The 282,623-nt window shown below is 43.9% G+C and overlaps 8 protein-coding genes and 3 long non-coding RNA genes across 34 annotated transcripts; 4 read left to right on the forward strand and 7 right to left on the reverse strand.

The window, feature by feature from the left end:
- Window positions 1-1,069: 1,069 nt before the first annotated feature.
- Window positions 1,070-12,487, reverse strand: MRPL23 (mitochondrial ribosomal protein L23). The gene is made up of 5 exons (XM_081842448.1): window positions 12,382-12,487; window positions 11,635-11,757; window positions 10,027-10,109; window positions 8,417-8,490; window positions 1,070-2,463 (listed from the first exon to the last, which is right to left on the reverse strand). The coding sequence occupies exons 1-5, from the start codon at window positions 12,396-12,398 to the stop codon at window positions 2,299-2,301; spliced, it is 462 nt and encodes a 153-aa protein (XP_081698574.1). The 5' UTR covers window positions 12,399-12,487; the 3' UTR covers window positions 1,070-2,298.
- Window positions 12,488-17,055: 4,568 nt separating this feature from the next.
- TNNT3 (troponin T3, fast skeletal type) lies at window positions 17,056-61,675 on the reverse strand. 18 transcript variants are annotated; one of them, XM_081842006.1, is made up of 18 exons: window positions 61,531-61,675; window positions 49,751-49,782; window positions 47,718-47,731; window positions 45,002-45,019; window positions 42,899-42,916; window positions 42,131-42,148; window positions 35,901-35,912; window positions 35,506-35,517; window positions 29,437-29,461; window positions 27,775-27,820; window positions 27,400-27,516; window positions 26,596-26,673; window positions 26,127-26,240; window positions 25,498-25,607; window positions 24,147-24,237; window positions 22,981-23,021; window positions 20,101-20,141; window positions 17,056-17,446 (listed from the first exon to the last, which is right to left on the reverse strand). In XM_081842006.1, the coding sequence occupies exons 2-18, from the start codon at window positions 49,768-49,770 to the stop codon at window positions 17,349-17,351; spliced, it is 873 nt and encodes a 290-aa protein (XP_081698132.1). In that variant the 5' UTR covers window positions 49,771-49,782; window positions 61,531-61,675; the 3' UTR covers window positions 17,056-17,348. The 18 variants fall into 18 exon arrangements, with proteins under 18 accessions (XP_081698132.1, XP_081698144.1, XP_081698145.1 ...); XM_081842018.1 differs by lacking the exon at window positions 45,002-45,019; XM_081842019.1 differs by lacking the exon at window positions 42,899-42,916.
- Window positions 17,453-19,067, forward strand: LOC309330879. The gene is made up of 2 exons (XR_014151630.1): window positions 17,453-17,612; window positions 17,647-19,067. It is a non-coding gene; the product is annotated as an uncharacterized lncRNA (long non-coding RNA).
- Window positions 61,676-63,790: 2,115 nt separating the features above from the next.
- PRR33 (proline rich 33) lies at window positions 63,791-87,627 on the forward strand. Its single transcript, XM_081841263.1, has 2 exons — window positions 63,791-64,169; window positions 81,520-87,627. Exon 2 carries the CDS (start codon window positions 81,529-81,531, stop codon window positions 83,113-83,115), a length of 1,587 nt encoding a protein of 528 aa, XP_081697389.1. The 5' UTR covers window positions 63,791-64,169; window positions 81,520-81,528; the 3' UTR covers window positions 83,116-87,627.
- Window positions 75,689-150,644, reverse strand: LSP1 (lymphocyte specific protein 1). 3 transcript variants are annotated; one of them, XM_081841537.1, is made up of 11 exons: window positions 150,386-150,644; window positions 103,042-103,194; window positions 96,902-97,084; window positions 93,310-93,631; window positions 92,519-92,632; window positions 91,977-92,020; window positions 90,392-90,467; window positions 89,158-89,295; window positions 88,347-88,427; window positions 87,642-87,765; window positions 75,689-76,726 (listed from the first exon to the last, which is right to left on the reverse strand). In XM_081841537.1, the coding sequence occupies exons 1-10, from the start codon at window positions 150,460-150,462 to the stop codon at window positions 87,667-87,669; spliced, it is 1,287 nt and encodes a 428-aa protein (XP_081697663.1). In that variant the 5' UTR covers window positions 150,463-150,644; the 3' UTR covers window positions 75,689-76,726; window positions 87,642-87,666. The 3 variants fall into 3 exon arrangements, with proteins under 3 accessions (XP_081697663.1, XP_081697662.1, XP_081697664.1); XM_081841536.1 differs by having other exon boundaries at window positions 90,392-90,473; XM_081841538.1 differs by lacking the exon at window positions 150,386-150,644 and adding an exon at window positions 124,998-125,649 and having other exon boundaries at window positions 90,392-90,473.
- LOC309331012 lies at window positions 128,613-132,287 on the forward strand. Its single transcript, XR_014151684.1, has 3 exons — window positions 128,613-128,721; window positions 129,642-129,815; window positions 131,856-132,287. It is a non-coding gene; the product is annotated as an uncharacterized lncRNA (long non-coding RNA).
- A 7,120-nt stretch (window positions 150,645-157,764) lies between the features above and the next one.
- TNNI2 (troponin I2, fast skeletal type) lies at window positions 157,765-165,525 on the reverse strand. Its single transcript, XM_081842366.1, has 5 exons — window positions 165,367-165,525; window positions 163,733-163,861; window positions 161,444-161,533; window positions 159,710-159,886; window positions 157,765-158,214 (listed from the first exon to the last, which is right to left on the reverse strand). The coding sequence occupies exons 2-5, from the start codon at window positions 163,853-163,855 to the stop codon at window positions 158,119-158,121; spliced, it is 486 nt and encodes a 161-aa protein (XP_081698492.1). The 5' UTR covers window positions 163,856-163,861; window positions 165,367-165,525; the 3' UTR covers window positions 157,765-158,118.
- Window positions 165,526-168,560: 3,035 nt separating this feature from the next.
- On the reverse strand, window positions 168,561-185,698 carry LOC309330304 (uncharacterized protein). Its single transcript, XM_081841730.1, has 8 exons — window positions 185,615-185,698; window positions 181,644-181,807; window positions 179,943-180,014; window positions 177,837-178,018; window positions 175,768-177,698; window positions 175,108-175,192; window positions 170,412-172,192; window positions 168,561-168,594 (listed from the first exon to the last, which is right to left on the reverse strand). Exons 2-5 carry the CDS (start codon window positions 181,705-181,707, stop codon window positions 176,859-176,861), a joined length of 1,158 nt encoding a protein of 385 aa, XP_081697856.1. The 5' UTR covers window positions 181,708-181,807; window positions 185,615-185,698; the 3' UTR covers window positions 168,561-168,594; window positions 170,412-172,192; window positions 175,108-175,192; window positions 175,768-176,858.
- A 200-nt stretch (window positions 185,699-185,898) lies between these two features.
- LOC309331043 lies at window positions 185,899-215,713 on the reverse strand. The gene is made up of 2 exons (XR_014151700.1): window positions 215,536-215,713; window positions 185,899-186,980 (listed from the first exon to the last, which is right to left on the reverse strand). It is a non-coding gene; the product is annotated as an uncharacterized lncRNA (long non-coding RNA).
- On the reverse strand, window positions 187,225-206,550 carry SYT8 (synaptotagmin 8). The gene is made up of 9 exons (XM_081877047.1): window positions 206,315-206,550; window positions 201,097-201,227; window positions 198,716-198,876; window positions 198,231-198,326; window positions 196,942-197,109; window positions 195,993-196,160; window positions 190,675-190,792; window positions 189,604-189,737; window positions 187,225-187,928 (listed from the first exon to the last, which is right to left on the reverse strand). The coding sequence occupies exons 2-9, from the start codon at window positions 201,203-201,205 to the stop codon at window positions 187,695-187,697; spliced, it is 1,188 nt and encodes a 395-aa protein (XP_081733173.1). The 5' UTR covers window positions 201,206-201,227; window positions 206,315-206,550; the 3' UTR covers window positions 187,225-187,694.
- On the forward strand, window positions 212,553-225,950 carry LOC309330368 (cytosolic 5'-nucleotidase 1A-like). 5 transcript variants are annotated; one of them, XM_081841929.1, is made up of 7 exons: window positions 212,553-212,700; window positions 215,052-215,105; window positions 217,569-217,736; window positions 218,469-218,598; window positions 221,723-221,845; window positions 222,605-222,783; window positions 224,606-225,950. In XM_081841929.1, exons 2-7 carry the CDS (start codon window positions 215,061-215,063, stop codon window positions 224,906-224,908), a joined length of 948 nt encoding a protein of 315 aa, XP_081698055.1. In that variant the 5' UTR covers window positions 212,553-212,700; window positions 215,052-215,060; the 3' UTR covers window positions 224,909-225,950. The 5 variants fall into 5 exon arrangements, with proteins under 5 accessions (XP_081698055.1, XP_081698058.1, XP_081698054.1 ...); XM_081841932.1 differs by having other exon boundaries at window positions 212,565-212,700; window positions 215,047-215,105; XM_081841928.1 differs by having other exon boundaries at window positions 212,566-212,700; window positions 215,028-215,105.
- The last annotated feature ends 56,673 nt before the right edge of the window (window positions 225,951-282,623 follow it).

A 282,623-nucleotide genomic window follows, 5' to 3' on the forward strand; every position in this document is an offset into this window, starting at 1 on the left:
AGCTTAGCACAATTGAATCCCCAGGCAATCACTTTCTCCTTGCCTAAGGTCTTGATGTGGAAAAGGGAGTCAGGAAGAAATGCCCTACTAGGAGCTGTGTGAACCAGGTTAAGTATCATAGGATGAACAGAGCATCCTTATATCTAAGCTGAAAACTTGCTCGTCAGCTTAAAGAAAAGAATGTATTAATTGCTTCTGCATGCATGCACACACACAGACACACACATATATATATACAGCCGTACCTTAGTTTTTGAACAGCTTACTTATAGTTTAGGCTCCCAAACACGGCAAACCTGGAAGTGAACCAGTTTGCGAATGATTTTTGGAAGCCAAACGTCCAACGGGGCAATCTGAAGCCACGCTTTGGTTTTTGAACGTTTTGGAAGCCAAACAGACTTCCGGAACAGATTCCGTTCCACTTCCAAGGTACGACTGCATATATATATATATATATATGTGTGTGTGTGTGTGTGTGTGTAGGCAACATTTTGGTGGGGGAAATTTTATGAATTAAGCTTATAATTAAAAAGCAGGTGATATGAGTAAGAATGACCCCAACACTTTGGTAGATGTAGGAAACTGTCCCCCTCACAGTTCTATACATCTATTATGTTGCACTGAATGTGCTTTGCCTTGGGATTCAAATATTATTCCCTCTTGGGAGACAATGGTCTATCAACTTGGCTTCCTGCTTTTGATTGAGTAACAGTGGAAAAATTGCATAGCTGGCTAGCAAAAAGGGAAAGGAAGATCCCAAGGGAAAGTGGGTCATCCACAGGCTTAAGCAACCTGACCCACTGATCACTCAGGATTCTAAAGGAGTCTGGATATAAAGAAAGGTACGCAAGCTAAGCCAACCTCTATAAGCCAGGTTAGGCTATGTGCACCAGTCACAAGGGCTTAGGTCTATTGCAGCGAGTAAGTCAACAAAGCCCCAGCCTTTGGCTGGGCACAGTGCAGCTCTGGAGCTCAACAACAGAAAAATGCTCATAGTCTGCCACATCCAGCATGTTTTCCCCTCCTACTAAACAGTGGCGGAGGCTTTGCTGAATTAAAGAGAACCGGGGAGGGGAAAGGGTCATGTTTATTGAAGCACACACTGGTGGTTTAGGTAGCAGCACAGGCCTCTGGGATATCCAGCCACAGACCACGACATCTGAATTAGTATTTCCCTAAAAAGGAACAGAGCTCAGCTTCCACAGAGCAGGCTGCCTAATGTTGTGCCATCTTCACTGAAAACTGAAAAACAAACTTGAAAAATAAGAGATAAGAAAATGGAAAGCAGGACTAAGCATACACAAAAGCGCAAAGAATTCTTTAAACAAGAATCGAGGCAAATGGCAACCTTTTCCCAAGTCACTGTAACTGATTCAAGTCGGGGAGAGAAGTGCAGCCTTATGCAATGACTTGAGAATCCTGATAGACAAAGCCAACACACTGACAACACACACAATAACTAAGTGGGCAAGGCAGTCCTTTTGACTGGGTCAGGAGCTCAGTTTGTGTATACATGTTTTGAAAATTCAGAACGATCTTTCAGGCTGCAGGAAGACATTGCGCGATACCTCCGCTCCCAAATACGCCATCGTGCCAGTGTCTCATTAATGGTGCCCACAGCAATCCCACACACCCAACAGGGTCATCCCTGAGACAGTGTGAGGCGCCCAAAGTATGAGGCTGTCTGCCAATTCAGATTCAGGTAGGTAGCCGTGTTGGTCTGACGCAGTCATAATAAATTAAAAAATTGTCCGGTAGCACCTTAGTTGGTCTCTAAGGTACTACTGGACAATTTTTTTATTTATTTTGACTGCATCAGATCAACACGGCTACCTACCTGAATCTAGAATCATGGAAGGCACCACATTGAGTCGCATGAAATGGAACTTAGTGCTAAGTTGCTCCTGGACAATTTTTTTATTTATGCAAATTTAGAGATAGCAAAGGTCACCCCAAATCTTGCATATGGCCCTCATGGTTACAGTATTGGCTGTCCCAGCCTTTCTATACGCCAGTAAACAGTGTTGAAATAAACTATTCAGACCAGGAAAAGGGGAGAGCAACAGCCTAAATGGAAAAGGCCTTTGGGATGGATAGAGCAGTTAGTATTTCCATCCACAAAAAGAAACATCATGAGCTGAAATGGAAAGAGCTGAAGTGATCCTGCTGCACAAAAGGAGTATGAGCAGTGTATTTTCAAAAGGATTTATAGAAGTGGGGATGACGTCCACATAATGACAGTACAAGATGAGAACCCAGCCTGGGTGCACTGGTCGGAGTCCCTCCGAGCTGCTTCCATCAAAGTCCAAACCAGGTGGGAACGTCTGCTTGCCTGGGGTCGCCTTTCTGCCTCTGCCTCTCATCTTCCATAAATTTCTTCTGGGTATCTTCAAAAGAGCCGGGCTCAATGACTTCTTCTTTTTCTGGAAACAAGTCTGGAAACTGAAAAGTTTGTCCTGCAGCCTAAAGATAGAAAACAAATGATTAATCTCATGTTCCAGTAGCAGCTACAACTCTTTCAACAGCTGTGGGAAGTTTCAGCTGGTCCAGAACGTTACTACAAACCCCCAAAAGACTCAGCAGAGCTTGTAGGAAGTTAGATGCAGAATATGCTTTATCTTACCTTTCCTCCAAAGAGCACAGGGTGGCATAAATCCCTCCCCCTTTTTAATTCTCACAGCAACCCTGCAAGACAGGCTGGTCACTCTGTTGGCCTAAGATCACCCAGTGTGCTTCACTGTTAAGTGAGGTTTGAGCCTGTGACACCTCAGCCTTAGTCTGACACCCAAACGACCGCACCACACTGGCTCTCTCAGTGCCACTTACTACATAAATAACAGGCAGGCAAATATCCAGCACCGGTTCAATAATGACCCAGATGTCCATGCAGAAAACAGTGACTTAGGAAATATGGTGCAAGGGTTTGTGGTACCATTCAGGAAGCAGGTGGTCAGATCAAAAGATGCTCCTGCCTAGCCAAAAGATCAATTGCTGGAGAGAACATATTGAAAGACTGTAAATTTACAAAATTACATTTCTCGATTGCAGCAGGTGTGAGTGACAACACTAATCCAGCAGATGGTCTTGGGTTGCCTCAGAACATTCTTCCACTCATTCTTTTCTCCCAGACTAATGTATCAAGAGAAGACAAATGCACCTCCATGTGGTTAAAATTGCTGGGGGGCAAACAGCAGTTTTATGGGTACTTTCCCCCTTTAAGATATAAAAGTGGTGGGGACAGAATCACCACTGAAGTGGATCAATTAGGGAAGATTTTCAGTGATCTTCTCAACCCTGGGTCTGGTAGCATTTGGTCCAGAAGTGTGTGTGTGTGTGTGTGTGTGTGTGTGTGTCTGAGAGAGGGTGTGCATTAAAGCACAGACCATGGCTATTGAGTGCCTCCATGTCTGCTGCACAACAGACCGTGGAAAATGATATGCTAGACAAAACTGTGTAACGATAGGAAATAAAAAGTGATTCTTGAAATACATGTAATTCCTGAAATGTAGGATTACATTTACAGCAATCACTCCCCATAATGAAGAGAGTCCATGCCAGCACAGAGAGCGCTGCCACAGACTCAACGTCTCCCATTTGGAAAACAATCATCAGCTGACCTTTTCGCTTTTATTTAACAGCAGGAACCTATTATTCGAGGACAGCATTCTATTCCGTTGACATTATCTCTTTATTTTTCCATAGTGTATGCAGTGTTGACAACCTCATTAAAATCAACCCTGTCAGCTTTCCATTCAATTCAAGTAGAGGACTTGGTATAATAAAACTATCAGACAATAACGTCGCATAGAAAGAGGTGTTATAAAAATATTTTCTGGGGCTATTTTGAAACTACTTTCCAAAATACCTTCACAGCTTTAGCCCACCCCTAAAGAACTTGGAAATCAACAGCATATAAAACTCAGAAGACATAGCATTTTTGCTACATTTCTACAAATCAAATTTTGCTTTGCAAGTTAACTGAGCTTTTGCCAATGATAGCGGTCTCATGCAATGATTTTGGATGTGTGCACAAGGGAACTAGGCCCACAAGAAGGTGCAATTTTAGCTTTCTACATCTATGGCTTCTCACCCTACAGCACAGGTGACAGATCTTGGTCCCAATTTACAGAGATCCAGGCCTCAAAGCAGAAGCACTACTATGTGATTCCAAGTTCTAACGTAGGAAGTCAGACCCCTACATACATAAGAGACCATTTCCACCCCTGCATGCCGTTGCCAAATGCAATTCCTCTATCCTGCACCTCTAATTCTGCCCTTTAGGAAAGATCCCAGAAACATTTTTGATAACTGTTCCGGAGGTCTACTGAAATCCAAGCGTGAACATTTTCCAGAAACAACACAAGAAAGAGAGAGAAAGGGCTTTTAACACCTGGGAGCATTTTGGTTGTGTGCTGTTGCTGTCCACTTTAGTTCTAAAGAAACTAGAAAAAAAAATAAAGCAACAAAAATAACTCCCATATAGACACCATGGGCAGCATTGGAAAGTCACCAAGCGACATTAGCATGGTTGCCACCTGTCCCTTCTCCTTGCCTGCACAATGTCGTCATTGAGTGATATTTCTACATATACCAGGGTTGGAGTTACTGCCAAGCTGAAAACTGAGAGGTCTTGTCTTATGGTAGACATGGGACCTTCTGTTCTCAAAGGGCAAGGATATGGTCTGTGGGATGAGCCAAGGTGCTAGCCCTTGAACTTTTCTTCTGCATGCTCAACCCTAGTCACAGAGTTGGGAGGCTGAAAGTATACTGCTCAGGGCAGATGTTTCCACAAAATGCTACATCTCTTTCCTGTCCCCTTCATTTGTTTCAAGTAAGAAGGCATAGAGCAATGCTCAGATGTGATAGCAGAACTAGACAATACCCTAGGGAAAGTGCTCCCAGTTCCCAGTTCCAAGGCTGGTCAAAATCAAATATTGAGCAGAAGTCAATCTGTTTCTGGAACCTTTTAATAAATAGAAGTCAGTGCAGACAAGTTGGCTCTTTCCACCTCTTGTTTTGCCGAGAAATGCTGATCTTGGCCAGCGGCCAGATAGGATTTGAAACAGCCAAGACATTACATTGAACTCTCAGAACTGAAAGCCTTATAAATCCTCACAATACCATGCAGTAATTTTGCACTGGTCAGATTCCGGAGTGCTGAAAGCTTTATGAAAAATAGTTACTGTGCATGTTCAGTAGCTAGTTTAACTTGACCATTTTGTAACTTCAACTATATCCAGAGGAATAACTACACACAGAGGGCTAAATATCCATACAGAAACCCTGTATCTTTTGTCATAGCAAAGGCCGCAAGTGTAAAGGATGGTGGTTTATTACTCACTGAAAGTCAAATCTGAACTTCTGCCATATTTACAACCATTTGTTTAGGACCCATGGACAAAATCTCTCAGCAGGGTCAATGGACATTTGCTGTGGGTCTTGTTTAGGATAGGATTACAGCTATGGGAGCAATGAACCTTATGAACAAACCACTTTGCTCCAACCAGGGAAGGTCTACTATGATCTCAAAGACCCACAACCGTCAGACGGACCGCTGTGTTCTGCAGCAGCTGAAGCTTCCACAGAGCCATCCAAGGGCAGCTCCATGAATGGTCCTTTACGCAAATCTCGCCTTGAAGTTCTGAAGGCATACATGACTGTAACGGGATCCAAACCGGGGACAGGGGAAAAGTGCCTTACTCCTTCTACCAGGTGAAGTTGTTGACTGCACTGTAATTTGATGAACAGTGACTCTCTGCAACAGAACCAGCAGGCTGCAAAAAAACAACAACCAAGAACACAGCTGGCATAGTTTGCACGGCATCCAAACCACATCACACGTGCCAGCCGTGAACTATTCGAAGCAACAAGCTTCTGAGTTTTTAGAAGGTTCCAAGACGATTCTGCTAGCCACTAGGTCACACACCCTTCTCAAGCGATTTGGCATCAGCTAACCTGGTAAATGCACCCGCAGATCTTCCATGCCTGAACCTCACTAACAGCAGGAGGCGAGGGAAGAAGGGCAGAGAGCAGCTGAGGTTCTCCAGGCACAGAAGCAGTTTCCATTTTGATATATAACCTGGTTCTAGTTTTTGAAGCATAAAAGGCAATCATTAGTTCTGCATCATAATGAAGGCTACAAAACGTTTTCTCCTCGGGAAGAAGGGAGAGAGCACACCAAGAACAGCCTGAAACTCCTGAAGGTGATATTGACCACAAGCACTAATTTGAGGTCATTTGCAGTGGGAGACAAATACCACCTGTGCTGAACTATTCACTTGCCAAGTTTGGTGTGGGGGGGGGGGAAGAGTCCTCAATCTTCCAGACAACCTGGTCCTTGTGCATGCGAGTCAATTCTCTACTCTCGCCCGTACGGCTATGTGTTATATGATGTCTAACACATCAGGGTTTTCATCTTCCAACACTTGAAATGCAATGATTAATGTGTGCATATTATATTGCATAAGTTGCCCTGGAAACTAGAAGCTGATGACTTCCAGAGTAGGGAAACGTAACTGCTGCCTCCAAGACAAAACAATATTTCTCAGATGCGTAAGAATGCCAGCAACCAAAGACAAAGAATACAGGGAAGAATAATGCTGCCACCTACTGACTCTTTCAGGAGGCAAACATGAAAACCTTCCAAAACAGATGGCTTTCTTAAAGGATTACCCGGAACGTCTAAGAAACATGAACTTGTTTGAGCCTTGGACTTGTTTACACCAATCAAGGGGTGAAGAAGGGTTTGAAGCAAAGGAAGGAGGACGGAAAAGAACCTTGGAATGACCAAGGACTCCCTTCTTGTCTGTTTCATCCAGGACTAGCTCTTTGTGAAAATGATACCACATCACGAACCAAGGCAGGAAGCTAGAACATCCTAGCTCACCTTTGCAAACAGAGCCTAGAGGAGGTAGCTGATTTATGATGGCCACCACCTCAAATGCATCCATTTGAAAAGCCATATGCTATCCTCAAGTCATATAAATCAGGCCTTAGCAATGTTTTTCCTCCTACGTCGTTCATGAGTAATATTATTTCTAATGTAATACTGAGTTACGCACAACTAAGCAAGAAAAACATAACAGGAGCCCTACAGGATTAGCCACTAATTAAAAACTAATGAGAAGTGGGTTTTAAAAAAATATGACTATTGGTTCAAAGACTTCCCAGTCATGAGGAACTGAAGGTGAGTCATTGCTGAGAGCAAGATTAAGGTCAACCTAGAAATTCTGCACAGATAAGGACAAACCCGTTAAGGCTGAAGAAGAGCTTCTCCATTTGTCTCTGAAAATGTTAACTAAAGGTGGCTTAAAAGAGAAAGAATGAAGAGTCATCTCACAGATCAGCAACTCATTAAGATGCAATAGTTAATTATCAAGGAAGCCGAAAGATACAAAGAATGTGCAGGGCACAGAAGGAATGAAGATACACACACACCTATAGGTCTGTCTGTCTGTATCAAAAGAGCACCTGTGAAGTTCAGCAAGACTCCCTGACCTTCTCTCAAGCCTGAAAGGGGCAGATGGAGCTGATCTCCACAGCCTCCCTGAGCTGCACAGGTCCAAAACAGCAAGACTTTGATCCATGAAGCCCAATGCAGCATGGCATATGAAACCCCTCCAGTTCCTGAGCTGGGAGAGGAGCAAACACAATTTTTGGCTACACGCTGAGGATACCAAAATTTAAAAGAGAATGGCTACTAATATTGCCAGTAAGATTAAACGATTTCACTCTACAGCTGTCCTGTTCAAATGTATGTTCTTCAGCTGCTGCAAAAAAAGTGAGAATCCAGTTGTGAGACTAGCAGAATGGACATGCCATTAGCATCACAGAGTCAACATTCTGAGTCGAGTCCATGAACTGCTGCATTAAGAAAACAGTGAACATTGGGGATAAAAGCACTTTAAACAATTTCTCAGTCACCTTCTTGTAGCCCTCAGAACTGTAACATCCTGGCCCAGCCTCTCCCCTCAAGAATGTGAGATAAATATGTCAATAAATAAAAATTAATGAGAACCTACCCAAGTGACACTGATGCAAAACCCCCACATTATACACTAAGTAAAAGAATGTAAGTCTACCCCTCTCCCCCCAAACCTTATACCATGTACAACATTAATGTCTCAAATCGAATGTAACTGATTTGTAGAAAAGACTATGCGATCTGAAAATAGAGACAGTGCACATATTTTCCTAACCCAATAAAATCTTTAATAAAAATAATAATACTACTATTAGTTCTTAAAAGGGAAATAAATCAAATCAAAACAGGCAACTGAAAAAAAGAGAATCTACCAAAAACTACACTGTGTAAATGAAGGAACATTATGCAGATCTGCCTAAATTGCATTAACTTTAACATTTTTTTAGATTTAGAATGTTTGGGCCCAGCCACTTGAGAAATGCATTTACTCACCAGCTGTACATAAGCAACTTTGTAATCAGGCTTCTTGATTCGTCGGTTTCTGTGATCCCTCTGCTTCATTGAACCTGTTAAGCATATGAAGGCTTCACTTCACTTTCCACAAACTAGCAATTCCTCCCTTCCCTAATAAATGTTTTTTTCAATTAGAGTCGGTTCTGATCTTTGGGGGAAATGAGTTTTGTAGTCTCACCAGCTGCACTTCCTGAGTGCCAAGGATGTAGTTTTACTGCCCATGATGCTGTTTTACACTGTAATCAACTTTCTATTTAACTGCATGAACTGTAGGTCATAGCAACACACAAAGATAATTAATGTAAAGCATCAGTACATATTTTTTAAAAATCCACATATTATGTCATGGTACAAGAGAGAAACTTTTTACTAAACTAAGAGAAGCATCCACATTGGCACAGTTCAAGTTCCTCAGCCTGACCTGCCATCCTTAGCATTATCTATACACAGCAGAAAGTGTCATTTCTGTTTCTAAAATGATATAAGTACTTACAATTAATACAGAACCCAGAAAATATACACATTTGGAACAGTCTGAGCTAAATCTCCACACATTCATTATATTTCCTCAACCCTCACCCTTCTCTCTCCTCATGCACACGTACTAGTTTCCAGTGGTTTAGGATTCTATCAGGAGGATGGAAAGTTCATAGAAATCAAACTCCCAGTGGACTGTGCTCACAGACAATAAAGCACTCAGCATGGTTAGAAAGTTCAGCGCAGTTTGTCTCATTTATTTGGCTAAGGGTGCTTTAGTGAACCTCACATTTTTGCCCTTTACTTATCCATCTCCTTTATATGTTCATTTTCTCTCTCTTATAAATTTGAAGCTTATTATCTAAAAAGATTCACTTTCCTAACCAATCTTGCAATCCTGAGTCTCTACTGCTCTCTACTATACCAACGATAGTCTTGAAGGAAAACCATACTCCAGACTTACTTACAAAGGGGCTGGATTGAATTTGAGGACTGCATTTTCTTCCGTTTACATTTTCTGCCTTTCTTCTGCCACGGAGCTCACTGCAGCAGTTGTGTGGTTCTGAAGGAGTCTCCCACCCACGTACTGGTCAGATGCAAACCTGCTCAGCTTCAGCAAGATGGTGGGCCTTCAGACCATAACATTCCTAAGTCCTGGGATAGGTGGCAAAAATCAATTTTGGACAAATGCAAACACATTTTCCATGGTGTTTCCTTGTCCAAAATTGAGTTTGGTTTATGCCTTTGAACTTTATGATGAGGGGCCTGAACACTCATTTGTTTCAGGGCCACCTTTCTCAAATTTTTAGCTTTGACCACAATCCCGCTCCCCCCAGGATGGCTGGATAATTAGTAAATTCTAAGGATTATATATGAATCATTAAGGATAGAGTGTAATCCACATGTGATCCTCCCAGGAATAAGAAGACAGAGATGATAACAACATCAGTGCAGGAACTGTTTGAATTAGAATGAAATATAATCTTTTTGTATTGGGCATCAATAATCAATAGCGAACAACTGCCTCTCCAAATAAGAGAGAATTAATTAGGGGAGGGAGGGAGGAACAAACAGAGCTCCAAATGCCCTCCAAACGTATGCAGAAGACTCACCGTGCTGTATCCTGGTTCTTATAGCAGCCACAGGCACTTTATATATACTTTCAAGGTAATCCTTCAATTCCACTCTTGTCATTCTGCACCAAATGCAAACAATTACAACACAGAAAGAAACACTTCTAGCATATATATATTTAAATGGTAAGATAGCTACATAACAATCCATATCTTTGGGAGAAATATATTTGGCAGGGGGGTGCAGGAGATGACTTTTATTAACACAAATCAAGAGTAAAAAAACCCCAAAACCTGGAGCTTAACCCAGACACAACAGAACTACTGTTGGCTGTGGGTTCTAGTCACCCAGGAGTTCAGCCTATTATGGATGGAGCTGCGTTCTTCCTGAAGCAACAGGTCTGCATTTTGGATCCAACCCTGCTCATGAATGCTCAGGTGGCAGGGGTGGGCAAGAGTGCCTTTGTCTGATATGCCAACTGGGTCTTTTCCTGGAGAAACCAACCTATGCACTTGTCACCTCTAGGCTAGATGACTGAAATGCATTATTTGGTTTGGTTCGTACATCAACTAAGCCTAACCATGGCTTGACATGAACACACAAATGTACAGGCTCTGTGTGAGATCATGGCTGAATTGCTCTTCCACAGTTATTCTGTTGCTGCGCTGAGATAAACCATGGCTTGGCTTAGCATGCTCTCCAAAGCCAGGCTCATAATTTAGCATTCACCAGACTAATAAAGAGCTGTAATCAAGGTATGTCCATGGTTTATGGCTCATGGCTTGTCCTGGAGAGCTAAGCTGGGTTCATACAGCCAAGGCTTAGCTCAACTCAGCCAAGCCCAGAGGGGGAACTAGGGAGGAACAAAGCAGCCCCCAGGATCCCGCAAATTCACATTATGTCATAGTTTGGATTAATGTGACATACAAACCAGATCTATGTGAGGCTGTGCTTGAAGACAGCCCAGACATTTCAACCTGTTTGGAAGGCCACCACTGGATAGTGTCCAGATCAAGGGAAGTTACAGTACCACTCTATTCTGCCTTGGTCAGTCCACACCTGGAATACTGTGTCCAATTCTGGGCACAATTTAAGAAGGATGTTGACAAGTTGGAACATGTGCAGAGGAGGGCAACCAAGATGATCAAGGGTCTGGAAACTAAGCACTTGAAGGAGTTAGCTACGCTTAGCCTGGAAAAAAGGAGACTGAGAGGAGATATGATATCTAAATATCTAAAGGGCTGTCACATGGAAGAGGGAGCATGCTTGTTTTCTCCTGCTCTGGAGGGTAGGACTCAAGGCAATGGATTCAAGTTACAAGAAAGGAAATTCCGACTAAACACTCAGAAAAACTTTCTGGCACTAAGAGCTGTTCAGCAGTGGAACAGACTCCCACAAGAGGTGGTAGACTCTCCTTCCTTGGAAGTTTTTAAGCAGAAGTTGGGTGGCCATCTGCCATGGACACTTCAACTGAGTATCCTGCATTGCAGGGGTTGGACTAGATGACCCTTGGATCCCTTCTATGATTCTAAGCCTTGTCTTTGTCCTTTGGGCCCAGAATACTTGCAACATTCTGGGGAGATGCCTTCTTGAAGTGTTTCATTTTAACCCGATAAGCAGACACTCCTTTCCTTGTATGTACTTACTCCATAGGGATGCGGAACTGCACAGTATCTTCTGGCTGTGGAACACCAGGCCTCACCATTGTCAAGAAGTAATCTGTCCGGAAAACCCTTGTTTGAGGATTTCCATACTGGTACAGGGGATATCTATAGATGGAAGTAATAAATATTTCCATGGAGGGACTGGAATTCTCATACAAATTATTTCAAGTACAAATTATTTCAAGAATAAATCTGCTATGAAACCTTAGTTTTAAAGAAGGTGATGTAAATGAATTTATTCTATTCCAAGTAACTCCAACTAAACAAAGACGATACACAACAAAAAGCCCGCATTTGCTTAATTTTAATCATATAACTGGATTTTCTATTTGATGACCTGCAAACAGTAGAGCACAGTGACAGAAATAGGGATATATTCCTTGAGCAACTCCCATCAGCGTGGCCAGGTGTGGCAGGAGTTCCTAGAACTGTAGAGTTGGAAGGGACCAAGGGTCATCTAGTCCAACCCCCTGCAATGCAGGATTTATTGCTGGCCAATGGCCGCCTCCCTCTGCCTGCCCCGCTTCGCCCTCCGTGGCGTTTATGAAGGAGCCGCGCTTGGGACTCGAACCGGGGATCCTCCCGCCCGCCGGAGCTCAGCGGGGGCAGAGCCTTCCGGGCTGCGCCACCACGGCCGCGAGGTCCTCGCTAAGCCCGGCAGCCCTTTCAAAAGAAGCGGGAGCCGCCGCCAGAGTCGCACCCGGCTCCCTCGCGCTACCGGCCACTTACAGAATTCGCCTGGCCATGATTCCCGATCTCCTCCTCCGACGCTCTCGTCACCCCCGGAAGGGGCGGACACATCCTGCTGCGAGAGGGAGAGCGCATAGACGTAGGAACCTGCAGAGCGGCGATGGTGGCTGTTGTCTGGGGTGAATGTTGGCTCCTTTAGCCCCCTTTGTTCCCCTCCCCCCGCTGCAGGCGCGAGGGTTTCCAGGGTCAGTTCCTTCGTGCTCAGACATCCCTCCGGCTGCAGCAAAAGCCAGCCTGGTTCAGATCCCTTTTCGGCCTTGGACTCTGTTCCTATGGGGTTACCCCGGAGCAGGCACGTACCCCAAACCAATGCTCAACTGCATGCAGCTGCATTGCGTTTGGGATATCTAAAAACTATTGGGAGAGACGCGCTGCCTCATTTCAGTCACGTTAAAATACTGGGGGGGGGGAGGGGGGTTCCTGTCATTTTCTGCAAGCAGAGCCCACTTCTCAGAAGGGACCCGGAAGTTTGATTGCTTATGGGCGTCGAAATTCCAATCTGCGGATACGAGCAGCTCATCTTTGCTCTCGTTCCCTGATAGTCTCAGTGTAACGACAGGAACGCTCCTCATTCAAAGAAACCGCACACGGGACCATAGAGATTTGGAAGTGGAGGGGGTCCTACATATTGTATTGCGCGTACGGCTGCATTCAACTGGAATGCGAAAATGAACGTTGCGTGTCACGTAGATCATTTTCTATCTCTATGGGCTCCCTCCGATTAAGCCTCTTTTTCTATGCGCGGAGGATTTACGTAAATTAGAAAGTCACTCTATCGCCCCCTGCAAGGGCACATAGGGTCGCTGCACCCATTTGACGCGGCGACCCTTGCTTGTTCCACAAAGCTACGGAAAGGAAGGAGGTGAAGGGTGACCTTTTGTGCGTCCGTCTGCAGCTGGAATTGGTCCGCTTTGGGGTTCATTTGAGAGAAGTGATGCTGACCTACTTCGCAGGTTCCTTATTAGCCCTCTTGAGATACTGCATGATAAGTGGATCCAAGATGGTGACAGGTGGGAGAGGCTTGTAAATATGTCAGAGTAAGTGGGACCCCCCTGTTCCTTATAGGCACATGAGACAGGCAGAGCATCTCCATCATGGTTCATAGCCATTGTCCTCTGTGAGTTTGAGAAGTCCTCTTTTAAAGCCACCCAAGTTGGTGGCGGTCCCTGCCTCCTGTGGCAATGAGTTCCATATTTTATTTATGTGCTCTGTGAAGAGGAACTTTGCCTTAGGTGTCCTGAACCTTCCAACATTCAGCACATTCTGCAGCTAAAGCAATCAACTGAGTGTATTCCTATTCACAAGCTCAGTTTATGGACACGGCAGGCAGTGAAGCTTGCAGACAATTTAGTCGGAACTCCCCTATCTCAACCTGTTCTTGTGGCTATTTGGAAAATCTGTGGATTCAGCAAATAGTGATGTCTCCAAGCTATTTAGAAAGGGGAAAAAGCTCTCTTGATGCCTCGCTATGATCAAGCAGAATGGCCAGCCTTTATTTGTTTATTTAGCAGAGCCAAACCTGAATTGTGTTTTCATTGCCATTCCCAAAGATCCTTGACAATATGCTTTGCATGTTGAACTTTATTTATTTTATTTTTTTTATAATATTTTTATTAAGTTTATGAAATACAGAAAAAAGAAATAAAGACATAGATAGAAAAATACAGTAGAGAAATTACAAATTTCCATAATCCTTTTTTCCAACACATCTATTGGACTTCCCCACATCCTCCAAACCCTGCATTCTCTGTAATACAAAATATCAGCAATTTGTTAACTTATTTCCAAGCTTATTGTATCTTTCATTTTATCATGTTGCCTAATTTCAAAACTATTGTAACCCAAATCTTATATGTTTTAACTTAAACATAATAAAGTTATTTCATTATTCCACCTTTAACTTATTGTACCTTAATTTCCATTTCATTAATTTACCAATGCTGAAGCAAGAATTTCTAAAAAGAGCATTTTTTAACATTCATACAACTTGTAATGTTTTTTCAAATAGTCTTTAAATTTTTCCCAATCCTCCTCGATTGTTTCTTCTCCCAAGTCTCGGATTCTGCCAGTCATTTCAGCCAGTTCCATATAGTCCATCAACTGCGTCTGCCATTCCTCCAGCGTGGGTAAATCTTGTGTCTTCCAATGCTTAGCAATCAGGATCCTTGCTGCTGTGGTAGCATACATAAAAAAAGTTCTATCTTTCTTAAGTACTCTCTGGTCCACAATGCCCAGAAGAAAGGCCTCCGGTTTCTTAGGTAAGGTATATCTAAGTACCTTTTTTAGTTCATTATGAATCATCTCCCAAAAGGCCTTCACTTTCGGGCAAGTCCACCAGAGGTGAAAGAATGTCCCTTCCGCCTCTTTACATTTCCAACATTTGTTATCAGACAGGTGATATATCTTAGCAAGTTTGACTGGGGTCATGTACCACCGGTATATCATTTTCATAATATTTTCCTTCAAGGCACTACATGCCGTAAATTTCATTCCGGTGTTCCATAACCTTTCCCAGTCTTCAAACATAATGTTGTGCCCCAAGTCCTGTGCCCATTTTATCATGGCGGATTTGACTGTCTCGTCCTGTGTATTCCATTTAAGCAGCAAATTATACATTCTCGAAAGTAATTTATTTTTTGGCTCTAACAGTTCTGTCTCTAGTTTCGATTTTTCCACCTGGAATCCAACCTTTTTATCCACTTTAAAAACCTCCTGGATTTGAGCATAATGCAACCAATCTCGCACCTTGTTTTTCAATTTTTCCAAGCTCAGCAGCCTCCAATTGTCTCCAATTTTTTCAATTATTTCCCAATATTTAGGCCAGTAGGCTTCCATGTTAAGTCTCTTACGTGCCTTGGCCTCCACCGGTGAGAGCCACCTCGGAGTCTTACTCTCCAATAAGTCCTTATATTTTGTCCAGACCATCAAAATTGCTCTTCTGACAATATGGTTTTTAAACAATTTGTGAACTTTAACCTTGTCATACCACAAATATGCATGCCACCCAAAAGCATTATCAAACCCTTCCAGATCTAGGACATCAGTGTTTTCCAATAAGATCCAATCTTTCAACCAGCAGAAGGCTGCAGATTCATAATATAACCTCAAGTCTGGCAGGGCAAATCCCCCTCTTTCTTTCGCATCAGTTAGTATTAACTGATGCATGTTGAACTTTAAAGGCCAGAGCTCCCTCACCCTATGGCCACATTCTGGAAAAGGACTTGTCCATATGGTTTTCATTCAAATCTTGCAGGTCAGGAGAGTGCAGAGCCCAACTTGTCTCGGGTGGTCGTCTTACTGTACAGCATTTGTGTGGTGCTGCAGCCTGGAGGAAATTCCTATTTTCCAGGTGTGCAAAACAGCTAGTTAAGGCACACCAATGGGGTCCTGCTGGCTGAATCCAATGCTTTGTAGTTCTTGTCTGTGAATGTGACTGAGGGTGTTGAAAAAGGAATGAGATTTTTTGTGGTTCCATCTTTCCAGCCAGCCACCTCTGCTTTATATTTTGGAACATTGTTTGTTTGTAATACCTTTGGACACCTCTTACGATATTCTAAATTTTTGCCTGATGGTTTGAGATTTCAAGGACCAGTTTTCGTCTATGTTTGGATACAACTGGGCACTACTTTGAGTCAAAATGGCAGACTGAACTTTTCAAAATTGCACTGAATTGAATCACAGATTTCAAAATTCACTGGTTCCCCTCCACCCTTGTCTCTTAGAATTCCTGAGCCTCACTAGATATGAGGCTGCTAGTAAACAAATAATAATCTTTCCTTTATTGGCAAGTAGTTCTGCGGGGGTAAAGTGAAAGAAGCAGTGTACGGGATAGCAAATCATGTTAAGAGGAGCTGCAACCCTCAGCATACCTCTCTCCATTTCTTCTACAGCAAGGGTGGAAGATCCTATGGCCCTTCAGATTTTATTGGTCATGAGCTCCCATGAGACATGGGGATCATTCACACATCTGCTGGTCACATGATTTCTAGGCAGGTCCATCTTTTGGCCCACCGAAACCCCCTGCTTACGGCTGAATCGAGGGGTGGAGGTGGATATCAGTCAGGTTTTCTGCAGAGTGACGTTTGTTCCAATTCAGCTGTAAATGTGCAGTTTCCTGGACAAAAGAAAAACATTTTGGATCCTTGCCTATAAATCACAGGAAAAATGGAAATATGGGTGAGCCCTCAAGCCAGCATGTCCGGTAACCAGAAATGGTGGGAGTTGGAGTCCAGCAACATCTGAAAGGCCACAGGCTCCTAGAGGCTCAGTGAAACAAAGTTAACAGATTTAAGAAGAGTAGTCATAGTGGAAAGCTAAGAAAACTCAGTGGAGTTACCTCTAAGTAAATATGCATAGGATTCAAGTATGACTTATACTGTGATACCTCCAGATGTTCGACTACAACTTCCGTCATCCCTATCCTCACTTGTTGAGCCTGGCAGTGTTGTGAAGTCCAGAAACATCTGGAAGGCCTCAGGTTCCCCACTGCTGTGGTAGCCTTTGCTGGGTGTAAACTGGCACACATTTCATGGCCTGTGGCTAAATTCTACCAACCGTCTGGGCCAATAAACATTCTGGTCTCAGGAGCGGGGGGAAGGATGCATTCTAAGACAATCACAGAATAGAAGTAAATGAAGACGCTAGTCAGGAGTGTATGGCTGAAGTACATTATCGGTCACACTTTATTTACAAAACCAAGTGATTCATACACTGCAATCTACTGGGCAGTCAGTGTAGGGCTGGGATTGGGAAAATAAAAGGACACACACAGCAGGTCGTAGGAGGTGTCAGCAGGGAGTCATCTCCGTTCCAGGGCGCTGGCTCTGGAAGATGTGGGAGCCCTTGAAATAAGCAGTAGGCAATCCAGGCTGATGTTGCAACTATGGTTTTGCTCAGGCGAGGGAACGGAATTTGTGTTTAAAGAGGAAAGGGGAGGCCAGCGATCTTTAGCCATGCCACCGCTGAAGATTCTGCCTGCAGGCACCTTCCGGAACTTTACTTCCAGCGCCCTCCAACTTTGCCCTTGGCTCCGGCCTTCTTGCTGCTGTAATACAGATACGAGAAAAACACGTCAGCGCGCCAGTCCCAGACACATCCTTTACCAACCCTTCGGTGGGTGGGTGAGTCACTCAACATTTCTCGTCACCAGAACAGGCCAGATCCGATGTCACTTTAACTGGGTGCATCAGCATTAAAGTGCATGAAACACAGTTCCAGGTTGTTACGTTTTATCATTGAAACAAGGAGTGGCCAGCTGACCATCTATGGGTATGAGCTGGCCTCAGAAGCAAATTTACCTCACCCCATATGGTAAAAAAAAGTGACAACAGGCCCCCAGTTTCAGATTTTCCAGAAATGAAAATTGCATTACACCTCTCTGGATTTCATACATTGCTAAGCACATGTAGCCCACAGCTGTAAAGCCCTTTTAGCTAGGTAGTGCCAGTTTTATTATGTAGCCAGGGGATTTATGAAAGGGCAATGCTGACAGTAAAATACACTTCCAGCTCCTGGACCACTGTGTCGCAAAAAAGTGGTCCCCGGGAATGCAGAAGTTACCCATTCTTGACTTAAACCATTAATGATAACAATGTGCAGAAATGGATTGAAACGGTGCATCATGCTTACTACTTATTTGATGAACCATGGCTGTTCACAAAAATACTTTTTCTTCAGAATTGCATAAATGCCTTTAATCTTTACTGGAACTATTCACCTATTCTCTCTCCATGCGCCCCCCCCCCCCCCAGGATCCAGGAAACAAGGAGATAGTCCCGGAGTTCTCCTGTGGTGGTTCAAATGATTTCCAAATTCCTTTATTCTGCAAGCAGATAAAACAGCACCCAAAACATGCGCAGCACTTACCTTTCTGCCATGAGCTAGGTCTAGTTCCAGGTGAGTGAGTTAGTCTAGTGTTAGAGTCTCCGCACTGTGGCAACAGCAGATCCCTCTTGCAATGCTTGTCCATTGCTTACTCCTGACCTCCCCATGCACATCCTGATAAGGCTCCTTCCTGAAATTACTGGACAGTTTGCACAGTATGTATAGCTGGATGGTACTGCAAGTTGCCCAGCAAACTATCCTGGATTAGCAGCCTGGGACTGCCTGGAATAAAGGTTCCTTAGCAAAACTCCAGTACTGACTCATCCATGGAAGGTATTCAGATGCAACAGCAACAAGGAGTATCTTTTGAATGCTTACATGGCTGCTACCAAGACCAGTGGATTTGCTCAGCAGTAGGTTCACCTATGGGAGGATCTGCCACAGTGACATACATGCATATACACACAGAGAAGACAGAGTGCATACTTTACCTGTCAGTTAATGCAGGTGGACACTCTATTCTGAAATTAAACCTTATACATGAGAGACAAGGGGCTGCCAAGTGCTTTCTCAGACAATAGAGACTGGCATCCTATCGCTGACATCTCCACCTGCACTGCCCATATAGCAAACATGGATTATGAGGATGATGGCACTGCATTGTTGCAGCAGGTCTTGTTAGGAGTGCTGCTTTGCAAAAGCTTCAGACCAGCTCAAGAACTTCTGGATCCATCTCAATGCCTGTTCTGTTGCCATTGTTATCACTGGGTCCCAATTTATACTGAAATACAGCATGAAGCCCTGAGCACTTTGCTTCAGAGTTTTCAAATATTCCTTTTATTTTTTTTAAAAAGTGTTCTGATTTAACAATAAAGAGCCACTTCTTACTTTAGAATGCCACACCTTCCAAAGCAAATTATTTTAAAGTTCAATTCATCTTTGAAATCTGGACCACAAGTCCGCTCAAATGGAATATGCTGCTGATACTTTTATTACCTTGTCTGAAATTGACATTGTTTATTCATTAATATGAGATGCTTCAGCATGAGGCATGTGGCACCAGCACTTAATACTTGTTTTTTTTTTTTATCATTTGGAATGACACAGATTGACTTCAGACAAACAAAAATCTGTACTTAATTCCATTCTGCATAAGGAGACATGCCGTTTTGGCTATTTTCCTTTCCTCAGTGTATACTGAGCTTAATGGACCAATGGCCTGAATCTATGTAAGGCCGCTTCCTATCTTCATCCTGTGTTCCAGTATAGACTTGTGTACTAAGAACAAGCAAGCACAGAGTTGCTCCTTTCTTCCTCTCTTCCCCCGACTACCCATTCCCAATCTTTGACAACTTCCCCTCCCAGTGGCCTTCATCTCTGATGCATTCGGTTTCTTAGTGGACACATGCAACAAAGAAGACACGGAACAAAACAAGCAGGAAGGGATTTGAATTAGGTAGGAGGAAGGGGAATTTTTAAAGGGTCAGGTGACCAGTTCAAAAGAACCCGTTGGTGGCCCATGGTGTCCATGTGGTACCGGCAAACGTGGATGAGATTAGTGTTATTACAGTACATCCTGTTTCTTGCAGTATCAGAAAGCACAAAGGAACTGCAGCACAGCCCCAGGTGAGTTTCGCTGAGATTGCGGGGAAAGGGGTGGGTTCTTTCGCATGGTAAGATTCACTTCAGTTTCGCCAATCTTTACTATGGGGAAGGGAGAGGGGTTGAATTTTGTCATTACTGCTTCTCCCCCTCTCCCCAATCCCCCTCGCAGCAGAAAAGAAGGGCAGCAAGACTGAAGTGACCGCTGACAAGCGTTGAGAGCGGATTTTTCTGTACTTTGGGCTGGGAGAGGGAGACAAGGAGGTTACTCACTGCTTCTGGGCCTGATCAATCCGGTTCCTGAGGGTGGTGATCTGCAAACAACATACGTGACGAGGTTTTTAAAAGTGATCTCGCTTCCCATAGTGGAGGGAAGGTGGGTGGTTGTTACCTGGCAGCAGGGCTGCTGCATGTAGATAGGGTGGGATCCTAAAGTCTTCCCTTTGGGATGAAAAGCTGAGAGACAAAGACATTGCTAACCGGCAGTAAACTTACCAGAAAAGTTGTTAAATGTTTATAACAGCCCCCCAGTGAGCGAGAAATGCTGTTAAAGTGTTTATCCAGGTTTATTTCAAGGAACCTGATTACATTATGGCTAGTCAAATCGTGGCAAGAAAACAGGAACAGGAAAATCAAAAATGACCTTTCTTGGGAACTCTGGAGAGTTTGAAAGCTTTTATTTTAATACAGGCATTATGATGCTGTTCCTGAAGTGAGCTGTCTATGTATGCGTTATGTCATCCCCTTTTCCCCTGCCCATCTTCACAGCTCAGTTGCAGCCTCCTCCCCAGCCCATAAACGTTGCTGGAGATTTACCAGCCAGTTAGCAAACATTGATTTGGAACACAGAGAATGACCTGTGTTGAAGAGGAGCTGGAAATGGACAGACTCCAAAGCTGGAAGTTTAACCGGTTCAGTTTGCTCAGCTTAACTCTGACGCTTCTCCTGGGAGCTGCCACATTGGAAGCACAAAGCCAACATCAGCCTCCACCCTACAGGACTCAAAAGAACCTTTAAAAGGAGGAAGGAGAAACTATGGTGTTCCCATAAGCTTATGGCAATGGAAGTTTTCCTATGCATAAATGAAATGATAAAAACTGCCAATGTCACTTGTAGGGAGCCACCTGCTACATAACCAAGACTGTGACATCCCCTTCATGTTACCACAGCAGCAGCACCACTGCTTCCACATGGTAAGAAAGGCAATGGCTGGGACATATCATGGAACATATGATTGGCTCCAAACATTACTGTGCTACAACATGGAAAGAAGCCAGTGCACAGAAAAAGGCTATTATGCTCCTCTGCCACATGTGAGGGTGTCCCACAGAAATGTACACACACAAATCTGAGTCCTGTGCATCCAAACCAGATGCACCACTTGTCGTCAAGTAATCCACTTGATGCTATGCTCCACATTGTTAGCCAAAGTAAGAGCTCCCAAAGGGTAAAGGAAGGAAATATCAGAAGTAGGCATAAACCACAGACATTTGAAATCAGTTCCCAGGCTCTGATAATTTCTGTGGTTGTCTCATTTTTTATTGGAGGGGTGTTGTGTTTTGAGTTGTGACAGAAGTCGGGGGGGGGGAATCTTTATAATTAATTGTGTGCTTGGTTAATGAGCCTTTCCTATAATTCCAGTTACTCTGGTTGCCATGTGGCATAGGTTCCTCAGCCCCTAAGAAATAAGGTGAGAAAACAAGACAATTGTCCTATTAGACCCTGGCAAATTCAGCATAGTTAAAATTCTTCATTAGCCATATTTATATTATTCTCAGGAGTCCTTGAATAGGTCACCCAGCAATATTATTTCTTGTCCTTTGAAACACACTTTAAACCAATGCAAGAGTTCACGTTTCATCCTTGTCCACCATTTTGGATTTTGTTGTCCACCATCTTGGATTTCCATGGCAAGCAGAAGCAAAGAGACTCTAACACCAGAAGCAACGGAACGACATGAAAAGGAAAAACTTGGCCACCGGATATACTTACTTTGCAGGCAAAATCTGCCTTGTGGAACTCCCTAATGGCTCTTGGATTGCCCTCTTAAACCAGGTATTTGTTAAGGAACCAACTTTGCTTTGCTCATCGTCCTAGCCTCAGGGTTTAGGACTTACCTTCATTGCTAAACCTGCAGTAAGCTGAAGACAGCAGGCATGGCACTCAATCTCCTGGGAAGAACAGAATCGGCAAGCTATAGGCAAGCACTGAACAGCAACTTGGCCTGCTGTTGCTCTAACAAGAATGCTTTCTTTCCATTCTTCCTTACTTTCGTGCTAATTTTGTCTTTTCTTTTTTATGAATTTGGTTCTGCTGCCTTGCTTATTTCCCTTCTATTATAGACTCGCCTACCTGCCCCTGCCCCCTACCTAGTTCCTGTGTTAAAAACAATTGTCCCTTTTCTATTTCTAATTCAAGCATTAAAATGTCACAAGAACTAGCTTGCTGAATCAAGATCAAGCTCCACCCTATCCAACATGCTATTCCCATCATGGAGCCAGAGAGATGCCACTGGGAAGCTCCCAAGCAGAGCAAGGAGAGGATGGCCACCCCGCATTAAACTTGTCTCTCTGGCTCTGCACACAGTCACAGTTCTGGATTCTCTGTAGGACATGGGCAAACTTATAAGAATCTCCCTAACCAGCCACTGCTTCTCACCGGTCTCCCCATGAAATACATCCCATGGATTAATCTGAGGACTGCAGCTCAGATCCTATAGAAATAATTCTATTGAAAGAGGCTGACGTCGTATTTCTGTGGTTGCATTCTATGAAGCCTGAGATAACCACCGGATTCAAGAATTCCTTGCCGATCCTGCCCTTCATTCCCAATCCCCCTGTTTTGCTGCCATCATCCAGTTAACCTGCAAGATGCCTGAATCCAGAGATCCAGAGGCACAACCACTATATTCTGCAATGTGTGACCCTGCACCCCTATTCATCCGCTTAACCTGCTCTGAGAGCGAATGGAAGGAAAGAACAGTGCCATGTCCAATGCTCAGCTTCTTGCTATCTGTGCCAGGAACTGAGCGCCAGCCTCCTGTCCTGCGTGAACCTGGAGCACCCGGACTCTGGGCATGCAGGAGGCTCATGCACATAAAACAGCCTTTTTTTTTTGCTGCTTTTGTCATGTGGGCAAATTCTTTGTACTTACAACTTGGACAGTGCCTCCACCCTGCAACGTAGTGATAAAATCTAAGAGAGATCGAGATAATTATATTGGCTTTGGGGTACTTCTCAAATCCAGATGTTTGCAGTATGTACTCAGAAAGAGGTAAATAGTCCCAAGCAACACATTAAAAATCTCTGCTTTATATCGTATCTGGTAAGCAAAATGCAAAGGATTGCATTAACATTCTAGCACAAGGGAAATGCTTAAACAGGGAGTTCATCAACAGATACCCTATTCTAATATACTGTCAAAGAACAGAGTCCAAGCACGATGGGGCAGATTTGCACATCGGTCAAGTTCTGTCCTCCCCCAGCACAACTAGTTGTCCTCTCTAGGCTTCAGCTCACGTACATGTATAAGGAGGGTACCACCTGTACAGCGTGCATAGGCCTGGCAACGTGTGAATGGACTGCAGGTTCTTTAGCTTTTTGCACACTAAATTTTGCACAAATACAGAGTGGTTTCTCTTTTATCACATGGCAGGAGAGCAGGGGCTATGCTTACAGTTCGTAGAGAAATTTGGAATATTTCCATGTTCCCATCCAGTGTGATCATTCACACACACACACGGGTTTGTTTTTCAAAATAAAAAATATGGCAGGTGTCATGTAAGGTTAGGAAGACAAAAGAAGACATGTTGCTGATTTCTCTGTCTACATGAGTACAAGTGAGGGGGGGTGACATGATCCATGGGTGAAAGAAGCAGGTGACATCAGAACAGAGTTCAGCATTAGAATACCCCTCGATATTTCAATCCAGTGCTGAAAAGTGCTGACAGACCTATAGAGATAATAGGGTACCTCTCTTGGTTTCTGTGATGGAAAACAAAACCATGAAATTAGTCATTCTACTCTTCAAGGCACTTTATGATGGAGACAGGTAAATTCATGGATCAGGCTAAAAATGCTTTTCATGCTCTCCTTCCAGGCAAATCATGAAGGCATAAGTTCTCTTCTCCTGCTAGAAAACCAAAACCCACTCTGGGCAAATATTTTCAGAGTCAAATGAAATGTAAATCCCATTGATAAGCCTTCAGAGTGGTATTTTAAGGTCCACACACTACACTTCTCCCAGGAGAATTGCAACCCTTTTCCACTTAGGTGTTGGACGTAAGCAGAATAATAACCAAGATCTCATTTTCTACTCACATCATATTTCTGTCTCTTGATCTTCTCTAAATACTCATACTTCTCCGTTTCCAGCTGATATAACCAGTCCCACATCTCCTTGGCTTTTTCCCTGTGAATTGAGGAGGAGGAGGAGGAGGAGGAGGAGGAGGAGGAGGAGAAGAAGAAGAAGAAGAAGAAAGGGGATAACAGTTGAAGTTCCCATAGCACATCTTCTGTAGATATGAAATATGAAATACTTTATTGTCACTTGTACAACTTGTATACAGTGAGATTACACAGATCCCAAAGAACTAGTAGCCATAAGGCAAAGTTTTATGCACCACGCTAGCTGGTGCTGTTGGGAGTTGTAATCCAAAACATCTAGAGGGCACCAGGTTGGCAAAGGTAAAGGGCCATCTTGTTTATACGAATATGACACTTTTGAGATTTTATTAACCTGTAGTAGTTCACATAAACTAAAAGAACAAAACTAGGACAACAATGATATGCTTGAGCAATACTACAAGCATGGGTTATTAAAGGGTGCTTATATCAATAGGAATATAATAGGGCGTGGGTGGCGCTGTGGTCTAAACTACTGAGCCTCTTCGGCTTGCCGATCAGAAGGTCGTGGTTTGAATCCGTGTGACAGGGTGAGCTCCTGTTGCTCTGTCCCAGCTCCTGCCAACCTAGCAGTTCGAAGCACACCAGTACAAGTAGATAAATATGTACCACTGTGGTGGGAAGGTAAATGGCATTTCCATGTGCTCTGGCTTCCGTCACAGTGTTCTGTTGTGCCAAAAGTGGTTTAGTCATGCTGGCCACATGACCCAGAAAGCTGTCTGTGGATAAACGCCAGCTCCCTTGGCCTGAAGTGAGATGAGCGCCACACCCCATAGTTGCCTTTGACTGGACTTAACTGTCTGGGGTCCTTTACCTGCCTTTACCTTCAATAGGAGTGTACAATCGAGGTGGCCAGTCCCATTTTGAAACCCATGGCCAAAGGGTAAGGTGCCACCAAACCTGGTTGCCCCCTTGCTTTTCTGGGTTCTGATGGCAGGGCTGCCCCCACCATGGGAGATCTCGCCATAATCCGGAAGCTTAAAATGCCCTCCCTGGTAGGTGATGAACATTATTAGCATTCAGGAGGAATTTAAAAGCGTTCCTTTTCCTTTTGACAACCTTGCATTTATGGACTGTGCAGGCATGTGACTGTTTCTAGATGTTCATAATGTATTTCAATATTTATTTTATATTAACTGAATTTAATTGAATTGTTTTAGTCCTTGGTTGTTTGCTGAGCTCCTTTGCAAGGAAGGACAAGATCAAAACTGAATGAATGAATGATAAATACACTTGACTCCTTCCATTCCGTACAACTCCATTTTACCTCAGCTTGTCCTCACTAAGATGGTCAATGTTTAGAGGTTTGCGCCTCTCTGCCAGGACCTTCTTCTTCAACTCCCTTGCAGTTTGTTTCTTTCCTCTCTTTTGATCAGCCTGTGGGAAATAAAAACCCCAAACACTTTCAGTATATCACAGGATGCATGTAGGTAGGAATTCCTGTGTCCTTATTGCCCAGTTCTGCCTCCAGCTCTGTCCTTTGCTCATGACTAACTCCTGAATTGCTTCTTGATCCCGCCTCCTGGTTTGACCACCAGTTCTGGTTTGCTCTTTGGTCTTGACTATTGGCTGCAGGCCCAGTCTCAGCCCCTGGCACTGTGGGGCAAGTGCTGGGGCTGATTTCAAGCAAAACTAAGTTGTTGGCATTTGTACAGGAGAAAACCAAAGCCCAAGTGTCTCTGCGCGGATCCTGAAGCTCCCTTGGCTTCCCTTGAAAGCGGAAGAGCTTTTCAGAGCTCTTGCCAATGTGTGGTTAGAGAATTCCTAGCAACTGATGAGACCCCCCCCCCATGAGATACAAGGAACACTTAACCAGAGGGTTTTTCAGATCAGCATTGTTACGCTTGTGTGCCATTTGCCACATTTTCATTCCCTCAAGTCAAGCAGTGGATGTACCTTAGCCAAATAGCTGCTGTATGTGGCACCCATGGAGGACAGAGCCTTCTTCTTCTTCATGTCATCCTCAGCCCTTCTCTTGGCATCTTCCTCCTCTCTTCTTGCCTTCTCCTCCTACGAAGGGACAAGAGGAAAATAGCCAGCATCAGACTTGGGGATCATAAGTGCAGAACAAGGAGTTTTGGGAATGGCCATGGTAGATTGTGGGATGGAGCCAAAAGGAGACCAGGAGCAGTAGACTGCAGAATGGAGCAAAAAGTATTAGACTAATTCTGCCAGAAGAAGTTTCTTGATTGCTCTGTCTCTCTATGCCCTTTTAAAATGTGGGGTTTTGGGGGGGAGGGGGTTATTGGGTTGTTATTTTGATTATGTGTTTTGTGGTTTTATATATTGATTTTATTCTGTCAGCCACATTGAGACCTCCGGGTATAGGATTCAATAAGCAACAACAACAACAACAACAACTCACAGCAAGCCTGGCCTGACGCTCCTTTTCCTTTTCAGCCCGGATTCTTTGCTGTTCAGCCCTTTCTGCTCTACGTTTCTCCTGTTCATTTCATGCAAAAGAAGAGGAAGAAAATAGATGTTTCATTGTGACTCTTTATGTACTGTTGGCTGGAACAACATTTGACAGAAGAAACTTCCCTCAGAGTGAAGCAGTCCAAATTGGTTCAACAGTGATCCCATACAGATAGCCAAAATATCCCTAGAGGAGGTCCCTCCACCTAGGGTCTGCATTAGCCACAGGGGTGTGGTAAAATTGTTGTATGTCTTCTAAAACACTTGTATTTATGCCGATCAAAGGATAAAGCAGTACCTCTGCTGCAGACGACAGTAGAGACTACAATGCCCATTTGGATTGTGGATTTTATGTCATGTGGTGTTTTTTTTCAGATGAGAAAATAGCATAAGGATCAAATTCCCCCTCACTCAAAATAACAATAATGTTATTAGAAGCTCATTTGGATGGTATCTCTTCCACCTAAACAAAAAGGTGCAATTATACTTAGATAAAAAAGTGTTAGCTCTTAAAAATTCACTCCTTTGTGTTACAGAGTAGGGATGGTTCATTGGGTTGTACTCAAGGCTAGCCTCACTGAAATCAATAGACTTAAATAAATAATGTGAATTGATTTCAATGGTTCTACTCTCAGTTGGATGTAACCATTAAGTATTGTGTCTCTATTAAAACTAAATTGTGGGACTCTTGAGCAGCAGCACACTGTCCTCCTGGAGAAGAAATTATTGTGGTGACCGCACCAGTGAGACTTACAATTCTTTCTTTAAGGGCTAGGATTTCCTCTTCTTCCTTCTTCCGAGCTTCAAAGTGGCTATCAATCAAGGCTTGAAGCTCAATCAAGTCTTTGTTCTGCCTCTTCTTTTGGATGTCCTGGAGTAAGAAAAAGAAGATGGAATGATGGCTATGATGCAAACAGTGACAATGGAACGATTTGGATTATTTGGGTTTTCCCACTCAAAGAATCCTTCCACATCCTCATTAATTAAAACCCCAAACACTCAATTTCCTCTCAGGATTAGGAATATGTTTTTAGGATTGAGGTGAAGGTCCTGTTTTTAACCCTCTTGTCTAAAATATAATGGAAATTTACAGGAGTCAATAGTGTTGAAAGGAGCCAACAATACTTACATCAAAGTCTACTTTCTCCCCCTCTGGGATTTTAGGAGCAGTCAGCCTTTGGAGAAAGAGAAAGTAAGGCATATAAACATCAAAGGTAAACATTCCAAGGAGAGGTATGCTATTCGAAAGAACTATTCAGAAGAAAATGTAACTGAAATTAAGGTTGTATGAACACTAATTGGGAAAGCTTAAGTACAATGACAACTTAGAGCTGAGGTGTCCAACTAAAAAATGTTGACGGACCAATTTCACCTCCTAACAGATGTCCAACGGCAGCACTCCCAAATATTTCTGGGCTACAAAATGTCACTTCCACCTGATTTCAACACCAAATGATCTACTGCATTTCAATTATAAGTTACCGGTAAATTGAAAATATTGTTCCTTCAGATCTGATAAAATATCTATCCTTTAAAGATTGCAGCATAAAGACAATAATGACATATTTGGACTTTTTGGGTCTACTAAGAGTGCTGGCACCATAGAGATGTGCATGGATCAGTTTGGATGAAGTATGACAGAGATGCTGCAGGCTGGATTAGAGATCCCCAAAAAGCTAGATTAAGCCCTTAATCATTGTGTTGGACACTCCTGCTTTCCAGAATAGTTGATTTGCTGTGTCAATCTTTGTATGCAACAGAGAAATACTAGTTTTTCCATATGTAAACACATGCTATTATAAACCAGCTAGTATCTAAACCGAGGTGGGGAACCTGTGGCCCTCCTGATGCTGCTGAACCACAACTCCCATCTTCCCTGGGTGGCGATTATGGAAGTTCAACAACATCTGAAGGGCTACTGGTCCACAGCCACCACTCCTAAGAAATCACCGACTTCCTCTCAGTCAAAGGTCATCTGCTTTAATGCATGTCATTCATTCCCTAGCCCCAATACTCACATCCTTAATATGCATTGATGGCATTGCCACTATGTACATAACACCACAATCCCTTTCTAACTCCCACTGCTCCATGCCCCCTTTTTATCCCTTGCCCTGCATTGCTCTCCTTACCTTCTTCCAGGCTTCAATACACCTGGAATATCCTTCCTTCTCTGTCCTTCCACCCTTCTCCCTCTCCTTCATTCAATCCCTTCTCAAAGTCTGTCTTTACCATAAATGTTTTCCTGGACCAGTGCACTCTACTTTGCACTGTACATGACTAGTTAATCCCCAAGTACCCCATCAGCACCACCATCACAGTTTCTTTATCTAACTCTGGCTTTGTTCCTCTTCTTTCTTCATTCCATGCCACTCCAGACATGAACTGTGGCACTATAACCTGTTGAGGGCATAGCACACAGTTGGTACCAGAAGAGTGGCTTTGGACATTCTAAATTAGGGTAGAGAACCTATGGTCCTCCAGATGTTGCTGACTTCTGTCCGTGCCGTGCCAGCTGGAGCTGATGAGAGCTGAGTCCAACAACAGCTGATGGACTACAGGGTCCCCATGTTCTAAATAAGTGCAACCAGTTGGATGCACATTTCTGCATTCAGTTGGCAGAACTTCCCTGCCATATTCCAAGGAGATCTTCACATTTCATCGCAAGGGTAAGAGAAGTTCAGCCAGCTAAATACGAAAGTCACTGCACATCTGGTTGAAGCCACCTTCAAGTTATAACATGATTATTTAGAACAAGCGGTATTTTCAATATCTGGAAGTGCACACTTACGGTGGTACAACTCTGGGCTTCTTCTCTAAATAGAGCAATCCAGGAAGAAAAGAGAAAGCAAGGAAAGGAAAGATGGAGAAAGACAATATTAGAACAACAATATATCCTAGTCTGGTCTGCTAAAGCAAAAGAATCAAAAGGGATGTCCATTCTCATGGAATCATCCCAAGGGCACTTGAATCATATCTTTGACACTTCATAGAGACACACTCCTTGGCAGACCAGTTTTACTTGGAAGTAAAACAGTATAGAAAAACGAAACAAGAGCCTGCATGAAAGCTCCAACATAGCATCAGGAAGTCAGCAACTTCCTTCTCCGTATTGAGTGCTGATTCTCGAAACTTGAATGTCTTTTATGACCACATGCTATGTATGAATTCAAAGAATTCTGTCATACAATGCTCTTTCTGTGCCACCTTTGTCACTTTTGCAGTGAGATTTCAGCAATAAAAAGCTCAGAGCCTATTTGGTCAGTGTATCGTGAACGCAGACTTATTTGAGGAACTCCAAACATTCAGATTCTGAATTTACAAGGCAAATAATATGAAGAATCAAGTTTAAAATGTCACCCCCTCAGCTGAAGCAGGGCTATTTGTTTTTACAGCAATAATGTTTAGGCAAAATAAACTGTGAAGCAAGACTCTTCTTTTCCCCACCCTCCAACTCACAGCAAGGTTTTAAAGTATCAGCCTTAAATGGAGATATTGTAAATTTCTGCTTTGGAAAGTGATAAGGCTGGAAAAGAATTGCCTGGGATTTTTCTAAGCCAGTAAAGGTAAAAACATTGGGAATTGCTGATTATTTCAGCACTGGAACTATCCAAATCTTATTCTTCTTAACCCATCCTTTAGCTCCTGCCAACCTAGCAGTTCGAAAGCATGACAAAGTGCAAGTAGATAAATAGGTACTGCCATGGCGGGAAGGCAAATAGCATTTCTGTGTGCTGCTCTGGTTTGCCAGAAGTGGCTTCGTCATGCTGGCCACATGACCCGGAAGCTGTAAAGCAGTAAAGCAAGATGAGTGCCGCAACCCCAGAGTCGTCCATGACTGGACCTAACGGTCAGGAGTCCCTTTACCTTTACCTTTACTGTTACATAAAATGTAAATAGGAGGATGTTCTCAGTGAAGTTGATATATGAGAAGAAGTGTAATTTTTTTTGGAGACCTTTATATTTCTGATGTGGTAAGCAGTGAGCTTTTTGAACTGAAATAGCTTTTTTTAAAACCTAGGGAACAGAATACAAATCACACCAAACAATATTTCATGGATGTTATTCAGAGACCCACTAAGTTCTGTTTGCCTCAACTCCCTTACATCAGGAGTGGGGAACTTGTGACCTTCCAGATCTTGCTAGACTATTACTTCCATCATTCCTGACCACTACCCAGGCTGACTGCAGCTAATAGGAACTGGGATCCAAAAACATCTGGAAGGCCAATGGTTCCTCATTCTTTCCTTGTGCAAAAGGATAATTACCATATATATTCCTATTTCACCATATCAGAACAGATTACAAGAATGTCACCATATATATATATATATATATATATATGCAGGTTTTGGTGTCCTCGGGTGTCTTCCCGTGTAAAAGTTGGGGTGTCTAGGCGACGTTTCGACGAGGTCTCACTCGTCATCTTCAGGCTGGTGCTTTCGGCTTCTTGTTACTGGAACAGAGCAGAACATTGGAGGCTATACACCACACCCCCTCTACAGTATTTATAGGAACTCAAACACTGAGACCCTGCTCTGTTCCAGTAACAAGAAGCCGAAAGCACCAGCCTGAAGATGACGAGTGAGACCTCGTCGAAACGTCGCCTAGACACCCCAACTTTTACACGGGAAGACACCCGAGGACACCAAAACCTGCATTCCTGTACCCGTGAAAATCTACGAAAGCAAATATATATATATATATATATATATATATATATATATATATACATATATATATATATTACCCCCCCCCCTTTCATATCATTTTTATTGTTCATCTGTTCCCCACAACTGGCTTTGAAATACATGTGCCATTGGCCAATATAACCATCCCATATGATATCCAACTAAGCCAAACTCAGAGAAGATCTACTGAAATCAATGGACTTTAGTTTCTTATGTCCATTCTTCCCTGAGTATGGCTAAAGTGGAATATCACCCCATAGGTCTGAGCATCTGTTGATTATACAGGAATAATTCCATGAACATGTAGTTTTAAAAAGGTTAGTTTTCTGATCCTGGAATAAAAAGTAACATTTCTGTACTTTCAGGATAAGTGTAAAACAAAAAACAAAAAGTCTATTCTACTTTCTTTCTTTTTAATTAACAGAAAACACGTGACAAAACAAGATGTAGTGTGTGCACAGAGACTAGTCTCAAGGTTACTGTTGTATCTTCAAGATAGCATTTCTTCTTCTTCTTTAAGGAACTGGATAAAACAAACAAACCCAATCATCATGGCAAAACCCTTTCTTCAATTGCCCCTTACTTTATCTGAGGTTCTGATTGTTCTGGTTCTTACAAACAAGAGATACAAGGCATAAATCCCTAAAATGATCCTGCCAAAAGAAAGAGTCCTTCAGTGCTTGCTTTAAAATAAAGAGAAAGAAAGCTGGAAAGTAAGCATGAGATTTTAAAAGGGGAGAGGGAATTGAAGTAATCTCATGTAAAAAACAGTTTACACTCTCCCTTCAGAGTCTGAAATCTAGAAAGGATCAAAACACATCAGTAAGGAATGTTGTTGTTCTGTCCCAAGGTCCTTTTTGGTCTCTACTCTAAAACCTCAAATCACTATGAGAAGACCCCATTAATGGCCTGAATGGGGGCCAAACTGTGGGGGATTTAATCCCAAAGTAAATCCCTTCAGAAGAGGATTTTTTTCTAAGGACCACAGCAGGAGAGTAAAGGATTAAATTCCCTTCCTCATCTACTGCAATCCTGATAACTGTCTGTCTGCCACCAGATGCTATTGATTTTACTATATATATATATATATATATATATATATATATATATATATATATATAAACCCCTCTAAAGGGGACCCCTCTAAAGGGACCCCTCTAAAGACATGTTTTACAGTTGTTTGGACTTAAATCAATGCTATTTTACTTCTGTTGGGAATGACAACAGATTGGGGGAAGAGGAGGGGTTGCTGACGGCTTAAGACTTTTATCTCTTAACAGTACGGAGGCATGAAAGGTTGTACATTTGCAACTGTGATGATTTGGCCCAGTTCCTGGTTTTACAGTGGGTGAGGATTAGAAGCAGAAAGGCAGGGGAAAGGTGTTAGAAAAGACAGTGTGCGATCTCCAAATGTCACCAAAATACCATCACAATATTCTCCTTCAGCTCCAGCTGCAGATGAAAGGCAAAGGAAAGAAAGGAACTGGGTCAACATGCTCCAATTTTCCTCCTCCTATTTTTCACAACACCCTTATTTGTCTCTCCCCTCTCTACTTTCCAGTTTCTAAAAACCATTTGTTCTTCCTGTGCAGTTGAAAGAAAGAAGAGCAATACATTGTGTCCTATGACTGAAATAGGTGATGGGACTGTCAAAAAATGTCAATTTCTGAGGGCCAGGTCATACATACAAGACATATTTTTCTCCACCCAAGCAGTCCTGTTGGCTTCATGGGTGGACAAATGCCATGTTTACTGTGTAGACTGTAAGGTCCTTGTAGCGGGGAACGGCTTGTTTTTATAATGATGATGATGATGATGATGATGATGATGATGATGATGACATCTCCATTGTACAGCAAAAACGAGATAATGAAGGTGTCAGACACACCTCTGTGGGAAGAGAGTTCCACAGCTTAGGGACCACCACAGAGAATGTCTTCTCCCAGGCCGCTGCAACCTCCCAAAATCTGGAGGGTTGTGGAATGACCAAGAAAGCCCTTCCTTCCAATCTTAATGTCCAAGAGGGTCTGTAGGGCAGGAGACAGTCTTTCAGATATGCAACCCAGTTAGATGGGTGGCATATAAATTATTATTATTATTATTATTATTATTATTATTATTATTATCAACATCATCATCCTTAGATTTTGTTGAGTACCGTATTTTTCGCCCTATAGGATGCACTTTTTCCCCTCCAAAAATGAAGGGGAAATGTGTGTGCATCCTATGGGGCGAATGCAGGCTTTCGCTGAAGCCTGGAGAGCGAGGGGGGTTGGTGCGCACCGACCCCTCTCGCTCTCCAGGCTTCAGGAAGCTATCCGCTAGCCGTGGGAGACGCAGCTCAGCACGCCCCAAGCTTCGGGTTTCGCGCAGTCCTCCGCTAGCCGTGGGAGAGCTGCGCGACTTCGCACAGCTCTCCCACGGCTTGCGGATAGCAGCCTGTTCTGGGGGCTGGGGTCGGGGGAAGCTCGGGCTTCCCCCGCCCCAGCCTCGCACCTGGGGGGGAAATAATTTTTTTTCTTTATTCCCCCCCCCAAAAAACCTAGGTGCGTCCTATGGGCCGGTGCGTCCTATGGGGCGAAAAATGCGGTATATAACTTCCAGAAATGGATGTGAGTGGCAATCATACAAAGTAACAAGAGGTCTGTGGCTGGCTAATTTGCTGTTTGGGAATTTTTTTTTAACTTTCACTGATTTTTGAAAATGTATTTCATAGTATTATTGTGGTTTTGGTGTTTTATGCGCTTCAGTGTTTTCCTGCAAGGGTACTGCAGCCTGTAAGATGGGGTAGAAATGCATTAAATAAACAAACCATGTGCTCAGTAGCTGAAAGAAAATATATATACAGTTCATATTTACAGATCCTAATGTTTGAATTTGTCAACTTATATGCCAAAGATAGAGATCCTATATGCAAACTGTGCATTAAAGCTATGAAATAGGCTGCAAATCAGTGCTCCTTTTTCTTAAAAAAAATGTTTATGGGTACTCTCATTTCCTACTCATATTGAAATACTGCCCCTCAGTGAGGGCAAACTTAGATTCACAAAATGTTTAGCGGTATGTGTACCCCTGCGTACCCCCATAAAAAAAGCACAGCTGCAAATGATATCTTAAGTAAGGTGATCAAAAGCTGAACAAACAGAAGGGGGAGGCCAAGGCCACCCTTTGGCTGGGGCAGCATTCAGTCTATGACCAGCCCTGATGACTAATGTCATCCAACAAATGAATGAGTTAGTGTAAACTTCAACAGCCACTAGTAAACCCTCTTGCCTTTCTTCATGATCCTTCTGGCCTTCTAAAACTTCACCATCCCATAATGCATTAATATTAACCCTCTGAAAGTAAGGATGCTTTTCAGAAGCATAATATCCTCTAGTATTAAGGTACAGCAGGTGAAAATCTCTTTCAAAAAATTAGGGTGGCACTCTTCAGTTTGAACATCTAAGGCCCCTTTCATATTGTAAAGATTTACTAATGAAAACTTTCCATTTTGTATTCAATTCCATGTACATCCCCCCTTTCTTCAAAGGCTGTTCAAGGCAATCTAGGTTTTATATTCACAACAAACCTGTGAGGTAGATTGAATTGAAAGTGCATGTGCATATCTGGAACCTTCTGTGAAAATCTGCAAAGAAAACTTCTATGCAAGGAGTTTGCCCATCCTTCCTCACTACATGAAACCTAAGGTTGCAATCCTATGCACACTTTCCCTAGGAGTAAGGGCCACTGAAAACAGTATGATGAAGTAGACTTCCAGGCAATTCTGTATGTTTATTGAACATTCACCCTGATCTGTTTGCAGGGAGATTAGACAATGCTGGCTATTTAACCATCATTCCCGTAGAATTTGTTGCCAGGCAGATGAGATGATCTTACGTCAAAGCAAGTGTCATCCCACACTTCTCAGTGCATTGTCCCGTCCCTTTGCTTATAACCATAAATCTGATCTTTTGGAGAAGTGTGTTCATTGCGCAAGACCTTCCAATCAGCTACAGTTTTGCAGCCTGAATTTGATTGAATCCCACCGAAAAATAGCAACCGTCTGACAGCGCCCTTACTTCCAAGTAAACATGCATCAGATTGCGCTGCAAAGCTTCAAACGCTATTTTGCACCGCCCTGGAGGAGAAAAGGAAGACAAACAGTTCCTTAAGTGGAAAGCACATACCTTCTTGGACTTCTGCCGGAGGTGTCAAGGTGGAAGCAAGCAGTGATGGGAAGGAGAGAATAAAGGAAGAAAGAATACGCATGTAAGCACTCTTGAGCTTCATCAGGTGATCAAGGAATGGGTAAAAGGGAATAGAAGAATACTGGTTAAATATAAACATCTAGTGCAGAAGAGGCACTGAGGGAAGCTGTAGGAATGTGGGGAGGGAGGGAAAAACTAGGTTATTGCTGGTATAAGTGTGGAGCATTCAAAAAACAACCCACTAGTCTGTAAGTGACAGTTTGTTAATCTTTTTTATCTTGTTTCTTCTCTTCCAACATCCCATTCAAAGACATTATGTACATTCTGTGAACATATCAGAATCAACATACGAATGTGGAAGTCGTGTCGCATACCTGGCTCATGAACTTCATCAGGGGAGAAGTGTCATGGAACAAGATGTAACGGACAGCGAGAGAACGGAAACAAGAGGAACATGTTATTACAAGGTCTTTGGGCGCTTCTATGAGCTTCAAGAGGGGTGGGGGAGGGGGAGGGCAGTAGAGGGAAAGAAAATTAACAACATTGAAAAAATCACATGAAAGCAGCCCAGTGGGGAATCAATGAAGGTGAATGGCAAATACCAGATAAAAAGGCACATAGAAAAATGCCACATGTTTTGTCATTCACTTGTCAGCATAGCCCGGCCTAAGAGGAGATCACCATTATGCTTTACAAAAATGTTTTCTTGGCTGATCCAGAAGAAATGCAAGTATCATCCCATTCATCTGGAGTGCAGCAGTTCTAAAGAGCTTGCATGGGATCATCTCCACAAAACCAGAAATGAGCACACTTATTTCTGTTTCTGGGTAGATAGTCTCATCAGCCCATTTTAGAACCACATGTATGGTCCAAAATTTGCACCTGCATGCTTTGTTCATGGCAATTTGCACCATGGTAAGCTTTCATATTTTGAATAGTAAGAAAAAGCTCCAGTCAATTTCAGGGTAGCTATGATCTTCATTGTAACATTTTAGTACCTAGGCGTGCAAGAAAGCAAGGAAGTTCCATGGGTATCTAGCAAAGGTTCGATTTAAATCTATTCTTGTTACAAGAATAAATTTGATCTGTCATGTGGTTAGGTTCTTTGCACATCAGTGGCTTCCATTCCACTCCCAAAGATGGAAACCAACTCTTATTCCATCTGCCTCTCTGGGGAGAACGAAGCTATACATGCAGAATTCCAAAACCAAAAAATGGATCTTTGAGACCATGCCCTTTTACAAAGAATATTCACTCATGAATACAGCAGCTTATCCATAGTAGCTTTTGTCTACACAAAGCCATTACTGTTTAATAAACTGAAGCCATTTAAAAGGAACCCTAGTCTCTAGCTCTCTTCACACATTACAATGAAAACGTGTTGAGGGAGGAGCACTTTCAGCATGACTTGTGAAATGGCCAATAGGTTGGATCCAGACTTAGATTAAATCAGTGGGAATTAAGTTAGCTGTGTGTGTCGTATTGAAGGAAAGACAGTGGGTGGGATCCTGCTCCCCCCTCTACCTGTGCTCATCATAATGCGTGAAGAGGACTCAGATCTTTCCTGATTCTGCCTAGTTCCCCCACTAGCTGCCCATTTAAGAAAACCCTATCTTTTCTACCTTTTCTATTTCAAGCGCCTGCAAATGTTTTCTTTCTCTCAGATACTTACACGTGAAGGATGGGAAAATGCATTATTTTCAAATCAAGAAGGTTGCAGGAAAAGAAATTAAAATCAAGCAAGTGTTAAGAGTTATTGAAACTGTTATCTCCTGTTTCCTTGCTCCACCTTTGAATTCCTGTACACATCACCCTTTCAGATAATCAGTGGAATTCAGAAGTCATGTCACATACCTGGTTCATGGACTTCGTGAGGTGGGGCGTGCCATTAGAGAAAAAGGAAGACAAGACAAGTAATAAATACAGGGTGACTGCAACCTTTGACTCTTGCAAGTCAAGGTTGAAATAAGTAATTGATTAAAGGGGATTAAAGGGGAACACAAATTAATGACCTGTTTAAAATAAAAAAGGAGACAAACATGAATGGGAAAAGAAGGAAAAGAGGTGGAGAGACAGGCAAATTAACATGGGGTCTCTTGTATAATATTAAACAGTGCAGTCCTATACATGCTTACTCAGAAGTCAGTCCCATTGAGTTCAATTGAGCTTACTCCCAGGTAGGTAGGTAGGTAGGTAGGTATAGGATTGCAGCCTATGTTGATTTACAAATGTGAATAGAAACCCTTGGAATCTATTTGTACTTTTCTTAAATATATAAGGATGATAGCCAGCTAGTCATACTCAGAACAGACCGAATGAAATCAATGCACTTAAGCCATTGTTTTTAATGGGTCTGCTCTGAACATGGCTTAGTTGGATATCATCCTATGGTGATTTGCATATGTGGAATATGAAATATGCACATATTGTCTGCATACATGGAATTCAGGATCACTTCACATGTTGCTTTTCTGAGCATGGATCGTATTTCTCCATTTCAGAAAAGTAGCATAGGAAGCAGCACTTCCTAAAAGCTATATATCCTTCCAATATGGACCATGGCTGTTGTGTCTGTGTGCATGTGTGAATCTAACCATAGTACACCTGCTATTGTTAGGTGTAAAAACAACATAACTATTCAATATTTATAAAAATGCCTATACTATACTAGCCTGCAGGCTCACAATTTAATAAGCATGACATGGTATTCCAATTATTAAAAAAACCACAAATGCACTGTCAGGGGCTCAGGAGCAGAGGCACAGGGAAGATGGGAAATGGAGAGCGAGGGCGAGGAATCAGAGGGCAGTGTAGGAGGAGACAGTGGTCCGAGGGATTCCATAAGCCTCTCCAGCGAATCGGAAGATTCACAGAAGGGAGCGCCAGTGGCCAGGGGTAGGGGGGTCCCAAGGGGAACGCCCCAGGAGCAAGGGGGGAGCAGGGACTCCCAGAGTAGTAGTTGGAGATCAGGACCAGCTTCCCCACCAGAGCAGAGTGGGGGGAAGGGTCCCAGGCATCGGGACCAGTACTTCCCCCACCAGGGAGAGAAGACGAGGCAGAGCTGACCACGCCTTCCTCGGAGAGTCGTACAACGGAGGGGAGGTCAGATCCGGCCAGTGTCACGGAAGAGGGAAGCAGTGATAGAAGCAGTGTAACGGTTAGGAGAAAGGTCACTGGGTTGGCGCGAGAAGCAAGTTCAAATGTACAGGAGCGCGGGACAGCAGAGAGTGAGGATTGGGAACCGGGTCCTAAAGCACGCCGGAGGCAAGGGGAGGAGCTAAGCGACTCAGCGTCGGAAGAGTCCAGGAAGGGCAATGCCCCAGAGGGCAGGAGGACCCAGAGGAGGAGAGAGCAGCGCAGAAGGTGGAGCAGGGCTAGGATCTTAAACTGGTGCGGAAGGGGAAGTGATTCAGACAGGACTTCGCCGATCTAGAGTCTAGACGTAGGGTTGCACGCTCTGGCTTTAAAATGGAAACTATACTTCAATAAAGCTCCTGTGATGATTCTCTCAGTTTCCCCCACCCCAAATGACCTCAGACCTGCTTTTAGTTGTCTATGAAGGGTTCCACCAAAGTCCATCAGCTACTGGTAGAGAGTGTGAGCAAACTTGTATCCTACAGATTATCCAGGGAATGAAAAGAAAGTAGACTAAAGAGGGCATTTTAATTTTCCCAGTCTTTTGGAACATGTGTAGGGAAAGGCAAAAGGCAGTCCTATAAAAATATGAAGGAAGGGTAGCAATTAGGGAAATGCTTGGATCATAGAGATGGGTACACTAACCAAATACTATATAAAGGTATTTCCCTGGGAATGTCTAAAGTGTTGTGCAGCTAGTGATCCTGTGCTTCACCGTGTTCTTAACAGAGTCTCAGTTGGCTTATATCCATAAGAGCACTGCAGATCAGCATTTCTCAACCTGTGGGTCCCCAGATGTTGTTGAACTACAACTCCCATCACCTTTAAGTAGCAAGGCCAGAGGTCAGGGATGATGGGAGTTGTAGTCCAACAATATCTGGGGACCCACAGGTTGAGAACCACTGCCCTTGATCATGGGTAGGCAAACTAAGGCCTGGGGCCGGATCCGGCCCAATCGCCTTCTAAATCCGGCCCGCGGACAGTCCAGGAATCAGCATGTTTTTACATGAGTAGAATGTGTCCTTTTATTTAAAATGCATCTCTGGGTTATTTGCGGAGTGTAGGAATTTGTTCATTCCCCCCACCCCAAAAATATAGTCCAGCCCCTCACAATGTCTGAGGGACAGTGGACCAGCCCCCTGCTGAAAAAGTTTGCTGACCCCTGCTCTAGATCATATATGCTGAGTGTCTGTCCTATATGACAACGTTTCACTGTTCTAATGCACAATAAAAATCACCATTTGTTAATGAAAATGAGATATAGGGAAAGAGAGATTGTCTCCAGGGAAACCAACATAGACATTAAGGTAATGTGTTGCTCTCCTGTTCTCTTCCATCACTTTCAAATTCTTGCACACACTGATATGAGATGGAAAGAGGAGAATTCAGAAGTCAAGTCACATACCTGGTTCATGAACTTCACCAGGTGGGAAGTATCATGGAACAAGATTAAGACAATAGAAAACAAGAATATTAGAAAAAGGACAACACGATTACAAGAGGCTTAAAGTAATTCAAGACAGTGTTGATAAGTAAGTCAGCTCATTATAGGAAAGCAAATTAATGCAGTTAAGACAGGGATGGTGAAATGCACATAGAGAAATGCAGCTCATGCAAATGCGGAATAGGAAATGTAAAGAGTTCAGACTGCAAATGAATTGTAAGCCAAGAATCGCCGATGGCTTTGTTTATAAAGCTGTTCCTTTCCTTCTGGGGCACATTTACATACTTCAGGAACAAACTCACAGAGACCATCCAGCCCCACAATCAAAGTGTGTCTCAGCCTGTGCCATTCTCTTTCACTACACACTTTGTCCTTGCAGATGGCATGGAGGACTGTAGTGGCATCAATATGGCAAGCAAAATAGGCACAACTGGATTTCCAGACGGCTCCTTTGTATCCCCAACAAGGAAAGCTACCTGCCTATTCTAGAATCACTACCTATGGTTTGGCTTGCATGCTGCAGCTCCCAGCCAGAAACAGAGCAGATGTCATGTGCATATTTCTCCCTTGAGCCTCGCCAGCAGATAGTAGACGCACTGGTTTCATTCACTAATAGCAAGGACCAGGAGGCAATACGGTTTCTCCATTTTATTCCTAATCACATTGTTAGCACCACATGTGGTTAAGCCCTGAATATGCTTACAGGGCCAAAACAGCACAAAGTTTAGGTTGCTTCTGACCCTTTCAGCCATTTAAACAGGGCAGGAAGAAGAAGACCATGAAGAACCAGTGCTGAAAAACCTGTTGTGGAACTATGTGAGGCAAGCTAGTGCCAGTGCTGCTGCTGTCAACAGGCAGGCACATGTTGGGAATATGCATTCACATCTTGCCATGCTTGTCTATTGTATGAATTCTTCAGCATGGGACTGCAGCACAGACTTCTGGGTAATGGGTGGATCAGCCTGAGGCCAATGCAATGCATTGTCAATTCAGGAAGAAGCAGGAGCGCGGAAACAAATTTACTCTCTATTCCACTAAATCCTGAATTGAATCATGGCTGCAGACATCAAGTCTCAAGAGGGCATTAAAAGCAGATAACCGTTCCTTACTTTTCTTTAAAGAGCCAAACTAAAGCTTTGGAGCTGAATTAAAGGCGTGTATATACTCAAGCAGACAGAAAGTATCTTACACAAGTATAGGATGATATTAAGCAACACAGCAGGGCAAATTCAACAGCGAGTTCTGTAGAACATTTGTCAATTTCACCACATTTCCCCCCTCATATCTGCACAGAAGTGTGGTAAAGTCTTCCTTCATTGAAGGAAGGAAGCTACGCCAGGCAAGTAATCTCATGCCAGGGTAATTTGGTCATCTGTATGAGTTCATATTTATGAGTTCAATGTTTGGGCTGCATTTTGCTGAAGGCTCATGTGGGCTTTCATCAAGCAGCTAATCCTAAATCTTGCCTTATTAATACTAATAAATAAAACCAACTTTCAAGAGTTGATTTTGGCTACATATTTTCACCCCGTGAGCACATATGGAAGCTGTTGTGCCAGAAAGAAAAGCGGATGTGGATTTTGAATTCCAATGCAATGTTTTCCCAGTTGTATTCTTCTGCCTTAATTTCTCTGTGAGGGTAGGAGAGAAGCCATTATATTGTAATTAGCAGCAACACACACCAAAGGATATAGTTGCTTGCTCCAAGGCAGGGCTGTGGAATGGAAGTCTGAGCCACCTACATAATATCCCATTCATTCCAACTATCCAGTCTCTTATGCCATAGGTAATTCAGCTGAAGTCAATAGAAAATCAAGCACCATGCGCAGATGGCTTATGGCATGTCGGTGGCTGTACATTTTTCGAAGGGTCTATTTAGATATAGTCAGTGCCTATAGTCAGTGCCCTTTTGCATCCAATTAGCATGGACAGTACTATAATCACACCTTCCCTTCCACAGCCTTAAGAAATGCAGTGCTCCAACTTCCATTTAAATGGTCAGAACCGAGATGCCTCAACACATACCTTCTTCCTGAGCTTCTTCTGGAGGAAGAATAGAAAAAAGAGAAGGAAACAGCAAAAGAAAGAAAAAAGAGTTAAACAATAAAAATGAAATGAGCCCGCCCAAACTGTATGAAGAACATGAGGTTGTAGGGGTAAAGTTAGAAATAACAATATTGCAAGTCAAGCGGGGGGGGGGGATGAATCACATACACATTGAATGGACACAACACATTGAGCAGTGATTTGAAATGTTACTTGGATAGTAAGAATATGGGCCGTTTTTGGCTTTCTTTGTTTATAAAGCATGCATATAGATCAGAGTTAGGTTGAATCCTAAAATCCCATATTTTGTTAGACAGAGGTTATTTATATAATATGTCACATTTCAAATCCTGCAATTTGTGGAGAAAATGAACCAAAAATGACTATATTTCTCCAAAGAGGGATGCTATGGCAGAGTCTTATTCTGAAGAAAAAAAATAGAAGTTTGAAAAAAATGCAACCAATTCTGTTATTTACCATGAACAACAAACAAATAACACTTCTTTTAGTGTATAGGGGATTCAAAACTGAGTTGTCATGAAGACTGCAACATCAACTCAGTTTCATTGACTCCCCCACCCACCCACATTGATGCCATGGAATCAAGCCTTTGGAGTTAATATTCTCTTTTATCTCGTTCTTTTTCTTCTGCCACCCTAGGATTCCTTTGTGCAGACAAACCACTCTTCTGAAAAGGAAGAGAGAGAAATCCAGAGGGCAACACCACACACATACACACACACATACCTTCTTCTTGTGCTTCCTCTGATAGCAGACATCATGGGAACAAGAGGCAAAGACAAACAAGATAATAACATTAAGATAGCAGCCCAAACCCTTTAAAAACTCTTTTTGTGAACTACTGCTGGAGAAATAAGTGGTTAGAAAAAAAAGAGAATGTACAAAACAGGAAGCAAACAGAAGAAGACAGTTACAGATCAAACAAAGATGGTCAATTCAGAAACCAGAAAAACATAATTCAAGAGAGAGGGGAGCATGCAGTTTAAAGAGAAGAGAAACGCCAAGCGTAGCAATCACACACTGAAATCAATGTGGGGTTTCCCCCTGTCCAACAGAAAGGAAGGAACATAGGGAAAGAAGAAGGAGGAAGGAAGGAAGAAAAGGGAAAGGAAATTCATTTTTCCCAGAAGAAGCTGACTGTATTAGGTTAGCACCCTTGACTATTTCTTTGTTAGGTTTGACAAGTGGCTGAAGATGGAGTTTGAAAAGGACCTTCATTCACAATAATCCTAAGCAAAGCACTGTTTTTTTTCTTTGCTTTTCAATTAGGGTACTGGCTTAAAAGCTGTTGTTTCAATAAGGAAATGAACTTCTCCTCAACAGCATCGTACTCAGGAGCTAAGAATAATACATTTAGCCTTAAGCCTCCAATTGTGATTTTATGGAGTTTCTGTGTTGGAGTCGGTTGCTCATAGTCTTCCAGTCTTCCATAGTCTTCCCCCCCCCCAACACTAGACATGTTGGGCATCAAGGGCTACACTGCCCTGCATTTTAACACCATGGCATTCCTGCTCCAATCCCAGCATTCTCTTCTGGTACAACTAAAAGTGTTAACAACTGAACCAGGCTATCCACAGTACAGTATCACATGCATATAGGAAGGAAATGACTGCGGTACATGGGAGAGCAGGCTAGCCCAGAAGGTCTAACACACACAACCCAACCCAATGGGGCAGGCCTCTGTTTCCTGGTGGGAGAAGAAATCCATATTGTAAAGGCATCTCTGCTTGCCCATGGTTTCCCTGATTTATACAACTGGTCCTTGGTATTACTAGATTCCTGCTTTATTCAATCACTCTACTCTTTTTATGTTTAAATATTAAGCAGTTTAGAAATGCTTTAAAATAAAACAAATCCTTTATATATCACTGAACAACAATCACAAAATCAATATTCTTCCAAGCTGGTTTCTCTCTCTCCCTTTATAACCCGAGAGCAAAGTTTTATCATCAAATGCCAAGGGATTGTAAGGCTGGATCTAAACACATCAAAGAAGCATTTCAGTTAAATGCATTGTAAACTTTGTGAGAAATCAGGTTGGCAAAAATGGAACAGCACCATCTGGTGTCACAGTGTTAAAAGGCATATACAACGCATATAAAACACTTTTTCTTTGCCAATGTAGCTGAGTCCTAAGTAGCCTGTTTCAAAATATTTAAGGGGTATCCTGGTATGGAGTACAGCAAAACAAAGAAGACTCTTGCACTAGAAAAACGTATTAGCACTTCCACATCCAAGTACCTAATAGGCTATCTAATGTGTGGTCTCACTCAACATTTTGATCCTGTAAGCTTTTCTGAACACCCCGTCACTGCCAAGAGTCTACAGTACAAACAATAAGTTCAGCACTGATAGAACTGTGTGAAAGGGAATCTTCTTCACTCCATCTTCAAAACGTGCCTGTATCAATATACACCATTGTAACTTGTCAAACCTGTAGTCAGCTAAAGATGATGTACATTTCCCAATTTTATATTATCAACTTGCACATTTAACTTATTGTGCTGATGACAGTTTGTTTGGGGACTTAAATATTATAATGGGAGTTTCTGCCACCACAAATTCAAATCTAATTATGAGGGCCAGAAAGGGAATTCAGCAAGATGCACAACTGATGCATTTAATCTGGTGGCTGTCAAGATCTCCCCTTTGGCCTTGTGAAATGGCCTCCGGTTTTAATTCTAAGGTCACTGGGCTGGTTATTCACCTAGCATTTCAGATCATCTTTAGCAGACAATAACAAAGAGATGGGTGAATGACAGGCAGCTAAAGAGCTGAAGATCAAGGGATCATCCAGGAGAGAGAAGGCACATTCCAGGTTTTGGTTACCTTCTTCTTCGTATTCCTCTGCATTGAGATAAAAGAAAGAAAGAAAACGAGAAAAGCAACAGAATCAACAAAAAAGCATAGCAATTGCAATACATGGACCACAAGGACCGACACAAAAGATAAAAACTCACTGAAAATAAAAACACCCTTTATTTATAAAAAGCCAAAACAAAACAAAACACCCAAATCTATTTCCATGGTTCTTCTCGGTCTAAAGTCTGGAGCTAATCAAGTACAAAAAAAATAATGAACTGGCCATTGTTTCCTTTCAAGAATAAGAGATTTCAACTGAGTTGGCATGAGTGAATTATATTGTTCTAATAGACGTAGCATGTCCCAATGTAAAAATTTGATTGAGATTCCATTGCACTTCTGCAAAGGAAGGCCCTATTGCATAACTGAACTTTCAGCAGGAGTAATTCTTCCCTCCAAATGATTTCTATAGGATACTGTTGTGTAGTTCGCACAAGCGGTCAAAGGTAGCTCACTGCCTGCTCTGATTCACTCTGGTGATCTCTCGTAGGTGGAATGGTAGCTTCAGAATCCGCTAATTTAATACCAACAAGTAAACGCTGGAGAGGATTGTATTTCAATCTTAGAGTGAATTACAGCTGTAATTTTTTTTTTTTCTGATTCTGTTTATATTGGATAGCTATGGTATTGGTCAATAAGCCTCAATAGATAGTAAAACGACAATGCAATTTCCTCCATTAAATGTTCCTGTTTCATTAATGTATAACTAGAGGTTGCTAAAATCAGTGAAAGGTTTTGAATCAAGATATTTAGTGTTACTGCTGCAAAAATCTGGATTTATTTTACTGAACATATTTCATATCCAATGCACATTTCCAATATGGAATATACTATTCAGCAGCCCTGCTCACATTTGGTAGTGGAATGAGTAAGCAATGCACAAAATTCTGCCTTTTGCTTTTGGAGCAATTCCACATGACACAGCCACAATGTGGAGGCTGCTCGCAAAATTACCTCCGCCTTGGAAGTGCTCCATGCAGTGGCCAGTATTTCTTGCACTGGCTCACCTTGTAGATCAGCCCCTACGAAATATTCACAGTGGCATCTTTCAGCAGTCTCGGGCACTAGAAACCTCATGGTGGGAGCCAGGCGATCTTGTACAGCAAGCTGGCACCATCCTGCTAAGTGGCTGCTGTGTCACTTTAAAGAGGTCTCCACCGGTGGTCATATGACATGCTGCTGCTGTGACAGTCATCCTCGGGGAAGATCAAACCAGCTTCTCAGTGCAATTTAGGGAAGAACTAGACATAATGGCAGCCCAGCCCATGTATGATAATACAGATCATGCCAAGATCCTACGAAGTGGGGAGTGGGATAATTTAAAGTGCCACATGTATGGGAGGAAAAAATGATGACTCCTCTTCTCACTCCATGCCCCCAACAACTGCTTCTACTCAGCTAATTTTTCTCCTGGCACGGTTGTTTCTGATCTTGGAGCGTCACCAGGAGAGGTTGGGGAGATTGGAGAAGCCATTTTTCAGACAAAAACAAGGACAGGTCAAACACTCTCCTCTTGTCCACAGATGCTGTGCTTAAATTGTTCCCAGAAGATGCTGCCTCAAAAGGCTGAACTATTTCTCTGCAGCTATGTGATCTTCAGTTTCATTCCAGCTTTACAGTTTTGTGAGACAGCTTCCTCTTAAATGGTATCAGCTTGAGGAAAGACTGTTAAAAAAGAGAGTCGTCTGTCTTCAGTCCAAAAAGAAGATATGCTTCATAGACATGACCAAGCACCATGCGCAGAAAATTTGCTTCCACATGTGACTGCAAGACAACAAAAGTCTGCACTGATAGTACGATGCTTTCTGACAGGGAACATATGCTGAGAGCGTGAACAAATACAGAGGACAGCAATGAACTACAATGCACAAATTCATATATTTTGAAACAGCTAATATGTTTGGATATGTAATCTTGCACAATGGAAACAGACACAGGATAGAAAGTTACATAGTACTTATTCCCCAGCCTACAATGGTGTTATCTTAAAAAGGCAAAACTTTTCAAAATGCATAGGTTGGAGACAGTCTGCAAATACGGTTTTTTGTTTAATAAAAATAAAAAATTCATTCATTTTTAGGCCATCCTTGCTAATGACTTTCAAAATTCCACAGGGTAACAAGCAGCAATAAGATAATCTTGAAATGAATAAGCTACAAAAAGAGACATATTTATGGGATCCGTGATTGTCAAATCCGTCACCAACAGATGGCAGCAGCTGCATGACAAGAAAGCAAAAATAGGAGGTGGAGGAGAGAGGATAGATATGATTTGAGTGAACAGGAAATCCAACCGTGTGAAACAGGCATTGACCATGTAAGCAAGGTCAACACTGGTCAGAATTCTATAAAATGAGATACCATGATCCTATGCTCATGGTCAGCCAGGACTCAGAATGCTTGTGTATGATGGATTACAGATGGGAAAGGGGAGGAATTTGGTACAAAGAAATGAATGACTTAAGTTATGAGACCTTCACAGTATGAAACCATGACAAGAATAATGGAAACAGATACCCTCTTAGGATTCTGTCTTCTGAATATTTATATATATGCTGAGTACATTTTTAAAAAACTAAGATGCTTTAAAAAACAACACCTAATATGCATTGGAAAGGTATATAAAAAAAATTAGACGCTTTACAACGCTGATATACAATTAAGAAAAGCTTATAAATACTCACCCTCTACTTGCTCCCTGTTACAAAAAAAGACAGACAGAAAAGGAAACAGAAGATAAGACCATATTCAAATTAATGAACAGAGCAATCCTATGTGTGTTTACACTGAAGGGAGTCTGGTGAATGTGCACAGTGTTGCAGACTAAATTGTAGCTATCATGTGATGTACTTGCTGCTTGTAAGTATAATTCATAGATCCTGCCTTATTTGTGCTATCATCTTTCAGCTCCAAGTCATTGTCAGAATAAAAAAATGGTAGAGCATCACTAGTCTGGCTGGAGGCTGGAGGTTTTATGCATGTGAGCACTGCATCCCTCTCTCTGTTTGTCAAGACACTCCATCATGACTTCAAGACTCCCTTGAAAACTAAATTTAGTAGTAAGCTTTCTCTATGAAGCATTCTAGCTTCAGCTCCACTAAACCATCACCTTATCAGTTTTCTGTGTTTTTACCAATGACAAATCTAAGTCTCCTGGGGATGTACTACAGAACCTTTTTTATTTCATCCTGCATGTTTGGAAGAAGAAGAAGACAATTTTGGATTTGATATCCCGCTTTATCACTCCCCGAAGGAGTCTCAAAGCGGCTAACATTCTCCTTTCCCTTCCTCCCCCACAACAAACACTCTGTGAGGTGAGTGGGGCTAAGAGACTTCAGAGAAGTGTGACTGGCCCAAGGTCACCCAGCAGCTGCATGTGGAGGAGCGGAGACACGAACCCGGTTCCCCAGATTATGAGTCCACTGCTCTTAACCACTACACCACACTGGATTAAATTAGTTAACGTTGTCTGAGGCTGCACTGCTTTGTTTTATCAGTGACTGGTTTTTATTAAAACAAAACAAATTCCTTCCAGTAGCACCTTAAAGACCAACTAAGTCAGTTCTTGGTATGAGCTTTCGTGTGCATGCACACTTCTTCAGATACACTGAAACAGAAGTTTCCAGACCCTTCTATATAGTGAGAAGGTGGGTCTCACTATATAGAAGGGTCTGGAAACTTCTGTTTCAGTGTATCTGAAGAAGTGTGCATGCACACGAAAGCTCATACCAAGAACTGACTTAGTTGGTCTTTAAGGTGCTACTGGAAGGAATTTGTTTTGTTTTGACTATGGCAGACCAACACGGCTACCTATCTGTAACTGGTTTTTATTAATTAATGCATACTAATGTCATTTAATGCTGCATGTTGCTATATTATATCACGTTGGAAACTGTGCTGCGATCATGGTATGGCTTCACTTGCACATGACACAAACCAAACTATGGCTCAGCATGAATGGGGAAGCATGCTGGCACACAAGGAAAACATTGTGGCTACTTTGCTCCTTCCCTGCTTGTACTGCTGCCGCAAAGCCACAAAAGCAACAAAGTCAAGATTTGGCTTAGTGTTATGTCCGAACCAAGGTTTGTGGTTTGCTCTCCACAAACAAACATTGGTTGTTAATAAGAACAAACCTCAGTTACAAATCACAACCCCAGGCTTGGACATAATGCTAAACTAAACCATGGTTTCGCTCCTGATAGCATGGTGGCAGCAGGTGAGCAAAGCAGCAACAATTTGCTCCCTCTGCACCAGGCATACTCCCTCATTCAAGCTAAACCATAGTTTGAATTAGTGTTGAGTGCAAACCAGGCTTGTGTGGTGCAGAACAACCTGGGTTTCTAAAATACATAATAAATACATAATATGTGCTCTGTTTCCTCAGTATTTCACCACTAACCTCCTCTTTTTCTTCACCTTAATTCCAAACTATACAGTTAAGAAGTTACATTCTGCCCATGATCTCTGCAAGCAGCAAATAGCACTGGCTATTTAGGGTTGTGGATTTGGCCCTGGGTCATATGACTTCATAAATAAATAAATAAATAAATAAATAAATGGAGTAAAATTAGGTGTTGCTTCTCATTGATTTCAGAATAGGTCATGACTTTGTACCTGTGAGGGCCAGTTGTTTCATACTACCAGAAAACCTCCCCCCACCCCCCCAAAAAATGCCCTTTAAAACCAATGGTAATATTGATATGCTTCTACTTACACTTCTTCGTTGTCAGACATGTTGGCAGGTTTCTAGATGAAAGAACAAGTGAAGAGCAGAATAAGTATGTGACATATCACCCATGCACACCTGATCTATCTATAGATGTAAAAAAAAATCCCATGATATGATGTGGAGCAATGGCAATTAAATGAGTTGAAGAAGGGATTATTGTAGCAATACAATAAACCCTACAGTAAAATTAATCATCAAATGGGAGGCTAGCCTGTCACTTGTCTGAGCCGAACCTTATAAACTACAGTAATTCATACACTTAACTCCAAGTTGAAATAAGATGTCAAACACTGTGGTATTCAAGCCCTCCAAATTGAACTCACGTTATTATGAGCACTAGATGGAACACAATCAGGCCCTCACTGTGTGATGTATATGTGAATGGGCAACTTTAGGCATGTCAACCTGATATCTGGTAGTGAGAAACATTCCCCTAGATCAGAGATGGAAAGTCACTGGCCCATGGGCTGGATCTAGTCTGCAGTCTAGTGTGTCACACCCACCCCACCCACTGCCACCACAGCTAATAGGCATAGAAAAAAAGCTCCCACTGGGTCCATATCTCTTTCTCAGCAACCAGCACGGAAATACCACTGGGAGAGGAATGCTGCAATCCTGTCTGGACTACTGTAATGCACTGTTTGGGGGGCTGCTCCCGAAGATGGTGTGGAGACTTCAGCTAGTGCAGAATGCAACTGCTAGGCTAGTTAAGTGGGGCAGCCCAATGAGGCCATGTGTCACTATTCCTGCAAGAACTGCACTGGTTGTTAGTGAGGTACCAGGCCAAATTCAGAGACTTGGTACTGGCATAAGTCTTAAATACCCCAAAGAGCACCTTCTTGGACTCTACAGTTGGCAAGTAAGGCCTTGCTGTGGTACTACCACAGGGGTTGCCCAGTTGGCAGTGGCTGGTAATAGGGCTTTTTCAGTGGCAGTTTCCCGTTTGTGGAATGCCTTCCCTAGTGAGCTATATCCGTCTTCCACTTTGCTGATTTTCAGGGTAAATTTAAAAGCATTCCTGTTTACCCAGGCATGGTGGCTGAAAGACAATATTCCTGGCAGCCCGGCAATAACATCTTGAGAAAACGTTTTCGCTGGGGGTTTTTATTCTAGAATGTTTTTAAACAGTTTTTAGATATATTTATCATTTGCTCTGCTATGTTTGCCACCGTGATCTCCTCTGGGAGGAAGGGTGGGATATAAATTGAATGAATAAAATAAAACACAGGCTCTGTGTGTGAGTGCATGCGCGCACACAAACACACACACCATTTGCTGTGGTTACAGGGCTTCTATTCATTCCAAAGACAACTACGACGAGATCAGCTGCAGGCTCATTTGTTAAAGGGTGGATGGAAAAGTGCCAGAATTAACAAGGTTATTTGGGTAACGTTATCTGGCTAGCTCTTGTATTTACTACAGCCAGCTTTAATACCACTGGGTAAGCTCCGGAAAAACCTGGGATCATGAGGGATTTGGGTTCCCACTTTCCCAGCATAGCAAATGGTGCTCAAGGCAGCAGAGATGCTACCACTATTTCGCCCAAGCAGCTAAGTGCCCGGTCAACCTGGCCTTGCGTTTGCTGCTTACGCTGCATAATGTGGCAGGAGAAGCCTCAGAGGCAGTGGCGTAGCGTGGGGGGTGCAAGGGGTGCCAGCCGCACCGGGCGCAACATTTTTGGGGGCGCACTCGGAGCTCTCTGCCCCTACCTGGTCCTGGCTCACTCTCTCTCTCACAGTGCTGGCTGTGCGAATCTGATCCGAGCTGCCGGGTCGCCGCCCACTGTGGAGGGGGAGGGTGCCAGGCGTGCATTGCGGAGCGGAGAGAGAGCGAGGGAGGGACTATCTGGGGGAGGGAAAATGCAGCGGCCGCCCAGCGCAGAGCTGAGCGCAGGAGAGAACTACATCCGACCAGCCCAGTTTTGGAGGGAAGGTGTTAGTTGCGGCGGAGCCCTGGCGCCCCGGGAGGCTGGCCGGGCCGGTAATGGGGCTGGCCGGTGGCGCCGCTGCCATCCTGCGGACAAAAGGGCTGCCGCCCCCGGCCGAGCCCCCCCCCCCCGAAACCAGGAGCAGCTCTCTGGTGCTCGAGGGCTTCGCAGGCCCTTCATCTCCCCTCCATTGGCGCCTCAGCCCCCAGCCCTGCCTGCGCGGCTCCTGCGTCTGGGGGCGCGCTCGCGCGGATGGGGTGCCGCTCCCCGCTTGCAAATGGTGCCCGTAAAGTCACATCAGAGACGCCCCCGGGACCCAGTTGCTGCCTTCTTCCCCGCCATGTGATTAAGCCTCGCACTACTTTGTGGCAGTGGTGTAGCGTGGGGGGTGCAGGGGGGGCCGGCCGCACCGGCCGCAACATCTGGGGGTTAGGGTTAGGGGGCGCAAATCCACGGGTTAGGGGGCGCAAATTACTTGCCTTGCCCCGGGTGCTGACAACCCACGCTACGCCACTGCTCAGAGGAGGACTGAAAGCACAGCAACAACTTTTTTGGTGACGGTTAGCAACACCTTCGCAGAACTATTTTTAAAGGGTTAGAAAACCTCGGAGAGGTCAGGGACGATGAGCTCTGCAAGAGGGATTTCGTCCAACATCCAGCAAAATTCATGATGGACGGAGCTTTAATTAGAAAAGAGAGGCTCCTCCCCAGGAAACCCAAGCCCCGACTTGAGTTCATTACTCAGCTGATATATGAGAGGAGTCTTGAAGGAGCAGGCAGATGGATGTGCGTCCTAAAGGAACATCTGCGGCTCACAAGGTTTCTATTTCAGAAGGGTCTAATAATCCTGGAGGCAAGAGTCCTGCCATATAAGGGGTCCTGCCCAGCTCCCAGTGACAACACTTAATGATACAACGTAAACACTCCGAAGGGTGTGCACTTAACACTGCCCCGAACCCCACCCGTTCCGCTGCGTCGTGAGGTTTTGAGCGTTCCAGTGATAAACCCCTAACAACAGGCAGAAAATATTTTGGTTTTGAGGATGGTGTGGTACAGGCTCTCCATAGCAAAGAGGAAAACACAGAAGAGTCACCAAAGTCCCCTTCCAATCTAACTGTTCCCAAAATAGTTTTGGTCAGTGCTATTTTTCTAGAAAAAGAGGTGCTGGAACTCACCATGAACACCTCCTTCATTCTCTTAGGATGGCAATGGCGCCCACCTGAGAGGTGTTGGAACGGCTTTTGTCCAACACATCTATTTTAACTTTTCTTCTGAGCTTAGAAATAAAGATGCACAAGCACAGACAATTTTTTAAAAAACGATTTATTTGCTAATGCAATTCCAAGGAAGCGGGGCCCATTTTAGGTGCATCATGAATCTGTAGGGTGGTTGCTGCTAATGGTAGAAATTGGCCAAGAACCCCCCCCCCCCGCCCTGCCAATGGGACCTCAACTGACAAGTCATCCATTGGACCAACAACTGCAAAAACGTCTGTGAGCATTTTCACACATCTTTTAAAGACGTGTAAGCTTTTAAGTGAAAAAAGTAAGATTCCAAAAATGGGTTCATTCTGTTGCCCTTTCATATATATATTCTTCTGCTGCTGACAGATTGAGAAAAGGTCCCCACTGACTAGGGATTCCATAATGGTCATGAGAGTCTTGTGGGTAGACTACCAGTAAGTACTAGGTCCTGGGAATGTGGCAAAAGAAGATACAGTGGTATCTCGGGTTACATATACTTCAGGTTACATACGCTTCAGGTTACAGACTCCTCTAATCCAGAAATAGTACCTCAGGTTAAGAAATTTGCTTCAGGATGAGAACAGAAATCATGCTCCGGCGGCGCGGCAGCAGCAGGAGGCCCCATTAGCTAAAGTGGTGCTTCAGGTTAAGAACAGTTTCAGGTTAAGAACAGACCTCTGGAATGAATTAAGTACTTAACCCGAGGTACCACTGTATTTCATTGCCAGGATAGGGGTTGAAAATAACAGGAGCTTCTAGGCAGTGACAGAATGGGTCCTTATGACTCATCGAGTCAAAGTTTGCGTACCGGACTTGATAAGTGATTTGCTCCCTGGACAGATTTTTAGCCAGATAGGGATGCAACTTTCAGAAAATCTCAATGATTGCATACATTATTATGTTTGTAATATAGGCATATTCCTATAATAACCAGCACTGAAACAGATACATGCAGCAATGCCTATAACTGATCATTATGTATTAATAAACTATGCTGAAGAACTAGGGTACTACATGGAGCATGACTCCTTTATACATATGCTATAGGTATTTGGGGGCATAGAATTTTGCATAGAATTAGTCAGGCTTTAAAACAAAACCTGACGATACATGAGTGACTCGGACAAAAGTAGGCACTTGATACAAGAGATGGCAAAGCTTGACTAGGTCAGAACCACCAAATTCTGTGTATAAATTCATTCAGATATAGGGTTGAGCCAAAGGAAAGTAGTACACAGTCCATGAGACATCTACTCCCCCTACAAGACATCCCCTCCCCACAGTAATGTGGGGTGCTGCTCACCTGACCTCCCTCCAGCTGTGTTGCTGCTGCCTATTGAGATAGAGGGGCAAGGTGGTGGCGAGGTCAGATTCCCCGTTGGTGCATCTGCATCACACTGACCTCCCCATCGCCTCACCTCATCATTGCCTCCCTGACTAGGTATGCAGCATCTGTGCAACTGGAAGAAGGTCAGGTGAGCATTGCAGGCCCCCCATGACATCCACCACTGCCCTCCCCAAGTGTCCATGGAGTGTGCCCTCTAACAATCATTCAGAGCACCGTCTGAGGAAGCAGCACAGCATAGAATGTTCTTTGCAGTCCTGATCAACTACAACTTTGGAACATTTTTTGTTTTTTAAAAAAATCACCCTTCTTCCTTTTCAGCAGTGACAATGGACAAAAGATAAAGATATCAGTGGCTGCTACTCACAGTAGCTGTATATCAGGCATCTCCAACCAGAAGATCATGATCTACCAGTAGATCCCTGGCTGATCCTGGTAGATCGTGGGACCCTTATCGATTGCGGGATTAAATAAAGTTTACAGAAAGTTAACAAATTTAAGCTGAAGAACTCTGGGCAATCCTACCCCCCAAAAAACTCAACAACTCTGGGCTCAACAATTCTGGGCAATCCACACACACCCCCCCACACACTCACTCCTCCTCCCTCCAATGACAATGGGTAGATCACTGTCAGGTTTTTATACTGGGAGTAGATCACAGTCTCTTGGGAGTTGGACGTGCCTGTGTGTATATCACTGCCAGTATCAGAGGCAGCATACCTCCGAATGCCAGTTGCTCGCCTCCTCCCTGTGGGCTTCCCAGAGGCATCTGGGCTGACCCCTGTAGGAACAGGGTGCTGGACTAGACCAGCCTTTGGTCTGATCCATTGGGGCTCTTTTTATGTTCTTATGAGCAAATCTGGCAACGTGTGGATGGAACTCCAGGCAAATAAAGCTAATGGAGAGCAAGGGCAAACAGCTGTGAACTACTATGAAAAAAGGTAAAGGGCTGTAGGCCGGGAAGGGGGTGTCTTTCAAGAACATCTCATTCCCCCAAAAGCTCCTTTTTGTGTCACAAACATTCCAGAAAATCTGGTTCAGTCCTATTCTGGCATGGTTTCCAGATGGTCTTGTTTTCTTTTCATTTATCAAATGAACCTGCAAGAGGAGGAAACGAAGTGAGGATTAGGCCGAGGGGTCGGCCTCTTTTCCTTTGGCCCTAGCCCCACCCCCACCCCAGCCGGCTGACCATTGTCCTAGCTGGGAGGGGGTGGGACGATAGCAGGAAAACCCACTGGGTGTCACAAACCCGCCCACCTGCTGGGAAGGGAGGGCGGAAATTCTGCAGAAAATCCAATAAATAAAACAGCAAACAACCCAGAAATGGTAAATATGTATCAAATGGGTGGGGAAAATCTGAGATGGCATTCTGATAATGACAATGTTATGTGGACTCTGCACACAAAAAATGCACACTAAACCATGATGTGGAAGGGCCATATCATCCAAACTCTACTTTTTTAAAATGGTGTACAGATTTTGAATATGTGCTTCTTGGTATATGAACATACACACGTTTGGTGAATTGTTTGTAAAAAAAGGGGGGGCTAAATTGTAATGAGGGCTTGCATCTGATAAAAAATAAGCAACAATATCATGACACAACTCAAATACTTGAACAAAATAATCCAAATGACCTGGAAATATTCAGGTGATATGGATCATCACCATTTATGATAACTAGGCTACGCCCTGCACTGACATGAAAAAACATGGAAAACAAGGAAAAACTGACATGGAATATTCATAATGTTAGAGGAAATACATAGGCGGAGATTGGCTGCTCATTCAACTGGTTCTTAAATCTGAGTGTCAAAGTATTTTCACTTTGTCAAGAAGAAAACCATATATTCTAAAGTTGTCTCAAAGCTGGACTCTTTAACACTTTCAAACTGTTTCTCCTAGGCTTTATGCACTCTGGGACATGGCAGTCTGGGAGATCACCTTGTAAACAACATCATGGGAATTAAGGACCACCTTCCCTTCCTCTGATATCCTGTGGCTGATAGCTAAAAAGGAGAAGAGCCAGGGTTCAGTTTTCTCCTTTACCCAAAATGTTCAGTGGTGCTAGAAAGTTAGCAAGTAAATGTACTCCACATGCACCTTCAGAGGCACTCGCTTCTTGATGGTCCCAATGGCATATCAACACTGTACATTTAAATAAGACTCAAACCTGTTCAGCTATAACAATTACTGACCCAGGAAACAGGGGAAGTGCTGTGAAAGGGCTAGAAATACCCCTCAAAAGAATCCTCACATCAAAACTGAGGCTGACCCAAATGCACAAGCAACCTAATCATTTCCCTGTGGCAGCACTATTTTAGTGCTTCAGTATATTGCGCCATTGAAGCAGTATACAATCCCAGAGATGCCACTCAAGTATTCCTTTCCATTGCTGCCTGGATATAGTTTTCGGATCATGCATGTCCATGCAGAATCTGAGAATTGCATTCTGGTACCTCCCACCCTATGAGATAAGTGCTGCCCACCCTCAAAGCTCCTGAGGGGGACCAGTTTCAACATCTAAGGTAGATGTGCCTTCTTTCAAAGTCCTAAGGAGCCTGGTTCAAAATAAACTCTGTTTTTAATCTTCTCCCAACATTTCGTCTTATAGACAACTTGTGGTAGGACAGTCTTTGGAATGTATTCCATATCCTGATCTATCAGACATCCCAATTTGCTGGTCTTCAGGAGACAGTAGAAGACTTGGAGCCCAAACTAGATGAGATATGGAAGTTTCATGAATGGATCTTCGTTTTTTTTTTCCAAAGAACAGTAATAGTTACAAAAGAATTCCCACTTTGATTGAAGAGGATATTTAAACCACCACCTAAACTAAACTGCTTTCTCAAGCTACTATTCTTGCCACACCAGAAAGAGGGAGGGGGAACAGAGAGAAAGAGAGAGGCATTTATATTATACCTGCTCCCCCCCCTCCAAGCTCTCATCAGTATCAGAGCCCACAAAAGCTGCTTTGAATTATTTCAAAAAAAGAAAAACAAAAAGCTGGGTCAAAAATGCCAAATCACAGATTTCTCATCCCATGCCCTTTATCCTTTTAGGACAGTTTGCTGTAGTAGTATTATTAGCAGTAGTACATGCCAGTTTTGCATGACTTTAAAACATTCAATGATTCTGTCAGTGGCAAAAGAGCCAATACTACAATAGTTACCAGGCAGGTGCACCTTATTTGCAGTTCAAAGAAACTCCCCCCCCCCAAAAAAAAACCCTCTGTAAGGCCCTCCCTCCCCGGTGCAGAACTGCAGAAGTTATAAATAAATGCTCGAAATGGAGCCAAATCAAATGAGACAAAGTGGATCATGATTCTGTCACATAAATCCCCAGGCCCATCTCTGCTTCCTGCTCTGAACTATATGTTCCTTTCGGCCTAAATCTATTCCAACTCTTGGCTTTAAAAGCACAGTCCCCATCTCCTCCAGAGCTTCTTAACAGCTGAGAATGTACCCATCTTCCCCTTGATAGATTGAATTCACTCCCTCACACCTCAGAAGCCATTTATGAAAATAGCCTTCCTCCTATCAATCATTCCCTCTCCTTGGCCATACAAGGGAGGTGAGGCGGCAAGATGATGAGAGGAAGATAGAGAAAGAAAATGGGCATGCACTGGAGAGCAGACCTGGCAGGTAAAGCTAGAAGTTTGAGGCGGGGGTGGGAGTGGGGGTTGCTGGCACGAGAAAATCATGAAGCAACTGTCCGGGCCACCATCTATCATTTGGCAGATAGATCCACTCCCCTGGCAGAATATCTAGTCAATCTGACTTATCCGATAACCATCTAGGACATATTTCTTTACACTCCCTGCATTTTCTTCCTTGCCCTGTCTCAGTAGAAATTCTTTGTAGCCATTTAGATGGTGGCAATGCAATTCTATATTTGGGACCAAGACTCCAACAGCCGGAGTTTTTAAAAAAACCAAGCCCTGAGAGTAAGAAGCAGCAGCCCAAGTTGCTCGTTCCTAATCCCATCCATCTGTGCTGCTGGTCTCTCATGCCTCTGCTCATTTCCAAAGCAAGCAAAGTCATCTAAGAATAAGAAAGACTCGGAAACCTGGCCTATCGATCCCCTTTCACACAGCTGCACCCTCTGCTGGACTGCTTTGTGACATTTCTGTTAAGGATCTGACAGCAGAAGGCGTCACAGATGTTGTTCAAACTTTCCGCGCAAATAAATGCAACAGGAAAACACATTATGGATGGCTATATGCTAAGGTGTTACATAAACCAAACGGCAGCCAAACTCTATCTCAATGTGATCGTTTCATAGTTAAACATCCACAAGCCACAGAATTTTCCCTTTAAAACATGACGCTTTGAATAAAAACAACTGCAGGTTTGCAGCATTATCCTCTGTGTATCTGCTCAGAAGTAAGTCCCATTAAAATCAATGAGGCTTAGTCTCAAATGTGCAAAGATTTCAACCCAAAGATAGATAGGAATATCTGGTCAGGAAAGCAGAATCTTCCACATGGGGGGGGGGGAATAGTCCAATGACAAGTTAGCTCATGATAATGCAAGAAAAGAGCAGATTGGTTGGTCTATGCAGAACGGGGCAAAGGGTAGATCTAGATCTCCTGGAAGGTCACAATCAGTCAGCAAGGATTTCTGACTCCCAATTATTTCACAATCACAGAAACATGAATACTCCCCCGTACCACCACTCCATCCAAAATTATACTGGAAGTTTGAGTGGATTTTGTGTGGAATTTTTGTGTTCCGTTCTGGTACTCAAAACAAATTCTCCAATTCTAAATATACATATTTTGCACCAGGCTCCAATTGGTAGATTTGAGATTCTAGTGAGGGGTGGAAAAAAGTAGATCTCGTAGGCCTTCCCTGGTCTAAGGTGAAAAAAGATACTGGTGTCTGTCAGACAAATAACATGTTCAGACACGCACACAAGATTGCTGCACCCTAGCCCATAGAAAAAGTTGCTGCTTATATTCAAGAGTAGCCAGTCAATGTGGCCCAAACCTAAATTATGGTGAACACACACACAGTTTGATCGCTAATGCTTCAGAAGGTGAGAGTGGCAGGGGAGACCAGGGGTGGTGCACTGGACCTTGTACTTCTGGAAAAACAAGGGAGAAATTCTAGTTCACTTGTTGTGGGCTGATTCCCAGATTATGGCTGCCACACGTGGCAGTCCTCGTGTGGCAATGTTCTCCATCACAGCTCGAACAGCCAAAAATGGCCTGCAGTGGCATGGAGAAAGTTATCCAATCCACCTTGTGAGCTGCTGTGGACAAAATGACTTGCCATCTGGGGGCAGAGGCTGCCATGCAGAGTGGTTCAAAGCAGCCTCTAGAAGGAAGCACTGATTCTTCGTCCTGTGTCGTCACATAGCCCGGCTATTTTCAGGCAACATCCTCACTGACCAAAATCACATTTCAGTGTAGGAAAGCAGATTCATTCTCCCCACCCGTTCCTTTTTGGGAGCAGCATGTGTCTCTTTCTCCGTATATGGTGAAGGAAAAAAACAATACACCAATTAACTGTTGGTATGCTCTTAATCAAAATGACCCCAACATTTGTGAAGATTGAGAAACAACCTAATTCTATGCACCTGCTCACAGGTAAGTCCCAGAGATTTCAATGAGGTTTACTCCCAGGTAAGCTTGCAGCCTCAGCCACAACAACAAACATGCTACTGATACACTTCTACTCAAAAGAGGCCATTCATTGATTCCTCAGTCATTTTATGCTTAGGCCTGTTTCCTGCCAAAGAATTTTTATGCCACTGTTTCCCAATATGGCAACTATCTATTTAATTTAGTGCCTTGCAATCCCCATCAGGTTTGATCTGCTTGTAGAAACTTGGCAGGCATATGCAAACTGAAGAATCCTAACAAATCCTAGTCAGCCCCAAACTATTCAGATTCACACTTTTTCATCCAGTTTATGGGAACTGCATAATACGTGCAACATGTTTCCTTATAAACCATATACTTTGCATTCCTGGAGTCCAGCATTACTTTTCAAGGAAGTGAATTACATTTATTACATTTTCACCAGTAGACTTGGGAATAACCAATGCATGCAATGTGTGAACAGCTGCCAGGCCGTGAGACTCAATATCACTTCATCTCTTAACTGAACTCCCATCACGTTTGACACACTGAGTCCACAACTAAAACAATCCCAAACCATGCCACTATAACTCTTTGAAGCCAATGGGATTTTGCCAAAAAGCTGTACTAATTAGTATTCACTTTTATTTCCACAGCCTTCTGAGACTGCCCTCCTTTTCAATGGCTACCTCATTTGACATAAAAGGCTTACTTTTATCTATCTCTACCCTAACTTCTATCTCCCCTTTGTAGTTAAATTCAAGCTGTGAGGGAAAACTCCACCTGGAGCAGCATTTTCAGCAGAGATTATTACAACCACTGGAAGATTTTGAGAGCTTTGTGTACAGCAACCTAGTGGTACTCGCCTGATGTTTTGAACTACAACAGCCATCACGCTGCAGCCACCATGGCCATACAAACTGGAGCTGACAGGCATTGTGGTCCAAAACATCAGGAGGGCGACAGGTTGGGAAAGCCTGGTCAATATGAGATATACTTTTCTTGACAACTTCCAAGGCCACATAGTGCTCACTTTTAGGCTCCACTTTTGAAATGCTCTCCCTCCCTCATCTGTCTATCATCTATCTATCATCTATCTATCTATCTCTCATGGACTGCCGCTGCTTATTAGTACAACCTTGAAGCAAGCCCCCCTCAAAAGAGGTAAGAAAAATGGTAGGCCCAACAGGGAAATGACAGCGAGACATGGACTTAGGATGTGTACATACTATAACTTTTAAAGCACTTTCCAAGCCCTCACAGAATTCTGAGCACTGCAGTTCACCCCTCACAAAGCTACAATTCCCAGCTGGCCTTAACTAGGGTCAAAACTAGGCTTTACTTCACCCAGGTGAAAGACCCAGTTGGGCACACACAACCCATGCACATTTGTGTACACACACACACAGGTGGGGAGCCTCAGTGGCGCCCCTATGGAGGCTTCACAAGGGGCAAAAAACCTGGCTTGCCCCACCCTGTAGCTACAACCTCTGCCTTAAACTACAGGACCCAGAATGTTTTGCAGAAAAGAACGCAAGTGCACACGCAGCCTTATGCTAGGCCCACGACTCCCTGAACTCCTTTCTCAGAGGTTTGCACCTGCTCTTCCTTTTGGGTCCCCTTCACACAGAGCTACGCCCTTTGCCTGAATCTCCTCCTTACCTGAGAGGGGGGAGCTGCTGTGAGAAGCAAGGAGCTTTCTGCCGAATGGGAGAAAGGCTGCGGGGTCTGCAAACTCCACCAGGCGATTAAGTCCTCCTGTTATAGGGACATTTGATCTTCTGGAGAAGCTCATTGGCCACCAGGCTCACAACACTGGGGAGGAAAAGAGCAAGGAAAGGGAGAGGGCTGGGAAGGGGGTGGGGAAGAGATGGGAAAAGGTCATACCAAGTATAGGAGCAGCTGAAGGAACTGCACCAGGCTGAGATGGGAGGGACAAGTTTGGAGGGGGGGCATCGTATAGCTTAGGTTTCTATATTTATAAACCCAAGCAAGCAAGCACAATTTAAAGAAGGAGGTCCAGCGCCAAGGAGCTGGTGGCTGGTGTGGTGAAGAGTGGAGCCTGGTGCTCTTCAGTTGTCTATGCTATTTTAAAGCCCATTAATTGTTCGCGTCTTGACCACGCTACAGGCTGCGCACATAAGAAGCCACACAGATGCATTCTTCGAAAAGGTCCGAGGCAAAAGACCGTGTGCCTTTCAAGCACATTCTTATCCCTCAAAGAATTCTGGGGACTGTAGTTTGTTAAGGGTTGCTGGGAATTGTACCTTTGTGAGGGGTAAACTGCAATGCCCAGAATTCTTTGAGGGAAAGAATGGGTGTTAAAGGTGTAGTGTGCACACTCAGGAAGGGATGTTGCTGGGATACATAGTTTCCGTGACAAATTAGAGGAGTCCCAGTGCTTGAATTCCGTCAGAAACAACACTGGTCTAGCAAGCTAGGGCAAACCAGCTTTGCAAACCATATCACAAGCTCGGTGGAACCAGGGGTGGGGTAGCAGCAGAGCCAGCCCAAGATAATTTAGCTGCCTGACTGAGGCAAAGGATACGCTGGCACCTACCCTGCCCCATTGCCTCTACTGTTCCACTTACAGAAGCTGATTAGACTGGCAATTGATTGTACACACCGTACATTTAAAAGTTATTCCCACCCAAAGAAACCTGGGAACTCTAATTTGCTAAGGGTGCTGGGAATTGCAGCTCTCTCAGGGGGTAAACTACAGTTCCCATGATTTTTGGGGGCACTTTACATGTATGTACTGTATAGCACTGACAAGAGGACAGTATCCTAAACTGCACCGGAAGGCAGCCAATAAGCTTGGGGAGTGCAGGGCGGACCCCTAGCTCTGTTCTTCAGCACCACAGTTTGCCCCCACTGTCCCCAAAATATGCTGCCCATGATGACTATTTCACTTTGCCTCATAGTAGTAGCGCCAGCCCTGCCAGAGAGACACAGTTCAGCTTTCCAGATCAAAATATCAACAACAGAGACATTCTGAAGCTTGACTTCTGACCTAAAATGGTCACTACTACATCTAACTGACGCTCTGGACGTACTGTCAAATGATCACATTTCATGTTTGAGATGTTTTATTGATTTTATAGCCACAAAGTCCTGTTAGTGGCCAGTGGCAGTTGGTCACTTCACTGTTTTACTCGCCAGCTTTCTTTCAAAATATTATATAAAATAAAATCCTAAAAAAATAAATTACATCTGTATCCCATATTCCATCAAGGAACACAAGGGGTAGCATACATGCTGCTTCTCCCCCCCCCCTCCTCATTTTACTCACACAACAACCCTGTGGGGTAGGTTAGGCTGAGAGACAGTGACTAGTTCATGTTCACCCAGGGAGCTTCAAGACTGGGAACATAAGAAGAGCATGCTGAATCAGGCCCAGCATCCTGATCTCACAAAATGGAGATTTGAACCCTGGTTTCCCATATGCTAGTCCCATCGCACTGGAATCACAGTGGAAAGCATGAATATCCTCGTGTTGCCCTTGGATTGCTTGGAAGAAGGGACACTTCTTTAAAATATGCAAACCCTCTGAGGTGTGCAGTAACCGTGGTTAGCACAAAGTGCTGTAAATGCAGGATGGGAAATGACTTCTTGACAAGCATTTCACGCTTCCTTGGTTGCAAGAAGTAGAATTTTAAAGGACAGGCCTGGGAGGGTCTCAAACAAATAATGCATTTATTTCTCTAAATATGAGAATCTGGGTTCTGCCTGGAGCACGAATTCGAGACTCAGGGAAGAGGGGCGGGGAGGCGAGGGAAGAAGCCCCTTGATTTAGATCAGCAAGAGAAGTACATACCAAATATTTTGCAGGCGCACTTGGACGTTTTTTGGACGGGAACGCAGCGCTCCGTTCTGCCAGTAGGGGGCAGAGCGCAACCATTCAGTTGCAAACCCTGCTTCCACCGCGCAAAGGTATATAACGCCTTTTCCGTTGCCTTGTCTGTTCCATCACCAGCACCACCCCCGCCTCTTCTCTAAGATAGACCACTTTGGCACGGCTCCTTTGCTGTGTAACCCTATGCCATCCAGAGGGGTCGACACACACACAAACACAGAGACCCCTCAGCAGAGCTCCTGTGCTTTAGCAGCCTCTGAGACACAGACGAGACCTTTAGGTCTGGAGCTGTAGCGGGGCATGTTTTATTTTGGGCAGGGAGCATCAGTCTCTCCCCCTCCCTTGGAAGGGAAGAGTCCAGGCAAGGATGCAGAGACCGGTTTTTAAACACGCGGAGCTGAGAGCAACAAGCTGCAGCCTTTAATCATTCAGCAACATTCAACAGGTAAAAGCCATCCGCCACCCCGGTCCCTCCCCCGATTTGCTCGTCTTTATTGCAGAATCCCTCCCCTTTGGAATGAATGAACGCCCAAGGGAGCGAATTCTGCTCACTTATACTAGAGATTTCATCTTTCTTCACATTCTGGGTTTGAAAGGAGGTGGGAGGCGCATGCATTGAAGAACCGATTTAGTGCTTCGATTTGGGTTGAAACACGGCTCTGTCGAGTGCAGATACGCACCTTACTATTATGTCTATTTCTCTGCATGCAGGAACGCATTTGCCACGCTTTCCCCCAACCCCCTTGTTTGAGAAACTGCTTTGTTTACCACGGTCACTTTCCAAAGCAATGGAAAGTCAGGCAGGAATCAGGACGTGAATAAGGCTGTTGTTGTTGTTGACTGCTTTTAAAAACACAAGCTGCACAAGGCGCCGTGCAGCGTTTGAAAGGAAAAGAGATGGCATCCCCAACAACGCCGAACTCGCTGCCTACTCTAGGCAGCCTTTGGAGCTGATATAACACCGTACAGTACAAGGGATTTGCTGGAGAGATGAGGTCTGTGCATTGGCAGTTATGCGTACAGGAGAAACTTACACCCAGCTAGCTGGCTGTGAGAGGCCCCTTTCCAGATAGATCAGCTGGTTTCTTATTTGGACAGTAGTCTGGAATAAAAGAAAAAGAAAAGTAAAGAAGCATATGGAGAAAGGACAAAATATTTAAACTTAGGTTGCAAGTATCATGTCACCTCCTTCCCAAGCGCACGTGAATTAGCGTCTTGAGAAATTTGATGAATTTGTTAGTTTGGCTTCAGATGCAACCTTTCTCGTTTTTCTTGTCATTCCCCCCCCCCACACACACACCCCAGCAAGCTCACTCCAGAAAGATCTGCATCACGAGCAGTACTACTGCTGCAGTAGCGTTTATTTTTGCTGCTGAAGGTTACGACTGAAACCGTTCATTGGGGTATTCAGGATCTTTTGATGATTACCAGAGGGATTGCGGTGTTGCTGGACATGTTGATTTGCAGCCCCATACCCACTTACCTGGGAGGGAGCCCCAATGGACTCAGTGGGGCTCAAAAGTTGGCATGTAAAGGATTGCACAGTGAGTCTTTTGTAGCATTAACACCTAAGGCTGTGTACACACTCTCTTTTGCTCTGTATCCATTGCTGGTGGTGGTGGTTTGGGAAGCAATGTACAAATAACAGAGTATCTACCCATAAGCTATCCTGTATCTATTCTGTAATTTCTTTTGATTTTGATACTTTTCCCCCAAACCAGCTTAGGTCCAAATGGAGGGGGGGACCCAACCTAGCTGTCTTTTAAACTAGTAATAGACACACAGCCTGAGAGTCCTATGGCACCATGCAGACTGTCACATTTATTGTCTGCCATAACTTGTTTGATGCCTAGTTTCTTAGTACAAATTCTGCTTCTCACACCATGTGTGGGCATTGTGCTCCTTCATTGCATTCCATTCTTCTCTTGTCTTGTGCCATCCATTCCCATGTGTTCATCTTGATTCGGCTCAGATTTTCTGTTTATGGCAAAACAACCACAGGCAGCACTGAGGTCTCTATAACCAATCTTTACAAAGAGTTGGCTTGATGTTTTGTATTCTTGTCTTCCAACCTCTGCCTAATTCCAAATCATTTATTTTAAATTGGGGTCTCTAGACCCCAAGCACTGCTTAAGCCTGCCCTGTGAACATTTGTGGCAAGAAAAGGGGTGACTCTGTACAAAAAGACTCATATAAAATGTTTTGTATAAAATGCTGCACCTCCATTTAGCTCCAAGATGGGGAACCTGTGACCTTCCAGATTTTATTGGATTCCTGTTCTCATCAGCCCCAGTCAGCAAGTCCAGTGGTTGGGAGTGATGTGAGAAGTTGTCCCACAACATCTGGAAGCCACCTGGTTCCCCATCTCTAGTTTATGTGGACCCCTCTGGAGCAATCCTAGGCAAGTCTACTTGGAAGTAAGCTCTGTTGAGTGCAATGGGACTTACTCCCAGGTGAATAAAACCAAAAGTAAAACAATACAAAGCAGCAGTTTGGAAAAATGTTTGCCACAATGGAATTGTCTTCCCTGCTCCCTGGAAGGTGAACAGGGACAGGCAAGCCCTTCTAGGCAAGATGTTCCACAATCTGGGAAGCACAACTGTGCAGCTCTCCTGCCAACCTGCTTGACCTCTAAGCAGTTTGCATAAACATATGAAAGCCTTCATCATCCTGACACCTTCCAGATGTTTGTACCACAATTCTCATCCCATTGTAGTCTAAAACATCTGGAGGGCACCGGACTGGCGAAGGCTGAACAGAACCTGAGACTGCACAGCAGATTTGAATTCCCAAGCAGGTTCATTCGGGAGGAGGATCGCCTACATAGCAAAGAGCCAGTAGCTACCAGCACAGCACATGCTTGCATGGAGAGGGGTCCTGTTTCAGTCCCTACCATCTCTTCCAGGTAACTGACCTCAGGCAGCAGAGCTAGGAAAGACCTCTGCCTAAAAAGCTGCTGTCACTTGGAGAAGGCAGCTCTGGGCTAGAAAGACCAACAGTGCAAGCCAGATTCCTATCATGTTTCATGGTGTGCACATTTCAGATCCCTCATAAAACCAGCTGTAGTACCTGGCTCACCTGCTGGATGCCTGATCCATGACCCGTGTGAATTGTATGCATGCATCACTGTCCTAATTCATAAATATCACTGGGTCAGGTACACCTTCTGGGTTTGTTTTAGCAGCCTGCATAACAGCTACTACAGTCCTTCTCCTTGATCTTAATAGCTGTTCACTCTCGAGGAGCAGATGTAGATATTCTCTCTGCTTCAGCATCACTTTGCTTTGTCTAGCTCATCTCTCTGCTTTTACCTTTTACCTTGAACGAGTTCTTTTCCCTTTATACTCATGACCTAATCACCATCTCTTTACCTTGGACTTTGACACCTGAAATTAGTGCTGTCAGGGCCTACCCTATTCTTGTGTCTGTAAACTGAATTAACTGTTTTTCATGCTGAATTTTAAATTGTTGTAACCCACCCTGGGATTTGCTGGTGAAGGGCAGGGAATAATTTCATCCACAGCAATAATAATAATTAATAATAATAATGTTCTGTGTGCACAAATTATGTTTTCCGTGAGCTGTGCATATGTCCGACCCCTGATGACAAAACATAGCTATAGTTCTTCTTGCATGTTACGAAGTAGCAACATAATATTTGCGGTTTTGTTGTTGTTGTCTTTTTGCAATTTAATTTTCAGTTAAGATCAACAACTGACCTACAAACCTTGCTATGACTCGAAACTCCCACCTAGAGATGGGGAAGAAATTTGCTTAGTTTGCATTTGAATGCAATCCTACCTAATTTGCACTTCTTCAAAATATACACAGCCCAAAGCAGCTATCCTTGAAAATTCACACTTCCTCGAATTTTGCATGCAATTCGCCAACCAAAAATGTGTACTTAGGACCATATTTTGGGGCACGTGTGGATTAAAATGCTATTTTTGTGACTAGTGCTTGCAAAAATGCATATAAAAGGGGAAATGCGAGTTCTACACACTAAACCCTTTTAGTATGAAACTTTGCCTCAGTGCAGCTGTAACGATGGGGCACTTTGAAGTATAGCTGAGGGATGAGGAATGGCCTTGTGTGATCAAGTGCTTCTTTCCCCACTTACTCCCTTATCCAGAGCAATTCCTATTTCCCCCTGCTGGCCTCAACAAGGGCCAGCCATTGTTTTGGCAGCAACATCAAGCGGTTACCACCAAGGTCACCTGAAAGTGAGCACACCAGTCATCCTTGATAAGCTAAGGTTGTGTCATGAACATAATGGGAGAAAAAAAGGCCTTTTTGTCTCTAGGTGCCAATGCACTGCGAAACTTTCAAGGACACAGCATTTACCTCACAGTGATGTAATGATGGCCCAACTAAAGGAAAGCTATTTCAGTGCTTCCCCACAATGCAACAGGTAGAAGGATGCTACTTTTCTTGTTTTGGTTTTTTAATAAGCACATCTAAACTCTTATACTATTTTAATCAAATGTATGTCCACATGAATTGTTTTCACTTGTCTTACCAAAATGTGCTGTTGAAAAGGGGTCCATGCTGGATCATGTGATTTGTGGTTGCATATTGTTTCCAAGTTTTCTGTTGAGAATTGGTACATGCTTTTTCTGCATGCTGCCAGTTGTACTGTCTCTTGTTTTCTGACTCAACTAGGGGCTCCTCCAGGCTTCTTTTTGTGCTGTGTTTCTATGCACAGGTCTGTGCTTTAAAGCAGCACTTTCACCCTGTGAAAACCTGTTCTTTACCGCTGAATTGGAGCAAACAGCAATCCCTGGAAAGCATGGGTTGATTCAGTGTTAAAGAGTGGGTCTCCACAGAGAAAGCACCAGGGCAAAAAGAAGAAGAAAAGTGTTTGTACGTGTGGTTTTAAAAGCCAGACCTGTGCCTAGAAAGCTGGGGCAGAATATAAGTGTGGATGAGCCCTTTATGTGATATGAACTATCCATGATTAGGCTCTTGATAGGCTGAGCTATGCTAGTCCTCTCTCACTCACACACATTAGCAGCCTCACAAGATCAGGGAAAGAGTGCTCTGAGAGTGGCCTTTTAACCCTTATCTTCCTTGCAATCTAAATTGCCATCTCCTGAAAGCAACTAGGAAAGAATTAGGTCAGGGGAAAGGGAAGAGGGAAAAAAGGTTAAACACCATCTCCCAGAGCAGCCCTTCTCTAACTCTAGCAAAATAACAGCCCCAGAATATTCTCCTTACGTATCTCCCATGTCACATCTAGTTTGACCCTTCAGAACCTCCAATGTTATTTCACTGAATGCACCTCTGTCTTCGTCAATGCACCTTGGTGATTTCAAATGCTAGAAGAATCTGAATATCTGGCGTTTTCACAAAGCCATCTTTAAATTCCCTGCTTTTTTGGTACACACTGCATCAGATGTTTAAGCATCAACATGCAGTTGTGCAAATCCATAATCTAATAGTCTAATAGGTATGTGTGTATGTATGTGTGTGTGTGTGTATCTGAGACCTGCAATGCGAGTGGGAGGAAGCACATAAGCACAAGAATCGTGTGAGGATTTATTCCAAGGCAGCAAGGAAATAAGGAAGTGAGAAGAAACATGAGTGTAGGTTCAGACATACCCCAAAGTAGAACCTGCTAGAAATATAACTTTCACCAGTTAGGACTGTAATTTGGGGAAACAGAAGAGCAACTCTGTCTGAGTTCACTGTGATGCAAGATTGCAATAGGTGTAATTAACAGGCTTCCATTTGCGTGGAAGTCCTACACAGTTATATGGGAGTAAACCCCCTTGAACTTCTGCGTAGATATGGCTAGGATAGCATTGTTACTTAATGACATTTCTTTTACTGATGCAAAATCATTCAAGGTGTGTTCTGATGATTCTACCCAAACCCTCAGCCCAATTATTCAGAGCCTTAATAGAGATGCTGGTGAATTCTAGAACTAACTATAACCTTCAGGTTTGAAGGGCTACCCATAACAAATGTGCTTTTTTTTGCTGGGGTTTGCTGGAACACGGCTGGGTTCTGTCAACGGCAGCGAAGCTTTGCTGATATGTAAAAATCTTAGATTGTACTGTCATAGAGGGGATGCAATTTCAGCATCTGGATCCATCTTCTGGACCTTACTGAATTCTGATAAGTTCATCATTAGAAGTGGACAACTGGAATCCCAAACTCATTTTGGAATTTCAGCAGAACCTGTTCTACTAAATTAAATTTTGTGGGAAAGAACTCAATGATTTCTTCCATCTTTTGAGCCTTATCTTCACCAGTTACTAAGCCCTGTATTGTCATTAACTCTATGTTTGTTGTCACTTCCTATCACTGAGACTGGGAACCATCCTCCCTTACCACTGGCCATCATATTCCTCAACTGTAGCTTATTTTTAGATCCATATTTCACATGCCCTAGAATAACAAGATAGACAGGAGAGCTAAGGGACTAGTAATAAGATACGGAGGTTGATGGCACTCAGACTAGGTCAGAAGAGGCCAAAACTTCTTGCCATGTGAATCTTCAAGCATCCTTTTTGGAACACATTGGAAATTTATCTGCACTGGCAAGCGTCAATGCAGCTCTCCAAACTGCTGCCCTCTCTCTCTCTTTTTTTTTGTTTTGTTCTCATAATGCTCAATAGGAGATGCAAAGGATGCAGTCTTGTGGGAAATGAAATCCCCCCTTTCACCATAGGTGATAGGATCTGGACCACAGGTGCCACCTACTCATAAACTGGGTCAGTGTGTGCATACACCCATTTCAGCAGCTTCCTGTTTTTCCTATCTCATTCATTGTATGGTAGACGTTGCCACCATAAGAACTTAGAACAAGAATGCAACTTTATAAGTCTTGCAGAAACATGACTGAACTTCCTTTTCTGCCTGAAAACTGGAAGGGACCAGCCAGGCTCATCCCTATCAGCAGACCTTGGTGACAAGGAACTAGCAATACAGTAGGGATACAAGCCTCCCTCCCATTTCCTTCCTTTCCCTGTTACCAACCAAGCAAGGCTGAAATTAGTAAGGTGAAACTTTGAGCAACTGGAGGGGGCACACTCAGGGCTTCCTCTCGTCTGAGGTGCAATTAAGAGGCTATCCCTCAGTAGAGCTGCTGAACCCTCAACAGGCAGCAAAAAGGGATAGAAGCTGCAAGGAGGAAGCTGCTAATTAACATTGCAGGGGATTTTCGCTGCCTGGGACTTACAGCTGCATAAGCATTATGGAAATATCTTGGCCATGAGGGTGGTGTTGCTGAATACCATTAATGGTACGAAAACACCATTTTAATTCCACTTCTAGCTCATTTTCGAAAAACACTACTTCAGCAGCACTAAAGAGGTGTACTGTCAAAGCAACCTGAATTCCCAAATAGTATCTCCATGCTATAATTAGGTCATGGAACTTTCCATGTGTTAATGGAGATGGGTTTTTATAGAAGTGCCAGTCACCTGGATCTTTTTCCCTCCTAGAAATAGCAAGTAATCTCCTCAATATCAGAATTCAGTGTTGCAAACAGTTACTCAGTAAATACCGAAAAACAAAGCATATTAGCTTGCACTATTCCATAGTTTTCATGAAAATGTACTTCAAATATTGGTCCTATAGAGAAACTGAATGTGCCCCTTTTGGCCAACAGGATTATGGCATTCAGTTTCCCCAGCTACCACTAAGGAAATTTGCAGCTGTTCTGTTCCTTTGTTTTCCACTGTCACCTGCCTGGCCTTTAAAGCGTAAGGAAGATGGGGGCTCTGTTTCACACCTAATGTTACTGGGCTGAACTTCAGTGTGACTTATTTTTATCAATCTGCTGTCACTTTCTGTAGGCCACAAAAGTCTTGCCATTGACACAGCCTTTTGAGGTTAAGAAGCTTAACTAAGGAAGTCTTTATTTCCCTACTCCGAATCTCTGAAGACCTTGGAAGGAGAGGGGAGGGATGGAGAAGCAGAAGCAGGGAAACAGCATCCACACACACACACACACACACAGAGAGAGAGAGAGAGAGAGAGAGAGAGAGAGAAATTGCCTGCATGTTCCTATCAGTGTACCTAAGAGCAATTCATAGGCAGTTAAAAATGTATTGCAGCTGCTTTATTGTATTATTCTTGCATGTTAATTGATGTGTATTCCTGGGCTCAGCCTAATGGGACACACATGAATCTCTCTCTCTCTCTCTCTCTCTCTCTCTCTCTCTCTCTCTCTCTCTCTCCCTTTGTGTGTGTGTGTCCCTTTAGTTGATAAATTTCTAGGAAAACATAATAGACTACACAAGCACCATATTGTGAAAATCATGAGCCCTAGACCTGATCTGTTGGCCTGTTTTTATAAATCCAGCCCTGGGAAAGGCAATCCTTTTTGCAGGGAGAAGGGGTGGGGTCTGGAAGAGAGAAATGAAGCACTGAGCCAGTATAGATATTGTCTCCTGTTCTACCAGCTTTCTGAAAACCAGCGTTTGAGAACCTCTGGCATGGAGGGCAGCTGCCAGTTTTCTTCCTAGCATGGGAGAAAGCAAATGCCATATCAGTAATGGAACCCACTGTTAAGCAGCCATGTGAATAGAAGTGAAGTATTAAAAAGGTAAAGGGACCCCTGACCATTAGGTCCAGTTGTGGCCAACTCTGGCGAGGGAGCTGGCATTTTCCACAGACAGCTTCCAGGTCATGTGGCCAGCATGACTAAGCTGCTTCTGGCGAACCAGAGCAGCACACAGAAACGCCATTTACCTTCCTGCCAGAGAAGGCACTTTGATGTGCTTTCGAACTGCTAGGTTGGCAGGAGCAGGGACTGAGCAATGGGAGCTCACCCCGTTGCAGGGATTCGAACCGCCGACCTTCTGATCAGCAAGTCCTAGGCTCTGTGGTTTAACCCACAGCACCACCCATGTCACCCATGACGTATTAGTGAGTTTTAAACTGTTGTTGTAGCCTGGGCCAGTGTTCCACCCAGTAAGGACTCTTACCTTTCCTTCACGCTTTTCAGGCATAGTCTGAGCTTTAAACCTCTGTGTCGAAGCATTCTCTTTTTTGCTCCATGGCTTTCCCCATGAAAGCCCATTCTTTACCACTGAACCAGAGCTAACGGCAATGCATGAAAACCCCAAATTGCCATTTGTTGCCAAGGTTTAGTTTAGCACATTTTCTGAACTCATAGACTCATGATTAAACACTCTTTCTCACGGCCCATGAGCTATAGCCAAGAACAGACCTTGGTTACAATTCACAGGTAGGAAGAAGTGTGTTCAACTATGAGCCAAGGTTCAGACAACACCTTGACTTTGCTCTGTGTGGAATTTTAAAAGACCAGAGAAGAGCAAAGCATCCAGGAGCCCACACATTCACACAGTCCCAAGTCAGCCATAAGGCAGCTTGCCAGGATATGCAAATCAGGCTATTTTGTCCAGATGCATTAGAAAACCACTCAGGATATCCAAATGTGAAACAGATTTAATGACTTATCTCATTCAGTTTCTTAAAATTTGGAGTCTTGCTAAACTTTGATCATCTGGAGCTCCCAACTGAGGCACTTACAGAGGGACAGATCATCAGTGGGATAACAGAGATATTGCTGTCCTGTTAACTGGCCAGTTTTTCTCCTGGGATCATCACTGATATGTTTGAATATTTTCTAGGATTGGAGAAACCCACAAAGCGTTTATTGCCTATGAATTATGGAGGGAGAGAGGAAAATCTCATCCGTTTACTTCAGCAGGCAGAATTTTAATGAGGGGAATAGTTTTACAGTTAGACACTGTTTGTTGCATAGCTGAGAAATTAAGTCAGTAAAATTCTGGAATTGGAAGAGAGGTTTCAGGTTTAAGACACTGATGTTAATGGAGTGCTGAAAATCCACACCAAGGAAGGAATTTAACGTAGCGCTATAGCGATCATTCCCTCAGCGCAAGCATTTCTGCTTGCCAGACAGAACAATCCACCCTCTCCTCCCCCTGCAAGCTGGTCTGGGGGCTCTCCCAGTCCTGCCAGAGCCCAGAGGGAGGTGAGGTGGAAGCCCCATTGTGCTAGTGGAAGTCCTCACACAAGCTTCCACCAGCAGGACTCATTAGCTGAATCCATCCCTAAGCAATATATCACATACATTGGTCAGCAGTCAACTAAGTTTCATTCAGAGCAGGCCCACTGAAATTAATAACTCTAACTTTATTAATTTCAAGGTGCCTACTCTAAGTAGAAGTCAGTTGAATAAAGGTAAAGGTAAAGGGACCCCTGACCATTACGTCCAGTCGTGACCGACTCTGGGGTTGCGGTGCTCATCTCGCTTTATTGGCCAAGGGAGCCAGCGTACAGCTTCCGGGTCATGTGGCCAGCATGACTAAGCCACTACTGGCAAATCAGAGCAGCGCATGGAAATGCCGTTTACCTTCCCGCCGGAGTGGTACCTATTTATCTACTTGCACTTGGACATGCTTTTGAACTGCTAGGTGGGCAGGAGCTGGGACCAAGCAACGGGAGCTCACCCCGTCACAGGGATTCGAACTGCCGACCTCCTGATCGGCAAGCCCTAGGCTCTGTGGTTTAGACCACAGCGCCACCCGCATCCCAGTTGAATACTGCCCATGAAATAATCACCTAAAATATACTGTGGGTGGTAGCCAATGTTATTCATATACAAAGTAGACCCACTGAAACCTGTTAAACCTCTGGCATGTCACATTGATTTCAGCAGGTCTATTCCAAGCATGACTAGCATTGTACATCATTACAGGCCCTAAAGAATACAAGCCCTAAATCAAGTCTTCCTGTTGCCATTTTATATATTCTTTTGGCCTTCAGTTCTACAAGTCACTTTCTCCAGTAATCTAAATATTTAGGACTGTTGCAGTCCTAGAAATACCAAACAATTTCTTCACACATTCCATTTTTTAGTTGTATGCTTAAGCTTGCATTCGCCTAAAATATGAAATGGAACAGAGTACAGGTGGGAGATTTTTACACAGATACACTCAGTGCTAGGGTTGGCTGCAGCCTCTAGTTATGTGCGCAATCCACACCCATGGCAAGCTTGGGTTTGTTGCTGTGTAATGTGTAAGACATCCTTTATTTATAAAACAATGGGATTTATATTCAAATAAACGTGTTAAGGTTTAATGTGGCAACATTAATGAAGCTATATTGATTTAAAACTAGCTCCGAGTCATGCACAGCAGCAAGAAATGTAGAGAAGGTGCCAGCCTGGTGCCAACAACCAGCTGTGAAATACAGGAATCCAGAACTCAAAGGGGTCTGGCGGTCAAGCTGCCCTCCTCCATTTCACTAATGGGTTAACCTGACCATCTGCACATTGGTGGACATCAGAAGGGCTCCATGCACATAGAGTTGTTCCATGCAGCACAAGGAGCTCCACACAACATGATGGCGCACAAAGATATAGTGGAGATTGGCACATTAGAGCAAATGGGCCACTGTCCCACCAAGCTCGGGCTGTCTTCATTGCCTGCCTCCTTACTTACTTACACCAGTCCAGTTGGTGACACTGGCTATCAGCCTCCTCCACCTTAATCTCAGTGTTGCCTTTGTAGAATTCAGCAGGGAGGGGAATGAGACCAAAGCATAATCAGTTAGCTATGCCAATCCATCTGGGTTCACCTACTGTTGTTCTTCACCATTGGGTCCACCACAGGGTCCATCATTGGTTCTAGTTCTATCTACTGTTGACCTCCCCATATTTTAACCTTCTGGCCCCAATGGGCACCAGCCTTCACTGCAAGTCAAGCCCTTCTCATGCATGCCACGCACATAGATGGGGGCACACCTGCTAGACATGAGGCTGCATCACCTCATGAACCCTTCGATAGTTGAAAGGGCTGCAAAAAATCATTATCCTCATAGTGCACCGTCTTTTCTTGCTCCCACTCTGCTCTCTAGCAATTTGGAGAATACTGTTGTTAAATGTTCTTGCTTAGTGTCACTTCCAGTTTAGGCAAACAGAGCCAAGGCTTTGTGGCTAAGTGACACTACAAGAGCCAAACCTTTGTTTCTCAGAATTTTTATTAAAGGCTTACAAAAACAAGTCCAGGTCACACAGAATGGTACCAAGTAGAAGCAACAGAGGAGGTGGGGTGGGGATATGTATAACATTGTCTAAGCCCTTGAGTTGCTAGTCTTGGGAGGCTAGAAGCAGGATATTGTGCCCTCTCCCTTTTTTGTATAATGAGGGAGAGGCAAAAAGTGTTTGAAGTTGGCAAGCTAAGAGATGCATTTATACTGCAAGGTGTGGCACTCTTTGCACCAAGTCAGGCACTCCTTGCAAAGTATTAGCAGCCATGGGTCCTCTGAGAACCCATTTGGCTGTCTTCTGGGAGCTGGCCTTCATCCCAACCGATACACCAATCTGGTAACTTTGCCAGAACCACCACCATGCTCCCTTCAAGGCAGGAATGGTTGAGGTGTGAGGGGGAAGAGGCCTCCTAGATGCACTGGGCACCAATTCATGCTAAGATTGCATCCTGTATCATCGAAAGCATCCATGTTAGTCAAGAGGTGAGACACTGGTATGCCTTGTCATTTTGAAGGCTTAGATGGTAGAAAGATCCTTAGAGTCAGCCATAAACTCCTAAGTTTTCCTACTGCTTTCACTTTCTTGCTCACAACTCAAAAGTAGTTAAGGAAAATTAAACGTTCCTCCTTGGTTATTAAGATAGGCCCTAGGCTTGGCCAGGAGAAGTAGGCAAACCTCTCTTTTTACTAAATTAAGAAATTAGGGTACAGAACAGCACACAAGCTAATTTTTCAAAAAAAAGAATGAAAAGCCGATCTAGAGATAGCTTTTAAAAAACAACTAGATTATTGCCACTTGAGTTGATGCTGTGTCCAAGTCTAAATGAAGTCAAACTTGGAGAGATGCTCCCATTTGTGAAGAAAATCAGTAGCTGGGTTTTGAAGCAGGCTGCTGGATTTGAGCTGGGAAGTGAAGTCATCCTTTGAACACAGTTCCTTTTTAGCAGGGGGAACATCAGCACTGCATAGAAGTATTGCCTCAGGTGTCCATCAATCACGGAGCAAGCCAACCTGTAAAAAAGAAATAAAGAAAAACCACAAAATGGCATCATGCAGCCATAGGTAGAAAAATGTCCCCAGAACCGCCGTCCGGTGACTCTGTTGGATTCCCAAGTACCATCTTCCCCAGCTAGGCTTGCAGGTGTCAGGAATTTTTCTCTCTGAAATATGGCAACCCTAGCCCCAGCCATCATGGTCAGTGGTCAAGGATGATGGGAGTTGTAGTCGGACAGCATCTAGAGGGCCACAGTTCCCTGCCCTCACTCCTGTAGTAAAGGAAGTTTATGCCGCAGGTAAGCACTTGTTGCAGCAACACACATGTGCACCCTCCTGACCCCAGAGGGCAGTGCCCCTGCAGCCCTCGCTCCAAGAATGTGGCCACAGCAGACAATGAGCATCAGGTGTTTGCGTCCAAGAAACCTTCACGATAGGAAAGAGCCATCACATTGCCTATAGATGGTTGGGGAATGCATTGTCAAGGGAGGGGGAGCAAAGAGGCAAAGGTGTGGTGCCAACACAGCTATTTTTACCTTCCGTAGTTAAGCCTGAAGCAAGAAGCATTGAAAGCAAACCAGCTTTTACAGCATAAAGCAAATTCACTGTCACTTTGTTGGCCTGGGGGACTGGAAGCGGCTTGTGGATAGGATATGGTGTGCAGCCAAGTCATTCCTTGCACGGCTGAGAATCCATGCTGGGTGCTCCCTGCTCTTTACGACCAATGTCTATTCTTGCCTCTTACCACCCACAAGCAACACACAGGTGGAGCCTCGCAACAGCTATTTTCTGCCCACACAGATGCCAGCAGTGTCTGGTCCTTGCCTGAAGCAAGGTCTCCCTGCTGGAGAGTCCCAAAGTCATGGCTGGAGTCCAGTCTCACAGCCAGTTTAGGCAATTTTACAGTCTCCCATTTTAACTTCTTTTCCATTGCCCAAAACAGTATTGGTGAGATTGGTTTTCTGTAATCAAGTAGGCATGGAGCCTTCGTGTGTGTTGAGACATCCGTCAGTGACCAGGTGGGACTGGTTCATCTAAGAAAGGAAGCGCACATCTTCTGGCACAAAACAAAAAAATAAAAAGGAACTACGGCACTGAGGTTACTTCCAGAATACCTGTTTACTTGAGCATTCATTACAGTTTGTTTGCAGAGACGTTAGCTATGTTGTGTCAAGCAAATGTTATTCCAGACTTTCGAGTGCATTTTCCCAACTCTTTCCTGATTGCAGGAAGTCCAGTTTTAGGGGGAAATGGCTTTGCTGTGCAAAAAGTCCCAGCAAAATTTTAACTGCACAACCTGAATTTGCCAGTGTGTGACTGAATGCCACCCCAAAACAGCATCCATCTGGAAGCTCACTATTACAAGTTCTCTACTCTACTAGACTATAGGATGATTAACACCAGCACACTCCCCTCCTTCTTTTGTAGCTATAATAGCGATGCAAAATGAAGCACTTTGAACCGAGGTCTAAAACCTAGTGTGCCTGGGAGAGAGATCATGTGCATTTTTCAGCAAGCCATACTGGTACCAGTGCATGCTGGTCAGTCAGGCTCTGCCATTCTTCTTTGAGCCAAGAGAAAATGTAGAAGACTTGGTCAAGCATAATAATAGCCCTTGCAAAAGTAGAGGGACTACAGTTTTACCTTAGCAGTTCAGCAACTGTGGCACAAGTATCAAGTTTCCTCACATCTCAGTCATCTCTCCAAGCTGAACAGCTGGTTCTATATTCGACTCAGGGATTGCAAATTACTTTTCCATCTTGGAAGCTATTCTGTTCTGCTGAAGCTAGAGGTATACAGTTGATTGAAGGCTTAAATATAAAGTGACACACCAGAGAACAGTAGAGGTCTCGCAAGAAGCAAAGTGATTTGGCACCATCTTAAAGGAAATGCTTGTTAATCCCTGGCCTTTTCACGCTTCTCTTGCTTTAGTTAAGTTTCGACTTGCAAGTGTCCCAAACTATCAGAGGTCCTTGAAAAGTTACTCAGCTGCACAGTCACAATCAGTTATAAAAATGACTGTTCAGTAAGACCACACAAAATGCCACTGGGTCCCTGCACTTATTGTTCAGCCATGTGTGAAGAATTCAAAGCAGGAACTGAGGTGGAGGCAGGGGAGGAGAGAGTGGTGGGCCACACCAGATTTCTAAGTACGTCACATGATCCCAAAGAAAGGTTAACGAGAGCTTCTACCATCCCTGGCTCCAAACATGAAAAATGATATTAAGCAAAAATTCGGAGCTGGAAAAGGTTTTGGCATGGTTAGAAGTGGAAAATGTAAACACATTCTCAGAGCAATCACAATAAGGATTTTATAGATTGGAAGATATCAGGATACAAATAAAACCACCATGCTTGGGGAGTGGGGAAGAACAGCCAAGGTTTTAAATACTGGTGCCCTTGAAAAACTCTCCTGCAGATACATTCCACCAGTTTTTGCTTCTTGTTGGCAAGTGTAAGGATCAGTGATTTTTTCTGGGGGGTACGCAGGGGGTACGCATACCCCTAAACATATGAGTAGGAAAATGAGAATACCCATAAACATTTTTCTAGGAAAAAAAGCACTGGTAAGGATTATTATTTGGAATAAAGGTGAAGAGGAGCCAACTTCCTATGTTATTACTGACTTGTAAGAAGCAAGAAAAGCATTTAAAGGTGACCTCACATCCTTTCAAATTATTTTTGGAGATAGCATTTGGTGTATATGCAGCTACCTATTAATATACCAAAATGGGCCTACAGTCCAACGTTTGTCCCTTCTCCATCTTTAAAAATCCAGGTAGGTGCGTGACAAACAAGTTATCCAGGACTTGATCCTGGATGAGGATGCTGACCTGATTTGTGTTACAGAGACCTAGTTGGATGAATCTGAGAGGCTTAGTGTCTCTCTCTGCTTTGCCCACTGAGAGTCTCTGTATAGCAGCAGGCAATATCTGAGTGGTGAAAAGGCAGAGTTGGAGAGGTCTATCATGATTGCGCCATTCTGACCATATGCCCTCTCTGGCAGTCTCCTTGGTTCCAGAGTGTGTATTTGAATTGCAGAAGGCAATTGTCATTGCTCCCAAACTACAATTTTCCGGGGGGGGGGCCCACTGGGGAAGAGGGGAGGTCCTAGGGGAAAAACAACCCACAAGCAGATCCCACAGGCCTGAAGTCTGCCCATGTCTGCTCTAGCATAATACGCTATGCTTCCTCCTGTACCATATCATGGTCAGAAGAGGTTAACATTTTATTGCTTCTTGTGGATTTGGATTAAGATTTTAAGCATCCTGAGAAAGAGGAAGCACAAATCAACCATGGTTTCTGTTTTCACCAGGGAGTATTTGAAAAAGGGAGCTCATGCCTCTTTGAGTGTTACAGGGTGATTGCTGCAGGCACGTACCTCTTTGAGTGTTACAGAAGCAGCAATTCACACTCCTCAAACATGCAAGAAGTACTTTTTAAAAAGAAAAAACTATGGGTAGACATGTTAACCCACGAGAAAACCCAAAATCCGCATTTGGGAGTTTCAGACCTATGCACGTATGTGGCAATTTGTGCAATATAAATATATTGTGCTGCCATTTGGGTTAAAGGTGAGCTCCACCAACTGGTAGTTTGCTGTACAAGTATTCAACAGAGCTATGTTTTCAGTCAGCTCCCAGTCCCTAGATTCCAAGTGCAAATCACCCTTAAAATGACACTTGGAGACACGGTTCTGCAGACAGCGTTTTCTAGGCCCCTTTGGTAAGAGAGAAAAAAGTCAGCCTTCCAGAGGAGAAATTAGCTTGTGCTGAAAGACAAACTGCAACCTAGGCAAAATGCTGCTTGAGCCACTTGTGTACCCTGAAGTGGAAACATCTGTTCTCCATATCAAAGGCTCAGGATGAGCAAAGAGGGCTTTTCCATCTCGGTAGATGCTTTCCAGCTCCCGGAGGACCTGCTATCAGCTGAGCAATGTGTTTTGGCTAGCACACCACAGCAGCTGAAATAAGCACACGAATCACCAAGGAGAAGCACGGAGGACCCGATAGCCCCAGTGAACTTTTACGAGTGATACTCAACACCATCTATTGCTGGAACCTGCAGCTTGTACATCAGCTTTCTTAAGCTCTCATGTTGCACAGCTCACCTTTAGCTGACTCTCTGTTCATAGCATAGCAAAATTGGGGGAGCCAGCATGCAAAGGATCACGTCAGGAATCAATGTTGTTATCATAGATCGAATAAAGGCTATATAAGACAGTAGCAAGCCAGCATCTTATGACCCAAATCTGCCCCATTCAAATATAAAAAGAATTAAAAAGATCAGGGCAAGGAAGGTGCAGGACCTCAGGAATGGGGTCAGCAGCATGACCCCTTTCTGCATGCAGACCTCCTTCACACAAGCTAACGAGTAAAAGGGATCAAGGAGATTGTTGAAATCCATACAGATACTTAATGGACGAGATCTTAAGACCTGCCTTGTACATGCATCACCTCAGTTGACGGGTGGTGTGAACCAAGTTCTCTCAGGTGCCATGAACCAGTTTGGAAGTTCTAGCCGGGGTGTTTGATCTCAGATGGCTCACTGGTGTGATAAAACATGACCCAGTCTCCAGATTGTTCCAGTGTAATTATCCAAAGCAGGAATAGGTGGAGCAGAATTGTTTTCACCCAGTTTCTTCAGGATTTTTAAACTGTTGGTAGTCTTAAGTACTTGGCTAATGAATATGTTTTGGTCTTCCCTACATACATTAGTAAAGACTCATTTGCACATTTATGGGGTAAAATCATAACGAACAGTCAGGAAGTTTATATCATCAACTGAAAAATACCCACTTTTTGTTTCAGGGGGTCAAGATGCTGATAACTGTGACACCACCCCACGAGCCGGCCTCCCTACACTCACAGGCTCCACCCCCTCCTATTCTACCAAAGCCTGGAATGGACAATCTTAAATTACAGAGACTCTTGAAAAAAGCAGCCAAGAAGAAAGCAACGTTATCAGCACAGCAAGCCGCATCATTCCGGACCAGCCTCTCCCCTGTGAGTGAAGCCAGCCCAGACTTGGAGCACAATGACCGCTCTTCCCCGCGGAAGCCTACAGAAACCACAGCGCACATCACCATCAACCTCCCTCCCCGCTTTTCCATCAAGCCTGTCACCCACCACGTCTCGTCTCCCTTCCCTAAAGGAAAACCTTTCACGTTCACCGCTGCAGAGCAGAGGAGCATTTCGGAGCATCTCAAACTCGCCATCTCGCCCTCCCCGTCGCCATTTCACAGACAGAGCACCCCTGAGCCTTTGTGGCAACCCAGAGGAGACATGCACATACACTTGCCCTCTTCAAGTGCCACACATTCTGTGTTCATTTTCCCCGAGCACCCCGTTTCCCCCACACCTGTGGTGGTGGAGACCCCAGCGGCAGTCACCCATGTTACCGAAACACACGCCTACATTCACAGCATGCAGGCACCAAAGGCGAAGACCCCCGTGTTGGAACAGTCAGCAGGGTCTCTCAAGAGGCCCACCACACCTACCCATTTGCAGACAAATCACTCGCACCCGCCACCAAGCCAGGCACCAGCCATGCCCTTTGCAAGCCAAACCAGGCCAATTAGTCCTAGACTAGAGATGACTCCAGTCCCTGAGCCTCCCATCAGGACAGTGAAAACTGCAATACTGCATGTCCCCAGACAGCACATAGTGGTCACATCTCCAACTCCTCAGTTCACAAGGCCTGTGACTCCAGGAAGCAACAGAGGCCTTGAACCACAAGGCGAGGCCCAGAGGCAGCCAAGTCCCAGCGCCCCTCAGAAGCCCACCATGCCAGAGGTAGTTACATCTGCTCCACCAGCTGTTGGCACCCCTGCTCTCTCACCAGAAAACAGGGCTGACAAGCAGACTGTATTGCCACAGGCACCTGCGGTTTCTCCAAGCACTACAGGCCCCCTACCAAAGCCTAAGCCACCAGTCCCTCCCAGAAGCAAACTTAGTGGCTGGTCTCGCCTCAAAAAGCACCTGGTCGTGGAGTCGGAAGAGCCCCAGTTTCCGGTCTCAGAGGCCGAGCCAGCCGAGCCTGAGCAGGTGGGAGAAAAGAAGGCAACAGAAACCTCTCAAGAGGGCCCTGGTCAGAGAGCAACCAAGTCCAGAGCTGTCAAGATGTGGGATGCCATCTTGTATCAGATGACCGTCAGCAAAGAGAAAAAGCAGGCAGCAGAGGAAAAGGAAGTCAGGAGAGAAGGAACGTTCTCGTTCCGGCGACGTCTGCCCCTTCTCCTCCACAGGCCGCGCTTTGATGCCCGGAAGCTGAAAGAGCTGGCTTCCAAACCCATGACAAAGATAACTACCCTGTTTGAGGTGCGCCGAATCCAAGGCCAGCCACCCGAAGCACTGATGAGTTTCAACAGGGCTGCATCGGGGTGGCAACTTGAAGGGAAGCAATGAATGAATCTGCATTCCCCTTAAAGGCTTCTTTTGGAGGATGCATCCTGAGCTGAGAGGAGCTGAAATAAATACACGAGTTTGCCAAAGGAGGAATCACGCAAAAGGAAAATTAATAAAATCCGTCACAGGGTTGCTGTTTGTGTACCTGCATGTAGTGACCCTAAGTAAGTGAGAAAGGAACATGAGGTGAACACCTCTTTCCCCTCAAGTCTTATTTTCATAAGGCATTCAGTTTCAAGTTGAACAGCAAATTAAAAGCAAAGACCAATAGTTTTAAAGGCTCTCAAAGGCAGTTTTATACAGTTGAATCAACTGTATAACATTTCTTAGTAACAAGGCAGCACTCAGCAATGTGCGCTTAAGGCTGCCATATAGTCTTTAGGCAAAATACACTCAAACCACAACTTCAAACCATCACAAGGAGTTCAAACTAGATTCAGAGCCCAAAGTCCTGGAGATTACAAAGGACTGATACACAGAATGATGTTGCCTGGCAGCCCTCCTCAGAGACTGCATTTCATAATTCCATCACCTGCTCTGCTTTGCTCTGCCCATTCATAGATTCAGCCTCTCAAACACTGATCTCAACAGCCTCCTAATGGCACTGGCAAGTTCCTATAAACAGGGTCTCCTTAAGGCACCCAAGGATCCAAGATATTCAGAGGTTCCCAGGTCAGAACCAGCACAATGAATTGCATTCACACAGGCAGGCGGTGTAGATCCCACCAGAACTGGTCTGTAATATCTTCCCTGAGCCCCAGAAGTGGGCAGAGGCATTCCACAGCAGCTGCAGGTTCTACACACTCTTCAAGGGTGAGGCCATGCAAAATACATTGCAATAGATCCATTTGTGGTGTTAGCTGAGACATAAGATGACCATGTCAAGATCCTTGTCCACTAGGAAGTGGCACAGTATGAGACAAAATATGTTATATACTACAGGAATAAATAATAAAAAATACTCTGCCATCATTTGTCATACTGAGCCTAGCTTGCAAAAGGTCACTCACAGTTTTCTCATTGCCTTGAGATAACCAGGTTAGGGAGATTTGTGACAAAAGGTATTGTTTTTATACCTGGGCAGCCAGGCAAGTAAAAGTGCATTGGCTGTCAACTTCCATGATTTATTTCCAGGACAGCACTACTAAGCTAGCAGTAAGCCCACTGTGCAAGGGCACAGAAGGACTTTAGCTTTGTACATCTTCCTCCAATAGATCTTAACCAGCTCACTCTAGGGCTGCTTTCACTTTTGCATTTACTTATTTACCAAGAGAATATGGCTATAGATGCAGCACAAAAATCAGCCAGGGAGTCATGCAACTCATACATGACTACAACCAAGCATGCCCACCCTGGCATTAAAGGCACTTCTGGTCACTTTTGCTACAGATACAGTATTTGCAGGATGCAAGTACTGAGAGCAACCTTGAGAAGGTGGTGGGCTGAAGTCCTCCCACAATCCAAGTGTACTGCTGCTGATTCGCACTTAAGGCCAATTTGCAGCCATGTTCCTCTACCCCAAAGTACAGCCAAACTGTCATTTGCCACATGTCTACACACGTGGAAAAGGTATACAGCAATTCTACCACTGGGGTGCATGACACTTTGTTCCAACTACTTTAGGATCCATGTAGCACCCAATTCACACTCTGATTTCCTCACATGAGCACACAATCATGGATTGGGAGTGGATTGTTTGCACTGAGAATCAAGTGAGTTGCTTAATGCAGTATCTGCTCAAAAGAGTATACATAGGTATTGGTTTGGAGTTTTGTTTGCTTAACCCCAGCATTTTAGCAGGGAATGATCCAGAGTCAGTTCTGGACACTAGGATGCTAATGTGGCCCTTTTGACTGGGAGCATCATCAGGAGCAGAGATTGCTGTTCCTTGCCCTCACTCATGCTTCTTTTTTGTAGTTCCTATTCTAGCTTTAGAGCTTTTGTCCGCAATTTTAAAGCAGTTCTAGCAGAATACTTGGGGCAATCTGTTTTGGGATGACCTTGTGCTGCAGCCTCAGAGCTTTTTGGGGGAGGGGTCATATTCTACCCACCCCACACCCCACTTGTACCATGCAAAACAAATTCCCCATAGTTTCCACAAGGACCCATCACACTGCTTAATACTGCCATTCAGTTGAGGCATTGCTGCCACAGAAAATCACAAACTTACCACAGCAGCATCACCAGTGCAGACACTATGGCTTTAAGTAGAGTGTTCTTCCCAGTGCAAGTGTAACCATTTAAGCATTTTAGATGGAATTTGCAAGAGAGCTCAAAGGAGTCAGCTGCCTGAATTCTCCTAAGTGTAAAGGGAACTATAAGGCCCAGCTCCTTCCAGGGGTGCTCCAAGCTCAGGTTTGCTAGGATGGTTGCCTAAAAGATGAGGTGTTGAGTTTTATTGCCATTTTATAGCCACACAGTTGCACCCTTAAGCTTTTATTTTTGCACCAATGGTTCTGAAAAGTGTGAAGTGAATAGTGATTTCTAATATTCTGCAGCTCCTCTACAGTTTCTTGTGCTTTATCATAGAGTGCAGTCATCTAATGTTCTGCTTTTCAGTGGCAGCAAACAAAAGCCAAAACATTTAAGTCCAGTCATGTGTAACTTGTCCCCAACAAGTTTTTAATGCCACCACAGAAGCTGCAATCTAAAGCCAGAAGACGAGGAGGAGGAAGGAGGCGACTTCTTAATTATTTCCGCTTATACCACCTTTGCCCCACAATAGATATAGGCACCCATATCTTTTCCCCTGTAAATCAAAAAGTAGATTAGGAGACAGGAGAATTTTCAACCCCAAAATAGCACGGGCCCCTCCACGACTGCATTTTGAAAAATAAAGTGTTGGATACAGTTTATATATTGCTGAGCACCATATGCAGTTAAGGCTTTGAAAGATAGCTCTGGTGACAAGCAAAAGTTCTGGAATCTCTTCTTAGGGAAGATTCAATAGGTCTTTCTTAGTAGGATTGAAATGCACTTCTACTTTGCCTGCCCAAGAGTTGCCAATAGGGAATGTTGCCAAGAGGAAAAAGGATGGTGAATAAGATATGGCACTAGTGATGGAACAAGGGCACTTGCCTTTTTCTTCTTTTAAAGAACAAAGGGTTAGCTAGCTTAATTCTCCCCTGCCATATGCAAAAACAGCTGTAAAGTTCAATGCTTTGCACAGGGAGAATGATCCTTGGAAGAGCCTCAGTTGCCAAAAGTTGGCTATTCCGGCTACGTTCTGGTCACCTCCCTCCTATTTTCAGCAACCTTTAAGAGTAAGGATTCTGCAACAAGCATGAATCCTCACCCGGCTGCAGAGCCAACATCTGGCTGAGAGGTATGTTTTCCTTCCCAGTTAGTGTGCTCCACTAACACGAGCAGTGTTCATATTGAGTCATCCTGCTCTTAAAACACAATATGGCTCATAGGTGGAAACTTCCTGCATTTTAATTTTGAGCTGTGGGACCCAAAATCCCTGCAGCCACCTTTAAGGAAAGGAGCTTTAATGCATGAGTAAAGAGAAGGATCAGAAGGCATTGTGTGCTTCATTAAAGAACCAGGAAATAAGCCAAGCTTTGGAGAATTATGAGGTCTTTCAGACGTAAAGGGTAATGCACGCGAAGACAAAGGGTAATGCACAAACCAATAAATAGGTTGTGAGCTGTCTTGGGTATCAGCTGCCCTTCAAAAGTGGATGTGAAAGTCAAAGTTCAGTTTGAGTCAGTCTTCATAAATGCTCTTTCTCCAATGATAGTTTAGATGCAAGGGGATTTTGAACCAAGAAAGTACGTAGGCATATCAGGAACACAGAAAAGTAAAGTGTTAATATGGAACACAGAAAAGTGTTAAGTAAAAAGGAAGCAGGCATATTTGGAAACAGAAGTGTCAGGTAGGATGTAGTAAGAAGGGGGAAAGTAATTTGGTAAGATGGTGCCTCTGTGGGGCTTTTTCTGAGCCTATAGTTCACACTGCAATCCTTCAATAAGACTCCGATGGAAACCTTTTTAAGCTTTCCTTCCACAGCTTTGCATTATCTGTACCTTCTCGATGCAGTTCCTGCAAAACCCAGCTACCTGAATCAAGGCTTTATTTTTTAATTACCTTTGTATATATAGATTGAATAAAGTGTTTCTATGGAGAAAAAAGTAAGTGCTGTCTTTCCTGACGAAATAAATGCCATGGCATTGCTGCCAGAGAGACATAAGGCTTTCCACGGCTACCAGAGAAACCCTTCTCCCTACATGCAGAAGAGATAATGTCACTGTGGCTCAAGACAGAGTCACTTAGGAATGGTACACAAGCAGCTGTGTGTACACAAGTCAGTTTCAGATTGGATGAGAATTTGACGAGAGTGAGTTTGAAGTACAAAGGGGTCACTTACATCACCCCCCCCATATTGCTCTGCTTCACTTGCCACCTGTAATATGGCAACAGTAATTTATGTGAAGATTACTAAAGTATTGCATGCAACGTGGTCTTTCGAGCACTGAGGAAAAAATCACTAGTAGTTAATCTGTTGCGTGGCCCATTGTACCTACCTGTGTGTTTTGGTGCCAAAGCAGGCTATTTTTCGGTTGCCCCATCTTCTATCAAGACCTTTTTGTATTGGCCGTGCCCTGTTGCCACATACTTGTACTTCTTGCCAGGAAGCTTCTGAGGAAGCTAAACGTGAGGGGAGGAAATGGAAGAAGCTTCAGAGGCTAAAGTACTTACTCCTCTTCCCACACCACCTGCTTTCCTGCTTTCCAAGTGTTTTGCGTGATTATCCAACTCTCAGTATTTTCAAAGTGGTCTGACTTTGATCCAGTTATTGCACTTCTCCTTTTACACCCGAGGAGGGAGTATGGGGATTTTTGTTGTAACAAAGCAAGGTATACTGTCCACAGATGGTCATCCTGCCACAGATGAGCTCATGTCAAAAAGGAGTGTTAAGTAAGAGCCCTGAAAGAGCACTTGAACTGTTAGCAACCCAAAGGCGTTAAAGACGCCATACACGTTTCCATTTATAGGTGATTATTCCAGAATGCTTCCCCACTAGAGCCCTTTCATGCTGCTGAGGCACTGCTTTCCCACAATTTGCAAGAAGCAATGTTAAAAGCAAATTCCACACAACAGTTAGTATAGCACCATATGAATAAGCAATGCCTTTCCAAAGGAGCAGCCACACAGGCTCCAGGTTGCCCCCAAGAGTCTCTTCACCCGTTTAAACCCTGAGTAACTCCAAAAACAAGTGGATCTCTCACCTTGACATTTTCATCTGTCCTTGGGCTCTCTTTCTGCTCCCACAGGCTTCTCTTATTCACAATGTCTCCAGCCACAATGTCCTAGAAAAAGCATGGACACAGGGTAGGATTTTGAGCTGCTTTTCTTCCAGCTCATTTGATGACGATGATGGTGCTTTTATTTATACCCCCCCATCTGACTGGGTTGCCCCAGACATTCTGGGCAGCTTCCAGCATAATAAAAACACAGCAAATGTCAAACATTAAACATTTCCTGATACAGGGATGCCTTCAGATGTCTTCTTAAAGTTGTGTAGTTGCTTACTGGTTTCACATCTGATAGGAGGGCATTCCACAGGGCGGGCACCACTACCGAGAAGGACCTCTGCCTGGTTCCCCATAAATTCACTTCTTGCAGTGAGGGAACTGCTAGAAGGCCCTCAGAGCTGGACTTCTGTCCATGCTGAACAATGGGGGTGGAGACGCTTCTTCAGGTACACTGTGCCAAAGCCATTTAGGGCTTTGAAGGTCAGCACCAACACTTTGAATTGTGCTCAGAAGCATACTGGGAGCCTGTATAACAACCTAGGTGTCAACATTTACCACAGGCACCTCCATGCAAGAGGCTTTACTAGAACGACAGAACTTTTATGCAATGTATCAGTATGGGAGCCCTGTATTCTGACCCCATTTGATTGAGTGCATTTTTGCACATTAAATCATGTCCATGTAAATGCTTCCTGCAGTAAGGTGCATTTTCATTTTTTCTATAACAGCATCAACCTTTTCCAACAGTAGGCTCTTTAAACACAAAGCACAATGGAAGCCCTACCTTACAGGGGATTGTCTTCACAGAGGTTTGAGCCACTTCCCCTGTCTCCCAGAGGCTTTTCGTGCTGGCCACTGCAGCACTAGTGGAAGGCAGGTCAATGGAAAGCTGACGCACTGGCTTCGGAGACTTGATGGACGTCTGGAAGGGACATACGTAAATTTGAAAGAGCTTCTTACTCTGAACCAATTCACCTCTTTTACAATCGTGTATCAGGCTCTTTCTAAACACATCCAATTGACTCTCATCTCCAGGTACCTACATGAGGCAGAATCTACATCACAGTGATGCTCCTGCTTAAGTAAGCTCTAATGGAAGGTGGATGTGTTCCTCTCAAAGACAGGAATTGCAATGCACAACTACTTTGTGCCAACAGTGCTCCTGCTGATGGTAGGACAGGCAGGCAGGGTGCAGGGCAGCTCCTAAACACCTCTAGTGCAGACACTGCCTTCATTTCAGAGACTCCCATAATGAAAACACACACCCAAACCAGCCAGCCAAACTATGCCATAGCTGGTAAGACAAGGGTGGAAAATCTGTAGCCAGCAGGACAGGAATAGGCAGACTCACTCTCCACGGCCAATGCTTAGGGGTTGATGATGTCTGTCTCAAAGGACATTGGAGTGCACCACCAGGGGTGAAGTCAAACTGCTACATTAGTAGCACCAAATTAACCTCCCCAGGGTGCAAGGCTGAGCAGTATGTATGGAGGTCCTGGGCTGCTCAGACTTTGGGGTCCAATGGAAAGCAGAGCAATACATCTGGCACCAGCTTGGCTGCAGGAGGGTTGATGTAATTCTACATCATTTCATGCACTACAGGTTTCCCATCCTACAGTAGAGGTGCAACAGAACATTGTAACAAGAAAGCATCTCATTAGGCCCAACAGAAGTCAGCCGCAACCCACACATGTGATAACTGGATAGGAGGTCAGAGGAGGCACCTTCACATGCTGATTCCTAACCTACACCAAGCTGGTAGCACATGCACAGCATCACACATAGGACTTTGCTTGCCACAGAAAACATGACATCTGCAGAGACATGCCAGAATCTGAATCCTATTATGTGCAACAGCAGAAGTACCTTACCAGCTTGCCATCCATTTAGAGCCAATCAAGGCAGGTTCTTCAAAGCAATTAACACATTCCCTAAATCAGGAGTGGAAGGAAACCAGCCTGCACCCTCAGCAAAGTTTTGGACAACTTCATTCACAGAGTCAAGGAGTTTCACCTTACCTCAATGGCATGAGTGTACTGCTCAAGTTTGTCATCAATCTTTGAAACTGGAAGAGGTGGCTGTGTCTTCTTCACACTGTTACTGGAAGGAGAACAAAAAAGACCAATGGAAAGAGGATTTCTCACAAACCTGGGCATTTCAAAGCTAATCCAGCCCAACATGTTCATAGCGCCATCTTCCTACTTGCCAGTGATTTTTGGAATACAATAAGAACTAATTGAAGAAAATACTTAACCATGATTTGTTGCAGTAACCCTGGGTTAAGATCCTGAGAATTCAAGGAAACCATGGTTTAGCTTGCTTAATAAGTTCTGCCCCTGCAGAGGACTTGTATAAAGGAGACACCAGCAATACCTGCTTGTCATTGTGCAAGCAGAAAGACTGGGGAGATTGCCTGAACCAAAGTTTAACCATGGTTTGTTCATGATAAATAGTGGCCTGGCTCACACGTCATACCAAGCCAAACTCTGCTTTAGTAAGAATGTGTGGGTTCCTAGAGAGGAGATCAAGGCTGTTCTGCTCCTCCTGAATGGTTTTGATTCTCCTTGTAGTATAGATCTCACAGACAAGCCATAAGCGATAGGACAAATCTTGGTTACAGCCTGTGGTTATTCTGGGTCAGAATGACCCAGACTAACCTGCTCAGTACAGGAGCAGAACTACCAAGCAAGAGCAAAGTGGCCACAATCTCTGCCCTAGGAACCTGCACATGATTTAGCTTAATGTGATATGTGAACTATCCCAGTATTTAACCTTGTCTAGCACAAACTTTAGTTGCACATCCTGGTTTGTGGCCAGTGTTTTTGGCTAAATATCTAACCAAGTTTCACTTCTTTGTCTGAATAAAGAAGCACAAGTCTGAGCAAGTTTTAAGTGTTATGCCCAAGAAAGAGATACACAGCCCAATTCTTTGCCCTCAGTTTCAAGAAGAATAGATGGTTTGGGGCCAGGTGTTGTGAAGGACCCCACAGCACCCACTTGAACCTGCCTAGGCCTTAAGATCACCCTAAGAGATCCTGCATGCAGGCCAAGATTAATTAGATTAATTAGATTTGTGGGCACTTCTGATGAGGCTTTTTCAGTGGTGGCCCAATATGCCTGGGAAGTTTGATCTACAGATATTAATAATATAGACTATTGCCCCACCACCCCCATATTTATTAGCTTTTAAAGGGACCTCAATTTGTTGTACTTATTTCAATCTACTTTTAATGGCTTGGGTTTTATATCATTTTAAACTGCTGTTTAATTTTGCAAATATAATTAGGCTGTTTTCATATTTTTATTTTACTATTTATAGAAGCTACGTGGGGATGACTTGGCTCTTAAAGGCAGCATGTAACATGGGAAGTAAGTAAAACAGGCAACCCTGTTTGGGGAAGTCTTTAATGTTTGATGTTTTATTGTGTTTTTAATATTCTGTTGGGAGCCGCCCAGAGTGGCTGGGAAAACCCAGCCAGATGGGCGGGGTATAAATAATAAATTACTATTATTATTACTTTCAGCATAGTTGCCTTTAACCCAGTGAAGTGCAGCATCAACATTGCATAACTTAAGAATATTCAGTCCTCAGATGGAAGTTACCTTTTCTGTATGGAGCGGTTCAGGGATTCAGTTCTTTCAACGATCTAAATAAAAAACGACAACACATCAGCTTAGTCAGTGGTCTAGAAGATAGATACAACCTTCCTGCTTCCACCCCAAAATGCCAAGCTAAGGCTGGGAAAAGAGAAGAAAAAGGTGTAACGACTGCCTTTCTCCCACCTGATTTGCACAGTTCTGTACCCTTCTGCTCTTCTAGGTGATACCTCTGGTTATGTACTTAATTCGTTCCGGAGGTCCGTTCTTAACCTCAAACTGTTCTTAACCTGAAGCACCACTTTAGCTAATGGGACCTCCCGCTGCCACTGCGCCACCGGAGCATGATTTCTGTTCTCATCCTGAAGCAAAGTTCTTAACCCGAGGTACTATTTCTGGGTTAGCAGAGTCTGTAACCTGAAGCGTATGTAACCCGAGGTACCACTGTATAGTCCTCCAAATGGGGGGGGGAGCTGCGGGGGGAAGAGACCCAACCTTTGTTTACTGGGATTTCCAGTGTCCTCCTACCTAAGGATTATGATGCATACCTTTACCGTAGGGCTTGAAGGAGGCTGAGACTCTTCCTCTTGGCTGGAAGTGCTTGGAGTTCTTTGCCGTTTTTCTGGTGCCTCTTCCTCCTCATTCCTTCTCCTTTTCTTCTCCTGAAGAGAAAGAATTGGTGGCAATTCAGCAAAGAGAGCTTGTGCAACATTTCCTCTAGGAGTTGTTTTCCACACCTCTGACTACCTTCTCTGCTCTTCCAGTTGCCCTACTCCCTTCTCCAAGTGCAGAACTGGACACAGTGGTCCAGACAGATGACCTCTGACTAGTGAAGAATTTCCCAGGATATCAATATTACAGTTCTATTATTGCAGCCTAAAATTACATTAGCCCCCCACTTTTTTTGCAGGCACATCGTGCTGCTGATTCAACAACAGTTGTAGTCAACTGCGTTACTCAGACCCTTTTCATATGGCCTGCTACCTAACCAGATATTCCCCCATCCTATATCTGTGAATTTCATTTTTATTTTATTGTTTGCCTCACTGCGTAACTTTGCATTTGTGTCTGTTGAAATTATTTTTGCCAGATTCAGATGAGTTTCCCATTCTCTCAAGGTAATTTTGAACTTCATATTTGACGTCATCCCATCCCCATGGCTTGCAGTGACAACAGTAGTGTGTACAGCTACAAGACACTGAGGGCCAACAAAAGTTTCCAAGCAGATTTTTGTCTTTCTTTATGTCCTCATTTTGCCCATTTCCCTTGTGGTCCTGTTGCCTCCATTTTGGTTTTAGCCTACTAATTTGTAGGCATATGATGACAGAACACATCTGACCTCTTGCATTTCTCTCTCTTCTTCATGCCGATTCTCTTCTGCAACATGCTGTGGTTCCTCTTTGACATCCTCTCTGACATCCTGATTCTCTTCTCTTATACCCACATCTTCGGTAAGCTTTTGCTGCTGTTCCAGCTCTGCTTCTTCTTCAAGCTGATCTTGTGAGATGGAACCAGAGGAAAACTTGAGGAAGTTTGAAGGCCCAGGTGCAAACCGGATGAAGATGGGAGACTCCTGATCCAGGTGAATCTGCCCTAGCTTGGCTTCTGCTTCCATCAGATTGCCTTCTTCTTCCTCATAGGAATGCCTTGGTGACCTAGGACTGAAAATTGGCAATGGGAGGAAAGGATAAGAGAAAAGGACAAAGGTATCAGTTAACTTCCTTTTCTTTTAAAAGCAAAGCACCAGCTTTTAATATCTTTAAGATGAGAAGAGCTACAATATGCACAGGAAAGGATGTTACTAGTTCAAATGATGCCACAATTTGACTTCTATGTGAAAAACAAAATACGACATTGTGCCAATGAACTGCCACATAACCATTAATATGGTGAGACACTTGTTTGCATTTCCTTAGTACTCCCCAGAAGCAGGGGCCAGAATGGGAGAGGATATATAGGGGAAAGGCTTTGTGAAGCATCCAGCACAACACATATATGGGAGCCTTGTATTCTGTTAACGAAGTCTACATTCCAGATTTAGCCAAGCCACCTTGACACCCAAATGCAAGTGAAACACAATGTCACTGAGAGTCTCCAAAAATTGCTGCCTGGTGCAATTGTCTCCCTCTGCCTAATGGTTAGACTGAGTAGGCTAACTCTACCAGGTTCTAAACTGCCCTGTATCAAAAGTAAAGATAGCGAGTCCAGTGGTGCTCCTTGTTCAAAACAAGGAACTACTATATCTGAAAAACCCTGGGCAAAATAGATGAGGGCATTCAGAATAACCAGAATCTGGTGAAGCAGAAGTTATTCAGTTACTGGTAGGATACTTGTGCAATACATCTCAGAGCAAAGATACCCCCTGCTTTGTGGTCCTTCAATGAAAAACAAGGGGGAAATGACATGTGACGCTTTGCTATCCATATCCTGCCTTTTGTGGTGGTGGCAGGGGAGAAATGTCAGGCTGCAAGTTTGATGGCAGCAGCAGTACTGGGAGAGAGGATGCTTGACCTCTGGGTCACAGTTGCACTCAAAATCCCTCAAGGAAAAACCCCACAGAACCTCAGCATCATGTATCTTTTCCCTTCAATCCTCTTTCCTCTTCATCTCCTAAACCGAAGCACTATTGCATGGCGGCGCTTGTCTATATTATGACTCTCCTGGATGTAAATGCCAAGCTGAAGTTGATTTAACCTTCCACTGACCCACAATGTCCATACCAAAAACATATGGGAATGTGTGTAGGCACTACGAGAAGTTGTGTTTACACAGTTCCATTGCTGGGCTCTGAGGCAGAGCAGATGTTCCTACTAAAGCAGTGCAAAACATGAGCATGGAAGGTGGACAGGCATTCCAAATTAACCCAATAAATGCTGGTTGTAGCTCTGGCAACCCCTCCCTGCATTTCACATGGAACACAAGGTAAATCCATATCTTCATTTATGTGAATTTGGACCAGGTATTAACCACAAACCAAATGCTAGAAATGTAAACCATTAAAACATCGTTTCTTCCTTAGGCAAAGAGTCCTGTTGGCAGTAAAAAGTACCCAAGGCTTACCTATAGGCCCTATGCTTATGAATAATCAATTATAAAGCGTTGCTCACCCCAGGTGCCTCTCAGCATACTACTCATTGCTTTTCTGCTATGCAAAATTGCTAAGCAAAATTGCAACTGAATTTCCACACTTTTCTTGGCATGCACCTCTCACTATGTTTCTTATACACAACAGTCGTATAGGCAGCATCCATTCTGCTCCATGCTTTTCCTCACCAATCATGATAACTTTAATTCCAAAGTCACTACTTTAATTAACTGAGGGGTGGGGAGACCATAGCTCTGTGGCAGAGCACCTGCTTTGCATTCAGAAGGCCACAGGTGCATCTGTGATGTACCGGGAATCTCCACGCAGGGTGGGGGACGACGACGAATGCTGTATAAAGATGAGCATTGCATTCATTACTTATAAGGTACCCCCATAGTAGTGAAAATAAAAATGTGCACACTGGTTTATAATTCAGTTAAAATGTGGGGCCATGTTTCTAAACACCACCCCAAACCAACGAAGAACCAACAACATTGTGTTTGTATAGGGTTGCCAACAAAGTAAGATGAGAGCTGGCAGCAGCTTCACAGATAAGGATCAGGTGAAGCTTTGGAAAGGACAGAAAAAGCCTCATCATAAGAACATAATAGCAGGCTGCTGGATCAGGCCAATGACCCATCTAGTCCAGCATCCTATTCTCACAGAAGGCATCCAGATGCCTATGAGATCCTGCAACCAGGATCTGAGCAAAACAGCACTCACCCCTCCTTTTGTTTTCAGCAGCTGGCATTCAGAAGTATTACTGCCTCTGCGTGTGGAGGCAAAACAGTCACTGTGGCTGGTAGCCATTGATGGACTTTTCGAGCTCCACAATATCCTTTTTGAGTTGAGGCGACCAGCTTAAGGTCAGCACATTAAGCTGGTGTTAAGAGGCACATGCCAAAAGTCAGTTACAGAGTTAGCAACCTCATATTTGTGACCAAATAGCACCCAAGTCCATTAGACATTCTCCTCTTGGGAAGCTCCCTGTGATATGAAGCCTACTCTCAACTCACAAGTAGGAGATCTCTATGTATATCCTTCTGTGGACTCCCCCAAAGCCCAATAATCTTAACAATCCTAAAATCCACTGGGGAAAGCTAACCAACAGTTGGAAAGAAGAAATTCCCAGGAAATTTATAAAGAATTTATAGTCTTCCCATGTTAAGGCAGTAATAGCTTCTCAGAGTACATATAGCCTACAACAGATATAATGAAACCTCACAATGCACTTCAGAGTCTGGAGCAACTCTTTTAAAGGACACAAGAGAAAGATTTCACTCTAAATTCACCTGGTAAAAGGCCCCCTATCAAGAGTCTACTTACACTGGAGCTGCGGCTCTCCCTCAACCTCCAGGAAAACAGGAAGCAAAGCAGAGTCATCTCACCTAAATGTGTTTTCCTAATTAAGGTTTTCAGGACACACCCTCCCTTTCCTTTCCTTTGCACTGTCCTGCTGCAGGTGTTCCATATTTTCTCTCTTCCAGCTGAAACAGCCTACAAACCCCCAGTCATATATATTTTTTAAAGCAAACAATAAACCCACCATACATGTGTTTACTCAGTGGAACTAATGCAGGAATGTCAAATAAAAATCTGCCTGGGCTGGAAAATTTCTTGATAACGGAAATGGCTTGCAGTAAATCAGATTGTTTTGTCCTGAGAGTGGCCAGGCTACATCCCCTTACCTAGAAGTAAGCCCCATTCAATTGGTGGGCCTTACTTCTTAAGTTCACCTGCACAGAATTGTTACAATTCTTCTGGTGTCTCTGGTTTGACACCAGTTCTTCTGGTTTGTGCGTAAGAGTTTGCCACTTCTTTTGGAGCAACTAAAAAGCATCTCTACCTTTCTTCACAGCATACAGGTGCCACCGGCTGGGCTTCTCTCCAGTCACCCTGGCATGTCTGCTCTGCTTCCGGCACTCCTTCCCCTGCCCATCTCTGCTTGCGCTGCTCAAGTTTCTGGGACCAATCGCTAAAGCCTTCATCCTCTTCCAATTCTGTAGTCCCAGAAGGCTTACCATCAATCCTGAAACACGGGAGAAAGAAAGAAAGATGTTTAACACAAGGCAAGTTCAGAATAACACACACATTGTTCTGGTCCCTGACCTTGTTGACTGTTCTCATTTTAGCTACTGTACCTGTGGGGCCTTCAGATGTTGCAAACTCCCCTTTGTCCCAGCCCCTGTGGCCAATGGTCAGGCTGATGGGAGCTGGAGTGAAACCAGAAGCGGCTGGTGAGTTAGGGCAACTCCACCCTCCTGACTCTGGAATCACTGCCGCTTACCTGGACAGAGCTGTGGGGACACTGTGATTGGGTGGACGCACTGGCAAGAGAGCTGGATTGGCTCGGCTGGTACACCCGCTCAGCCCCAACTGCAGTGCCACTGAGCCTTCATACCATCATTCCCCTCACAGAGGTACAATTTCCAGAGGGATTGTTTAAACTGCAGTGTTTCCCAACCTTGTGCCTCCAGCTGTTTTTGAACTACAACTCCCATCATCCCTGACTAGCAAGACCAGTGGCAAGGGATGATGGGAATTGTAGTCCAAAAACAGCTGGAGGCACAAGGTTGGGAAACACTGGTTTAAAGGGTATATAAATTCAATAAATATTTTTTTTTCTGCAAGGGGAGTAGGAGTCTCTTTTCTCAGCACCCTTTACAAATTACAGTTCCCCTGATAAGCTACGACTGCTTAAAGTGGTATGAGACTGCTTTAAATCTATAGTGCAGATGGAGTCCTGATTAGTGACAAGAAACACAACCATTCCACTCTCAAGCTAATGCCATTTAGTGAAATTTTGGGTTTTAGCTCTTTGAAGACTATGCAGTCTCCTTTTCAAGATGTCAACACACACACACACAAACAAGAGGGGGAGAGAGAGGGGGTTAACCATCTATACAAAAGCATCTGTAGCAATGCTGCACTATTTCTGAATATTGCAGTACAGATTTAGTCAGTGGGTTTTGTTCAAGTCATGAAATAGTGGTCTAGTATCTGCTGCAGCCAAGCTACTGTCCTTTCTCCCCATGAATTATGTTGGGACTCACACACCTGCCATTGACAACAAATTTGGGGTTTGTCTAAGATGCACAATCTTCTGGGTTTTCCTTTGAAAAAAAAGCTCAACAATTTTGGGGTCCTCCTAAAAAAAGCTTAATCCCTAGTTTAAAGGTAATTGGGGGATGTTTTCACTGATTGTTTACAAAAGCCCTTATAAAGCATCAATGTGATTTGGTATAGAAACTCACAATGGAGATTAATTTATAGGACTCTGCCTATGCTTGGTGCTTTGTAATTTGCTGCTGGCTATAAGGTTTGTGTGCAGTCAAAACTAGGCTCTGATCAATCCTGTTGGTTTCAGTGGGAGGGATAAGCAGCACAATTCTAGGCATGTTTACTCAGATGCATGCCCTACTGTCTTCACTGGGGTTTATTCTCAGGAAACTGCAGAGAGAATTGCAGCTTAAGTCTCCAATTGATACCAGTAGGAGTTTGAAATATATAACTTGGGCTGTTGCTGTGTGTTTATTGGTCACAACAGTTATTTGCTGGTGCAGGAGAAAATTGATCTTGCTCTGTTCTTTCATGTGATGGCAGAAGTTCCACAAATACAATATAGTTTATCAGCAAACTGAGTCTAGATCATCTGACTCAAGGATTATTTTAAAAAATCAGTGAGAGTTTCCTGTTGGCTTCAAGTGCAGAAAGTTGTCCTTAAAATATATTCCAACATTTTATCCAAGTGATTCCTAATTAGCTGGCAGACAAATGTCCTACTGCACCACCAGCAATAAGTATTGAGGTAATTCACACTAAGAATACAGTCTGAAACAATATAAAGCATCCTACATTCTTTTTTGGGGGGGGGAGAGACTTGAGGGTGGGGAACTGAACTTTAGATGTCTCTTATGCTTTTAATGTTAAGGATTGTGCATGTGTTAACACAGAGAAAATAATCTCTTCCATCCATTAATAAAGGAAGAGAGGGAAAGGAGCACTTATACCCAACTGGCAAGAGTCCGTCATTTGGCCTTCGGAGTATACAGACTGCATTCCAAAGCTATGATCGAACACAGCGGCTGCAATTTAATACAAAGATGCACAAACTCCTAGGCCAGAGTTAGCCAAAAGGAAAATAAGTAAACGGGGATGTGAGAGAGTTGCTTAGTACCTCTTACACTGTTTTTGTTTTTCACAGGCTTCCTTCACTGCCTGAGCCTGACTGCTTTTAGAATGAAAGATCTACCAACAGCAGACAGGCGCAATTTAAAGCACTCACAGTGCCTGTTTGATTCGAAACAGTTATGGAAATGCAAAATGATTCCGTAGTTGAGATGCTGCTCTTCCTGTCCCACAATGCCAAGTCCTCCTGAGGTTTCCAAACTGGATATCGTAGAATGTTTAAGCAGCACACACTCGCAAGTTGCAACATTGATCACGAAATATATATCGTATATTGTACATTTGACATGACAGAGAAAAGGGAAAGGAGAATCAGCAGAGAATCAGTAAATGTTTCTGGAGATCAGTTAGCCCTACCTGATAACCATTTCAGACATGCTATTTTTCTATGTACCGTGGTACCTCAGTTTAAGAACAGCCCTGTTTACGAACTATTCGGTATAAGAGCTCCGCAAAACTGGAAGTAGTGTTCCGGTTAGCGAACTTTACCTCGGTCTACAAATGGAAGCCGAACGGTGGAAGGGCACCGCCGTGGGAGGCCTCATTAGGGAATAAAAAAAAAATAAATTAAAAAATAATTAATATAAAAAAATTTAAAATATAAATAAGAATGGCTTTGGTTTAAGAACAGACTTCCAGAACAGATTAAGTTCATAAACCGAGGTACCACTGTACATTTCCTTCTACGTACATTTTCACGTATGCAAATGGTACAAATGTTCCTTTTTCATGACTCTGGATAAAGCAATCTTTACTTTTATTTATGAAGACTATTTATATACCGCTTGACATATAAAAGTGACCCTGCTGTTATGTGGACCTGCCGAAACAAGGCATTGTAGATGTGGCAATTGCTCTGCTATATCATGAAGCCGATAGAAAGACAGTTGTGTTGTTTTTTTAGAGCTTCATTCACAAAGTACTGAAGTATAACATCTGAAATTTTGTCCACATTAGCTGGCTTACAGTCAGATTTTGACAAACTAATTACTCAGTCGCATGACGAAGCATCTGTCTCGAAATGCACATCTGGTGGTGTTCAAGCTTTGATCTCAAAAGAACTTGACTGAAACATTTTGTTTCTTCATTGCTTTAAATCACCAACTCCATTTGGCAATAGTGCACGTAACTGAGGTTCTACCTTAGATAAAGGAATATTTTGACTTATGTAAACAGTTGTATGTATTTTTCTTAAGAATGGGTGTGTTGCTCAGATTTGTAAAGGTAGCTTTTTAAAATGCCTGTTGGTTCAACAATGGACTGGACATTCGGATTCATTTATGATTATACATTCAGATAAATAATTATTTTTTTCCACACACAAATGCATCAGTGCACCTTTCCCTTGTGAAAAAATTGGTCATCTAAAAACTGGAGCTATTGAATTGCTCAATTAGATTAGTCGTCTATCTGCCCTCCCTTCTTACTGAAATTATGCTAAAATTACTGGGATATCTTAAACTTATAACATCACTGTTATAGCAGAAGACTCTAGATATTGAGGCAACATTGAAACTTATTGTGCTACAAAGCAGTTGCAAGAAATGCAAAAGGATATTGTTTTCAGTAACACTATGGAAGCAGCCGAGGAAAGCATGGAAACTGCTGACCACGAAGCATCATCAAAACCTCTTTGTAAGCTCACATAAAAGTTTTCTGACAGTTTCATTGACAGTGAGGGTGTCAGTTTTGAAGGAAGGAATGAAAGAGAACTAGAGCTCAGAAGGCTTGATGACATTGTTCTTGACCATTGCACTCAATGAATTGGAAAACAGATTCGAGGAAAGAGACAATACTGTTATAGTAGCAAGTCTGCAAGCGTTACAGGAATGATGACAACTTGAATCCACTGTGTGAAATATTGCACAACTCAGATCACTGTAAAAAGCTAGGAAAAGTAAAATGGGAGCTTGAGTTGGTAAAATACTGTGTTGAAGAGAGACTATCATTGGTCCAATTTGCAAATGAGCTCACAAAATACTGTATTTCCTGGACTTGGTCTTTTGGTTGAGGCTGCATGGATAATTCTAGTGTACTGAAGTAAGAATCTAAGATTCCACCCTAGTCTGTTTCTCCTTACAGTCACCAGCTGGATGCCTCTGGAAGCCAAGCATGGCATGGTGTTGATGGCATTGGCCATTGCCATTCCCCCACCCTCAGTCCTGTATACTCATCATACTAAACTGAAGGTGGAGAGGTGCCCAATACATTCTGTGAGGTTCTGATGCACTGGAGTAAGGGACACAATAAAGGATGTCCAACAAGCATAATCTGGACCTACAGGGAAGTTATCACAGCTGTTTGTTGAAAGTGGCTGCAAGAAGCCCCCTTCCTTCCTGGAAATGAGGGATTGGTGCAACAAGGTACAAGAAGAGGATGAGTCACCATAAGTGTGAGCTGAGTTTACTTAAGAGAAAGACAGTATTCATATGTTGACCTTTGCAGCCAGATCAACAGCTGCAGAAAAGGCTGAGAAATGGGTGGGGAGCGGCATGAAGCCATCAAGTCAACTATTTTTTTAAGTGAAAATGAAAACCTTTCTTTTATAGAAAAATAACTAGAAGCATAGTTTCTCTCTCTTTGTATTAACTTCTCCAATATCCAGTCTTCAGATGCAACACTACAAAGGGGTCACTTTCTAATGGGGCATTTCCCTAGCAAACACATGGTCCCAACCCTGCATCTGCTGAGAGAACAGTGTGTGCGTGTGTGTGAGAGAGAGAGAGAGAGAGAGAGAGAGAGAGGGGGGGAGGGAGGTTGCAGGGATAGATGCTTAGCCATTACTGAGCCACCCCATTTTCTCCAGCAATTGCTCCCACTCCCCCACAAAAAAAATCCCATTTTCATCCCATTTACACTTTCAGTTTTGGAGCCTGACTGGAAGAGAGAGAAAATATTATAGATGGCTTGGGAAAACATTTGCAGGGGGAAACTGGCAAGCAAGAGAATGATTCACCTTCCCTCTCCTACCAGCTGAATTCCCCCTGCCTTTGACTTACAAGGGAGGAAAACATGGGGCTTCTTCTCATAATCCTCACTGGGTGACCTCAGGCCAGTCGCCACCTCTCAACCTAACCTACCTACCTCGCAGGGTTCTTGTGGGGATTAAAGGAGGAGAGCCCAATTACTGCCACCTCAAACACTAGAGGAAATTATTGTTCTCCCTGAAATAATGAGATTGCAGCCAACCACATGGGAGCTGATTCATTTGGCTTGCACACAGTGCTGGCGTACCAAGCCGGATAATAATCATGTTTTCCTCAGTATTATTGTAACCATATTGGTTGGTTGGTTGGTTGGTTGAAAAATGTTATACAGTGGTACTTCGGGTTAAGTACTTAATTCATTCCAGAGGTCTGTTCTTAACCTGAAACTGTTCTTAATCTGAGGTACCACTTTAGCTAATGGGGCCTCCCGCTGCTGCCGCGCCGCCACTACACAATTTCTGTTCTCGTCCTGAAGCAAAGTTCTTAATCTGAGGTACTATTTCTGAGGTACTATTTATTGCACAAAATAATACAACTGTAAATAATATTTCCTTAAAATGAAATAAAAACAAACAAAACTATATATACATATATAAATGCATCACAAATAAAGCAATTCCTTGTCACTTTTATTGAATTAACTTCTATTTGAGGACATACTGTTGAGTTCTGGAGAATTCTTCATCAAGCAGCTGACAACTGTGAGATTTTATTTTGTGTTTTAACAGTGGACTGGAATAAGGTGTGTGTGTGTGTGTGTGTGTGTGTGTGTGTGTGTGTATGTGTGATTTTATGCTCAGTCGCTTCTCACCGGCTTTCTTGCGCTGCCACCCCACTCTCGGAAGAAGTGCTGGTGGTGGTCAGGCCTTCTTCTGCCTGGGACCTCAGCTGTCTCTCACGCTCCCTTCGGCGCCGCTCTCTGGCTGCTTCCTCCTCGTCCTCCACACTCCACTGCGCCGTCAGCCTATTGATCACAGAGAAAGTGAAGTCAGGTGAAGCAGAGGTATGTTGCTATGTGGCATGGAGAAAATACAAAGCCCGAACCACCATGAGCGGCACAGATCCTCAACTGTCATAGCTCAGTGGAAGAGCATCTGCTCTGCTGGCCAAAGCTTCAGTCCCCAGCATCTCCAGGAAAGAGAAAGAGACCCCACCTGAAGCCCTGGAGAGCCTCCAGTGCCAATCAGGGCAGACAATACTGAGCTAGGTAGTCCAAGGCAGTATAAAGAAGCTTTCTAGAAAATGCAAATGGATGGGATGGGGAGGGGTAAGGAGTTTGGTATTTGTTTATTCATTCATTCATTCATTCATTCATTCATTCATTCATTCATACCTACCCTGCCCATCTGGTTGGGTTTCCCCAGCCACTCTGGGTGGCTCCCAACAGAATATTAAAAACACAATAAAACATCAAACATTAAAAACTTCCCTAAACAGGGCTGCCTTCAGATGTCTTCTAAAAGTCAGATAGTTGTTTATTTCCTTGACATCTGATGGGAGGGTGTTCCACAGGGCAGGCACCACCACCGAGAAGGCCCTCTGCCTGGTTCCCTGTAACCTCACTTTTTGCAATGAGGGAACCGCCAGAAGGCCCTTGGAGCTGGACCTCAGTGTCCAGGCTGAACAATGGGGGTGGAGACGCTCCTTCAGGTATACTGGGCTGAGGCCGTTTAGGCTTTACTGTTCAGCACCAACACTTTGAATTGTGCTCAGAAACGTACCGGGAGCCAATGTAGGTCTTTCAGGACCAGTGTTATATGGTCTCAGCTGCGAGGTAAGGTGCAAATGCACCAGCAGAGCCAATCCAGCCCTGCTGGTGGAGCATCTGCCCAGCATAAACTTTCCCTTCCCTTCTTGGTAAATAACAGCAGATACCTGACAGGAACCTAGCACAGTAGCCCCACTCCCACCCCTCTACAAGCCACTTTGCTTGCTTCTGAGGCGCTGTGCTACACAGAAATTGTGTTGATCATAAAATTACCTGTAGTGGAAGCCCACCACTAACGTAGCTTCTACTCTAGCAACTCTATGCACAGCTAGCTGAAGTATTCCTACCTCTAGCGTAGTGGAGGTCAACCTTGTTACCTTTCCAATAATATTTTCAATGGAACTCTTGCACCAACACTCCCTTTACCTGGGACACAAGCCAAGTTTCTGGGCCTCACCACCATCCCTTTGAAATATAAGGAATGCCCAAACCAAGAGCGTGCTCGGCTAAAGTATGCTTCGTGTAGTTCGGCTTGACGAATTACTTGGTTTGTTCTAAGTGATATGTTTGTGCCCCTTTTCAAGAGCATAGATCCTCCCAAAGCAGCTTGCATAAAAGAGAATCACAGCAAAACCATAAAACTTTATCAACTACACAATTAAAGTAAATGCATGATTCATTTAATTAAATATAAAGGAAGCAGCCTATGATAGGAGTACACGTCATGGAACTCACTGCAGCTTACTTGTGACTGCATACATTCAACATGTAAAACATATTTAGCCAAATGAACTGCAGCCTTTGGCATTTCATTAGAAATGCAAACCATCTCACAAAGCACTGTTACCATTTAAAGTGCTAGTGTGGAAGCAGGAACCCTATCGAATAAAAGGAAAGAAGTATCCAGTCTCTGCTTGATACTCTTCCTCATTCTCCAATTTATTCTAGCATATGGTCTGGTTCACACATCACACTAAGCCAAACATGGCACAGAGCACATGCATGAGTGCGCAGGCTACTGGGGAAGAGACTGTAGCCATGTTGCTTCTGCCTGGTCATTTTGCTGCTGTGTCTCATTGAGATAAGCCACGTTTTGGCTTAGTGTGTTGCACAAACCTGGGCTGATATTTTAGCTCTACTGGGCAAACCAAGAACGGTAAACCAAGAACAAACATTGGTTACAGTTTATAGTTAGAGAAAGCTAAATCACAAGCCTGTGGGCTCCATGATCACTGCAGATGGTAACAGCAGTCACGAAATTAAAAGACGCCTGCTTCTTAGAAGAAAAGCACTGACAAACCTAGGCAGCATCATAAAAAGCAGAGACATCACCTTGCCAACAAAGGTCTATCTAGTTAAAGCTATGGTTTTCCCAGTAGTGATGTATGGAAGTGAGAGCTGGACCATAAAGAAGGCTGGTCGCCAAAGAATTGATGCTTTTGAATTATGGCGCTGGAGGAGACTCCTGAGAGTTCCATGGACTGCAAGAAGATCAAACCTATCAATTCTGAAGGAAATCAGCCCTGAGTTCTCACTGGAAGGACAGATCATGAAGCTGAGGCTCCAATACTTTGGCCACCTCATGAGAAGAGAAGACTCCCTGGAAAAGACCCTGATGTTGGGAAAGATGGAGGGCACAAGAAGAAGGGGACGACAGAGGGCGAGATGGTTGGACAGTGTTCTTGAAGCTAGCAGCATGAGTTTGACCAAACTGCGGGAGGCAGTGGAAGACAGGAGTGCCTGGCGTGCTCTGGTCCAGGGGGTCACGAAGAGTCGGACACGACTAAACGACTAAACAACAACAAATCACAAGCCTGGGTTCAGACAACAATCTAAGTCAAAACATGGCTTAGCTCAGTGTTGCACAGCAGCAAAATGAGTGGTAAAGCACAACGCAACCACAATCTCCTCCCTAGGAGCCTGGGCATTCGTGTGCAGCCATGGCGCATCTGTCACAAATAAACTTGAAAGCCTCCTCATCACCTCATTCACTTGCCAGAGCAAGGAAATTCCATCAGTTATCCTTTTGCTCTGGCAGATGATGTCATCTAGATTTCACAGAAGGGGCGGGTGAGACTGGGTTCACATCCCTGTTGCATCACTGCACAAGTGAATTCAGCCACTTGGGCTATTAGAGGCAGACTTAAACTGAGATTTAAACGAGAACAAAGTAAATTGAAACTAAGTGAAATAAACGACACTCAGAAAATGCTGATTCTGACAGGGAGAGAGGCCAAGAAAAGAGTTGAAAAGCCTGGGCCGCCATTCAGTCTCCACAAGGGGGGGAAAATTGTGAATGGTGAGGGACTTTGACATGTCTTCTTAGAAACATAGTAATTTAGTCAGAATTCCTGAGCCAAGCTGTACCATTGCTACAAATGGAGTGGGGAGGTGTGTGTGTGAGAAAGTTGGAGGAGGACACGCAGTGCTATCGTCCCACAGGCCTCCCGAACCAACTCTGCTACATGCTGTTTTTCCTTCCTCCCCAACAGAAGATTAAAATTTTGACATAAAACTCCTCTCAGAACGTCCCAGCCACCAGATAATAAAATTCTCTGTCAGCAGAACTACCCCTCAGATCCCAGCGGAAACGATAAGGTTTCCGTAACATTCCAACATGGGTGATAACATGGGTTCTGGTGCCAGCCCGTTCTTCCCTTCTTTTAGCAGCAGACCACGCTGGTTTCTGCAAAACATACCAGCAGGATGAATGCCTGCATGCAAAACCCACGAACCAACCAGCATTTCTCAGCCCAAAAAAGCAATAAAAGTGCAGGTTCACATATTTTAATTTTTAAGATGAGGGCCAGCAGAGAAGGGTCTTGCAGTGGTCTGCTTACCAGGAGATAGAGGCGCAAGGCAGTGGCGAGGTCGGTGCAGCACAAATTTAGTTCATTTCATTTATTTAACAAAGTTTATACACGGCTTGATTGTAGCAAAGCCTCTAAGAGATACTAAAACTACCAGTGTTTTTTCCCCTATTAAAACAATTTAAAAACATTTAAAGAGAATTAAAATGAACAATAAAAGAAGTTATAACACATGTCTGGATAGGCCTGCCTAAACAAAAATGTTTTAAGCAGGTGCCGAAAAGAATACAGTGGTACCTCGGTTTAAGAACTTAATTCGTTCTGGGGGTCTGTTCTTAACCTGAAACTGTTCTTAACCTGAAGCACCACTTTAGCTAATGGGGCCTCCTGCTGCCACTGCACCACCGCTGAACGATTTCTGTTCTCATCCTGAAGCAAAGTTCTTAACCCGAGGTACTAATTCTGGGTTAGCGGAGTCTATAACCTGAAGCGTATGTAACCTGAACCTAACCCGAGGTACCACTGTACAGCGAAGGCATCTCCTCAGAAGGAACGTGTGAAACGGACATGCTGACATTTTGAAATCTGGATTTCGGCATCAACATCAGTGGGCCAAATGCCAATGTCATTTTCAAAACTGAAATTTGAAATCCAAATGTAAATGTAAATGCAAAGCAAAGTTAATTTATTAAATCCTATTGCAAACCATCTATCCAATATTGTCAGATAACGTGTGCTACTACATGTCAGCTCAAAATTAAAAAAATCCTTCCAGTAGCACCTTAAAGACCAACTAAGTTAGTTCTAGGTATGAGCTTTCGTGTGCATGCACACTTCTTCAGATACACGTCAGCTGTCAGCTGTGGCCAAATGATGGCTGCTACTGTAAGTCCGCTGCTAGAGACCATCAAATGTTGATTGATGCATGCCGCATCATGGCATATGCTCTGTTGACATCATGACAGCTGTCAAATACCAGCTTCTACAGGTCAAATGCTGTTAAATGTATGTGTTTGTTATTTAATTATCACTACCATTTATAGGGGACGCAGGTGGAGCTGTGGTCTAAACCACAAAGCCTAGGACTTGCCGATCAGAAGGTCGGCGGTTCAAATCCACGACGGGATGAGCTTCCGTTGCTCGGTCCCTGCTCCTGCCCACCTAGCAGTTCGAAAGCACGTCAAAGTGCAAGCAGATAAATAGGTACCACTCTGGCAGGAAGGTAAACAGCGTTTCCATGCGCTGCTCTGGTTCACCAGAAGCGGCTTAGTCATGCTGGCCCCATTACCCGGAAGCTGTATGTGGACAAATGCCAGCTCCTTCAGCCTATAGAGCGAGATGAGCACGTAACCCCATAGTCGTTCGCAACTGGACTTAACTGTTAGGGGTACCTTTACCTTTTTACCATTTATAAACTACTGTACTGTCTACAAGATCTCAAAGCAGTTTGCATACACGACAAGCACAAAAAAAACACATCAAGTCATTCATATAACAAAACAGGGGTGCCAAGTATGGGGGGCAGTGGGGGAACTCCCTTCTCCTAGTAACATGGCCAACTACATCCTTGAGCTTCTGTCACCACCTAAGCACATTTTTGTTCATGGAAGTACTGGTATATTCTAGGATATGTTTTTGTTTCTATTTCAATTTTTCACATTTTATCATTTATATTGTGTTGCTTAATTTTGTTATTGGGTTTTTGGAAACCACATTGTGATCTTTTTCTGAATGAAAATATTTAAATAAATGAATGCTATCAGAGAAGTGACACAATTAGATGCAACTCTACATAGAGAGTGCTCTACACAAACACACACACAAGTATTTCAGCGTAAACAGACACTTTCTTTTCTCCTTTCTGCTTTCAAGCTTCACCCCATAACTTTGAGCTTGGGCGTACAGACCCAAGAACAAAGACAGCAAAACTGTCATATGTAAAGACCTGAGAAACCTCTATCTTAATTCATTCTGCGCTCATATTTACTGTTTTCTCCACAGTTTCCATGGAAATAGTTGTCTAGGCCCTGGCAGAAAGCCAAAGTGGTGTGCTTTTTTTTCTCTAATACAGTAATCTAAATGAAGTCATTCATGGACTTTCCATCATGACCTCTGTCCCATATGTATGTGACAATACTTGACAAAAGGCCTGATTCAGAAACACTCTTAATCCAAAATTTTCCAGCTTGCCCCGTTCCAGTAGGAAGAGAAAGTCACAATTTTGGTAGATGTATTTGGGATCCTCGTTTTGTTTAAACTGCGCTTTTTCCAGAATGTCAAACCAAGGGTTTAAAATGGGAATTACAGCACCCCTCCCAGATCTAGCATGCATCCTTGCCCTGGATTAGACCACTGGGAGTCCATTAGGAACGTTGTAACAGGCATTTATATTGCCATTGTAGCCTCCTTTCGCCGCTCCCTTTGTTTCTCAGTTGGATGTGACTAATTTTCCCTCCATGACCTCAGAAGCTCATGATCTGTTGCTCTTTCTTTTGCTCTGGCTGCACGGAATTTAATTGAAGGACAATTACTTCCAGAACAACAGTAGCCCAGTGACATCGCATACAAAAAGGCAAAAAAAAAAAAGATACAGCTACATGCTTGAAAGATAGGCTGCACCAGCACTCTGCCAAATGGCATCCTCCTGGCAACAAGCTCACTCCTACGGATTCCACCTGTCTCTCCATTATCAAGTTCTTCCTTTTAGTTCAACTTCAGTAGCAGAAAGTAGATGTATTCATGTTTGCATTATTTATATGAACGAACCACCAATTGTTGCCAGTTTAGAGAAGTTGCAACCTTGTCCACATCAGCTGACTCAACTCACTACATCAGTTCAAGACGGCAGCAGTACCTTCTCAAAAACCACAATTTTTGTGGAGATCATTTTATGTGGAGATGTATGGGTTTTAAAACTTGCTCAAGATCCTTAAAGTGGCATAGTTATCTTGATAGAAATGGTCCTCTGTTTCCATCATGAGTGAGATGAGTCAGAGAGAAGCATTGCAGCTACAGCTGGACAGGAAATTGTGCTTCCTCTGCGATGAAGCCATTTTAAGCCCACTTCAGGTGTTCCTACTCCATGTGATTAACACCCCACGGAAAAGGAAGTGGGGACAAGCTCTCTCACCCCCATCCCCCTCCACAAGCTGGAAGGTGACTGCTTGCAACAGGGATAAAACAGGTCTGATATTGTTATGTTGTGGGGGAACATATCAGACGACACAGCGATTCTTCAAACAGCTCTTGTTTATTCACAGGCCATAACAAAACTGAACTGAAGGGTTCAGCCAGCCTGCTTATATAGAGCTCCACTACAATGCAACAGTAACAACTTTCTGTAGCTATCCAATCACTGAACGTCACTTTCAATTCTTTATTTGCATATGTGGACCTGAGTGAAAACTATCTACAGTATCCCCCTGCTGGCCCAGGGTGAGAACTTCAGTACATAACAGATATATTCCTTCCAGTAGCACCTTAAAGACCAACTAAGTTAGTTCTTGGTATGAGCTTTCGTGTGCATGCACACTTCTTCAGATTCAGATAGGTATCTGAAGAAGTGTGCACGCACACGAAAGCTCATACCAAGAACTAACTTAGTTGGTCTTTAAGGTGCTACTGGAAGGAATTTTTTTATTTTGTTTTGACTATGGCAGACCAACACGGCTACCTATCTGTAACTAGATATATTCCTGCATGCAATGCTCTTCCTTCCTCTTTTGGAGGTGTTCTGGCTGCAACAAGGAGCCTGTTCTCCTCTTACAGGCTCCCTGTGATTTTAGAACCCTTGAAAATCAGGGTTCGATGATGAGTGGGGAGTCTACAACATGAGCAGAGCTGGCTCACACTGCAGTCACCATCCAACTTGTGGAGGGCAACAAAGATGGCAGAGAGTGCAGGGCGAGGGCACTCGTCCCTACTACCTGCACCACGCTGATATAGGAACACCTCACTAGGACTTTATTCAAAGGAAATTTGTTTTTCTCCACAGCTGTGCACCTCCTGGAATATATATTTTTGCATAGGATTTGTCGATTGGCTTGCGGGTGCAATTGTCTGTAGTTCTGAAAATCATGTGGCATTGGCTGGGCACATAAACACATCTGACTGCTGTTATCAGGCACACACTACACATTATGGAAAGACCTCTCCTCTAAGTTACCCCAGTATTAAGCAGTTGTGGCATGATCTCACCACATTAGTGTTTCCCCAGCACCCACAGAAGAGGCCAAGTGGGAAAATGCTAACACAATGACATCACGCCATAGCTTTCTTCTTCATTTCCAGGAATCTAAACATATTTTTCCCATAATGCACAGTTTCAGCCAGAGATATTCTGGGTGTGGGCCCTAAACTTTCCAATGTTCTGTGCAGAAGGGATGTGGGGGTGTCACGGCTGCTGGAGAGGGAAGAAATATGTGCTGCAGACCCAGTAACAATCCCCCAAGCCTGTAATCATATAAACAAAAGCATACTACTCATTAAGCATAATATATAGTTTGGCATTCTGTAGGCAAAAATAAAAAAATCACCTGTGGACTATGCCATATATGTATTATGTCTGCATTGTAAGGGGTGATAAAGTGAAAAGCCAAGAAAAAGAATTACATCGAAAACATGTTTTCTTTTTATTTGGCCCCCTTTGCACAATTACCGTATTTCTCTCAATAAGACGCACCAGACCATAAGACGCACCTAGTTTTTGGAGGAGGAAAACAAGAAAAAAAATATTCTGAATCTCAGAAGCCAGAACAACAAGAAGGATCGCTGCGCAGCGAAAGCAGCAATCCCTCTTGCTGTTCTGACTTCTGGGATAGCTGCGCAGCCTGCATTCGCTCCATAAGACGCACACACATTTCCCCTTACTTTTTAGGAGGGAAAAAGTGAGTCTTATAGAGCAAAAAATACGGTAGTTATCCTTCTTGATCCACTTGAGTTTCTCAGTTGTTTGCACTTTCTGGTGAATCAGACAGGAGAAAGAGCTAAAAGAAAGCAATCAATGTCTCAGCCCACATGCACACACAAAGAAACAGCTTCTTGAGTCTTGATTCACTTCTCTTCTCAGTGATAAGTGATGGTAGAAACATTAGCAGGATTGCAATCTCTGATGTGCAAATGGGCATGGAATACAGAGTAATCTAGAGACCTGGGGCTTACCTAGCCATAACAGGGCAGCCTCCTCTGTTTATTCTGATAAAGAGGTAGGAGCAAATAGGGGTCTAATTCTCTCTCTCTCCTTCTCACACTCACACTCACACTCACACACACACACACACACACACTGCACCCATGGATGCGGGGAATCGAACCCTGCTCCCTTCTTCATTTCACTTTGCCTGTCTGCACTCTTATCAGTTAATGCCTGCTCTTCTCCAGCTCAGCACACTTTTGGCATCCAATCTGGGAGCAAAAGTGTCCATGGAGGTAAGATGGGAGAGGCTAGGTTCAGCTCCCCTCACCCTGACCCATCTTTTTGTTGTAAAATGTAGAACTCCAGGATGCAATGTGCCTCCCCATCGTGTGTCATGTAACATGGCCTGTATTTTGGTTGGTTGGTTGGTTGATTTGTGGCAGAAGACAAATATGCTACCAAACACAATACACATTCACTGTGTGTCATATCTGAACTGTGGGCATGGGCCTTTCATTCACGTCTCTCTTCAAAACACTCTAGAGAGATGATTACGGAAAGATATTTTATTCAGTTTAAAGAGACGAAGTGTTTACGAATACACACATACAAAGCTCAAATGCAATCCATGTGGTGTACGCATTTTGTATGGAACTGTCAAACCAGAATATCAGCCTAGCCCTGCCATTGGACAAAGTGTGGATGTCACAAAAAGAGAGCAAATCGCTGCTCATTTACTTTATTATCAATGCATTTTTACTGCAAGGGTTACTATGCTTGGTTACTATGCACCTTGATGCAGGAGTGGGGATGCAGGAGTGCTCAATAATAAGGCAGCAAAATTTATTTATTCCTTTATTGTATTTATATTACACCTTTTTCTCCAAGGAGCTCAAGATGGTTCACCCCTTCTCATTTAATCCCCTCAACAGCTCTGTGAGGTAGCTTAGGCTGAGAGGGAGAGTGACTGGCCCAAGTGGGGATTTGAACCTGGTCTCCCAGGTCCTAGTCTGACACTCTAACCCAGATATAGGCAAACTCTGGCCCTCCAGATATTTGGGACTACAATTCCCATCACCCCTGACCACTGGTCCTGTTAGCGAGGGATGATGGGAATTGTAGTCCCAAACATCTGGAGGGCCGGAGTTTGCCTATGCCTGCTCTAACCACTGTATCAACTGTATCAACCATTGTATCTAACCACTGGATCAACTCTAAATTTACATATAGTCAGCAAGGGTTCCTGCTTGAAACACCCTGGAATTCCTTGTTTATGTAGACAGAGGTTGGTGCAGGATCAAATAATCCTGAGATAATTATGTTTGAAGCCTTCTAGATTCTTTGTGTAAACATGTTTCAGAATTCATCAGGCACTTGCTTTCCTTGCATGTGTATTTTCACTGTATTTTAATACATTTTTTTTTAATTTTAGTGTCTATGTAAATGAGAAAAATGCAATTATATGCAGGTTTCACACAAGCAAGCACTTCAATAGCTCCTTACAGACAATTCCACTAGTTTACCTTTAGGGTGTTCTGTAATCTCCACACTCATTGCTATTGCAATGCTATAAATGATTTCCTCAAGTAAATGCTTTGTAGAGTGGCTTCCTTGGTGAGGAAACAGAATGAATAGATTACAACAGTTACTGGGGCATTTTACACTCATTAGCTAACCAGCATAGTAGAATTAGTTCCATAGATTAAATTCCTGAAATAAATAACCCCCTCTGGTATATCATTTCCTTTTTAAATGAATGGCTAAATGTATTTTCTACACCAAATGTTTCCCAGCAAATGCGCAACAATCCAATGGTGCTGTGCAGACACTGGGAATAATTTAACCTTGATGTCCTCTGGCTCATCTTCCACCTGAAGCTCTTTCACCACAATTTGTGTCCACCTTTCATAGTCTGACTCCAGCCCCTGCCTCTGCCAACTTTCCCCAATGTCCTAATGTCAAATTAAAATGTCACACTGTTCATGCGCTGCAAGCTCCTGGCAGTGATTTCCTGTATGGAAAAGGGAAACAACGATAGGTTATGTTTTTAGGGACTCAGACCAAACATTGGGTCTCCGAAGGCATGAATTTATTACAAAGCATCATTAACTGTGTCGGAATGTGCTCAGATATTTATGGTACCCTTTTGCATTTCTAGTTCTGTAGTACACAAGATGACAGTCACATTGTTATGTGGAACAAAACAGAGCATTCCCCCGCACCCCACCCCCCACCCCCAAAAACCTCCACAGGGAGCATCTTCCTCTAGCCGAGCTCTGTCTGTCCTGCTAAAAATAGAGCCAGCCCCCATTTCCTCTGACCCCATTCCACGCCCACCCACTTTTACTGGCTTGTCTGCCCACACCTTTCACACAAAAGGACGAGAGACAAATGTGAGCCTTCTTTCAGACCTTGGGGATGAGCTGAAAATAGGGGTCTGTCCTTGCCCGCTTCTCTTACATAGCATATCTTGCTGGGTGACTCAAGAATGAATTGGAGGATGTCTTCTGTGAACCTGAGTTCAAGAACTGCAGGATTAAGAGTGACTGGAGGGAAGATGGAAAGGAGACCCCCCCAATGGAATTGCCTGAAAACATTCTAAATCATACTGTTTCTAACTAACATATTGTCAACACGAGGATAGAGCCAGGAAAGGGAAGCTCACCACATAAGTGTTAGCCTACCTAGCTGAAACTGACCAATTGTAAGTGAAATGTGATACATCGTGGCCAGAGCCTCACCTCAGAGGCGGATTTGGGGGAGTGTGACTGGTTCAGTGGCACTGGTCACAGAGCCTTGGGAGAACCACAGATATGTCGTAGAATGGAAGGTGAGGGGCAGGGGGAATTTCAGCATCACACAGGGTGCTGCTGAAATTTGAGATCCCAAGGTCCACCACTGAGTGTCTGATTGGTTCAGAGGTAGGGAGACCAGCTTTTCAGATACACTGGTACCTCGGGTTAAGTACTTAATTCGTTCCGGAGGTCCGTACTTAACCTGAAACTGTTCTTAACCTGAAGCACCACTTTATCTAATGGGGCCTCCTGCTGCCACCGCGCCGCCGGAGCACAATTTCTGTTCTTATCCTGAAGCAAAGTTCTTAACCTGAAGCAATATTTCTGGGTTAGCAGAGTCTGTAACCTGAAGCGTATGTAACCTGAAGCATATGTAACCCGAGGTACCACTATAATTGCTACTTCCCAGAGTAGCCAGAGCCCTACAAGAGTTTTGAAACTGAGGGCACAAGGGACAGCCCTGGCCTCTCCAGCTTGGCCCCTGAAACTCTTCTGAGGACAAAGATTGGTTACCTCTTTTGCTACCTACTTTTGCCCAGCCCTGAACTGGCATGTGGCCCTCAGAAGGGAAAGTAGCTCTTAGAATGGAAAAGCCCCACCCCAGCCCTGCTTCATAGTGTAAAAGGCAACAAAGTGTTGGCATCCCTATGTGGGTTGCAGCACTAGCTCAATTTCCAAATGGAATACAATATCTGGGATGGCTTCTTTGATATCAAGGGCACAAAGAAAAAGGCGGCCGTTTTTTGCCCGATGACTCCCTTAATGGGACAGTTAACATATTTGTCAGGTAGAAGGTGGTTGACGGCCATTTTAACAAGCCAGTTGTGAATACAGTATTTTTTACTCCATTTTTTTCCAGTGTTTATCTCCATTCTCTCCTTAGCCGCTATAATGGTCTCTCATCAATCATTCGCCTGTCCCGCAGTTGCGTTTGCCAAACAGTGTTTGTTCTCCACAGATATCAGAATCCTTCTCATACATGATTCAGCTCATGCCTGCATACATTGTAGGCTCCCAACTTGGGAATTGTGGCATCCAGATTTATTCATTTTCCCCACTGGCTAGTGAGTGGAAGATAACTGAGCATAAGTCTCGCGCAAGGAATGCAGGGTCTGCGTAAGAGGAGCAATGTGAAATTGCAGTACAAGCTAGCTAGAAAATTGAAATGCAATAACATATGCCATGCTAAATATTTGATTTGTTTTTTTAAAAAAGAAAGAACAAAACCCTCAACAATTAAAGACATCCTGCCAGCCACAACATTAGATTCTTCTAACAAGAGAAGCTGTCAATTGGCAAAGTGATGGGCAGTGACAGCCTGAAACAGTTGATTTACACGTTCCACAAGCCTGCAAGGCAAGATGAGACATATTTCAGAATGCAAAATATGAATGATGAAAGGAGGCTCAGAGGAAAGACCCCTGGAGAGCCTTCCCAGACTAGCAGGCTTCCTGATATAATAGGGCACAAGCTGCTTAGTGGGACACTGAGGATTAAAGCTAAGTCCCTGGTTAGCGTACGTACTACAGGGAAACCAAGAGCCAGTTCAAAGGATGTTTAAAATGAAGTTGTGCTTCATTTGGTACTTGCACTCTGAAGCTGTCTAGCATCGGATGCATTTCTAAAGATATTGGTAGCCCTCATGTAAAGACCACTAGGGTGGAAAAATCCCTATCACTTGGGGATCAGATGTTAAACTTGTCCAGCTGGCAGCATGCCCAGATTCCATAGTTCTTCGGTGAGCAAGGGGGCTGCAGACACTGAACAACTTAGTAGGTCACTGATTATAGCCACTGTGGCACCATGCAGTTCAGAGTGGATTGCAGTGAATCAACTTCTTCTGCCACACAAAGAGTCTAGAATGGCTGAAGGCAACGCTTAAGAATGTGTGCATTAATGCCTCGGGCACAGCTTTACAAGTCTAGATTTGTATGCTGACTCAGAGATTGAAAATTTATAAGGGTTTTCAGAGGGGTAGTGTTGCCAGCCTGGATAATCTACCCACATCCCCTCAATCATACAGATGCAATGAAGGGAGATGCCCCCATTGCATCTCTTGCCACACTTTTTCTTTTTTATTGCATTTATATCCTGCCTTTCCTTCAAGGAGTTCAAAGTTATCCCCCACCAAGCAGGATAAACCCTTTCCCCTTGATGTGCTGGATTCCTCACCCCCACCCCATGAGATCCTTTGAAAGTGAAACATTCAAAAATTGGCACACACCCCCCCACCTGCAATATGAAATGGTACAGTCCATTCTGCCCACTCTCTGAACTGCATGTGTAGACCAGCCTCACTCTTCCAGAGCCATCACTCAAGCATCTTTCCAGTACCCAGGCTGGATTTCATTGAGTTCTCTGTCAAGAAGTCCCACTTGAGTCCAAGATAGCTTGTGTCCGTTGGAGATCCCTCTGATTCAGGAGGTTACTGACATAGTGATACTGCAGTCCATTGACACCAGACATGCCATGAGGAGTCCTTGCACATAGTTAGAGGTGTGACACACAGCTAAGGGCTGGGTAGAAGGCAGCTGCAGCACTAGGGATACAGCAACCCACAGTGTTTGGAAATTCTGGGAATGAACGCATACAGTATTCAGAGAGGGGGACAGCTCATATTCTTACACTGACAAGAGGGGACTTAGCTATCAGGCTTCCAAGGGACAGGTGGGCATCAGGAGTGGAATGGGGGTATCTCATGAATGCCCAGCTGAAGAGGAAGCCAGCCATTTAAATAGCAGCTTGAGCTAAGCTTGGCTCAGGGTACTTTCCATCTTGCAACCCCAGAGGCAGGCAGCACACCAGCCTTAGATGTGTCCAGCACTGCGTACTCACCAGTCAATTTTTGTATCAGCACCAAACTGTTTTTCCCCCCTGTCATTTGCTAACTTGTTCAGTTGTAAAAGAGTGCTTTGTGCATGAGTGTCAGGGCTCCTTGTTCTGTTCCTGGCTTTGCTCATGATTTGGTGCACGGTATTGGAAGTTACAGGTCAAAGATTTTAACTGGTTGAAATGGCTATTCCCTCTCCCCAGGAAAAGCTGGGAACTGCAGTTCTGGGAGAGGGTCAGGGTTCTCAAGCAGAGAATGTTCAGCATCTTCCCCAAACTACAAAGCGTCCACTGTGCCTCAGTATTGCCCTCTATAAATGGAAGAAGGTGAAAGCCACTGAGCTTGCTATGATCACTAATACACAGTGCAGTCTAGTGCATATCTACATTCCAGAAGTACCAGAAGTCTCATTAATCCCAGGTAAGTGTGAAGAGGATTGTAGCCAAAAGGATGCTACTGTATGGATAACGATTAGGATTCCCCACCGCCTCATTTCAACATCTTAGTTGATAAATCATATTATTCTTTCACTAGGTAATGGATTGCATCTGCATAACTTTGCACATGAACAAAGCAATAGTTATGCTTTAAGTGCAAAAGCACAAGTTCTTTGCTTTTTGATGATACTAGTCTGTGTCACAGCAGGCATGATCACCAAGCAGCCTTCAATTTGAGACAGAACCGGAAATACAATGGGCCCCTGTCCTTGTCAATGTTATTATAGTAAAAATAATACCATATTGGCCTGAATATAAGGCTCACTTGTGCCCCAAATTCTGACCGTGAAAAGTTAACATGCGGCTTAAATTCACAACCTTACAAAAATGGGCTTTTACGATATCGCTGCTGGAACAGACATACAGTAAAACAGAGCAGGTGTGAGTGCCTGCAGAATTTTAAGGGAGCGGCTTATATTCGGGTGCGGCTTATATTCAAGGCAATATAGTAATCTCCGCCCCCCTGCCAAAAAATGTGTTGTCCAATTAACTGGGGCACAAATATTTTTAATCAAAATGTTTTAATTTATAAATCTAACCCATTACTTGACCAAATGTTGCTAATTGATAACTATCTGTGATTACTGTCATTCATATATTTAACAAACACCCTTTTATGCAGGAGGCTAGAGACCATTTTCCCATCTGCGGTCTGAAAGGATGTTCACAACTAACAAAAGAATTGGACCAGATGAATTCTGCGTGCAGAAGGTCCCTAGCATCTCTTGGTAGGGCTGAGAAAGACCCTCCTTAAAACCCTGGAGAGCTGCTGCCAGTCAGTGTAGACAATACTGAGCTGGAGGTACAATTGGTCAAGCTCAGTCAAGCAGCTTCCTATTTTCACGTATTCATATTCCCTGGAACAACTCAGATACTCCACCAATGGTGGCTGGTGCTCATTGGGACAGAAAGGAGGGAGGTCAAAAGTAGCTGGGAGTCAGAACCAATGACTGGTGGTGCCAAGTAGTTCTAGTTTCACTGCCACGCTCTTCCCTGTCGAGTTCTACAAAGTCAACTCTGGGACGAAGGAGGAGGAGGAAACTGACTGCCAGTTCCACCCCATACATGGTTGTCAGTAAGAAGAAAGATTGGTGGGGACGGGCTGAGGTTGGTGGGCAGTTCCCCATTTACCCTAATGAACTGGCCTCCACCCGTGCTATTCCCGCACTGGCTATGACTTAACTTTTGCCTATACCTGTTTTGCCTAGCCTCCTCCCACAACTTGACAGGAGCTAGTTCTTACAGTATAATGCACTCCTGCCCCATGCTTCTAGAACTGAGGCTGCAGTTCTGACCCTACATAACTGAATGCCTGCCCCATTGAATTCAATAGGTGATCCTTCTGAGTAGTCATGGTTAGGAGTGAACTTTTAGCTGCATTCTGTTTAGCATCAAGAATGACAGCCAGCAGTTTTGTTCACTGTGGTCGGTTTGATGTTTTCTGCAGGAAACATATGAGGTGTGGAAGAGAGGCACTCGCTTCCAAGCCCATGGTGGAGATGCCTGACGGAGTCATCATTGCCCACTGTTGCTTGGTGCACACTAGCAGGTGTTTGGAGACGTGTCTCCCCGACACATTTTACTGTGGCTCAGTGGTGGGGAACCTCAGGCCTGGGGGGCAAAAGCGGCCCTCTGCTCATCTCTATTTAGCCTCAGAATTCTTGCCAGGCCACACTATTCCGAGTCTTTCTAGAAACTAGCTTATAGTACAAATGTAAAAAAAATGACACTCATTGCTCCACCTACTGTTGCCTCCTGCCCCACCCACCACAGGTATTTAGCCCCAGGAGAATATTTCAGATGGGAACAGGGCCCCTGGCCTGGAAAAGTTCCCTCCCCCCTCGTAACAAAATCCTGTGTAGCTGTGGAGAACCCATAAATGTGTCCCAAACATAGCCTTAAAAAGGTGAGCTTTGTCTCCTTTGCCTCTTCCCTGACCTATGAAAAGAGATAACAAGCAGAGCTTTGCATGAAAACACTTGCCAGGAGTACCCCATTTGCATCTGAAAAGCCTGGCATTTGGGAAGTGCCCATCAAGCTGAGGGAGCCCAGGGTGATTGCTGGGAGACCTTATTGCCAGGGACTGTGTAATTAACTAGGAATGACATTGGGAAAGAATGGACAATTACCATCTTATCTAACTCTCGCCTTCCCTTCCAGTGCCTGCCAGGGTTGTTAAACAGAGCCTTTGTTAGATGCAGCATTGCTTGAAGTTGCTTTATCCCAGATTATAATAAGTAAACAATGACAACAATGCCTCGCACTTCTGAGAGGATGTCTGCCACTACAGTACCGTCCAAGCCTGCCTTTACATTTACTCAGATCTCAGGCTTGTACACTGACATTAGCTCACTCAAGTTTTATGCACGTAAGGTTTCACAAAACAAAATTATTCTGTTTATCCTTTTCTCCCCATCCCATCACTTTGTCCCCAACATTATCCCCCCCCCACCCTTTCTTTCAGTTTTGTTTACCAGACTTGCCATAGATATGGCTTCCCCTGACTTCGGAGACACATTCATTGGCTTCCTAACCTTCATTGACATGTAAGGACTCTTGAGTTGGCCTCATTGACTTCACAGGCAAGGAGAGCCTAGTAGTTGAAATATGCCACTTTTGAAGGCTCACACTAACGTGGGATCAAAATGGAAAGGGGGCAGTTTTAAAAACCAAATGTAAATTCTGACCAATGTAAACTATACAAGAAACAATTTAGATGTCGGAAGAGTCAAAAGAAGATTTTAGTATTAGTTGTAAAACGAACACCTCAAGATAAACTGTATGTTATTCAGTCCCTCTATCTGTTTTACTGGAAGCTGGGTAGGTGAAACTTTGATATGTAGTCAGAACTCTATTGGGGGAAATAATGGTTTTGATCCCATTAACTTTAGCTGCTCAGTTAACTACTGAACCTTTTAAGTCTTCTTTGTCTATGGTAGCTTTATGACTCTGGGACAGGCAGGTTTCATTTTTGTTGTCCTCACAGATCCTAGTCCAACACTCTAACCTCCAGATCACACTGGCTCTGGAATGTGTATGAACTGGTAATGAGGAACATTCAAGAAGAATTTTTACCCAGGCGAAACCTGAGAAGCATGGCTACTGCTTAAACTAAAAAAATACTGAACTGGTGGGTTCTGAATGTTTCACCATGTGGAATCCTAGCTCTGGTGTGATGCCTGCTCCACCATCTCAGGTATTCAGAAGATCCAGAGGAAGGGATAAAGGAAGCACCACAGGTGCAAGCAAGGGCACTCTTGTTTGGGGAAGGATTTATTATTATTATTATTATTCTGGTGGTTCTGCTTTCCCAACAGTTAATAAAACCCAGATGTGATGTTTCTGAAGGTGTTGCCTGAGCTATCAGGGTTTGCCACATCTGACAATGAATGACCATCAAATATGCTACAACTTTATTTCTCCTACTATGAACTAGGTGGTATTTGCAAACCTGTTATGGGGTGCTTGGAGGATTCAATGTTTGTAGCTGGTTTACCCTCTCCACCCCCACAATTCATCATTTATTTTGGAAGACTTTGCTGCTCTCCCCACCTAGCAAGACATTTATCTTCAGCTTTGTATTATTGTAAAAATGGGACAGTGTGTCATTATCTTCACTGGTCTTATATTGCCACCACCCAATCTTGTTTAGTTTCCCAAGTGTGGAACCCCAGATTTTTAAGATTGTTGGAATTGTATTTGACAGCTCCATTACACGTGAAATTATTTACATATCCCAAGCCAACTGCAAGTGGAATTATTCCAAAATGAGATTCCATGCAATATAACAACTTATTGTGCCTCTTTCTCAGTTTAGATTCTTTTAACCCCATAAGGCAGATTAAAAGAAAAGCTCTTTAAAAAACATAACATTTGGGAGCAATCCAAAGAAAAGGGAGTGTGCCAATATTCCAGTGAAATCACTGAAATGTAGTCTGCAATCCAATACACATGTCTATCAGAATAAACACAGTGGAAAATGCTTTTATTGTGCTGTTAACATATAGGTAGGTGCTTAAACAATACAATTCTGTGCATGTCTTTTCAGCAGTAAGCCCCACTGAGTTCAATGGACTTACTCCTAGGTGAGAATAGGATTGCAAATTTGGGCTTTATGTGAGTTAAGTCTCATTGAACTCGCTGGGGTTTACTTCTGAGTAAGAAGTGCTGTCAGGCTCATTGTTCTGTGGGATTCTCAACTTTTTTTTTACATACCCACTCTACTTTGTTAAAACTCATTAACTCAAACAAGATTAAGAATCCATCTTAGCGGGGTGGAGGTGGGGACAAGTCACCAAGCCAAGTATCCATTGAATATATGGCTGAAGTCAGCTTGAGAATTACCACTGCAATTGGTCCCTCCCTGATCTTCAAGTCAAGAGTTGTACAAGGCAGACCCTGCATAGACTGGACAAGGGAGACAACCTTTATTTGCACTTAAGAGAGAAGTTATCTATAGAAGGGAGGCACCCCTTAAGGTAGGAAGGGAAATCTAAACTGAACATAGTGAATGAACGTATCAACATCCTAGAAATCTATAGCCCAAAGGGCTGAAAGCCTCCAGTCCTATTCTCTGAAAGTGGCTCCATTGATTTCATTGTGACTCCATAGAGTAAGGGTTTCAAGAGACTGTATATTTGAAAGTACAAGAACCACAAGGGCTACTTACTTCCAGGAACCACAATACCAGGAATAACATTTCTCCTGTAGTAACTTTTGTGGGGGTTACCACATAATTTCAGAGCTATTTCTTCTGATTTGCATAGAAGTGATGCTACTTGCTCAGTAACCTTTGCAATGCAATGTTATCTCTCTAACCTTCACAATGGTAACTAATAAAAATCAATATTCTGCGGCGTTTTATTAACAGTATAGGCTCACGTGTGTGAGGGTCTATATGTTAAAGCATATAGCCATTTACTTTATGGTCACTACATTTTTGGGGGGTGGGGGGGAGAATCCAACTTGAGGGTGATGATTTATTATTTATTAAATTTCTGAACCACCCTTCATCCGAGGAACACGGGACATTTTACAATATAAAAGCGCAAAAATACATAATGTAGTAACAAAGCAGGCAATTGCGCACGCGCGCAGACACACATCACACAGTTTCAAAGGCCGTAGATTAACCAAAAGCCTGGGAGAGGAGCAATGTTTTTGCCTGGCACCTAACAGTTCTAATGCAAAGAGGAACTGATCACCTGTCAGAGTTAGGAGTTATACCACACCCCTAGAAACATGTGGAATTGGGGCATGTAACAAGTTTTACTACAGTATATGGCCAAAGTTTGCAGACAATGGGCTCTGTCCCACCTGGGATTACAGCTGCCACATGGAACATTTTTAAGCAGTGACGACATAATATATGATCATCTGTTTTCCCCATATTTGACTTACATCCTCCCTAACCATGTTTCTTGCTTTGTGATAGAAGATGTTCTCTGAACTGGAACTATTCTAACCAATACATAGATTTAATTTTCCCCTGTGGTATTTAGTTGCTGCTGGATCAGCATTAATTAATAGCATTGGCCAGCCATAGCACAGAGCAGCAGTCTTCCAACTTTTTTAGACCCAGGACCCACCTTTAACATGCATTTGGGGACCCATTTCTAATTTATTTCATAACCATATATCGGTATGGTTGTAGTGATGCTGCTGCTGCAACCCACCTTAGACCAGGCTGTGACCCAGCAGTGGGTCCTGACCCACCAGTTGAAGATCAAGGGCATAGAGCAATGCCTGAACAGGCAGAGTAGGCAGAGATCCCATGGAAACTCCCCTATGAACTCTGTCGAAAGACATCTCCATCTGCCCAATCAGCCTGCCACCTTTACCCATTCTCAGTTTTAGACAATGGAATGTTTCAAAAATTGCATAGACACCCACAAACTAACATTGGCAAACTATCCAGGAATAACTTGTCAGTGACACCTGTCTTCTTTGAAGGGTCAAGTTTAATGCCCAACTTGCCTCTCGGTTGGTAACAATTTCATTAACCTCATTATTCTACAGCCTGGAGATGGTATTATTTTTATTTTTAAAGGGAATTAGTCAATGCCTTTCTCAGAGCTGCACTGCTCTCTTTTCCAAAGATGTTTACAGTGTGAGCCTATACATGTCTACTCAGGAGTAAGTCCTACTGCGTTCATTGGGACTTACTCCCACTGTGTAACACTGCAGCCTTAACAATGCGATCCTGTGCATGCTTGCTCAGAAGTAACCCCTATAACAGTCAATAGGATGTACTTTGTCATAAGTGTGCGTGGGATCGCCACCTTAGCTCTCCAAACGAGATTTCAGTGCACATTTTCCTTTTCACTGACAAAAAGAAAACAATCGCTTTCCCACCACACTGCTCACAGTAAAGAAAGATTCTAGCATCTTGGTCAGAAGTTCGGTCATTTTTACTAGTTAATTAATACCCTGTCTCTTTAAAGGACCTCACCGTTTAAATTTCTCCTTATTCAAGTTAATTACCCTGCAAATTACATTAGCTGCCAATCCCATCTCTCTCTCACACCCCCAAAAAGCAGATCCCCAGAGGCAACTGCCTTCAGTGCCAAGTCGCTCTCCCCGCCCCCCCCCAAAATGCCAGAGCCCAGTAGGCTCAGGTAAAGCCCTAAGGTGCAAGCTTCGGTAGGGTGCGATTATCTGGGAAAGCGATCCATAGATCCGGGGCTCCCCCCGCTCCAAATTCCATCACTCCCTGAACGGAAGAGGCTTTTTCGCTGTCTGAAATCCCCAGCCACCAAACGGGTGTCGCTGCCTTCGCAACAGAAAAAGCCAACGCCGTGTGGACTCACGTAGGATCAAGAACTGGCGTCTTCCCACAAAAATCTCGGCCACTTGAGGGGCGGGCGAGGTTAGAGGGAAGAGCCCTCGAGGTGAGGAATCAGCCCCGTCCGTGGCGCGAGCACCGTGTAAACAAAGGAAGAGCTCCATCTCGGTATCCCCATCTCGCCCGTGGGCAGGTAAAGAGAGGCTTACCTTATGAGGTTCTGCAAGCCTTGCTTGCTGGAATTCCGCCTCAGGATCGCGCTGGTCATGGTTGGGGAAATGAACCCGGGGCAGGCGCTGAACTCCTGCCTGCGCGGAAAGCCGCCTCCTCCTCCTCCCTTCTCTCCCTGCTTTTTAATAATCTCGTTAGATAGTGTGCGCGCTCTCCCTCTCTCTTTCCCTGTCCAGGAAGTTCTGCAGCTGGTTTCCTTTTGTTTCTCTAAGCCCCCCTATCCGCGTCTCCCCACCCCCCCAGCCCTGGTCTCTTCCACCTCCACGTTCTCCTTCTCAGACTACTGGAAATGTCAGGGAGAAGGAAAGCTTTCAGCTAGCTAGCAGAGGTGAATCCCCTCCCTTTTCCCCATCTGATTGCAGAATAAACTCAGTGGGGAGTTTAAACTGCCTGGGACACTTCCCTGCTACGTTAATAATTCACTGCATTTCTAGCCCACCGTTTTCTCCAAGGAGCTCAAGGTGTATGGTCCTCTCCACTCCGTATTTAATCCCCACAACAACCCTGTGAGGTAGGTTAGGCTGAGATGCAGTCACTGGACCAAGGTCACCCAATCAGCTTCATGGCCAAGTGGGGATTGGAACCCTGGCCTCCCAGCTCCTAGTCCAACACTCTAACCACTACACCACACTGGCTCTCATTCATCTTTTGGTCTTTCTCTTTCGCTTCCACTTCCCATTTGTCTTCCCTTCCCTTTCTGATCCATTCAACGACCCCTAGCTGTTTCCCTATTATGTAATCACAAAGCAAATGTTTGCAAATCGATAGTATGAAGCCAGGCTGAAGGCATTTCTTAATAAGAGCTGTGCAAGTGGCTGAAGATAAATTTATGTGGCTGCTAAAACACTTATGAGGCAATCCAACTGAGCTCTGTTGAAAAAAACAGTGAAGCTATGGGCCAAGTCTGCTGGTCCACTGTAGTCCAGTAAACCCCCATGGAATCAGGGTTATCAAATACCCCACAGAAGGCACAATCATGTAGGATTTAGTGTGCAACTGGTGTGTAAATTGTTGCTGATGATAAGAGCCAGTGTGGTGTAGTGGTTAAGAGTGGTGGACTCATAATCTGGTGAACTGGGTTCACGTCTCCGCTCCTCCACATGCAGCTGCTGGGTGACCTTGGGCTAGTCATACTTCTTTGAAGTCTCTCAGCCCTACTCACCTCACAGAGTGTTTGTTGTGGGGGAGGAAGGGAAAGGAGAATGTTAGCCGTTTTGAGACTCCTTCGGGTAGTGATAAAGCGGGATATCAAATCCAAACTCTTCTTCTTCTTCTGGATTAAGCCAGTGGCCCATCTTGTTCAACAATCCATAGCAGCCAAATTACACAGTACTCTCCCAATGGCTATTCAGAGGCATCTTGCCTCCAGCAGTTGAGGTAGAACACAGCCCTTGTGGCAAAGTAGCTGTTGATACCCTTATCCTTCTGGAATTTGTCTCATCATCTTTTTAAAGGCATCCAAGTTGATGGCCACCACTGGGAACAAGTTGCATAGATTAACTAGGAGTTGTACTAAGAAGTTCTTTCTCTGATATGCCCTTAATTTGTCCAACACTGAACTTACTTGGATATCCCCGAGTTCTGAGTGTTATGAGAGACGGATTAACTTTCTCCACCATGCATAATTTTGTAAGTCTCTATCATGTCGTCTCCTACTTGCTTTTTCTCTGAACTTAAAAGCCCCAGATGTTATATTTTTCTTTCCTCAGTAGGGATCTGCTCTATCCCCTTGACCCCTTTCTTACTCTTTTCCAGCTCTATGATACCTTTTTTTGAGGTGACAACAACGGAGAGAGCTCTGCTATATGTTCATCTAGTGCATGTGTGATGAGAAGCCACTGCTACTCATGGTTCCCCAGAGTCTGCTCTCACAAAGTGGAAAAAACCAAGTGTGCACATCAGCTACAGGGAAGTTGCCCTAACTTGTGAGATGGGGCAATTTGCATTATTGCGTAATGGAAAAGCTATAGGAAATTATAAAATACCCTCTCCCCACAAACCAAATCTTTCCAGTGCAATCAATTTGATAGGGACGGTGAAAATAAGACAGGGTCATCAGAGAACTTTGGAGTGGAAAGGCAAGCACCTCCAAGTACAAATTTGCAGGCATAGATAGCAGAGTCACAGTAGCTCATTCATGGACTGTGAACTTAGACTGGGCACCTTTTCTATATTACAGTGAGCCTGCCATACATCAAGGGCCCGTCCCCACAATGGTGGAGGCACTGCACCAAATCTGGTACCCTTTTGTTGCCCAACCATGATGAGACCGTGGAGCATCCAACAGGGGAGAACTATCACATTTATGCCCTGCTTATAAGCTTCCTGGGGGCCCCCAACTGGTCACTGCAAGAAGCAGTGCGCTTTCTCAGTGCAGAGAAATTGTGCTACTGGGAACGGAAGAGCTGGGAGTATCCATTATTTCCCATGTACTTCACCTGCTGCATAAAGAAAAAGACCTGTCTGGACTCTTGTCTTGACCCGATCCACTCAGATGAAGATTGGGCAAAAGCAAGAGGAAGACTTAGCCAGGCTAAGACAATGGTGGCTCTGTGTTGATAGGTGCCATGGTGAAGTTGCAAAGAAGGAAAACAGCATTTCAATAAGAATAATCTCTTGCTGATTTCTATTACAAGGAAGTCTTCAGCTAGATTATACTGGCCAATCAAGCCAACTATGCATTGACATCAGTGAAGAAGTGTTACGTAGGTCCTCTGTGTTCAGATACTTTAGGATCCATCATGTGAGATGAGTGGTTCTAGATTGTAAAACGCTTTACCCATCTTCTCCCCATGTGAATCATTGGAACCATAGTTCTGTGAGGAGAGGCCAGACATCTTGAAACAAATTCTCAGCACCCTCATTGAACTGAACTCCAACAATCCTTTAGAGAAGCCAGGACAGTTATTTGGGCAGAAAGTTTGTTTGTTTGTAGATATATCTGAAGTCCTCTTGTCCCTAAAGGAAAGCATTCCCAAGGGCTTTAAATGAGTTAATCTGGAGTGAGCAATTTAAAGGCTGAGGGCAAGGAATCATAGCATCACCAGCCGGGACTGGAGCTAAATGAAAAAAAAAATGGTCCAGTGGTTGGTCACCATGCTCTTATTATAGCCTGGTATGCAGCACAATTCATAGCAAACTGAGGAGGGGCAGAGAGGAATGTGAAAAGCTGACTTTGGTGACAAGAGGGAGGCTGGGAGCATGGTTGTCATAGGGGACAGGGTGAGCAGGACAAGGCCACTCAGCTCAGTGGCCTTTACCAAAATGATTGCACAGGCAGTCCATCTGGGTACCACCATTGTCCACAATGGTTGGGACAATGTGCTGATGCAAGGGAAGACTGCGTGTTCAAACCCCTGATTTACATGGATTGCAGCGACTGGATGTTTATAAAGGAAAAGCAGCTCCCTGCAGGAGCCCTGCACATGCCTTTCTCTGTGACTGCCCCCTCCAACACCTCACAACTTCTCTTTCCTCTGCCCCCACCCTCATTCCTCAGGCATCATGTAAGTCTCAATCCGCAATGATATGATAGGTGAACACTTGTATGCTAGCAGATGAGTTTCCAAAGCTAATAGGGCAGTTAGGATCAAGGAGAAGGATAAGTCTGAATGGCAGTAGGGAGGGGTGGGCAATGGTGAAAGCAGATGGAAGGAGAGAAAAGTTCTTCTGGGATTTTTGAGGAATGAGTCAGCCATTTAGGTGAGTAGGTGCTGCAACAAATGGAGTTGTTTTAGTCCGAACATTGGGTGAAAGATGCCTTGGCCGGAGCAGCAAATAATTCAATGTCATAGCCAATAGACAATGGCTTGCTGGTCCCAAGGGTATGCTTATATTTGCCACAAGAGATGAAGAGTGTTACTTTTGCAGTAGTACCACTGTGACTTCCTGTGCTAGGAGTGTCTAAACTTTTTTCAAAGAGGGCCAGATTTGATGAAATGAACATGTGGGAGGGCTGTCCAAAGCTGTTGACCTTTTTTTAGAATTTTACCCCAGGAAATATACTGCCACAGGGGATGGGCCAAGTTGGGCCCCCCGAATCGGACTTTGGACTTGCCTGTCCTATGCTATGGTACAGCTGGCAGAAACTATTGTTACATACAAAAGAAGGAGCTGGAACAAAGAGACCCTACTTTATCCTCATCCTCTGCCCTCCCAACAGGGCTTCTTAAAATTTAGAACTGCCCAGTGATATGGGGTTATAATTTGTGCACACATCATGTGCCACTACCACACACCCGTGCATTTTCCTTGTGTTACACACACGAGGAAAATGCATGACATTTAGAAGCCAAGGAATGGGAGAAAATCTTCAGAGCTGGAAATTTGACAGCACTAATGAGGAAGAGTGTTGTGTTACTTTCATATTAGAAACATTGATGAATACTCTGCAGAGGAGTCTTCAGGGAGTGTCCTTGGTCGGGGGGGGGGGGAGGAGAAACTGGTCCATCTGATCATGTTCTGGGGCTCTAAGAAAGCCTGGACTAAAGTACATTTCACATTGTTATCAGTCACTTTTTACATCGCCTAGCATAATGAAATGTTTGCATGATCGGGATTTTTAAATTGCCCTTTTCCCCTTGTAACTACCTACTTTGGGTCTGGCTGCTATTTTTAAAAAGTCCTTCTACCTGACCACTAAGAGAAGACTACCATCACAATCTTGTGACATGCAGAAGGGAATCAAGAGTGCATTCTCCCAGCAGCCAAGAAGGGCTGTGATGAAGGATTGGACTCTGCTGACATTGCCGTGAATGTCTCTCTGTTGTTACCCTCCATCCCACAAGGCTAGCCAGGTATTCACCTTAGCTTTCCCTGACCCATAAGGCAATACATTTTACTGTACCGCTTAGAGATTTCACATACAGTGGTACCTCTGGTTAAGTACTTAATTCGTTCCGGAGGTCCGTTCTTAACCTGAAACTGTTCTTAACCTGAAGCACCACTTTAGCTAATGGGGCCTCCTGCTGCTGCCGCGCCGCCAGAGCACGATTTCTGTTCTCATCCTGAACCAAAGTTCTTAACCCGAGGTATTATTTCTGGGTTAGTGGAGTCTGTAACCTGAAGCGTATGTAACCTGAAGCGTACGTAACCCAAGGTACCACTGTATTAAGCTGCTTAGAAATAGCTTCAAATAATACAAAATAAAATAATATCCTTCTCATACATTGAGCTACCATCTCCTGCTGAAACATCCCATTGTCCTCTGTCTAGGCCCAGTCATGTATTAGTTAGGAATCTAAACAACTGTCATGATCACCACAAAAATGTCCCAAACTAGTAATGCACAGAAGCCCCTCAAACAGCCAAAACACACCTCAAAACAAATGACAGGGGGAAACCTTATAATAATCAGGCAACCCCCACAACTAAACAACCCTGTGAAAACGCTAAAAAAACTTCATGTGAGTGGTGATGGGGCTATGATACACACACAAGCACCATGCTACAGATTTCAGGATTAGGACAAGAAGCAGTGGTAGATTTAGGCTTGCATTCAGCTAATGTTTACTTGAAGTATTGTACAGGGGTACAGTAAGAATGAACTCTAAAGCAGGGGTATGTTGCACAGTAAACCATGAAGTGAAAACACAGCTGAACTGAGAAGGGGGCCAGTTATCAGCTCACAGCAAAAGAGGAAGGGTTTAAAGGTAAGAGAAATTTCAAGGGAGGAAGTGAATCAGTCTTTGTGGTGGGTGGGAGGGAGAGAGCCCCAGAGAGGGAAAAGGACACCAGCCTTCATTAATTACACAATCCTTTTGCTATGTGGGGCTGGTTGCAAAATCATCAGAAAGCTAAAACATGTTTGGCAAGAAGAGAGGAAAAAGTTCTAGCAAAAATCAGTTCTGGCTAGGCTTCCTTACAGTGCAGGATGGGCCTGCATATATATATATATATGCATGCACAGTATATAAGACCCCAGTATAAACGGATAGCAAAGCAGCCTGGTGGTAGTACATCTGTCACCTGGAAAGGAAACAAATACATTTAGGGTGCTTCTGGTGGAAGCAAATTTTGTTCTATTGCAAACGGGTTGTTCATATTTTTTTTTTCTGTGTGCAAGTTAGTTTCCACACATTTACCCTTCCCATTCATCCATTCATTCCCTTGTGCTAATTTTTAGATTGTAAGCTCCATGGGGTAGGGACCTCTCCTCCTGTGCTCAGTAAATTGCAACACACAGTGATGGTGCCATAAAAATGACAACAACACCAAGGGTGTTATTTGCAATGGCCTCCACATGGGGCTGGGAAAATAGTTTTGACATTGAGTGGCTAACAAATGGCTGAAATAGCGAGTGTCCCCTGCCCCGTCCCCCATTTCAATGAGTGGTTACAGGTGGAGTGTCAATTCTAATCCATATTAAGTGTTGTGAGTATGGGACTAGAAAGAGTAATTGTTCTGGAATAATGTAACAGATGTATATGTGCCATGTGTGAGTGTGTGGTGATTTGGTTAGCTTGGCAGTAATGGGGAGTGTGTGGCTCCTCCAGATGTTGGAATCTAGCTCCCATCACCCTCTGCCAGCATGCCAGGGATGATGGGAGGAGGACTACACATTGCCCAACCCTGCTCTGAACGGAGCTGACAAATTACTCCAGGGGAAAAGAGGGGATTTTCAGCTTCCTCTTGCTGAGCAAAGTGCTAGGTATTTCCTCAACGTGTATGGCGGTCCTTTTCAGATACACATTGGAGCCATCACATTCTTCTGGCTAATATTTAACTTTTCTGTGTTTTCCATACCAGTTGATATCTGTTCTTTTTCAAGGACATTTTCTCTTCTATTTAATTTGCTAACCTGTTCTCTGTTTATAATTCTACCAATATATCTGCAGGCTCTGCACAGTTCGTGAAGCAAAAGTGAAAGTGGTGCTACTGTAGATGGATCCACCACTGTACATTGTGATTTGCAGAACAACAACATCTCGCTTCATTGGCCGAGGGAGCCAGCATACAGCTTCCGGGTCGTGTGGCCAGAATGACTAAGCCACTTCTGGTGAACCAGAGCAGCGCACGGAAACGCCGTTTACCTTCACACTGGAGCAGTACCTATTTATCTACTTGCACTTTGACGTGCTTTCGAACTGCTAGGTTGGCGGAGCAGGGACCGAGCAACGGGAACTCACCCCATCACGGGGATTTGAACCACCGACCTTCTGATCAGCAAGTCCTAGGCTCTGTGGTTTAACCCACAGCGCCACCCACATCCCACACAAAGATGTACCATGGCTTAATAAGCCAAATTAGTGTTGTGCAAAAATGCTGCTCAGTACCTTAGCTGTGATTTGTTTACTGCCAATAAATCACATGAAACCATGATTTGTTTTTGGCTTACAAACCTTAGTTTGTCTTAACTATGACTTAGTGTCAAATGTAAAGCTAGCACACTTTCTTAACCATGGTTTGCTTCGCCAGACAGACACCAAATGATCATTCAACTACAAAGGCTTGAGCCAAGAGCAGCTGGAAAGCAAACCAAACTCTGGAGAAATAAACCAAGGTTTGTCTGATCACCTGTAGGATTGCTCTTGTGTGACTCGTGTCTTGAACCACAGCTGGGGGAACTTTTTAAGCCCAAGTGCCACATTCCATCCTAAGCAACCTTTTAGGGGCCACTTGACTATGTTGGGTGTGGCCAGAGGTAAAAGTGGGCATAATAAGGAATATGAATTTTACCTTTGTACTAGTTTCTATACAAGCGCTCCTACCCTCCATCCAGGCAAAAAGCATCAAAGAATGGTGCAAGAAGGGCTGATGAGGAATGTGGCCTGAAGAGAGTTCTGAGGGCCAAATGAGAAAGGCCTAAAGGGCCACATGTGACTCCCTGCCACTCTCAGACCTGAGGTTCCCCATTCTTGGCTTAAACAAACCAATACTGTTACATGTATACCAGACTGCCTTGTTATTGGTAAATTAAGATTTCTTAAAACTAAAGAAACCTATGGCACCTTGCTAGAGCAGAATCCCACTGCAAGCAAGTTAAGATGAGGACATACTTTGCAAGAGGTCAATTGCACGTCAACTAAGGCTGCCATACAAGATTTGGATGCTCAAAATATCTGTATCACTGAGAGCAGCAGAGCCTTTGGCACGGTGTACAACTTTTATTTTCTCTCTCCACGAATAGATTGGAATATTCAGCTTTTGAAATCTACATCCCCTTATGGAAGTTTTGCAGAAACGGGGGTTTGGAAATTATATCTTTTCCTAAAGATTGGCTGTGCTGTAAAGATTTGCTAATTACATGTGTCTATCATCAGGGGGTAGGATCCCATTAAACACAATCCCTTTCATTTAACTAGGGCATTAGGTTAAAGGGCTGAGCGCTTCAAATGATAATCCCCATGAAACTAGAGCTTTAAGAGCTGTATCCCATCCTCATTCTTTCAACAGCACTTGTTTGCAAATACTGTTGCAATTCCCAGGCAGAACAGCTTGGTACTGGGGGCAAGTTTCAAACAAACTGTTACTAACCAAGGGCACAATCACATGAACAAATTCACATAGCCATAGGATTGCAAAAGTGGAAAGTATCTCAGCTCATTACACTGACATGCATTTCTCGATACTCAATAATCCCAGCAGATTACTCTGTATCTACAAAGCTATTGTGTTCCAGGCAAAAGACACAGGGACATCATGCTTTGCAAGGAAAAAGCTTAATAAAATAAAGTCCGGTTAGTCAGCTCATAGCAAAGGGGAGAGAAAGACAGCAGGTATGAGTGAGGTATAGCAAGACAGATGTGCCAGCGATATATGCCTCAAACACATGATCTAGGAGTAAATTTGAATGTGCAGGTATCACACATTGTACCACTTCGGACTTCAAGCAGGATTGGCACAAGAGTTTTCTGCCTGATGCAAAATGGTGCCTCCTTCCCCGCTTCATTCCACATATAAAAGTGGGCTAGACCACCAGCTGAATCCTACCTCAACACTGTAGTACACATATGATATGTTTGTATCAGCATAGAAATGTGGGTTTGTAGCTCAAGCAGACGCTGTGGGGTCCTCCTGAATCTGATTTTTGTTTCACACTTGGATGCATAGTGTTGTCCCGGGAGGACTCAGTGACTCAGCTCCTTTGGACAATGGAAGACTCCTTGCCCACACGTGTTTCAATGTGTAAGATGGAGGAAGAACAGCAGTGTTTGCAAACCACCGAGAGATCATTAGGTTGAAGCTGATCTCTAATGGCGAAGAACCAATGACTGTCAAGAAAATGTGAAGAGCCTGTCCAGAAGGTTCAGGAATTCCCCTTTGACTATGGTAATGAAATAAGCCCACTGCAGTCCCTGTGTCATCTTGCAATGACCAGGTATACACAGGTGTGTTATGTTAGTCCCAGATGATAAAAAGACACAAACTACTGGAATGATTTGGGTATGACCTCCTCCAAATGCTACTTAGTATTCCAACGCCTTTTGTTTTGCCACTGCCGTTGTGAATGTAATCCTCGTGTGTATGCCATAACAGTCCCCATGTGTACAAAATACGGACGTGCCCTTAAAAGCCTCTGTATTTATTAATATGATATCCAGTGCGCAACTTCTGCTTTGATCTCTGAATGCCTGGTGAAAATTTTTCTATGGCATCAAACTTACTCAAGCAATTAAAAATAAAATCTCCCATAGAAGCTAGCTGGTGGTCTCTGATTTGAAATTTTCACTTGGTGAACAATTTTCATATTTTTATGATATAGTGGGATAAAAATATTTCTTAATTGATTAATTAGCCATTGTTGGGGTACAGATATGGAGCAGTAGGCAGGACAATTGCTGGGAGCAAGGTGTTCCTGTGCCCAGCTCAGATGCTTGCCTTAGTTCTGGAAAAGCCCGGAGAATGTGAAGAGAAACAGGAGCAGGGAGAGGAGGAAAGATAAGGAAAGGTTTATCAAAGAGCCTTGGTGCCACTGCGGCTTGCTAATGTGGAGATTTTTTAAAAAACGAACCCAGTTTGAGAGTTCGCATTCGCTAAATTGCTGCAAATGACTTTAGTTTGGGTCTGTGACAAATTGAGGTATAGGGAAAAAATGCATACTTGTGGCCACTGCCCAGGCAGTCAGGAAAACTCAATGTAAATATTTTCATAGCAAGTCTGAACAGCTTTGTGCGGCCTGCGAGATGAGAATCAGTTTGTCCCTGAGCTCTCCTATAGAACTGGGAGAGAGGCATGAGAGGTGGAGAATTAGGATTTCAAGGCATATATTTCTCACCCCCTCAGACATTTCCTTCCTCTTTCCACAACCTCTACTCCATCAAACTTTGCCTGGCATGCCCATCCCTAGCCCAACATCCATTTTGGAATTCTGGAATAAAGCTCCTGGTACCTCGTCCAACTTGTGATGAAGCAACATGTCACGTTTAATTTCTGACAGGCCCTTTCTTCCTTATGAAATGTTAAAAATCCTCACAAGAGAGATGTTGACTTTGAAGAACAGGTGGTGGGAGGAAAGACACTATAAAGAAGGACTCTTGAAAGAGTGTGATATAGTCAACTTATACAGTGGTACCTCAGGTTACATACACTTCAGGTTACATACGCTTCAGGTTACAGACTCCGCTAACCCAGAAATAGTGCTTCAGGTTAAGAACTTTGCTTCAGGATGAGAACAGAAATTGTGCTCCGGCAGCGTGGCAGCAGCAGGAGGCCCCATTAGCTAAAGTGGTGCTTCAGGTTAAGAACAGTTTCAGGTTAAGTACGGGCCACCGGAACGAATTAAGTACTTAACCCGAGGTACCACTGTATAAGACAAACAGCGTTGAACTGAAAATAATCTCTATCCACTATGGTTTAAAGTTTTTATTACAGTACTCATTGCCTCGCTGATGGTTTTTCCTACCTGTCCTGTTAATATTTGGAGGGGGTATTCAAATTTCCAAAATATTCAATTTTCATATCACATATAAAAAAACACATTTCATTTCTTTGCTTCACAGTCAAGTAATCATCACCTCAATATTCTCTCTTTGTAGGCTTCTCCTCATTCTTTCCCTCACCATCTTTCATCAAGATCAGGGGCGGCTAACATGTGGCAGGAGTTTTTGGACTACAATTGCCATCAGCCCCAGCCAGCATGAGACCAATGGCTTGGAATTAAGAGACTGTACTTATTAGGGTCTTTACAAAAGCTCAAATAAGCACACATCAGTCAGGGTTGGGGCCATTTGGTGTGGTGCATGAATTCATTCTCCTTGCTTTGCCATCTGCACAACACTTAATTTATCTAGAAATATATTGTTTTCATTTAACTGAAATGTTAAGTGTCCCTTGTAAGATTTTCTATCTTATGCAGGCATAAAGTTCTGTAATATTTGGATCCCCTAAATCAGAGTTGGCCAATATGAACCCATCAGATGCTGTGAACTTTAACTTCCACCCAAGCTGGTCAATGGTCAGGGATGGTCAGAGTTCCTTCCTGATTGCTTCCCCTTTTCATTTTACTTTGCTTTTGAAAGTGTTTGAAAGTGTTTTGTGTTTTCCTCTCTTTATTTGTATTTTCAGAACAGTTGGAAGGGGTAGCATTTTAGTTGATAAAAAAATAAACAGATGTTTATAGTGTTTTTTCTGGTTGCATGGTTTTTAGAGAGAAGAAGCTTTCCTTTCAGAAGTTTGAAAGATAATTGGTATGCTTCTGCCATCTATGTTATGTGTATGTGATACATGAAAGTCAGAAAAGAATTGCTATCACTTGCTTTCCAGAACAGGGACAGTACAGATCTTTTGTACTCAAAAAATGAACATAATAATCCTCTTTATAGTCATTTCTGAGTAACCCTATCAAAACCAATAGACTTTCTTCTATGCAGAATTGGGATTTTTAACGTGAGGTCATCAAAGTGAAAATTGAAGCAGTGGCCTTTATTCTGGATAAATTAATCCAGAGCATTTCTGTCTCTGGCAGTGCTCATCATCAGGTCAGGCTCCGCCCACTGCCAACATGCACCCCCAGACCAATGACCCCCTGAGGAAATGTGGCCACCAGCAGAAAAAATGCTTGTCTAACCCTGTTTTAGAGTGCACACTTTTGAGGCATGGGTTCTGTTCAGCTCTGTGTTCTGTGCAGCACAGAGCATGCTTTTACTAATTATATGATAAATGGTAATGGTAGCAATATCATGTATATGATGTACTGAACATGTTCAGAAAGAGATCTCATGAAGAGTTTGCAAAGCAAATTAGGCTCACAGCTTGATCTTTATCATGCTGGAGTGAGGAAACCCTTCTGTTTACTTGGAGGGCCGCATCGTCCTTGAACCTCAAAAGTCATTCTGTTGATTTAGTTTCGAAAGATCGTCCTGTAGATGAGTCACTCCTTTGGACCCCATTTTTTTTCAAAGTTAGGTAAGATTAAGGTGGCATAAGGTTACCAGGGAGTTGCTGTAACTTTAATGAGGACAGTGTCCCTCAGGAGCTTCCAAACTTGCATTCAGCCCAAGCATTACCACTGCTATTGGGGCAAAAGTACAGGAGCAGCATAGAATCATAAAGTTGGAAGGGATCCTGAGGATCATCTAGCCCAACCTTCTGCAACACTCAGCTTAATTACGTTGTTGACAGCTAGATGCAGCCACTACCTTGGCACAGCAAGTAACACAAGGTAAATTCTTAAGCAGCTGCTGCAAGCCTCCTTAATGACCTAATTCAGGGGTCGGCAAGGTTCACCTCGCCTGGGCCGGTTCACTCCAACGGAGATCCCTCCGTGGGCCGGATCGCACGTGTGGTTGCGATTTCCGGTGTCGGCATCTGCGCAGACGTGATTTTTGGCATCTCAGCATACGCAGACACAATTTCTGACACTGCGGGAGCGAGTCCCCGCACTGTGCTGGTTTAGGACAGCGCACGGGGACTCGCTGAGTGGGCGGCTCGTTTCTGGGGTGGCTCGTGGGATGGTTAAACAACCTACCCCATCCTAATCCATCCTTGTTAATTCCTTGTGGGTGATTGAGGTGTGGGACAGGGCAGACTGCCTACTCTTTCCATGTGTCTTTCCTAGAATATTCCAAGGAAGGAGTAGAATACCTTGTTACTGAATAATTCCACGAATGTGCTCTGAAAAAGTAGGAGGGGGGGTAAGGAATCCATCCGTTTTTAAGAATGATTTTATTCATATGGCCTGAAAAAGTAGAGGGAAGATCCACCCCTTTTTACCAAGTTTCAGCCATTGTAGCTAAACAGCAAAGAACTTGAAACAAAACAAATTCCTTCCAGTAGCACCTTAAAGACCAACTAAGTCAGTTCTTGGTATGAGCTTTCGTGTGCATGCACACTTCTTCAGATACACACATGTGCATGCACACGAAAGCTCATACCAAGAACTGACTTAGTTGGTCTTTAAGGTGCTACTGGAAGGAATTTGTTTTGTTTTGACTATGGCAGACCAACACGGCTACCTATCTGTAACAGCAAAGAACTTGAAAAGTGCTAAAGGTTATCTAATCCACATTAAGTGATCTTGTCAACAAGACCTCAAGACCTCAATGCAGGAGATAGGAAACAGTTTTCTTTCTTTCTTTGGGAAAACAGGAATCACTTGATGGCAGATATAACAGCACAGCCACAAACTGTGCTTTCTGAAATTAAGATTCCCCTTTGGAAGTGAGTCAGAAATTAGGCCTATGGAGAGTTTGCCAACAAGCTATAATTTTTCTCCAGAGATCCAGAGCAGCCGCCACATGCACTGTCTTTAATGAAAACTCCCGTCTGCTGGACAAGACCTGCCTTTCTCTCTCCCTCTCATCATCCCATGTATGAAAACGGGAAAGAACATATTTTCCACACAGTCTGGAGCAGGCTTCCTCAAACAAGGCCCTCCAGATGTTTTGAGACTACAGCTCCCATCATCCCTGACTACTGGTCCTGCTAGCTAGGGATCATGGGAGTTGTAGGCCAAAAACATCTGGAGGGCCGAGGTTGAGGAAGCCTGGTCTGGAGTGTTATAAAATGAATCACACATATGGGTGTTTAGAAACAGACCAGAAAAACATACTGGAAGCTTGTGGATCACAGGAATTTTCTGTGATATTAGACAGAAAATTCCTGTGATATTAGCATTTATACACACAGATTGTTGTATCTAGATACTGACACAAACCACAAATGAACAAACATGCAGGTTGTTGGAACAAAGATCATGGCAGCTTCACTCTTTCCCCAGTCCCCCTGCTACTACACTACCTGGGGATAAGCCATGGTTTGGCTTAGCATCCTGTCTGAGCCTGGCCTCAGGGGTTGTCTCACTTCAAATGAACTGTGAGTCTAGGTTCAGAAATACTGCTAAGCCAAACAATGGCTTAACCCAGGTGAGCAGGGGGGCTGAGGGAAGAGTGAGAGTAAGAGTCACAGCTGTTGCTGCACCCAGTTTTGACTCTGGTTCCATCCACCACTGGCATGCAGCCCATGGAAAGTTGTCCATGGGGAAATTTGACCCTTGGGCTGAGAACAGTTTTGGACCCCTGCCCTAAGAGATGTTTTTCCCCGTGGCGGGACCAAAGTGATGGAATCTGGTGCCAGTGACCATATGTTGTGAAAGTGGACAGTATATGTTAGTATGCTAATTTCCTCAGAACAATTTTTCTTCCTTCCTTCCTTCCATTCATTTTTACATGAAGTGAACCAAAATGAAAGTGAGAAGCTGGATAAGGAAATTATTGTTGTTATTTGTAGGGAGGGACTCTTGTTTCTTGCTTTCTGATCAATAAAACCATAAGCTACCAACAACAATAACAAAGGGTTTCGTTGGGAAACTGGAATCTGTCCCATCAATTCTCTGGATGCTGTAGTGATCAACTGCTGACAGATTCTGCCCTCCTCCCCGCCCCCACCTTATTTTACTGTTAAATGCCACCCCAATCTCTGAGCAGTGCAAGATTCTAGGGGTTACCGGTGCTTACCCAAGTTTTAGTTTCCCTGGAATGAGGGGCAGCAGAGACTGCGGTGTCTTTAGGACATATGGCTTATTTACACACATATATATAACCTGAGCCTAAGTTGGACAGGCTCACATTATTAACACCCCAAGAAGGTCTTGCTTCTTCCCTAGCCACAGCCTTGGATTCCAGCAGGAATCAGGCATGGCTTAGTCTCTCAGCTGCCCAGCCTGCAGCCTGCTTCTAACTTCTAGCTCACACCACTCTGGCCTTTGTCCTCCTAACTACCAGAAAGTTGAAGGATGGGGGCCCACTCACCTCCTCCCTAGCACAGAGCCACATCCTTTGTTACCTTAACGGCTCGTACTTAGGGGTAAGTAGAAGATGACCTAGCTGTTCCAGTAACTGAATCCTTCATGAGATTTTAACCCTTGCTGGATCCAGGAATTAGAAGGGACTCTGGCTTATAGCCTACCCACCCCGACCCACAACAATCCTTTAGCTCCTTAATGCACTTTAATGCCTGTTGCGGTTTAGATCTGCACAGTTCCTCTAACACAGTGAAGCATGGGACTGAATTTCAGGCTTGCAAACAGTCCCACACCCTGAGTGCAGGACATCCCATGTGATATCTACCCTTGGCCCACCCTTCCTTTGAAAGACTGTGCATGCAGAAGATACATGCACCATTGCACATGACTTCTGTGATACTGAGGGGTGCAAATCCAAGGCAAACTTGCAACCTGTTCCTGTGTCTGCTTGCACAAACGGGCATAAACACAGATACACAATGAACCAGATTTATGTTTTAAAGATGCAAGAACTAAGGTGCACTGCTGGGCTATCCTCATGTAACTGCCTTGGTTCTGAAGTGTGTGTGTGTGTGTGTGTGTGTGTGTGTGTGTGTGTGTGTGTGTAGGGGACAGTGACAGCAGAATAAAATACAACTTTATGTAAAATGGGTGCAAATACTTCAGAAATAAGGCAGCTGCTCCTCATGAATCCCTACTGAAGTGCCTAAAGCATTTCGCCTTCGTTCATCCAAAGAATAGTAAAAAAGGATCAGCAGCAACTGCAAATCCGCAGCACTCTCTGTTTATTGTGCAAGAAATGCACATTTTGTTTCTCATTTTGCTGTGTCCTCACGTCTCCCCTCAAGGTTGTGCTTCTATTACGAAGATAACATATTTTCAAGATCTCAACACTGGGAAAATGCAGCCCTCTCTCCAGATAGTGCAATTGTCGCTATTATGGGTTCAGCTGTGCAATTTGCACCGGCCATCTCTTGAATATTATTTGTGATGCAATTAATGAGGAGTGATAGCACCACAGCCTTGCCATAGATCTCTGCATGCTCAGTCTTCACAATCTGACACGATGATGAAATGCCCGTTGTGCTGATTAGGTGCAATTAATGCCTCTTGGCCCTGATGTGGCTACTTTTAAAATGAGAAATGATGGCATGGTGAAGGCAGGTTCTTGTCACAGCCTAATGCAGTCAGTAGACGACAAAACAGATTTGACTTTTAGTTTGTTTATTGATACTTTCCTTTTAGTAGCTGGGGGCAGCTTTTTCCTGTGTGGGAAGAGGGGACCAGGTGGGGGACGGGACTTTTGCTCCTTATGACTCTCCCCCCCCTTTCAAATCTCCAGAGAGCCCCCAGCAGCCCTACCCGTTGTAAGAAAGACAACTCCAACTACTGAAGCCCAGGATTAAGATGCTCAAGGAACTGCCTTGCACATCTGGTGTGCATTAAGATGGATACATTGACAAAGAAAATATACTCCAATCTGAAGCAAGAATGGGGTTAACCCCTTCCCTTCGGGGCTGAGAATGGCATGTCAGAGGGAACAATCCTTGCCTTATGGTGAAGGCAGTGAGCTGGGAATGGGGAAGCTGGCCCTCAGCTTCTAGCTGTTCCCCCCAACACTGAATGGATTTTGTTGAATGTATCAAACCTCGGTCTCAAAACTTCTAGTTATCTGAACTCGCTGTCAGTGGCTTCATGCATTGCAGAGATTCCCCCACCGCCGCCTCCATCTGGGTGAGATGGCAACTCTTCATTTTATTACGTTTAAATCCTACCCTTCTTCTAAGGAGTTCAGTGTGATTTATATGGTTCTCTCCTGTTTTTATCCTTACAACAGCGATGGAGAACCAGTGGCTTTCCCAGTGCTGTTGGACTGCACTTCCTATAACCTGGTGATTGGCCGTGCTGGCAGGGGCTGACAGAATTAGGTATCCCATCGCTGCCTTACAACAACCCTGTCAGGTAGGCTAGGCCAAGAAATGGTGCCTGGCCCCAAGGTCATGCAGTGAGCGTCACAGATAAGTGTGGCTTTGAATTTAGATCTTCGTGGCCTAACACTCTAACCAATACAACAAGGTAGTTTCAGGAGGCTAATTTGTGCTACTATTTTGGAAGCTCGCAAGGCCACCATAACTCGACTTTCCCTTTAATTTTGATGCCATTATTCATTCTGGTAATTTCTCTGGCATGTGATGAGATTGCTGCTGGTTCCACTCAAAGCAGCCTTGGAATGTTTTCCATGAATTTACCAGCACGTACAGAGAAAATTCTTCACCTATTATGCCTTTTTTTAAAAGTGCACACCTTAAAATCTAAAGTCATACATAATGGTATAAAAAAAATTATATGCATCTACATCAGGGACACTCCTCAGGAAGCCGGGATTGACTGTGGCTCCCTGTTGAGAGCAGAAGATAGCAGCCCCAGGTTTGCGGCAGCATAATGTGTAAAGCAGTCCTAAGAATTGGGTGTGGATGTGGATATGGAAAGCCCCTTCCCAGGTCTGTATAAATCCATCGCAAATCATTAACCCTCTACCTAGCAACACCATGCAGTGTTACTGACAATCAAGTATACTCAGTGTACATCTTTGAGTACATTGGAAAGTACTGCATGAACATTACAAATAACAACATGGAAGGATGTCGCCTGCCACATAAGGGTGCATTTAGAAAACTCCTTCATCATGCCCAAAATTGTCAGAAGATGTCAGTTAATGTTGACCACACTGGGATGGGGGAGGGATATGTGAATCAGAGCCCAGCTGTAGGTTTTAGCAGCAGTGTCCAGGTGGAAATCAGGATTAAATGTCCAGGGAAAATCTGGACGTATGGCAGCCCACGGCAGCAGTGCCGTTTTTGCCTCTTTCCCATAAAAATAGCTCAAAACTGGCATAGCTCAACAACTTTTCTGTCCAGATTTTCACTGTGTGAAATATGGCAACCCTATCTAAACTGTCTCCAGAAAATAAAACATTTTAGCAGTCTTGTGAAGAGGTAGAAAATGGCAAAGCAGAGCCTGCCCCCTTGAGGGCAAGCAAGAAAATATGTATGATTTCTGACTGCTTAAAATATACATGTTCCTCAGGCGGAATGAATGGTTTTTCCCCATGTGTGAAACAGAACAGTCTCAAAGATTTATAGCCATGGAGCAGATTTCTCTAAATACACATATTTTGGCATAACCATAGCCTGTATAGTTGTGCACATGGCCATTTGATGTATGTCGAGAAGCAAAACATGAAATCAGACTGGGGTGCATAAGCTAGCAAAATCCTATGCATGATTGAGAAGTTTGTTCCACTGAGTGCAATGGAGCTTTCTCACAGGGAAAAGTGTTTAAAATCACATCCATAATATGACTGCATATGGCTGATCTCCTGTGCTGTTTATTAACTTTTCTAAGCCAACACACTAGATTTTTTTAAAAAGTAAGTAAGTAGTTGCTATGACTGTCTAGTTTAATCAAAACAGGAACAATCTGTTCCAGAAAAGAGTTCTATTCTACAGTGTGCATGTTCATGATCTGCACTCCCTTGTGCTACTGCAATAAAACACTAAGCCATGAGTGGAGAACATTTGGCCTCCAGATGTTGCTGAACAACTCCCATCAGCCCTGACCATTGGCCATGCTGGCTAGGGATGATGGAAGTTGGAGTCTGGCTACATTTTGAGAGCCAAAAATTCCCCACCCTTGCGCTCAGTCAAACCATGGGTAAGCATGAATATACAAATGTATGAGTACTCACAGCAAAAACTGCAACCACTTTCCTGCTATGGTTCCCCAGCGGTTAGAATTCTACTACTCAATACTAAGCAGTCATTTCCTGTTTAGAAAGTAGCTAGGATTTTACCTGAGCCATTCAGCATAGGATTGTTTCATATATGGCCACAAGTATGTGGGAGAGGTGAGGCTTACGATGCCAACAATTGTCAGAGTCCAGAAGCAGGACCTTTTCAGTGGTGGCCCTGACACTGCACAACTCACTGCCCAGGGACATTAGCCAAGCCCCCTTCCTATGGCTTTCAAGTGTGCTCAGAAGACCTACTTAACTGTTTTGTCTTAATGTAGCCCAGTTTTAAAATTGTGTTTGAATTTTATTGTAGCAGTGTGATACTGTAAGCTACTTAGTGAAAATGTTTTTGCTTTGAAGAACAGGGAATAGGTACCTAATTTAGATCACTCAGACGATATGCTGAACAAAACTATTCTGCAATCACATCAAACAGGAAAGTGCTTGCAGTTGTTTTAGACAAGATCGTGGTTTGAAACAATCTCATATCCTCTTCCTGCATGCCCTGCCTCTTCTTCCTTCCACTCCCTGGTGGATGCTCCTTTTTTGAATTTAGATTGTAAGCTCCATGTACATCAGTGAAACCATATAAATGATCATGATAATAGTAATGAGTTCAGTGTTGATGTTCCTGTGTCCTTCTGCAGGTTTTCTTGTGATTATGCTCAATGAATTTTCCTTTTCTTTTTGCTCTCTCACTCTCCAGTGGTATCTCTCCCATTTGCCTCTAGATATGTTGGTATAACATAGGTGCCATGGTCCTTGGTATACTTGTGTCTGTCATTTCCTTGGTAAGGTATGTGTTTTCACAACACCACTTCATTTTAAAGAATTGTAGAGTTGGATGGGACACCAAGGGTCGCCTAGTTCAACCCCCTACAATGCAGAAATCTCAACCGAAGCATCCACGGCAGATGGCCATCCAACCTCAGTTTGAAAACCTCCAAGGAAGAAGAGTCCACAACCTTTCAAGAGAGTCCATTGCACTGTCGAACAGCTCTTACCATCAAAAAGTTCTTCCTGATGTTTAGTTAGAATCTCCTTTCTTGTAACTTGAATCCATTGGTTTGGGTCCTACCCTCCAGAGCAGGAGAAAACAAGTTTGCTCCATCTTCCATGTAATGGTCCTTTAGATATCTGAAGATGGCTATCATATCTCCTCTCGATCTCCTCTATTTCAATTGTTTGATTATTTCAACAAAGGTCTCATGAAAACACACTCCTTTCCTGAAGCCATGGAAGAATACTGTTCCTCCTGAACTTCAGTTGTCTTCATCTGGGAAGCAATCCACTCTGTGCGTTGCTTGGACAAATACCTGTGCATGGTTCATTTTAACACTGAAGAGGTTATCTGTGTGATTTACATGCATGTTCTGCATATCTCCATGTGAAACTCTCTTGAAGATCAGCAGGGCATGCAAAATTACATGCAGCACCAGCTTATGCATGTTTACTCAAAAATCAGTCCACTGAGCCTTACGTTTCTGGTAGGTTTGCTTATTAAGAAGGACAAAGAATGCCAGATTGTAGGGGACTATCAAGTCTATTGTTAAAAATGTTGTATTGTATCCAGATTTCTTTTTCTAATGAGTGTTTTTTCTTTTTAATTGCAAAAGGTATTGGACATATATTGAATATCACAGTGGTTATGCTATTATTTTATATTTTATGGTGCTTTGAGCTGTGTCCCACTTCTTCGTTGTACTGTTGTATGAGTTATGATGGCCTTTGCTAAAGCAACAACAACAAAGGTTTGGATTTGGTAGGTATCTTTCATATCAAAGTCTGAACGAATCAAGAGAAATGAATCAAAATTCATATTCTCATTAGTTGCTACTATCTCCCTGCCTTTGTTAGTCTAGTGCTGTTGCAATTTCCAGGAAATACTTCAGGCTTAACAAAGCAACACTTATCTCAGTGTGTTTCTCAAAGGACCTGAACTACATAAGTCAGACATTTTTCAGAAGCTTGATAATGAGAATTCTTTTCTCTTTGGTTTCAGGGGAAAGCTCCGGAAGATTGATCAAAGTGATCAAAAGTTTTTGTGACTGTAACTAAATAGTTTTTACAGAGAGTGTTAGACTGATTCTCAGGAGCGCCCACATCCCCTTGTCAGGCACTTAGAAAATCACTATCATGCTAATTGTTAACCGAGACATGACTGGAATTTTGACTGCACAAAGAAAAGATTTTTTAAAAAAATGAAGGGAGAATCTAAAGCAAATAAAGAGTGGGAAACTGCATACTTTAAATGGACTGATAACCGATTTCCTTGTAAGCTGTCATCATACATTGTGTCTCACTGCAGCAGTCAAGCTGTATTTCAGCTTTTCCTTTTGTTCACTCAAGTGCACCATATTTTTCACCGAATTTTCACCAGGTTTTTAGTACAGCCACGCACGCTTGAGTTATACATAGAGCTGCAACTCCTCTGCCCCACCCTCTGGAATGCAGTTCCAGGGGTCCAGAGATACCTCACTAGATATCAGCTTTCCCAGACAATCTCCTTCCAGTGCTGGATATTCTTAGCAATTGCTGTAATCTTACTTAGGACTCTCCAAGTCTCCTCTAAGGGATCTAGAGAATTCAGGACAGCTGAGGATGAACGTGGCAAAGGAAGGGATGGAGCCTGCTGGCACAGCAAAGCTTGCCTTAATCGATGACCATACATGGGCAGCCTCTGAGCTTTGTAGCGCATTGGAAACGAGAAGCCTGAGTAGGAAGGCAACCTTGAAGGTTGTGCAAGGATAGTTGATTGTGTCTGTAAGAAGCTATTTTCTAGTGATGTACCTCCCAGCTTCACAACAAGAGAGGTGCTAGCCTGCCTCGTAAGATATTGGCCTGTACTTACGTCAATAAAATGTGCTTGTTCTTGCACCAGCTTTAGTGGGTGCAAAATGAAGTGGCTGGTTATAGGTTGGTACAACTGCAGGAAATGCATCTTGCCACTGGTTTCAGGAAGAACCCAGAGTGCTGAATTTAAGCTTTGAAGTCATTTGTTGCTTAGGAGTGTGTTGTCCAAAGGACTGGCTACCTTACAAATGTGTCTGAGCTTTAAGTTCTTTGTCAGACCTCCTTTTCTGGGTGACTTCAGTGAGGGCTTTTAGGGTGGTAAAAGTAAAGGTACCCCTGACCATTAGGTCCAGTCGTGGATGACTCTGGGGTTGCGTGCTCATCTCGCTCTATAGGCCGAGGGAGCCGGCGTTTGACCGCAGACAGCTTCCGGGTCATGTGGCCAGCATGACTAAGCCACTTCTGGCAAACTTAGAGCAGCACACGGAAATGCCATTTACCTTCCCACCGGAGCGGTACCTATTTATCTACTTGCACTTTGACGTGCTTTTGAACTGAAAGGTGGGCAGGAGCAGGGACTGAGCAACAGGAGCTCACCCCGTCGCAGAGAGTCGAACTGCCGACCTTCTGATGGGCAAGCCCTAGGTGGTGGTGCCCTGCTTATAGAATGTCGTCCCTGGAGAAGTCTAGCTGGCACCGTCCTTGCAGTGTTTTGTGTTGGCCAAATGCATAGGAAAATGCACAGGAAAGCATGGCATAAAATTGTGTGATGCAACCATCATATATTCCCCCAGAAAACAAATCAGATTGAATACTCCATATGTAGCCAGCATCATATAAGCTCCTGCAGCATCACCCTAAAGTTTTTAATTGGTGATCTCAAGGAACTAATGGAAAGGCAAATTCTGAGAGAAATGTGAAGGGTTCTTGATGTTTTTTATGGTGAGATATCAACATGCAGGAATAACCCCATATAGTGCCAGGGGAGGGGGAGTTAAGGATATAACATATGAGTTTCCATAAATTATCCTTGCCTATTCCTGTAAAGCTGCCTGTGACAAAATGCAAGAATGCTGAAGAGCAGTTACTTGCTTCAACAAAACTTTATAGCAACAATTCAAGGGGAAAGAGGAACTGCACTAGGCAAACCCTGTGGTTACCCTAAGAGGAAATACGCTGTTCACAGAATCAGTTTCAAGAAAGAAGAGGAGGAGAAGGTTATAACGAAGAGCCATTTTCATCCTTGCAGATCCTTTCTTGGCATTTTGTGCAGAAGGGAAGTGAGTGACTAGAAAAGAGCCTTGAGTCTTGCAATCAAGGGAGTGGCTAGATGCATGTCTGAGTCCTGCAAAGACTTCCTCAGCGATAATTCCTAAGTGGATTGCAAAAATGAGGCTCTGTGACCAATTCCCTACATCACATTTTCAAAATGCAAGGGGTGGGCGTGGATGCAGAGGCGAAATGCAACATAAGAAGCAGAAGTCAAAGGCAGTTAAAATAACTCATTCCTTGAGCTACTCACCACCTCTAAAATAGATTATGGTTGTCACTTTTCATTTTGGCAAATGTTCTCAAGCTTACATGGACCCATTCATCTTTAACAGGCCTCAACTACTATTTTGTTCACTCAAATCCATCAATTTAAAACATCAATCAAAGGGGAAGACCACTTTCTACTATTTGCACTGAGGCTTATAGGAGTGTGCTTACAATTAAGTACTGCTTTTTGTCCCTTATTCCAAATTTTCTAAGAGGTCTAACTTCATGCAAAGTTTTACAGCAAGGTTACAGCAGCTGTGGGCACAGGGCTGTCTCCACTAACTGTCTGTCCAAAAACGTCACCTTACATGTGTTTGCAGTGAGCCATAGGTCTGTGTCTATGTCATTAGCATGTCACCAAAAGCAATCCCAAGTCAAAACTGCCAACTTAGAAGAAGTGCCAACATGGTTAAAGAATAAACTGGCTGCATGCCCACGGATCATGTGAACAGACTTCCATTGATATGCAGTGATTTTCACTTTTATGATGAAGGGAAATAAGCAATTCCCCTTAACCCTTACAAAACATGAATCAAGCATAGCCTTTTTATCCCTCAGTGCTGTTGGCGCCAACAGCAGCATTGCCTCCAGGGCAAATTCTGCCTTGCAGTGTGGAAGGAGAGGAGCAGCTTTCATCAAGACCACAGTGCAAGGGGAAATTGTAAAATAAAAATCCCCCACTGCATGCCACAGTCTCAATCCTGATCTGCTCCCCCTACCTGTGTGTTATTTTACTTCCTCCACCACCCCGCCACAACCACATGGCTCCCTTTTTTGATGCTGAGAAGATACAACCTTTTTTATTCAGGTTAATACTTAATGCTGAACAATACTGTTTTTTTGTAAAAGGGAGGGAGGGAGGGAGGGAGGGAGGGAGGGAGGGAGGGAGGGAGGGAGGGAGGGAGGGAGGGAGGGAAAGAAAGAAAGAAAGAAAGAAAGAAAGAAAGAAAGAAAGAAAGTCGCAGCCTAGTCTCCCCAAATGTGCAGGTAATGTCAGGGGCATCTCTGAAGTCCTGGAGTCCGAACTCTGCAGCTGATATGAAGCATTTGGAAGAGTGGAGATGCATGGCCACATCACTCTGACACTTGAGATGTGCTCTGACATGCACAGATTTCCATCTTCTCATCCCCATTATCATCCCCGGATATCATGTAAGACTAGACCTGATGGCAGCAGCTCCATCAGTGCTGGGGGGGGGGGGAGTAAAGAACCCTTCCCCTTCCAACAACTTAGTGTCTTAGCAGCTCCTCCCCCCCCCCAGCTACTTTTCCACAAGTATTTCATGCTTCCCAGTATTAAGAGTCCTGCTTGGGGCGGGGGGATGCAGCATCAAGAGGGAACAGATTTTTGGGGTGGGTCCTGCCATGCAGTGGGGTGAAGTGGCCTGCTTTTGGGGGGGCAGGCATTTGGTGCCTGAATGGCACAACAAAACCTGAATGGCACAACAAAGCCTTGGCAGCAGAGGGTGATTTCCATTGGGGCTATGCTTAAGGCAACAAAATGCCTTGAGTTGCCACTATAGATTATGCTGAGGTAAGCCATGGATGAGGGGTTCTACACTCCTCGCCCACTTGTCCCATTTTGCTCCTCAAGCTAGACTTCCCACCTTTTCACATGGCTGAGGCAGGTCAAGATTTAATATCTACTCTCATCACATCAATCTTAGCCCTAATACTCAGCATTTATATAGCACCTTAAGTGCGTTCAAAGCACTTAATCATCCTACCACACCCAAGCACGTTCATATGGTGAAGCCATACTTCAACAAGAGCACCCCAGCTCACACTTCTCCACTTCTATGCTAAAACCATTGTTTTTGCAAGAACAGCAGTGGCTCAGAAACTCATCCATGTGAAGCATGAACAAGTTCCCCCAAAGTAGTCAGCAAACCTGGTCTCCAGATCTCCCACTGATTGATCTCTTTTTAGATAAGCACCTCCCCTTTCCGATCTTCCTTTTTTCACTTTGCTAACCTTGAAACTGTCACAAGACATGAGGAGAACGAGAAGCCGAAATGTGTCCTGTTGAAGCCGAGACATGCATCAAGGCCCTTCCTTACCTTTGTGTCTCGCCTTCAGCCCCTTCTTCTACCTCAATCTCGCACTCGATGTCCCTCAGACATTCCGCATCAGCCATTTTCTTTGCTTGCGAAGAGTGCAATTGAGTCAACTGGCTCTGTAGACGGTTTTGTAAGAAGACCGAGCAAGCAGATGAGCTCTCCCCACTCTTCCTGTATTGACTCTAAAGCCAGCAGCACCGGATATCATGTAAGACTGAAGGTGCGAGTTTGTTTTTCACTCAGAAAGAGCAGCAACAAAAAAAAGAGGAACAAATTTCCCCACCCACCCTAAGATGCAGGCCACAAAGGGGAAGAAAGAATGATAGCAGTTTGAAGAAGAGTCTTTGTCCTTAAATCAAGCTGAACCTCACAAATGTTGCATCAGCAGCCTCTGTTCCTACATGTATGGATAACTCCTATTCTCTTTCTCTCTCTCTCTCTCTCTCTCTCTCTTAGTCTTATCTATGTTTTGTCTATGTTAGGATCCTTAGAGCAAATAGCAGGGCTGGGAGATTGGGCAGTTGCAACACTGCTTCAGCAAGTTTCTACAAGCAGCATATTTGAAGGGATGGAATGAGGGCCAAAGTCCACAGCCTGGCAAATATGGAGGAGCGGAGAGAGCGCCTAAGTCAGTTGGAGGGTTGGTTGTAAAATGCCTCATGGCAGTCAAGCAGCCGCCATGACACCCCAAAAGTTATTGATTTGTTTCATGCATTTCTCCCTGTCACTCCTCCATCATATTTAATTCCCACAACAACCCTGTGAGGTAGGTTAGGCTAAGTGGCAATGACTGGCCCAAGTCAGATGGCCAAGTGGGGATTGAACCCTGGTCTCCTGGGTCCTAGTCCAACACTCTAACCACTATGCCACACATACTCTATTGCTAACTACCTTAGTAATTGTGTTGTTCTGTATTGCCTTCCAAACATGGCCTTAATACAAAAAGAGGGGGCTGCTGATGGCCCCAATATGCAGCTGTGCCATAGCAAGTAAAGTGGATGTTTTATACTGAGCTCTTTGACTATGAATAAATGGATTTACTTCCAAGTAAATGTATTCAAGATTGATGTGCACATACTCCAATTTAAGCTGATTTAAAAGCAATATGATAAAACCTGCTTAATACTCTTGGCTTAGCTTGTAGATCAGCCAACCCAGAACTGGAGTTTGTGATAAAAAAGAACGATCTCAAGTAGCATTAACAGTTTAAAGCTATTCTCTTCAGTAAATCTCTAGTGTATGTACATGTATATATCAAAATAAACTTGAAGAGCTGATCGTTTATCTTTTAAATCCTGCCTTTTTATTAACTGGTTTGAGTCTTTCAATTAATGAATCAATTAAATATGTATATGTTGCATTTCAATTGCAGGTAATTTTTCAATATCTTTAATAAAAGTAACCATTTATTTTGATTAAATAGCACATATATTTTAATTTGGAAGGTCCCTTTGATCACATTACATGGATTAGAAGATGCATTTAGGACGAGGTTGTTAGTACCCTCCACAAAGGCAACTGTACTTCAAAATCACCATATATAATTGGTTCATAATTGGCATTTGATTTGTTGTGAGGAATCAGATCATTCTCCCAGCTTAAGCAAAACACATTTGTTGAGTATCAGTGAATATCTTAATCTGCAGGTCCAAGGCTTCTAACAAGTTATCTATCCAGACAGCTCAGAGGACAACAAACTGAAACATCTGGGTGGGGTGGGGGAGTTAATGAAAGGCCTTAGAACGATTTGTACATAGATTGGTCTCTACTGTGGCAGATGAAAGGAGAGATGGTGGGGTAACCTCACCAAGTAGTCCACCACTTCCTTCCTGTGCCTTCTTTTCCTCTGTGTTGCTACATTTTCCGTGTGCTCATGGATGAAGCAACTCCTCCGAAATGGCTTGGACAAGAGGACACAGTTCTGAGGGCCCCTTAGATAGGCGAGAGCACAAGGTTCTCAAATCCCTTGCACAAGAGCTGAATAAAGGTGATGAAAGGAGAGACAGGAGTTACATTTAGAGCATTTAGGCTCCCTGATGACTGAGATAATGTATGTGCAGTGCTTTGAAGACTTAGTGCAAAGCTCTGCATGTCTCCTAAGAAGCAAGTCCTGTTGAATTTAATGGGACTTTCAATATTTTTCCACATTTATTAAAATATTTCAAAACCGTAGCATTTCCTCTAGCAGTTCTACCATATTTAAGTGCCGCGTTAAAAGCCTGTTTACACACACATACACACTCGCACACTTAAATTATTTACTGTGTCAATATTCTGCTAAATTAATAAATCAGAATATTTATGCGGGAGAAATAAATATATTTTTCGTTACATAGACTTTGTAGCTGTTCTCTTGGTTTTTAAAGAAAAGGCAGTCTTTAATTCAAAGACAATGCCTTCATCCAGCGAGCCTCCCGCACACCAGGATGTTATACAGCTGCCGCTGTGAGCCAGGAGTTCCCCCGCTGCACAGGGGATCAGCACTGTCAAGTCCTGCCAGTGTTGCTCACCTTCTAAGGAAAGGAGGGGGGAAGTGAGCCTCTGGAGTCAATCACCCACACCTCACACAGGCAATGATTGCTGTGAGAACAGTCAGCACGCACCAACACTTGTTTCCACGTGTGGATTGCCCATGCTGATTGGGGCAAGTATTTCTAAAAGGGATATGCTCTCCATGGAAGCATTGTGAAACAGATGCATGACATTTACCGCTTGTGCATTTGCCCCAATCTATTTTCAATTTTGGGGAAATGTTTCCAGTCAATTTATAGTATTTCTAATTCTGGGCAACCCCTCACCTGATGTGTGCTCCATCCTCTGTTGGGGACACCTGTTTCCATCTCCATGCCAACAAATCTACTTATGCCTCCCCACAGCCTAAGGTGCTTGAAAAGAATTCTTTTGCCTTAGGGGGCCTGCTTAGCACAGGTGGCCTGCTTTGCTTTTCTGCCTCACGGGTTTGCCAGATCTCTGAACAAGAGAGCTTTTGCCTCATTGTTATGCGTTTGGATATTTCCCCCCAGATGATGCTGTCAGAGATGCTGTTGGGAGGAACTCAGCTGTGAAGATGTTTGTTTCATAGGGCAGTAAATTATCTTTCTGTGGAGAAAGTTCCTGCAGGACTTAATAATCGAGTCACTTCTCCTAACCTTCATTTACTTTGTGCTTCCCATTGTGCAGTACAGTGGTACCTCAGGTTACAGACACTTCAGGTTACAGACGCTTCAGGTTACAGACTCTGCTAACCCAGAAATAGTACCTCGGGTTAAGAACTTTGCTTCAGGATGAGAACAGAAATCGCACGGCGGCAGCGGGAGGCCCCATTAGCTAAAGTGGTACCTCAGGTTAAGAACAGTTTCAGGTTAAGAATGGACCTCTGGAATGAATTAAGTTCTTAACCCGAGGTACCACTGTATATCACAGGTCTGGCCGAACAGAACAGCTTCCACAGTAAGGGATAGGGAAGAAAGTCAATCCACATTGCCTTTAAAACCAAATTTATCAAATGTACGCTTCCCCCAAAACAATATGAGAACCTAAGCACAGCCATCCTTCGAAATTCACAGTTAACCAAATTTCACGATGCCGTTCCCTAACCACTGTTCACGAAAATGCATATAATAGGGGAAAGTGTGCTTTTATTAAAAAAATCACAGTTTGCCGCAGACATGCAGAGAACTGAATTTAAGACTGGTAAAATGAGAAGCTGAGAAAACCGAAACTGACAGCTTCTTCCACCCCTATCTGTGACATACTTCATGATACAGAAAATAATGTAACACCAAGCAGGAAATTGCCTGTTATTCAGGGTGGGGGCATTTGGCTCTGTCAAAATAATACCAGGCATAAACCTGCAGTCTGCCTCCCCATTCCCTAATCAAGAAATGTCAACCTCCCAGAAAATGTATCCCATTGGCCCAGGTTGATTGCAGTTTAAGGGGTGTCCGTCTCTCCCTTTTCCTCCCTTTCTGCATCTAAGGAGTGTCATACTTCTTGGGCGCTACTAGCTCATACCTCAGACACAGCTCAGAGCTAGGCCATCTTGGCTTTGATAGGTAAGCCATGGTATGTACCTAAAGAAAAATCCTTGGGCTCTGAGAAGAAGGAAGTTGGGGCCCTTCCAAACAAATTTTAAACCTTAAACAAAATTTAAAGATAAAGGGTTGTCAGAACCAGCAAGCGACACTGTTGGGTGAATGGAACAACAGTTGCTCTACTCCTCTTTGAACAGGAAGTGACTCTTTAATGCAGTACTTCCTTTATGCTTCCACCTGGCTGTTCCACCATCAACGCTCATGGAAACATATTTTAAAAGCGGCAGAGATAGCACAGGATAGTACGCACCCCGGAAATGATCTCTTTCAGCTTCTGCCTTCTGGAAGAAGGTATAGGGTTATAAAGGCCAGGACTAGCCACCTGAGAAACAGTTTCTACACAAATGCAATTCTGGTTCTAAACGCAGTGTAAGGGGTCTCTATAGTATAGTGTATTTTAAAATGGGGTTTTAGAGTTTTTAGAGGTTTTTGAATGTTTTATGTAGTTTTTATGTAGTTTTTATGTAGTTTTGTGGTAGTTTTATGTAGTTTTTCAATTTCATTGTTCTGCATGGGACAATGACAATAAAGATATCGTATATCGTATTTCACCTGACACAGTTCTCACCCATGTAGAATGGAGAAGACCCATACATGCTGAAGCTATGCACATTTCTAGACTCCACAGCTCATTAAGCACTATTTCTCCCATAGGCCAGCCCAAGACCAAAGGACAAAATGGTCTCCCACCATCCAACCTTGTTCTGTGTACAGAAGCTGACTGGACCATCAGCTGAATCTTTTTTCAGTCCTGACAATGATGTTCTCCACAGCACCTGAAGCCAGCTGGCTAGTTAGGGAGGTTCTGATCAGGCCATGTTGCACACATTGTTCTGTCCTCCAATAGAAGCTTATAGCAAGGGGCTCAGAAGCTGCAGCAGAGGGAAGGACTACCACCACTGCTCCAAAGCCTCTGCCATCTGTTTCATGCAAGCGCCCACTTCCCCTCCAACTCCCCTCTCCACGTGCCTGACTGCCTGCATGCGTTTTTAAGAGTTGGAGCCTGCAGGTGGGCACTTGAGCTTTCTATAAATTGCCCCTGCAGTGTTTACCATGGACAGTGAGCCACTCAGCATCACAAGAGGTGTCATAATCCTCCATAGGCCTGTTGTAAAGATCAAGATTATACCTAAATGTTGTTTCCAGCTCCTTTTATTGTTTCCAGCTTCAAGGCCATGTTGATGGTTGACAGTATGCTGCCTTTGGAGTGCTTGCCCTGCTCTCCCTGCAGAGTCACAGCTCACTGCTGAACCTTCCCTAAGTCTCCAGGCTAAGTGGCCCCCTATGTCTCACATCTAGGGCGTTTTTCTTACATCTCTTTCTCTCCATTCAGGCTCCTGCTTAGTCTTGGGTTTCCTTCCTTTTACCTCTCACTTCAGGATCTAGCTTAGCTGGCCTCCACACTCCTTTTTTGCATATGTTCCACTTCTGGAAATACAGGTACATTCATTCTTTCCTTTGGACATAGTGATGTAGCTCACTGTCATGTTGTTTCAACAGTCAGCAGTTTCCCCAGCTTACTTGCAAAGCAGTGATGAAGAACAAGTACTTCTAGCTCCCGCAGCAGGAGTTCTCAGCATGCTCAGTCAAATATTGGGATATACCATTCAAAACCATCATTCTCTAATCCTTTGGAATGAAACTAAAATTATAGTCAATTTGCTGATAACAGCCCAAATAATAGCTGCATTCCAAAAAGTAGTACATTAGCTAATTGAGGTTAATGGTAGCTGAGTTAGATTAATGGGTTCATAAAGCATGAGAGGTTCTGCTAATAGATGCTTTATTGTTTTGTCGGAGTGCATAGCTATAATTTTAAGATACATATTTTTGTATTTTATTCGTTCCTAGGAGATGACTTGCAAATCACAGTGAATCTTTCGTATTTATTTGTGCTCTCTTGTTCTCTTGTGGTATTTACATTTGTGCATGTTTTGCTATGAAGCCCTTCACTAAATTTGTAATTCTATTTGGTTTTTATAGATTGTAATTTAATTTGGATTTTATTTTAATAATAAATATCTGATTGGGGTTTGCAGTCCATTTGGAAATGGAGAACTGGCCATCATAGTGGCAATGCAATAAAGGTTCTGATCCACTATGCCTGTTATCAACCTTTGACTGCCCATGGATGAAGTGAGGCCTGTTCAACATTAAGGATGTATCATTCTCTTGGTTTCAAAGTTCAGGTTGTGAGTGCTATTGCTTATGAAGCCAAAACAGTAAAAAGCCTAAGGAAGGGAGGAACACAGAAGAGAACATTGAGGACTGAGCATGCTCTGTGACCATTGAATGCTGACTGAGTATTGAGTGAGGCAGTGGTGTGCAATGAAAAACTAAGGCGGCCTGGAATGGAATGAATGACACTCCACACTGCAACATTTTGTTGTCGATCCCACATGTAACTGAAGCAGCAGATTGTTGTGAACTGCCCTGTGATCTTCAGATGAAGGGCTATACAAATTTAATAAATAATAATAAGAGATTGAGTCTCACAGGTGACTGGAAGGCCAGTCAATCACTATGTTCAGCATCTAATAAGGTCTCTCACTGCCATAGTTGGGATGGAGCACCTCATTAGCCTGCTCAGCAGACACACTGAGAAGAAGTCACATGCAGCTGCTCAGATTTTTTAGGTGTGAGGCAGGCAGAGTAGTTTTTTCCAAGTAACCCTGGTGTCAATAATGATGACTATGCTAAAAGAAAATGTCCTTGCAGTGAGAACACTGAGTTAGAGGAAGACGGATAATCCTGCTTAATCCTTTGCCTGCTAATACCTTAAAAACAAGCTACTCTCTTCAACTGGCACCAGAAGCATTTTGCTCTATTCAGCGGCAGCACCCAAAAAGCCTCTCTTCCTTTCGGCCTGTGGACAGAGCAAGGTCCTGAAGACAGGGGCTTTTATGGACATTTGATCTGCAGCTGAGTAGCTTGTTCACCCATTCAGTAATAGCTATTGCTGTTTTGTGATCATACAAGTGCCTCCTAAAACTGTCCCTAGTGCTCCAGAAACAGGTGGCTATGAGGCAAAAAATAATTTGGAGTGCAGCTGCAAACTTGCTTACATTCAAACTCTGCAAACTCTTCTCAAAGGCAAGAGTTAATTCCATGGCACACATAATACAAAAGCACCACAAGGAAGTCCTCTATGTATGCATTGCAAAACAGCAACTGCAGTTTGTATCTGAGAGAGATCTATCTGCAGTTTCCATGTCAGGAAAATACAACGCAGTCACGGCACAAAGTCATTTTGTACCTCAGCCTCCCAAGGCTTACAAATTCAGCCACACTTCCAAAGCTTTATTTACATCAGTTTAGTTGTAACAACAGGTCCTACCAAATTACAGGATTTAATGACTGGATTGTTTCAGGTCATGCAGCTACCAATGTTGCAAAATGGGTTTTAAGACATTTCACAGCTCAAGACAATTGTCTTTCCAGCAATAACATGGGGTCAGGCTGCGGGTAGGGTCTGTAAGGTGGACTGCTCTATGAAATGCAACTGTGGCCTGAGGACAGTCATCCCAAAAACAGCGCTGTAAAGGATTGGCAGAAAATGAGGTGGCAGGATAGGTGGAAAAGGAGCAGTGGGACTTGGATGGGGGATGAGGATTGGACTGAACAGCTGCATGGTTCCTATTACTCGCCGCCTTCAAACATCTTCTTCCTGCCCTCCATGCCAGACTTCTCCTCAATGTTCTTCCTCCAGTCACCCACGTCACGAAGATCCTTCTCCTATGGGAGGAAGGGGAGAAACATTCAAGCTTGGTCAATGTCCTTGAATGAAGGGCCACATCCATTTGCTTTTCCTTACACAGCCTTGCTTGACAGAGAGAATGCTACAAGCACTTGTGTATGAGCAAAGAGTGTCAGTTATATAGGGCTGGTTCACAAGCTCCCAGCCAGAAAGGTGAGCGTTGGTATCTATGAATCCCAAAACAGCATAAAACTCAACACAAAACACAGCAAGAAGTGAAAATGATTATTCTTCCAGACACAATTCAGAGTCTTGGACACACATGGGTCGCACCCAATGTTGGTCATACTGTGAGCAGACCCACCAAAATTAATAGACATGACTAACTTGAGCCCATTAATTTTTATGTGTCTGCTCTAAGTAAAACAGAGTTGGGTACAACCTAATAATCAGAAAACCCTGGAAGTCAACTAACTGTACTGCTTTTGCAGTCACCTACTGCTTGGTTAAGCTGGATGCCCTTCCTGGTTCCTGTCATCTTCTAGCTGATTTAAAATGCAATTTTTAAAAACTCACTGTTGTCTAATTGTGGCCTTTTTAAATTCACCATTATCTCAGTAATGGTTCTTTATTACCATTGTTATCAGTGTGCTTCTTGGAGATGTTCTCCTTTAAGAAACCCACACAGCATGTTTCTTGCTGATTCATAGGAAGCAAACTGGTAGGTTTTCACTCTGACAGGTTTTGGTGGGAGTGGTGAGGGACGCAGAAAAAAATTGCAGCGCTATGAATAGTTGACAGTTTTTCCTTTTACTGTGCACTGCTTGTCTTAAAGCTTCGTATTTTATTCTGGCTTTAATGGGTTTTTTTTTAAAAAAAATCAATGCTGTAAGTTGCCTTGAGACTCTATTTGGAGGGGGGTGAAGGTAAAACAAAAGAATGAATTTATGTTATTTTACTTGTGATCTGTGGCTTTAAATTAATGCACAACCCTATGAACATCTGCTCAGAAGCAAGCCCCGTTATGTTCAATCAGACTTATTCCCAAATATGTTTACACAGGACTGCAGTCTTGATTGGACTGAAAGGTCATTGCCTGCATTTGTGCATCTGCAATTATAGTACTAGTAGCTACATACCTCCAAGAGGTAAAATGAAAAAAACCTGACGTAATTTTCTTAAGTACAACCAAATATGATTGACATTGAATGTAGTACCAAAAAAGGGGGGGAATAAACAGCATCCCAGGCTTTTGCCCAACTGAGCTACTTTAGACAATTACCAGGTGAAACAAAAGAAAGAACCTGAGGCTAGTTGCTAGTGACAAGGAAATGAATGCAACAAAGAAGTAAGGGAACATTGTTAAATGCTAAACTGAGTAACTGGGGACTAAGGGGAGAAAGATACCAGACCTGAACACAATGTGTCCATGTATTTGACATGCAGTTTCATTGCAAATCAGGATTTGGGTAGACAGCTTTGCTAAATTACACAGCAGTCATAGCAGATGCTTCTTTTAACCCCTTAAGATACCTTTTCAGTGTCTTCCTTCTTGACTTGCTTCAGGTTAGCTCTAAGATCCATGCAGACCTTGTGTTTGGAGCCCAGAAGGGCACGTAGCATAGCGTCTGCAGACATGCGGACTCTCTTCAGAGGTGGCCTCTTGAACTTGCCCCTCAGGTCAAACAGTTTCTGGCTCAAATCTTCAAGCTAGAGGGAGAGGCAGAGAAAGAAAAAGGTGCAAGGGTGGGAAAGGTGACTGAAATTAGATTAGGGGGACACAGCACAAATCACTATTCAGTTATAGGACACAGCCTGACAAAGTAAAGTATACAGAAATTACAGGACAGAAGCAGGCACTTGAGGGAAGGATACAAAGGGAAAGTAGTTCTAGGAGTCACACTGAAGGTATGTCTGTACCTACTCTTTTCTGTGTGATAGCCCACAAATATACTACAAAGATGTACTACAAATATATAGCAAAGACTGCATTTAATCCCAAGAGTTGTCTCCTATTGCTCTGCTTCTGTTCTCACAAAAGAGGAACTAACCCTCCCACAGCTAATTTGAACATTACAAAATGTAATTTGTTCCATGACTTCTTCCTCCTTTTTACACTTTTTAGAAAATTGGTGTCAATGTACCAATGCAACTACCCCTAGTAACAAGTAAACACTTTCTTCTAGGTGGCAGATGCCAGTCTTCTATAGTTTCTTGGTGGTTTCTTATCCTACTGAACACACATCATAGATTTCAGGTATAGCGTGTTCTCCTTCATGGAGAGCACATGTTGCGGTGGGGGCCAGCAGGACACTCCAAAGTTGGGGGCGGGCTAACTGATTGTTGGCCACTGATGCGATTGTGGCTTCCCTTGTTGTTGGGAAGAAGTTAATGTTGCCATTTATTGATTGACAGCCAGAAATACTAAAACTCCTTGCACGAGGCTAGGGCTTCCTCTTTTCTCCCGTGCATTGGATTGCCCGTCCCTCCCTCCCTAGAATAGGGTTGTTCGCTTTGACCTTGCTATGCCTGTCATGGGGTCGTCTGCTTTGGAGCGGGGGCCTGGTAGGAATTTTGTCCATCTGACTGATTGGCTGGGGCCATTTGGTTTTTGCCTACTGCGTAGCAAATCGTCACAACTTGTAAGGTTGCGGTTAGGCATTGGTTTATGGTTTGGTTGGTTGAGGGGCATGGATTGGCTGTGCCTGCCCCTCTAATGCTGCTGATGCAAGGGATTCCGTTAAAGTAATTGGGGGCTAACTATTGCTTGTCCACTCTGTCAAGGGGGCTCGGGCCATAGCAATGAGCTCCTGGTTGCATTTGGGGTGAGGGCAGGTTCCCTGCTCCGCGTAACCCCCAAGTGTATTCCCCCATTCTGACTTTCGCATCGTGCGGAATGTCAGTCTGTCCCCCATGGTGCCAACCAATGCCTAAGCAACCACTCACAAATTTGTATTTTAATAAAGTTGTGGCCAAAATTATTGCCAAAAATCTTAAACAAAAAATTCTGTGTGATGTGTTAGTGGGGTGGACCTGGGGACCTCGACACGCAAACCCTTTATGCACACCCTTAACACAGAAAGTGAGACCTCCGACAGTCTAGAAATGTAATTTTGAATCCATTTGTGGAATTTTGCCTTTGTCCAAGAGCTATATACAAGAAGTTATTGTATCCTTCTGGACCCAACCCACTCTTTGGAAACAAAAGCAGGACAATAAAGCCCAGAAATTGAAACACACACTCAATACAGCACAGAGCTGGATTACCTCCTTAGTAGTTTTCTGTAACTTAACCTCTGTGTCATATCTTTCCTCATCAACCTCCTCTATCTTAGCATGAAGTTTTTTGCAAAATTCCTGTTGAGAAACAAGGAGAGATTATTAAAGAGGGTTGCTGAAACCCATAGGGCATTTCCTCCCCAGTCTTTCTGTGGGGAAATCTATATTTTATGTGTCTTCAGTACAGAGGTCTGGCTACACAGTTTCAGTGTTCATAGTGAGTTCTTCAGTCCAGCTGCTTTTTTGAAAATCTGAGAACCTACATCAAGTGGAGAGCATTTTGACAATCCAATCCTGTGCCTGTCTGCTCAGAAGTAAGTCTCAATGAATTCAGCGGGACTTACCCATCCAGGGGTCCTTTACCTTTACCTACTTCCCTGGCAAATGTATGCATAGGATTGCAGAATATCAGAATATAAATATAATAAATAAGTGGGATTTTCTTATGCCACTTCATCCTTTCTTTAGGATGGTGTGTGTGTGTTACTGAATTGCTAGTTTTGCATTAAAGTGTGTCCATACCAAGGAATCCTGATTCACACCTGATGTAATTTACAGCTTAATTCTTTTTCTTTACTTACTTCTGTGGGACTTGGGTTTGCTGTCAAAGTAGAGCTGAGGAGAAAGTTCCATGACCACAAAATTTGTCATTGCATGACCCCCTCTCTGTCTGCCCCAAATGCCCCTTAAATCTGTTCTGTGGGTTCCCCTAACCCTCCAGAGCAGATTTGGGGATATTGTGGGCATGAACAGGGAGGGGGGGATCCCATTGCACTAGTGCTAATCCTTGCCCTATTACAACCACTTAGCTGAATACTGTCCTTAGTTCATAGATGTGTCCCTAGGATTGCACTCTCAGCCACCTCCTTCACTGGACTAGATTCCACTGCAGTACAAGAAACCTGCTATGTCATTAGATGCAATAATGGCTACTTGCATAGGCCCTGCTGAGGGATGTGAATTATTTAATCACGAGATTATAGAGCAAGTCATGAAAGGTGGTGGAGGCATTTTTCTTGGCATGGTTGTGTCTGCTTTCCCCTCAGTCAGGGACACTGCTTCAGAGCTCAGTGACCAGGGGACTATGGGACAGGAAGAGATGTAAGAAATGTGGGTGCAAAACTTTCAGGAAAACTTAAAGACTCTTGGTGTATCCAACCATAAACTGCAGAAAAGCAGCATATTTCTGGAAAACACATTGTAGTTGCTTCTTCATACCTCATGTTAACACATGTCAGTGACACACATAAACACTTAAAAAAAAAAGCAAAGGGTTCTGTGCCTTTGAAATGTGTATCTGATATAGGAGGCTCCCTTAAGCAGCAATCCAAAACAATATTCCTAGTAGTAAGCCCTACTGAACACTATAGGCCTTACTTTTGAATAAGCACACACAGGGGTGGACTGTTGTTTACAACAATCACTCAATGTGCAGAAGCAATGACCGGGTCAGATATATAGGCGATTCTGAGTGAAAAAAATCACATGGGAGCTGAACATGACGGGGTGTGGGGTGGGTGTGTGTGTGTGTGTGTGTGTGTGTGTGTGTGTGTACAGCCCTAGAAATACAGTCCAACCTTACTTAAATGATGTCTTTGCTTCAAAAGCAACATAGGAGCAAATAATCCATAAAAAATGCAATAACAAATGTTGCAACTCAATATGTCAACCTTGATCACTAAACAACAGTATGGATTTTGATAAAATATCCTATGTCAGGTTTGAAAGGAACCTGGTGCCCTCCAGCTGTTGATGATCTCTAGCTCCCTTTATTCCAAAACATTGGCTAAACTGGCTAGGGCTGATGGGAGTTGGAGTCCAACAACATATGGAGGGCTACACTTCCCCACCCTTGTTCTATGTAGCTGTTTCTACCAATGCTGTTGCATCATGTATGATCAGGCAAAGTTGTTAAGCACAGATGTGTTCTAAAAAATAAAATAAAAATTACTGTCTGGACCAATATGCATTCACTCATATGCTCTTTGAAGACCTAGTGTGAAAGGAGATTTATCATTTACACAGGCATGTCCAGACCTCTGGGTTTGAAGATTGTTTGGAGCAGGCAATGGACTGAGACCAAACTAGAGGTGAATGAAATTAAATAATAGCAATAATAATAATAAATAATAAATAATAATAATAATAATAATAATAATAATAATAATAATAATAATAAAACCTTTATTGTCACTACACCTTAGAACTATACCTTAGAACCGACATCCTATGTTGCGGTTCTTGTGCAGCAGTGAATGGAGGAGATTAAATTATTACCTGCAATTCTTGCATGGAACCTGGGAGTGACAGAGGTGGACAGTGCTCTGCAAGGTAGTTGGCCTTTTCTTGTTCTTTGGCTACAGCTTCTTTTTCAAGTTCACCAGCAGCAATCTGGAGCATAACACTCTGGAGGATAAAGTTGGGACAAGCACAATGACTGGAGGAACAGAACGACTTCTCAAGGCAATCGTCATCATACACAATGATACACAAACACCCACCAGGGTGAAGTGCTGGGCATAGAGAAATGGACTGGGCAGAGCCAGCATGGGCCTAATGGGAACAGGGTAGGATGGGGTTTGGAAGCTGCGGCCCTCCAGATTTTATTGAACTCCCAACTCCTATTAACCCCAATCGGAATAGCCAACTGTCAGGGTTGCTTAGAGCTGTAGGCCAATAATATCTAGAGCAGGGGTCAGCAACCTTTTTTGGCTGTGGGCTGGTCCAACATCCCTCAGACCATGTGGTGGGCCAGTCTATCTTTTGGGGGGGGGGGATAAATGAATTCCTATGCCCCACAAATAACCCAGAGATGCATTTTAAATAAAAGGACACATTCTACTCATGTAAAAACACACTGATTCCCGGACCATCCGCGGGCCACATTGAGAAGGCGATTGGGCTGCATCTGGCCACCGGGCCTTAGGTTGCCTACCCCTGATCTAGAGGTTCACAGGTCCCCCATTTCTGGTGTAGGGCCAGGGCTTATGCTCATGGCCAGGCTCTGCCATGACTTCATTGGGTGGTCTTGGGAAAGCCACTGCCCCTTAGCTTCAGTATCCTGTGTAAAACGAATACTATAATGTTTGGATACAGAGTCAAGCTGGTTGTAACAGCAGATGTTCTGTTTGCTTAAACATGCAGCTGCGCCAGTCATGTAGAATGAGAGGGTAGGCACTGATTTTAACAATGAAAAGGATCCATATGTGAGAGGTTCAAAACCATACCTGCCCTCAACAACACACACTTCTGGATTATGTCCATGCAGTTTCTCGCCCTGAGCACCTTTCTCCTCAGATCAGCTCCAGTATCACAAGTTGCCTCAGCTTGGCAAAAAAACACTTGGGGGGCGGGAGGTGTGGTGGTGAAGTCTCAACACCATCCATCCATCTGCCCCCTTCCCTGTTGACATATGGCTGATGGGTGCCACATGATTGTGGCAGCTCTGTGTCTAAACTGCCATCATTGCTGCCACCGCCATGGCAAGTGTGGGGCTGTTGTACTTGAAAAGTTAAACATGGCAGATGCTGTGAAGCAGGGGTGGGGACCCTGTGCCCCACTGATGTTGTTGAGCTACAGCTCCCCTCCAGCATTGCCAGTGGTCAGGAATGGCGGCAGCTGTCATTAAGCAATATCTGGAAGGCCACCAGTTCCCTATCCATGCCGTCAATTGTCTGACATTTTAAAAGTGCTCTTGTAGATGAATAGCAACAATAGAAAAGGGTCTTAGTGTGGAATAGTCAGGCCAATTTTCTGTAGGTGTCAAGAAGCCCTTTGGAAAAGGGGCCACTCAGGCAAAGTTCAGTGCTGTGAGGCTTAGAGCTTTTTACCATCCACATCTCTTACCCAAGGGGAAAAGTAAGAAAGAAACAGAAGTCGTTTTGTTAGGAACGACCAGAGAGAAAAGGTACCTTGAGATGCTGCCGGCGGGCAGTGATTGCCCTCTTCCTTTTCTGAAATGGCAAGAAGCAAAATGAGAAAGAAGTGGATTACTTAAGTGTTTTGTCCTTCTCACAGTCACAGCCGATTTCTCCCCCTCCCCCAGGCATGTCTTTTGACATTGCTTCAAGAGGCAATTGGGTATAGATGTCAAGATTTGCCCTCGAATGATGCTAATTGGACCCTTTGCTTCTGCAAGCTGGCTCCTCATAACAACAGCACATTCTATCTCTGGTGCTTTGGGGCAGAGGGAATAGCCATTCATGTTTTGAATAGCTCCCTGACCTGCTTGCTGTACTTTCATTTGAGGGCATCCCATCCAAGTCATGAATGTTTAAGAAATCTGATAAGGTCACCACAGTATGGGGGCAGCCAGACCAGAATTTGGCCTTTTAAAGGCGACTTTTAAAGGCAATGGAAAGACTTGGCTCTACTGCAGTAGGCTTTGGTCAAAATCTATCATTAGTGTGCCTACGTATGCTATGAGAAGCTTCTTCCAGAAGCCCATTTTGTAACTCTTTCTTGTGCAATTTATCCCTATGGGAAAATCCATTTTAATACATGTGGTGGGGACTAAGCAAAAGAGAGGGAAAGTTTGTTCCCAAGTGAAAAGAAAAGAAACCAAATACACCAGTAAGAAAAGGAACCCATATGGTAAGTCATATATGTTTCGATGGGCCCTTCTTCAGCTGCTCTATATTTTTGAGGCCTAGAAGGTGATTACAAAACTCAGGGCCTTTTTAGTGGTTTCCCCTGCACTGTGAAACTATCCATCCAAGGAAGTCCACCAAGACACCTCTCTTCTGACTGTTAGGGATCTGGTAAAATAAAGATAAAGCCCTAGAGGGGGGTTACCTAATTGTTAAGACTGTAAAACTAATGTCTGTTTGTTCTCTTGTATTAGTTGCTTAATTTTGATTAGTGGTCTTAATTGGATGGCTTTAATGGTTTTAAACAGTTCTGACTGCAGTTTGCTATGTTATGTGTAAGCTACTTTAGGGATCCTTTTAGATAAATAGGAGGGATGGGAAACAAACAAACGAATGAATGAATAAAGGCATACATGCTGTCAACAACCACCACCACAACCACCACCACAACCACCTAACACTGAACAGTCCAAAACCATCACAGAGGCAGACCAAGTGTGACATATTCTGCTACAACCAAAATTTGGGCTAGCAAATGTTCCAGTTACAACAGTAAGATTTTTGGAGCAGAACAGGAACCTCACCTACTCCATTTCGGCAGCTTCTGGTATGGCATCCAAGATCTAACATGGCATAATCTTGTATGCCTGCAGGCCTCTGGCATGGCAAGGGGGCAGTGAGATCACTGACTGCATCTTGCCAAAGGCCTCTATGCTTGTGAGGAAAGGCCTACTGTAGCCTGAACATGCTACTTCACATGCACAGAAGCATCCAGTCAAGAAGGGTCAGTGATGCCCTTGACCCCTTGCTATGTCATAGACTTCAGAAAATGCACAGCAATGCTCAGCTTCACCTGCACGCATAACCAGGCTGCATTAGGCCTCTCTGCAGATGCCCAGAGGGCATTCCAGACTCCACAATCTTCTCTAGAGTTTGGGCAGAGCAGAAGTAACACATGCCTTGCCCTGCTAAAACTTCCTGAAGGTACATAAGGTACTCTTTAATGTCCTAGAGTCCTAGACCATTGTTACTAATCTCAACTTCTAGTGTCTCTGCTTTCACTGCCTTCCATCAGGATGAGATTAGATGATAAATGTGGACAAACATATTGGCAGCTTAAAGAAGCAGGGATCAGCCTTCTGGTCAATGCCAGTCCCTAGAGCTTCCCTCTAAAAGCTGTTCTGTGAGTAATCTATTAATACCCACAGAAGCTGCTAACACAATTTCTAAGTCAGCCTGGCAAATAGGTGTCCACATTTTCTTATTGCAGTGTCAGCAATGGCAAACAGGAAAAAAGAGCCCCCAAAGAGCACATCATCCTCTTGTTGGATTTTTAAAAATACCACTATTGAACCACCTATTATTATAGTAGAAGTAGTGTACTAGGGGGATGGCTTTGAATGAAACATAGTTGTGAGCTTTGCATGGAGGATCATTGTTGGAAGCTGCCCAGAGTGGTTGGGGAGGCCTGGCCAGATGGGCAGGGTATAAGTAATAATTATTATTATATTATTGTTATAATTGCACACCTTGGAAGTTCTTTGACGGGGGCGGGGCAAGGCAACCCAGTATCAGAGATGGGGGTGCAAGCTTTCCTATGGCATCATTCCCAAGTGGGACAGCATTTCACTTTCTTCTACTTAGAACCTTTCATTTATGCAAGAAAAATGAAACGGTTGCACTAAAGCGTGCCACTGAGGAGAGCCTAAATTTGCATGTACATAGGTAGACGCAGGCGCGTGCACGCACACACATACAGCTGTCTCTTCATTTCCATAGCACCATTCTAGATTCCATCTTGTGATGGAATGTTGGGAGGGTGGAATGGAATGTTTGAAACTCGCTTATAGAGGAGGAGGAAAGACAATGCATTTTGGTTGATGAGTAATCTTCACTGCCCTACAAGATCTTCTCTAAGAGGGCAGAGTTTATCCCAGACTGATAGCATGACCATGCCAATGCTCTTCTGATCCAAAGTTCTACCCATGAACCTCACCCCATCCACCCCAGCCAAAATAGAAAGGGAAACTTACTTCTTCACTGGTTTGGGAGAATGAAATAGACACAAGCAGAAAGCAGGGAAGGAAAAACAGATGGTTAGTTTCGAGAATAAAAAGACAGATTCTATGATCCAAAAGACTGAGCATGGAGCAATCAGGGCAATAGTGGGCGAAGCATTTTTGGAAATGTTAAAATCCCACCCATCTATTGTTTGGCAGGGAAGGAAGGGGAAAGAGAAGCCAGATAACCAGAAGAATTGTAACTTTTTGAAAGAGCTCTTTGCGCACAGCTCCAGCCTCTGGGTGGCATGGGGGACGGCCCAGTGCACACGATCTATTTGCATGTGCGTCTCTCCATCCAGCTGACAAAATGCATAGAGAAGCCGATGTGGCACATGCGCTAGACAGATGGGAGTGCAGAAAGGTATTACTTCTTGTTGACGGGATTGAAAGAAAAATTGAAGCTCTAGAATTGTGTTTTTAAAAATGTGTTCCACAAGATAAACACAACAGTAACTTACTCAGACATCTTGGTTTTGTTGATGAGCACCTGCAACAAACCAAAGGCATATATATATTTAATACAAGTGTATTGTTTGGATTAAACAACACTGGCCACTAGTAGAAAATAGAAATTGGTTTGTACTTATTGCCTGACTGCTCCCCATCTGCTGAGTGAGGAAGTAGTTGCAGAATTTATGGAAGGCTGCCAAAGACATTTTCTCTCCCCCCCTCCCATATAATTTGTATTAATTTTTTCCTTTTATAATACAACAAATCCAACCTTACAATAACAAACAAATATATTCTTTGGTCAGTCGCAATGAGAAAAGCCTATCTATACCAAGCCTTCCAGAAAACTTGCAAGTTTTAACCCTTGTAGAAACACTGTGCTGAAACCTCTGCAATAAACTCATATTGCAGCCCGTGTGAGGAGACAAAGCATGCTTTGCTACTTAGTCAATAGCTTACATTTTATTGCAAGTGATTCTTATCAGTACATGTATGCATTCTACTGACTGCCATAATGGTGGTAACCAGAGAAGTACACAGCTATACATTTAGGAATTTGCTTCCATTTCAGCAGCTTCTCAGGAACAAGTTGCATTAAACTTTAAGGTTTCCCTGTATTTTTGTATTGTTTCAAATCGATTATTTAAAAGGTATGTGCCTCGCCCACCCCCCCACCCCCCACCAGTGTGTGAACTAACTACTTTGCTATCTTTGGATGGCCATTATACCCAGAATGAGACAAGGAAGAGTTAAAAGATGGCCAGAAAGGACACCCCCGAAGGCCATGGCTGACCTCCCGAAAGAAACCTTATCCTGAAAAATGTGTAGGGCCTGCCTATCACAGAATGGAGAAGAAAGTGCTTCTAAAAATGGCTTGCAAAGGAGCTGCAGCTGTCTCCTTGGGTTGTGGCCTGCCTTTCCTAGTGACTCAGGAGGGCCAATGAGGGGTGTCATTGTGGTAACCGCAGGTGGCAAAGGTGCAAATGACAGTGGGCGTGACATATACTAGAAATAAAACAAAATACAAATAAGGAACAACAGAGGGAAATCATGCCAATCATCAAAATAGACGTTTGTGTAATTTGCAGTTTTGTATCCTTTCCGTACTTTCTACCGTATATCCCAACTTGTCAGTTGCCTTTTTTGCAGAAATGTCAGCGTGCTACTTGTGAAACCAGCGCCACTCAGACTCACTGAAAACAAAGCACCCTATTTTAATCATTTTCTTAGCAGCAAGTGCGAAAAAGGTCACGCGGTCAAGCATTACATCTTCCCCTTTCTTCTTCAACAAGTGGCTTTTCCATCTGCTCCCTACCGCCCCAAAATTGCTTACTGAACAGAGAGCAAGCTTACTCAAATTAGTTATGCTTTTCTTTCCTGAAAGGCAAAATCGTATGCTTCCTTCTTTTTCTTTTTTCTGGTTAGGCTTTCTCTACCCAGCAAGTTTTAATGTAGAAACAGGCCATGTTTTCAGCAGGGAGATTTGACTGCGTTCTCAAGCTCAGGTTTCGCAGTGCAAATTTACACTGCCGATTCCTTAACATCGTGGGAATTAAATATGAGGACGGAGTAAATCTGAGCTTTCCAGCTCTTGAATCCTGAGAGCCAAAGCCACTTTTATGGAGTGGGACCAGCAACAAAGTCCGATGAAATTGATTGCTGTAACAGGCTAAAGAGAAAAAAGACAGATGGGTGCTCAGAGGACAGACTTTGACTCCAACACTGGGGTTTAGATCCTTTCCCCCCCAGTCAAGAATCATTAATCTAGGAACCACAAAATTTCTACTCTTTCTTTCAGCCTCTTAGAACAGCAAGTGGGGGGGGGGGTCAATAAGAGACATGCAAAGGGCTCACCTAAGTCCCAAGAAGAAAAACACACAGCGCTGGTGGGAGGACTGGATCAACTGGCAAGCCACGGGCAGCTGGCTTACTGAGGAGGTATAAATGTGTTTCTTAAACAGCTCAGCAAAAAAACCCATTCTCTCTTTAAGGGCATGGAGTCTTCCTTAGACCAATGGTGTGTAAGGGTCCAGAAATACAAACCACCCCCCTCGGCTAAAGCAATCAATTTGAGAAGCAGTCAAGAACTCTTGGAGAAGCCAGGCAGCAGGGAGAATAACAGAAGAGGAAGTGTATTTTGCAGAGTGTTGGGAGCACAGTCATATATTTTACATGGTAAACACGTAAAATGAATCCAGTGAAAGACACATATGAAAAATATACATATACACATGCTCAGAACTTCAGTTAATTTTTAACATAGACAACATTTACAGGGTCCACCCTAATTTCCATGTGCACCCAATTCAGGTACATACTACCTTATTGATCTTTTTGTATTTATACCACACCTTTTCTCCAAGGACACATCAGATTCTTCTATTATACCCTTACAACAACCCTATGAGGTAGGCTAGGTGAAGTGATAATAATCTATATAGCATGTTAGTGTGTTCAAAGTGCTGCATACGTAGTAATCCAGAAGGCAAGGTAAAGTAAATGTCGGCAGTTCATGATGGGGAGTGGGGGGGGGGGAGTCATGGTTCAGAAACAGTAGCTTGTCTAACACCGCCTAGCAAATTCATTGCAGAAGCAGAATTTGAAGGTGGGACTTCCTGATTCAAAGCTCAGTTTCGTTGCCACTGTGCAACTGAACAAATTGCCTGAGGCTACTCAGCAAATTTCTCAACCAAGCAGGAATTTGAAGCAAACTTTTTGCATAAGGGCTAGTCCAATACATTTTGCAGCATGAAGCAAAGGTCCTCCCTACTGGCCCCATTTCACATGCAGAAGCTGACTGAACTTACAGTTGAATTTTACTTCATAAATTGCACTGGGCCATCAACCTCCACCGCACCTGAGGGAAGCAGGCAGCACACAAAGCCTCACCACAACTCCCTATTTGCTGACTCCAAATCTGTTGCCACCATGCCCCCCCCCCACTCTGTCTAAGACAGTGGTGGCCAAACTTGGCCCTCCAGCTGTTTTGGGACTACAATTCCCATCATCCCTGACCACTGGTCCTGTTAGCTAGGGATGATGGGAGTTGTAGTCCAAAAACAGCTGGAGGGTCAAGTTTGGCCACCACTGGCTAAGAGAAGGGCCAGCATCCTACAGCCCAAATCCACCACTTTCCCACTGTACCACAGACTCTCATTGGGTATCATTTAAGAAGTCAATACCGAGGAAATAATCACATTCATCAGCTGCAGCTTTAAGCTGCACGGTCCATGAAAACTGGCTTTTCAAGTTTATATCCAGGGAAGATGGATTTTAAGGCTTCTCAGTAGTTTGGTGGATTTCGGATGTTCTCTTCCCTCCTGCTCCTCCTCTCCTTTTTCAATGCTTCCCGCAGACTCAATACATCCACGTTTGACACGCTGTGCAGGTACAGATCTTAAGTTCAAAGAGATACTAAAGAAGGATTACAGCACCCAAGGCAATACTGCAGTATAAATTCTCCTCACAGCTTCCAGCAAATCTCATTCCCCTGATAGCAGCAAGCAGGGATAGTATAGCACTGGAATGCTGATCCTTAAAGGTGCTGAATGGCTAATATGATGTTGTTGATGATGATGAAGCCCAAACCTGCCTTTTTGGTATGATAGCCTCTCTTCCCACAGGGTCCTCTTGGGCTACCTAGAACAGACAGAAATAAGTACAAGAGCCCCCAAATACATGCTGTTTCTAAATGCAAGCAATGGGTTTGCCATGTATTGATCATAGAGATAATTATGTACAAAAACTGGGTTGGTTGCATTCAGTGGCGTAGCGTGGGTTGTCAGCACCCGGGGCAAGGCAAGTGATTTGCGCCCCCTAACCCGTGGATTTGCCCTAACCCCAGAAGTTGCGCCCGGTGCGGCCGGCCCCCCCTGCACCCCCCACGCTACGCCACTGGTTGCATTATCAAGACATCACACAGGAAGATAGTTTGCTGCTAATTATAAATGTGACATTAATCAGGGCAATTTATATAGAAATAACCCGAAGTGCAGAAGGCAGTTTCTCCATGAGGGAAGTGAGGGGCAGATGGGGCTCATCAACCTGGGAAGGGAACCCGTCTAGAAGGAAAACACTTATTCTAAGCCTCTGCTGCATTGTGGGATATCTTGGGGAGAAGAAAAGGCTAAGGAGTAAACCCTACACAAACCTGGAGTAGAGTATAGAGTGATTTTGTACTACAACTCTCATCATCCTTAGCTAGCAGGACCAGTGGTCAGAGATGATGGGGATTGTAGTCCACTGATAGAAGGCACTCCCTGCTACAGAGTGGGGGAGGGCAGACCTTTGAACCTTCAGGTGTTGCTGAACTACAACTCCCATCATCCCTACCTAATGGGGCTAATGGGAGTTGTAGTCCAACATTTTGAGGGCCACAAGATAGCCAGTCCTGCACAGTACTCTGGAATAAATCAGGAGCCTGAAATTCAACTTCATGTTTTGAATCCAGGCTGCTCTAAGTCCACTTTCACATTTGATTCTGGCATAAAATGTCCGCTCTGATTCAGCTAGATTATAAAAGCAAATGCAATGCCATCTCAAGCCTCTCTGTTAATCAGTAACCACCCTGCTAGCTGCAAACAGTCAGAAAGCACTACAGCTCCTGTTCTGGCACCTGGGCAACTCAGGAAAGGGCTGCCTGCACTGTCATAGAGAGATTGCAGTGCCAGAGAAGGGAGAACAACTCGTCTTAGTAATGAACGCGCTCTGGCATAGCCTGGTGAGAAAAGCTTGTGTCACATGGGCATGATCAAGGTGGAATCGGACTTCATTTTATTAACCTCAAGTGTCCAGCTTTCATATCGCCCCTCTTGCTTCGGAATACAGCTTCCTTCTGCCACCTGCTGGTAGAAGCACAGCCAAAGCAACATTCAAAAGGTAAAATGCAGCAAGTCCATTGCAACATAGCCTTCCTGAAAGTAACAGGACAGGGCTGAACCAAACAACTAACTTATTGCAGTAGGGCTGGGGCTGCAATATCTAGAGGGTAAGACACTTTTAATTTCATAGAATCATTTATGAAACTTCTGGGTAGCACAAAAACCCAGAAAACCGAAAGGGCTGTCCTTGTAGAGAGAAAGAATGCTAACAAGACTTTACACAAAGATCAGCTATCATATAGAGTCAGTTAGAATAGGAAAAAAGGCTATAAATCCCCTGACCCTACCGAAGAGCTCAAAATGCATAGGGCTCTTGATTCCTGAATGCTGGCAGCCCCTGTGTGTTTTCTGAGTCAGACTGTATGTGCATCAAGGATATGCCTATACTTCTCTGCTATACTTTTCAGTTGGGTAGTCTCAACCAGACACCTCTTAAATACATCTCTATTATTGCCAGGTCTACATAGGGTCACAATGTTCTTTATTTAATATAATTTCTCATATTACAGAAACGCTACTCACATATGACACATTTGAAGCCAAACTTCAATCAGATTATATAAATGTTATATAATTACTCATTCCACAGGGCAGGTTCCAGTACCAAGAAGACCCTCTGCCTGGTTCCCTGTAGCTTTACTTCCCGCAGGGAGGGAAGCGCCAGAAAGCCCTCAGCACTGGACTTCAGTGTCCAGGCTGAACGATGGGGGTGGAGATGCTCCTTCAGGTATACTGGGCTGAGGCCATGCTCGGAAATGTATTGGGAGCCAGTATAGGTCTTTCAGGACCAGTATTTTATGGTCTCGGTGGCTGCTCCCAGTCACCAGTCTAGCATCCCCATTCTGGATTAATTGTAGTTTCTGAGTAACCTTCAAAGGTAGCTCCACACAGACTACATTGCAGTTGTCCAAGCAGGAGATAACCAGCGCATGTACCACACTGGTGAGATAGTGTGCAGGCAGGTAGGTTCTCAGCTGGCGTAACAGGTGGAGCTGGTAAACAGCTGCCCTGAACACAGAATTGACCTGCGCCTCCATGGACAGCTTTGAGTCCAAAATGAGTCCCAGGCTGCGCACCTAGTCCTTCAGGGGCACAGTTAACCCATTCAGGAACAGGGAGTCCCCCACACCTGCCTGCCCCATCCGCCAGAAACAATATTTCTGTCTTGTCAGGATTGAACTTCAATCCATTAGCTGCCATCCATCCTCCAACAGCCTCCAGACACTCACACAGGACATTCACTACCTTCACTGCTTCTGATTTAAATGAGAGGTAGAGCACAGCAGGGCTGGTTTGCTCCTCCAGCACCTTGAATATTGGCCAAGCTACCTGAAGGGGAGGTGCAAAACTACCATAATGTTCTGAGCCACATTTTGTATTGGATTTTTAAAAGGGGGTGCATGTGACCTGGGTAATGCTCAGGGTGGGGAAGGTAGAGCAAAGGAAGGATTATCTTTTCATTGCTGCTCAGGATGCTGAAACAGAGTTGGAGGAACCATAGGAACTCCCATGTTTTCTTGCTGCCTGTTGTGCTTGTTGCGTTAGAATTCCTCAAGGCTACTGACTGGTAGAGTCAATGCATTTATAGCATTTTACAGGTGCAACAGATAAGGATCAAGGGCCAGCTCACATCCCAACCACCCCAGTCTGTACACACACACACACCCCACTGCCCATCTGCTTCAGTTTGCTAGGGATGAAACCAGCCAGTGTTCTGCATAAAAATGTTCAAAATCTACAACCACAGTTCAAAATCTGAAAGAACAAGGGAAAAAAATACAACCAGAATATATGAAAAAAGAATAAATACCTACTTTATTCCAATCACAGAATCTAGGATTTTAAGCACCAGATTTAAATTCTACTGCTGACAACCCACCTGCTCTCTAATGCCGCATCCATCCCTGATTTAAGAGTCTTTTATGCAAATGTTACAAACTCTCATCTTGTAGGAGCTGGAAAGTGCTGTCAAGACAATCTCCAGTTTGAACGTTCTGCTCCAATGTTATAATTTCCCTGACAATAAAAGAGGCCTACGGTGGCTCTGCTAAGAAAGGGCTGAATTATCACATTTACAGAGTTATGGAAATAGGCATAGCTGCTGTGGAGAGCCATTTACCTCATCAAATTGGGTAATTTAAAGAGCTTGTTGGTGTATTTCAGCACAAAAGCAAGGATCAGGGATGTATGCAAACTGTAATTTCACAGGAGCATTAAAAAAAACCCCTCCCAAACCACAGATTGTGGTACTAGATGCATAATTTCGTTTCCTAGGAAACTCAGTTTTCACTTTTTAAAAAAGCAATTTTTTTTAGTCTTATGATGATTACCAGTATTTGCTTGAATGTGTCTGGGCAATGCCCTGGTCAACTTCAGAAAGCAGAAGAATTGCAAACTAAGATTTCCAGTGGTGACAGTCCTCTAAATATTTTCAGTCCCCTGAATAGTTCCTTGTTCTTCTCATTACTGGCCAAATCAAGTTTAAAAAAGACACCCACACCCAGCCTGCAAAGTATTTTTAGAGCAGAGTAAACATAGCCCTGGTCCACAGCTCAGTGACAAAGCAGATAATTGAATACATAAACTTTTGGCATCTTCCATTGAAGGAGTTAGATGGGCTGCAAAAGAATCTACTGGGGGAGGATGGTTTAAGGCAGCTCAGTAGAAGGCAGCTTCTTCATAACAGAAACATTCTAATGGCTTCCTTAGGCCTTCTGACTGGCTTTGAGCGCTCACATGCTTTCTTACGGTATTTGGTTATTTACTAAGATCCAAAGTAGGCATGGCTGCGGCAGTCCCATGTGTTGAAGCCAGGAACTTGCTGTAGAACAAGGGTGGTAAACCCATGGGCCAAATCAGGTCTGCCAAGCCCTTTCAAGTGGTTGCTTTCCTCCCCCAGTGCAAGGGGGAGGAAAATCGCTGCCTATGGTCTTCAGAAGTTGGGCCCTTTGTAGGAGAGACAGCAATAGCCCTCAACACTGCAGCACTGGATGTGGTGGAGAGATTTAAATCTCCCCGGGGAAGTTCAGCACTGTGACGGGGATGTGTAGGGTGTGTGGTTGTGTACGTGGAAGAAAGGGTGTGAAAGAACTGAGAAAGGGTAGGAAACAGTGGGCCCAGGATGATCGTGCTCACTTTAGAGACACCCATTTCTGCTTTCCTCAAGCCCTCCACCAGGGCATGTCCCCTGAAAGGCTAGCCAAGAGCGAATGCAGCGGAAAAAGTTGAGCCATCCCTGCTGCGGAATAAGGAGGTGGGTGAAGAGAGTGTGTACAATGCAAGACCTGCTCCTTCTCCTAGATACTGGGAAGGTGCTGGGAGAGGAGGGACAGGCAAGGAGAGAAGCTTCAGTCACCATGAAGCACATTCCTCCCCACCTTTCTACATGTGTGAGATGAAACTGCTGCCATCTAGCTTGACCCTATGTCCATGCCATCTTCCTCGACATGGCTTGTTTAGAGCACTCCATGTCCACCTCTCCAGGCCACAGAGACCTCTCTAGATCCACCAGCAGGTCTTGGTGACACTCCCGGATGTTCACTGGGTACCTTGCTCTGACAAACTCATAAGCAGCCAGCAGCCTCATGTGGTGCTTGACCATCAGGTACTGGATGACACAGGTAGGAGCCAGGGAGTAGCCATCCCTGCAGTGAATCAGAACCCGCTTCCTTTTCTCCAGCGAGGCCTCAAGGCACCGGTTGATGTCCCAGAAGCACGGCTGCTGCAGAGAAAGGCGCTCCTCCTCCAAAGGCCCCTGGACGTGCACCTTGAGGCGGGACCAGCTATGCTGGGGCCCTCGGCTGCAGGTGCAAGGGATGAGGCTCAGCCTGCAGTCCCTGGGCAAGCTGCTCACGTCAATGATGCTGTCAATCTGGTTCTTGCACAGCGCCTGCCCACTGTAAGCTGCACGGAGGTTCCCTATGTAGATGAAGTCCGTTACCCTGGCGATGACCGGCTCCAAGAAACCGAAGCCCGCCTGCAGCTCCCTTGGTTTTGGGTCACTGGCCTCCCCGGATTTGAGACTCCCATTGCGGCGCTTCTTGGAGCTAGAAACAGATGACGGATTGGGATTGAATTCAAAGCCGCCCTTTGGCAGCAACGGAGAAAACAAAGAGTTGGAAGACTTGGGCTTGGATGGAGATCCCGTTGGCTTGGAGGGGATGGATTTGGATGAAGAACTGGGTACAGAGGCACAAAACAAGGATGCCCGTTCCAGGGAACCAGTGCTGCTGGCTGCCCCACCACTGTGGGCTTGTTTCATCTATTTGAAAAAGAGGAGAGAGGTATCAATTAAGTTCCTGCCACTGTAGGCTGCTACTAGATTCACAAACTGATGCAGCCGCATGACAGACAACAAACTGTGTATTCCCCAACAAATGTCTCTTAGATCACCACTCACCTGAGTATCAAGGTTCTGCAGAGAGACCAAGCCACTGTATTGCCTGGCATTGTCTGATGAGAGGGATAAGCAGAGTGTCTGGTGAGTCTTCATGGGTGACCGAGGCCTTGATGAAGCTTCTCTGTGGTCTATCTTTTGTTCTGGCACTTCATTCCTGCTCATTATCAAGTCTGGGCAAGAACCTGCAAGAACAGGATGGTTCCCCCCAAGAACAGATGCTCATGAAATAGCTCCCCTTTGCACAGATCTACAACGTATCATGAATGCTAATGAATTGTGCCTCTGGGAAGAGGCAATTCCTTTCACGCAACTCCCACTGCCATTGCTTTTAGATTATATTTTGCCATGAGCACACACATGGCTTTAAGCAGAGCCTTTCACTGGAAGGTAGCTGTCACATCCGTTTCTATAAGCATTCCCTCTGTCTCAGCATATAAACGTAAAATATGCTAATAGACCACTAACGAAAACAAATTAAAATGATTCATCTACTCCTTAAAATGTGTGAGCTGTATCCTTTGTATGTTCTATTTACAGTACAGCCGCTGAACTTAGTGGATTTTAGTGAGCCATGTCCATTAATTTCAATGGGCCCATTCTGAGTAGGACTAACAACCCTGTGTGTTTTGAATCAGCCTGATATTTAAGCACTAGCCTGGCAGTCATAGGTGATCAGGAATTCCATTCAGGTGAGTAAGCAAGCTAGAAGAAAGATGGAGCACTCCATTGCTCCACTACAACCAGAACAGAACCCAGGCTGGCTGCTGGAAGAAGAGGGAAGCTCCCCTCCTCTGTACCCAGCATAGAAGTGCAGCAAGCTGCCATAGGAGAGACTGAGCTCTTTGACATCCTGTGGAAGCTGGTAGGTTTGCTTGCAGGCTAGTAACTTTCGTGGGCTTATTTGCAAGGCTGGTTTAAATGCACATTGCCTGTGCCTTCACAAAGAGCATGCAGTTAATAACTGTATGATGTGCCACTTGCCTTCCAGAGGCAACATGGAAAAAGAACCACCACTGAGTGTTGTTAACATGGGTGACAGTTATTAGAGGCTCTAGGCCTTAACTTGTTCATACATTAAAATTAATTAGTAAATAGCAGTATCTGTTCATACTGAAAGCCCAAGAATACCTTGATCCTACAAATGAGCGTAGCTGTGACAGAGGACAAAATGGCTTATGCCAAAGCAACTCCTGCAGCACCCAAAGCTTTTCCCAGTAACACAAATCCATCCTGCTAGGCTGCTAATCCATTGCAATCCAGTTACAAAAATCCACAGCCAAACATGCACAGTTAGGCTACGTATTCTGTGCTTCAAATCAAGTAATTTGTTGTTAATTTGGAAGATGCTCTTTTCTACATGCTTATACAACAGAGATTATTCCAGGTAAAGCAGCACTTATATTATAAGATTGCTACTTTGAGTGAAATCTGTTGCAGAAAAGCAGGAAATAAATGAAGTAAATAGGGTTGAGTCCAATTGTGCTCTTCCACTGCTTGCAGAAAGGCTTTCGATCCAGCAGACGCTTCCACTAAGAGAAGGTGGGAAAGAAGCAATTCTCACCAATCCTTCCTGCCTTCCTTGAAAAATGTGGATCCTCCAGAACAACATGGAAGGTGGCGGGGGTTAGAAACGAGGAATCACAAAAATCTCCTTCACCTTTCACTAGTCTGCTGAATCAAAAGCCCAAGGAGAAAGCCACAAGGGGATCCAACCCATAACAACAAATTCTAGCTGCTGAACATGCACAGGCTACCATCTTTCCTCCCAGTAAGAATCCAGTGTTTTGCTGTGTGGCCAGCATCTCTCCATCAAAGACAATAGCTACTTTTGCCCTATTCACTGGATTCTGCACTAAGAGTTGTGAACAAATTCTGTACCCTGAAAAGGTATATCTGTCCAACCTGTCTCATTCATGCAAAGTATAGAGATGTGCCTATATTTCCTTGATGAGCATGATTTGTTCTCACAGTCACAACAAATGGTGTCACCATCGTTCAAATGTTCAAATTCTTTCTTACCGTCCAGATTCAGTTTCAGTATTCGGTCCACAGGAGCCGAATACAAAAGCAGATAGTATATTGGAATGCGCTGCACGCTTCACCTACCTGTACAGTGTTGGGAAAGTGCCACGGGGGAAGACAGGTGCAAGGCCTTCCAAAGGTGCTTTGTAAGCAAGCCTGGAAATTGAGAGAAACATGCATGTTAGCAAGGAATGGCTTATCAGATAACATCAAAAAAGCACATGTTAAAGTTGATGCATGCAACATACGAGCTGCCGCCACCACCCCAATCCAGTGCAATGCTTATGGTTGACAATACTATTACCATTTAGCACATATTGAAGCACCTAAAAAATCTAAGAGCTGTGCAAATGAGTCCTATGTCTGCTGTGCAAGGGACATTTTGCCACAGCAATGTAGTGCTGTGTTTCATTAATGCAGCAAAACACTTGGGATGTTGCACCAGGGAAGGTATTCCAGAGACTGCACTGTGAGACACTCCTTCAGGTGTCTCCTCCTTGAGAGGTCCGGATGGTGGCAACACGAGAACGGGCCTTCTCTGCAGTGGCTCCCCATCTGTGGAATGCCCTCTCCAGGAAAGTTCGCCTGGCACCTTCATTATACACCTTTAGGTGCCAGGCAAAAAAATTTCTTTTTAACCAAACCTTTGGCTGACCTAATCAACATCCTATACCATTTAAAATGTGGCTCTTTTTTTGGGGGGGGTGTTATTGGATTGTTGTTTTTATTTTTATTTTATATATTGTGATCTTTTTTGTGAACCGCCCTGAGACTTCCAGGTATAGGGTGGTATATTAATTTAATAAATGAAATGAAATGAAATACTTTGCACAAGGCAGAGCCTTTGTAAGAGGGTTGATACAATAAGCACAAGACTTTCCACGTTGACATGAACAAAGATTGCCTAAAATGGCACTTATGTGTTGTATCAACCACAGATGATCAACTCAAAACGTTTAGAGCAAGAGTAAAGGTTCATAGTCCAAACAACTCCCCAGTACCATGGACAGGCATATAATGATGCTACAAAGATGTGGAAGCTTTGGTTCTACAAACTGGATGGCAGCTCCTGTCATCCCTGACTATTGGCCAAAAGGCTGAGGTTGATGGAAGCTGGAGTCCAACAACACAAGAAGGGCCACAGGTTCCCTATCCAGGGCACACACAACAACAGAGGTCAATGAGATGCTTCCAGGAAGTCTACAAGTGGGGCATGATGTGGGAAGCATCCAATGAACTCAGAGAAGAAGGTTCCAGATTCAGTCCTTGGTAGGATCTCAGCCCAAGGAAGACCTCCACCTGAGACCCTAGAGAGCCACTGCCATTCATAGGAGAAAACAGTGAGCTACACATGAGACATATGAAGCTGATTTCTACTGAGTCAGACCATTGGTTGAAACTGTCTGCACTGACTGGCAGTACTTCTTTCAGATTCCAGACGAGTGTCATTCTCCATCTGACCTAGAGATGCCAGGGATTGAATCTTTGCATGTCAATGCGTTACGACCTTCCTCTTGGCTCTGTGAACCAGTGACCTTACTTAGTATTAGGAGGCTTCATCCTGAAGACCCACGTGTCCACGGCCCTCCATGGGGCAGGGACAGAGAAAGGGAGAACAAGAAATGGACTCACACAGGGAAACAAGCTATTGCCACAGATCTAGGCAAGTTATCTGAACAATAGGATGCAGATTGGGTGTGCTGGTGTGTTTCAGCATGCCTTTGTGCAATAGAAGCCCTTTGAGGGTACCTTTAGAACTGGGTCTGTCTCTCTTCTCTTACTTACCTGTAATCCCACTTTTCCTAGAATCTGGTCCTTTGTTCATCATTATGCCTGCCGTTGACTCCATGGCATCCAAATCCGAAATATGGAAGAACAGATGGGCTCTAGACTCTAAACCTGCAGCAGGACAGCTCAGATTTACAGCAGGGCATAGAAGATCTAGGCTACTGGGAGAAGAAAAAAAGGTAGAATGGCAAGTTCATATGCAAAATCCTTTGAAGGGTGGTAATGAAACATTCAAGTGTGCATGTTGAACAGAAGCAAGCTTGCATGCTCCAGAGGTGTCAAACCAAATCTGAATGGAAAACTGAACCAAATTGTTATTCTTACCAAAATTAGAAGAGAGTAAGTCATCTATTACAGTGGTACCTCAAGTTACAAACGCCTCAAGTTACAAACGCCTCAGGTTACAAACTCCACTAACCTGGAAGAGTTACCACGAGTTGACAACTTTGCCCCAGGATGAGAACAGAAATCGTGTGCCAGCAGCGCAGCGGCAGCAAGAGGCCCCATTAGCAAAAGCATGCCTCTAGTTAAGAACAGTTTCAGGTTAAGAACAGACCTCCAGAACGAATTAAGTTCATAACTAGAGGTACCACTGTATTTGAAACTCACTGCTGAAATTGTAGAACTTTTTTAAAAAAAAAAAAAAAAAAATCAAGTTGCAGATTCAGAATAAGAATTCAAGTAGAAACCATAAACAGGTTGGTCCCCAACTGAAATGAAGAAAGCAGCAAGTTGCTTGTTAGAGTTCTAAAGTTTCTCATGTTGTGAAAACATGCCAAAGTATATATCCATATACTGTATGAGCAGTAAGATCATTTAGGCACGAGAAAGCATTATATACCTTATGCCTGGGGAAAGTCACAGTGAAGGGAAAATGTGGCATAATTAATTGAAATATTCATGGGAGCTATCTGATTATTAAAAGTAGCTTTAAGTGCTTGCAAGAGGAAGGTCTCATCCATGGAAAAAGACAAAGTTGTTTGTGAGATGTAGCACCTTTGGAGTTCTTGAATAATTATTCAATAATTTTAATCCCTAACACCACTTGTAGACAAAGCAGTATATCTAGCTGTAGAGAGTCTCCATCAGTTCAGGGTGCAGCTGTAGCTGCCGTCTAAGCGCCAGCCTGAAAGCATGTTGCTCCAAAGCATTAGAAAGAGGAACTCTGACAGCTTAGAAGTGGATGTTGTGTAGGCGGGCAGGAGAATATCAAGCAATGATCCAGAATCAATATAATGTCTTCTTTCCCGAGTTATCTCCCCTGCCCCCTATGCTCCAGCTTTCATTACACAATGTCGGCTTCTCTGTCTTGTATATTTAACCACCATCCGGCATGATGTTATAAATGTTCCACATTGAGATTAATCACCCCACATCAAATGTGCAAACTGGCACCGTGTTGTAAATGATGTTTACACATTCCCACACAAACCGGAACACGTTCGGAGGCAATCTCCGATTACTTGATATTGGCACATACGCAAGAGAAGGACAGAAGGTCACCGCTTGCTTGAGACCACCCCACTTGACCCTTGGGGCTGGGCTACCCACATCTTGGTCTCATCCAGAAGACAAGAGCATAAAAAAGCCCTAATGGATCAGACCAAGGACCAATCTCCTCCAGCTTCCTATTGGCCACAGTGGCCAACCAGATACCTCCTGGGAAGCAGGATATGAGGGCAATAGTATCCTGGCTACCACGGTTGTCCCCCGCCCCCAGTTCACCCCCCCCCCCCGCGACTGGTATTCAGAGGCACTGGGGTCTTATAGGAAAAATGGCAACGTTGGTGCCCCGGTCCTTTCCCAAAGCACCACAAAGGAGGAAGTTTACGAGCGCACACAATAAAGCTCACCAAGGGAAAGGAAAGAGAAAGATATAAACTATTCTGAGACATCAGACGTAAAACAAACAAAGCAAAACTAGCAATAAAAGACTCCGGGGTCTCCTGGGGTGGGCAGCTCCCCCTCCCTGACCCCATAGCCCACTTCCGTGGCAGAGGCCACGCTACAAGTTTTGCCCGCCGGGTCCCCAGCGCGCCCCTCTCCGCCCGTCGGGCAGCCCCACATACGCGGAGCCGGGGCTCGCAGCTTCCTTTCTCCGCCTCGACGGGAAGTGGCGCCGCGCTCTGCAGCAGAACTTCGGGCTAAAGTTCTGGCTGCGCTTCCAGACGCAGCTCTCGAGGATCGCCCTGCGCTGCACCTGCCAGGAAGGAGCTCCGCGCCCCGAAATCCACGACGGACTCTCGGCGCTTCCTAGCCATCTTTTGGCGAGGGAAAGAAGGGGGGCCGCGAGGACCGTGCAAGGGCAGGATGGGAAATGTAGTCTGCGAGGCGCAAGCGGGACGCCTCCGCCTTCCCAGGAACGCCCCTCGCCTGCCCGCGGTGGGCGGTGAACTTGGCCCGCCCCCGTGGTCGCGTCCCGCGTCTGTATCGCTTCCAGCGCGTGGCAGGCAGATCTTTTCTCTAGCTCAGAGACAAGGCTGTAGTTGGGGGCGGGGGAGGGGAGAGATCATCTCGGAATCATCTGTCGGGTCGCTCGTATTTAAATAAATCCAAAGAACACACTGTGCATTTGCAAAGCGTCCTGTGGGTGGATCTTATTGGTTTCTCTTGTAACTCTGAGGTGATGAAAAAAATGCTGCTGTATCAATCTCCTGAGAGCAGATGGCTGTTCGACTAAGATTGACAGTACTGCCTTTAGGTGGTGTATGTGTTTGTGCGGATAGGGATGGGGATTTCTACCCCCTCACTAAGTATGGCTCCTGTGAATAGTCACAGTGCTTATTGCACATGTATTTAAACTTTAATTGTATTTTCATCCTGTAATTTTTGCATATCGTTGCCATTTGACTCTATCTCCATTTTTTCACACATATATGCTCTGTGCGCGCACGCACACATTTGCCAGCTGAGAATAACATGTCATGCATCTGATGCTATTCTCACCAATTGAGAATAATATTTATGCAGCTAGTCCATGAAAACTTTTTCCATAACAAATTTGTTAGTCTTTAAGATGCTACAGTACTAGCCTTAAGGATTCTTTGGTGGAAAGATAACAGAGTTATAGCCTCTCTGACAACGAGGAGGTTGCTGGTGATGTTTCCTAGTTCTGTGTATTGTAGATAATTAAAGTATCCAGGCCAGATACTCTTACTTACAGTACATATAATTGCAACAAAATCGTTAATGTTTTACTGATTTTCACTAGTTGAGTGAAAAGCTTGGGTATCCATATAGCATGGTTAAATAGCCAAATGGGCTATTTAGTAGGGCTGTTTACTAGATGAAGGATCTTGTTTCTCCCTACATATACAGATTGCAAATAAAGAGCATGCCATTTTTTTATCAAGGCATATTCGGCCATGGTATCAATCTGAGCAACAAAAGATTGCTATCACATTTGAAAGCTCAATCTTACTTCTTTCTCCATGTGGAAATTCTGAATGTTATTCTGTCTTATTGTGTTATAAAATATGTGCATTCATTACATAAAATATGTGCATTCATTCCATATAAATGTAAAAGTATGCTTTCTGAGTTGCAGGGAAATGTATTTTTAGAATGATTTATTTGGTACCACATTTATTTTACATAGATAACTGTCCTTCATGGTAAATAGTCTCTGTTACCGCTGTTTTGCATCAAAAGTAAGCCTTGCTGAGTTCAAGGTCTCTAAGTGTGTTTATGGATTTGTAGGCTTAATTCAGCTACTAGCCTTATGCTGCAGTCCTAGACCCACTGACCTGGGAATACTTCTAAGTACAGGATTATGCTCTAAAATACACAGGAATCCTGCAGTTCAGTTTGGTGGCCAAGCAAAAACATTCAGTTTGATCCTTGGCCATATTTCAAGGTCGGCTAAACAAGTAGGAGGCAGCATTACAATGAAGCAGATCAGTTTCCTCATTCTTCTTCAAGACTCCAGCTGAGAATTGCTAAAAGAAAATATACATAATGGCACTTACCCAGCTTTAAAAGCAGGAGTGTCCGAGACTGATGAACTGGTTTTTATTTTTGCTTCCTTGTTGCTAAAAACTTGCCAATTTGCAGCTCCTGCTGGGGCTGCTTGAGTAAATCAAACAGCCGAGCAGCCCCAGTCATTTATGAAGGGTCTACTCCTCCACAGAGCCAATTGCGATTGGTGGACCACTGCTCATTTTGGGTATCCAAGATACTGCTCTCTATATGATGGCAGACGTCACTGCCTGAGATCCAGAAACGGAAAGTCTTTGCTTGCTTGTTCCACAAATAAGAGGAAGAACCTGTTTTTATTATCATCTCACAAATCCATTTGTGGACAATAAACCCTGCAGGGATAGCGAAGAAGAAGTACCAGGGGTAGGAACAAGACAGAGTGGCATAATGCTGAGCTACACTTGACTTCCAAAGAGGTTAGTAGCAGAAGGAATCAAGATCTTCTCCTAGTTATTGCAGCATTTATTGACACACTTGATAGTAGTGGCAGGTGGCAATTGCAATCCATACATGTCTCTGACAACGTAAGCGGCAAATGTACCCAGCTGGAACAAAATAATGATATAGCATGCTCCTTTGTGTCACACTGAGCATATTTATTCTTTGTTGGCCCCAAACATAATAAATTGAAACCATAAAGATTTATTTGTCCCTCCCTGCTTGCTTGCTTTTGTTGCTGAGAATTCACACACAGATCTTGTTTCAGATCCCCATAACTCGCAAATCAATAGTCAATTGTAAATCAATAGTCAATTAGTTTTTGTTACAATTTACTTTTGATTTGCGAGTAGGGACCACTCCCACTATTGAAACTTATATTGGCCAGAGTTCTTGGTGTGCTTTTTTCTTGGTATACTCTAAGGAGCAGGCACACATACACCTGATTATTACAGAAAAAGAAAGTACTCCATGCAGCTCATCATTAAACTGTGAACTCGCTCCCACAGGAGGCAGTGATGACCACCAACTTGGATGGTTTTAAAAGAGGATTAGACAAATCGTGGAGGAGAGGACTATCAGTGGCTACTAACCATAATGGCTATGCTCTGCCTCCACAGGCAGAGGCAACAATCCCTCTGGATACCAGTTGCTGAAAACCACAGGGAAGGAAGAGTGCTCTTGTGCTTGGGACTTTCTTGTGGGTTTCCCTTAGGCATGTGGTTGGCCACTGTGAGAACAGGATGCTGGACTAGATGGGCCATTGGCCTGATCCAGCAGGCTCTTACCGTATTTATGTCCTCTGAAACCTGTCTGAAATACCTAGCAGCAATGTTGAAAGGAGAATTTATTTGATTCTTTCAATTTAACCTGTCTCTTTTTATTTAGCAAGCTGTTTGTTAGTCTCTCTCTCTCTCTCTCTATATATATATATATATATACATACATTGGTACCTCGGGTTAAGAACTTAATTTGTTCTGGAGGTCTGTTCTTAACCGGAAGACCACTTTAGCTAATGGGACCTCCCGCTGCTGCCACGCTGCCGGAGCACGATTTCTGTTCTCATCCTGAAGCAAAGTTCTTAACCCGAGGTTGACAGAGTCTGTAACCTGAAGCGTATGTAACCTGAAGCGTATGTAACCTGAGGTACCACTGTATGTATATGTATGTGTGGGCATGTGTGGATGTGTTCCCTCAATTTTAAGATTTTTAACATGGGCAATGAGCATTGATTGCAAATATGTTTATAGGCCCAGTGGAAATTCCTGCTCCACACATGTCCGCACATGGCCTTCCGCACATCCTGTTAGTAGCACCTCTTTAAATTCAAGCTAGTACAGCCTTGTGAATTTTGTTTGCGTCTCTTCGTCATGATGAAACAGTGACTTCTGGATTCCATGGTGATGGGTTGTAGACACATACACACATTTGGATTCCCACTCATCCAAGATAAATATCCTTTAGAGTCTGAGTTCAAGCAAAGAGCGATCGATATTCTCCTTCAGAACACTTTTGGCTAAGTGATCATGATGCTACACTGTGATTTCTGCTACCAGCTGCTCCTTTGTAAACTTTTCCTACTAGCCAAGCGCATTGGGGTTATCTTCTCCAGTGGAGAGGACTGTTTTTTCTTAGCTGTTCGGTAGTGGCAGCTTGAAGCGAGTCTTCAGTCCCAGGGTTTTGTCAACGTCTTCCACAGGCTGCAAGCTGTGCCACTGTGCCACAGGCCTGCGAGGATTGGCCAGCATATCCGACCAGTGACGTAGCTGGTTGCCTGTTGCTCGGCAGCTGAGAAACAGCTTCCCAATCTGGTCATCTTTGGACACTTTGTCACGATCCCAGACAGAAATCACCAGGTCTACATTCTGGAAAGAAGACACAAAGCAATGAGATGAGAGGATAGAAAGAAGCAGGGGGCAGTATGGAAGCTTTGAGGAATATGTACTCTTTTCAGGAAGCATATGCTCAGTGTGGACTTCCAGGTACATTAAAGTAGTTTTAAAAATGAATGGGGAAAGCTTTATCACATTGCAGACACGATGTACCACATATCCTCCTCTTCCCATAAGGTTGCCTTTGTACTGTTATGCTCTCTAGATCAGGGATCAGCAACCTGTAGCCCTCTAATGCCCATCAATTCCAGCCAGTATGGCCAGAGGGACAGTAGGAGTTGTAGTCCAGCAACATCTGGAGGGCCACAGGTTCCCCATGTCAGGAGCTTGTCCTAGTCTCGAGTAGGACCCTGGCAGAGACACATGCCCGACTGGCATGCTCTTTCCCTCCTGGTTGATCGTTCAGGAGCTCCATAAGCTTTCTTCTGCCTGAACATCACAGCAACCAATGCCAACAGACATCAGCACACTTAGGGATCTGCAGAGTCTTTGCAGCTTGTATAACAGACCTCAGAAACTCAGCATTTTGGCTAATCTACTTTATTTACACATAAACACACATGGAGCACTGCAACATGGCTCCCTCTCTCTCTAGCATCAGACAGCAAAGAGAGAGAACAAAGGACAATAGTCCCACTTCACGGAACACAGCAACACAAATATCCTGTCTCTGTCACGTCCCACTCTGTGGAGTCAAAACATATACCGTCATGTGATAGACCAGTGTTTCCCAACCTTGTGCCTCCAGCTGTTTTTGGACTACAATTCCCATCATCCCTTGCCACTGGTCTTGCTAGTCAGGGATGATGGGAGTTGTAGTTCAAAAACAGCTGGAGGCACAAGGTTGGGAAACACTGTGATAGACAACAATCCCATGACTATAATCATGGAGCAGGAATTCTAACACCCCGCCCCCGCTTTAGATGTTATAGTAGTGGTATGGAATTTATCTATTTGCACTGCAGGAAATGTTTAAAGGCCACCATCACGTCATCAGTACCAGTTATCACCCAACTGTTCCAGGACGTTGGACGTACCAGTTACCATCCAACTGTCAGCGCCAACCCCAAACAGGAAACAACTGCGTCATAAGGACCTGTGCCATTGGCCATGTCCCCATGGTAGTAGGCCTTTAAACTTTGCACCAACGCCATGGGTTGAATCCATGGAAAAGCAGCCCCCATGATACTGCAGAAATCATAGAAAGCTGTCTTGCCATTGGTCAGGCCCTTGGTCCACCTAGCTCAGTACGCTGATTGGCGGCAGCTCTTCAGAGTTTCAGATAGGTCTGTCCTAGCCTGCACGCAAAGCAGATGCTCCACCACTGAGCTACAGCTTCGCACCATTAATGAAGGTGTTGTGGGGCTAGATATGAATAATGTGTTGACATTCTTTTATTTGTAAGTTTTGTGTAAGTTTTCTTATGTGCAAAACAACTATTAGCCTTTGGTAGAGAAGGAGAGGCTCAGTAACAGATATGCAATAGCAAGAACAGCTGTAGCCATCAAAGCTTATTTCAGTGTAACAAGAGAAGTGCTTGTAGAAGATCCTCTGCACAGGCAACAAGCAAAGATATCTAGGTTAATGCTAATTCCCTAGAAACATGTGTCTGCCATGAAATGGTGTCCTCTGGACAGAGGAAACATACCTGGATCAAGTTGAGGGGCACTTCAAAAACAAATGCCTCATTGAAGTAGGGATGTAATGTGTTTTTCTTCACACTTGTCTTCTTCTTCTTCCATCTCTTTTTATTCAGAATAAGCTGCACTTTGACATAGGGATCTGGGATGAAGGAGGGAGAGGGGAAAGTCAGAAAATGTTGACAGTCTAAAGAAGGAATCTATATATTCCTACAATATAAGGGGGCTGTATTGAATAAGGTCTCTTTCTGAGGTCTTTATAAATCAAGTTAATTCCAAATGCGACCATTTTGAACAAGACCCCGACCTTACAAAGGGTTTCTTAGCACCACATCCCAGGCTTTTGGACTTTCATCACACATCCTAACTCAGGAGCAGGGAACCTGTGGCTCTCCAGATGTTGCTGGACTCCAATGCCCATCAGCCCCAGCAACGCAGCAAGAGATGATGGGATTTGTAATCCAGCAACATCTGGGGGGGGATACAAGTTCCCTACCCCTCTCCTAGCTCCTTCATCACCACTTAGCTTTGCCAGCAGCTAGTGGTACAGTGTCTAGGACTCGGTGTTGGGTTTGGAGTGGGAACCCAGGTTCAAATCTCTTGCTCGTGAAACGTGTTGAGTCGTCTTGTTGAGCCTTGGATGCAGCCTGTCCTTCCTTAAAGGGTCATCCTGAGACTAAACTGCTGTTCAGATATCTTTTGGAGAAGGCAGGGATAATTTCTTGCTAGCTTCTAAAAAATAAGACTCACTCGGATTTGACACAGTTCCCTTATCTTAAGATGTAAATCTTTGCCCTAAAGTATTGTTCCAGCAGCGTGTTCTGAATATCAGCAGCAGCAGAAGACAAGCACATTCTCTGTCATGGCACAAGAGATAGGTGTGCAGCTCTTATGATCAAGGCATCTTTCCTATTTTCAAGGGCAGTGGGAAGTCAGGGCAAGATAGCTGGCATGGTGTCCTCCAGGTTGTAGTAGGTCAAAGATGATCCTAGCCTTCCAGACTTCATTTGAGGGGCCCCTACATCTATTTCACATCCCTTCACTTTGAACAGTGAGCTCCAGCTATCCTTTCCCATTACCTGACAGGCCATGTGCATCCATCCGCTTGAGCTTTTTGGCTTCCACGATGACCACAGTTAATTTGCTGGTGCTGGGAACATATCGGAGTGAGAAGCAAATCTCCCCAAGGCGCTCTTGCTGTTACAAGAAGAAAAAGGCAGGAGGAAGGAGAAAGGTTAAATATAACATTTTACAACCCACTGACAAACTAAGAGCAGAAACTGAAGGCCCAATTGTGGAGTGTCCAGGTCTCAAGCTGCCTGGAAGGCATGATCACTGTTCTTCAAAGTCCTTTCCCTGACCTCAGAAGAAGATAGGACAGTTGTGGTGAGACAGAGATGAAAGAAGGGCTCTCCAACTATGCACAGAGATGTTCTCCTCTCAAATCAAATTGATTCCACGCCATTTCCCTCCAATCTAAATGGACCCTCCTATGAAGCTGTTATTAGCCACACTAGGGGGGAAATTACAGGAAGGAACTAACCATGCACTTGTCTCTATCCGCTACCTCAGGCAGGGCTGATAGCAGTTTTGGCTAAGGGGGTGATTTAGTTCTAGAAAATGTCATGAATTCCCCTTTGGCAGCACCCGTAACTCTGATCAAAACTGAAGCAGCCCATGGCTATTTAAAAGTTGGGAGGGATCGCCCACATGACATCTGTATTGGCTGGAAACATTATTCCATGTGGCCATTTAGAGAATAATACTGCTTCTGTTCTAAGGGCATGTACAAGCATACCTTTAAGGGGTAGGGGGGAAAGGGGTTGCCATATAGTTTTCTTCCACAAGATGAAAATGATTTTTCTCCTGTACTTCAGAGCAATTTGAATGCTGATTCAACCATCTGTCTTGTCATTCCCCACCCCCAGGCAAGAAGCCTGCCTTCCTATTATATCAATATTGTACCACCTGCTAGTTTATTTGATGGAATGTTCTTTCGTTGCTTTGATTTTTATTTATTTAAACAAACCACAATATATATATTTAAGCTGAAACACTTTCTTGGGAATATGGGTTTGCGATGTCATGGGAATCAATCAATCACCGCTGTGCACAAGCAGCTTCTGCTACAGACCAAGAGAATCAGTGTTCTCGGAATTTGATTCTAGAGGAAACAAGGACCCCTCCAGACATCCTTTTCATTGTGTATTATGGATGAGATGCGGTATCAGTGTGGCCATGTGTGATTCTGCTTTTAAAGCTGTTTGCTCCTGCAAAAGTTTTGCTTCATGTTTGAGCATGTAGCATAGCTTTCTGTTGACATACAAGTAGCTTTTCACAGCAGAAAAATTCCATTTGGGGATGGGGGTGTCCCATTATTGTTGTGATATAGTTTACAGTGCCCCTCCAGATGGCAATACAGTCGTACCTTGGTTTTTGAACAGAATGTGTTCTGAAAGTCCGTCTGACTTCCAAAACATTTGGAAACCAAGGTGCGGCTTCCGATTGGCTGTAGGAGTGTCCTGCAGCCAATCAGAAGCCTCAGAGGCCTCAAAAGCTGCACTGGACATTTGGCTTCTGAGGCAAAGTTTGCAAACCAGAACACCTACTTCCGGGTTTGCGGCGTAAGCTGTTCGAAAACCAAGGTACAACTGTACTGTAATAACATTGGGGAAGTATAATGGAACAACTGATAAATGGGAATGGCATGTGTATGGACCAGTATAAACCCGCCCCTAGTGCACTATTATTACATCAAGGTCATGTTGCAGAATACACCCACCCAAAAAAACACAATGGTTTGTGAAAAGAGTACATTGGCCTCAGCTTTCTAATTATGTTAGGTCTTTGCACAACCTAAGCTGTTGTATCCTATCTGCTATATTCATTGCTACATAGTGCTCTCTAGACCAGGGATTGGGGAACCCCAGGTCTGGGGTCAAATGTGACCCTCTTGTCTGCTTTATCTAGCCCTCAAGACTCTCCCCAGAGCACCGCTCTTTGAGTTGGCTGGAAAGTGTCCTTCAACTCTGATGGCCCTGCTTGCTCTGCAGGATGGAGAATTATGTGTGTGTGCGCGCGCGCGCGCGTGGAAATGAGGCTACTGCGCAAAGATAGCATTCATGTTTATTGCACCGCCCACTTTTGCCTCTGGCCCCAGCCACCATTGGTCTGTGGATCCCAGAAGGTTATTCAGAAGGGAATGTAGCCCTTGGGCTGAATAACATTCCCAACATTCTGCTCAAGAGGAATATACAGCAGTAATCAGAAAATAAGAATTGCCTTGCTAGGGCCAAGATACTATCAAACTCATTTCTTTGCCTACAGTAGCTACCAGCCAGGAACCATGGGGATTCACAAGCAGCGCATGATCATTTTTTTCAATTAAAGCTTCCTTAGCCTTTCCTCAACGGTTCGGGATAATAAAGATGTGCTTCAGAAAGCCAGTGTGATTTCAGCCTTGCTTTTGCCCTCTGCTGTTCATTGTAAATGCCTTTGGCTATACACAATAAATTGTTTGATTGATTGATTGAGAAAGCCAGTTTTATCCTGAGGCACATTGGCATTTGCTATCACCAAACAATAGGGATTAATAATTGAAACTCAGTTGTCTGAAGGAATGTCATGAGCAATAGATGACATGACTACTACTCTTTGGACAAAATGGTAAATGTTAATGAAACGCCTGTGGGCATTGCTTCTTACAATCCTTCAGAGTACCTAATGTTCCACTGTTTGGGATACACCTATTCATGTTCACTTACTATGGATTAGTTATGTGTTAAATACAATTAAACTACATTTCATAGTCCGAAATAGTATGAATGCAGGATACATGATCATGGGAGAGGTGAGGCATATGGACCCAGAGGGAAGTAGCTACTCCAGGTTGATTCACACATCCTGCTTACATCTGCCTCTGCATTCAGTGGGCTACTTGCTGACACATTCCCTCCCTTGTTGTTGGTATGCCCTTATTTAGCCCAAGGAAGGTGGCTCTCCAGATGTTGCATCATCTCCTACCATTGGCCATGCGCTGGCTGTGACTGACAGAAGCAGGAGCCAAACAACTTCTGGAGAGCCCCAGTGCACCATCCCTGATCCAGCCCTTCCTTGTTCCTCTATATAGCCTCTAGGCAGCGAACTATTGATGAGACAGTTCCCTCTAGAAAGTGTCAGTTCCTAGGAGGCACTTTGCTCCTGTGACTCAAAAGGACCTCAGATTGACTTTATATGGCCAGCTCAGCCTGTGGCAGCCACAGGTTTGTGTCAAGGAGGCTGTGTGCATTCTGGACAACTTCAGCTTGTCTGTACATACTTAGAATTAATGAACAGGCCTTCCTGCCAGACTTTATTATCCAGATATACTAGATATGACCAATATTAGCAGTGCTGTTACAACTGAAAATGGCTCTCTAGCTACTTGTCTGAGCTAGAAGTGATCCAGTTGTCAATCTGGGCACTTCTTGATTAGTTAGTTCTATAAGAGAATGAAAGCAGAAACAAGTTTTGTAAAAATATATTGATTTAAATAATAACTATATAGTGTGTGCCTGTTCCCAAACCCTTATCCCAGCGGCATAAGTAAAAGAAATCTCTTGCTGCTGTTGGCAATCCTGCAGCCATGCAGACATTCCTTTTAACAACATCCATTCATTACATCCCCTTCCATGCTTGGCAAAGCCTTGTATTTAAAGAAACAGATTTGAAATATTATATAATACAGAAAAATACATACAAGTATGTACAGTCACTGAGCAACTTCTGTTTGTCCTCATATACTTAAAACTGATGGACAAGGCTTCCTTGTATATGGGTTTCCATACAATTTCAGTCTTGGAACTTATCTTTTTGGAAATTGCATGCTGACCACACCCCTTATTGATAGTATTCCTCAGACAAGGTATTTTAGAAAGTGTTTAACAGTTATAGCCTATTTACAGGTAGGTAGCCGTGTTGGTCTGCCGTAGTTGAAACAAAATAAAAAAAATTCCTTCCAGTAGCACCTTAGACAAACTTAGTTGGTCTCTAAGGTACTACTGGAAGGAATTTCTTTTTTATTTTGTTTCAGTTATAGCCTATGCTGTTTTGTTTCTGACCATAGCCTCTCCTTCACCCCTGGCTTTGCCTTGCATCCTATTTTGCTGCCTCATAAAAGGTGAATATACAGCAAACACGCTATGTCATACTTTGTTTTTCAAAACCTCTACAAAACAGAATGGAAAAAAGACTTTGGTTTTATCAGAACCAAAATTAGAATTGATGTTTTGGCACACTGTTTTCAGACTGCAAAGGATTTGCATTCCAACCTACAAAAAAATTAGCACAATTTGCAACATACGCCACCCTGCAAGTGGCAGAAATTATATAACTTCCAGTATGGCAAACTCCTTATGTAATCAACTTATATAATGAAGCGTGTATAATTAGAGCATTTTTTGATTGGACGTCATTGGTCAAATCAGTTGATATTGTGACTAAATGGATCCATTTGGCATTTTCTTTTCACAGAATTTCAAGCTAACAACATACCCTTTTTGTGATGTGATATTTTGATGGAAGAAGTTTCTTTATCCTGTACATTGATCTGTGGGCTTGCCCCAGCAGGTTTTGCAAGGGCATGGGGGGAATGAGCAATAACTCCCCTCTGAACATTGTGCACGCTGGCCCTACGTTGTTGCTTCATCTGCCACAGCAGAAGTGAAAACCTGTGCTAAACTAGCTAAGTTGGCATCCTTGGCAAAGGCAGGTGTTGCTGCACAGCATAGGACTAAGTCACAACATCAAAAAGCACTGTTGTGTTGTCCATACCATGTTCAGAATCACAGTCTGAGCATATCTGCTCAGTTCTTCATGCCCAGGTAACCACCAAGTTAGACTACTGTATGTGCTTTGAAGACAGCAATTAGTGCAGAATAAGTGGGATTGCACCTATGCTATGCTAAGCCAACTACATAGGCTCCCAGCCTGTTTCCCAACTTAAAATGCTGCTTTTGACCTTCATGGCATAGGATAAGGGTGCTATCTCCTCATGAACCTAATCATACATACAGATCTTCAGTAGAAGGCTTCCTGTGGCTGCTAATCATCTGAGGACCTGAAAGGGCCTTCTCAATGGTAGCATCCTACCTGTGGAACACTCTCCCCAGAAAGACTCACCTGCTGTTTGCTTTATTGTCATTTCAGTGCCTGGCAAAGACTCCTTAAAATTATTTTGCAGAAGTTTTTTAGATGCAACTTTAACACCGTACACCATTTTGTGCTGCTTTTACCACAGTGATGTTTAGCTTATTTTAGTTTTTTGTATTCACATTTTGTTTTTATAATTTTTTGTAACCCACTCTCGGAGACACTTGCAATGCCCAGAGGATTTGCCACACTGCTTGATAATACCAACCTCCATCTTGCTGGCTTCAGTGAGCTCCTGCCATTGCTCAATGACGTGCTGCAAATCAACATCACCTAGAGGGATCCGCATCTCACCAATGATGTCATGCTTGGAGAAGCGATTGAAATCGTACACCTGCATCACCAGTGTGGATTCCGCTATATCTGCCTGGGGTATCTGGCAAGGAGGAAAGGGGGAGAAAGCAAACTGATTTCCAGCTTTTTCCAGTAGGCCCAAATTGCAGGCCTGTCTAAAGTTGTATGGTGGGTGTGGCCATACAGATGCTGCTGAATCCCTAGCCTCTGGCCATGCTTGCTGGGGCTGAGGGGAGTTGTAGTTCAGCAACATTTTGAGGACCAAAGGTTCCCCACAGCTAGTTTATGGGTTTAATGCAAGAATTATTGTATTTGATACAGGAATGTCATACTTCAGCATAACAGACTGGGCTGAAAGTCCACAGTGTATAGCACTGTCTCCAACAATGGGCAGAAAGATAACCCAAGGAAGCTTATAAGCAGAGCATGATGGAAATAACTATCAATGCCATTTGTCCACACCAACTGGTACTCAGCTCTTGCCACTATGCCAACGTGGCACCAGCCTGCCTCCCACTTCACCCCTGACCCTCTCAGGAACTGGCCATGACCCCAGTGTTGGGAAGCCAAGTAAGCAATGCCACCCTGCCCTGCCTATTGCCAGGTGGAAGACGCTATGCTTGCTATCACGTGAGCTCAGGATATTAGTCTCAACGAGACAATTTGCTGGCCATTTAAGGGGGTGTAATCTCAGTCAAATCAATTAAACTACACCAGATTGGTAATGTTGATTTTTTTCTTTTCCTTTTCCCCAAGGTCTTTTAATTGATTTTCTGCATAATATAAACAAATCTACACACTGCAATGCTAAAATGGATATAAGTGGAGCAATGAACTGATTGATAGAGGTGACTACCTCCTACCTTAAAAATGAAGCTCTCATTGAAAACAGGGTTCAGTGTCTTACGGTAAACCTTTGTCTCATACTTCTTCCTCATATCAGACGTCAAGTAGGCAATCACATAGGGATCAGAAGTGCCTCCGCTGTCCATAGCCTTAAGATCTGCCGCCTGCTTCACTCCAACCTTCATCTTAAAGAGAATCAACACCAAAGCATTTAACATCATAGAATGGCTTACATACCCTTAGACACTGCAGAAATAGGCTACAGCTGAAGTGGGGAAACCAAGGCTACATATGGTATGGAAAAGCAGGAGAGTAGCAGAGGATAGGAAGGAATCAGATGAAAAAAATGGCTATTAGGATGGCATAACTGATGTAAGCTATAGTGTCATGACTGGCTCGATGCAGAGCAGTGGGGGGAGGCACCAGCTGGTGAACCCCCAAGGGAACCCCATGGGGAAGAAGGCTCAGAGTCTGGAGATTGGTGGTGGGATGGCAATGCATGGTCAGAGAGAGAAGAGGGAGCAGGCTGGGAGGAGGAAGAAGTGTCAGAAGCTGAAAAGAAAACAGGGTTTAGTGAGCAGGAAGAGGCTGTGGCAGATGGCAGCCAAGAATCAGAGGCAGAAGTAGAAGCGGCCAAGAGGTAGAGATGAGGCAGGCTGCTAAAGAAGACATGGATTCTCCCCCTCCCGGTGTGACCAGCTCCCCTCCCTTCTGGATTCCCAGAACCTGAAGAGGTATGAAGAGGGTGGAACAAAGAGAGACAAGATGATGGAGCCTTAGGCTGCTGCGGAAGGAACCAGGGGAGGAAGAGACTTAGAGTGCGGTGGGCAGGTGGGGACCTTCAATCCTCACAACTGCTTCATTGCGGAAAGGTTGCTGTGACCACTAAGACAGAGCTGTTTTGTTTCTTTAATTAAAGAGTTAACTTCACTTACATCGAGTGCTTATTGTTTTATTGCTGACCTCCTGACTCCAGCTTCGGACATATGGGCTGGGTGAGAATGAAGGAAAAGCCAGCTATACTGACAATGGCTGGGACTGATCATTAAGGGAGCAATTGTAAGCTCCCAGGAAAGGCAGCTGAGGAGCAGTGCCATTAGGATGTTTTCTCTGGCATGAAATCTCCCCACCACCATTTTAGGATTGCTCTGTTGTGGAGTAGGGGTGTGTGTGGATATAAATCTGGTTATGTGAAAATGAAAGATTTTGAATGCTGGAAGGAGGGGGAAAGGAAGAGGTTGTGATAATATAGCTTTATAATAAAAGATGGTCACAAATATTTCACCCTGGGATTTGAGAATCATACCTCCTGGCTACGGAAGTCATACTCCAGAGAATATTGCAGCTGCCCTCGTTTCTCATTCTGCAGTCCACCTTCCAGGTCATCAATATCAGGTTGGATCTATTGTCAAGACAGCAGCACCCTCTCTTTATGGACAATTTTAAGACAGAAGAGGCAGTTTGCTAAGCGTATTGTACTTCTCTATATTCACTTGGAGGCAAAATATCAGTTTAAAATCCATAGCTGGTACATTAATGGCAATCAAAAATATAGTTGCTATGAGTGAGCATTAAGGAACAGCCATTTTGGAACCAAGTAGTGAAAACTAGAGTGCCAATAGCAAACGCAAACAAACCAAACAAGTAGACTGCTCTTTCCAGTTGGCTTTCCCCAAATATCAAGCTCTGAGAAGATCTCTTACGTTTTCTTAATTTGCCCCACACCAATTTGCCTCTGCTTTGTGCATAGCATACCCTACCAGAGCACAACGGGGCAGCAATAAGACCTACCAGAGTGGCTTGGGTGGGTGAGCCATTGGTGCTGGGAAAGGCGACTTTCTCTTTCTTCTTGCGTTTCTTCCTACAACAACAGCACTTGATGATGCAGATGAGTAAGAGGAGGAGGACCAGGCCCACTGCGACAGCAATAGCTATGAGAGCCCATCTGGGTACTGTCCCAGCATTAGGAGAAAGAAAGAAAGAAAGAAAGAAAGAAAGAAAGAAAGAAAGAAAGAAAGAAAGAGAAAGAAAGGTGCTCATTCTTACTTTCTGTGTAGTGCACATTAATAAAGCATTCTTGCCCAAAAGCAATGTTTGCATTCACATCTTAGATTAGCAAGCAGCCTCTTTGCCCCTTCCTTCACATCATGAGCAAACAAGCCAGGAAGTCTTAAATTAACCATAGTTTACTGTTTCATCTGGGATGCAGGTGGTGCTGTGGTCTAAACCACAGAGCCTAGGGCTTGCCGATCAGAAGGTCAGTGGTTCAAATCCCAATCTGGAAGCTGTCTGCGGACAAACGCCGGCTCCCTCGGCCAGTAAAGCGAGATGAGCGCCACAACCCCAGAGGCATCCATGACTGGACCTAACGGTCAGGGGTACCTTTACCTTTACTGTTTCATCTGTAGCTGGAAACCATAGCTTCCTCATTCAGAACAAATCAGGATGTTGAATCATGGTTTGAAGTTGACTTAATATGTTAGCTTGTTCCAAAACTGATAACCATGGTTTCCAAATCAGGACAAAATGGGAAAGTATGATTAAGAGACTTCCTGGTTTAATTGTGCACAAACAACAGGCTTTTTCATACCTTGGTTTATTAAGCCAAGATATGCTCATCCAAATGCAGTCAATATCTTTGGGAATTCTAGTATCATCTCCTATCAGCAGGCAAATTATTTCATTTGTTTCATTTCACTTACTGGCTTATATCCTTCTGCTTTTAGGTCCTGCAAAAAGCAGCAAGCAGCAAACAACTCAATTAACACAATTTATCAGAATAATCAATATAAAATGGCAAATTATAAATTGATCAGACAGGAATGTTGAAATCCAAGCTTTTACAGTCCTATCCATATAGCCATCAGGAAAATAGAAACTGTTTTTTATGGTGCTTTTGTATGTCCTTTTAATTTCTGCTCTTCTTCAAGGGGGAAAAAACAGTTCCTGAGGTAATCCCTTTTGTTTTTAATTCTTGTAATGATTACCACCAGATGGCATAGTTACTCCCCATGCTTGTTCCCCTTAGAGGAAACTGTTCTGGGAGAAGTAGAGGAAATTCATTTGTGCAAAATGTGTAATGCAGTCTCCCCCACAAAAACAGCCAAATAATTTCTTCTCTCACTTTATGTTGTCAAAGTCAATTTATAATAGACTGAAAAGGAAATGGAAAGAAACCAACCAATGGGAACACAGTGGTGGCCATAGCTTATAAATATCAGTGATTTGTATGCTCAACTTGACTGTGGGCTAATTCACACTTATCTTTCCTCTGCTCTTTCCAGGCAAGGCCCACACTTTAAAGCTCTGTGTCCAAGCATTGGGGATTTCCCCCCGCTCTGTAGCTTTTCCTGTGAAAACCCACTCTCTAAAGCTGAATTGGAGCAAATGGCAATCCACAGAAAATCCAAATTGCCATTTGTTGCACTTCAGCTTTATATAGTGGGTTTTTGCAGGGACCTGTGCCTGGAAAGAGCAGGCCAAAAGGTAAGTGTGTCTCTTCTTGCTAAACAACTTCCTTTTCTTTTTTTCTTTTTAGATGATAGCATCACAATTCTCTTTGTTGTTCTTATTTGGTGCTTCACATATTTTCAGGGAAATGGGGAGAAGGCATGAGAGAAGAGACGTGAAAAGAGTGAAGATGAGGCAGGAATCTGACCATCTGAAGGGTTCAAGTTGTCAAGAACTCCTGAGGCAAAATGTTCCACGATGATCAGCTGTGCAACAGCCATTGAAGTGAGCAGAAGTTGCTCAAGAACACAATGAGTAACTTCTGTTCATTTCAATTAAGCTTGTGGAGAAGATTTTGCTCTTCTTATATTCTCCAATGTGTGCAGACCTACACAAAATTGTACTCCATTGTGCCTCGAGACTATAGCAAGTCAATGTAGAGAGGAATGGGGTGTGTTTGCATATGTTGAGTTGGTTTGAATTAGCCAACGAAATTACTGTCCTTATGGGCTGCACTGAATTTCCTTAATGAACTGTACAACATGTTCTAGAAAAAGTCAAGTGAATTTCAGTTAAAACACATACACATATTTTGGAAGCTAAAACAGGAAGAAACAACGGCTTTAACTTATAAAATAAAAATGAGGCCCATGACAAGGTCTTCCAGCAATCCTTTAAACATCACATTTGAGTCCACCCCATCCACCCTTTCATGCACTCACATGGAATTTTGTTAAGAAAATCTTCAATGATGCTTGGCTGAGCAGTGGTCACAGCAGTGGTTGCCGTGAGGTTACTGGGGCTGCTGGGTGTAGTGCTGGTGTTAGACATTGTTCTGGCTCAGGAAGGCAAGCTAGAAAAACAAATGGCATCGTTATTTCCTTTAAAAGTTTATAATCTTCCAACCTCACCTATGCAGGTTAAAGTTCATAATAAGGGCCTAATTTGAACCAGAAATCAGAAGGCATTTTTAATACCACCTCCTTAAGAAAAGAAAAATAAACAAGTACCACAAACAATCCTTTTGTAGCTACATCTAGCTTTCTAAACTTTGAAGTAATAATAGAAATCTCCTTCTCTGAGCATGTGCAGAGTGGGGGGGGCCATCCTAAGGTCCAATAAGGGAGGAATAAGCAGATTAACTTTTGTGGAAGACTCATTTGTCCTGATCCACCCCAAAATGGCACACCCCAACAAAATGTATGTATTTCTTTGAACTGATATAACTTAGAAGTGGGAATATTTCCAAATTTGAGAAGGGGACTTTTAAAATAAGGATTCTTTTCATTATTTTCACATTACTTAGCCAAGTCCTAGCTAATAATACACAAGAAACGAGTAAGACACATGGACTTTTTCCTTCCCTTCTACCTGCTTGCATATTGCCTGTTACCTATTCTGTAATCAGAACAAGGTGTGAAACTCAAACTCCGCCCTGGGAACACACTCACAAGAAGCACGTCAAATCAGGGCGGCAGATGCGTCAATGTATTTGCTTATTTATCTTGGCTCCTGTCCCACATCCACTCATACTGAGAGTTAACATTTCTGTAAGCGAGCACAAAACGCAGCTGGAAATAGCAAGCCATGCTTTTCAATCAGTGCAAGGATGGTTTTTAAAACAACATTCCTTAATGGAGATTGCCTCTTCAACTTTCCTTTCAGCAGGTGAAGATTTTAAAAAATTGTAAACACAGATCATGAGCATTGCACAGCACCATCCATTGGGGCCTGCCCTGTGTCTAAGGTTGACACCTTTTTCTTGATAGATGCTCTGTGCTAGGGTTGGAGACCCTGTAGCTCTCCAAACATTGCTGGACTACAACTTCCATTATCCATTGGCTATGCTGGCTAGGGCTGATGGGAGTTGGAGTCCAACAACATCTGGAGGGCCACAGGTTAGCTGCCCCTGCAATAGGGCATCCAGAATGCTCTTACGTATTCATAACTGCATAAAACAGACATGATCGTTCAGCTTCACTCATGATTGTGAAAAGCTGATGCTTCCAGGCTTCTCACTAGCATAACATTACTAAGTACACAGGAACTATCCTTGACAGGGCCAGCCCAAGACATTTTGTTGCCTGAGGCATAGAACAAGATGGTGCTTCCTCCCCTTGAAATGCATTAGGCATCCAGAAGGTTAAAAAACAGAAGGGCAAGAAGCCAAATCACAAGAGACTATGCATTACATGTGATTCCTTTAAGCCGGGCAGACACAGACTGCATTGGCTTCCACTTTTGGCCAGGATGCGGGCTTCAGAGAAGAGCTGTGCTGGCCCAGGTTTGACCTAATATCAGCAGAGGGGTTTCTTTTGCCAGAGTCTGGATACACAGACTTAGCTCATCTGATCCACAGACTACAATGCATTCCAGCAGCTGGGTTTGTTTCCAAAGCATCATCCACTAAAATAAGTAGGAACCAAATGCTAAAAATCAGCCAGGATGGCTGTACTAGTAGAGGCAAATCCACACCATAACTCACAGGCTTTTAAATCACTCCCACAGGCTGTGGGGCTGCCTCTGGAACCACCAGCTGCAGAGACCTGACCCCACTCCCTAATGCCTTCCTGAGGTGCACGCAGGATAAGTGTGTAAAGGGTTTTTTCTCTTCACCCATGACTTCAGACCACTGCTCCCCTGTCTCTTGCCCATCTTTCCACTCACTTCGGTTGTGGGCTGAATTTTATTTCCCCAAACCCAATCCAGTCTTCCTGCATTTCAAGCACACTCCAAGATAGTCTTGATTCCTAGTTCTTAGCTGCAGTATTTCACCATCCAAGCCAACATAATATAATACATATGCATATAGATCTAAGTCTGTCCCCCAAGTTTCCCAGTAAAATGCTTAGAAGCAGCTCTGTTTGGATCATTATTCTCACCACTACAGCGGATGCCTTTACTACCACTCCACCACAGACAGAAGTGGTAGGTGGTCCCTGGGTCCTGTTCCCCCCACTTGAAAAAAAATACTTGGGCCTGTGGGGCTGTGCAGTTCACTACTTCCACCATAAGAAAATGTGACTTGTTTCCCACTCTGACATACGTAGCAAAGCACATCTTTGAAACTGTACTGTGTGTTTTGCTCTGGTAGAGGTAGTTGGAAATAATGATCTGTAAGGGCACAACTCCCAACACATATTTGTACCTCTCCATCCCTGGGGAATAGGGGAAACTCTCAAAGGATATTGTACACTGTGAAGAACCAAAATAAGCAACTTTTAGTGTTGCAATATTTAACAAGAGCACATAGCAACCAAAACAAAAATGCACAAAGAATGCACATTTTGATATGGGTTGTGATTCCCCAAGATAAGGCAAGCTATATGCCTAAATAATACAGCCTATATAATAATAGCAATATAATACTAATAATATCCTATACAATAATAGCAAACTCAGAGAAGGGTGGATTCCTATGCAACCTAAATGGCAGCAGAGGGAGGTATCAGTAGGCTCAGAGAAACCTTAAGGAAGTATAAAAATGGAAAACTCTAAAGCAAGTGTTGAGCAGACCCCAAAACACCCAATCGGTAATGAACATGTTCAAAATAGCCACAGATTGCTGACTGACTGTTGCAGAAGTGGGCAGAAAGGAACATCCTTGGAAAGGGTTTTGCCAGTTAATTGCAGTAGTAGCTGGCGGGGCTGTGCAGGCTGCATCGCTTTACTGACTTCTCAGTACGACACATCACTGCCAGTTACTGAGAGGGAAGGGGATGGGGCAATGCAGCAGGGAGCTTGGCATGGTGCAGTGCAGCAGTGGAATCAATCCAGTGCTCCCCACACTGCGCCTGCACCATGCTGAGCTGAGCTCCCTGCCTTGCCCTGCCTTGCCCCATGCCCTCCCAGTAACTGACAGGGACTTGCAGAATTGCAAAATGAGTTGGGCAACACAGCCATACCTACACTACTGCTACTGTCTGGTTAGAACCCCAAACTGGACCACTCTTCACTGAAATGTTTTGTGGCAGTTCTCCCTTTTTTGAATCTATTATCTAATCTTCTGCTCTCCATATTATACTCTGGTGTCCCCATGCTGCCTTAAGGGCAATTTTTGTCCCTTTGCTGCTGCCTTTCATCCAGTGGCAAGGCAGCAGCAGCAGCCATCAGCCCTGCTGCACAAGCTTGGTGGAAATTCCTTAACATGTCCCAAGAGCACCTTGCCGTAGACTTTGGGTGGTTGAGATGAGAACAAGAATGGAGAGGAAGCCAGCCTCTGCAGCTCCTGCTCTGACATTGTGAGGTCTCTGGAAACAGTGCCACTACAATAGAAGAGCAATACCAGGTGTGAGTAGGGCATTCTAGGGCAGGGATTGTGAAGCCCACCAGGTGCTTGTGGACTCCAGTTCCATCAGCCCAAGCCAGCATAGTTAATGGTCATGGATGATGGTAGTTGCAGCTGCAGGTTGCCAATGCAGTAGGGGAACAGCAACATTCAGAGGACCCCAAGCTCTGGCGAGCCCAAACCCACTTGCTTGAATAGGCTGCAGCTTTAGCTGCTGAAGCTCAAACAGAAGCTTTTGCTTCAGTGATTCTATCTCTGGATAGTACCGAAATGTAAGAGCGTTTACATCTGACGGTGGGTAACAAGTGCATGAAAATGTCCTTTCCAATGAAATATTGATTGCACACTACTCTACGAGGCGCTGTGAAAGATCAGAAATGAATGTGCCCCCATTAAACATGCCACTATTAAACAAAGCAGAAAATTGTTTTCTAATATAAATCTCCTCCTAGGCCTGGAGAAGATGTACAGGCTGGAAGAAGACATTAATTTCTAAGAGAGTGTTGAAGGTGGTATTACAGATGCATCATTTTTGATAGTATGCACACTCATTCATTTTGGTTCAAGCAGATTTTGCTTGTCTGTGAACTGCCCTCATTCTCCAAATTCCATAGAAATAACTTGATGTTGTCAGCAAAGCTGGCCACCTCACTGTTCAAGTCTAACTCTAGATTTATGAACAAGATAGAAAGCACTGGCCCCACTGATCCTTTAGAGCCCCACTTCTTACATACCACCACTCTGAAAACTAACAATTTATTTCTACTTCCTACTTCCTGTAACCAGTTACACATCCATAAGAGGACCCCCTACTCTTATGCCATGGCAACTAAGTTTACTCAGGAGTCTTTTCTGAGATGCCAGTATCTTCCATTCCTGTTCCAAATGTTCATTGACACTCTCAGAATGCTAAAAGTTTGGTGTGACAGGAGGGTTTGCTTTTGCAGAAGCCATGATGACGTTTCTTCTGGAAGAATTGTGCTTCTGTGCTTGTTAATTTTAACTCTAAAAAGACTTTCCATTTTTAGAGTTTATTCATAGCAGCTAACTGGGTTATAATTCTCCTACCTATGGACCCTTAAAAAAACAAAAAACCTGGGGTTACATTTCCTTCAGTTGGCTTCACCACAAAATCACCTTCAGTCTTAAAAGGCAGGAAACTATGACAAGTTGAAACAAGTTACGGTTATGGTTGTATGAAACCGATCAGAGATCTCAGGGAAATCCAGTTTTTCAAAAACAATAACAACAAGAACCATAGGCAGCTCCTAAGCATACCAGATGATGACAGTTTAGAAGGCTGGGGAGTCACACATCTGCCTAAGCCACCAAATAATTAACAAATTCATGGGAAATCATTTTCACATCCACTTAATTCCTTTTGTTGCATTCGTACAACAATGCCAATTTGAGCTTCACTTCTGAAATGCAGAAAGGGGGCTGGTATGTAACCCATATCTTAAATCCTCAGAATACATTTCTTGGTGTATTTTGTTTTTCAAAAATAGTTTGTAATATATAATTCCTTTTAAAAAAAAAAATACCCCCCAAAACCCTGTATGTAATAACTTTATAGCCATCAAGGTAAGGCAGACAGCTCTGATTTTTTAAAAATGCGAGTATTAATTGGAAACAGAAGCAAGACCACTTACTTTTTTTAGTTTCTCTTCATCATAGCTTAACAGAATCTTTCTTCCTGGTGTTTAGCCATTTCTCTTCCTACCTCAGAGCTTGAATGGAGCACATTGTGGCAAAACTTGTTGACCCTCAACTCAATGCACTGAATTTGATCCCCAACCGCAGGAATTGGCTGCCTTTTCTGTGTAAAGCAGAAGCTAAACCGGAAATTCTTCTTTGTCAACTGAGAAACCAGAAAGGTGATAGGAATGGCTCTGGTCAGCTCCACCTCAGTTGTTAAACTATGTACACAGGAACTCTGGGCACTGCCCAGTGAGATGTTAATATTATAAGAGACCCACACAGCACTGTGACAGAGCTAACAGACTCCATGAGTTAATGGGCATCTGCATTCACGTTTAGTTTGCATCAATAGAAAAAGACCTGCTGGAGGGAAGTTAGTCTTTAGAGTTTAATCTTTTCTGCGGTTTCCACTGCTTTCTGTTACAGGTCTTTTTTGAAACTGATTGCAGATTGGATGGGAGAAGAAACAGGCTGGTATTCTGAGGGAAATGTTGTGTTGGCATGTCAGATAGAATAAAAAGTTGCATACATGAGGAGCACCAATCCCACAATAAATACCCATGTGGAAGGAAATACCCATTGTCGGGGGGGGGGGGTTCCAAACAGAAAAGAGAGCTCACCTTAAATTAATTTTATTGTCTTCCACTCCAACCGACTCAGAGATATGTTTGAGATATGCAAGTCATCATCTCAGCAGCTTTCAATACCATTGACTATGGTATTCTTCTGGAGCAGCTGTCTGAGTTGGGGGTGGGAAGCACCGCTTTGTGGTGGTTCCAGTCCTGCTTGGAAGTTTGTTTCCAGAGGGTGATGCTTGAGGAATGCGCTTCCGCCCCATGGAGCCTTCCATGTGGGGTTCCCCAGGGTTCAGTTTTATCCCCTGTGCTGTTTAACATCTACATGAAACTGCTGAGTGGGGTTATCTGGAGCCTAAGAGTATTTTTTCAGCAATATGCTGATGACACACAACTCTACTTCTCCTTTACATCTGCAGGCATAGCAACAGATGTGCTGGACCATCGTGTTGCCTTGGCAATGGACTAGATGAGTGCCAACAAACTGAAGCTCAATCCAGATAAGACTGAGGCACTGTTATTGGATGGTTCCCTACACCAGATGGATGGGAGACTGCCTGCTCTTGAGGGGTTTACATTTCCATCAGTTGGAGGAGGAGGTATGTAGCTGGGTCCTTCACTGTTGCTTGAGGCTCAGGTGGCCTCAGTGGCACAGAGTGCCTTCCATCAGCTTTGGATGGTGCCCCAGTTGTGTCTCTATCTGGACAAGGATAGCCCAACTACTATGCTCTGATGCTCTTGGTTATATTACTGAAACATGCTGTACTTAAGGCTGCCTCTGAAGGCAGCTAGGAAAATTCAGCTGGTGCAGAATTCAACAGCCAGGTTGCTCACAGGGCAAGACAGTTTGAGTATAAGACATCAATCCCGGCCAGACTGCACTAGCTGCCAATTAGTTTCCAGGTCCAACTAAAAGTGCTGGTTTTACCCTTTAAAGTCTTAAATGACTCGGGACCACAATACCTCAAGGACCACCTCTTCCTATATGAACCAACCCAGAGACTATGATCAACATTTGAGGCCCTTTTTCATGGGCCTTCCCCACAAGGGTGGCAACACAAGAACGGGCCTTATCTGTGGTGGCTCCCCATTTGTGGAATGTTCTCCCCACATTCATTACCTATCTTTATGCACGGGTGAAAACATTTCTCTTCAACCAGGCATTTGGCTGATTAACATTCTAGAGCCTTTTAAAATGTGTATGTGGGAGGGTGTCAGTTGGTTGGTTTGCTTTTGTCTTATGTATTTTGCCTTTCCATATTGTAGTTTTATGTTGTGAACCGCCCTATGATCTACAGATGAAGAGTGGTATACATATTTAATAAATCATAATTATCTGATGTTGCATTCACTAAATAATATACATGCAAATGTGCACTCATACTCATAGCAAGTTTCTGACTAGTGAGGTGCTCCTTTCCAGCAAAATTAATGCTGAATAAAGTTCACAACACCCAAATCGGTAAACTGGTTGAATGGTGTGTACATGTCAGTCAGTTTCTTGCCTCTCCGAGATTTGCTCTGTGTAATGCTCCACCCAATCTTCTATTTCCATATGCAGAGTTCAGGGAGAGGCAGTTTAATCATTAACTCCATGCCATGGTATGCTTTGCATGAGACATACCCTTCAACAGTTGAAAGCCAGCCGTGAGCCACAGTCAGGTGCAGAATGTTTACTTCCGTGGTGCTTGTGCTGTGGCCAGGACAATTCTAATTGCAATTCATTCTTCTGGAGAATAGAAAATCAATAAGAAATAAAACTCATCTGAGAGAAGCAGAATGATGAATGAATTCACCCATTTGGTAGTGCCATCCAGTTCCCTCCATGCAATTGTCCTCAAGCTCAGGCATACCTAAGTGTGGACCCTCTCATGTGAACCAAGTGTTATGTTATATAAATAAGCCTTGTTTATAAATATTGAAATGAATGAATGAATGAATGAATAAATCTAAGTACACATATACATTTCTGCACTGGATTCAAACAATGCCCATGTCCTTAGCATGCTTTCTTTCATTTTCTTCTTTTTTACTTTTTGGTACAGCCAAGATTTCAAGGAAGAGGGACTATAGTTCATTGGTAGAGTGTGTGCTTTGCATCAAGAAGATCTCAGGTTAAATTCCTGTATAATTATCTAATACAAACATATTTGCAAATGTATCTGTATGAACCCTATTAAGTTGTGGGTGAACATATCAGACGATACAGCAATTCTTCAAACAGCTCTTGTTTATTCACAGGCCAGAACAGAACTGAACTGAAGGGTTCAGCCAGCCTGCTTATATAGAGCTCCACTACAACGCAACAGTAACCACTTTCTGTAACTATCCAATCACTGAACATCACTTTCAATCCCTTATTTGCATATGTGGACCTGAGTGAAAACTATCTACAGTATCCCCCTGCTGGCCCAGGATGAGAACTTCAGTACATAACAAACCAAACTTCACATCAAATCAGTCTTATATGATTCCATGATGCTGTTGTGCAATATTCCTAATGTGATCCCCTAATAACTGCCTGAAAACAGTGGTTTCATTATCAAACTTAAAATATTTATGATTGGGGGGGAGTCCCTGTTTGTGTAAATTTACAGTAGGGATACAGTAGTTTCATTTGGTTTCTCCTTTTTCTAATATTTAGTTCAGTTCTCCACATTTCCACATCAGTTTGCAATAAAAAAGTCATCATGAAAATTTTTCAGTATCTTAATGCAACCTTCTTCTAATATACATATTTTTGGACTTCGTTTTGTATGTTGTTTTCACTAATACATGCTTTCTGTGCACACTTTACCTCAGTATATTGATTCATTAGTTGATTTCACTTACATGCTGGTTTTCCACAATGAGCTGTGGAACATTCAAAACATCAAAATAGAGAACATTGGAGATACAAATATACAAAATACAGAATATGTCAGTAAATTCAAAATAACAAAAATCAACAATTTAGCAAACACAAAATAAATTCTATTTTAGAAAAAAAACCCACTCTATGAATAAGTACCGTACATAAATACAATGCAAATGTGAAAGTTAAGCAACAATAAGTTTCTGCTTCTGGTCCTGCTGCACGCCAAGGAATCTGGCTTAAATCCAGTTCAGAACGAGGGGTAGATGACATACAGCTGGCATGCAGGCAAGATGACAGGCTCTAAGCAGTTTTAAACACATTACATAGCTGGAGAGCTTCACTGCAAAATTTGGAAGAATGTGAATTCTTTGTTTCTGCATGCATATTGCTTCAGAAAATGCAATTTAATTAGGTTTGCCTTTAAATGTGAACTGAAACAAATTTATTCCCCATCCCAAATGTACCGTAATCCATAATATCTGGGGAGGGGAAAGATAGAGCTCTCAACCAGTACTAATCGAAGGGACATTGAAATAAGGAGTGCATGGGTCATATATACAGCCCAATCTTCATCTGGAGTAAAACAGTTTACATGTCTCTCCTCTAACAGAGACACTTCAGAACACAAGAGGTAATAGTCTAAGAAAATATGTAAATATGATAAAATGAACTAGTCAACAGGGAGCTTTTGGAGATTAACTTTGAAAAATAAAAATGGAATCCCATAACCTTTATAAAACAGGTCTGTGTGGGAACAGGTATACCTTGATGCACTGAAATGTGCCACAGCAAAGGGTTACGGAAACCCAATGCATCTTGCATACATTATGGTTGCATATTTTTGATCTCGCCTAAATTGGGATACTTTTTCACTCCACCCTGTAAGGAAAAAGTAATAAATTCCTAAGAAGCAACAAGCATGCCTGCAGGGCTGCCATGTTTATGAAGGCTGTCAGTCAGAGTGTTCTCTGACGGTGTCCCATCTCCTCAGGAGCAGGTCTGCCCTGTTTGTTTGGCAATGAACGGAGTGTGTCACGCAAAAGGCATTGCAGGTTAAAGGCCTCCGGGTTTTGTTTTGCTTGGGCATAGCAACAGCAGCTCAAACAAAGCTTGGCAAGCTCCAGAGTAGCTGAGGAATACCTTAGCGAGAGATACTTGTACCACATCTTTTTCCAAAAAGTCAGAGGTGTTCACTGACCAAAGACTTGACCAGACAATTTGCAGCACAGTACTGTAATGCTCATTCCTAGTGCAGCCGTTGTGCCTTTGTTGTGCAGTGCTCAAATATCTTCTCCTTAAAGCACAATACAGTGGCACTTCGGTTCTCAAACGTCTCCGTTGATGAACGTTTCAGAACTCAAACGTCGTAAATGCTTCCATTTTCGAACACGCTTCAGAAGTCAAACGGCTTCCGCTGAGTGTATATGTTATTTTTCTCAATTTCCCCGTTGCACCTCAGTTTTCAAAAGTTTCAGAATGTGACTGGTCTGCTGGAACAGATTACGTTCGAAAACTGAGGTACCACTGTTGCAAGGGTATTGTGTTTCCCAAGGCTTCAAAGGACAGTGTCCTCTTACTGGGAAAATGTGGTTCTCTCCCCAGCTGGTGTGTCCTTTGCTATAGTGAGAGTTGTGTGGAGAAGCCGGAGATTGAATTTGGGACTTACGGCATACAAAGCATATACGCTACTGAGCTACAGCCTTTCCGTGTCAATTAGATCTTAAAATGTCTGAAGTGTATGAAGTATGCGTGATGCTGAGGTGGGGCTTTCTTACAAGTGTGCTTTCTTGCACACTGATTTCATCAGGATGAAGCCTAGACATTTTAAAATTAGATGACTGTAATTCACTTGGCGGAAACTCAACAGCTCATGGAGTTGGGTGGCATTGCCATGTTAAAGTTCCTATCCATTTCAGCTGCTCTGGAATTTACAGGAAATAAAAACAGGGTGAGAGTTGAGCACAGCCTTCGGTAAACAGTCTAAATACCATTACCAACCAGCCTGAATTTTACTGGCCTACCAGAATTCTGTCTTCCTGGCCGGTTGTCATAAAAAGTAGAATGGAAACATTGTGGCCAGTGCTTTCGATATTTGCATGTTAGTATTTTTAAAGCAGTTTCTTGTCAAAAGAGGAAATTCAAAGGCATTTCCCCTCCTTAGGTTTTTGTTTTGATTTTTTAAAAAAATATTTGCTTTCTTCAAGGCAATGGTGCTCTGCACATATACAGAGGCATTTGAATTATTATTTTTTAAAAAAATAATAATAAAGATGTCAACCCTAAATCTATCTTGAAATAGATAAATAAAATAAAACAGAAATGAAGGAGAGAGCACAGACAAACACTTGGTAAAGAAATCAGTTTTTACAAATTCTCTTCATATGTTGATAGCTGTATTTTATAAGCAGCCTGTATTTTCATGAGGTTTGTGGCGGGACTATATTTAACAGCTGCCTTTTACAGCCCATAAAATTAAAGGGTTGTAGTAAAATTATAAGCAGTGAGAAGAAAAGTGCTTGTGGTAGGCTTACGGCTGATGAATGCGCAGCCTATCCCAAAATGAAAGGCTAGCCTAGGGCAACCCTGAAATTTAATTCTGGTCTTGTCTCTCTTTGCCCCTTAGCAGCGCTGCTCAGAGATGCCCTGTCATTGCTGCGATGGTTCCACCCATCGCTAGACTCTTCCTCACCCCACCGCTCTGGCATGTTGACAGCACGCTAGCGCAAAGCACGCTGGGAAAGCGAGTCCGCCGCCTTCTTTGTCGCCGTCGGAAGAGGGAAGAAAGGCAGCGGCGTTGACCACAAGTCCCAGAATGCCTGGCGCCTCTACTTCTGCCGGATAGAAAGAGGCAGCATCTTTTTCAAATACTGGGTGTTTTGGTTGAGACAAGTTGCATTTGCGTTTGGTGAGTTTCGCTCTTTTAAAATTTATTGTGCATGGGTGTGTTTTGCAGATAGGGAAAAGGAACCCACGCCATCCTTGCTGTTCGCTCACTTGTTAGAAGTGCTGCGGGAAGCTGCCGAAGTTGGTATCCCCCCCCCCCCCCGGGACGATCCTTCCCGTTCTTTTTTTCTTTTCGGACTCAGCCCTTAAAAGGAGATGCAGGGATCCTGCAGAAAGGAATCAGAGATGATCTCTGCAGCCCTGCTGCTGCTGCTCTTTAGCCAAGCATTCCCTCTCAAACTTTGGGACGTGCTAAAAGAAGGAGATCCGCTGGGGTGAGCTGGGCTCCACACCAGAGTTGCGCGTGCTTGTAGGGACAGTGATGGGATCACAGGTCAAAATGTTAGTTTATAGCTCTGGCTTACCTCTGGGCTTGTAGGGTTCTGCTATGAACAACGGGATTTGGAGCCAATGACTACCAGGTCTTTTCGGGCTCCTGTGTCAAACCCATCAGATTTGCTGCCAAAAAAATCCCACCTTTCCGCATGTTTGATCTTTGGCGAGCCAGCCAGGAGTTAGAAAAGAATGTGCAGAAGTTTACCAGACTTTAGAAACAAAACAGGAAGTTGTTGGGTAACTTCCTAACTACCTACCAACCAAGGGATCTGTAATATGAGCTTGAATCCTGGCAAGACAGAGACACTATGGGCGAGTTGTTCCTGTGTCCAAGAAATTTGGGGGGTGCTTTTGGATCCAGCTCTGTCACTGGGGGTTCAGGTAGCCACAGTGGTAAGAAGTATCTTTAACCAGTAGCGATTTGTTCAACAACTACAGTCATTCCTGGGCTGGGAATTCCTTGTCAGGGTAGTTTGTGCATTGGTTACTTCAAGACTGGATTACGGCAGTGCACTCTGTGTGGTGCTTCCCTTGTTCTTGAGCCGGAAGCTGAAGTTAGTGCAGAATACTGCAGCACAATTGCTGACAGGATTGAGGCCTAGTCAGCATATAGCTCCTGTGCTCAGATATCTGCACTGGTTGCCAATTTGCTACCGGACCAAGTTCAAGGTGTTAATATATTAAGCCCTTAACAACTTGGGACCAGTTTACCTGTGAGATCACCTTACCTCATATACACCCACTTGGCTGCTTTGATCTGCAGAACTGGTACTGTTAAAGGTGCCACATAATACCTGTTCTACATCTGTAAGAACTTGATAGTTTAGTGTGGCAGCACCCTACACTTTGGAACTCCCTGTCTATTGATGTCAGACAGGTGCCTTCACTGTACTCTTTTCGGCACCTGCTAAAAGCATTTTTGTTTAGACAAGGCAGCCCAGATATTTAGAAAGTTGATATGAGTTTTAATTAATTTTAAGTTTGTTATTTTAACTTTTCAAAAGTCATAAGTTATTACGGTTAATTCATCTTATTGGTGACTTTATTGTTTTATCTTTTCTGTAAACCGCTTTCAGGGTTTGGTTTCATTTTACAATCAAGTGGTGTATAAGCAAATAAATAATGTTTTGCATTCAAGACCGCTAGTCTTGCTCCCATTAGTAGCTCCCATTAATTCCAGTTTGTCTTCCTTTCATGCAGATAACTTAAGCAGACCTGTAGGATTTTTCTGTTACAGTCTTCTGTAACCATGTCTTCTGAGAAGCAAGCCATGTTGACTTCAGTGGGGCTTACTCTTATGAAAGTGGGGTTAGGGCTGCTATTTTAGTAGCCAAGCGGCTGTTGTTAACTGTGCGGTCTCTAGAGGCAACCCCTGCCAGCCCCACAATGCATTGCAAAAGTCTAACCTGGAGGTGATCAGAGGCTCTCTCTTTCATGAGTGGCTGCTTAGTTGCTCTTTTAAAGATTCCTCGTATGCAGGGCCTGCCCACCCAGAGGCAAGCTGAGACAACTGCCTCAGGCGGCATAATCCACAGGGGCAGCAGGTCTTGCCTCCAAAAAATGCATCACCCGTTGCTGCTGTGGTGGCAACAATGGCTGTGGTGCTCTCCTTGGAGGTGAGATCAGTTTGGCTAGCAGGGTACCCTTTTATTTCTGTTTCTCTGTTACTCTCTCTGCGGGTGCTTTTATATTGTTTTGTGTTTTATATTTGTCTCAGTGACTAATCTGTTGCTATTTCCTGGCTTTTATGTTATCTTCAGTTTGGCTCTGACAATGTTTTGCATAAATCTATGAAAAGTTATGTTTGTGCCACAGAGGTTTGCAGGTCTGTTTCCACAAATTATGGAAAGAGATAGCATGGCATATAGGTGTCATATGCAATCTTTCTTTCGGTTGATAAATGCTCCCTTTCCTGCCAGTGGATAGAATGTAATGTGATGCTTGGTGCCTCAGCTATTTCCCCTCCTTCAAGGTCAGAAGCGGAAGATGGCAGACCTCGAAAGCACAGTCATAAACACCAGTGTGACCCAGGTATGGCATTAATAGCTATAGTAGTTTATAGTCAGCATATTAAAGGAGGAACTATATTTTGCTTTCTTTCAATTAAGCACAATAGGGTTCTAAATATAATGAAACTGGTTTCCCCTTCAGTATACACTAAGACACTGAGGAGTCTTGTTTTCCAGACAAATACAGTCTGAAGATATGTGAACCACTGTTATGGGCCAGGCATAGGCAAACTCGGCCCTCCAGATGTTTTGGGACTACAATTCCCATCATCCCTGACCACTGGTCCTGTTAGCTAGGGATGATAGGAGTTGTAGTCCCAAAACATCTGGAGGGCCGAGTTTGCCTATGCCTGTTATGGGCAAATGAAAACCAAGTGATTCAAAATTTGGTCCCAAACTTAGAACACCAGATTGGTTGGGCATATTCTATGATTCCGAGACCATAGGAATACAGTGGTACCTCGGGTTAAGTACTTAATTCGTTCTGGAGGTCTGTTCTTAACCTGAAACTGTTCTTAACCTGAAGCACCACTTTAGCTAATGGGGCCTCCTGCTGCCACCGTGCTACTGGAGCACAATTTCTGTTCTCATCCTGAAGCAAAGTTCTTAACCCGAGGTACTATTTCTGGGTTAGCGGAGTCTGTAACTTGAAGCGTATGTAACCTGAAGCGTATGTGTAGTGGTTCTAGGGGTTGCTCATGCATAAATCGGCGCCACGCTTGGCTGAGTTGCCTGGGTGAACCCTTCTGTCCGGACAGCTGGCAGAATCCGTCAGTGGGCGTTTCTTGAACTTCTTCCAGCAAAGAAGCTCTTTGACGCCTAGTCTCCGCCTACTCTCCCTGTGCGGAAGCCTTCTGCGCAAGGAGGGTGTGGGCAGCGGAGGACCCGTGCTCTCCCCGATGGTCTCCGGCGAGGAGTCATGGAGCCACCTCGCCGATTCCCCCATCTGCCCCCCTTCTCCACTAGTGTTACGCTGATTTCCTTCCCCAGAAGATGGGCTGCTTCTCTCCCTCCTGGTACGCTCTCCGGAATCCCTCTGGAGCCCTCCCTCTCCCTCTGGCTCCGATGGCAGTTCCCTGACAGTATGTAACCTGAAGCGTATGTAGCCCGAGGTACCACTGTATAGGAAGTTGCCTTGGATCCTGAGTCAGATATTGATATTGTTATAATTTGGCTATTATTGGGGGAATATTGGAAAACTAATACAAATTTGTTTACCAAAACAAAAAAAGATACCAAGTCAGACCATTGGTCCATCTAGCTCAATACTGTCAACACTGATTGGCAGCGTCTCTCCCCTATCTGGAGATATTAGGGTTTGAGCCTGGTGTGCTTTCCATGAAAAAGCATGTTCTCTAGCACCGAACCCTTTCTGGGTCTGGAATGATCAGAAAGTTCCTCCAAAACAAAGCAGGGTGCTTCCCATTAGGCTCAGTCTAACTCAAAGGCAGAATGCTCCCTGGGAATCCTAAAGGTCATTTCTCTGTTGTGAACTGTCGCTGAGGGGTTTCTATCCAAGGATGACAACAAGAAGGAATACTACCTTTATCCTTTCAGTCATTTGGTTCCTAAAATTCCATCCACAGCTGCTTTTACCACCACAAGGTTGCAGATTTGCACGTACCTCACAAGGGCTAATAATAGTCCTCTAGTTACTCAAGTCAAGTGAGCAAGCTTAACCTGCAAGCTGCTGGTACCAGATGATGTACTCTGGCCTATTGCTGTTCTAACATGCCTAAAACTAGTCTGGCTGCTTTCTGTAGTTCCTTTGCCAGCTCACAAATTGAAGTCATGGGCTGAGAGTCCTGACACTGGAGTTCATGTTCTGCTTCATCACATCTGTGCTCTCTGCAGGGGATATAATTATAGCGATAGCTTGCCTTAAGCTTGCCAGGATATACATGTTTCTGAGAATTAGTTTCCCAAGAAGGTAGAGGTATGTGCTATAAGCATATTGTTATTGCTGCTGTTGTTTATATTCACAAAAGCAACACAAATTTTAAATATTAAAACCAGGTATAATAACACCTTTAAAAGCATATCCAAACAAATAAAAGATAGGTTTTAGAGATCCTGCCTCACTAAGAGAGGCCACACATATTTAGAACTTCTTCAAATCAAGGGCCAAAAGCCAGGGTCAAAGGGGAAGTTTATAGCCTGGCACCTAAAGATAGATTGAGATGGTGCCAGGGAAATCTTCCTGGAGAGAGCATTGCACAAGCAGCGATACCAGCCTTCAGACTTCTTATGAAAGGTCCTTGGATGATGATTACTGTTTCCAGGTCAGTTCGTGTAAGGAGAGGTGGCCAAAACATAGAGCAGTGAAATAGTCTTAAATGCAAATAGTGTGGCTTTGAGTGGGGAGGAGTTGCAAATATACAGGAGAGACACAAATGTTCGTTCAGGTTTCCTTCAGCGCATTTTTCCCTCTTGACCAATGTTGGTTGCCAAACCTCGACTTTGTTCTCGGGCTTCTCCTCTTCAGAAAGATCCCAAGGAAGCTCTGGTCATTGCTGTGACAACAAGGGCTATTTTCAACCTGGAAAAGGAGCACGAGATCTTTTTGACAAAGGGAAAGGAGGAGTACGTGAAGCATCAGCAAACGAACGAGAACAACCCTTTGGAGCCAGGGACAGCCTTTGCTTTTATCCAGGTAAAGTGCCCAGAACAGCTTGATCAAGGCATGTGTGAAATACAAAGCCCCTGTGTCTTTTAAAATTCTCATCTCAGAATTAACAGACATTTTTGCTGTTGAAATGGGTGGCAGTAGATTTTTCACTTGCACTGTTAATCTGGCTTTGCAATATGCTTTACACCCATAGAAGCGTTACATAACTTTACATATCTATGGGTGTAAAGCATATTGTAAAAGCTTTACATATCTATGGGTATGTAAAATGAGCTTTACATATCTATGGGTGTAAAGCATATTGCAAAGCCAGATTAACAGTGCAAGTGAAAAATCTACTGCCACCCATTTCAACAGCAAAAGTGTCTGTTAATCTTGCCCCCCTCATGTTTCAATCAGACAGTAAAGATGTTTTAAATGAATGTATAAGTGTTCTTGTTGCAAAATTGCTTTGTCCCACAACTGGGGAGTGGGTATGTGAGAGCACCATAAGCAGCGCAAATACTGTACGATCAGTTTTGCCTGTGACAGAAGCAGTTCCCTGAAACTGCTAGAAAATTGTGGATCTTCACGACTCCCTCTCGCACAGTAATATGCACCTGTGCTTTCAGAGTAGTGAAGATGCTTTCAAATACCGTAATCTGAGCCATATTTAAAATCCTAACACATTTGCCTTCACCACTTACAGCCTTAAAGGCCAGGGTTTATATAGTAATGAATGGTAATACACCTCTGGACTCTTCTCCCCCACCCCAGGCAGCACAGTTTGTGAACAAGAAACTTCTTGAAAGAGACCCAGAGGAGAAGGAGCTATTTGATGTGATTGTCCTCTCCAATAACAGTCCAGAGAGTGGTGTGCGGGTCATCAACAGTGCTAAGCAACACAGTAGGTGTCCTAGACATAAGACTGTTAAGTCATTTTCCAGAAACCTCTAGATTTCATTTTTTCCATTCATTGTAAATTTCATTCTTTCTGGGGGTAATTTTGATTTCCTCATGACCTCGTTTGCATTTCTGCACATTACAATGACGAATCCGTATGTATTGTGAATCGAGAAACGAAAAGAGGTAAGGACACTGGAAAGGATACAAAGCCATTCATCCCTGTGCTAGGAAGACAGCACTTAGTATGGAATAGGAGGCTAGTTCATGCTTATAGAGGACCACTTCTGAGTGCCTTGGGAGACCCATAACTGGAGTAGTCATCTAGAAAAAGGCTCATGCATTTGTACAAATCAGGCAGCCACTGGCAAATGTGGTTTCATGTATTAGTTTGTTTCAGTGATATACGGTATATCCTGCCCTTTGCAGAAGCCACAGGGCACTTTGCTAAAAGGTCAAACGAATTAAAAAGAAGTAAACTCTTTTAAAAAAAACCCCACACACATTCATTTAAAATGTAAAGCACAGCAGCTCATAATGATTTGATTTATGTAGCAATTTACTAAAAGTACCACCCAGCATCAAATTAGACCTTTTTTCTAGTCAACCTTGCATTCCAAATGCACACCAAAAAGATGCATTTTGACAAATCACCTAACACAGGCATCCCCAACCTTCAGCCCTCCATATGTTTTGGACTACAATTCCCATCATCCCTGACCGCTGCTCCTGTTAGCTAGGGATCATGGGAGTTGTAGGCCAAAACATCTGGAGGGCCACAGGTTGGGGATGCCTGACCTAACACTACATAAAGGTAGGACTGCACACACCTTGAAATAGAGGGAGTTCCATATGCAAAGAATCACCACTGAAAATGCACTTCCCTGGGCCCTCACACCACACAGTTCATCCTGCTGATCTTAAAGGACAAATAGTCCCTGTATATTGCCAAAGTGCACACATGAAACAACTCACAACAATATACATACCAGGGAGTAGGGAGGAGCAAATAGCACCAGTAAGTAACTTATGGCGGAATCCCACCAGGGAGTAAGCCCGTTGCATTCAGTGGGAGACTTACTTCTGAATAAATATGGTTTGGACTGCAGCCTAAGACACCATCTTTGTTTTAAGATCATGATCTATATGAACAGGACTATACTGTTTGCAGGCAGAAGGTGAAGAAGGCAGGGAGCATCTGGCTGCAAAATTTAGTGGCAGCTCAGGACGGAGGATAATGTTGTTTGGCCTACATATTTCAGTGCACTGACCAAGTTTGCACTGAAATTTTCTTTTGGATTTCACACCTCTCCAAATGTTGCGAAACAGTCGTTGCGTTGGCTCAAAGAATGCATAAAAATCTGTTGAAATTTGTGCATTATATAAAGTATGTTTAGGATTGCCCACATTGCAATGAAATATGTACTGAAATGCATTGTTTGTGATAAAATATGTGCTTAAATCCACATTTAACTATTAATTTTCATGCTTTTAAAAACACACACACAGGTAAATGTGGAGATGGGATGGAACAGACTCATGAATGAACACACGTGGCAGTGTCTCATATTGCAAATGGTTCAGTCTATACTTATCCCACATGTCAACTAGCTTCCTTGAAGACTTGTTTCTGTATGTACCCCTGCTTCACCACTGTGGGAGGTTTCCATGCAGCCCAATCTGCCTGTGACGAGGTCCACATTCCAAAAAAAAAAAAAAAAATCAAAACCAGGCATGTACTCCAAGAAGGAGATGACACATTTAAGAATCATCTGGGTTATAGCTGTGAATATGAGCTCTGAGACTTTGCAGCCTCCCCACAATTTGCAGGGAAAGGGTACATGCTACAAACATAAAAATATGGAGGGAAATTTCCACAAAGGATGCAGGAAGAGCAGAGAGCAAGTGCTGCATTTACAAGTTGGCAAGGTTGCCACTTTTCCTGTGGTGTTTATTCCCCATTGTGCAAGGATGTGAGTTGGGGACGCTATGAAGTTATGTGAGCAGAAACACAAGGCTACCTGGAAGCAGCCAAGGTGTGGTCTTAAGCTCTGACTCACCTAGGTACAGTTTAACCAGCTGTACTTATTTCCCAGGACTTGTATGGGTGGAACCCTTGAGGGCATACCACAGTGCGAGTGCTGAGGGGGGGAGGCGCCTGGAACCAAGACAGGGACTTTCAGATTCAATATGCAAGGGCATGTGAGCCTGAGACTGCCTCAAACTATCAGCACATCTCATGGAATTCCAACAGCAGAAGCACCATTCTCCTCAAAGAAGTCTATACTAAGGATAGAGAACTAAGGATATGAGGGGTCAGACATGGTCATGGAAGCCAGAGGACCATAAGTACTGCCTTGCCCTTGGGCCCCAAACCCCTCTTTCAGGGCTTGGGTATGTGCTTTAGATAACTACTCCTATCCCTGTACATGCATCAAATGTAGAAAAACCCATTTGAAGACCACAACTTTCTGTAGTTCCTTCCTCTTTCTTTATTAGTGAAAATGAAAGAAAACAATAAAAGATGCAGAATAGTTTGCGGGTGTTCCTATCGTATGACCACTTTAATCATTTTGCCATGCTTGACAGTATTTATAAAAACAGAACAGCAGCGCTGTTAGAATAATATAATCATAGATTCTAACAGTGCTGCTGTTCTGTTTTAGTAATTAGTACTGTTGCTTAAATCCATCCCAAAACAGAGTAGGGCTGATTTTTCAGGGGTGATTCAAAAATCAGGGGTGATTTTTGTCAAGGTGATGACCGGGGAAATTATTGTTGATGCCCATCCCTGTGCATGACAGTCCTGATCCTGCTTGGGCCTCCCCACATTGGCATTTAAAAAAAACACTATGCCCATGAATTGCTTACATGCCATTGACATTGTATCCAGTTTGGTCTAGAATGAAAGACTTGATACTTTTTGTTCTAGCTGTGCAAGTAGCGCTATAGTGACATCTGGTGACAATTTCTAAGTGTTACACAACCAAGATTAAGAAGAAGTTGCCTAGTTCAGCCCTGGAAATCAGACCTTGTAATATGGTATATTTTCTTCTAATATGCTTAAACTCCTTGTAGTCCCCCCTTAACAACTGACTGCACAATATTTATTTGTCCCTGGATTAAAGGTCTGGAGATCTCCAAGTTTTGTTTTGTCAGTGATGAAGATTCTACCCAGTACTTGAAAACCCACAATGTGAAGCTTTTCCTCTCAGCTGACATGACAGATGTGTGCAATGCGCTTCAAAGAGGTTTGTTTCTGTTTCTTCTTTTCTTTCGCCTAAAAAGTTCCTGTTACAGTTTGTTGACATTGCTTTTATTTTATGGCCTGGGCCTACCATCTCTCCTTCCATATGTCCTCTCAAAATCATCTGCACACCATCAAGTTCAAACAACAGAGAAATGTGCTTGCTCTCTCGCTCCGAAATGCTGTTTGTGGGTTTGTACCCAGGATAAATCCCAGTTGATGTCATTGTTTAGTGTGGTAAGTTCCTCTAGCAGCGTGATTGTGAGGAAAGTCACATTCATTGCTGAAGATGAATAGCGTCTCCCTGCAGTGTTCCTCACACTTCTGAACAGACATCTTGAGGAAACACTGACCTGTTCAGCTAGTGCACGGAGAAAGTGGGAGAGAGGCTTCAACCCTAGGCAAGACTGCTTCGTCTCTTCTGCTTTCCCCTGGAGCCTGTTGTTGTGACAAGGCAGCTGCATCAAAGACAACCTGTCCTCCTCCCTTTGAAGGCTGACAGCAAAATAAAACAAAAAATAAAGCAGTCAGTTGTGACATCTAAAAGCTTTAATAGTCATGAGCAGGCTGTGAACCAACAGAGCATGCCTCACATCTGTCACTTCCAGAGATACACCACATCTGTGTCTGCTTAACCTCAGGAGATCATTTCATGCCAGAGAATAGGATATTTAAATTGGGGCCTAGCCCAAGCTGTGTCTATCATGCATCCTCTGCTGAACCACTTCCAGACAGGCAATCTAACCGTCTCTCTGTCATACAGGAGTTTCAGCAGCACTCATCTTCCAGCAGGAGATCCAGGCTCCCAGCACCCAGCTGCACGTCGTCTTTGACGGTGATGCTGTACTCTTTTCAGACGAGACGGAGCGGGTCTTTCGTGAGAAGGGGCTGGAGGGGGCTGTAGAGTATGAGAAAAAGATGGAAAGTGTGCCCATGGGAGAGGTGAGGTTGCTTACTTTTCTTATCCTATGCTGGCACCCATCCCCCCCCCCCCCCCGCAAAGTGTATGAGTGATTTCTCCCTGTTACAGATAGGTAGCCATGTTGGTCTGCCATAGTCAAAACAAAACAAATTCCTTCCAGTAGCACCTTAAAGACCAACTAAGTCAGTTCTTGGTATGAGCTTTCGTGTGCATGCACACTTGTGTATCTGAAGAAGTGTGCATGCACACGAAAGCTCATACCAAGAACTGACTTAGTTGGTCTTTAAGGTGCTACTGGAAGGAATTTGTTTTGATTTCTCCCTGTAAGACTCATTTCTATAATATACATGAATCGATATAACTAGCTATTGAGATCTTGAGCAAGGGCGAGGTGGCAAGGTCAGGGTTATGCTTAAGTCAATGGGCTTTGCTCATGCAGCCGCACATACCCAACTGCTGAGAAGATGATCCTTTAAGTAGCCTGTCCTGAAGCCATGCAGAGCTTTAAAAGTCCCAGAAACAGATTGGGAGCCAGTGCAGCAGACCCTCCAAGTGTCCCTATTTTCCAGGGACAGTCCCAGATTTACAGCAGCCGTCCTGGTTTCTGACTTGATCCCAGAATGTCCCACTGTTCCTTAGCAAGTCCCTATTTTCATTGGAGAAATGTTGGAGGGTATGGAGTTATGCGTCCCCTGAGCCTAGAAGATAAGTCACTATGCAACCTTTAGAAGACATCTGAAGGAAGCCCTGTATAGGGAAGTTTTTTAAAAAATGTTTAATGTTTTATTATGTGTTTATATATGTTGCAAGCCGCCCAATGTGGCTGGGGCAACACAGTCAGATGAATGGGGTATAAAAAATAAAACTATTATTATGGAAGAGGACATCCCTATTTTCACTGGAGAAATGTTGGAAGGTATGGTGGTGGTGGTGCTGCTGCTAATATTAATTATTTTTATTTTTATTTTGTACTCCATCCATCTAACTAGGTTGCCCCAGTCACTCTGGGCAGCTTCCAAATCATGGGGCACTGGTGTAATACGATCATATTTACCACTCTCCAGTAATAACCTAGCTGCCCTGTTTTGACCAAGTGAAGTTTCCAAACCATTTCCTAAAGCAGCTTCATGTATATAATGCATTGCAGTAATAAAACTACCAGGTTACCAGAGTGTGGATAACAGCAGCAAGGCTCATCTCTGTACGGTTAGTGGAAGTGGGGAGGCTGCATTAGGGGCATGATGGGTCCTGACTGGCAGAGGCTGTTCATTACCTGATGACTATGGATGATGTCTCTGACAGTTTTCCTATCACCTGGCATTATCTCAAACCTGATTCTTTTCAATGGAGGCGATGAATATGTTCAACTGCAAGTCATCAAACAACACATATTCACCTGTCAGTTGACTCTTTGAAATGCCACAGTTCCCCCACCCAATTCAAAGGACTGAAGTGGCCAGGAAGGCGATTCTTTTGATGGGGCTTTGCTGCATTGATCTATCTTTACAAAGCAATCTTCTCTGGTTTCTGTACTTTGATCTAGTGAATGCTAAAGTCAGACAGACGACGTACACTTTAAAACTCTTCTCCCGTGCCCTGATGAAATGATCACATATACAGTGACTTCTTTAAAGGCTTGCTGTTTTTATAATCACTCCTCGAATGTTGTCACTTGGATAAAGTAAGATAAACCCATGTGGTTTACATTATACTTTTTAAAAAAATAAAAAACAAGGTCCCAAGAATCCTATTGTCCCCTTCTGAATAGAATTGTTTGGTTTATAATTTACTATTCTGTGGAATAATATAATGCCTCCCTCTTTTGCCTACTGTATTTTACAGGGCCCACTGAAAGCATTTGCTTTGCATCTTGGCAAGATGCGCCAAAAATTTGGCAAAGAGGACTCTCCCATCCGCATTTACTTGGTAACTGCCCGCAGTGGCCGTGACATGGGCATCCGGGCCATAAAAACGCTTCGGGAATGGGGCCTGGCAATTGATGAGGCCTTCTTCATGGATGGAGCACCTAAAGGCCCCATACTCTCCAAGATTCAGCCCCACATCTTCTTTGACGATGGTCTTCACAATATCCAGGGTGCCCAGGATGTTGGCATACCCTCTGCCCTGGTTCCTTGTGACTGCTGACAGGGACCACATCATGGCCGCAGTATTGTGGTGATTGAACAAATTGAAGGATGGCTGGGCAAAGCTTCAGACTGACAGGACAAAGTTGAAACGGCATTGACTACATTTAGGGACCAAGGGAACAAAACTGCTGCATGAAGAAACAGTGTTGGCTGCTTTGCTGCGATATATTCTGAACAAACCCAAATATATGGACCCATTTAACTTGAGCAGCAGAAAGCTCATAAAGGAACAATGATTGAAGTATAACTGATTAGCTTGATAGCTAAATGGTGACTAGAAAAAAAGCAGAGTGATTGCTGGGGGGGGGTTAGCCTTTTTTATTGCACTAAAATGCATTTTCATTTAAATGCTGTTCCTTTAATATTTTATATATGTGTATGCAAAAAGAGCAGAAATAAAAATAGCGGGTTTTTAAAAATACAAAGCTAAAATGGCACTGATCAGAAATATAATGGTGAAGTTGTCCTAAGGTATAAATGCAGAAGATAAGCTAATCTCCCCAGAATTTCACTGAACTCATCATTGATTCATTTTATTTGTATGCCACTTTTCCACAAAAAAATGCTCAATGTAGCTTACAACAAAGAAACAAGGACACATTTCAAACAAACACCACAAAAACAAATTTATAATAACACAGCAAAACAATAATAACTACCATTGGAACCACACCTCTGAGAAAGGAAGGGAAGGGTAGCTCTAAGGTAGTCCACGCTTGTGGTGATTGTTGCACTCTTTCCCAAAATGTTGAATTTTCTGCTTCCACTCATGCAATAGGACCTCCCCCTCGCCTCTCCCCAAGATCCAGAAGGTTCCTCAGACATCTGGCACAGATTTTCTGGGTGCACAGAAGCGGAGGCGACAAGGCAGTCCCACACTACCGTCCAATGAAAATCCACCCACCCCAAAAAGCACCTGCTATTTATCCGGGGAAGAAAGTTTCTGTTAGTGCACATGGAAATAGATTTTTAAAAATAAATAAATTAGGGTTATTAAGGGCCTAGAAAGTTTAATAACATGCAATGGTAAAAATCCTCCAATGCAGCTTTAATGGGGGGAAGGAAGTTGTTTGCCCCTAGAGACAAATAAAATATTAGCAAGTATTGTTGTTGTTGTTGTTGTTTAGTCGTTTAGTCGTGTCCAACTCTTCGTGACCCCATGGACCAGAGCACGCCAGGCACTCCTGTCTTCCACTGCCTCCCGCAGTTTGGTCAGACTCATGTTTGTAGCTTCGAGAACACTGTCCAACCATCTTGTCCTCTGTTGTCCCCTTCTCCTTGTGCCCTCCATCTTTCCCAACATCAGTGTCTTTTCCAGGGAGTCTTCTCTTCTCATGAGGTGGCCAAAGTATTGGAGCCTCAGCTTCAGGATCTGTCCTTCCAGTGAGCACTCAGGGCTGATTTCCTTAAGAATGGATACGTTTGATCTTCTTGCAGTCCATGGGACTCTCAAGAGTCTCCTCCAGCACCATAATTCAAAAGCATCAATTCTTCGGCGATCAGCCTTCTTGATGGTCCAGCTCTCACTTCCATACATCACTACTGGGAAAACCATGGCTTTAACTATACGGACCTTTGTTGGCAAGTATTACAAGTATTACATTAGGTTTATTATTACAGCCTGGAAGGAACTGCAAACAGAAGCATCAAAGGTTCATCATGAGAGAGTGCATACATGAGTGCCTTATTCAGCCACATCCAGAATTCTGCTGAGGTCAGTGGAACGTTGACTTTAAGTGGGGCAACTGATGCAGAATCTAAAACTGGCCAATGTTATCCACACGAGGGCAGCACAGAGCTCTCTACCAAAGCAGGCATGGTTTAGCCCAGACATTTTCAACCTTTTTGAGTCCAGGACCTTGACCAACTACATTGTTTCTGCAGCACTCCTGTGGGGCTGAGGAGCCCAGTTATGTCACCCCTTGCCTGCAGAGCTGGCCGCCTCTTGACCTTTCTTGAACACCCTCCCTTGTGGAGTGTTCCATAAGGTTACCAGACGTCCCTGTTTCCCGCGGACAGTCCCCAGATTTACAAATCAATCCCTATACAAAATCCATTGAAGTTTAAAAGGGTGCCCAGATTCATTGAAAAAAATCTGGTAACCTTAGTGTTCCATCAGCCTCCTCTCCTCTCTCCTCTCCTCTGGGCAGCTGCTGCCGCCATCCCTGGTCTCTAAGCTGCCCCCCACCCCCCACACCCCAAAGAGAGGTGCTGCCTGCAGAGCTTATAGTCAGGGCTACTGCAATAAACAGCTGTGCAAGCCTTTGGGAGGCGGAGGCATCAGAGGAGGGAGGGAAGGAAAGCGGGACAGAAGCCAGTGTTGCCTGCAGCACCCCAGACTCGTTCAGTGCACCCCAGGGTGCCACGACACACTGGTTGAAAACCACTGGTTTAGCCTATCCCTGCTCTTTCTAGTACAGTCAAGATTATTCTTTGTTTGCTTGCTTGTGAATATAACATTCCTTTTCCCCCTCTGACCTCGAAACAACGTGTCAATGTCTGTGATAGGTCTCTTTTAAAAAAATACCCTGTATGGAATCCCTGTCAAGGCTGTATAGTATATATTTTAGCATTTGCAAGTTTGACTACTCTTTAGACTTCCCACTCGCTCGCACACAAAAGAACAAAGAACACAGAAAACTAGCTTATACCCAGCACCAGACCATTGGCCCAACCCACTCGGTATTGTCGACAGTGATTCTCGGCAGCTATCCAGAGTTTCAGACAGGAGTCTTTCTCAGCCCAACCTTAAGATGCAGGAAATTGAACCCAGGACTTTTTGCATACAAACCATGTGCTCTACCACTGAGTTGGGCATTTGCAAACTAGATGGTGCAGCACTTTGGAAGGCAGGTGGAGCAACTGCATGCTTGAATCCTATTCATTCTGCGTGAATGAAGCTAACACACCAGGGAGGAATCTTGGCGAAAGCAGTTTTCCTTGGCATCATCAAGGTTTTGATTTGTTTTGTTTTTGGTTTCCTGTCAGGAAGCAGTCAAACAGGTTTCAGCTTAATATTCTTATCAGCTTTAGCCGACCTGAGTTATTTCTCGATTAGCCAGCAGAAATAAGAGTTTGCATTTGGCTGCGATGCACTATTTTGTTCAAATTAGTTCCCCGCCACTTGCTGCACACCCATCACATTTATATCAGCTGAATCCTTCTTGCCATGCTGCATAGAGCTTGGGACCAGGGCACCTGAAAGATTGCCTCACCCCTTATAAACCCAACAATCATTGTGCTCTGCAGATGAGGGCTTCCTGCAGGTACCATCTTATAGGACCCTCACACCTACAGGACCGCCTCTCCTGGTATGCCCCACAGAGGAACTTACGGTCTTCAAACAAAAACATCTTGGAGGTCCCAGGCCACAGGGAGGTTAGGCTGGCCTCAACCAGAGCCAGGACTTTTTTGGCTGTGGCTCCGATCTGGTGGAACGCTCTGTCACAAGAGACTAGGGCCCTGCGGGACTTGACATCTTTCCACAGGGCCTGCAAGACAGAGCTGTTCCACCAGGCCTTTGGCCAAGGCACAACCTCCTTTGGTAATCCACACAGAACTCTAGCCCAATGGTTGCCATTAATTTGATTTTAAATTGATTTTAGAATGCATTTCAATTAATTGATTGTGATTTTATGTAAACTGTGTTACTTTTATTGTTAGCCGCTCTGAACCCAGCTTCAGCTGGGGAGGACGGGATATAAAAAAATAAATTATGATGATGATGATGAGACCCCTTCTGCACAATGCAGGGTAGGGGTATTTATTGTGGTGGCAGTTACCCTTTGGAATCAATTAAGTAGCCATAGAAAACATTGCAGACTGGGTTAGAAAACAAGGTCTAAGATCACAGTCCTTTCCTTTAATGTAGAACCATTTGCAACCATGGTGATTCATGAATTTGACACACACATAATTTGCAAGAAGGAAGATAACCTGAGAGCATCCAGTCATAGCTACACCAACATTGCCAATTCAGTGGCTCTGCTCTGGATCTGGGAGAGAATCCACTGCAGGAAACAAGCCATACCGCATAGCGACATCAAATGAACTCTCTTAATTAAGACCTATTCCCTTGGCTTTCCTGACAGTCATGTTAAAGGCTGACTCAGTCAAATATCTGAGCGAAAGGGGATTAAGCAAGGCCAAAAAAAAAGTGGTGCAGAAATGAAAGACTTGCAGGTGGGAAGGACATGATGAGATTATCCAGATGCATGGTGGGAAGAGGGAAACAACCACCCACAGGCCTAGGGTGTCTCTGTCACCTGGACAAACAGGAATGCTAAAGTGTGTAATTGCTGAGGAAATAATGAGCCGTCTCTGTGCCATCAAGTTCCATCAGCATATAAGGTAATCACACACTATGCAAAATATGCCTAAAGAGAGAAAGGGAAGGGTTTGTCTTGTTCTTACCAGTAACTCCAAATTATTATTGTGTTTATAGCTTGCTCTTCCACCAAACAGCTCCAGCTGGTAAATATACAGCTCTTCTCTCACAGAATTGCCTAAGAATAAAAGTAGGTAAGTTACACTGGTAGCACCTGCGCCTTTCCCAAGGTCACCTTGGGAGCTGAATAGGCAAGTAGAGATGTGAGTCTAGACCTCCACAGCTCTATTCAGGGCAGTATTTGGGCTTCCGGCTTCCTCTTCCAGATTTCCCCAGATATTTATTTTTTTACAGAGCACTGACCTCAACCATCTTCCTTCCTCCCCAATGTGACTCAGCTGTGCAGTTTTCTCTAGGGCTTAAGAGAAATTATCTTTCTGTAAGTGCTGTTGCTTGAACAAGCAGCCACATGAGGTGAATTTTCACGCTTAATGAATGGATGGCAGAGCGGGCCTTTGGACTGCCAAGGTTACTGGCCACTAGTAACGAACCGAAAGGGTTGTAATACACTTTGAAAGGAAACAGCAAGCTTTCTGGCTAAAGCTGTTTTGTGGTGCAGCTGAGGCCTTATTATCCAGCTGCCTGACAAGCCCTGGGAAGCTGACCAAGACCAAAGTAGCACCGAACTGTTTCCAAGTACAAGGATAGATCCCCAGCAGATGTCACCGGCGTAGCTTGACTGGACTTGCTGAAGCTGTGGGTTTGATGTACACCAGCTGGGCACCTTGCCCTGAGGAGAACGCAGAAAAGCCAGCGTTACTGAATAGGTTTATGAAGTCATTAAAGACTGGAATAGAGTCCTTTTCATTATGTCATTCAAGTGGTCACTCGGAGCATGATTGCCCTATATCTCTCAATTTTGGGCATTTTCCTTCCATTATTGACAAGAGTCCAAGGGTGTGGGTTGTTTTTTTTAAGGCAGACTTTGAAAGAAGTCCACAAAAGTTACTAACTTTAAAGCTTTAAAAAAACAAAAACAAACCTGCCTACTGTGGGCTGTGGGTTGGCAAAGAAAGAATGGTGAGCTCTGTGACTTGGTGCAAAGAAATAGGATTCCCTCCTCTGGCGGCTCTCTTGGTTGCCATGCAGGGCAAAGAGGGAGAACAGAGTGATCCCTCCCCTGGCAGCATCCATGCTCACCTGCACAGAATCCCTTATCACCTATGGCTACCAGCCAGGTGCCTAAATTAAGGACAGTTGTAACAAGTATGGTCCATTGCCTCACCACAAGTGAACCTGGCATTCTTCCTACGGCAGAATCAAAGGCTCGGTTCTTTCCACCATACAGCAGCTTATTACATTCACAAGCAGATGGCAAGATCCACATAGCTGCCACATTGGAGCCGTGGTCCCAGTATAGTCACGCCATTGGTTCCTTGCTCTGCTTACATTGTCTACAAGCTGACATTTTCTCTCCTTGAAGCTTTGTACTGGGGAGGATTAAGTCCCCCTACAAGATTGAATCTCCTTATCGTCAAAAGCTTAGGAAGGTCCTGAAAATGATGGATGGAACGCTCCAGTAAAATGTTTGCTGTGTTGTGCTGTGGCTTCCTTCCTGAGCTGAATCGGATGCCTTTTTAAAACCCAGACTTTTGAGCTTTTGACCGTTAAAAAAAAAAAAAATCCATAAAAGCCCATGACATTTATTTATTTTTTGTCAAAGTTGTCCAATTAAAGTCAGTGGGTTCCATCCAATGCATTTGCCCTGTTCAGGCAAGGACTTCTGCAGTAGAACTTCCTCTCCCTCTTGCCTTGCCTTCCCTCACAATCTGCTCTAGAGGGTTGGGGAGGAAACATTCCAGAATGGATTTTGGAGGGGTATGTTGGGGAAAGAGGGTGGGGGTAGAGTTTTGTTGCACAAGTAGAAGTCCTTGCATGAATGGGATGACTTCATCGCATATAACCCAGAGGATGTTGCTTTAGACAAAATATTTGAAAGTGGGGGGCCTTAAAATTAATTTTGCGTAACTTCATAACATCAATCCTTTTCCAATTCAGTACTGTATTACCAATTTCATGATTTCTTGATCTTGTAACAGTTGCTGTTTTTTCATTCATGTAGCCCAGCACAAAACAGACTGTTAGTAAAACTCCCTTGGTACTTAGAATTCTTTTAACTGGGGGTGTGATGGACAGACCCTGGATCAGCCTCCTGGTGACCCAGTAACCAATCAGAGCTGGGTGGAGTGTTATCCAGTCAGGAGAGAGAGAAAAATATTTAAAAGTTAGAAACTGGCAGTCAAACTGTGTGATAGGGCTTGTTTGTCAGTGAGTGTTAGTTAGGGCTTGAAAAGTACCTAGATAAGAATCAATTTAGAGCCTGGTTAGGGATGAATTAGTGGTTAGCTAGGCATGGCAACCCAGATTGTTTCCCTGAGGGGAAAGCAAAGATCCTAGAAGGGGCTGGGAGTGATTTACTGGTAGTGTAAGACCAATAGTCATTCTAGGAGACAGGTTGAGAAGTTAACAAAGTTCTTCACTATCTCTACAAAGAGAGTTTGTTTCACACAAAGTCTTCTCCAGGTTAAACACACCCACTTCTTTTACCTGTTTCTCACAGGACTTGCTTTCCAAAACCCCTTGTCGTTCTTCTTGCCTTCCTCACGAGTAAGAACAGTTTGTCTGTGTCCTCCTTAAAATGCGGAGCACTGGACAGGCCCCCCCCCCCCCAAATGCATGCAACTTTCATAGTATGTTTTGGATTTAGGTCTGGGGTTAGGTCTGTCTGTCTGTCTATTGGACAGCATGATAGGAATCACAAAGAAATGCCAGGGCTGTGGAAAAGCTAATGCCAAAGAAGGATTGCTGCCTTTCCAGAAACACAAACGGAAAGAAAAAAAATCCCTGCAGTGCTGTGGGGGCTTGGCGATGCACCAAGTATTTTTATGGTCAATGACAGCAATATAGATGTTGTCCAAAATATGTTTGCTTTATTAACTTTTGGCAGAAACTTGCGACTATTTTGAAAACTGGCAGGGTGGGAGATGAGAATGACTGTGTGTGTGCGTGCGCCAGGTATGGAACGAATGTGAAGATGTGTTTTTCATGCATGCAAGAGCTTTCTCCCTTTCTTCAGAAACAAGAGAGGATTCCCCCATTTTTTAAAAGTCCTTAGTCCCCGTGATTCTCACTCTTCTTACTGGGACAATGTCACAATGGTGTCAGGGGGCAGGTAAGTTTTACTACACCATTTACTACATGTTATACCATTTCCAGCAACAATCGAATGCAATTCTGTCATGTAAAAAGAGCAGTGTTGAAAATGGGCAAGAAAGGACAGGTACAGAGTATGGCAAAATCTGGCATGCTGGAAAAGACTGTTGCAGTTCCTGTGAAACTTGTTTTGTTCCTTACTTATCCCATTGATTCCCAGCTTTTCATCAATGAGCAGCTTGCCTACGGCTTCCAGGCAGTCTCTCCCATTCACACCAAACCTGTTCTGTAGAACTGTGTCATGTGCCTAAAGGCCATTTTCTGGCCCACATCATTCTTTGATGGAAATCCCCATCAAAGAAGCAGTGGGTGCTTATATGTGTGTGGACATGTATGCTCATGTGTAGTTGAGAACAGAGCAGCATGGCAGGGTGGTTCCTGGTGACAAACTCAGAAATGGAGGAGGCAGGAATAGTTACACAATGGAATTTATTCAGTGGAGAAGAAAACTGAGGTGGTGTGAGCTGGAATGAAGAAAGCTCAGTTGAGAATGAAGCAGTCACACAGATATTCAACAGATGATTATCCTAACATGAAATGATAATTTGCACATGCAAATAGGTCGTCAGAGATCTAGTGTCATAGACAGAAATTGTATTATTTCCTCAAACACAATATTTTTCAGCCAATTCATAAGAACACCAGGGTGCTGCTGCATCACACAGAAGAAGAAGAAGAAGAAGAAGAAGAAGAAGAAGAAGAAGAAGAAGAAGAAGAAGAGGAGGAGTTTGGATTTGATATCCTGCTTTATCACTACCCGAAGGAGTCTCAAAGCGGCCAACATTCTCCTTTCCCTTCCTCCCCCACAACAAACACTCTGTGAGGTGAGTGGGGCTGAGAGACTTCAGAGAAGTGTGACTGGCCCAAGGTCACCCAGCAGCTGCATGTGGAGGAGCGGAGACGCGAACCCGGTTCCCCAGGATTACGAGACTACCGCTCTTAACCACCACACCACACTGGCTCTCACAGGCTCTCACAGGATACGTATCACAGGATACGTCTGGTTCAGTATCGTCTCTCCAACAATTTCTAGCAAAATATCTCTGGTGTGAAGGCTACAGCTGCCTCCTATAGGGAAGGTGCATAGCTCAGTGGTAGAGCACATGCATTACATGCAGTAGCTGGGGCTGATGGGAATTGGGAGTCCAACAACTTCTGAAAAACCACAAGTTCCCCACTCCTGGCCTCAAGCCTACTTTATAGAAAAGGCCAAGGGCAATTCCCTGGTCTCTCTTCTCTGCCCACACGCCTCCCCGAATTTCCCATGGAAAGTGAAAGCACAGAAGGCTACATTAGGACAACTTGGGAGTTAGGTATCAAGGCTGGACCACAGGCAGCAGTCTGAAGCAAGCCAGGGGACACAGGGCTGAAGGAGAAGTCAAGACCAAAGGGCAAACCAGAGCCAAATGTTGTGGTCCTGGTCTCTCACAAACTGGCCTGCACCTACCGGTAATTGTCTTCGTAACGACGACTTTAAGTTATCCTTCCAGTACTCTCTTTACAACAGTGTGGAGTGAACTCTATTGTGCCTCCTGGTAGCCTGAGATAAGAGAAGTCTGGCATTTTCCCATATTTTACACCAGAGAATAAACCCAAAGAGAAGACCGGGTCAAGAAGCACACAGGAATGCAAGACCAAAGAACAACCAGAGATACAGGAACGCATCACAGCATTGCTCAAACCAAGCCGAGCTGCAACAGGAAGCCCTTTATCATCCTTCCTGCCTGGGAGGAGCCAAGGGCCAGCCTGGGTGGGTGGAAGTGGTCCAAGGACAGAAGGTTCTTCATCAAGAAGGTTGCCCGCTGCAGTTCAGTAGTTCACCACATGGGGCAGCTGCATTCAGATCCAGCAGTTCCTGACACTAGGGCTGCGTACAAACTGCCATGTAGCTCTGATGCTGTTTGTAGTGTACACATGACATAAACCACAATCCTTTTCTATCCTGCACCCTGCCTTGCTGGCCTTTTCCCATCTGGCCTGGGAGAGTGGAGTGCTGACTGACTCCAGCTACAAAAACTGAGGCTGTTGAACAGATTCTTGGACTGGAGTATTGTTTATGGGGGGTTGAGAGAGCATGTTGCTGTTATCGATGTTATTGTTGTATCTTTAGTCTTAGATCTTACGATTTATGTGGAAATTGTCTCCATTTGGTTGTGTACGTTTTGATGTGTTTTATTTATTGTTTATGACTTCTGCTATGTTTGTAGCTATGTAAATCTTGTCATTGTCTTTGTCCATGGAGTTTTCTTGGCAGGGATACTGGAGTGGCTTGCCGGTTCCTGCTCCAGGTGGATCACGTTTGGTCAAAACTCTCCACTATGACCTGTCCATCTTGGGTGGCCCTACAAGGCATAGCTCAGTGGAAGACAGGAGTGCCTGGCGTGCTCTGGTCCATGGGGTCACGAAGAGTCAGACACGACTAAACAACAACAACAACAACAATTCTTGACATGCTGTAAGCCGCCTTGAGCATAGTTTCAACTATGGAAAGGCGGCATACAAATAAAAGGATGATGATGATGGTGGTGGTGATGATGATGAGCCTGTATTTATCTTGTTGTTTCTTTGAAATACTGCATGTTGACGTTTCCCCCCAACAAGCCAGCTTCGATCTGAATCGAGAATACACAACCTTGCTGCGTTTTAAGTCTGCAATGTGTACACAGCCTTTGTTACACAACATCTTCAAGGCTGTGTATTCCTCAATCAATGTTGTTTCCCAGCGTACTAGTAATTAGTAGCTGGCTAGTATCCCGGTTAAGGTGTTCAAGCAGGAAGTTCAGCAGGGCCATTTATACCAGGGGTTTCAAGCGTTGCTCTTCTTGTGTAAGGAGAACTTGCTGGAGTCAATCCCATACCAGTCATGCCTTGATGAGTCAACCTTGGACAGAAACTACACCTCTCAAGAGAGGATGAGAGAAGCCTGGCAAGCCCCAAGCAGCCCCTTTCTCTGTAATCTCCCCAAAACTGAAAACCAGAGCCAGAATTAGAGTAGCAGAGGGTAATTTAAAAATATATATATATTTCACAATATTTATATACCACTTGATTGTAATTATACCTCAAAGCCGTGCTGTTTTTATTGTAATGATTGGTATGTTTTAAACAGATTTTATATGTGTATATAGTTTTGATTTTATCAATGTTTAAATTTTTTTAATGATTGATTTTTCTATGTTTTCAGCAGTTCTTGTTTTTATCTGTATGCTGCCTTGAGTCCCATCAGGAAACAAGGCAGGGTATAAAATGACATAACAATAATAATAATGTGGTTTACGAAAAGAAGAAAGCAGTAAAATTAACAGTAAAAAGCAGTTAAAACCAACCATTTAAAACATTTTAAAATAATTGAAATTAGTGATAAGCTAAAAACCAGATTAAAACACATGTCTGGATATACTTCTCTAAACAAAAAAGTTTTAAACAGGCACCAAAAAGAGCATGGTGAAGGTGTCTGCTTGATGGCCATAGGCAGGGAGTTCCAAAATGGGGGTGTTGTCACACTAAAATATCAATTTCTTAAAAATGCAGAGCAAGTATTATGTGGCAAGCATAACAGTGCCTGCAGAGCAAAAAGGTTGAGCGGTGATCTCGCAAGTAAACTGGTCCCAAGCTATCAAAGACTTCATATACCAATAGTAACACCCTGAACTTGGCCCGGTAGAAAACTGGCAACCAGTACAGCTCTCTGAATAGAGTTGTCAAATGCTGACAGGGTCTCATTCTGCACCAACTGTCAAATTCCATATGGTAGGTATGTATATTATAATATTATAATATACTCTGAAAATCCTATTTTTTCACACAATCATATTAATATGATCTACTACTTTCTCACAAAAAGTATAGGTAAAAACATGTGCTTAAAGAAGCATTGTTCTTATTACTTTTTCAATAAATTATAAATATTTTTTCCTATCGTCTAAGTCGTAATTTAAGGTCCACTGACACCTTTGCTATAGAAGTGAAAACACTATCCCATCGTCTCTAGGCAATATAGGAACCTCCAATTCTTTATCCCATTCATTTCTTAACATCTGGGCCTCCAATGACAAAACAGGATTGAGAAGCACCTCTAGGCTGAGAACCTGCTCCTTCAGAGAGATTGCAACCCCATCCAGGGTTGGCAACTGACCGATTTAGCTGACATAGCTCACCCATAACGCCCTCATCTTGCCAGGATTCACACTCAGCTTGTTTTTTTGTGCACAGCCTCTCCTAATTCAGATGTTATACAGAAGCAGAACCGGGTGTCATCTGTCACGGTCCGGATCCCGGGCGATCGAAGTCCCGGCTGGGGACATCGGGACCGGGAGCAAGATGGCGGGGTGGGAGCGGGAACAGGAGTCCAGAAGCCAGGAGTCAGGAAACCAAGTCTGAGGATCAGAGAACTGGGAGTCAAGAAGCCAAGGGTCCAAGGGTCAGGTAGCAAGGCGTTACAAAGTCAGGGGTCTGAGGATCAAGAAGCAAGGAGTCAATGAGCTAAACACAGCAAGACAGGGAACGTGTTGCTGTGGCAAAGAGCCGAAGGGAAATGCTGACCTTATATCCCTTCCCGGCTCTTGCCACCAGGTGCTGTGAGTTACCAATCGGCCTCACCTGTGCGGCCGCACCTTGCTTCTTCAGAACAAACTTAGGAAGGCCCCAGTCCTGCAAAGTCCTATTGGTCACAGGGCCTGGCTTCTGCATGCACTCCTGACATCATCAGCATACTGACTGCACCATTGGAGTTAAGTAATCCCAACGCTACTCTCTGAACACTGTCCTGTAGGTAGGCTTGGCACCACTGTGACATGGTTCCCGCAAATTCCCACTCTCTTCAGATGTCCTTCATTAGAACAGCCAAGGGGAACCAAGGGTGACTCAGTCCCATGGCCAAGCCTGAACCCAGATTGGAATGGATCTAAACCATCTCCATCGTCCAAGAATGTTTTACTCTCCTGGGACACTGAAGAGCTGCTGCCAGTCAGAATAGGCAGCCTTAAGCTAGAGCAGAGGTGGGAAGTTGCCAGCCTGTGAGCTGAACCAGGCCCAGCCCATGAGGGCAGTTCCCTAAAACCATACCCACCTGATGGTTTTGTGACATAATAATAGTAATATTATAACACATGACTAGATCCTTTGTTATACCAGAAAATGTAAACACCAGTATTTGAGGGGACAGAATCAGGTATTTATTAAAGAAGATTTTCATTAGCTCCCTGCTCAGAAGTTATACATGGTCACAATTCCATGCAGAATTAAATCTAATTAAAAGCACTGATTTCAATGGACTTAAGTCTGTGTTGGATTATGGAGCCTACGTTGGTGTTAGTAATAATTACGTCCATTATTTCCCAGCTTCTGGTCTTTGATCTTTCATAAGAGAAAATTATAGGCCTTGTAACTTTATCCCAACTTGATGAAGGCCTCAGTTGATGAAGGCCTCCAATGTAGCAATATAAATATAAATAATATAAACATAAATATACAGAAGTACCTGGGATAGCTCAGTTTGTAGAGCATGGGAATGTGGGTCAGGGTTGTGGGTTTGAGTCCCACATTGGGCAAGGGGTTGAGCTACCCTCATGGGTCCTTTCCAACTCTACAATTCTATGACTTTACCCTATGATTCTACCCTGGGTAGGTCATAGGTTATTTTTAAGCCTTGTGTCTTAGGTTAGTTTGCAGTCTCAATTGTAGAATCATTGTACAGAAAAGGTGTGTATAAAAAGGCTGCTGGGGAAATATTCTCACTTCTTCATAATGTCTCAATGAATAACAGAATTCAATATCACATTGGCCTTTTGTGCCTCAACCTCACATATTGAAATGACATTGCTGTTGTTTTATTATTGGGTGAAGATACACCTCTTTGCTCAGGCTTTTGGAAAAGTACATTGGATCAGATTTGTACTGATGTTGCTGTTTTAAGTGGAATTTATGTTGGCTTGTTTTAATATTATATTTAATATTGTAGTTTAACTTTGATTTTTAATTTTATGTATTTTAGCCATGGGACCGTCAGGTAAAAGGTGATCTATAAATATGGTAAATAAATAATTATTTTGCCATATTTACCTCTAACCACAGTCAGCAATGCTGGCACCTAGCCTCTTAGCTTTCATCTTACATTGATTCTTTTGCACGGGTGAAACTCTTTGAACATACAACTTGTTCTGTGAAATCTGATTATGTTGAAAGTCAGTTCTATTCCTAGCGCAATAATACTGCTTTTATCGGGTGATAATTTTGAGCTTTTAGCACATTTTTAGTTTGTAGTCTCCGTGGATTTGGTTAGTGAATTGTTATGCAAATCAATAATTAAGTCCTAACCAACAGCACTGTTTTCTCCCCACACCCACCCACTCCTTGGCACTCTATAACCATTGTTCTTTTTGATACTTTTACTCTCTTCCATGAACTTGCTTTTAAAAAAACCATGATTCAATCCCTTTTGTCATTTTTGTTCCGATTACCAAAGTAAAAACACATGACCAAAATTGCATGGCTGCTCTTTAAGAAGCATGACACAGCAGAAGACGAATAAAGAACAGAACATCATCACGAGGAAGTTGGAAATGCTTAGATTCTGTTTTCGGCTGTTCTATGACTCTGCATTTTTAAGTGCAGATTTGCCAATAATACTCAACAGAGTGATAACTCTAGACCTCCAGAAAACCAAAACTCTAACCCTTTTTACATAGCAAATATGGAGGAGAAAAATGTGGAGAAAAGAAATGGGACCATGCCATTAGGTCCCACACCCTGGCCTCTGTGGGATAAGTGGGTCTTTTGCAAAAAAACAAACAAACAAATAAACAAAAACCCAAGCTTTATTATACAGGTAGGTTTGGTTCTGTATCCGTAACCTCCCAGAATGAAGAGTGGAAGGAAAGAGAAATTCCGGAAAAGTGGAAAGAAGCATTTATTACATTTATCCCAAAACAAGATTCTGATTTAACACAAGTTAAAAATTATAGGCCTATTTCATTATTAAATACAGATTACAAAATTTTTGCAAGTATTTTAGCAAAGAGGATTAAAAAAATATTACAAGAAATTGTTCACAAGGATCAAGCGGGTTTCCTACCTGGCAGACAGATGAAAGATAATGTAAGGAATATAATTAATATTTTGGAATATCTGACTGCCAGGAATGAGAAACAAGCTATGTTAATATTTGTGGATGCAGAAAAGGCCTTTGACAACATATCTTGGGATTTTATGTTAAAAAAATTAGAATATATGGAGGTGGGGAGGGAATTTCTCAATGGAATAAAGGCAATATATACTGAACAGAAAGCTAAGTTAATTGTCAATAACATGATTACGGAAGAAATAGGGATAACTAAGGGTACACGACAGGGGTGTCCACTTTCGCCACTGTTATTCATTATGGTGCTGGAAGTTTTTCTAAAATCCATAAGGGAAAATGAGGTAATAAAAGGGGTTGCAGTAGGCCAGAATGAATATAAGGTTAAAGCCTTTGCCGATGATCTGGTCTTAACAGTGAAAGAACCTTTGGAAAGTGTTAAAAACATACTTATAGAGGTGGAAAGATTTGGTCAAGTGGCAGGATTTATATTGAATAAGAAAAAGACTAAAATAATTGCTAACAATAGGTACAATGCAACAACAAATAGGTATAGAAGTGGTGAAGAAAGTGAAATATTTGGGTATTTGGATAACCCCTAAGAATATTGATTTGTATCAGAATAATTATATACCAGTGTGGAATGGAATAAAGAAAGATCTGGAGGTGTGGGGATGAATGAAGTTATCGCTGTGGGGGAGGATTTCAACGATAAAGATGAGCGTACTGCCAAAGTTGTTATTTTTGTTTCAGACAATTCCAATAATCAAGGGGACTGGGACTTTTAAAGAATGGCAAAGAGTAATTTCAACGTATATCTGGCAGGGTAAGAAGCCAAGAATTCAGTTTAAGTTACTAACAGATGCTAAAGAAAGAGGAGGCTTCGCCCTGCCAGACTTGAAATTATATTATTAAGCTTCATATCTCTGTTGGTTAAAGGAATGGATAAAATTAGAAAATACAGAGTTGTTAGACATAGAAGGATTTGATAACAGATTTGGGTGGCACGCATATTTATGGTCCGAAAAGAAGAAAATCCATAAAGGCTTTGAGAACCACATTTTCTGAAGATCGTTGATAGAAATATGGGATAGGTATAAAAACCTACTTGAAGCAAAAACTCCACACTGGTTATCTCCATTAGAGGTTATGAGTGTCAAAAAAAATCAATATGAGAAGGAAGTGGATTACATATGGAAATTTGATTGTTAAGGAAGGGGGGAAATGGAAAATGAAACCCTATGATGAAGTAAAGGAATTTGTATATGATTGGTTGCATTATTTTCAAATAAATGAAATGTTTAAAAAAGATCTTAAGGGATATGGATTTGTAGAGAAAGATTCAAAATTTCAAATAGAAATAATAAATAATGAATATAAAATTTTATCTAAAATGTATAAGATACTGCTGGAATGGCATACAAAGGATGAAGAAGTTAAATCAGTTATGATACAATGGGCCAGAGATTTTGGATATAATATACAATTTAATGACTGGATAAAATTATGGAATGAAAATATTAAATTTACTGCATGTACTACATTAAAGGAAAATGTTATGAAAATGATTTACAGATGGTATATTACACCGGTAAAACTTGCAAAAATGTACAAAACATGTAAGAAGTGTTGGAAATGTAAAGAAAAGGATGGTACTTTTTATCATATGTGGTGGGAATGTAAGAAAGTGAAGAGCTTCTGGGAGTTGATATATAATGAATTGAAAAAAAAGTTGAAATATACATTTGTTAAGAAACCAGAGGCCTTTCTCTTAGGAATTATAGGAAATGAGATAAATAGAAAGGATTGTAAACTTTTCCAATAGGCAGTAACAGCGGCAAGAATATTACTGGTCCAGAAATGGAAACAGAAACAAGTACCAACATTGGAGGAGTGGAGAACGAAGGTGATGGACTATGCAGAACTTGATAAACTGACAGGGAAGATCAGATATCTACGAGACCAAAAGTTCATCGAGGATTGGGAAAGTTAGTTGAGTACTGGGAACATATAAGTGATAAGGAAATAATGTTAGTGGCATTTAAAGAAGCTCTGTAAAAACTTAAGAAATACCGCCAAAAAGAAAAATAGATGTGGAAGGGTATGTCAAAAGGCAATAGTAAAATTAGGAAATGTGTAATTAAAAAAGCTTAATTCGGATGATTGTCAGAGAGGCTGAAGGAAGCCCAAAAATGAGAAAATTTGTGAAAGTTGTAATGTGGTGTGATATGTATTTTTTGATGGAAAACTAATAAAAAATATTTTTAAAAAAGGAAGTTCAAAAAAAAAAAAAAGAAGAGTGAAGATAGAGGTGTCAAAATGCATATGAGTGTTATTGTTGTTAGCCCACAATAGACAGAGAACCAAAAGGATGGGACATATTCCCACCTCCAATCCCCAACTCTGTACCGCAGTATAAAACAATGTTCAAGAGTAAGCAAGGGATGTCAGAGGAGCATCGGTCTCAGGGTCAAGTGAACCATGATATGGGAGGTCCAGGATCAGGATGTCTGTGATTTATTTAAAAGTTAGCAGTAGCCATTACAGGGATGGCAAATCAGTTCAGGGCAATAGAGCTGGTAAATGCTGTTATGCGCCTTTCCCCCATGCCATATTCCTGATTAGAATCACCCCTAACTTGCCCCATGTTGGAAAGCACAAAGGGAAAGAGGCCAAGCATTTTAGGAAGAGTTGTCATTTATTTTCTGACATAAAACACTGGGATGGCTCAGTTGGCAGAACATGAGACCCTTAATCTGTAGTAATTAAATTTAATCAAAAGTGGGGCACCAGTCATTGACCCAGAGTATATCGCCCATGCCTTTAATATTAACATAAACATACTATTTCTAAGATATTTGTAGGAGCAGTGGTTTCACTCCTGCCACCCATCTTCTTACTAGCCTAGCAAGGACTTCACAAAACTCTCCACTGCTTTTTTATAGATAGTATACTAAGTCAGCAATCTAATTATGTTTATTCAGAAGCAAATCCCACTTAATTCAGTGGGTCTTACTCTCAGGTAGATGGGGCCAGAACTAAAGCCTAAATCCTGTAGTGTTACCTCAGACGTTCTCTAAGTTTAGGGAAGCAGGGAGAGCATAACAAGATTTATTCTTGAGTGATTAATCCTGAACAACCAAACACAAATGATCAGCATACCTTTGGGCAAGCCATGTAGGATGTAATTTTTTTCTTTTAGAAACAACCATCAGGTCTCAGTTTAAGAACAGCTGGGGTCATGTCAGGAGACACGGTCTGTAATTAAATATACGACTGGGGAATACAATTCCCTTGGAATAATATATATGGAAAGACATGTAAGTTAATGGGAGAAGAGGTGAATATGCAGGTGATACAATGGAGCCTAAACTACAGAGTGATTTCGTGGCAAAATAATCCATGAACTAGAACCCTTTCAAATACATCCTTTTAAAACTCCCCGTGTATTCCTGTTGAGGCAGTATCTAGAGCTCTGGCAGCTCTTTGAGACCTGGGGAAGAAAGTGCATTGGCCCTGTTTCAGGGAGATGAGTGAAGCCCCTGAGAGCCTTAAAACTAGAATAATATGACTACATGCAATTTGAATTAATTTTGGACTTAATTAGAGTTGGGTGTTGCAAGCTTAAGTGCAGAAATGAGGGTATAACATGTGCAGACAAATGAGGGCATTGTTACATTCAGGGTGTGTGTGGCAATCCTTCCAGAAGTACCTACCTAGTGGCTTTCTGGAGATTACAGGAAAGGTGATCAAATGACATGCAGCCAAAGAGGACACTGTACTATATTTACAAACCTTCTGACTTCCCTACCGCCACATTGTCCCAAGGAATCTTAGGAATTGTAGATCTGTGAGATGAGGGGAGGGATCTTTAGCAAATGTGGGAGTGTCTCCATAGAAACTGCTTAGCTCCTGGCATTATTATTTTTTACCAGTCATGGCTCTTGAACTCGTTTAAAAGGTGTTTAATTTTGCAGCTTATACATCCATTCCTTCCTATAACCTATAATAAACTTGTCCTGATCATGTTTCACCAGAAGGATGATGAAGTTCCCATCTATATGCAAAGGCAAAGTAAAAACAGGCTTTTTCGCATACACTGCCCGTACCTACTTAGCAAGCTGGTAGCCTTTAGCATCTTGTCGATTAGTGAGAAGAGTTTCATCATATTCTACACTGAATTTAACAGAAGCAAGCAGGGGGACTCTAAAATTAACTTCACTATTCTTGTTTCTTTACTAACTGGATAAAAGAGAAAATTTCAGCAAGTGCTGCTTTTTACATCCTTGCATGACAGCAAGCTGCACCCACCAAAACTGCCCAACTATTCTGAACTCAGTCGTGGTTCTTGCACCTGTATACTCTAAATGAGATTGAGGTGCCTTCCTTGTGTTGTCTTAACTAGAGGATGCTTCCAGAGAAGAGCATATTCTGAAATTGGTGCAAGTTTTCTCATGGTTGGCATAAAAAAAAAAACACCAACCCATATCATCTCCCATTTAACTTGGATTTCCCCTTCCTGCAAAAACAACAACAACCAAGAAGTAAAAATAACCCATTACACATCCAGGGTCACTGCCAACATGGAAGCTCATTAGCACATTTTTGCAGTGGGTGGTTTGACAGGTGTGTGGGGATATTTTGGTGGGTGGCCTCTATTACCACACCCCTACTTCCGTTTGCTCCTCACATGAGCACAACCTAGCCTTTTGGCTTCTGGAAACCCCAGTGATGCAGTGTGCCAGTGTTAACTAATTGCAGCATACTGAAGGCATGTCCAAATTTCAGCAATATAGTTCCCAGGAACTATTATTTCAAGATCTCGCTGCACATTACATGTGGGGGATTCCCTCAGAGCCTGTATTTCTAGTGGGACGCGGGTGACCTAAATCACCGAGCCTCTTGGGCTTGCTGATCGGAAGGTTGGTGGTTTGAATCTGTGCAATAGGGTTAGCTCCCGTTGCTCTGCCCCAGCTCCTGCCAACCTAGCAGTTTCAAGGTACATGAGTGCAGGTAGATAAATAGGTACCACTGTGGCAGGAAAGTAAGCAATGTTTCCATGCGCTCTGGCTTCTTTCACGGTGTTCTGTTGTGCCAGAAGTGGTTTAGTCATCTGGCCACATGACCCGGAAAGCTGTCTGTGGACAAACGCCAGCTCCCTCAGCCTGAAAGCGAGAGGAGCACCACACTGCATAGTTGCCTTTGACTGGATTTATCCGTCCATGGGTCATTTACGTTTACCTTTATATGTCTAGTACATAAGTTGGGACTTTAAAAGACCTCTTTAATACAAGATTTCCATGTGCAAGATTTCCGTGTTAAAAACTGTGCAGTGGTATTTATTTATTTTTAAAGCAACACCAAATGGAAATGCATGTGAGCCCCACCCACCCTAAAATGCTATCATGAGCGTGTTGTGAATGAAATATGATAACTAAGGTCTGGTAACATTTGTTATTGCATAATTTGGATGGGAAGTTTTAAGATGCGCAAGCACAGGTACAAAAATGCCTGTGTGTCTAGATGTGGAAAGGACAGCAAAGGGCCTGCAGGTTCTGCAGGAAGACAGCTAGTTGTAATTTATAATTAGGTGGAACTTCACTAGCCACCTTACAAAACACTCATTTGCTGATGCTTCTCAGAGAAGGTGAATAATGTTCCCATATAGGCCACTTAGTGATTCTGTGGCTCAACAAAGATTAGAACTCAGAATTTCCATGATCAATCCAAATGGTCTATCTGCGTGACTTAGAATCAGGTATAAATAGGACTGTGAGGAAGGAATTTGTTTTGCAACACAGCTCTGGTTACTTTTAAATTTTAGTTTCTGGTAACAAGTTTTGACAATAGAATTTTCAAGCCGCTCTCTGGTATAGTATATCAGCATTACACAGGTGATGGCAGCTTGGATGCTGTCAAATGGGTAGACTGTGAGTAGTGTCAATAACACGTAGATGCCATCATGTCACATCATTGCAAAAGTGTGTCATTTATTTTGCCATAGTAGAGCTTAGACGTTTCAGTCAGTCATTGGAGTCATATCATTACTGCATTGTAAAAACAACTACAGCTCAGCTGCAAGACACCCCCTGCAATGGAAATACAGTTATTTGATGCTTCCTTTGAAAACGATCTCCAAACAAGAAAAATATTGCAGCCCTAATTCATAATATCTATCCGTAACAGGATTCTGTAGTAAAACAACTGTTGAGCAACATATTGTATTAGAAGAAGCATTTGATGGAAACGCCTGTTTTAACTTGTCAGTTATTGATGGAAATGATTGCTTGATCTGGTCAGTTATTAAACAGGAGCATTATATTTCATGGCAAATGAAAGTAAAGCTTAATTGGAGATAGGGCTCAGTTCCACATACAGTGGTACCTCAGGTTACATACGCTTGAGGTTACACTCTCCACTAACCCAGAAATAGTGCTTCAGGTTAAGAACTTTGCTTCAGGATAAGAACAGAAATCATGCTCCAGCAGCGCGGCAGCAGCAGGAGGCCCCATTAGCTAAAGTGGTGCTTCAGGTTAAGAACAGTTTCAGGTTAAGAACGGACTTCCAGAACAAATTAAGTACTTAACCCGAGGTACCACTGTATTGCCTTGAATTCAGATTTTCAACACTTGAATGTATGGGGTAATATTAAGAAGAGAGAGTTTGAGCATGTTTTGACTAACAGACCACACACCTAGGTTTAAGGGAAAGAGCTTCTAGGCCAGAGGTGCTTCAGTCCTGATACGTTTTGTTTTGAAGAATCATAGAATTGGAAGAAGAGAGATGCTGAAGAAAGATGACTATCAAGACCCCTCCACCTTTTCTTTCTTTTGCTGAATTTGGGTTCTGCATTAAAACTTTGGTGTACGTTCAACAGCATTAAATTGCCTAATAGCATCAACTCGATTTTATGTGCTACTTCTTAACCTCACCCTGAAAATCTATCATGAGATCTATGTTGTGCCTTTAGCCGTACAATGGGGATAGCTTGCTGCTGCACATGTTGCTCAGCATTCCTACACGTGTCTCAGCTTGCTCTCTGCGCAACTAATGTGTCTGTATGGCTGTGCAGTCTGCTTAATGGGATCTTTGTTCACAGGGAACTATAAACAGGTGACAACATTTCAAGGAGCAGCTTTTCTGTTAGCAGAAATCAGCGTAACTTCTTTAACGTACAAGCTGAAGAACTGATGGCTGGATTTTATTCTTTGCTTGCTGTTCTGCATTTCTCTCTCTCCACACTTGATTTGATCAAAGAAAAAAAAAGTAAGAAAGATGAGAAGTGATTGTCTAGCACTTTTCCAAAAGCACAATGCGTTCACCTAAATTCGTTGGCAGATGTGGTTTTGCTATAAAATGTTATTACCTGTATCTGGATTATCCACCTTCCTGACAGCTGCTTAACTTGCTGGAGGCAGCAGCATGCAGCTGGGATCCTGCATGCTGGCTTAAGCTTTGTGACACACAACATTGATTCTACGCACTTGAAGTCCCTGGTGGGCTGCGTTGGAGGGAGTAACATATCTACAGACTTTGCTCAAGCTTGCTACTGTCACATAAACCAGCCCTGAATCCCTAGCGCTCCGCTCTGCAGCTTGTTCTAGTCCCTCTTGGGTGTTCTCAGTATCTTGTTTTGTGCTATCCATCTTGTACTATCAGTGCCTTTATCACAGATGTTTACAAGTGTCACAGCCAACTCACTTGGACACATGCAACAGAAAAGAACTAGTCTCTGCTCCGGTGTTTATTTTGCTTTGCTTTAAATGAACCGACTACTTCTGCCAAACAGGTGACAACAGCCCCATTGACAATGTGTGACACCCTGACAGTTAGTGATTCAGAAAGCCAAACTAATAATATTTTTAAAGCACGGTTTAAAATGAATATCCAGTTATGTTAATACAAGCTGGCACCAATAGAAGCTCTTCCCGCACTCTGAATAGAAGGTACAGGAGGTGCAGGATTCTAAATTAATTCTTGTACAGTGGTACCTCGGTTTTTAAGCATCTTGGAAGCCAAATGTTTCGGTTTTTGAATGCCGGAAACCCAGAAGTAATTGCTTCCATTTTCAAACGTGCCTCAGAAGTTGAACTGTTTCCACTGCATGTTTTTCAATTTTTCCAATTGAACTTGCAGCCAGCCCTTTGTGCCTCAGTTTTTGAAAGTTTCAGAAGTCGAACAGTCTTCTGGAACGGATTACGTTTAAGAATCGAGGTATCACTGTATTCATTTACAAGGCCCTTAACAACTTGGGTCCAGGATACCTTAAGAACTGCCCGATTCCCTATATCCCTGTTTGATCATTGAGGTCCTGGGGGGGCGGGAGGGTCATGATTAATGGTCCTGATCCTCCCAAATGGTTTAGACACGTAGTTTGTGCCAACAGGAGCTGTGAACTTAATAACATGGGCCCAGGTCTGTAGATCAGGCACTTGGTGAACTTAAATAAATAAATAAATCAGCAGGCATTTTTAACTAGCTTCTCTGATTTTAACTGTTGTATCTGTTTCAGTGAACACCACTTGGCAACTACGATATCACACAGTATATAAATTGTGGACAACCTTTGGGGTGAGGGGGAATCACATGACAGGGCCAAAGGCAGAGCAGAAGTGGATGGAGTAACTGATGGAACTCTTACCTTTTCTATAGTAGACTTCATTCTACATGCCCACACACAGGCAAGCAGGGGGTAGGGGTTATCACAGTTCCAAGGACATGTTCTAGACAGGCAAAAGCATTCAAACAGGATGCAGAACAGAACTGGTGAGGTGAGGAAAGTGGCTTGGAGAGAGTCCCAGCAAAGAGGCCTGGGGAACCACTTTTGGTCCATGACCCAAACATCACTTGGCTTCTAAACATCAGTTGGCTTCTATTAAAATTGATCCAGTCAACACATCAGGCATAGCCATAGCTGTCAACTTTTCCCTTTTCTTGCGAGGCATCCTATTCAGAATAAGGGAATTTCCCTTAAAAAAGGGAAACGTTGACAGCTATGGGCATAGCATATCCATCCTGTTGGCACCTGTTCTGCATATTAGCATAGCCTTCCCATTTGCTCTGGTGAAATAAATCTTTCTGACAGCACAGGAAACTCTGAAGAAAGAGCTCATCATTATTCCTCAAACAATAGTCTTAATCTGAGTATCTGCTATGCAGATGGTCCCGCTCCCCTGCTTAATGGGCAGGTAAAATAGAGTCATCAAGAAGCATATGAATGTAAATGTGCTGCCATGGGCCAGAGGATCAGTATTATCATCCTCAGCAGACAGATGAACAGGAGAATAGTTTTTAGCACAAAAGTCCGCTTTATCTGCTCACAATGTTGGCTATTCCACAAGTAGCAGCAAATGCAGCATCCTAATTTTAACTGCAACTGGAGTTAGGGAAGAGGAGACTTTGCCAAACCTGGCATCCCTATTTGTGTGTGTGTGTTTTGCACCAAATAAAAATCTAGCATTGATTCAGATAGACCTTTAACAAACAGATTGTCCCAGGATCAAACTTGCTGAAATCACGAGTCTGGAAATTATTGTCTCTTTCCGCCCTCTGAAAAGGACTGTGTCACTTTTTGGCATCGCAGCTTAGAAAGACACAAAAAAAAGCACATGGTTTTCTCATTATAATTAATGATGGCGCCAAAGTTCATAATTAGTTTGGCATACAAATTTGTCCAACTCATAATACTTGGCTGTATTATTGTTTAGAATATTTTTTCCCCTATGCTAATATGTTTTAGCTGCTTGTGATTGCATATTCTAAATGTTTTTTATGATTCTGTTGTTGCTTTCATCCAGTCAGCCACCTTCAGGAAAACATACCTTTTTAAAAGTGGAGTATAAATAATCATCAAAAGAATGAATGATAATTACAAATCATCTGGTGAGAAGTTCTTCTCAAAAGGTTAAAAGAGATTCTGCGCATGTGCACTCAGTATTCAACAGAGTAGAGGTCCAAAGCCAAGTGCTTTGTAGTCAGAAATTATTTAATATTATTCCCTTGTCGTTGATGTATCTCTCATTAGGTTGCATCTAAGGTCACCTGCACAATCAATATTTCATATTTCCTCCTCTGATGCCTGTAAAACTTCCTGAGAGAGTCAGGAAAGGTCCTCTGAATGACCTAAAATTGGACAGAGAAATCTGTGAGAGGCTGCAATGTGCAGAGTGGGGGGGGGGGGCGTATGGAATTGTGTGGAAACAGAGAAGGGGAAGATCAGTTTTGTGAATGGCCTTTTGCTTGCAAACAACCCATTGATTGATGTGAAACTACATGAACCACAGAGTCGGCTGCCTTACCAGCACATGCACAGACTTTGGCCCCTTACCAAGAATGCAACTCTCAATGAATGTTGTGAACCCAGTGACCAAAACACCCAACCAAACCATCTTTTGTTTGAAATGTATTTTACTTATTTGGCTTTCTTATGATTGTCACTTGCAAATAATAATAATAATGGTTATTATTTATTATTTATACCCCGCCCATCTGGCTGGGCTTCCCCAGCCACTCTGGGCGGCTTCCCAAAAAATATTAAAATACCATAATACATCAAACATTAAAAGCTTCCCTAAACAGGGCTGCCTTCAGATGTCTTCTAAAAGTCTGGTAGTTGTTGTTCTCTTTGACATAGCCACTTCCGGGCCTGCCCCAGGAGGTGGGGTTGCGGGCTTCATGCCCACCCCACGTGAGCGGGGGCTGGCTCCAGCCCCCGCGAGAGTAGGGGATTCCCCGTCGGGCCTGCCCCCCCCAGCCAGCCAATCAGCTGGACGGCTGGGGGGCGTGGCTTGCCCTATTTAGGGCCAGCGCGGAGGGGGCTCGCCCTCTTTTCACCGGCTCGCCCCCACGTTTTGGTTTGTATCTGGTTTGTCTGTGGTTACCTCGTGCTGGTTGCTGGCCTTTGCTTTGTGTTTTGCAGGATCGTTTCCCTAGATCGTTTTCCTGTTTGCCTCGTGTGCCTTTTGAGCTGCCGCTTCAGAGCGGAGCTAGTTCTTCTTCCAGAGCCGCTGCATTTCTCTCTGGAGCATTTAGGACGCGAGGGCGCTTTTGCGATCAGCTGACTGGCGAGTTTCCTGCCTCGCCGGCGCTTTGCTCTCCCCCCTTTGGCTGCAGGGCAGCGCGCACGCACCCTTCCGTCCTTCCTCCAGATCGCGCAGCCAGCTTCCCGTGTTTGCTCCCACGGATCGGGGCAGGCTTTGGCACCGCGCCGGAAACCATCTACAGCAGCGCGAGCTAACCATCCACGCACGCATCGCAGCTGGGTGATTTTCAGCGTACCCAAAGGCTGCAGCGCTACTCGGCTTCGCGTACATCCTCGGCTTTGCGTACATCCCGCCAGCCAGCTGGTCGCTTCCGGAGCAGCCTTCCCCCCCCCCGGACTTTCCCCCTCAGGTGGCTTTCTGGTAATTGTTATTTGATTCCGTCGGGGGGGTTCAGCTGCTGTTCACCGGAGTGCGTGGGTTCCCTGCTTGGGGGGTGGCTGCTCTCCTGCGCTTCTCCCTGCTGTTGCCTTGTGTCACCCCGCTGTTGCTCCTATTACCCTCAGTGCCTTTAGAAGTTTCTCTCAGCGCGCTTGTACCCGGGCCACCGGCTTCTTGTATTGTGGGAGCTGTTGCTTTTAACGGAGAGGTTGTGTGGCGTCGCTAAGCAACAAGATAGCTTGCGGCAGCCATTTTGGGGGTAACCACGTGGTCTTGCGGCGGCGGCCATTTTAGGTGAGGCACGCCTCGTGGGAACTAGCTTTAGTGTGTCCTGAGCTTGCTCCCTGTTTTTATACAACACAACAGCGGAGGCTTGAGGTGCGCTGCTTGGGATCAGAGCCTAGGTACCCCCCCCTTCCACAGGCGGCAGCCCCTCTCAGTCAAGGTCCGCTTTCATCGGCGGTAGTGCCTGGGGCAGACGCCATTTCAAAGCAGGCAGGGCATCCCTGGAAGGGCTTGTCTCAGCTAACTCCTTAATATAGATTAGGAAGAAACCCCCCCCCTTTTTATCTAGCAGTCTCTTTCCAATTATTACTGTGACGTAGTCAAGCTGCAAGTAAGTGACTGTGCCTATTTGTTTAAAGTGCTTGACTTGGGAAAAGACAATTCATTTAAAGAGCCTGGTTTGGAAATAGAATTTGGCAACTTATACACAAGGCACCTCTTCTCCCCGTGCCTTTAAAGAATAGGTGCTGCTTAAGGCAATTCAGTCCTCACTCCTTGCTGCCTTATTATTTTTGTTTTATTTGCTGGTATTACGGCGATTGACTGCTTTATTACGTATTTTACCTTACTGGTACGACTGTGATTGGCCTTAATTTACTGTAATTGGTTCTATCACTTTGAGTTAAATTAATTTGATTTAATCTTAATTTGATCCATTTTCCTTGTTAATTTTACTGTATTTCATTTTACTTAGATTTTATTTCTTTGAATCTGATCTAATTTTGATTGCTCATTGCGTTGCTGATATTACTTTAATTAAAGTGCTTGCCTTGGGTAAAGCATAATTAATTCAGGTGCTTTATTTGGCAGGAAACTAATAGTGTGCCTCTACTCATTTAGATAGTATTCGAATAATTCAGAGCTAATTTTATAGGTTGTCTAGATTTGATATCCTTTGCAAGAAATTTAATTGGCATCTAATTCTTTACTTAGGCACAGGCAGTCTAACCTCACTGCTGTAAGGGTGTAGCTCGATTTTCCCTACTTTTTCTCCCTTGGGTACTCCCGCGAGCTACTTATTGGTTAACTTAATCAACTTAAGTTAGTTAACTTAATCAAGTCGGAGGCGTAAATTGAGGCACTTGATTAATCTAATACGCAAATAAATAAATAAATTATTTTAACACGCAATTAAGCAAATAATTGGCTTGTATAAACCGAGTAAATAGCTAGTTATAAGCAAACTTGACTGATTTGAATCTACTAAGTTCATAGCCGGCTTGTGGGCATACTGGGGTAGACAATACTGAGCTACCGTCACACTGCCTGTAGCTAATCAGAACCAGCGGGGATTCCAATTTTAAATCGCTCTAAGTCCATCCACTGTAGTCAATACTGACCTACAGTACGGTACTGCTGCGTGCAGCTCACATAAACAGTTAATCTTCTTGTTCCCATTTGGGTACCCAGAGCGTCGATAGCAGCCATGTCGGTTCAAGGTAACCAGGTAAATGCAAATGTATCTGGAGGGACTCAAGCGAACCAGGAGGAGTCTCAACCATTTATTATTCCTAGTAACCCTCAGGCTTTGGCCCAGTTTTTCACTGCCTTTCAGGAGTTTTATAAACAAAGGTCTGCAGGCCAAGCGGCACCCGCGCCAGGGGCAACAACCCCAACGTCGATCATGACAGCGTCAACAGCGTCAACAGCGGTAATCGTGTCGCCAATGACAACAGCAGCAGGACCTTCAGCGCCATCTGCGACAATGGCGTTCTCCCAGGATTACATTGATGACTCTCAACTCAGGGAGGTAGTACTTCCTGGTACGTCTGCATCCACGGTGGCGGTGTTGGCTGCGGCAAAAAAGGCTACAGGGAGGCTTAAGAAAAACACCAGCTCTCAGTCGGCCTCCTCAGGCAAGTCAAGGGGAGGCCAGAAGGGAGCCGGGAAGGGCAAGGCTAGCGCCCAGGGCTCCAAGGCTTCTAACCCTAAAAAGGACCCAGGTGTGCCTAGTCTCTTTCAGATTCCGCCCCTGCAGTCGGCACCGGCCAAGGTCGTGTCAGAATCAACTTCAGATGAGGAAGTGCACGATCGACAGGCGGTACAGGCAAACAACGTTCCGGAGCAGGCCCCCCCCGAGGTCCCTTCGGGAAAGAGGAAAGAAAAAAGGAAGCACACGGCCAAGAAGAGCAAGAAGAGCAGGCGGTCGGAATCCGAGGATGACTCAGGTACTTCTTCCTCATCCGATTCGGATAGCGATGCTCCTAGGGAGGAGTATTGGGGCCACGGGGAGGATTCCGTGGGTCTTCCCGCATGGGCACATGAAAGGAGGGCCAACTCCTACCGTAAGACCTTTAATGGGACCCTGGAATGGAAGGATGGCTCCCTGGTGCCCGATGTAAAAACCTCCACTCACTTGTCCACAGATTTCATTGTGGGTAATCACTTATCCCAAAGGAAAAGGGACAAAATCCTCAATGCGGATTTTATTGACATATTCAGATTGTTGCCCCCCGCAAAGCTGACAGGGAAAGGTGAAAAGAGGCGCAGTTACGGGAAGCGCAGGTACAGAGCGCCAAGAGTTGAGCGTACCTTCGACAATTGGCTCAATGGGTTCCAGGTGTTCATAGGTGTGGTCAGCGCCGCTTATCCTAAACGGGCGATGCATTTGATTGCATACTTGGCCCATGTTCGGAGGGCGCGGGAATTAGCCGGTGATATTGCTGCTTTGAATTACGACGAGGATTTTCGTAGAAATGCTTCTTTGCTACCCTCCACGCGTTGGGACCTGAGGGACCAAAACTATTGGTCGGAGCATGTGGGCCCCTTCGTGGAAAAGAAGTACCAGGATCCATCAAGATCTTGGAGGACCGCCGCCAAGCAGAAGCGCCTATGTTGGGAATTTAATAAAGGGGTTTGTGCGAGGCCGGCCTGTAAGTACATTCACGAATGTGAAAGATGTTCGGGTAACCACCCCTCTACTGCCTGCATTAAAGGGAGGCAGCCCTTTCGGGGTGGAAGGGGCTCTTACAATCACGGTCCCAGAGGTGGCCAGGGAGCCTCTGTCGGACCTCAAGGGAACAGGCAGTAACCTTAATTTGGAATTGGCCTATTCCCCCATCAAGCTGGCCCCCTTAAAAAACCTCTTGGACATCTACCCCAATAGGGCAGCAGCAGTGTACTTATGGGAGGGTTTTAGTACTGGTTTCAGAATCCCGATAGCGTTTCCACCCAGTTCGGGCGATCCCCCTAATCAGAAGTCAGTCAGGGAGATGCCGGAGGTTGCTCGGAATAAAATAAGCAAAGAAATCAAAGCAGGTAGGGTAGCCGGCCCCTTTTCAGCTCCTCCGCTCGTTGGCCTGCATGTATCCCCTTTAGGCATAGTCCCCAAGAAAGCCCCTGGCGAGTTTCGCATGATTCACAACCTTTCCTATCCAAAGGGAGGGTCTGTCAATGATGCGATACCGCAGGAGCTTTGCACAGTGAGATACGCCACCTTTGACCAAGCGGTCAAAGTCATTCGCGAATTTGGTAGGGGAGCGTGGCTGGCAAAATGTGACATCGAGTCGGCCTTCAGGCTTCTGCCAGTGCACCCGGAAGATTTCCGGTGGCTCGGATTCAAATTTGAAGGGGCTTATTTTGTGGATAAAGCTATGCCCATGGGTTGCTCAGTGGCCTGTGCAGCCTTTGAGGCATTCAGTACCTTCTTGGACTGGGCCCTTCGCTTTAGAACTGGCTCGGAGGGTGTGTCGCATTACCTAGACGACTTTATCCTCGTAGCTAATAGCAGGCATGGGTGTGCTGAGCTTCTAAAAGCTTTCATATCTTTAACAGGGGAGCTTGGCGTTCCCCTAGCCAACGACAAAACGGAGGGCCCAGCTACAACCATGGTCTACCTAGGCATCGAGTTGGATACTGTAGCGCAGACCTCAAAATTGCCCAGAGAGAAGCTGGTGGCTCTAGGTGACCTCATTCACTCCTTCCCCTTAAAAAAGTTACACTTAGGCAGATACAATCTCTTCTCGGTCATCTAAATTTTGCTTGCCGCGTGGTTTCCCCTGGCCGTCCTTTCTGTGGTCGCCTCGCGAAGCTGTTGGCAGGCCTGCGTTCCCCTCATCATAGGATTCAGCTTTCCAGGGAAGTAAAATCTGACCTTCAGGTTTGGTTGAAGTTCCTCGAGAACTACAATGGTATTTCCCTATGGCAAGAGAGCTTGTCTCTGCAGGTGGACTTTCAAGTGCATTCGGATGCTTCAGGCTCCCTCGGGTTCGGTGTTTATTTTAAAGGGCAATGGTGTGCCCAGCGTTGGCCCGAAGCCTGGAGGGGAGGGCCCATTACTCGAGACCTAACCTTCCTAGAATTCTTCCCAATTGTAGTGGCTATCCACTTATGGTCAGAGGTCTTTAGCAACCATAGGGTTTGCTTCCACACCGATAACCAGGCGGTGGTAGCAGTCCTTACTAGACAGGCCACGCATTCCTCAAGAGTTGGTGCCCTTCTGCGTTCCTTTGTTCTCCGCTGTTTAGAACTTAACATCCACTTCTCTGCTAAATTTGTACCGGGAGTTAACAATGATATCGCGGATGCCCTATCTCGTTTTCAGATGGACCGCTTCCGCTCGTTAGCACCGGATGCTCAGTTACTACCTCAGCCCTTCCCGGAACAGCTGTGGAGACTTGGGGACCAGAGTCCTGGGAGCCAGAAGTGATCCAGGGAGTATTAGCCTCATTGGCGCCCTCCACATTGAGGTCTTATAAGAAGGCGTGGTCGGATTTTTTAAAATTCCGTGAAAAATCCAGCGCCGCCAGGAGCAATGCCCCTCCCATTAGGTCCGAGGTCTTGTCCTATCTAGTGCACTTGAAACGTCTGGGACGTGCCCCAAAAATCCTCAACCTACAGGCCGCAGCGATTTCTTTCTTTTGCAAAGCGTTATTCTCCTCAGATCCATGCGCTGAGTTCGTTATACGAAAAACCCTGGAAGGCTGGCGTAGACTGCAGCCCCCGGCCCAAGAGGCGAGGAGGCCTATTTCTTTTGACATACTTTCTCAAATCCATAAAAAGTTGAGAGCGGTCTGCTGGACAAAATATGAGGCGCGCTTGTTTTCGGCAGCATACTCCATCGCCTTTTTCGGGGCAATGCGTGTGGGTGAGGTGGTTTTTGAGGAGGGTCAGCATGGCTCCTCCCGGGGCTTAATATTGAGTGACATTACACTTTCTCGGGAAGATCTGGTTGTACGGATTCGTAGTTCCAAGACAGACCAGTTTGGGAGAGGGGCTCTGGTCCGGCTACTTGCAACAGGGGAACTAGGCCCATGTCCGGTGAAGGACACTAGGCGCTTCTTGTTTATGAGACCTAACATGGCGGGGCCTTTTCTGATCCATGCAGACGGCGCACCTCTGACGCGGCACCAGTTCACCAGGGTCATGCGCTTAACTCTTGGAGCATGTGGCCTCCCACCAGCAGATTTCGCGGCGCACTCCTTTAGGATTGGGGCGGCCACCACGGCAATGCACCTGGGCCTTACAGCCGAGAGGATTAAGGATCTAGGCCGCTGGAAATCGGATACATACAAACGCTACCTAAGAAAGAATTTGTGATATCCCAGCCAAAGATCTACTGACCATGGCCTGTTCTTTTGATTTCTTGCAGGAAATATGGGGGTGCGCGTCTGGATAATCGGGCACAGCATCGTGCATTGGGCCAGAGTCCGCGCCATCAATTCCGGTCTTGGGCCGCGACTTGGCTTGCCTGATGGCATTACGATATCCTGGGTCTCACGGAGGGGAATGCGTTGGGCTGAGATGTTGCCCGCATTCAAGACCAGAGTCGCGAGAGAGGGCCCCCCGGATGCTTTGATCATACAATTGGGTGAAAATGACATAGCCTATAGAAAGGCGGTCGATTTGCAGTGGCACATAGTTGGAGACTTGGAGGAGCTTAAGGCCGCTTACCCAAACCTCACAATCATTTGGGCCTCCTTGATGGAGAGGCGGGTTTGGAGAGATGGCAGGTGCCCGATTGCCATAAATGGGGCGAGGAAAGCCGTGGATCGGGCGGTGGTGCGTAGAGTGGCAGCCCTGGGGGGAAAGGTCATACGACACCCAGGCATTCATTTCAACTGTGAGGCCCTCTACCGGCTTGATGGCGTGCATCTGTCGGATGCTGGAAATGATATATGGCTGAAGGACATAGCTATGGGGATAAGGGATTGGTTTCAGGCATGAGAGTATTGGCGGCGAGCGTTGCTCGTGTGGCGGTAGGCATTGGTAAGAAGGGGTTAAGACGATGTGGGGGGGGAGGAACGCCATCACCTCCCCCCAGCAAGCGAAGGGTGGTCCGTTAAAGGACCCCGGGGGGCGTGGCCCTGTCCGAAGCCTATGGAGGTGTGGGCCAAAGGCACGCCCCAGAGCGGTGACCCGGGGGAGCTCCTAGCAGACGTGCCTCGCGGGAGTCTCCCCCGATATAAGGTTAACCCTTCCCCGTGTCTCCAGCAAATGGGCTGGAGCCGGATAGCCGTTAGGACCAATGCCTATGCCAATGCCTCTCATTCCTGAATTCAATAAAGTTGTGGCCTAATTCGCCCAATTAACCATACATACGTTGTCTTGTGTCTTTATTTATCCTGGTGGGGGCGGGAACTCGCCACGCAACTGGTGGGAGGGCGTTCCACAGAGAAGGCCCTCTGCCTGGTTCCCTGTAACTTGGCTTCTCGCAGTTAGGGAACCGCCAGAAGGCCCTCGGTGCTGGACCTCAGTCCGGGTAGAACGATGGGTGGGAGACGCTCCTTCAGATATACTGGACATGTTTTATGGGCTGCTGACCTCATTTCCCTGCTCTTTTTCCCAAGTTAGGGTGGGGGTTTTTGCGGGTGAGGGGGAGAAGAAGAATTTCCAAGCGGCTCAATGGCAAGGGAAACCAAGCTACAATTCCCAGAGGGCAATGGGGATTATGATAAGACAGATATGTGTGATGCCATCTGAATGTGAAATCTATTCTTCTTTCCCCCTTGGAATCAGACAAAAGGGCTGGTATAGAAGACAACAGAGGCCATTACAACCAATTATCACATTATCAGTAAACATAATGGTTTTATTTTAGGGGCTTATATAAGAACACACAACAGAAACAAAACAACAACAAAGAAATAACAAAACAACACACTACTGCTATACTTAACAATCCCATGAAGTTCCAATAGAAAAGTATCTCATTGTCTTTTAATATCAGGAATAAAGATGAGCATTACAGGAATAAAGATGAGCTGTGCAAATATGTGCAACCATCTGTTTTTGACCATTTGAGATTAGGGCAAATGACAAATGTACTCAGTTCACCTTCCTAAACAAGGTGGCTGAGGGAAGTGGTTTATTTTATTTTTTTAAGCTTAAATATGTGCACTGTAGCTTCTGCAATGCTCCCTGTTTCCTCCTGGACTGGGAGGTGGCAGGAAGGAGTGTGAAAAGCATGATGGAAGCTTGGAAAGAACCACTGCAACATGCTTGTTCAAGCTTACATTTTTAACCACCAGCTTGGGCCACCTCATTTAAAAAGGTAAACCAATCCCACCTCACTTCTCTGCAGTAGGAAGCAACAGGGAAACCATCCTAACATTGGTTCAGTAGTCATCCTAATGCTTCCCCCCCCCAAAAAAAAGTGGCATTGTAAGGTCATTACATGTGAAGAAGTATAACAACAACAACAACATTCAAAACAAAACTCAGAGAAGCATTTTTCTGAATGCCTGTTGAGAAAGCTGAGTTGATTTTGAATCAAGCCAAGGTGAGCTCACCCATCACAAAAATGTCAAAGAATATTTGCAGGGCTAATAACAAAAACCAAACAAAGAGACTAATGGTGGGAGAGCTTTCCTAATTTGTTTGTTTTTTGCCTAAGTGCAGGTAATTTGATCAAATATGCAGTTGATCTATGCACAAAAAAGGCCTCCATTATTTTAATGATGCTCTCTAGAGCCAAAATAAAGGTTTCATGCCACTTCCGAGACTTGGCACTAGACTGTTGTATTGACTGAGTCCTCAAATACCATATAAAGAATTTCCGTCTGCGTCAACTCAGAGCTCCCACCCAGCCCAGAGTAATGCCTCAGTTCATTAGGAAGCTGTGAATGATGTGAGCACCAGTGAGTAAAGGATTAAAGTTACCCACACTTTTATCTACTTCACAGTCAGACCATATACACTGGAGTAGTCCCATTAGGGCTGCTTCTGCTCCCAAGATTTTAACAGTTGCCTGATCTGCAGACATTAGCACATCTGTAGGCTGTGAGAAGTTGCCAGGGCTGATTTCAACAGATGAAGGTACTATGAAAGGCACTGGATGGAATTCAATGTAGTGGCTAAGGAGATCGTTCCATCAGGCAAACAGAAATGGCTCCACTGATGGAACAATCTCTCCTCTTCTTCCGGGGGGAGGGGGAGATCTCTCAAGCTTTCAGAATGCATTTTGGGGAGTGGGATAGTCCTGTTTTGCTGCCAAAGTCCTTCCACTGGCTTCCACTAGTATAAGAGGGTAGCTGAATTTGGTCCAAAGAGCAGGCCAGACCATGGTTTGCTTGTTTCTTTTTGGTCAGCTGGTGGTCCTTGATCCCACTAGTTTCCCATTGGTGTGTTTTTTTTGTAAATATCTGCTGGTTGCACCTTAACTCTGTTCCTGGCTGATCCCATAAGAATCTTGTTATTTCAGAACTCCCAAGAAAACTCTGCAATGTATCTTCCTGACATGTACAACTATCTATAATTCCTGAGATTGCAACTTTGACAAAGTGTGTGTGCATGCGCGCGCGCGCACACACACACACTTCTTTTGAAGACATCTGAAGGCAGCCCTGTATCAGGAAGTTTTTAACATTTGGTGCTTTATTATGTTTTATATATTCTGTAAGCTGCCCAGAGTGGCTGGGGAAATGCAACCAGATTTCAGGGTGGGGGGTATAAATAATAAAATTGTTGTTGTTGTTGTTTGAGTGTAAATGTGCTAGTTTTTATTTTTATGCCCTATACTAGCCTGAAGTCATTCCAAATATTTAACAATTCTGCTTCAATACAATGTACAGGTTTTTTTTTACACTGATATTTGAATATGTAAATTCTGCCTCCCTCCCTCTCTCTCTCTCTCTCTCTCTCTCTCTCTCTCTCACACACACACACACACACACACAAAGCTAGATTGCCACATTACCAGTCACAAAATAATATAGGACATTGAAGACCAGTGTGGTGTACCAGTTAGTATGTAGGATTTGGATCAGGGAGACCTAGGTTCACATTCCTTACTCATCTATGAAGCTAACTGGGCTAGATGCTATCTCTCAGCCTAACCTACCTTGCACAGTTGCTGTAAGCCTTGCAACGCAAGGATAAAATGGGGAAAGGCATGTATGTTGTTGTTGCCTCTCCCTCCTCAGGCTAACTCCATCTGGCCTAGGGGGTGGGGCCCAGGCTCACCTCCCTGATAAGGACGGTGCTGCTGCAGCAAATGCTAAAGATGTTTTATATATTTTAATGTGTTTTAAACGTGTTTTTATTGCTTATTTTGTTGTACCACCATGAATGGTGGATTTTATCTATGTATTCTTGTTTTGTTCTATCTTGTTCTGTTTTGGGGTGGGATATTGAGTGGGGTGGGGATTGGTTTTTGTTTGGGCACAATTGTTTTTTGGTTGTTTTGTTTTTCTATTTTGTAAATGGAGGTTACTATGAGGCTTGGGATTGCTACCGTGGAGGGGCGAGGGAGGTATGGCGGTGGGGGCAGATGTTATAAGCGAAGGGGATCGAGATACAGATATGCTCGTACCCCTTCCAATCTGCGCCCCATCCCGAGAGACGAGGGTAGGGTGAGCAAGGATTACTCACCTCCTTCACTGGTGTTGTGCAATGCCAGGTCTATAGGCAACAAAACCGCCACCCTGCGAGATTTCTTTACCTCGCAGGGGGTCGACCTGGCTTGTGTGACGGAGACCTGGGTGCGCGAAGGGGTAACTGTTACCTTACGAGAGATGGCGCCCCCGGGTTTCTCTGTCCTCCACCAGTCACGGACTGTGGGCCGGGGGGGAGGGGTGGCATTATTAATCCGGGAAGATTGTTCTTTCAGGGCTCTACCATCGCCATCGATCCCCGGCATTGAATGTGTTGGCCTAGTGTGGGGCTCCGAGGAGAGCTTGGCTGTCTGGCTGGTGTACCGGCCACCTAGCGCACCAGCAGCCACCCTGTCAGGCCTGCTGGAGGCGGTGGCCGGCTGGGCCTTGGAGTTCCCTAACCTATTGGTATTGGGAGACTTCAACTTCCATGCTGATGCCGCTCCCTCCTCACAGGCTCTGGACCTGGTGTCTTCCATGGCGACACTAGGGCTCTCCCAGTTTGTTTCGGGCCCCACACATCAAGCAGGCCACACGCTGGATTTGATCTTTGGTGCCGGTATAGATGTGATCATGTCTCCTTCGATGAAGGTGCCATGGTCTGATCACTACGCTCTGAAAGCTAGGATTGACTTTCCACCCCCACCCTGCTTAGGTGGCGAGCCGATTTGGGCTCGCCCGCAGAGGCTGATGGACCCTGATAGATTCCGTCAAGCCTTGCGGGACCTTGCTCTCCCTGGCGACTCATTGACTGAGCTTGTTGAGGGCTGGAATACCCAGCTCCTGGCAGCCATCGATGAGATCGCACCTAAGCGCCCTCTGCGACCCCGCAGAAACCGGGCTCCCTGGTTTACCGAGGAGCTTCGGAAAATGAAGCAGGACCTCAGACGGCTAGAGCGAGTATGGCGGGGTGCCCGTGACGGAGCCTCAAGAACATCTTATAGGGTTTTTATGAAAACCTATGAGATGGCTGTGAAGGCCGCTAAGAAGTCTTACTTCTCGGCCTCCATTGCATCCGCTAGCTCTCGCCCGGCGCAATTATTTAGTATAATTTGGTCTTTAACGTCCCTTGAAGGACAGCCAAATTTAAATAACAATCTGACACACAGCTGTGAGGCATTTCCGAGCTTTTTTGCGGAGAAGGTCCTGTTGCTCCGCCATGACCTCCCTGCCAATTTGGATACAATAAAGGAACTGGAGGCCCCTCGACTGTCCTCGGGTTCAGTATTGGACCATTTTGACCGGATATCTCCAGCCGATGTGGACAGACTCCTCCAAGCTGGAAAGCCCACCACCTGTCCTCTTGACCCGTGCCCGTCATGGCTGATTAGAGCGTGTCCAGACGAGGTGCGGGCCCCCCTGGGGGATATCATCAATTTGTCCCTTGGCACCGGGATATTCCCAGGGGAACTGAAGGAGGCAGTGGTGCGTCCGCTCTTAAAGAAAACATCATTAGATCCCTTAGATCTATCCAATTACCGCCCGGTTTCGAATCTTCCATTCCTGGGTAAGGTGATTGAGAGAGCGGTTGCTGAACAGCTTGGTAGGTTTCTGGATGAAACATCTGCTCTGGATCCATTCCAGTCCGGCTTCCGTGCTGGTCATGGGACCGAGACGGCTCTGGTCGCCCTAACAGATGATCTCCGTAGGCAGCTGGATCGAGGCGGGTCGGGGCTGCTGATTCTTCTAGATCTGTCAGCAGCCTTCGACATGGTCGATCACGAACTCCTGGACCACCGCCTTGCCGACGTGGGGATCCAGGGCACAGTCCTTCAATGGCTGCGCTCGTTTCTCTCTGGTCGGGGACAGAGGGTGGCGCTCGGGGGGGGAATTGTCATCGCGCCACTCCTTGGTGTGTGGAGTGCCTCAGGGTGCGATTCTCTCCCCGATGCTTTTTAACATCTTTATGCGCCCCCTCACCCAGCTTGTCCGGAGTTTTGGGCTGGGTTGCCATCAGTATGCCGATGACACCCAACTCTATCTGTTGATGGATGGCCATCCTGACTCGCGAGATGTCTGGAAGCTGTGGCTGGATGGTTACGTGGGAGCCGGTTGAAGTTAAATCCTTCGAAGACAGAGGTCCTCTGGCTGGGGCGGGATGATATGGGATTGAGGGGGCAACTCCCATCTCTTGCGGGGGTGCAACTAGTGCCAGCACCGTCCGTTAAGAGTTTGGGTGTAATCTTCGATACCTCCCTCTCTATGGAGGCGCAGATTACAGCTATAACAAAGGCGGCATTTTTTCATCTCCGCCAAGCTAAGCAGTTGGCCCCTTATCTCTCTCGCCCTGACCTAGCCACTGTGATCCATGCGACGGTCACCTCCAGACTGGATTATTGTAACTCGCTCTACGTGGGGCTGCCCTTAAGACTGACCCAGAAACTCCAGCGGGTGCAGAATGCCGCGGCGAGACTCCTTATGGGGTCTTCGCTGCGAGATCACATTCAACCGGTACTATACCAGCTGCACTGGCTCCCGGTGGAGTACAGGATCAGGTTTAAGGTGCTGGTTTTAACCTTTAAAGCCCTATACGGCCTAGGACCCTCGTACCTACGGGACCGCCTCTCCTGGTATGCCCCACAGAGAAACCTACGGTCTGCAAATAATAACATCCTCAAGGTCCCAGGCCTCAGAGAGGTTAGGCTGGCCTCAACTAGAGCCAGGGCCTTCTCGGCTGCGGCTCCAATCTGGTGGAACGCTCTGTCACAAGAGACTAGGGCCCTGCGGGACCTGACATCCTTCCGCAGGGCCTGCAAGACAGAGTTGTTCCACCAGGCCTTTGGTCAGGGCGCAGCCTGACTCCCTCCTCTGGCAACCTGCTTAGAATCTTGCTTAATTAGTTGCCATTAATTTGATTTTAATTGATTTTTATAATGTAATATTTTTAGAATGTGTGAATATTTGATTGTTTGATTGTTGATTGTTGTTAGCCGCCCTGAGCCCGGCTTCGGCTGGGGAGGGCGGGATATAAATAAAATTTATTATTATTATTATTGTTTTCACCCATTAGAGAAAGCGCAGGACAAATAATAATCTGGCCATCTGGACATATAATAATTTCAAGGTAGACAAATGTCTGTCTGAAACAATGAATTGCTGAAGGTAGCCTGTGCAGACCAGCCTTCCCCAACTTAATGTCCTCCAGATGTTTTGGACTACCACTCCTGTCTGCCCTAGCTAGCATTGCCAATACAGTGGTACCTTAGGTTAAGAACTTACTTCGTTCTGGAGGTCTGTTCTTAACCTGAAACCATTCTTAACCTGAGGTACCACTTTAGCTAATGGGGCCTCCTGCTGCCGCCGCCACATGATTTCTGTTCTCATCCTGAAGCAAAGTTGTTAACCCGAGGTACTATTTCTGGGTTAGCGGAGTCTGTAACCTGAAGCGCCTGTAACCTGAAGCATATGTAACCCAAGGTACCTGAAATATACTTGGAGTCGAGAGTGGATTTCATGCTCTTTATTCAGCTCATAGTGGTGAGGAGGAATAGAAGTTCCCCCAGAATGTCTGCGTAATAGACATTATTTACACAATGGGCCCCACGTGATTGGCTAATTCCAGGATTCTCCTGTAGGCCAATCAGGTTGTGGATTCACTTCCACCTGGAGCTGGATTGTGAATCTGCAACCTGATTGGCCTACAGGAGAATCCCCTGAAGTTCCCCCAGAATGCCTGCTTTATATACATTATTTACACAATGGGCCCCATGTGATTGGCTAATTCTGGGATTCTCCTGTAGGCCAATCAGGTTGCAGATTCACTTCCACCTGGAGCTGGATTGGGTGGCTCCTGTGGACCAATCCGACTGCTGCATTCTGGATCCTATTCAACTCAGTACATAACACCACCACTGTAGCCAGGGGTGATGGGAACTCTACTTCCTAACATCTGAAGGGCACTAGGTTAGGACATGTGATGTAGACAATATTAGGCAAGATAGACCACTGTTCTAGCTCAGGGGTTGGCAACCTAAGGCCCATGGGCCACAAGCAACCCATGGGGGTCGTTGCCGACCCCTGTTCTAGCTTGATGAAAAGCCCTTCCACAGCTGCTGCTCAACAAAGGCTGCTGTTGATTGCAGCTCACAACTGCGCATCCAAGATACTGTATGTTGCTGCAATATTCCTCTTGAACTAAAATCAACACTAGGCATGGTTGCTTACTAGTGTGTTCTTTTATTCTGAGTTACAGATGTGTAGGACTGTAGTTTTAGAGGCACGGAGCAAATATTTAAGAAGAGTTACCAAAGTAATGTGGGTCTCTTCATTATTTTAAAGTTACTGTTGTCACATTTTCCTGCCTTAGGGGCTCTGTGTCTTTTAACAACTGATTTAAGAGATACCATTTTTCACACCACTTGTTATCTTTTTTTAAAAAAAAAAAAAAATTATTAATTTTCATAAAACAAAAAAACACACAAATAAACAACACATGACTTCCCCATGCCTCCCCTTCACTGCACCCCTGTTTCAGAAGTTTTTAGCAATCCTTCATTCCTTTTCAATATTTAATTTCCCTCAAAATTTTCTTAACTTAAATATTTACAGCTATAGTTCTTCATTTCTTAACCCTTAACATTTTATCAGTCCGAAATTTTGCAACAGTTCTTAAGATATAGTTTAAATTTTTTCCAATCCTCTTCCACTGTCTCTCTCCTCTGATCACGGATTCTGCCGGTCATCTCTGCCAGTCCCATAAATTCAGTCACCTTCGTCTGCCATTCTTCCAGACACACCACTTGTTATCAGCTAGAAAAAGGTTGTGTTGAATTTCTGCCTGTCACACATCTTGTTAAAGATTCATTGTCTTTGTCGGGGGGGGGGGGCGGGGAGAGAGAATATGACCCAATGAGAAGTACTATGCATGTTGGCACTGTAGTGTTTGAATTGTAGTTATTTCCCACTTGCATAAACAAAAAATAACTACTCTGCTGATGTTCATGTGACTGACAACAAATGTGACCATGTCATTCCTTCATCATGGGTGGCAGTAAATTAACCATTGCTATTTAATTGTTGCTTAAGTTAATCACTCATCAATCCACCCCTGCCATACACATTCCACTTGCTCAGAGTGCAGCAAGCAATTTAGCCTCCATCCTTTCTGTGGAGACAAACAACCAGAAGCAGTTTCCCATAAAACAACATCCAGATTCAGGAGAGGAATTTTCCTCAGGACTGTAAGAGGAGGAAAGGGTTAAATATTCCCTCCATGCCTGCTATGATCCAATCCGTCTATCAGCACCCCCAGCTGCTGCTATTTCATTCTTTTAAAACCTGTGTATTAAATGAGATACACACTCGATACTTAAATATGTCAATGTTTAAATGATGTTTTAGTCGCATGTTACAATTTGGCTGGCCCTCAGTCAAGTTCCAAAGGTACTGTTGTCTTCAGATGGGCTGTGTCTTCCCTAATTCAAATTGGACTCAGGCTCTTACAAGGCTGTCCACTGTTGAAGATCATTAAGCTGCTGGAGGCAAGCCAGTTAATTCTCATTTTGCTACGCCTCCTTCAACACTGGTGTATATCTTATATATAATAAAAAGGTAAGAGTGTCCTCATGCAATCTGTGTTGGAGGATTTTTAGCACCTGATCACAGTACTCAATTTGCATGAGGGCAGGGCAGGGTAAGGGAACCGAAGGCAGTGGCTGTGACATGGGAGAGGGAAGGGAGGGTCACTGAGAGGGAGAAAGTGCTGACTTTTTTTAAAAAAGGGGGGAAGGTAGTTTACACTGTGTTAAGTGTTGTTTTCAACACAATGCTCCAGATTCAGTGTGGTAGTAATTTAGAACAGGTGCTTTATCAGCAAGCAACCATATATGTCCAACATCCATCACCTAAACTTAACCGTCTCTAATTGAACAAGCTAATTGTCAAGCTTGCTCATAAGATTATATGTTTGCTAAAGATAAATATAGTGGGGGAGGGGGCTGCAGAATTGGAGAGAAGAGGAAACATGGAAATGGGGGTGGTCTGTATATAAGGGAAAGTTGCAAAAAATGAGAAAGGAAGAGGCAGGAAAAGGGAGTGGAGGTGAAAATGCAGGTAGGAAAAAGGTTGCAGACTAGGAGAGGGTGGTGGTTTCATAACTGGGTGGAAGGTGAGAAGGGTGCTTAATAATTCCAATATGTGGGGGAAAGATGCAGCAGGTTACCATGTGGTAGTCTGTATGCAAGAGGGTGCACAAAAGGAGGGGAAGGGACATGGGGTGAAGGTGAAAACAGGGTGCAAAGTGAGCCTGCGGAATAGGAGAGAAGCAGCCTCAGAAATTGGGATGGTGAAAAGTGAGCTTAGTAGTTGCATAGATGGGAAGGAGAAGCTCTAGGGAGGTTGATGTAGGGGGAGTGGTGTGGGGTCAGCAAATGGAGTGAGACAGGGCACAGGCACTAGTAGGATTACATATATTTTAAGGGGTGGGTAGTAACATGGATGTCCCACCTACAGTGCATGTCCCCTTTGGACAATATTTCATGCAGCTGATGACTTGCACCATTCGTAAATGCTGCTCAACCCATTGTAAGCCACTCAAAGAAGATCCAACTTGCACTCCATGCATCTTTATCATGGATTGCCACCAGTCCCTTCTTGGTTTGCTGTTCTCACTTCCAGCGACTTCCCAGAAATTACTTGATGACAGTTCAGTTGTCACCTTCAATGTTCTCTGGTTCCCATCGCTATGGTAACCTTGACCAACATTTCAGATGAAAATAAGGACATGCTAGTAGCACTCCTGTTTCTTATATGAAGTGTTTCATGCGACAGTGTTTGTGTCATCAAAGGAACTTAGTATAAACCTCACGCTGCATTAAGGTCATTTCATACAGAGCTGTTATGGAGCCCACTGTTCTCTCCTTGCCTCTCCCCATATCTTTACAAACACACCCCATTCTTCTTATTCCACATTCATGATGATACTGTTTGAACCTGCAAATGTTTTGGGATGTTCGTACTGCTTCATTTTCAACAGTGCATAGCATGTAATTTCCTGCTGAATCTCTGCAATTTTTCATACCGCAAATGTTCTGGGTTTTGTTTTGTTGTGACACTTTTGTTGTACTATAGCACACTCCAGACAGCAGTGGATGTGGTAGCCTGGTGAAAACATTGCAGGACGACAGAAAGAGTAAAGTAAGTCTACCGCTGATGCACTATTATTGTGTCAAGAACATGTTGCAGAATACACTGGAATAAAACACCAGTCTGAAGGTACCATATTCCTCACTTCTTGTTTCCCCTTCAGACTCCTCTCCCTGCTGTTGCTGGTTTTACTTCTGATCTCTGTACATATTGTTGTACTAAGGAACCACTGCCAAAGCCCCACCCCTTGCATTATTTCTTGTCCTTTGGGAAGCCTTGAGAGAAGTTACTTGGAGGCTGAATTCATCTTCAGCAATAGCAGCTTGCATGTGTGAAGCTGCCATCATAGATCAAAAACTATCAGCAGAGCCTTCATTTCATCTGATGTTACCTCAGGCGGGAAACATGAAAACGACACCTGTTGCATTTTTGCCTGGCATGAAGCTTTTAAAGCACAGAGTCTCTGCCAGGAAAAAGGTGGCAATCTTAGGCTTGGCTGACCCAGATGTTTTTAATCCTGAGAAATCAGATACCAAGCACACCTAGCTCACAAAACTGCATCAAAGATGATTCACGGGTGTATCTGTGAAGATTGCTGGGAACAGTGTCAGGGAACCGTCAAAAAAGGAAGTTGGGCCTATTATTGTTTGACTCATATTTTTGAGCCCTTAGGGCACAATCTGCTCTCATTTTTGGTCTTTACATCAAACAGGGCTAAAAACTTTATATTTTGGTGAAACCTGTGATTCTCAGTCTTGTGACTGTAGCAAATGTCTGACTTTTCAGATTTAAGATATATCAATTTGTGGTAACCAACACCAACAGTTTCTAGTCTGCTAGTTGGATTTCCTTTGAATGTCTTACCCTTATCTAGATGATCGGTGCGTTGAACTGAAGTTACCAATAATATGATGCCTCTGCAAGTCCTCAGTAGTGTGAAATATGGCCTGCATATTAAACAGGAGCAAAATAAGATGTGCACAGGACAGGGGGATCCAGCTGCTTAAAAAAATGAATAGGACAGTATACCTAGTGTTGAAGGAGTCCTGGCTAAATATGAACAATATGATTTGGCTTGCCTGCAGAAGCTAAACATCTCTTAGAGACTCACGGAGTTCCAAGTGGGCTATAACATTGAGAGCAAGCACTTACCCTTAACTCTGGCTTTTGCAGGTCCGCTCCTCAACAATTCTATCGTAAAACCGCAATATATCCCTAATGCAAATCTTGGCATATCCGCAGCTAAAAGAATCAAATGGTCCCCCCTACTGAATGCAGCCCTGACTCACCTTAAAACAGCTGAGCTAAAGGACATCTACACTGCGATTATATCGGCTAATTCCACTGCTGAGGCCATGAAACAATTCAAGAAACTCACAGAAAGGCTGAAACTACACTTAAAAACTGTAATCCAAAATACTGCCACAAAAAGGTTAACGGAATTTGCCACCTGGTTTGACTCTGAGTGTAAACAGGCAAAGGGACACCTGCAGAGAGCTTACCATAAACATAGGACCTCCAGGTCACCTCTCTTATTCGCTGCATACGTCTCTCTTAGAAGGAAGTACAAACAAGTAATTAAATGGAAAAGACAGAGAGCAGAAAGAAACGCCTGGTACAGCCTAATAAAGGCCTCGCTCAACAAGGACACATCCTGTTTCTGGCATACCATATCAGGCCTACCGGAGCATGAGTGTAGCGGGCCAATTTGTACTGTCGAACCCCAAGAATGGACGCAGTACTACCGCTCACTTTTTCAAGACCAGGATGCTCAGCTTAATCACCCAACAGTATCTCCAGAAAACTTACCAGCTTGGCCCCCAGTGTCCATGACTGAGGTAAAAGACCTAATTACGCAGCTAAAAAACAATAAAGCCCCAGGCATTGATCACCTGCCCCCAGAACTTTTGAAGTCCAATATTGACTGGTGGGCACCTCTGCTTGCGGTAATATTCTGTCACATTGATTCATCTGGTTTACTCCCCGACAGCTGGGCCATTGCGGTAATCATCCCAATATTCAAAAAGGGCCCTACATTGGATCCGGACCTATCAGCCTCTTACCATAGTTAGTAAATTATATGCAAAACACCTCCACAATAAATTAATCAACTGGATTGATGCTGAGGCTATACTTGTGGAACAGCAAGCAGGATTCAAGCAAGGCAAATCTACTATAGACCATTGCTTCGTCCTAGCCTACCTTATAGATAAGTATGCCAAGCAATCTCGCGGTGTGCTGTATGCTGCTTTCATTGATTTGAAAGCTGCTTTTGACTCAATTTCACGAGTAAGACTATGGCTAAATTGAACACCTCAAGCATAGACAAAAGATTATTATATCTGATTAACTGCCTTTACAAAGACACTCTGCTGAAAGTGCGTTGCTCTACAAATGGCTAACTTACAGGATCTGTACCAGCCACAAAGGGAGTCAAGCAAGGAGGCATTTTAGCTCCGGCACTCTTTAACCTATACATGATCCAGTGCCTAACATCTCCAGAGTTCCACACTCCTAAACTGGGCTCAAAACCAATCTGTACTATTATATGCTGATGGTGCGGTCCTCTTATCCCAAACAAAAAAAAAAACCTAAAAAGATTGATAAGAGAATTCTCAGTGTAATGCCAGAGAGAACACCTGGTTGTAAACTATCAGAAAATCAAAGTTATGATTTTCTCAAGAAAATATAGGCCCCACAGTTGGCGAATGGACAATCAGCCAATTGAATAGGTCAAAGCTTTCAAATATTTGGGCCTTATCTTCCAGTCCACGGAGTCATGGGGCGCACACCAATAATATGCAAAAGAAAAAGCATCCCTAAGTTCCAAGACTTTGACTCACTTTTTCCATACAAAGGGTGGCAAACATATACCATCAGACCTAGAAGTCTTCCAAGCTAAACCTCTAGCACAGCTACTATATGGGGCTCAGATTTGGTGTGCTGATCCCGGGGGGAAGGTTGCCATAGGCGTAGTCAAAGTCCGGTCCTGGGTCACTAGCCTGGAATCAGTCCACAAGGAGCGGGGCGAGGTCCGAAACAGGAAGCCGGGCGGGGACAGGAGCACTGAAGAGTCAGGTCTGGGTCCGGGCAGGAACAGGAACTCAACAACGACGTTGCTCCCACAACCTGGGACCGGGCCGACTGGCCTTTATCTGTTCTGAGGCCAGGGGCGGTCCCGGCCCCCAGGGGACCAGCCTCTCTTGGCCTTAAGGCGAGTACTCCTCCTGGGAGCAACCAGTTCCCTTCGCCTCTCTGCCCTGAGTCTCTGCAGTTCAGGAGAGGCTAAAGGGTTACTGGGCCCAGGGGGAGACTCACCTGCAGGCACTGAGTCCTCACCCACCTCTGGAGCCAGAGTGGGATCACCTGGTGCCTGCTCCTGAGGATCTGACACAGGTGCAGGCACTTCAGAATCCAGGCCCTGCCCCAATTCAGCCGGCCCTGGAGGCGGGGACTCCTGTGCAGGCTGGGATTCCTCTGGTTCAGCCTCTGAATCGGAATCCCAGGCCATCACATTTGGGCTGGTAACCACCTTAGCACTTTGGAAGCTGTTCAATCAAAGTTTCTAAGGCAGATTTTTTTCTGTACCGCCATGCATCCCAAACACATCATTGAGACTGGAGGCAAGTCTCCCTTCAGTAGAAGTATGGACTTGGCAAAGAACTTTTAACTTCTGGTTCTGCCTAAACTCAAATCCCCCCCCCCCGCCCGGTTTACTATCCCTAGTACTTCATGACTCCCATAAAAGTGCTTGGCTTAAAACCATCTATCAAAAACTTCACTCTTGTGGCTTATCACCACAACACCTAATCGCTATGGGCCCTATTAAAGCCCATATGGGCCCTCTTTTGCGTCTTGCGAGGCGTTCGTCTTGCGGGGCACCACTGTATCCCAAAATACAGATGTGCTTTTACACCTACAAGACTGGATGTTTTGCCATCTGCAGTACTTGAGGGTCGACCAAAAGATCCCGCCTGAGAAACGTCTTTGCCCCTGTGTAGATGGTAGCACCGAAACAGCGGCACACGTCCTCCTGTCTTGTACTCTTTACAAAGACCTGAGGAACGAGATCGTCACCCCACTCGTACTAACCATCCCAGGGTGCTCAACCACTGCCACAATGTCCTTTCTTCTGACAGATCAAAATGAGCAGATAACAACAAAGGTTGCTAGGTTCATAGCAGGGGCAATCAGAATAATGACCACTAACTGACTGCTGATTCAGGACTTTAAATTGTGCTCTTATATCAAATTTCCTTTTCTGCGTATACTGTAATGTTTTGCTGTTGCTATGGCCATTGGCTAATGCGAATAAAGTTTTATCTTTCTTTCTTCTCTAAGAGACTGCCCAGTTTCTTTCGAAAGGGAGTTCTGCAGGACTAAATACATTTTAAGAACCTAACAGTCCACATGTCCAATCAGAAGAAGGGATGAGGAAGAAAGTAGATTCAGTTCACACCTCGAGGATGTGACTGCAGGAGTACAGTATTGCTTTACCAAATCAGACAAAAGATATCCAGTCCAGCATTTTGTCTCCAAATGAGCTGCTTGTTCTGTGCATCACCTGCTAGTGCCTGCAGTTCAGTAGAAGGATCATGAGCAGAGTCCAGTAAAAAAAAGGTGACAACTTGAATGCTCTACGGAAAATAATTCAGTCCATTTCCCAATAGAGGTTTACAATAAATTGCCTTTTGTTTCAGGATTATTCTCTTCATTTTCATTGCTGAAAACTGTTTGCTTCATGGTTCATTCATTTGCATTTGCATTATGTTTTACTCATTTACATTTGTTTCATTTCAGTACTTGCATTCATTTTTGGTCTCTCCTCTCTGCTGGTGTTTGTGGTGGCAGCACAGCAGACATCTGCAGGCAGCATTGGGGGAACCTCTGTTTTATCCAGCATCCACTCTTCGCCCCTGCAAAATGCCCTGGGATTGCACTTTGTCTAGGGATTCTGGGGAACAGGAAACGGCAGCTACCAAGAATGGTCCCAGAGCCAGCCAACGCATGAGTCAAGGTAAGCTGACCTCCTGATGTTCCTCCCTTGTTCTTGCAAGGAGGGGGACCATTTTGGAGTCTGCCTCAGGTGCCGAAATGTCTTGGGCTGGCTCTGAGTGGTCCCATACTGCTTTCCGTGTCAATTCAGCTCCTACTGATGTTGGACATAAATAAACTTGGCCCCAAATATGACCCCAGTTCATGCCCATTCTTTGCACTCTGTATAGGACAATCAGAAACCGAACTGAGTGAGCCTCATTTGGTTCCATTTTCCATCTGTCCTGAAGCAAATGCACATCCCTACTTCTCAACATCTCTGTGTAATCAACATACAACTTCTGTTGAACAGAAGAAGCCCTGCTGAATCTTTAGAATTTTTAGAACACTAATACGTTTAACTGGGACAGATAGAATCATAAAAGTTTTGAGTTGGAAGCCAGTTGCAGGAATAAGCAACTGTCCCATATGGCAACTTTGGCTTTATTAGCACCACACTCTAGCCCACTAAGCTATTCTCTTCTAGAGGAAACAAATACTGAGGCTACCCTGAGAGTGTACTGAGCATGTGGAGTTTTTAACCTCACAGATTTGGAAGTCACTTCCTGATGTTGAGGGAAGTCTCTATGAAGTATTATTTGGTGAGAAAAAATGTTTTCTGTTGTCCAAATGGAAGACGAAGGTGTTGGTGGTCTAAAAAGGGTCCCCTTTCTGCCTGAGGAAGTGGCTGCCACCAACCACATCCTGTGTCTGTAGTTCTTAAAAGGTTTTAGAAAGTTTCCCTTAATGAAGACTTTAACCCAGCCCCCATCTTTTCTGCTGTGCAATTAGATTTTTCAGCCTGAGGTCCAGCTCCATGGGCCCTCTGGTAGTTCCCTCACTGTAAGAAGCAAGGCTACAGAGAACCACGCAGAGGGCCTTCTGGGTAGACATGCTCGCTCTGTGGAACGCCCTTCTATCAGATGTCAAGGAAATAAACAACTATCTGACTGTTAGAAGACATCTGAAGGCAACCATGTATAGGGAAGTTTTTAATGTTTTATGTCTTACTGTGTTTTAATTTGATGGAAGCTGCCCAGAGTGGTTGGGGCAACCCAGTCAGGTAGGAGGCATATAAATAACAAATTATTATTATTATTATTATTATTATTATTATTATTATTATTATTTATTTTGTTTTGGGGGTTTTCTTTAAATAATGCTGAGAAGTGCTTGCAGCCATGGGCAATGGATAGATGGGTAGATTCAGCTGATGGAATAGAAGTTTCTTCTGAATGATCACAGAGAGGAGAGCAGGTGTGCCCATGAGCAGGAGAGTCAACTGGGGTGAGCATGCAGAAACAGGATCATCACAAGAGATGGCATTGTATGCCCGAAACAGCCCCTAGCATTTTGTTAATTAAGCTCAGAAAGGGATATGTAGGTAGGTGTTTTGCTGATTCACTGGCAACACTGATAACAAAAGAGCTGGGAGTAGTCTGAATATCGAAAGGCAAAGTGTCTAAGAGCTGGGTTTCATAAAAGCTACATCCTGTGAGTTTTTGCAAGGTGATTGGCACAGCTGACACATAGTGCTCTACTCATTTACAGAATGTGGGATACCTGCCAAGAAAAGGCATGTCTGCAGCAGGAATAGGTAAAATATAGAGCAGGGTGCCAATTTTGATGGACCACCTACTACCTGCTGTTGGATGAAGTGGACCTTTGTACTTCTTGTCTTCTACCAAGTCAGACTCTTGGCCCATTTACCTCAACGTTGTCTACTGGAGGAAGTTCTCCAGAGTCTTAGGCAAGAATTCTTTTCCTGGCCCCATTTGAGAGCTTTTAATGCAGAACATGTAATCTAACATTGAACTATGGGCCTTCTTGTGTTCTTAAGCAAAAGTGCATACTTGGTATCATTAGCATAGATGGTGATGGTGATGGTGATGAATTACCTTCCCTTTGCCCTAAGGTTCCAGAGCAAGTTACAACACTACACCACAATGCTAAAAACAGTTCAAAACAATCACAAAAATAAGGTGGGTCGTATAAATGTACACCTCAAGTGTCAAAACCCAGAGTTTAGAGGTGTGCCTTCAGCATTCACCAAAAGCTGTATAATGAAGGTGCCAGATGCACCTCTGTGAGGAGGGTGTTCCACAGCTTAGGGGCCATACAGAAAAGTTACCCCCAACCTCTGAGGGCAGAGGAACTACCAAGGGGGGCCCCTCCGTTGATCTCAGTACCCAAGAAGGTCTGTAGGGAAGGAGGTCATCTTTCAGATATTTTAGGCCTGAGTTGTTTAGGGCTTTAAACATTAACATGAGCAGCTCAAACTGGGCTGGAAATGAACTGGCAACTAATACAGCTTTTTCAAAACAGGAATTGTATGAAACCTGAACAAAATCTAACTGCTGCATTTTGTACCAATTGCAGTTTCTAAGTTGTCTTCAAGGGCAGCTCCAAGTAAAGTGCATTGCAATTACCCAATCTGGAAGTTACCAGAGCGTGGAGTACAGTTATGCCTTAACTATCAATTAATAATAATAAACATTTGCATACTGCTTTCAAATATTCCTAACACTTAACATGCATTATTTAGTTTTAAGCCTTTCGACAATCCTGTAAGTTAAGTCAGTATTATTATTTCCTATATTGCTGATGGTAGGTTGCTGGTGGGGGTGGGGAGACGACACACTGAGATAATAGTTTGTCTAAAGTCAACTAAAACCATTGAATTCAGTAGTACTTACTTTCAGATATTTATTTTTTACTTATTGCATTTGTATACTGCCCATATAACACAAACCCTCAATTCACTGGGGTAGAAGGAGTTTGGATGAATAGGAGGTGTCCCTCAACTGGCCTCTGTTATTTGAAAACTCAAATAAGTTGATGCCAGCCATATCTGAAAGGAATTCCACATTCAGGGGGCCAACAAAGAAAAGGCCCTCTCTCCAAGAGTGGACAAGGAGCCAATATGGTGCTCCTGCTGGTATGTTTCAACAGTGCTAACCTCCCTGCCTCCTTTTCCTCCCATCCTTTCTCCCAGCAAGCCACAGCGATTCTGCTGCCAGATCAGGTGTTGCCACCCCAACTCAGCTACTGCCTCTCTTGTGTAGCAGTTGATCAAATATCAGCCAACTACTGCTTTGTGAAGGGTGCTTCTCTGATAGATTTTTACATGCAGGCAGGTCTATATGAGTTAAGGTGCTCAATCAAGTAACTGGGTCTCTGTTTAAGGGAAGTTTTTGCAATATCCTGGGTGACCTGCCTTATTGTGAGCACACACTGCACCCAAATTATAGCTCAGATGTTTACAGAATGCCCCTTAGGCATGGTGTGTCATCCCTTGGACAATTAGCAAGGCTTAATCACCTATTATCAGAAGATGAACAATATGCTCCATTGAGCACCATTACTATGAATAATAATATGATCCTGATGTTTTGGAATCCTTAGGGAAGCCTTCCAGCATTGAGCCATTAATATTATTTTCATATATAGTAGAGTACTGGAGGAGGAATAGCCTTAAGAATTTGCTTCCATGGGATCTGGGGTGGGCCCAAGCGTTATTTTCAAGGCCATGTAAAAGCATGTACCACATACCTTCTCCCAGACACATACATGGAATCCCATTCATGCAAACATGTGAAAGAAAATGTTCTCTTTTCATTTTCTACATTTTCAAAATCACACCCGGGCTTTTCTTTCATACTCCAAACCACCTAGCACTTTTAGGCTATTGTTGTTCAGCCTGAAGAAGAGTCTTACAAAGTTTGCTGGCTGTATTGTCACTTTTTGGTTGGTCCTAATAAACATGTAGTCCTTTTGATGTGTTTAATTTTTTGTATTATAATAGACAAACATAGCTGCAAGCATTTTATAAATTCACTTTAAAGCATTCTTTTTTCCCACTGGTCTTTTTCAGTGCAAATTCGTGAATTAATGGAACTTATCATGATATAACCTAACTATCTTTTGAAAGCATTAGACCAAAGTCTCATGATGCTTCTTGCAGCTCTTCATCACCACCATCAGTCTCTATACTGAAATCAATTTCATCTTGTTTTTTGGTTCATCTATTTCACTAGTAACTATACCTACCACCACCACCAATTACTGAATGGCTAAGTTAGTGTATTCTCTGGAGATAAGCCAAATGCATTTTCCTTTTCCCCCCTTTTTTGGTATCTCATGCTAGTGGTGGGCATATTTCTAAGAAATGGAGCGAGGTATACCTCACTTAGATGTAGTGGCCAAGTCTCCCCACCCATTGGTGGCCATCGGCTGGAAGGGGGGTGTTTTTTTTAAGTGTAAAAATAGAAGAGGGGAACCTCAACTACAAAATAAGGAAAACCACCACCACTCCTGAAAAAGTCCTCCCTCCAGCCAAAAAAGCTTTTCATGTGCAGTAAACACTTCCAAAACTCACCTGTGGATGCATCTATCTGTAGCGTACCCATGTTCGCTGTTTTGCAGAGGATAGACCTCTCTTTCATTGGCTGCCAGGTTTGAAGAGCACCTCTATTTAAACAGCTGTCCTGTCCAAATCCCATTTGAAAATATAAAACCATAAAAAGAGAGAAGAGTTGTGGCCTGGAAATTGCCCATTGACAGCACACTATACCAAGCAGGTACACCTGTCACTTGGTTATACACTTCCCCCATGATGGTCAGATGTGTTGTATTTCTAATTAAAATTACAGTAATCCTTTATAAATGTGCACATATACATATAACTCAACCCATGTGTGTTTGAATGCAGACATGTGTTCTATTTTGACCAGTTTCTCGGCAATGCCACCCTGCTTGCCTGTCACCTTAGAGTGCTGAGTGAACATAACACTGTGCAAGTGCGATGTACCTGCTGTGGACGGTGTCTATGACTCCATCTGCCCAGGCCGTACATTATACTGACAATTTTAAAATGGCGTTTTCAGTGTTCGGGTTACTCGTTGAGAAGATTAGCACCTCTCATGGTATGAGGCAAGTAAAGCAATGCAACACAGACCTTCAAAACAGAAGAAAACAATGTTATACACGTAAGCAACAGTATCCTGTAACAATATCCCCCAGGTTCATTAATAGTTCCTTTTTAAAAAGCCATACTTCTTTTTTAAAGGCTATCACACCATACCTGGTCAATCAGGCCTAACACAAGTATAAGGCTCACTGAAAAGTAAGGGTTTTAAAAATTGCATGTATGAGCCTTCAATACACAATCTTCATTTCACTTTCTGACACAAACTTCTTTCCTTCAATCAGTCTTTAAAAATCTGGTTGCATGGTGCAGTCTTAGAAGAGCAATGTGTAATTAAGGACTTTCATAGAGTGTGAATCTGCATGCTGTTTAGAGTAGATTCATTCCAAGTAGATTCATTCCATACCCTGAAACAAATACCGGTATATGGAGTGGACATATATTCATTTTAAAAAAATAAATAAATCTGGGGATTCCAGATTGATACTGCTTCAAGTTTTGTGCTTGTCATCGTTGTTTCTAGTTCATATAGTTTCTTTTCCGTTGATTGTTTTTGTACTAATTTTTCAATTCATTAGGAGACATGCTGTTGACATTATGAGCTATGTAAACATGAGGATGCAATTTGGAATGTTTTTGGCACTAGCAGCTGAACTCATTAAGTGTTAGTTTATACCTGCTGTCTTTTGGAAATATTTCAATAAAGACGCAGTTTTATAAGCTTTGTGGAGGAACATTTAAAATTGGCTAGAGTAATCTGGGACAGCTTCACTTTAGAGGGATTGCTAATGTGGTTGTCTCAGGTCTGACTCTAGGCTTGAGGGTGCCCTGAGCAATGGCCCTCCTCGTGGGCTCCCTCCTCTGTTGGTGGACCATGTGGTGGGCTCACTTGGCAGCTGCGGCAGACAGCAGTGTGCATGTGGAGGTGAAGCATCATTTGAACTTACCACAGTGCCCTGGGGCAGTGCCTCATGGGAGGGGTGGAAAAGCTACCACCATTCCAGTAATAGTCCTGTGAGCAGACTGCCAGCAACATGTCCTCCACTGTATAAGGGGAAGAGTCACAGCTCAGTGGAAGGGCATCTGCTTTGGATGCCTAAGGTCCCAGGTTCAAACTCTGGGATCTCCAGATAGGGCTGTGAATGTCCCCTATCCAAAAAACTGGAGAGCCACCGTCAGTGTGAACAATACAGAGCTACATGGACTGTTTCACTCAGTATAAGGCAGCTTCCAAGGTTGTAACGGCCACCCACTTCCCACATCATGTGACTGATTTGCTCAGAAGTAAGGGGACTGTCAGCCGTGCTCCTAATAATCTGCTGGTCAAGCTTTAGCATGCCATCTCCTATCTCCCAATACAGTGGTACTTCAGGTTACAAAAAATTGGTGTTACAAATTCCGCTAACCTGGAAGTAGTTGCTCCGGGTTGTGGACTTTGCCCCATGATGCGAACGGAAATTGCGCAGAGGCAGGAGGCCCCTTTAGCGAAAGCGCGCCTAAGGTTAAGAACGGTTTCGGGTTAAGAATGGACCTCCGGAACAAATTAAGTTTGTAACCCCAGGTACCACTGTAGTTTGCACAGCATAGCTCCAATCTAGGTCTAGGCAGAAGTGGGAGGGGCAAAGGAATCTGCCCTCTTTGGGTAGTACAGTGGTACCTTGGGTTACAGATGCTTCAGGTTACAGACACTTCAGGTTACAGACTCCACTAACCCAGAAATAGTACCTTGGGTTAAGAACTTTGCTTCAGGATGAGAACAGAAATCGTGCTCCGGCGGCACAGCGGCAGTAGGAGGCCCCATTAGCTAAATTAGTGTTTCAGGTTAAGAACAGTTTCAGGTTAAGAACAGACCTCCGGAACGAATTAAGTTCTTAACCCGAGGTACCACTGTATAGGAATCCAGACCAATCCAGGTTTCCAAATTATTCAAGATTATTACATACAAGTATAAAGAGCAAAATAGATCAGATTATTGGGTTAACTCTAAGTTTTGCATTATTTAATAAGATGGGCCAAGACTAAAGATAGTCATATCTAGTGTTTTTTTCTAAAAAATGTTGAGGGGTCCTCTCATTTTCCTACTCATATTTAAATACTGCCCCTCAATGAGGCCAAACTTAGATTCACAAAATGTTTAGGGGTATGCATACCCTTGCGTCCTCCTCAGGAAAAAAGCACTGGCCATATCTGTTTCTCTCAGTTTCTCATTTATCCCGTATTCAGTTCACTTTTCCACATTTTTGCATTAGTTTGTGAATTTATTATTACTAAATTTATTACCCACTTGGGTCTCAGTGGAAGGTTATAACAATTTAAAATTCAGAATTAAACACACACAGAGAGAGTTGTACGCCGCCCCAATCTCTGAGCTGTGCAAAATTCCAGGGGGTCCAGGCAATCACCCAGGGTTCACCCAGGCACAGCGGAAACTGTGGTGTCTTTATGATATATGGTTTAATTACACATAATACAACCTGAGCCTATGATGGAGGGACTCACAGTTTTAACACCCCAAAAGTGTCTTGTTTATTCCATGGCTGCAGCCATGGATTCAAACAGAAATCAAACATTGTGCTCTGCTTCTCTGGCTTTCCAGCCTACAGTTTTACTTCTGCTTTCTATCTTCTGCTCACAAACTCAACTCTAAACTCTGGCTTTTGTCCTTTTAACCAACCACAAGCTAACCCCTTTCCTTCCTTCTCTTAATGGTCCATCTCCCCAGGCAATTATCTGATCAGGAAGGTAGCCTGACTTGCTGGATCCATGGAATCAGGAAGTTAGCCTGGCTTATATTTTGACACTGGCTGGGTTCAGGGGTTTAAAAGGTCTGGCACCCACAAACTCATAACAATATAGTCATCACAAAAGTTTTACTAACATTTAAGTGCTCATTTCTGCTAATAAAACACATTTTGGCAAACCATTTCCCCTATTATAATGAATTTGTATACGCTCTTTTCACTAATATACGCAGTTTCCCCTTCTTCCAGCCTTATCTCATAACCTCATGCTGGTGAATCACTTTCAGGAGCCACTCAGATATAGATGAGTTAACATTGGCTCATCTGCTTAACGGCCAGATTCTACCACAGCAATGATTTCATACACTGGTGAAAATATTTGCAGGCTGATCTGGATTGCAGTTCAACCTGAAACACTAAGGCTTTGTTTTGTCTGTGCCGAATCTTCTAGCATTCACCTTCCTTGGATGGTCCCAGGTTCAAGTATTATGAGGGAGAAGAATTCTGTCTTACTTTCTCCATACCATGCATAATTTTATATACCTCAGATAATCCTAAGGGAGCACACCAATGTGGAAGTGGCCCATTAGAAGTCACTTTAGGGCCAGGGCTCCCTCAAACTTGGAGCTGTCTGCTCATCACCATTGTAGCTACGCCAAGGCTGGCCCCTCTCCAGCCTCTTGCTCACTTTGGCAGGCAGAGAGACTGACTCACTGATCTTCCTCACCTCTTCGTGGCTTCTGAGCCAGAGGGAGAGGACAAGTAAACAAGCAGGTGACACTGGTGTGGAGGAGAGGGAGCAGGTCTAGAGGGCATCTCTCAATGATGTGCCCACTGTTAGAAAGATGCCTGACCAGACACATCTCTGACACTGGCTTTTTAACATTTCAGATAGATAAGGGCTGCCAATGGCTACTAGAAATGAAGGCTCTACTCTGCCTGACTTGCTGGAAACCACAGGAGGAGAAAGTGCTCTTGTGTGCGAATCCTACTTGTGGGTTTCCCACAGGCTGGCCACTGTGAGAACAGGAAGCTGGACTAGACAGTCCCTTGGCTTGATCCAGCCGGCTCTTCATATGTTCAAATACTATCCTCCATAGCTAACCAATACACTGAAACTGACACAGGGACAAATAGAAGAGGACACCTTCACCCTAGTATGGCTCCCCTTTATCACATACACAGCCCAACAAGACGATGACAAAAATCCACCGACAGCATACGAATCAATCTGTCTCACTTGACCCAACAAGCCCTCCTCCCCACCCTCATAAAGGCAAACAAACCTCATTGCAGCCAACCACAGACAACCAACCATACCCTGGGCCCCCAACCTCTCTCACTACCAGGGAAATGTAACAAGCGAAAAGAAAGAGAACCTGCCCAGTTGACGCTGACACAAAACCCCACACGCACCCTATAAAAAAAATATATAACCCTCACCACTCCACCCCTCCTCTTCCCCAACTTTATACAGTCATACCTCAGGTTACAGGCGCTTTGGGTTGCGCGATTTTAGGTTGTGCACCGCACTAAACCCAGAAGTACCGGAACGGGCTACTTCTGGGTTTCGGTGCTTGCGCATGCGCAGAAGTACCAAATCGCAACCTGCGCGTGCGCAGACGCGGTGCTGCGGGTTGCGAACGTGCTTCCCACATGGATCACGTTCGCAACCCGAGCCTCCACTGTACTGTAGTCCACACCAAGGTCTCACAACATACTGATTTGTAAGCAAG

Source organism: Podarcis erhardii (genome assembly GCF_964252035.2).
Source record: "Podarcis erhardii genome assembly, chromosome: 1".
NCBI lineage: Eukaryota > Metazoa > Chordata > Lepidosauria > Squamata > Lacertidae > Podarcis > Podarcis erhardii.

Excerpts from the sequence above, each read along its gene's own strand:
- LSP1 (XM_081841536.1), bottom strand. The coding sequence starts at position 150,462 with ATGGCTGATGCGGAATGTCTGAGGGACATCGAGTGCGAGATTGAGGTA. Across the intron at positions 92,633-93,309 it reads AAGAGAGAGAAATGCAAGAG|GAGAAGAAAAGGAGAAGGAA; the intron begins GTCAGATGTGTT and ends CTTTCTCTTCAG. Across the intron at positions 90,474-91,976 it reads AACCGCTCCATACAGAAAAG|TAACAGTGTGAAGAAGACAC; the intron begins GTAACTTCCATC and ends TTCTCCTTCCAG.
- PRR33 (XM_081841263.1), top strand. The coding sequence starts at position 81,529 with ATGCTGATAACTGTGACACCACCCCACGAGCCGGCCTCCCTACACTCA.
- LOC309330368 (XM_081841929.1), top strand. The coding sequence starts at position 215,061 with ATGGCAGACCTCGAAAGCACAGTCATAAACACCAGTGTGACCCAG. Across the intron at positions 215,106-217,568 it reads TAAACACCAGTGTGACCCAG|AAAGATCCCAAGGAAGCTCT; the intron begins GTATGGCATTAA and ends TCTCCTCTTCAG. Across the intron at positions 222,784-224,605 it reads AAAGTGTGCCCATGGGAGAG|GGCCCACTGAAAGCATTTGC; the intron begins GTGAGGTTGCTT and ends TGTATTTTACAG.
- MRPL23 (XM_081842448.1), bottom strand. Across the intron at positions 10,110-11,634 it reads CAGTTCCGCATCCCTATGGA|AATGACAAGAGTGGAATTGA; the intron begins GTAAGTACATAC and ends CATTTGGTGCAG. Across the intron at positions 8,491-10,026 it reads AAGAACCAGGATACAGCACG|GTTCAATGAAGCAGAGGGAT; the intron begins GTGAGTCTTCTG and ends TATGCTTAACAG.
- SYT8 (XM_081877047.1), bottom strand. The coding sequence starts at position 201,205 with ATGTCTAACACCAGCACTACACCCAGCAGCCCCAGTAACCTCACGGCA. Across the intron at positions 198,327-198,715 it reads CACCCACCCAAGCCACTCTG|ATCCAACCTGATATTGATGA; the intron begins GTAGGTCTTATT and ends TCTTGACAATAG. Across the intron at positions 197,110-198,230 it reads ATGACTTCCGTAGCCAGGAG|ATGAAGGTTGGAGTGAAGCA; the intron begins GTATGATTCTCA and ends ATTCTCTTTAAG.
- TNNT3 (XM_081842006.1), bottom strand. The coding sequence starts at position 49,770 with ATGTCTGACAACGAAGAAGT. Across the intron at positions 27,821-29,436 it reads AAGCCCAGAGTTGTACCACC|GCTGACTGCTCCTAAAATCC; the intron begins GTAAGTGTGCAC and ends CTTTCTCCAAAG. Across the intron at positions 26,674-27,399 it reads TAGCCCTTAAAGAAAGAATT|GAGAAACGTAGAGCAGAAAG; the intron begins GTAAGTCTCACT and ends TGAAATGAACAG.
- TNNI2 (XM_081842366.1), bottom strand. The coding sequence starts at position 163,855 with ATGCTCCAGATTGCTGCTGGTGAACTTGAAAAAGAAGCTGTAGCCAAA. Across the intron at positions 159,887-161,443 it reads TACAGAAAACTACTAAGGAG|CTTGAAGATTTGAGCCAGAA; the intron begins GTAATCCAGCTC and ends CTCTCCCTCTAG. Across the intron at positions 158,215-159,709 it reads AGAAGGAAGACACTGAAAAG|GAGAAGGATCTTCGTGACGT; the intron begins GTATCTTAAGGG and ends TTCCTCCCATAG.
- LOC309330304 (XM_081841730.1), bottom strand. The coding sequence starts at position 181,707 with ATGGAGTCAACGGCAGGCATAATGATGAACAAAGGACCAGATTCTAGG. Across the intron at positions 180,015-181,643 it reads TAGGAAAAGTGGGATTACAG|GCTTGCTTACAAAGCACCTT; the intron begins GTAAGTAAGAGA and ends CTCAATTTCCAG. Across the intron at positions 178,019-179,942 it reads ACTTTCCCAACACTGTACAG|GTTCTTGCCCAGACTTGATA; the intron begins GTAGGTGAAGCG and ends CTGTTCTTGCAG.